Genomic DNA, 288,358 nt, shown 5'->3' with positions numbered 1-288,358 from the left:
GGGGCCTTCCCTCTGACCCCCCCACTCACAGCCTCAGTGCTGCCCATCACAGCCCTTTCTGCTGCTGTCTGGAGCCTCCCCTTCACTGAGGAAGCCCTGCCCCTCAGACAGGACATTACTAATGTCCATCACTGGCCTGTGCCCTCAGACACCCCAGAAATTGCTTCAGATGTTTAGGTACAAAGCTAACAATTGTTTCATCCCTTCTATGTCGTCCCTTCTAGTCTGGGCACATCTGAAACCAGAACTCTATCTCTCTGCCTCTGAGAAAGGTCTCCTCAGGAGGTCTGGGCCACCACCCCTGCTCCCGGATGGGGGGAGGTGTCTGCCACTGAGCAGGTGGCACCCTGCTGCTGCCCCTCACAGCTGTGTGGGAAGATGTTTGGCCCATTCTTCACATGAAGAAACTGATGCTCAGAAGGGCTCTGCCTTGCCCAAGTCAGCACAGCCCTCGCAGGAACTGGGATCTTGAGCCCCAGGTCTGCTGTGTATCTTGGGCAAGTCACTCATCCACTCTGAGTCTCATTTGCCTCCCATGTAACTGCCTGTAACAGTACCTTGGGTACCAAAGGTCCTAGTAGGACAAAATGGGACAGGGTTCAGGAAGACCACTCCCAGCAGACTTCCTGGAGGAGGCTGCACTAGGCTGGAATAGAGCTGGGGAAGCTCTGCACAGCTCTAGGCTGCCCGGGACCAGTTCAGAAGTGCTAGCTCCGGCTCCTCCCCAAGGAGCCCTGCACCACCAGCGACTGCAGGCTCTGGGTGCCAACCCCGCAGGATGCAGGGACCAGGACACCCAGCTGGGGGTGCACAGTGACGGGGGCTCCCACCTCATGGGGCACAGAGACCAGGATGCCCACTCGGTGGGGCTCGCCCCCAGGACCCTGCACTCACCAAGGGCCAGGAGGGACAGCAGGGCAGAGAAGATGAGCTTCATGCCTGGGGTCCTGAGGTGGCTCCAGCAAAGGCTCTGCCACCTGCGCCTGCTCGGCAGCCCTTTATGTAGGGCTTGCTGACATCATGGGTTTGTCCTGTGGCCCAATAGGTGCCCCCTGGCTGCCCCACCCCCTGACCAAGTTCCTGGAGACAGAGAAACCCAGGAGGGGAGGGGACAAAGGGGGCAAGGGAGAAGGAAAGATGCCTGGGCAGGGCTTGGCACCAGGAGAAGGAGGAAGCCCAGCCCACTGCCATCTGGCAAGTGTGCCCAGGTGCTGCCTCCCACTGATGACTGATGACTCCCCTGGGGAGTCGCAGCCCCTGCGTTTGGTCCTCCCTCTGGTCTCAGTGCCTCCTAGAGGGTGGGACACAGAGCCGGGTCCCAGGGTGAACATTTGTGGATCATCTTGACTCTGACGCAGACCCACTCAAGTCTTTGAGGCTCTCCAGGAAGCTTTGGGGCCTCCGCCCTGGCGGGGAGCCTGCCATAGATAGTGGGTCTGATCAGGGATCCTGCTCTCCGGGCACAGAGGAGGGCCGGGGTTTGGCACTGGAATCACCAGCTGGGTTTCTGGTGACAGGTCCAGGGTCTCTCACTGTTTGGAAACACAGTATCGCAACACTAAGGATGGCTTTCATCAATAATTGCAATAAACTCTTTCAAAAATAGTGAAGAAATACAAAATTGGCTAATTCTCAGTAACGCTGAAGCACTTTTGTACCTAAGTTAGCAGCTCCACTCTACCAACCCATGATCATAGAAGAATTAAGAAATGTCACAACCCATGTCTCTATCTCTGAGTGCAAATTAGGAAAAGGATGGTTTGGGAGGTCAGAGGCTTCCAGACTCTCTTGTGTGGCACAGCATTGGCAGGAACACGGATCACCCAGGGCCACAACCAAGAGGCTGAACTCAAGGTATGCCCTGGAGGCAGGACTGGGATTGGCAACAGGGCAGACTCTTTCTGCTGTGTCTGCAGGAGATGGCCCAGCCCCAGGCCAGGGCTGTGCTCAGCTAGACACACGCAGAACAGCCCTCCAGGCCCATCTGCAGAGGAAGCAGATGTAAGGGTAGGTATGCCCAGAAAATGAAGTTCAAACCATCTATTATTAACATTCATTCATTTGTTCATGCCAGAATTGGTGGGGGCTATGAGGGACACAGAAGGGGGATTCATCTTTGCCATCAGGAGCACATGGCACAAGGGGACACAGGTTAGACACTCCTATCAGGCCACCTGGGAAAAGCAAGGCAGGTGGGACCCAAAGGAGGAAAGACCAGCCAGTTCCCATCATGAGGGTTCCAGAAGAGTTTGAAGAAGAGCCTTTGACCTGGGTGCCTGAAGGAAGGAGTAGGGCTTCTACAGAGAGAGTATTCAGGCAGAGGAAATAGCCAAGCAAAGGCTTGGAGCGCAGACTCAGTGACCAGTGATCGATTACCTGGGCATGAGGGACAACCAAAGGTCATGCTAAGCTTTCTGGCCTAGAACTCTTGTTGGAAAGATTAACATCATCTCCTCTACTTTAAGCTCCATCTCTGTCTTGGACAGCTCCTCATGCAGGTCCTACGGGCACCTAAATGCAATGCATCTAAAATAGGACTCATCCACTTCCTCCAGCCCTGCATCTTCTCTCATCTTCCTCCCACTTTCCACCAGACCCATCAAATGAAGAGCCTCAGGGTCATCCTCAAGTCCTCTGGCCAGCTAGCCCTGTATGTGTGATGGGCACTTGATGGTCAATATTGGTAGAACAAATGAATGAGTGAGGAGGAAGAGGGACAGGAAGTGGGCAAAGGCTCCTGCTTGCTACGTGTCAAGTTTGAAAAACAGTGAGGCCAGGACTGGCTAGGCCAGGCTTCCCAGAGCCTGTGTACAAGCAGGAGCTGGATCAGATCTTGAAGAGCTTTGAGGGAGGTAAATACAGGTTTCCAAGTGCTGAGACAGTGGTATGGTGTAAATATAGAGTACAGAGAAGGTGGCCATGCTACAACCAACCACATAATGACAGGAGCTGGTTCACAGGCAGGTGAGGAATGGTCACTCTCTTCCCCCACTCCCTCTCCACCCCTGAAATTCACCCAGTGACCCTCTATCACCTCAAGGACTGGCCCACCCTAAGCCCTCCTAACTGATGGGCAGTAAGCCCTACTGCCCGATATGGAGGCCTCTAGCTTCCAACCCCAGGAGGAGTTGGGAAGGACGTGTGGGATCTGGGCAGAACCGGCTCCAGATAGAACAAAGGAGATCTGCCACTGACCCCTGACCCCTGTCCAGTGATCTCTATTGTTACTGATCATTCCTTTGCTGACCACCCTGAAGAGAGAGCAGAGAGTGAAAAAGAATAAGGAAGAGATGGACAGAGGGCTCCCTGCTTCCTGGCCAATGTGATAACCATGATTTCCAGAGCGAGGCCTTCACATTGGCTCCCATGCATAGAGCCAAAGGTGCTGGACAGTCTTTGGGTGTGTCTGTGGGTAGGAGGAGTGGGTGCCACCAGGAGAGAGCTCAGCTGACAGGCAGCAGGCAGGAAAACGGTGGCTTTATTAACTAATATGCCTAGTTGCCAAATGTTGCCCCATTTACAAAGAACCCATAGAGACAAAGAGCTTCTATCTCCTTGGACAGCTCTCTTCCTCCTCCTCCCCCTCTTCACCTACCCACCCTAATCATATCCCAGGTTTCCCATTTGCCAGACTTCAGTTCTCTTGGCCAGGGTAGCACTCCATGTCCCTGACAGAAATCTGATCTCCATGGGCATCTAATCACCACTGAGATGAGAATGTGCAGCAGGCATGGCCCGGGGGGCTTCCGGGACGGTGCCAGCCAAAGGCACCCTGCATGGTGGAGTGTCTGGCACAGGGCCAGCCATGTAAATTTCTTCCCAGAAGGAATGAGGTCCCTGTCCAGGGAAACCCCCAGGTGGAAGCACTGGCCCTGGGCCCCTTTAGCTGCCACTCCCCTGGGGCTGCAGTCTGGCAGGGAGGGGGCCTGCTCTGCTGCCTTCCGCCTCCCTGCCTGCTCCCTATGGGGGAAGGTCAGGTGTTCTTCAATGAGAAGGAGCTTGAGCTGGGTCCTCAGAGGGGCAAGGAGCCACCCTCTTTCTCTATTTCCATGGATGAGGCTGGGACACTGACCCGGGGCATCCTGTCCACTCCTCCTTAAGTTCCTGTGTGTTCACTGGCTGGTGTGGCTCAGTTGGCTGGGTATCGTCCCACACACCAAAAGGTTGCCAGTTTGATCCCCGGTAGGGGGTGTGTAGGAGGCAGCTGATTGATGTTTCACTCTCACATTGATGTTTCTCTCGCGCTCTTGCTCCCTTCCTCTCTCTCTGAAAATCAATTTAAAATATTTTTTTCCGTTTGTTTTTAAAGAAAGAGAGTAGGTCGGTGAGGGCCTGTGCTGGGGGGCGGGAGCAGGCGGGGAGAGGTCAGTGGGGGAAAGGAGACATGTGTGATTCAATAAGAAAGGATTTAAATTTTTTAAAAAAGAAAGAGGAGGGGCAAAGAAGGGGGGCAGGTGCCCCCTTTTCTTGATCCACCGAGCAGATCTTGATCCTGAGCAAAGTCTTTATCCAAAGAGTATTAATTTCAAAAAAAATCCATTTGGGAAGAGACTCTAAAAGTTTGGCCACCTGGCTGACCCTCTCGAACAGAGACTTGAAGTCCCTGGAGCATTTGGTGTTTGCGGGGGATTAGGAGGAAGCTGAGGGGGTGGGGCAATGGCTCTGAATCAACAGTGCTGTTGCCCAGTGTTGCCCCATTTGTAAGGGAAACTCAGCAAAGAGCTTTTCTCTGCTTGTCCTTCCTGCCCCTTCTTCATGTCTTCCTCTTCCCTCTCTGAACCTCTGATCCTCCTCATAGTCTTCTCCTCGCCCCTGTCTGGCAGGGGTAGGCCCAGGCTCTCAGTCACTGTAGGTCAATATCTTTGTGTCCTTTCCAATTGCTCCTTCTTCACTCATGACATGCAATCTGGTGCCCAAAATACTATCTTCCTTCATTCTGCCTCTTGTACCCACGTATCCCTTCTCATCCCATGGTCATGAGATGGCCCTGGACCCCTGATCACTCTCCTGCCACTGCAGTCCATCCCTCGGGGAATCTTTCAAGACCACAGGCTAACAGTGGCCCCAAGGCACTGCTCCATGCCCCTCCTCTCTTCTCCTACACTCTGTCCTTGAGGAATTTCATCCTCCTCCCTCCTCTGGAATAAACTAAGGCTCTCCCAATGAGCCAGATCCACACATCGACCACCATTCACTCTAGTCTAGTTTCTGTTTGGTTTTATTATAGACTGTGTTTATTTAGTAGAATTACTACTCAATTAGAATATTGCCTATTGAAAAAAAAAAAGAATAAGAGAAGAAAAGAGGAGCATGAGTTCCTCCCAAGACTCTAAAACCATGACTTTGAATAAGCAAGCACCCAGCTAAGCCAAGCCAACTTATTTGAGAAATGCAGATATAAGTGTGTGTGTTGGGGAGGAGGCGGGGGGAGAGGAGAGAAGACCCATCGTTCTCTGGGTAAACTCCCTGTGAGAAAAGATCACTTTCTTCTTGTTCTCCCTCCCACACCTCTCCTTGTCTTCTCACCCCTGCTGTCCTGAATCACGTGGCTCTTTTGATCTGGCTACAGACAACTGACCATTATGGATCACCTAACTCAAGCTGCCCAAATAATATTTTTTCAAAAAATTTCTAAATGACTCTCATACAGAAAAGTGTAAAAACATCATGTACAATGCAATAAGTTATCTCAAATAAAACACGCATGCAAACCACCACCAGGTTAAAAAAGGAAACATTGCCAATGTTCAGAAAGCCTCTGCTCAAACCAGCACCCTCTCCCATCCCCAAAATTAACTACTATCCTAATTTCTAAAGCTATAGTTTATTCTTGCCTATATTCAGACTTCATATAAAGGGAATTATACAATATGTATTCTTTGTATCTGATTTCTTTCATTCAACGTTTGTCAGATCATCTACTTTTTTCATCATCTGACTTCTATTTCATTTTCTAATAATTTATAGTATTAGAAATACAATCTATTTTTGTATATTATCCTTATATCTGGCAACCTCGATAAATTCACTTATTAATTCTAGTTATTTGGGAATTTCCACAAACAGTAATGAGAGCTTCATTACTCCCCCCATCCCCTATCATTTTGCTTGGGAGAGACTCTGAGTACAATGTTGAATAGATATGGAGAAAATGGCATCCAGGTTGGAAAGCTTTCAACATTTCCCCCACTAAATATTTATAAATTAAGGCATTTCCTTTCTAGTTTTTAACATAAATGAATGTTGAATTTTAGCATCTATTGAGCTAGTCATTTGATTTTTCCCTTTTGTGATGAATTGCACTGATTTATTTCTGAATGCCAAACCAACTATGTATATATAATTAGATATAGATATAGATATAGATATAGATATAGATATAGATATAGATATAGATATAGATATATCCCAGTCTGGTAATATTCAGTTTTTAAAAGTAAACTTTTTTTTTAAATGAAACTTACATAATATAACAAATGCACATATCGTAAGTATACAGTTTGATGGATTTTAAAAATCTGAACACCTCTCTAGAGAACAGCTCCGTATTCAAGGAACAGAATAGCACCAGCCCCCAGAAGCCCTACACAGGCCTCTTTCCAGTCACTACCCCAAGGGGTGACCACTATCCTGACACATCACACCATGTGTTAGTTTTAAGTGCTTAAGGTTTTTTGCCACCCGACTCTCAGGTCCTTCCTCTACTGCACAACATGTCTCTCCCACCTCTAAGGTGCTCTGGGCTGCAGGGGAAGCCTTCCCAGAACCCATGTGGCCACTTGGTCACTTCCCCGAGAGCTAAAGGTCACTGTGTTGGTGACTAAGGACAGGTGATGGGCTTTGCCTATCAGCAGGCATTGGCAGGGGCCATGGAGCATGCACATGAACTCCAACGGAGGCTAAGCTTTGCTCTGAATGTCTCCTGCAGAGCCTGCCTCTGCACATTTCACAACTCAGACTTATTTGTGGTTGGTATTGACCACACCGTGGCCTCTCCATGAGAAAAGGAGCAGGAAATGTTTAGCCTGGCTGCAGGGAGAACAATGGGCACGTTCACAAGCCTCAGAAGTGTTTGTGTGCGTTTTGCACAATATTTATTATTTTACAGATCACTCTGTTGCCCACAAATGTCAGCGCACCAAATAATTCATTGAGATTGGACCTGAGCAGTGACGTGTAAGATGTGACAATCAAACCTGTGAGAGACCGAGCTGGTTCTTGGCCATCATCCCCTGGCTGTCAGGGAAGGTACAGCTTGACAGGGAAGCAGCAGGTGCAGGCTGCCAGGGGACTGAGAGGATGCTATGAAAGCAGAAGATGGCTCGTAGGATGAGGAACTGGTCGGCAAAGCCTGGGGACCTGGAAGATGAAGCAGAACCCAATGGCTATTTAGAAATGAAGCAAAGTGTCAAGGAAGTGAGCAATTTCCAGGATATTTAGAAATACTCTGGCTTGAGGTTGCTCCTATGAAATAATTTGACCCCCAAAATCAGACGGTCTCAGAGCTGAATGTTTCCTTTGATGCCATTTTACAAGTGGGGTCTCCAAGCCCAAAGGGGGCAGGTGGCCTACTCAGATCTGCCCTGGAAGGGCTACACAGAATCAGGCTCCTTGCCAGGTTGGGAAGCGGGGTGTCACTTCAGTTGAAACCATCCTCGGGTGGGGGCTGGCTTTAGCTCAGATGTTCTTTCGAGTCAAGCCTTCGCTTACCATCCACTCTTGCTTGCAAGGGTTCTTTGAGACCCGTGGGCACCCTCTATAAACTAACCCATGAGAATGCACCAAGTGCTACTACCTGCTCCGACTGGCTGGATCATCCCACAGATAGATTCCTGAACAGAAGAGGACGGACACAAGGAGCACCTCCCACCTGACTACCTGACCGCATTTATAGGGAGCTCAAGAGCAGGTCCAATGAGCCTATGATGTCACCAGATAGGAGAGGTAACTTTGGGGATGGGGGCAGGAAAGTGATAGACAGGGCAAAAGCGGCCCTTCAGGGAGCTGGTAACATGGCATTTTTCTTTCTTTCTTTTTTTAAATCGATTTCAGAGAGGAAGAAAGAGGGAGCAAGAGATAGAAACATCAAAGATGAGAGAGAATTATTGACCAGCTGCCTCCTGCATGCCCACTAGTGGGGATTGAGCCCACAACCCAAGCAGATACCCTGACCAGGAATTGAGCCATGACCTCCTGGTTCATAGATCAACGCTCAACCACTGAGCCATGCTAGCTGGGTGACATAGGGTTTTTCTTGACTCGGGTGGTGATTGAATGAAGGTTCATTTTGTGATGACTCCCCTAGCCCTGCAAATCTTAACCCGCTTTCTGCATGTATGTTACACTCCAGTAAAAAGTTTGTTTTAAAAGGCACCAGCATGGAGGCATGCATATGACTGCAGCTCTCTGGGTAGTCTCCTCAGCAGCCCCCAACATACTGTTCTTGCTTGGGAGGTGTCAGAAATGCTCTGGGGGGCCCCCCTGCAACCCGCAGAAAAAAGTTTTTCTGGAAAAACAACCTCCCTCAAACACCAGCCCTTCTCAGTGGCTGAAGAGAGAAGGGAGGAGAGAGGAGGATGAGTATTTGTAAATGGACAAAAGTTTTGGTGCCCAAGCCGACAGTAGGACCCAGGAGCTGTTCTCTCCTGGCCACACCCCACCACCGCGCCTTAGAAAAGGAAGGGACTGTGGTGTCCCTGCTGGGAAGGCAGTGCCCAGAAGGAATGTTCTGCCCCAGAATGTCCTGCCAATGTCCTGCCAATGTTCCCACACTTGCACCAAGCCCTGTCACCTGAGGGCCCCAGCACATACATGGCTGCCCATCAGAATTAGCTGTGGTCGATGAAGCAGGGACATCAAAGGAGCCACAGGAGGGATAAGGAAACAAATGAAAAATCGAGTTCTCAGCCAGTGCTGATACCTAAGCTGTGCTATTTGTCTCATGTCACATCCCCACCCTGCCCACCCCAGCCAGGCAGGGCAAGAGCCCGCCACCCTGGGGCAGAGAGGCCAATTCTCCACACCCTGGGGTCTGCGGAGTGAGCTCAGACTGGAGTTCATGCCCTGTGGGCCCAGCCCCTGAGGCCGCTTCCTCCCTGACCCGCCTCCAGCTCTCTCGAGCCTCTGCCAACTCCCGGAGGAGCAAGACTTCTTCCTTTCTTTTTGTTGATTAAATTCTGGATCGGGTCAGACCTTAGTCCAGGGTCCAGCTGGGAACAAGGGGTCTGAAGCTGGCATCAGGAAGTTCAGGGTGCAGCCTGGCTGAACCAGAGCAAGTGGCCTAAAGGTGGTGTGAGGTCTGCTGGCTGTGCTCTGCTGTGCTCTGGGCCCAGAACAGCCCTGAGGGCAATACTGCCCCCTGAGAGGGAAGCAGAGCTCCCTGCTAGGGAGTAACAGTGGGCAGGAACGGGGCTTCTGGGACAAAGAAGCAAATTGTGGCGCAGGATGCCCACCCCCAGGTCCCGTGACAGCTGCAGGTGGCAATGGCGAACCGTGTGCTTGCTTAATGTCAATCCTGGGGATGCTGAGATCACAGGCCGAGGTTGGCAGAGTATGGGGCCTCCTCTAAAGGAAGAGTTGCAGGAGGTGCCTGTCACCTAAAAGGCCCTCCAGACACATGCTCGCTCCCCTGGGCCCAGCCCTCACTCTGCACAGCCCTCTCCTGCTGACTAGCTCCTCTACTTCCTACAGGTATTGGCCATCACACAAATAGTCGCTACCTTTTGCTATGCGTAGAAACCAACGACCAGTTAGGACCACTGTCACTGGGGCTAAGGCCTCCAATGGAGTTGAGGTGTGTGCTGTGGCCCCTTTGGTCAAATGTGTGAGGTGGGCTCCAGTCCATGTGCTGGGCTCACATCTCCCTGAACCAAAAGCAGTTGGGTTTTTATAGTGCAGACAGGGAAGCTGAGCAAGGAAGTCACTTCATTGGCTGTAGCTGCAGCAGTTGCCTTATTTAGGAAAGACCAGTGGGCTGTTTGTGATTGGTGGCTCATGAGTTTCATTTTCTCAGTTCCACACATGAACTCTGGCTTCGCTTGGCTTGACTAGGTTACCAAGGCATTAGAGCCCCTCTGCTACTTGCCTCTTTAATTACCTCAACAGAAGCAAGACTGAAAAAAAATACATACAGTTTGATTTAATATAAAGACAAAATTAAAATGTAGGTCTGAGTTGCATACACAGGTGGTAGTTATTACAGCAGTTAGCAGAGTGGTTACTTCTAGAGAAGAGAGAAACTGATAGGAAGGGACACTTGGGAGGGGGGCTTCTAGAATAATGACAATATTCTATTTTTTAATTTGGTGGTATTTGATTTATAATTATTCATTATGTGAGTATATGTGTTTTATCCACTATTCTGTCTGTATGTTGCATGAAACATTTTTGAAAAAAGAAAGTCAGGTCTTAAAAACCAGAATAGACATGGGATGCAGAGGTAGCCCCATGCATTTGGGGACAGACCTGTGAGGCAAACAGATACAGACAAATGCAAAGGGAAAGTCATTCCAGCCATGAGAGCAACCTACCTTATCCTTCACTGGTCAAGCAAGGACTGTCCTTCACTGTCAAGCAAGGCACCAGGAAACATCAGTAACATAAAGAAAAAAAATTAACAGAACTACCACCTAAAGAGAAAGCAGAGCTGTAGGATAAAGAAGAAAATTATTTTTAACACTGTAATTAGTATCTTCAGAGAGATTTAAGAGTAAGTTTCATTCAAAGACTATTTGGTTAAAAGGTTAATATTGAATTGATCAGCATCACAAATGTAGAACCAGGATTAAGTTCAGCTTAAAAATCTCATTATTGCCCTAACCAGTTTGGCTCAGTGGATAGAGCGTCGGCCTGCGGACTGAAGGGTCCCAGGTTCGATTCCGGTCAGGGGCATGTGCCTTGGTTGTGGGCACGTCCCCAGTGGGGAGCATGCAGGAGGCAGCTGGTCGATGTTTCTCTCTCATTGATGTTTCTGGCTCTCTATCCCTCTCCCTTCCTCTCTGTGGAAAATCAATAAAATATATTTTTTTAAAAAATCTCATTATTCTGATTATACTTTAAAAGAGATTTTTTATAACTTCATAAAAAGCCGTTTAATATTTGAAATTGTTGCATTAATAAATATATCATATTGATTTCCTTTGTAAGTATTCATGTATTTACCTGACTCAAAAAACCTTCCAATTACTTATGCAAGTCCCTATTTACCGAAGGTTGATAAATTTAACCGATTAAACTTATAAATAACACGTATGCTAAATATTCCAATATTGTTTATAAACAATAAATGTTCAGTTTAAGATGACAAATCTAAATAAATTCTTCAATCATAACTTTTAAAATGAATCCACTAAAAAAAAAAACACCACAAAGACTCAAAGGTTGAGCTGCCCGAACCTGAGCAACCTTGGCCTCTCACCTTCCTCCTTGAACATGAGCTTTAGCGCCCACTCCAGCTTCTCCAGCACCCAACTCCCAGGCCTGGGCTCCCTGCAGTCACACAGCCACCGGCCCAGCCCCGATGGCCAGCAGCGTGGCCAATATATCCACAGGCGCCAGGGACTCGGGCTCCAGGATCTCCGTGTCCCACTTCAGAGCGGCTGGGATTCCCAGGGCTTGGCTGTGGGGGTGGCCCAGGGTCTAGCAGGCATAAGGGGCATCCAGAGCAAGAATGAGACTGGGTGCTCTAACCGGTTTGGCTCAGTGGATAGTGCATCGCCCTGCGGACTCAAGGGTCCCAGGTTCAATTCCAGTCAAGGGCATGTACCTTGGTTGTGGGCACATCCCCAGTAGGAGGTGTGCAGGAGGCAGCTGATCGATGTTTCTCTCTCATCGATGTTTCTAACTCTCTAACCCTTCCCCTTCCTCTCTGTAAAAAATCAATAAAATATATTAAAAATAAAAATAATAGAAAAAAGAATGAGACTAGGGAAGGCCTGAATGACGACCTGGCCTCCTGCCTGGAGAGGGTGAGGAGCCTGGGGCCGGTGACCAGAGACTGGAGAGTAAAATCCAGAACACCTGGAGGAGATGAGACCCTGAATCAGAGACATTCATAGTTGTGATGGCAAACAGGTTTGATGTCATGTGTGAACTCAACCGATTGGCAGTGGCTGCAGAGTACTGAGTTGAGAAGTGTTTCCGTAAGTTGTTTGCATTGAAGGCCTCACATGTTCACCGCCTCGGTGAATTCACATGTGTGATGTTTGAACACTTTAAAGAATGTAACAACATCCACAAAACCTAACTAAAGAGGGTCTCAAATGAAGGCAGGAGGAAACTGTTATACGAGAGATGGTGTGAATCTCCCCAGCCCTGAGTTCCGAGTTTGGCCCAGGTTCTGACAGAAGCAGAATGCTGGCAGGTTGCCATTTCTGCCTTGGCATCTGTACCGTCACCATGAGGTGATGTTCACATGTGTGGTGTTTGAACACTTCTAAAGAATGTAACAACATCCACAAAACCTAACTAAAGGGATCCCAAATGAGGGCAGGAGGAAACTGTTATAAAAGGGGGACGGGAGGAATGCACCTGCAGCTGAACCCACCCATCCTTCATGGAAAGTATGCGTTAGGCATGGCTATTCCATTTGCCTTTGACATCTCACATTTGGGTGAAGCCCAGTTTTGAAATGTAGTGTCCTCAGAGTGTACTGGCTGGGAGTGTTCACCCATGCGTCAAATCTCTGGAATGTTAGAGAAAACGATGCCAGGCAAGCTAGGACACAGCAATCTGAAATGTGTCCATGTGTTTGGCCCCAAAGGCAGTTGAGAGAAAGGCTGGTCCTGAAATGTATTTTCTAGAGTGTTGACAATGTGGACAGTAAAACCAACGTGGAGTACTGAATAAAGGGACACATGACCCAAATGTTCAACAATGGAGAAAGGGGTTAAATGATGGCATACACATAGGATAAAGTATTACGCAGCAATTAAAAAGTTTAAAGGAAATTTTGATGGCCAACAATATAATAGACATATAAATGTAGGCATGTACGCGCACGCACACACACACACTTCTTCCATATAGCTATTCATTCTCATTAGAAAAAAATACTCCAGTATTAAATGCACCAAAGTAACACTGGTAATAGTTTTAAATCTTTTAAAAATTTTTATTGAATTTATTGGAGTGACATTGGTTAATAAAATTACATAGGTGTACAATTCTATAACACAGTGGGTAATATTTTGGTGGGGGATTCTGGAGGATTGTTTTTTAAATATATATCCTCCAAATCAACTACAATGAGCCCAAATTTCTTCCTCTTTCTCTAAAAATCAATTAAAAGTATTTTTTTTAAAATGTCCCAGACAGATCTGAGACCCCAGCACTGAACACAATGTAAGGCTTTGTCCTTTTTGCCGGAAAAGTAACAGGAGAGAGTATCACCACTATTCTTAGTCATGCCTGCACTGAGGAAAATGAGCAACTCCTGTTCACTCCTGCCCCCCTCGGTGTCTAAAATCCAGTTTGTGCACTTTCTCAGGTGTGGGCTGTGGGAAGACCCCTGGTCACCCACCCGCTCAAGCCCCCCACTCTTCATCACAATACGATACACAGCAAGGCTAAGGTCCAGACTGTCTGGAAACTGAGATTCCACCCTGAGGCAGAGGTTAGATAACACCTAGAAACTGAACACTGTATTTGCTAGAATATAAAGTGTGTGAAACCCTCTGAACAGTTCCATCTCGTGGTGTCCACAAATGTCTCTCTCACTAAGTTTAAACGAAATCAGAGGATGGCCTAGTCCAGGAAGAGAAAGCGTCTCCAGGTTGGCAGATCTCTAGCGCATACCATCCGTGGCCATGCTAATTGTGAACATAAAAAAACTTTCCAAATACTCATCTTGACAAATAGTTCATTATATTCACCCAGATAGAAAATAAGTTCTTAACTATTTTGAAGTAGATTTCAACATAGAAAAAAAAAAGCATAATCAGAACATTTTATATAGTAAATAAACTTTATTTATCTGGTTTTCCGAGATGACATTGCCAAGTCACAGATTTGCATACAATAGTTATGTGTTGACTATTTACAATTTACAGTAGTATTTTTTCCTCTGAAAAATATAAGTACAAAAGCTAAGTAAACAATGAGGTACTGCAGTTTGGATTTCTCATATGTCATAACTTAAAGAACTAGTCTTTAGTAAATATTCAACAAATCAATCTGGATAAAATAGTAAATTAAATGCTCTAATTTATCAGAAAAACCCCCACTAAGTTTCACCTCAAAATGTATTGCACAAGTCTTTTTTTAAAAATCACTCTAAAAATAAATAGAAAAGGCAAGCAGTTCTTTTAAAAGAGAGACAAAAAGAATGGAAGAAAGGAACATTGAGTCCATAAATCAGGTTTAGTTATTTTAAAAATTTTAAACAACATAAAACTCCTCCCAGGAGAAAAAAGAAGAAAGAAAAAACTACCACCATTTCCCACTGATACGACCTATTTGAAAGGCTAACCGTGGGCCAATGTCAGATTTTTCAGGAAGAGCCCTGAACAACAGCTTTTCTCAAAGAGAACAATGTGCAGCCTTCCAACCTTGCCCAACACGATTCTCCTCATTTCTTCAAGATGAAGACCGAAGCCATGACTGGAAAAGGAAAAGAGGATAAAGAAAAACACACCTTTAAAGCCAGCCCTTTGGGAGATTAGTTGTTTTAAGTTAAAATTAAATTATCTTCTATGGCCTGGGATTGAAGTAGAAATTTTCTAAGAACTAAGTCGTACAGAAATCTTCTAAAAATCAATGACCTTGGAATGATCTGACCTGGAGTCAGCAATCCTGACGAAGAGTGTTTGTAAGTGACACTGAAGCTCTTGCCCTTCACCACATATTGAATGCTACCAGGTCATAGATAGAGAAAGCCGAGTCACCATGCTGACTCAGCAGTCTCTCTGGGATGCAGCAATTCAGACTGCATTACAGAGGAGAGAGTTCCTCCTTTGCCCTAATGTGTGGTTTTCCTACATACTGCAGTTCTCAGGGGTGGCATGCACGGCAGCAAAGGACAAACAGCATTTTGGTGTAAAAGCTATGCCTCACCTGAAATTAACAAACTTAACTTTAAAAATGTAAAATGTTATGAGAAATAATGCCAAACCTTCCTAGTAAGTTGCCTTAAAATGCTAAAATCTCATAGATCAAATATGAGGTTTAAAAAAAGCCATAAAAATAAATTACCGAGCCCTAACCGGTTTGGCTCAGTGGATAGAGCATTGGCCTGAGGACTGAAGGGTCCCAGGTTCGATTCCGGTCAAGGGCATATGCCTTGGTTGCGGGCACATCCCCAGTGAGAGGTGTGCAGGAGGCAGCTGATCGATGTTTCTCTCTCATGGATGTTTCTAACTCTCTCTCCCTCCCCCTTCCTCTGTGTAAAAAAATCAATATATAAAAAAATAAACAAAATAAATAAATTACCGAATAAGATTAAGTAAATGAGACAGACTTTCATATATATTTAGTGGAAAGAGAAAGTTTTAAAGTCTTCTCAATCTATAAATGAACAATATAATCCACTACTTATGATGTACTTAAAACAGCATCATATTCTTTATAAAACTAGCTCAATGATCATGTTGGCCCTAGAAATTTAGACAAGATAAGAAAAAAAACCTTCTGACTTATATGCATGCATATAAGCATAACCAATGGACACAAGACACTGGAGTGGGGCGGGGGGGAGATAAGGGCATATGCAGGGGATAGGGGAGGCCAGGGGAAGGTCAATGGAGAAAAAAGGAGACATATGTACTACTATTTATAATACTTTAAACAAGAAAATAAATTTTTTTAAAAAAAACCCTTCTGTTATACTTAAATTCCCATGTCAGTTATTATTTCAAAATCTCAGCTTGAGCTGTTGCAGGAAGAAATTCATGCATGACCCAAAAATGAATGTCAGTATCATGAAAGACAAAATGGCTGGGAGGAGTTCTCTAATTTAAAGGAGAGACTAGAAAAACATGAAAATAAACGGCAATATGCAATTTCTGAATGGATCCTGGAATTTAAAAAATTATGAAAGATATTCTTTCAGAAACTGGAAAAATATAAGTATTACTATATACTAGATAACAGTACTATGTTAATATTAAATTTCCTGAGAGTGATTATTGTATTATGAGTATGTAAGAAAAGCCCTTGTTCTTAAAGATATTTGTTAAAATGTGTAGTTTATGTTTGCAAGCAACTGTCAAATGTTACAGAGGGAAACTACACATGGAGAGAAAGAGCGAGAATGAGAGCAAGTGAAAAAATTTGGCAAAATGTTAATAATTGGTGAATACAGGTGAGGGTATATGTGTTTATTGTACCATTTTGCAAATCAAACTAAAAGTTGAGATAGTCAATCAATTAATCAATCAGTAGAAATGCTACACAGTAATCATTTCCAGTGATTAATGACAGTACTTAAATGCAATAATGTAATAAGCATGATGCGATATTTATATTGTTTAAAAAGAAAAATTTGCCCTAGCAGGTTTGGCTCAGTGGGTAGAGTGTTGGCATGTGGACTAAGAGCCCAGGGTTTGATTTGATTCTGATCAAGGGCACATGCCGGGGATGAGGGCTCAATCCCCAGTGGGGGGCGTGCAGGAGGCAGCCAATCAATTATTCTCTCTCATCATTGATATTTCTATCTCTCTCCCTTTCCATTCCTCTCTGAAATATATATGAAAATTTAAGACTTACTGAGTTTGATACGGGTTTTACATGACCAAGATAATTCTAGGTAATCACTAAAGCAAGTTACTTGATATATATTAAAATCAAAATGAGCTTCAAATGTAGGCAAAAAGAATTTTTAAAGCTAAACAGTTTTTTTAAATGCTGTATATTCACATTTTAAACCTTGATACTGTTAGCTGAATACTAGCCAAATTAACAATCATAGGCTTTAATTGTAATTAATTTATTAATTATGATCAGGTTATTTGTGATTTGTGAAAACTCTAGCAAAGTTTGAGGTAAAAATGTTCTCTAAATTTTTAGGGGGTGCTAAATCAAGCTAATTGCATGAATAATATGTGGAGGTAATTGAAAGGGTTATTTAAATAGTGAAGACAGTTAATTGCTTTGAAATATTTTAGATGCCTCCACTTCACTATAATAACATGAAATCTATATAATAAAAGCCTAAGCGACCATTACAGTGGAAAGACCAGAACAACGGGTCACTATGATGCACACTGACCACCAGATGTGCACCAGATGCTCAACACAGGAGCTGCCCCCTAGTGGTCAGTGCGTTCCCACAGGGGGTGCACCACTCAGCCAGTAACCGGGCTTACGGCTAGCCAGAGCAGCAGCGGTGACGGGAGCCTCTCCTGCCTCCGTGGCAGCACTAAGGAGCAGCAAGCTGAGTGATAAGGAGCAGCAAGCAGGTGGGCAGTAAGGAGCAAGGGGTCCCGGACTGTGAGAGGGCACAGGCCGGGCTGAGGGAGCCACCCTCCCACTGTACAAATTTCATGCACCGGGCCTCTAGCTAGAAATAGCCATCTTCAATTAAAGCAGGCTGCCTAAGGGTCGCTACAGGACAAATGTGTTATTTTGTTGATCCCAGGAAGTAATAAAACTGCATTTATTTTTAAATCAACTTCACTAATTTTCATTATTTCAGACTAGCCTTGACTCTAAGTAAGCTTTACAATATTTTAATTTCTGGATTTCTGAAATATATCACTTCATTTTTACCTAGAAAATGATTTTTCATTTCTTTCTTACAATCTTTATTGACTTCAAAGAACATTCTTGGGAATTAAAAAAACTAAAAGGAATATAGAATGCATAAGTACTTTTTTGGATTCTTTAACAAAATTTCAAAAGAGCAATTCTGAAACTTTCAAGTAATATTTAAAGAACTAAAACTCACTAAAATTATATAATCTTACTGATAGAAGTGATTGTTAATCTATTAAACAGAATTAATGGAAAACACCTATATTAACCCATAGCAAAATCATATATTCATTAAACAAAAAAGCAAAAGAATTCCAGAGAAATGGTTAGTATCATGCAACACAGAAGACACAAGACATTATTCTTCACTCACCACATGCTAACTAAGCACAGACTGATGGTTTACTCAGAAGATACCACTGCGAGGTGAAGTATACTACAAAGCCAGGGAGAAAAAAAAGCTTATTGGGTTAGTTTTAAGACTTAATATAACACATGGGTTATACGTGTATATGAGCTTTAAATGATTAAACAGATTCTACTTAAATGTTTCTTAAATCTCCTCAAATCAAGGAAGTATAGGCAAAGTATAAGGAATCTGTAATACCTCCCTCCTATAACATTATGTAGCTGAGATTTTTACTTGTAACTTTAATTTTAAAATTTAAACATAATTAAAAATGTACTTCCCACTTACTCAGTGGATATAGTGTCGGTCTGTGGACTAAAGGGTCCCGGGTTCGATTCTGGTAAAGGGCACATGCCCAGGTTGCGGGCTCGATCCCTAGTGGGGGGCATGCAGGAGGCAGCTGATCAATGATTCTCTCTCATCAATGATGCTTCTCTCTTTCTCTCCCTCTCCCTTCCTCTCTGAAATCAATAAAAATATATATTTTTTTTTAAACACATAAAAGGGACCCAATTTCAAACATAGTTTTAATGCAGCAACTTTCTGCAGTAAATTCTATGTCCTGTTTTAAAATGGTCATAATCCAAGATTATTAACTAGCTTCCTGATTTGCTTTAAAACAGCATCAGGAAAAAACAGGTGTTGTTTATAAAATCTGAGTCTATTCTTGGATAATGTGACCAACCTTAGAAGTACCACTTTACTTATTTATTTATATTTAATGTGAAGTTAGTAAAAAGCAGCAAAATCAAAAGGAAAAACTAGAAAATAATATTTGCAACACACACAACACAATAAGGTTAATATCCTATTGGAAAACTTGCAAAATATATGTATATAGATGCTCCCCTGGGTCTATGCTCGTAAGTATTGAAAAACTGGACACCAGCTAAGTGTCCATGAATAGGAAACTAGTGAATTAAATTGTAGGACATCCGCCCTGAGCAGTTTGGCTCGGTGGATAGAGCATCAGCCTGTGGACTGAAGGGTCCCAGATTTGATTCCGGTCAAGGGCATGTACCTTGGTTGCAGGCATGTCCCCAGTAAGGGATGTGCAGAAGGCAGCTGATTGATGTTTCTCTCTCATCAATGTTTCTAACTCTCTATCCCTCTCTCTTCCTCTCTGTAAAAAAATCAATAAAATATATTTAAAAAATAAATAAAGTGTAGGACATCCATCTATATATATAAAAGCCTAAGTGACCTTTAGGCTTGACTGGTCGACTAGTCACTATGACATGCACTGACCACCAAGGGGCAGATGCTCAATGCAGAAGCTGCCCCCTGGTGGTCAGTGCACTCCCACAGCCAACCTTCCACGGCCCCTCCCTCCCCCTGGCTGGCCAGCTCTTCATCCCCCCGCATCCCCCCCACCCCCCGAATAGGCCTGGATCACCAGCCAGGCCAAGGAACCCCACTCATGCATAAATTCGTGCACAGGGCCTCTAGTATAATCATAAAATCAGCCATTAAAAAGAATGAGGTAAAACTATTTGTAATGAGGTGGCATAATATAAAAATAGAGTAAGTGAAAAAAGCAAGCTGCTGCCTACTCTCATTTTTATGAAATAATTAAGTGATGAAGGAGTAATTATTAACATATTAATAAAGCTTAGAAAATCTGGGACAGTCACCACACTATAAACAACGATGGTCTTGGCATGGTGAAACAGCTAGGAGGCTGAAGATCATGATTTCCCCTTCTGTGTAATGCTTCTGAATTGTTTACAATGTGTTTTGACAATGATAACTTATTACATAATTCTTTTAAAAATCAAGAGTCAAAACTACTTTTAAGATTATAAATAAATATTTTACACATGCAGTATCTTTCACTATGCATCAATTTTATGGGTTAGAACCAGAACAAATTGCTGACCACTACAAAAAGGGAGATTTGGGATCAAGATAAACAAGAACTTTTCTAAGACACACACCTGTCTAGACAAGATGGAATGCTTTGGGAGATAATTACTTATTGGTTTAGTCCTTCCTTCTGGAGATACTCAAATATAGGCTAACCCATCACTAAGGAGAAGATCTTTTCGTGCTTCAGTGAGGAGAGAATAAAAGAGAAGAGTAGTAATGAGATCATGAAACAGGGCAAAAAGAAGTTAGGCACGGAGAATTTTGCATAACTTATGAAGTGTGTGTTAGTTCCGATTTAATCACAGCTGACTTCACACAAGGATTTCTAATAATTTCGTTATCTACATTTCCCTTGTAGGACATGTCACAAGCTCAAAAATGCTTAAATTCACGCAGTCAGTTTGGTTCAGTAGTTGAGTGTTGACCTATGAACCATGAGATCATGGTTCAATTCCCAGTTTCGGGCTCGATCCTCAGTATGGAGTGTGCAGGAGGCAGCCGATTGATGATTCTCTCTAATCACTGATATTTTTTTCTCCCTCTCACTCTCCCTTCCTCTCTCTGAAATCAATAAAAACATATTTTTAAATTCTTTCACTTAGAATTACTGTATATTTGAAAATCAACTAAAATAGAATAAATAACTGCAATCTGTAAAACATCATTATATAATTAATAGTTATACCAGAAAAATGCCTTTTCTATCCTTCCCATAAATAGCCCTAATTCTGGAAATTCAATATAGCATATATGGGCATCAACCTCATATATGTTATTAAATAAGACAGTTCTTTCCTTGAAAACACCCATTCACATATCTGTCCTAAATTAAACTTTCTTATTGTGGATTCACTCTCATTTTTCAGGCTATAGTATAATAAAAAAAAATTATTTCTTTTACCAACTCAAAGTCCTTGTAAATAAGACAGAATAGAATGTAAGTAGATAAAACAAAGTCATCTTCTATTAGTAACCTACTTTTAAAGCTTACCATTGGTCGAGCATCTTCTCTTTCCAAAATTTTCTGAGTCTGATCATCAGGAAACTTCAGTACAGTGGTTATAACTTTTGCCATGGTCTACAAGAAAAGCAAGAGATGATCACTAATAGATGTTAGAGCAGAAGTCTTGGCCCGTTCTGACACGTTCTGCTGGTGAGATTCTTAAGTGCTCTCAATGGAAGCCACGACCAAAGAAGTATGATGTGAAGGTATCAATCAAGGAAATAACAGCCAACACTAGAACTTCAATTTGAAAGGACTCCTCACAATGTCTGGCTGACATTATTTTAAGAAGATGCAATTACAATAGCACGAAGCTATATAAAGTTCTAATGCTCTTGGCCCTTTGTCTTATTAACATATAACTTTATTACTCATTCATTTTATGAGGCTTTTTATTTGTAGAAATCTATCTAGTAAGTGATGTATTGTCAATACATATGCTCTAAATAATCAGAATTAGATACTCCCAAGTTCAGCTTTAACTAAATCACATCATATATCTCATAAACATGGGCTACTGCATGAACATGAACATGCTTAGTAGGTATTTTAAAACATGCAGCACATCAACCTAATAGAAATACAAATTACATTTTAAATAAACACAAGATGTTTTGTTTGGTAGAAAACATGACGAATCAAACAGTACACATGGTGGCTTGCAAAACAAGATAATAAATTGTGCAGATCTAAATAAATATACCGTAAGTCAGACTGTCACCCATAAGCTCGTGGAAAATTCTCCTCAAAGGTTGAAATTCCCTATTTTGTATCAAGATGAGATGTTTTGAGGGAGACAGAGAGGAAAGAAGATACCACTTATGAAATAAGTAGGACAACAAGTTTAGACCTTACATACAGATTCAGGTGCTAGGGCTCTCCTGAGGATTCCTACAGAGAAGGGGAGGATCACCCAGAGAACTGACTCTAACATTCCTTGTTCACTGCTACACAGACTAAGTGTGTGTGTGGGGAGACGGGGGGCAGACAGGGGGAGGCTGGGGGTGGAGGAGATAGACTAGATTTCACTGAGGAAAAGATGACGTAATGGAATTAACCAAAAATTTTGGAAACTCACATCATTACAAAAAAAGTATAATTATTTCCAGGAAGGAAAGAAACTAACATTTTAAAACTTCCTATTATGTGCTAAAGCCTAGGCAAGGCACTTTACATATTTCTAATACTTATTTCAACTAGGAGATCAACTAATAACACAAACCCCAACACAGCAACATTTTAGTTTCAGCCTCCTTCTTTCTTTTTATTTTGCCTCTGCCATTTTGATGATTAAAAAATATATATATACCACTTCAAACAACTTAGTTCTTGGAGAATTCCAAAGGCATTTTACAAAATTCCTCATCCTTTAAATTATATTGGTAAACTGCAGTCTAGAAACGAAGCATAAATGTGGCAGGAAATGGCAAGAGAAATATTAAGTAGTAACTATTTTAATATTCTCTTTATTAACACTCTGAAGCAATTTTAAATGTTTTCTGGTATATTAACTATGAAGGCTATTTTTAAGAAATAATAAAAATTTTAAATTCAGGAATTACAGTTACAAGAATTTCTTTAATTTCAATAGCTTATGAAGTTCAAAGTACCCAAAAGTCCATTTATATTCATTATGAAACCACATATACAAGGATACACAAGGTCTGTCAAAAAAATAAAAAAGCTTTCGCTAGTGTGTCTTCATATTTCTAAGTATTGGGAAATGGGAAATCCACCTCTAAATTTGTAAGCAATTTCCTCAGAGTTTGCAGCTGATCACCCAATAAAGGCTTCCAGCTCTTCCCTTCAAGCCAGAAAACACTCCTGGAGAAGCCCACCTCCCTGCCATACCTTGGGAAAGAAGCCCAACCACCTACTCTCTGCACAGTATCCTCAGGCCCCGGGAGTAAAGTTCAAATGAGCACCTGGTTTGGAAGTGGACTCTAGCCAGGTTTGCTTTAGGGAGAGACTCCAATAAAAGTTACAATGAGAAGCAATTTCTATTGAAAAGGAGAACAGGTTGAATTTTAGTGTCAACAGTAGCGCAAAGGATCAAACCCAAGAAAAAGAAAGTGTAACAACAGAAGAAAGAGGGAGCATACTTAACTTCATACTATAAGAAAGTGTGTCTTGCATGTGGTCTTAAAAATATCACCTGCCTCATGAAATCAGAGACACTGTGTGCAAAGGCAGATGAAGAAACAAGTGGGGTGACAGACAGATCCTGCTAGACAAGAAACAACTGCAGATGAAAATCAAATTGCAGAGGCCACTGCAATAAACCAGAGGATTCTCTGGTCTCCATAATCTGGTCTCCATTTCAAATTATTTATTAATGTGTAAAAATTGGAAAAATCAGCCAAAAAGATGTCTAAAACAACTTTGATCTTGTCAACCCCTACTCACAAAAATTTCCAGGGCTACCCCCCAATACCTCCAGGTAAAATCTGAAAGCAATCCAGGCCCTCCACACTGGGCAGCCTTAAGCAGATCACTGCCACCTCACAGATCCAGTGTTTTAGTTGGACCAGACTACATGTTTGCCAAAACCCACCCTCAATTTCCTGCCTTGGACATCCTGTCTAGGTTTTCCCTCCTCTCTGAGCTCATCTATCAAAATCTAAGCCACCGTTTAAAGCCCAGTAGGCACACCTGCTTCTCCATGACATTTTCCTTGGCCTTCGCACACTGTGCGTATCTCATTCTGCATTACATTATGCTTCACTGAGAACAGCTCCCCTTTCCTAGGACTGATGGTCCCTGACTTATAATGATTTGACCTAAATTTTTCAACTTTATGATGGTGCAAAAGCAACATGCATAATTACATCAACACTTTATTATAAAATAGACTTTGTGTTAGATGATTTTGCCCAACTGTAAGCTAATGTAAATGCTCTGAGCACGTTGCTATGATATTCAGTAGGTTAGGTGTCTTAAATACATTTTAGACATGATATTTTTGACTTGTGACAGTTTATCAGGAAGTAACCATAAGTCAAGGAGCATCTGTATATGGTAACCTCCTTAAAGTTAGGGATGTCGTCAATTTCACCTCCCTATCCATCCTGGCGATAAACAAAGGGCTACAGGTAGTAAGTGCTGAATAAATATGCAGTAAATTAAGTCAAAAATCTACTACTAATTTTCAATATTTACCTCTAAAATGTGAATGCAGAATGATAGACTACTCAGCACTTTTAGTGACTAGAAAAATGCCCTGTATGATGAAGATGAAGAGTAGAGAGAGTACTCCTCGACAAGGATTCCCAGTCAGGTACTAGATGGGGCAGGCCATCCCTTTCAGCTGTCTCCCAAGTCACAATCTACAACTACCTGCAAAGCCCTGAAAACACAAGCTTAGACATGGCTGAACTGGCCCTGCCCCAGAATATGCCTTATGTCTGTGCTGGGTCTTTCTTCAGGATTTAAACGCTGTAGAGATTTCATCCCACATATATTCGCAACCTCTAAAAGAAACAGGCTGGGGCTGTCAGTCTCTTCATTGCACAGGCCAAGAAAAGGTTAAACAGTTTATTTAGCCACAACACTGGGATCATAATTTTAAATTCACAAATGAACTAAAGTTGCTAAAGTTCTGAGAAGCTTTTTGTAAAAAAAAAAACATGCCTTTCCCCTTTCCCTGCAATAATAACAAGACAACATAAACTGTCTACCTCACCTCAAACACAGGCTACTATCCAATAAAGACGTAATAAGAGAAAGTTATATTTCATTAGCTTTGTTTTAATAAGGAGAAAATTGGTTTTGGCTACCCTTTGAATTAAAAAAAAAAAAAAGTCTTAGGAAACAAAGACACTGAATCACTATGAATTAATATATACCTCCAGTGATACATTTCAGACTCACACTAGTTATTATTTTAATTTGAAACTATTTGATACAATGAAATGAGATTTCTATAGGTATCAAGGACTCAGAGGACTTCCAGCTCTGTAACTCCTAGTATTTAGCTGAATCTACAATCCATAAATTCATAATATTCTTTTAAGAGTTTTTCTTATGCCCTTACATTTCAGGTTTTTAAATATATTTCAAATCAATCCCTAAACTGGCTTAGCAACCTATGACTCAATAAACCCCACGGACCTATAAATTAAAATACTGATTGCTTCTAAGAATAGCAAACTCACTGTTCCATTCTCGGCCAAGGTATATAGACAATGTAAAAGTTCATGTAAGTAAAAACTTGAAACAATATAGAAAAATAAATTGCGTTAAATGGAAAATTTTGTTTGAGAAAAGACTCATAAATTTTCCTAAATGCATTCAATTCAATTCAAGATATATTTACCAAAAGTCCAATATAAGGTTATTTTAAATGCATTATAGAGGAAATAAATATGCTCAAAGACCCTACACTAAATTTAACATTCTAAAAAACAAATTAGTCAAGCATTATTACTCATATGATGTGGTAATTTTTAAATGATCAATATTCCTTATATGAAGGAATGATTTTTTTTTAGTGATTAATGTAAAATATTTGTAAATATCCCTAAGCAGTCATTCTTAATTATGATCATTTCCAATACTTCCACACTATCCTTAAGTCACCCTGAAAAAGAAATCTGTTATTCTAACTTTAAGATCCTAAGTCAAAAATAAAAATAGCCACATGCTTCACAAAGTATTAAGTTAATGAAATCTTAATTTTTAGTATTTAACATCATCCAACAGTATTTTTTAAATTAATATCTTATAAATGTAAGAAATATAAGCAAAATCTGCCAATTAACTTCTGTAAATTAAGAGCAATAACACAAGGTACCTGTCACCCACTATTAGCATGAATGGTCTGTTAATAGTAAACATATGGAATTAATATGTATATTAAAAATGTATTTCCTTTTAAATTAAACCACATGCCAAATATGATTTATACCTTAGTCTCTCGACCCATCATATACTCAAAAAGCACTTTTCGCAAATACTCAAACTCAGTAGGTTCTCCAAAGAGTGAGACATCAGTACGGTACAAATTGCCACCTGTCAAATAAAAAACAGGTCAAATTATAAAGACAAAACCAGATAAACTTACAAAACAGACAAACTAAAAAAAAACACAAAAAAACCCCCCCACACACAATTGAACAAAGAGATACACATTCTTGTATTAATTATATTGTATTGCATGGTACTGTATTGTGTATACATGAAGCATTTCAATTGGTATTCTTCCCTTGTAAGATAAAACAAAAATTATTATAGCAACCTTATTTCTCGCATTTTTCCTCTTCCATCTCCTCCTTTTCTTTCTTTTGGTATGAAAATTTTAAAAGACTATGTAAAAAATTTTTTAAACCTGAAGTATTATGTGTTGGCTTCAGATATTCTACAATGACGATTAAAATTTAAACAATCACTTTTATTTTATTAAGAGTTTAGTATCTAAGAATAGTATTCTAGTTTTCCTAGTATTCCAAACCAAAAAGCACTAAGTTTAAATCAATTTTCAAAACTGTTTTGAAACACAGGATAAATAAAATAACTTGAGAATGCATGCAACATTAATGCCATTATAATGATTTTCAAATATTTTGATTCAACATCTTAAAAAGACTGCCATAAAAAGTTATAGTTCATTTGTTAAGCTCTATTTCAATCTAAAAGTAAAGAATAGATATAGTTCAGATATATGAAATCATACTATGACAAACTTTAATCTGATAAATTCATAATTATGCATTATATAAAGTCTATACTTGCATCAACTTCCAGTAGTATGATACACTAGATAGTCTGAAAGGCACTCTGCCACAAGGAACATCTAAATGCTGTATGAAAACATTCTAAGGTCATAGGAAATCCCTACAGGGATAGAGGAACACAGGAAAATAAAACCACAGAATTAATGGGAAGGCAGATGGGAATGTGAGGATGCCTGGACAGTAAAAGCCCATGTTAAGAACTTTATCAAGAAGCCAAAGACTAGGGAAAATGTCCTTATGCTATAATATAGTAACAGTCATGCCCTTGAGAAAGAACAAAGAGATAGATTACAGAGCAGCACAAGGCGCCTCAGAGGTACGGCAATGTTCCAGATTGCAGCTTCCTAGGTGTTAACTAGTCTTCCTACTTAATATTTACATCACATGGATGTGTATGTTTGGAATACTTCATTTTTTAAATTAAATTTATTGGGGTGACATTGATTAATAGGATCATATAGGATTCAAGTGTACATTTCTATGACACAAGATCTGTATATTGCACTGTGTGCCAACCACCCAAAGTCAAAACATCTTCCATCACTATATATTAGGCCCCTCCCCTCCCCACCACCCCTTCATTTTTAAAAAGTATATATTTTTAGAAGACCCAATTCACTCAAACCACACTTTACCTAAGAACTAAATAATAATACACTATTTTCTCTTCAAAAAATAATGTGTTTCATCCTTCTAGATCAGTGATTTTCAACCTTTTTCATCTCATGGCATACATAAACTAATTCCTAAAATTTTGCAGCATAGAATTTTTGCCCATCTGACCAAAAAAAAAAAAAAGAGTATAATTTTGATTCATTCACACTGGACAGCTATTGTCGTGTTGGCTGTTGTCATTTTTTTAATCGATAGACTAAGGGAAAAGAGGTAAGTGCTCCTGACAAAATAGTCAGGTACTGCATGTTTTAAAAATTCTTGCAGCACATAGGCTGAAAACTGCTGCTCTAGATCAACAAAATGTAAGAGTTTACAATGTTTTTCACTTTTCAGAAAAGAACTGATTTTATTGTTTTAAACATCAAATTGCTTATTTATAGCTATTTTCCTGGAGAAGCAATTAATACTTTTCCTGCACGGTGGGTGCTCATTTTGCTCTTACTCTTCAAAGACCCAGCATGGTGAACAGATGAATGTGCATATTCAACCAGACACCTGGGTTGTTGAGAGGATTAAATGAGTTGACACACAAAACCTATCTTATAACAGTGCTTGGCACTTAGTGTTATACCTATATGTGTTGGTTATTAAACAAACTATGTATGATCATCTTATAACTTAAACTGAGAAAAAAATTATGTATGAAATCCTTAAGTTGAAACTACCAAAGAGAAGCTGTCCTGTTTCTCTGCACTGCTGAGCATTGACTTAGCTGTAGCAACTAATCTTTGTAGCAGGAGTCTTCTCTGCAATGAGCCATAGGAAACTTCCAAACTGGTTTTCCCTTGTTTTTAAAAAAGCATTTTAGAAAGAATCCAAAGCAAGTCATTATTTAATTTAATTAAAAATTGTGTTGTATCTCCTTAAATCCTGATTTAAAATTTAGTAATTATATCTTTATTGTAACAGTAAAAAACAGAAGCATGTAAAATATATAACTGTGTATGCCTGCATGTAGTGGATTATGTAAATGTTTGCACATGTCCAGAAGCGTCTGAAAAAATATACATCAATTGTCAACTAGGTCCATTTGGAGAATGGAGAATAAAGTAGGAACTTGCAGTTTTACTTATACAGTACTACACTGAATTTGAATTTTTAAACAAGTATGCATTAATTTTGTTTTAGACTGTGCTATTCTTTCCTTAAAACCAGCTGTTATTGGTGAATCACAAAAGTAAATATATTCGTTGTAAAAAATTAGATTGGCAAAGACAAAAATAAAAATCATCCATAAATATACCAACAACATGGTAACATCGTATTAGAGAGATCATTCTAACCTTTGTAAGGTGTCCCCACAGTTGTTGCATATACGTTCTTTTCATATTTCTTCAAACGGTCTTCTAAATTGTGAATCTAAAAATAACAAATATTTTAATCACATCATAAAATTCACATGGAAACCATATGTAAATAAATAAATAAATAAATAAATAAATAAGACTGCTGTAGCCACTAGATTTTTTTAAATCCCAAAAACAGAATATAGAGAGATAAAATACAAATGGTTTCTTAGATGACACCAAAAGCACAGACAAATATATATATATTGGACTTGAACAAAAGTAAAACTTTTGTGCCTCAAAGAACCTTATCAAGAAAGGGAAAAGACATTCTACAGAATGGGAGAAAATACTTGCAAATCATGTATCTGATAAGGGACTTGTATCCAGAATATATAAAGAACACTTAAAACTCAACAACAAAAACAAATAACCCAACTAAAAAATGAGCTAAGGACTTGAATACATTTTGCTCTAAAGAAGATACACAGCAGATGATAAGATACTCAACACTATTAGAAAAATGCCAATTTTTTTGTTGTTGTTGTTAAGCTTCACCTGAAGATAATTTTTCCATTGATTTTTAGAGAGGGAGGGAGAGGGACAGAGAGAAGAAGAGAGAGAAACACCGATATGAGAGAGAGACATCGATTCGCTGCCTCCTGCAGGGGCCCTGGTGGGGGCTCAGGGATGCAACCTGCAACCCTTCAGTGCATGGGCTGACATTCTAACCAGTCACACCAGCCTGGGCAGGAAAATGCCAATTAAAACCATAATGAGATACCACTTCATACTAGGAGGGCTATAATAAAAAAACTGGTTGTGAGAATGTGGAGAAATTAGAGTCCTTATACTTTACTGGTGGGAAAGTAAAATAGTTTGGTGGTTCCTCAAAAAGTTAAACCATATGATCTAGCAATTCCACTCCTGAGAATATACCCCAAAGAATTGGGAACAGGTGTTCAAATAAAAATTGTACACAATGTTCCTAGTAGCAATATTCACAACAGCCAAAAGGTAAAACCACCCAAATATCCATCAACTGATGAATGGATAAAGAAATGTGGTATATTTACACAATAGAACATTACTCAGCCATAAAAAGGAATGTAGTACTGATACATGCTACAACATGGATGAATCTTAAAAACATCATGCTAACTGAAAGAAGCCCGATAAAAAAGACCATGTATTATATGATTTTATTTATAGTAAATAGTCAGAACAGGCAAACCCATAGACCCAGAAAGCAGACTAGAGGTTGCCGGAGGCTGAGGGAGAAGGTACTGAAGAGTGACGGCTAAATGGATAAGGGGCTTCTTTTTGGGGTGATGAAATGAATGGTGTTGTGAATGAACTAAATGTCAATGAATTGTGTGCTTTTAAAAATGGTTCAAGTGGCCCTGGTCAGTTTTTCTCGGTGGTTAGAGCGTCAGCCCTTGGACCGAAGGGTTGTGGATTCAATTCCCGGTCAAGGGTACATATCTCCATCAGTTCCCCACCCCTTGTTGGGGCAAATGCGGGAGGCAACCAATCGATGTGTCTCTCTCACATTGATGTTTGTCTCTCCCCAACCCTGCCATTCTCCCATCTCTCTCTCCCCATCCTCCTTCCTTTCCACTCTCTAGAAGTCTATAGAAAAAATATCCTCGGGTCAGGACTTAAAAAAAAATGGTTCAAATGGTCAATTCTGTTATATGTATTTTATCACTATAAAAATAACTAATACAAAAACTGTTATGTTAGGACAGTTTGAAGATGTGAGGATGGTAAAGAAGAGACATTTAAAGCAATAAACTTGAGAATAGATGAGAAAAGTTACAGCACTAAGAACTAGAAGAAAATAAAGTAAAACTGGAACTGAGTCCTCAAATAGTGTTGTTTCATTCAACTTCTTGTTATAGCATTGATGAGGGGAAAAATTCAATTCCCAGCGGGGCCCACTGTCTGTGTGGAGTTTACATATTCTCTCCATGTCTGTGTGGGTTTTCTACGGGTACTTAGGTTTCCTCCCACATCCCAAAGATGTGCACAGCAGGAATGTCTACATTGTCCCAGTCTGAGTGAGGATGGGTGTGGGTGTGGGTGTGTCCTGTGATGGAAGGGCATGCTGTCCAGGTTGGTTCCCACATTGGACAGGCTCCAGCCACTCACGACCGTGAACTGGAATAAGAGGGTTGGAAAAGGATTTTATTTGTTTTTATTAATCTACCTTAAATATATGTATAGCTCACATTTATTTCAATTTTCATTATTTGAAGTATTTTGGGTCTTTAGAAGTTTGGTAATATTTTTGTGATCAGAAATATGCCACAGCAACTTAACTCTGATTAAATCAGCCTATGGTAAAACTGGTTTCACTAAATGTCGTTTTACTTAAAGTTGCACGAGAACCCATTGAAAATGTTAAGTGATGACTTACTGTACCTATCCTTATAAATTTAAAAATGTATATTATGAAAATTTTCAAACATATTCAATACAGAAAGCATAGTACAATTAATGCCCATATATCTATCCATCACCTAGTTCCAATAATTATCAAGATTTTTATATGTTTGATTTTTAAGAAAAATGGAATATCCTTAGAGATTTAGCCTTCAAACTTAGCCTGCTGACCTGACTCACTATTCCTCCAGTTTGGAAAAAGACCACTAAAGATCATGCACCACAGATACACATATAGTGGTGTTTCTATGTTCTGTGCAACCTTCTAGGTGTACACTCATGGTCCTATTTAACTCAAATTACTGGATAACATGTGGACAAATCATAGTAAGTCAAGATAATCTAGCTACTAGAAAAAAAGTAATGAAGATTGATGTTAGTATGTTTTCCCTCTGATAAAAGCAAAAATAACTTTTTCAGAACTTAAGTTATTACAAATTAAACAAACACAAATTTGTATCCGAAATGTTAAGCATTAGAAATAAGATGCAAATGTTCTTGTTTAAGTATATATAATCATGAATTTAGAGAAATATCCTCTATAAATGTAAAACAAAATTGCAAAGCCAACTATTAAATCAGTTCTTTTTTAATTAGTTAAAAGAGATCCAAGTACATGCTAACATAAATTAAGGAAGGTAGTTCAAATAAAAGGCACCAATTAGACCTGTACCTGTTCTCTGAACTCCTGCTCTTTCAACTTTGAGTCACTGATCAGACTAGTCTTCTGTGCTAGTTGTGTCTGAAAGAACAAAAAATCATATATGAAATGTGTATGGGTTTCATCACTGTCTAGACACTTTTTGTACTGCTTGGGAATTTTAAAAAATTAAAAATAGTCTCTTCATGTTTTCACTTAAAACACAGAATGCTCCTGAAAATGCACTACCTTTTGTGAAATTCAATGAAGATTTAGTCTTACCTGTAGCTCCAATATTGTTGCCTGAAAATAGAAAAGAAAAAAAATGAATGTATACAATGACATTTTTTAAGAAACAATAAAATAGAGTAATATGAAATTACAAGGAAAAAATAATTCAGTCTTATAGGCTTAAGAGAGTGGTCAGATTTTAATGAGATGACCTTATATATTTACTTTTAAACCTGGTCTATTTTGCTATACAAATTATTATATTGTGAATATACACAAACATTGGTAAACACAAGAAAAAAACTGAAAGGCCACTCACAGAACTTCTAACAATGATTACTACTTGGCAGGGGAGGTGTATTATCTGACTCTTTAACAACAAGAATATATTCATGTATTTGTTTATATAATTTGTAAAAATTAAACATATTAACATCTATTTAAAGCATATAGGCCCTTTAAGGAAACATCTAAACAACTATTTATGGGAATCCACTCTGAGCTATAATCACAAATTATTTTTCATTGAACTCAATACTCATATGCAATTCAAGATATCATAGAAACAACAAAAGATGCTTGAGAAGGAAGAGGATAAAAATTTATGAAGAATAAAATAAAAAACGGTGTTTCTTAAGAGTAGGAATAAAAATTAAGGCTATTTTATCTCCTTTCTTATGACACAAGGTAAAGGACTCAGAAAACCTGAATATTAATCTCATAATCTTTCCATATTCTATGGCATCCCACCACAGATCAAACTGTCACTATATGTAACATGAATACTTATTTTGATACCAAGGAAAAGAACATGTATTCTTGTCATAGGAAGTAATATTTTATAGTACCTGGTTTATTCACATCATGATCACGTAGGAGAAAACAAACAAACAACTAAAACAACTTAGTAGCTATTAAAGAAACAGAGAAAAGCCCATTCAGCTTGCTCAGTGCTAATAAATAAGATACAGGTACCAAATGGCTCAGAATAGCAAAGCCCTTTATCCAGGCTTCTTTCCAGTTTAGGAAGGTTATCCATGTAAATGGTGTCTGGAAAATTGTTACCTGGTAACTAACATTCTGTAATGAATTCTCTGTAACTCTCAACAATGAACACATGAACAGTGCCCACCTACTTTCTCAAGACCCTCATGACAGTGCTATGAAAAGACCACACTGGATGAGTGAGAATATTTTCGGAAGTAGAATGGTATACTTACAGGATTCTCAAACTCAAGCCCACATGCCCTGTGAGTGTACACTTACTGGGGTGCACAGTGGGACAGGAAGCCACAGGGTAAATATGGCTCATCTTTCATAGATCAACTTAACTTAAAGACAGGGATTGCCCAGCCAGAGTGGATCAGCTGGTTGACCATCGTCCGGTAAACCAAAAGGTTGCAGGTTCGATTCCTGGTAAGGGCACATGCCTGGGTTGTGGGCTCAAACTCACGGTCATGGCATGTGCATGAGACTGCGGATCAATGTTTCTCTCTTTCCTTCTCCCTTCCTCTCTCTAAGCATGTCCTCGAGAGAGGTTTAAAAAAAAAAGATTGAAATTATAAAATGCCTTGATACACAGTACCAGATCTCTTTGAATTCAGTCCAATATTTCAAAATAATCCTATTACATTTGTATCTGATCCAATAACCAAGGAGAAAAATAGAAATTGTTTTTCTTTTTGTAGAACTCACCCAAGGATATGTTTTTATTGATACTTAGAGAGAGAAACAGAAACATCAATGTGAGAAATAAACAGCAATCAGTTGCCTCCCATACATACCCCAATGGGTATGTGCCCTGACTGGAAATTGAACCTGACATCTTTTTGGTGTACCAGAAGATACTCCAAACAACAGAGACACCCAGCCAGGGCAGGAATTGTTTTTCTTAGAGGTATATAACTAAAAAAAGTTCTAAGTGACTACAAAGCTATATTATAGAGTAGCATTAAAATTCACATGAATTTTTAACACAAAAATATAAACACTTAAAATTATCACATTTTCTATAGAGCATTTTAGCTATGCCTCTGGACTATGGGGTTCACTTTCCTCTGCTGCTTTTTCCATGGAACAGGCTGAGAAGTACTAATATAACCAAAATGGCTAGGCTTTAAAGTCTGGCAGGTTGAGTTTAAATTCCCAATATAACATTGTGTGAGCTTGGACATTTTATTTAACCCCCTTGAGCCTTAGTTTCACTGTCTATAAAAGAAAGGCCAGGTTTTTGTTAGGATTAAAGGAGGGAGGTATGTGTTTTAGGAAGGGAGTCAAAAACTGGAAATGACATTTTCAAGAAACGTGTGACACAAAGCCCTGTTCCACTCACTTGCTCACTGCCAGGGTTTTCTTCCTGCTGCGGCCTTTGCTGGCATTTCTTCTGCAGCTCCTCAAGTTGAGTCTGCAGGTCCATTACTTTTGCAGTCATCTCTTCTTCACGAGCCTTTAGAATTAAAAAATGTGTTGATAAACATTAAAAAGAACACAGAGAGACAACACGGTACAGAGAAAACTACCTCTGTAGGAAAAAACAAAAACAAAAAACACCTAAACATTTTTTGAGTCACATCTGTGCTAAGAGAACATTTGAAATTGCAATATTGATCAAATTTAAGGAATGACAACAGGACAAACGTCTGCTAAATAAGAGTTTGAACAGGAAAAACCACCATAAATAGGTTTCTGACTTAACAGATGCTGACTTGCCAAAACCAAGTAACAGACTCAAAAACAAACAAAACCAGATAGGCCCCATGGCACAAAATAAGGCAATGAACCACCATGGGATACATGGAAAACCTAATTTTAAATACCACTTGTCATGAACTTAGACCACCTGAAAAAGAACGAACCCCTTCTCTCAACAGAAGCAAAGTAGGGAATCTCCTTTAACATCTCCTCAGAGGCACACTTTAACCTAGTCACCATCCCTGAAATACTTGGGTTTCTGTTTTTATTCTGCCACTGCATATCCTGTGTGGATGTCTTTGTCAATGTGGCTTAGCCTTGTTTGAAAGGATCATCTCTTAGCTACTTAATCAGTTAGGCCCAGACTTTAATATGACAATTAGCTATGCCTGACATTTCCTTTGACAGTTACGGGATACCAATCTAAAGCAAGCCCACTAAGAATTACAAAATAATCCTTAATGTGTTATTTCTAACTTAAGAAACAGTTCTGTATATTTCCTTTGTAAAAGCTTTCTAGTCTTCTTGAAGGACAAAAAGAAGAGTATTGCTTGCTTGGAAATAACAAGAAAAACTAGTTGGCCTAATATTTATGCACATAAGTGGAAATTATGTTTTAAAGACTAGTTATTATGCCAAAGCCAAATCACTAAAATACAATCACTGTCAAAAAGAAACCCAGTTTGTAGCCAATGCAGCTTTAGGAGCTACTTCCTCCTAGTGAAATTGCTCTGAGGTTGGGACTAAGCCATTAGGTAAGCTCCTTTACTGGGGCTTCTCAACCCCTCCTTTGAAAGGTCACCACCTCTCTTCCCAAATAAACTCTTCCCTGCCCTACTATGTGTCATCTCCTTCAAATTTACCCAGTGTCTAGTATGAGCCAAGCATTTGGCTAGGTCCTCAAGACTAGAGATGATAATAAAATCCCTGCCTACAAGATACTTATAGTCTAGGGGGAGAGGACTGATACATTAATATATTTACACATGTATATATGCATATATGACAAAAATCAGGTTAAAAGTGAAATAATAAATTTAGATGAGCACCAAAGAAAACAGATGCAACTAATTCCATTTAAGGGGCTTGCAAAAAATACTATAAGTGAAAAGTATATTTTATGCAGGAAAGCATATTTTATGCAGAAAAGTATACATTACGCAGAAAAATATATTTTAAAAAGCTAACCTTAGGTGGGAAAGAAAAAATAAGAATGTTTCAGTTTGCATAATTAAACACTAGAATATTACACAAGAAACTAATGGTTACCTGTGGAGGAAGAAGGGGCACAGGACATGGAAAACAGAGAACAGGAATAGAAACAATTTTCATTATAGACCATCTCCAACTTTACTGTTTTATATTATTTTGATCTTTTTTATTTTTTTGAATACATTCCATTCAAAAATATTTTCCTAAGTGAAACAATTTTTAAGCTTTTTTGAAAAGTAAAAAGAGAGATGGTAACAGCTGCAATAATGCATGAAGTTTGGGAGCATGCTCTGTAGGCACACAGAAAAGCATAAGCATTGGCTTGAAATATGAACAAGCTAATGCTCAGTGTGGATGGAACACAGACTGAACTGGAGGAGGTATCACTGGAACAATGGGAAGCCAATGGAGGCATTTAGGAGGGAAGTGATATGCTCACATGTTTGTTTCAAGATAGAAAATAATGCTGACAGGAAGAGATGAATACCTTAGGGGAAAAAAGATCAGCAGCAAGATCAGGTGGGACATTAATACAGCAGACCAGACCATATGAAAGATGGCAGCCCAGATCAAGGCAGCAGCCATGGACTTAAAAGGAGAGGAACACGAAATGTAACTCAATGAAAAAAATCCATCCTAAGAGCCTGCATATGTTGAATACTGTGTTGGAGACACACAACTAAAGGGAGACAGAGGATTTCTTTGCCTAGTAAGTCAGAGAACATAAGCAGATTTCATATCCTAAAGGTGTATGAAAATATACATACATGTGAGGGGCTGAGGAAGGAAGGTAGAAGGTGTGACTCAAGGATGACAAAAGTTCCTAGTTCCTTCACATGGGAGAAGGAATGCTAAGAATGCTTCTAGATAGTAAAGGCAGGAAAATGAAAATGTTTCTGTGCTCCATTTTGCTATTAACAACATCACAGAATTATTTTCATGATGGCAAAAATATAGCATTTTATAATGTCATCATTAAGACTAATCATCAATCTGGATAACAGCTTGGGGGGGGGGAGGTGGACAGCACTACATAATACATACAAATCCCATATAAAACTCCAATTCCAGAAATTTCTAAATGAGAACAATGATAACAGAGTATGTCTCAGAATCAAAGCAATATGGTGTTTGCTGAGAATTATTAGTATCCTCTTCTAGTAATGTTTACATTTTTACAAAGAAATTCTTCAAGACAGAGTATGCAGTTGGGGCGTTTAGATGAGAACTACCTGTTTAATCTCAAAGTCAACCCTAGACCTCACAGTTGAAAGTCTGGGGCCACACTGTCCAACACAGTAGCTACTAGATATCTTAGAACTGTGGCTAAGGGCACCTGACATGTGGCTAGTCCAAACTGAGGTGGGCAGTAAATGTGAAAACATATTGATATCAAAATTTAATTCATATGTAATTTTTATACTGATTACATGTTGACAAGATAACATTTTTTAAATAATTAGTTAATTAAAATATTTAAATTAAATTCATCTGCTTATTTTTTTAATGTAGCTACTAAAAACGTCTAATTACATATGTGGCTCACATTTGTGGCTTGCATTATATTTCCAATGGACAGTGCTGGTCTAAGACACAGGAAGGGGCTTGGGGGAGAGTGAACCCAATTCCTTTGCCACCCTCCACTTCCTGCCCACTTGCTTTGCTACTCTAAGCCCGAAGCTTGAAGGACCATTCCCTTAATTTTCTGTAGTAAAGAGCAGATTTTCAAGGATTAACCATACCAAAGGCTAACTTCTCTCCCTGCTCCCTCATCCCTCATCCCTCTACCTACACATTTGTTATGACCTAGGAAAATCTATCATCTGCTACCCCACACATTTAGAAACAGAGAAGTTCACAAAAGGAACTCTATAGATGTGGTACAGTTTACCCCCTGCAAAGTGCTCTATGGGAGTATAAGAAAATGTGAAATTATTCAAATCTTTTCATAATGAGATCTAAAGCTCAAAAAGTATAAAAAGGTGGCATTTATATGCATGTGTCATACCCTGGAATTCCAGCCTTTTCAATTACATTTAAAATTATTAGAATCTATTCCTGACTGAGACTTCTATTGCTGCCATAGTTGAGGCATGATTCTCTGATTTATGCATTCTTAATCATCAAATGGTTCATCAAATAAGACTTGGAGTAACTAAATAATCTGCAACCCAAAGAATAATAATGTACATTGTTTTACATTTTAAAATGTTCTGGAGTCCCTCACTAGCATTCATAGCTTATCTTCACACACAAAAATAACAATGATAATCCACCATTGGTGGAATAAGTACATTGAAATATTCTTCCACTAAATATAAAAAATCTGGCTGATGCATTCCATTTTCCCCCCATCTTTTTCGTCCCTTGAAACCAACAAAAAAACATGTAAATTGGGTAGAGATGAAATAAAGCTAACTGGCTCCTCTGGGAAGATCCCAGCCTAGCTAAGTAGCCAAACGAAAACATACATTTACACTTTATACAAGCACAAGCTCTCATTGCTTAGTATAGTTCTCTCAAGATTTAGCCTGACTTTGGGAGAAAGACAAATAAGAAAATAAATTCCTTCTTTAGCAACTCTATTGCTCGAACACCTGCCAACGGGGCTGTACTTCCTAGTTAGCAGAATCTGATCAGGAACTACAGTCTTGGCAGAAATCAATTAGACTGCTTATAAATCTGCATACAGTGTAGAAACATAAATTTGGATAATATTAAACCAAAAAAAACAAATAAAAAACCTCTACATTAAACACACACACATGCAACAGGAAATCTGACAGCCCAAGCCCAATCTTCTTTAGCACTACCATGAAATCTCTTACAGCTAAATTTCAAAATAGAGAAAATAAGGTACATCAAGGATTTCTTCATATCTTTTAGCTGTTCTTTTTAGATCATCTTCTTTGTCTGCAATTTTTTTATATAACTGATTTGTCTCTTCTTGATGATTTTCCAAAAGTTCAGCCTCCACTTCCTGGGCTTTATCTAATAAATAAAAAATGGACACACACACAAAAAAACACATTAGGTAAGAATTAATACCTATGTCCCAATTTCAGTAAGAATCCATGTTCCAAATAAAATTTTATAAAAATCAACTGATCAATGTACCCTTCTCACAGAGCAGATGTGTCTTTACAAGGCAATTAATTTGCTAATGCTTTCAGGTTCATTTACCTGCTTCTCCTCTCAGTAAGGCAAGCCATGGCCAGGCAATGAAAGCTCCCTTTACAGAACTATCTTGGGCAAGAATAAATTTTCTCCAATTTAATTACTTAAAGCACTTAGCACAGTGTAAAAAGACTGAGCTTAAATGACAAATAATCTCTGCTGATACTGATTTGTTCTTTATTGAATTTAAAATTTTCCTTACCTATGGTTTCTTTTAGAGTGGTTTCCAGCTCCTGGTCCTTTTGTGCCAGCTGTGTATGGAACTCCCTCATCAGCTGTTTCAATGTGGAATTGTGCTTCAATTCAAGATCTTCCTGCTCCTGCCTGGGTAACAAAAATAGAAAGTTAACTAATGCCATACAAAAAAAAAAGCAGTAAAGAGTTACCCAGTCTTCATAACAGTGAATACAATCTGAGCTCAGTAGGACACACATGAGTGTGTGAGTCTGTGTATGCATGTGTCAGCATGTGTGTCAGTATGTGAGTGCAAGTGTGTGTATGAGTGTGCATGTGTGTCTAGACACATTAAACTTTGGAAGGATATATAAACTATGATTACCTCTACAGAATGGTCATGGGGATTTGAAAATTTTTCTGTTCCACTTAAAATTCCTTGGATGTGTACCTAATAACCTTGACCTTACAAGAAAAATAAAGTTTTTCCCCCTAAATGGACATGGAGAAACACTGCCTCTGCCTGGAATTGTTCTTATTTCTCCTCAGTATTTAACTTATTAGATTTATTAATACTTCAGGTAGGTGAAACTTAACTGTATTAGGCACAAAACAGGTGCTTAATTAAGGACTGCCTTAAAAATATTCATGCTTTTAAAAAAACTTACTTGATTTTCTCTTCCATTTCTTGTTCATATTCTTTCCTTGTTATATCCAATTCTTGCTGATGCTCCTTCCGCAACATTCGAAGATCTTTCTTCAACTTCACAATCTCCTTGCTCAGCTTCTGCTTCTCCTGCTCTGCCGCTGCTAATTTAAACTCCAGGTCATTGTGCTCAGTCTCCATGTTACTAAGGGGTTTGGGTTGGACCACATGAGATTTGGACTTTTCTTCAGCACTTTCTTCCAAAATTTCTGTGGCTTTATTTTTTCCATCCCTCTGTTGTTGTAAAGCCTGTAGTTTTTCATATTTTGAGGTCAACGCTTCCATTTCAACTCTATGTTCTTCCTTCTCTCGTAATAACTGGGAATCCAGCTCTTTTATCTTTTGCTCCAAAACCTGACAGGTTAGTTCCTTCTCCTGGAGGGTTTTCTGAACATTGTCAAGCACATTTTCCAAGTTTTGCTTTGCCCCTGTGTTATGTGTACCTCCTTCTTCTTCCATGTGCTGGGATACTATCAAGGAATATTTGCTTTTTCCTTCAAGTTCTTCTTGAAGATGATTAATCAGAACTTGATCCTCACGTTGCTTTGCTTCAGCATGCTCTAACTTTATTAAGAGCTCCTGGTATTTGCACTGCATTTCAGAATGAGAAGAAATGGTCTCTTTTTTGTCCTGCTCTAGCCTCTGCAATAGCTTTCCTTTTTCGATTAAATCTCTTTGTAAAACACTGATCTTTTCCTCACATGCCTTCTGCACACAGCCTTGGGAATCTGCTGCTTCTTGCTCAGTACATGCTGCCACATTTTTTGCTGATCTGGGTACAACCGGTGTTTCTGACTGTGGTGAACTTTCCACTGATTTAAGTTTTTCTTCCAATGTGTGAATTTCTTTTTCTCTTTCCTGTAATTTTGTATTTAGCTCACTCATATGGCTTTCCATATCTTTTTTATACTGCTGTTCTTTCTCTTCCATTTGAGATAATAACTGCTTCTTGATGGAAGCAATTTTTTGTTCAGCTTTCTTCTTCAGTTCTGCTAATTTTGCAGCACTCTCTAACTCAAGTCTATCTTCCAATGCTTTTAACGCCTCTTCTTTGCTTTTCACACTTGAATTCACATGTTCCAATTCTTTCTTCTTATCTTCAAGTTCAGATTTCATGAAAGCCACTTGCTTTTCAAATTTTAAGACCTTTTCTTCAGCTTCTTTGACCCTGTTGTCCTTTTCTTCTCCTAGCTCTTGAATTTGCTGAAGTTTCTGAACCATTTCGTTCTGTTCAACATCCTTTTGTTGATTATAATTTTTAAGAACTTCATTTAAGGACTCAATTTCATTTGTTTTCTGAGTAATATGCTCCTCTAATTCCACAATTCTTGCTGTTTGAATTTTTAACTCAGTCTCTAAATTACACTCCTTTTTCTCCATCTTGTTATTCTTATCTTCCATTTCACCCTTTAAACATTCAAATCTTTTATTTTGTTGATCAAGGTCTTCCTTCAATAAAGTTATCTGCTCATCCTTTTCACTGGCTTCCTTCGTTTTTAACTCAATCTGCATCTGTAATTCTTTAATAGTATTTTGATACTGTGTAAATTTTGACTGTGCTTTTTTCTTCCATTCTGAGAATTTGTTAGACAAGTGATCCACCTGTTCAAGAGCAGAAATTTTCTCTTTACTCAGAGTTTCAACTTTCAAAGATAAATCTTGCACCCGATCCAGCAATTCACGCTGTTCCTCATCATGTCGCTCACTTAGTGATGAGATGGCTGCATCTTTCTCAGTTAGACTGACACTATTCTGAAGTTGAGCATTCAAATCAGTTAGCTGTTTATTAAGACTATTGATCTCAGATTTTTTTTCTTTAAGCTCTTCCTTCATCAGTGTGACAGCATTGATGTTTTCTGATAACTCTTTCTTCAACTGTGTGATACAAGACTCTTTTTCAGAGGCAGCCTGCTGCTGACTACCGCCCTCTCTCTGTAAGGCTTCTTTTTCTGTTACAAGACCTTCAATATCGGCCTTCATGCTCTTAATTTGATTTTCTTTTTCTTCTAACTGATGGGTAGCCTGTTGAAAAGAACTGTTGAGTGTATTCTGTTCTTCTGTTAGCTGTCTAAGCTGTGCTTCTAATTCAGAAACTTTGCAAGTTTTAATTCGTAGTGCCTCCTTAACTTTAGTTGTGTGGTGTTGACAATGGGAAATTCTAGAGAGAACCACATTAATCTTACTATTGCTGAGGTTGATTAGTTCATTTGTTTTAGCTTGTAGTAAGGCTTCAGTTTTCTTAGCATAAATATCCAGCTGAACTGCTATTTCCTCAGACAGGTTTTTGAATTCCAAGCTTTTGTCTTCTAGGCTTTTCTTACTTCTTTCATGTAAAGATTTTAAACTCTGAAATTCTTCATTTGTGGCTTTCAATTTGTTAGTCAACTCAGACACCTTAAGCTTATCTTCTTCTGACAGTGTCTTCAGTTCAACTACATGCTCCTGAAGAGAAGTATTTTCCTTCAGAGAATGCTTCAAGTCACCTTCCAGCTTTTCAAGTTGCGCTTTCAGTTTCATTTCATTTTGTGAGAGAGAATTTGTATGAGCAGACTTCTGGTGGACTTGTTCCTGTAACTCCTTTATTACTGTATCCTGCTTACCACCTTCCTCCTTCAGCCATGCTATCTCCTTGTTCATCTCTTCCTTTTCACACCCAATTATGAGGATCTTTTGCTTCAGTTCTGCTACCTCTTGTTCTTTTTCCTGTAACTGGATTTCATGTTTTTCCTGAAGTTCTTCAGCTTGCTGATGAAGCTTCTTCTCCCAGACTGAGATAACATCATTGAGTTCTCGCCTATGCACCTCAGTAAGACTTTCTATTTGCTCCCTTTGGTTTGTTTCCAATCTTGATACTGCATCATTGATTCCAGCTGAGTTAGCCTGTGCCATTTCCAAAATTTTGGCATTGAACTGTTTTTCTTTCTGACTGTGCTCTAGAGCAGTATTTTCAAGCTCTTTTTTATGCTTGGCTTCCTGATCCAACAATTTCTTCTTTAACGTTTCTTGCATCTCCTTTGCTTTCTGCTTAATTTTTTCCATCTTTTTTTCTTGATTTTTAAATTTGGTTTCATATTCCTCATGCAAAACACTAATACTGTCCTCCTTGGCTGATAATTTCTGTTTGAGTGTTTCAATTTCTTTGCTCTGTCCTTCTCTCATTTGTAAAATTACATTTTCTTTTTCCATCAAGATTTGCTTTGTCTGTTCCTGCTCTATGTTACTATCTTTAAGTTGGGACTCATAGAGTTGGGTTAAAGATTTTACTTTTTCCTCCATTTCACTATTCTGTTTTTCAAGTTGCTGCCTTAAATCTTGCACCTGGATTTTGTGAATGTCTAACTCAGTACAAACATCTTTCTTTTGGGTTTCAACTTCAGCTACCTGTTTTGTAAGAAGAAGTCTTTCTGCTTCCAAGTTCAACAACTTCTGCTGCAACTGGGCCAACTGCTCCTCATATGCTTTTGCCTGCTCATGTGTGGTGCTCTGGTGTGACTGAAAAAGATCCAGCTTATTAGAGGCCTGCTGGAGTTCCCTTTCTGACTTTTTAATATCTGCCTCTAAACTTTCCACATGAGCCTGATGCTCTTTCAAATGCTTATCTTTTTCCTTCAGAAGAAGCCCAAGTTGATTAATTTCATCTTTCAATGCCTTCTCAGTTCTCTGGATGGACATCTCTTGCTCTTTAATAATATTGTCAACTTGCTGCTGGTGATGGTTTTTCTGTTCATCCAACTTGGCCTCCAATTCCTGCTTCACTTTATCTGCTTGATTCTTTAGTATAGAAAGTTCCTCTTCTAGCTTGTCACGGGCTTTTAATACTTCTGACAGTTCAGAAGACAATGACTCCAATTCTGTTTGCTTCACATCTAGCTTTTCTAATGTCCTTTCATTCATCTCTTCTATGTGGGCCTGGAAGAGACTCTCTTTGTCTTTCAACAATGTTTCTTTTTCTTGTTCATACTTTTCTCTAAGTTTTTCCATTTCAGTCTGATGCTGTTGCCTTAAGTCTTGGAGTTTTTCAGTCCAAATGTTATCCTGCTGATGCTGAAGGCTTTCCAATTCGGTCTTGTGTTTTTCAACCATGATTGTCATTTCTTCATTGTGCTTATTTTTTTCAGCTTCCAAATGAATAGCCAAATCTTTTGATTGAATTTTGCTTTCTTGTAAGCTTTTTTCCAAACAACTTTCTAACTCAAGAATTCTCTGTTAATAAAAACAGATGTATTTTTATTAAGTACAGTCTTGTTTATTAGTAACAATAGACATGACCTGATGTCTACACTACTTAAAGATTAAAATTTAGATAAATAACTCTACATATCACACCAAACACTAGAAAGGACAAAGAATCTGTCCTCAATTCCTAAATGAATTACATAACAAAGAAAATATTCTATTTTGAGCACAACTCATAATTCCAGACGCTTTCTATCTACATGGATAACTATTTCAACTACCTATATTTCAAGAATATTTTGAATGGATAGTCAATAAGAAATAAATTATAAAGTAGATAATAATAACTATTGGTAGAAAGATGGGTATTTTTTCTGTGCTTTTTAAAGGCCTAAAATAATACTCTATTGCTTACATAACTTAATTTTGGAAGATAAATAACGTATATGATTTTTCAACCCCAAAAATTATTATTCAGGAGATAACTTGAAAAAAGAAGAAACTTACACAAATTTTACCAAAGATTACTATTGCTTCATAAAAAATATCAATCCTGACTCTGAAGGAAAAGGAGCTAAATAAGGCAGAGCCACAGAATGTCAGAGAAGGTCTTTGGGAATTACCAAATCCAATCTCTTCATGTAACAAGAAAATTAAGGTAAAATTAATTTGCAAAGCTAGCAATTGGAAGATCTAGGCTTGAGTACCCATTCCCCTCCATCATGTCATCTTACATAAATGTTGGAAATGGGAAAATAAAGCAGTTTAGAATTACAGGTAAGTGTGACTGTTTCACTATCTAAATCAGAATATAAAGTCTGAATAAATGACATCAGTCAATTTATTCAAAACAAGGTGTACATTTCATATACTCCTGAGGGATGGGCCCAAGGGCCTTAAAAATGTACACATTGAGACACATATACAAATATGTTTATTATAAGGCTATGTTTAATATGGGAAAAACTTAAATGTAAAAGTGGGGCATTGAAATAAACAAAATGTCATACAAAGAATAAATTATGTCCAGATAAAGCTGGACAGGCAGGAAGGTACCTCCAAAGTGAGGCCAATTCCTAAGGGCCAGGGTGAGTACGCAATGGAGTGGAGATGCTAACAGAGTGTGGGTGCAAAGAATCAGTGTGAGTGGCTGACAATACTGCAGCCAGTTATAGGCAGAGTCAGGAGCACCCTGCAGCAAACACCAAACCTCTCCCATTAATAGCTATTACTATAAAAAATGAAGTGCATGTATATGCAAATCTAACTCAGTAAAACAAAGCTTCGCTACAAGTGGAGAGAGAACATAGTTCTCATATTCAACCAATTTGAGCTCTGGAATCTGAATATTATATAAACTTACAGTTCTGTAAGTCTCTGCTTCTTGCTGAATGTCCTGAAGTTTATTTTCACTCTCTGTGAGGATTGCTTTTTTCTGCAACTCTAACTCTTCCAGGGCCAGAGATTCTTGCTGTTCTTTTTCTTGGGTGATTCTCAAATGTTCTGATTGACATTTTTCCTGTGCCAAAAGCAATACCACCTTAGACCCACATAAATCTTCAGCATTCCCAAAGTACTTCTATAGCAGTGGTTCTCAACCTTCTGGCCCTTTAAATACAGTTCCTCATGTTGTGACCCAATCATAAAATTATTTTCATTGCTACTTCATAACTGTAATGTTGCTACTGTTATGAATCGTAATGTAAATATCTGATATGCAGGATGGTCTTAGGCGACCCCTGTGAAAGGGTCGTTCAACTGCCAAAGGGTTCGCGACCCATGGGTTGAGAACCGCTGTTCTATAGGAATCATACATTTCATTTGATCTGCACAGCAGCCCTGTGAGGTAGGCAGTATCATCACCTCTCTCTTCCCATGCTCTAGTCTACAGGGACAAGACACTGTGCCTTTTACAGTGTGGTCTGGCCAGTCTTTGCCACAATTACTATTGATATGAAAAATCTTATTCCAGTAACCCCACTACATCTACTATTTTTCCACTACTTAAAATGGTGTGGAAAACACTGCTGATGTGAAAGGTCACACAATTGCCACTACCTCTTCCCTGCACTCCAGAGTTTCCTTTTTAAACTCTAAGCAGAGAAACTAGATTATAAATTTATGTAATTTGTGAGAAACAACTCTTTATAATAGAAAGCCCCACATGGAAAACCAGTCAAAATCAGTGAATTACATAAGAATACATGAATTTGCTCTAGCTGATTTGGCTCACTGGACAGAGCATTGGCCTGCAAACTGAAGGGTCCCAGCTTCAATTCCAGTCAAGGGCACATGCCCAGGTTGCAGGCTCGATCCCCAGTAGGGGGCACGCAGGAGGCAACCAATCAATGATTCTCTCTATAATTGATGTTTCTATCTCCCTCTCCCTTCCACTCTGAAATCAATAAAAATATATTTAATAAAAAAAGAATACATAAATTCAATCCATAAATTCCTATAAAGCCTACATAATTATTTTCAATGATCTGGGCTCTTTTACTGTCCCATCAATCCTGAAAAGCTTCTTCTTTGATTGACCTTATTATTTGTCAACATTCATCATTTGAAAAGCTCTGACAGTCCCTTTTCTGCCTCCATCCTATCCCTTCTTGACTCAAAGATCAATGCTACCAGCAGTCTGACCCTGGAAGCTAGGGGTGAGGAGATGACAACTTATAATGCTGTGAAGTTGACCTATAGCAAAAACAAAATACTTACAAGAGCTGCTTTCATTTGCTCCTGAAATTCCCTTTCTTGGGTCTGAAACTTCTTAGTCATCTCCTGCTCTTTGCTGGCCAACTCTTCTTCATGAAGCTTCTGCAGTTTAGCAATTTGTTCTGAGGATTTCTAAAAATCAGCCAGATAGTTAAAGTGAAACATCCAGAATAAAATATGTAACTCTACAATCAAATAATACTGTTACAGTTCAATTTTCAAGCTACAGCTTTTTAAGAGGAAAAAACAAAAAAAAAATATTTCCCACATAAATCAAGTCACCAAAGTCAAAAGTTCAAAGAAAAATCAGTAAAGTATTGCTCATTTAATATTGCTGCTGCAGTAGTCAGTCCTGTGGGGTCGATGCCTCTTTTCCACATCTTGCAGGGATTCCCTTACCAATCAGGTTTGGGAAGTACAGTAGAGGAAATAAGGATAATCACAGAGAGGGCACTCCACTATGGTCAAACTGCCCAATCTGCACCCATCTAATTATGTCTAGCTTTCCAGGAATGCACTATTTATCAAAAACTATTGACCTTGCCCTGGCTGTTGTGGCTCAGTTGGTTGGAACATGGTCCCATACACCAAAAGGTTGTGGGTTCAATTCCTGGTCAGGGCACATACCCAGGTTGCAGGTTTGATCCCTGGTTGGGGGCAATCAATCAATGTCTCTCTCATATCCATGTTTCTTTCTCTCTCTCTCTCTCTCTCTCTCTCTCTCTCTCTCTCTCTCTCTCCTCCCTCCCTCCCTCCCTCCCTCCCTCTTTCTCTCCCTCTCCCTCTTATTGAAATCAGTATTTTTACAAGCTACTGACCTTGTACTTTCTGACAGAAAGACTTAATCTTATACAAATGTCAAGCCTCCCTAAATAAATATAAAATTTTGCCCTGATCGGTTTGGCTCAGTGGATAGAGCGTCAGCCTGCGGACTCAAGGGTCCCAGGTTCGATTCCGGTCAAGGGCATGTACCTTGGCTGTGGGTGCATCCCCAGTAGGGGGTGTGCAGGAGGCAGCTAATCGATATTTCTGATTCTCTGTCCCTCTCCCATCCTCTCTGTAAAAAATCAATAAAATATATTTTTTTAAAAAAAGAAGGCAAAATATAGAACAGTATATATAACATGCTATCTTTTGTTTTTAAAAATTAAAGAGAAGATTTTAAAACATAAAAGAGAAATTATATGCAGAGACTACCTCTGGGAAGTATATATAAAAAGATACAAGCATTTCTCATCAAAGTGCTTTTTTCCTATATCTTGAACATCATGAAATGGTCAAGTTCTAAAATACAAAATAACTCTTCTTTATACTCAAATATTGTCAGAATAGTATAAGACTCAAGTTTTCAAATTACTGTAGCCCATTTCAATCTAGGATTATTCTTACTTTCGTTATATCAACAACCTCCTGTTTCACCCGACTTAATTCTTGTTGAAGACTGATGCGTTCCTCCTCACTTGTTTTTTCAAGAGCTTTTATTTGTTCATCCATTTCTGCCTTCATTTTTCTCCGTGATTCTTCTGTTTTTTGGGCTGTACTCAAAGCTTTTTCAAGTTCCTCAAAAGCTATAATGAAAACAGCAGAAAACAAGTATCTCAAGAAATACTATCATCGAGCTAAAGTGTTTTAATTTAATTCAATTTAAAGAACTAAGAGCAGCAGTAGCAGGACAGGTTAAAAAACTCATCAGTGTTTAAGCCAGGAGATACTTCTAAGTGGTTCAACAAAGCCACAAGAAATGTTCAGTCACTGAATCCAATTTGTTATTGAGTTCTGATTTAGGATGTACAATGCGTATACGAACTGAAGCTCAGAAGTCTGAAACAAATATTTAATTACTAATGGTTTCCCACTCTACCCACAATTGCCCTTAGGGATAAGAAACTCAATGTCTTATACCTACTTCTGTACTATGTAATTTTAATTGCTTTTTTGTTTGATATGCAGTTATCTATTATCAATAATTAGTTAATATTATTTATTCATTAGGACATTTTTAATGTAAAAGTTATTCTTTGACTAATCTTACTTTTAAAAACCTGTTAACCATGTAGTAAAAGAACAGATGTTGTTGTTTTTAACATTTACTGACTGAACCACATAATTAAACAATGTATTTTGAAATGAAACCTACTTCCTGTATAAATTTTGAGCTAGGACTGTTAACTGGAAAACTTTATCTAATTCATCGGTGTATAGAAAAGTACTACCAGCAGGGAATTCTTAGATAAAATAAGTAAAAATCAGGGCCTACAAAAAACAAACATCTAGCCTAGAGTATTGATCTTGAAGGAGGCCAAACAGCTCACCCAGATCAAACAAAATTAGATGTGTTGGGTGCAACAGCTGGGTGACTTGGCACCAAAAATATGTATGCATGTATGTTTATGTATATTTGTGTGTACATCTATATGTGTGTTTGTGTAGTGCATGCCCATGTGCAATGTATATGTATGTTTATGTACATGCACACACACTCTCTACTGGCATAATGATACCCTGTAAAAACCTACTGTTTTTATCATTCTAGATTATTTTCTCTAGCCCTCATAGAATAGAAGACATCAGACTTCTCTTTGCCACTGAGATGGACTATAAACAAAACATCAATTATTAAGACAGGTTTTTAATCCTATCAAGAAATGTATGTCAGGGGGGATAGTTCATTGACATATATAGGGCATTTTCACTCCCGGTGGTCTAAGAAATGTGGAACTTTAACCTATGGTATCTCGGGGGGGGAAAACCCTTTTATTAACCACACCGTGGCTTAATGGAGAGTTGTTTAAGCACAGCAAGTTCATACCTAAAGGCAGAATCTGTTCTAAAGCATTTTCTTAATAGCAAATTGCATTAGTACAGAAAAAGGCAAGAAAGGCTGAATTCTACTAACAACTGGGAAACATAATTTACATTGCTTAACATTTAAACAAAAACTTCTCTGGACAACCATGTAACTTTGACATAAAAACAAATCTATCTGATTTATTCACTTTATATGTCCAGAGCATAAAACTAATGCTGACACTCTAAATTTCAAAGAAACATTAATTAGCTGAAATTATTTTTAAAGATTCCTATACTAGTTTTACTGGTATTTGTCTGCCAACAACAAGATGATAACTCTTAGATATAAATATGTTAGAAAATAAAGTATTTAAAAGACAATGTTGTCTTTGTTTAATTTAGATATTCCTTTACTATAAATTCTAGTGCTGCCCTGGCCGGTGTGGATCAGTTAGAGCATTGTCCTGTACACCACAAGGTTGCAGGTTTGACTCCTGGTCAGGGCACGTACCTAGGTTGCAGGTTCGATCCCTGGTTGGGCATGTTTCTCTCTCACAATTGAAGTTTCTCCCTCCCTCCCCTCTCTCTCTCTTTCTGCCATCCTCTCTTTAAAAATCAACAAACATATCCTCCCCTGAGAAATTTTTTTTTTTCAAATTCTCATGTCAAACTTAAAAAAAAATATCTCACTACTAACAAGAAATTTCATTTCCTAATTTCTTAGAAATCAAGTAAAGTGATCAATTATGGGAAAGAGATTCTGTAAGGGTGCTTACTGCTTAGTTTGTGCTAATGGTTTAAATGTGGAAAAGGAAAACATGGAAAAAGGAATGATAACATTTTTAATGCTTGGATGTCATCAGCATCTTTGCATTACTGTCATTATTCAGCATGTAAAATTATAACTTAGCATTTCGAAGCACTTCTCAGAAATATTTTAAATCAGGCTCTGGAGAACCTGAAGATACTTTTTATATTCTTTCAGCAAAATAGAGTTTTAAATGAAAAACTTTTGTCAATTAAGCAAAATAAAACAAAACTGTATACAGTCAATTCCAAGTGAATTTTCCTTGTTTTTATTTTTAAAATTCCAGAATCCAGTACAGTATAAAAACAGATGTAGTGCTCTCACTTTTTCAAACAAAAAAATCCATGCCACCAAGTTTAGATATAATCTTCCAATAATTCCAATAATGAAGTTTTCTAACCACAACCAGAAAATTTTAGAATATTCTCCTGCATTAGATTTTAATTTTAGTGTTTAATCCACTGTTCTAAAGTCATTTGATTATCCATCATAATAATTAAATTAAATCTGGTTCCACAGTTCTTTCCATCTAAATTTAATCTTCTCTCCCATCTTCTGCTCCCATGTCAGAGAACCATATAATTTTACTAGAGGCCTGATGCATGAATTCATGCAAAAGTAGGCCTTCCTTCCCCAGCTGCTGGCACTGGCTTCCCTCTGTCACCTGGGACCCGGGCTTCTCTCATAGGACCGGCTTCATCCAGAAGGTCGTCCGGAAGGAAATCAAATCTAATTAACATATTACGCTTTTATTATCATAGATACGTAGAGGTCTTTTTTTCTTAAGTTTTTATTTATTTCTGAGAGAGGAAGGGAGAGGGAAAGATAGAAACACTGATTGGCTGCCTCCTGCACGCCCCCTACTGGGGATTGAGCCTGCAATCCGGGCATGTGCCCTGACTGGGAATTGAACCAGCGACCTCTTGGTGCATGGGACAACATTCAACCACTGAGCAACACAGGCCAGGCTACCTAGAGATCTTTTAATTCAATGTCCTTATTCAAATGCAAGAACTGAGGCACCCAGTTTTTTCCTCAGATGATAAATCAACTTGTATAGGCTTGATGATAACACTTAAAATTGTATTTAACAAACAACTCTTACCTTGCATTATTTTTAAAAACTAAGAATGCTGATATTGATCAAGTTCAAGTGAGCAATAATATATCTTATTAAACCAGAATTTTTGTACCATGCAATTACTGATGGCTTCTAACTCAACAAAATGTAGCATGTTATACCTCAGACAGACATAAAAAAACTCAACTGCTTTCCATTCTCATCTTCCTTTACAAAAATGCTAAATACAAAAAAAGGCATTAAAACACATTGCATATATCCACACATAGGAAACGTACTTTAAACCCATTCAGGATTCTACACTGTACCACAAATGAAGCAACCTCCTTACAGGAAGTCTGTCTTCAATAATGAGTCCCATTTCAATGCTGAAGAGGATACACTGAGAGTTTACTTACTAACCAGAAACATCTCACTTTCTGATGTTGCAAAAACCAAGTACAGTAAATTGGTGTCCCAAATGAAACTATGCTAGTATCTTAATGTGAGTACTAAAAAAGTATGTTCTGAACATCTACATAGTTTATCTTGCAATTACCAATGAAGGACAAGTGAGTGGGGAGAATGAAAGCATACATCAGCACAGCTGACAAGTCTCTGCCAACATGCAAGAGTGCTCGGGAAAACCACGGTCACAGCACACACCAACGGGACGCTAAGCACAAACTGCCACCGAATGTTGCAAGAACACACTGTGTTCTTCCAAAGTAAAATTCAATGTATCTCAGGCAATTTTTATTTAAAAAAAAAAACTTTGAAAATATTTCTAGGCAAAAATTTAACTGTCCTCCGCCCAAAGTAAAATATGGAGGCCTTTTATTGCTAGCTCCTCACTTTCCACTTCGGATAAGGTTCATTCGCATCTATGGGACTATAAAAGGGACAAATGCTCATTGCAAGAGTTAAATGAGAAATGTTGGCAACAGCTCAATAATCCAACCATTCATTCATCATATATTTTGGATGTCTGCCATATGCAAGGTACTGGGTGACATAAAGAAAAATTTTCCACATACACACAAAAGTTGAAGTAGTAAGAAGGAGAGAGAAATAGAAGAATTAATCCTTAGGTAAAGGTAGGAAGAATGTGGCATTTGCTTTTGCCACTTCACCACCTTTTCCTGTCCTTATCCTTAATGCCCTTACTAACCGTATAACAAAAGCCAGAATTCTGAGATTCCAAGTAGCATTACGGGTTTGTTGCACTGTTCCAGAGGACATGTTACTATAAGAATAACAAGACCCACTTCTACTCCCACTACAGACAATAAACAAACATGCAGAAATGTGGGAAGGTTGCCAGTCCCTCAATGAAATGTTGATCCTAAGAAGCTAATTGAGAACATCAAAATATGAATAAGTAAGCTAGCGCCTAAGTCTTTATCCCAGAAAAAAAAAAAAAAAAGCTGCAAAATGCATGTGATATTAAATTAAAACACAGGTTATACTACAAAATGAATAAAATGTAAATCAACAGAAAAAGCAACCAAAGGAATTTTTATCAGAATTCCCATCTAATCATCAACACTTGTGAATAAAAGCAAATCTAGTGGCAGTTTTCAAAGTGTGATCCAAAGATCCATGGGTCCTGAGACCCTTACAGAGGGCCTGTCAGGTCCTCCCTTTCCAAACACATATCTACATGAGGGGAGATTTTCTTCATATATTTCAACCAAAACAACATATCACAACAGATTAAATGCAAAAACAGATATAAAATCCAGCTATCTTCTATTACGCTAAACAATGAGATTAGCAAAAATATAAAACAAGGCCACTCTGCACACAAAATTGTGTTTTGGAAAATACAGGTAATTTTCATAAAAGTATTTAACTAATACTATGTAATAGGCTTATAACTGTTATTTTTAAATGAACTAAACAAACATTTTTAAATTTTTAATACAATAAATATCACTACATATAACCCACATAAACAAAAGCTCTTTGTAATCCTCAGTAAATTGTAAGAGTATAGAGAGGTCCATAAGACCAAAAAATTTTGAAAACCACTCCTCTAGAGTTTAAGTGAAAATAAAGTAATACTACCACCCAGTGGCACAAACCAGACACTGCAATATTTACATATAAATTGGGGCCTTCGGATATTTAATAAACATCACATGTACCATGGAGATCTACTTTTTAAACTACTTTCCAAAATGCATAAGAAAATTCATTCTGTAGATCAATTATGCTTTGACTTTTTAAAATGTATAAATCTATCCAAAATTTCATGTACTTTATATTAACCATATAGATTTATCTATTAAAAAACCTTAAAAACATCAATCTGATCTTGGAAAATATTAGGCTAAAGCTGAGTAGATGAAGGTATGATTCTGTAGAAATGTGTTCTTCTGCTTGCTGATGTTTTCCAGAACAGTGACAGTGCCATAAACAAGTGCAGGGTAACAATGACTACCTAGATATATGGGTGCATAGCTACTACTGTAGCAATGCGTTGAGCACCTACAAATACATGACTATTAAATAAACAATCTATAATGAATAAAACTCTAATTCCATTTAAAATAATACATTTTTCCATAAGCTATTCATTTAGTGCCAAACTATGTAACTTATCTAACATGGCAGACTTAACTGTACTTTAAAGCATATTTTTTTTCTTTTTGCCTGAGAAACATGGAATTTTCTTTGTAAGGCTTATCCTAAGCACCATGATAAGAAAACAAATAGCCCTTACCCCAGTCCTGTTCATACAAGGCTTGGGAAAGGCACCATGATTCACTTATTGGCATGTGTGGATGCACAAAAATAAGATGTTTTGTGAGACTTAAGACTCCAAGAAAACTCTGTTACATAAATTATCAACAACAAAGCACTTAAATACACCTGTGATTTTTGTTTATTATATAAATATGCATAAATCTTACACTTTATTTAAATATATAAACTCTTTTAAAGGGTCTTTCAAACATCAAATAAATACATTCTACTGAATGTCTTTGGTGTATCAAACCTATACTATACAAATTAATAAAAAAAACTTATTTCCTCCACAAACACAACATGGCAATAAAAAAGCAAAGAATGTCATAAGCTAATCTAAGTTTTTAAATGCAGCCAATCATATAAAACACATAACTTCAGCAAAGACAGGGTGCATGAGGGGAAACAGAGCTTGTTACAAAGATAGTGCACTCTGGAAACTTTCCTAATCCAAGCAGAATATTTTATTCATCTTGCATACTTGTAGGCAAGGACATTTTAAAGGAGGGGGTAGGAGTTAACATTCTAACGTGAGTTCTCTTTTTATATTGGCTTTATTTAAATCACTTAAAGGTAACTAACAAAAAAGACTAAAAGTCTATAGGTAAGAATTTACCCTGAGAAAAAATTCAAATATGAAATGGGTTATATCTCAGGATTGTTATAGTATTATTCATAATAGTGGAAATATTAAATAATCTAGACATTAATCTGTAGGGAAATGGTTAAGTAAATGATGTGCATGCATTCTGACACAGCCATTAAAATGTTAGTACTTTAGCAACGTGTAAAAGTATTCCTAATATAATATTAATATTAAATGGAGAAAAAAGGAGCATGCAAATTTGTATATACAATATGGTAAAATATTATTTACAATAATGTAAAAATAAGGACTAGAAACAAGACTAAATGGAAGTGTACTAAAATAACAGTGATATACTTTCATTTTTTTCTTTTTTCCAGTGTTTTTTGTAATATCCTGCATTAATAACTAGCCAACTACTCTCACCTCATATCCTCGTTGAAACACACACACACACACACACACACACACACACACACACACGACCTAGTGTGAATATTAGTAGCATTAACTTTCTATACTGGTACTGTATTGAAGAGATAATATTCTAGACAATTAGCAATAATACCTAGCACCCATAAAATACAGTATTATGCACTTAAGCTAAATCACCAGATTTTTAAGTTTAAAAATCTGTTTACTTAAAGATATGACTATCTGTTCTTAAGTGGTGTCTAGAAAGAAATATTATCAACAGTTGTAGTAAAATGATTATAACAAATGTATCTATTTGGCTTTTTTTACCAAATAAAATAAATAATTTTAACAAGACAAGAATGATATAGTATGATACTTTAAAAACATGCCTAACAATTCCACTAGAAAGTAGAATAAGTACGATAGGTTGATATAGCATCCTAAATTAGGCATGTCACCATGTTCACATAGTCTCAATATTTTATGATAAAATTGTCCTTTTGAAAAATAATAAACATTCCAATTTCCTTTGTCCTCCAACATATGGGAGGCACCACAGTTGATCTAGAAAAACTAAGAGCAGTGCAATAGACTGTTTTCCATTAAAAGTATGGGGAATGTAGTTGAACCAATTTTGACCTCCAGAATACGCAAGCCAAAGAAATACATGTCAAAAATGATTAAATATATCAGAGTTAAACTTTTTACAGTTGAAAATACATTGGGAGAGTTTGTATTCTTTGGTAATTATTTTATGTGGATAGTAGAGGCCCGGTGCACAAATTAATGCATGGGTGGGGTCCAGCTGGCCCACCCGATCGGAGGGGGGGAGGGGAGCCCAGGGGCAGGACCAGTCGAGGGGAGGGGCCATGGGGGGTTGGCCAGCCAGCCCCGCCCCCTAGTCAAACTCCCAGTAGAGGGACAATTTGCATATTAGCCTTTTATTATACAGGACAATTTACTTCTAAAAATCTTAACAACTGCAAGCTTTAATATTGTTAATGTTTCCTTCACATGGCCAGCTCTTATGTACAGTAGGTTCTCGGGTTACGTCAGAGATCCGTTCCTATGGCGTGACATAATGTGATTTTCGCCGTTAAGTCGGAACCCACCTACATAAACACCTACATCACTCACATGAAGCACATACATAGCATTAATGACGTGAAACAGTAAAAAAAATTTAAAAGAAAGATAACAATTCCTGACCTTTACTTGTGGTAAATAAATAATAAAAAACATAAAACTCATATGTACATACGTCGAAATGACGGAACTTTTTTTTTTTATAAATAAATGGGAGATGGTGACATAATCACAAAACGACGTACGTTGAGTCCAATGTAACCTGAGGACTGCCTGTATTTAGCCTTTGAATTTTAACTCTAAGAAAAAAACAAATATTTAACAGAGCAATTGAATTCTCCAAGAACCAGATGATGTTCACATACTATTTATGGAAACTCTACTTCCTTTCAAAGACCTTTTCTTATGTTTAGCACTAAGCTGGAATTTCTTTTGTCAGTTGGCATATCCACTTTATATGTGAACTGTCTAAGAATCATTTTATATATGAACAGTTCAGTTCAGACTCATTTATGGCCATTAGATGAAATGCAGTTGGTGTCCAAAACTAGTTCCCATAATAGACTGAAAAGGCAGTATCTTCAGTGTGAATGAGTTACAACTTCCTATCACAGCCCTCAATAATTATGACCCAAAATAAAATTTTAAATATCTATAAAAGCACTTAAAACTGTAATCCAAAGACTTTCCAAAGGGAATGTATATTAAATAACTTTAAGTCTTAATCCTATCTTTATTAATTTTAAATATTTTGACAGTACTATTAACAGAAAATTTTCTCAATTTACAGGCTATCAATTATTTATAAAAATATAGTCTTATGTAAATCATATTTAAAGACAAAACACATCTGAATTTTGAAGAAGCAAGAGGAGGAAGACTATTATTAAAGAGGTGACTAGAATAGTTATCTGGGAAATTTTTATCCCACATGTGAATTAACTACAATCCAGTTTCTACATTTCTGAAACTGCATCCTGGGAATCAAATCCTCACCAAATTCAAAGACCTTTTTTTTAAGTTTTCAGCCTATCTCCCCCACTTCTGGAAATGCCTCTGACAGTCCCCAAAAAAAGTATAACTTTCCATAATTCCTATGACTTCTTGGTGCCTTTTTAATTGATTTCTCTCTGTTAAACTCATCCCTCTGGTTAAGAGCAGACTCTGGACTCAAAATGCCTGAAATCAAAACCTGACTATACACTTACTCTCTGTGCATGAATGTAGGTAAGTTATTTACCTTCTATGTTCTTGGGTTTTCTTATTTGTAAAATGAAAATAATAATAATAATAATACCTACTTCATAGGAATTGTGATGATTAAATATAAGTACACACACAAGTAAATACAAGTGAGGCATTTATAATAGAGCCTTGCATAAAATAACTGTTAGCTATCAGTAGGAGCAGCAGCAGCAGTGCATACATAGTGGGCATATTAATCAACTAAAAATCATTCTGCCACAGGTTTTACTACCACCAATGCCATTACTACAACTGTAAAATCTCATCTTTTAGAGAAATCAGTCTCTCCTACAGATTGAATCATAGGCTTCGACCTTAAGCTAATTGACTCCTGAAAGTTGCTCCATTTTTTTATTTCAAAACTAGAGGCCTGGTGCACAAAATTTGTGCACGGGGGTGGGGGGGTGGGGAGAGAAGAGGGTCCCCTCAGTCCAGGACATCCCTCTCACAGTCTAGGACCCCTCAAGGGATGTAGCAGTGTGCCAAGTGGCAGGCAGCCAGGGAGGAGCTCGAATCAAGGACGGTGCCATGCCGTTTGCACTTATCCCAGGCCGCTGCGCCTGCTGTTGCTGCTCAGTTGTGCTGCCGCAGAGTCGGGAGAGGCTCCTGCCGTGGCAGCTGCGCTCACCAGCTGAGACCAGCTTCTGGCTGAGCGGCGCTCCCCTTGTGGGAGCACACTGACCACCAGTGGGCAGCTCCTGCATTGAGCATCTGGCCCCGGTGGTCAGTGCACATCATAATGACTGGTTGTTCCAGTAGTTCCACCTTAACAGTCGCTTAGGCTTTTATTATATAGACTAGAGGCCTGGTGCACGAAATCCATGCTCGGAGGGGGGAGGTCTCTCAGCCCAGCCTGCACCCTCTCACAATCCGGGACCGCTGGCTCCTAACTGCTCCCCTGCCTGCCTGATCGCCCCTAACCCCTCTGCCTGCCTGCCAGATTGCTCCTAACCATTCTGCCTGCCTGCCTGCCTGATCACCCCTAACTGCCTCTGCTTGCCTGCCTGCCTGCCTGCAAGCCCCTAACCAGTCTGCCTACCTGCCTGATAGCCCCTAACCACCACTTCCTCAGCCCCTGCCACCACAGCTTCATCCGGAAGGACATCCAGAAGGTCATTCAGCTGTGCAGTCAAATTACACTTTTATTATTAAAGATTCCTACAAGTCAATTCTATTTGAAAAGCTCATGATTGGCTGAAATTCAAAGCATTTAAAAAGCAAACTCATCATTTCACCCCATTCCTCAATTTCCCCATTTAGATGTCCTATTCTGATTTCACACTATTAATTCAGTTTCCTAAGCTGAAAATTTGGAGTCATCCTAGATCCCTCCTTTTCTTCTGCCCTTCGGAGTTGATGAAATACCAAATTCTGCAGACTGTACACTTCCTCCTTCCCAGGCCACAATCCTAGTTGAGGTGGCCCAAAGCACTTAGTCCCTCAAACCTGGATTTCTACCTTTGCTTGTAAGTTTGACTTCCCTTCATTTCTTTTCTCCATAAAACACTAGCTTCCATACATTATACTTTCCTACTACTGGTTTCTTTTTGCCTGCACAACAAATCTAAACTCAGCTACTCACCTTTTAAGATTTTAACACGTGAAGCGCCTAGCCTGTTTTGTCTTCCGGACGGAAAGTATAGTGTCAGTCACCGGTGACTGACTGGGCACTTAATGTGTTAACAGTTCCTTCATAATCCAACTTTGTTCCCCACTTCAGCAGCAATAGTTTTCAGTTGATTTACACACCCACTAAGGTCCCTGTGCCTGTTTATGGTCTTGTAGCCTCTGAAATGTGTGCTGCCCCACCTCACTCTTTAGGCCCATCCTATACATTTGAAGCCCAACTCAAAACTCACATCCTCACTAACCTAAAGGCACCAGTTCATTCTGCCATCTCCACTTTCTAATGCCTCTCCCTTCTTTCCTAGCATTACTCAGTATTGTATGAGAGGGCTGGTTGGGTCAAAATACTATGCTGGTCCCTACACTTTACAACCTAGCATTTATTATGTCAAAACATAATGCTATTATGTATAACACTGGATTATTCATTATTCCTTTAAAAAGCAGACTATAAAAAAGCAGACAAGAGCCTTGGCCGGTATGCTCAGTGGTTAGAGTGTCAGCCTGGCCAGTTTAGGAGCACATACCTGGGTTTCTGGTTCTAACCCGGCCCTCGTCAGGGCATGTGTGGAGGCAAGCAATCAATGTGTCTCTCTCACTTTAATGTTTCTCTCTCCCTCCTTCCCTTCTATTCTCTCTAAAAAAATAAAAAATAAAATAAATGGAAAAAATATCTTCAGGTGAGGATGAAAAAATAAAAAGCGAACTATATCTTATATTTTGTTTACTCTAAAGCTATAAGATAGCAGTTATTTAAGGCAGTGATCAGCAAACATTTTCTATAAAGAGCAAGACAGTAAATATTTTAGGCTTTGCAGGACACATATGGTCTCTGTCACATATTCCTCTGCCTTTATCCAACTACTTGAAAATGTGAAAATCATTGCCGCTGAGAACCCTACATAAATAGGCCACAGTTTACCGTCCCCGGCCTCCGCTGAGGAACAGTCCAGTGTCTTATACAGAGTCTCTACAGTTAAGCATTTCTATCAATCTTTAATTTTTCTAAATTGGTTGGAAAAGTTGCACTTTACATGACTTTTGAGCTCTAACATAAAATGAGTAACCCCTGAGTTCTTACCAGCTCTTTCAGACTTTTCTTTCTGTTCCCGTAATTCCTCTCCCTGGGTAGTCATCTGTTTGATGCGACTGCGAAGTTGAGCAATTTCTTCTTCTTTCATCTCCAGGGTTTCATGCATCTGCCGTTTTGTCTCTGCTATTACCATTCCCTAAACAGAAGGGAAGACTCTAAAGTGTTTGCATAACAAAACTGCATCATCAATAGCATGTATCAAACTTACTTTAAAAGGCAGAAAACAAAATACTTCTTAGTAAATACAGCATAAGAATTTTTTCATTATTTTATAAACTGAAATCTGTGTTTTTCACTATATACTACACTGTCTACTGTAATAACCTTGGTTATCTGACTTATCAGTGTATTTTTTATTTACTGATATCAAAATAGTAAGCTTAATCTTTTAAGTATTAAAAGCATATTTTAGTTTAAAAACTTATAATCTTTTTATGAATGTTTGCCATATTTCCCCCATCTTAGTAAACAGTTTATAATGAACAAAATACAGCCTTTTGTATTTGGCTCAGACCCTTCATGAACTATAATTATGAATCTGCGCTGTAACGTGGCGAAAGCCTCAGAGGCTCCTGAGAGTGTAAGGTTCTTCTGCCACACTGGGTGGACCAAGACCGTGGTGCAGATCTACCTGTTTTTCTCTTTCCCCTTGTGAAAGTCTATGTATGCACCACTAATTCTTATTATGTCAGTGAGGCACCTCCATTCCTCCAATTTTCTAATTGCTACTGTCTTCCTACTCTCAAATAACCTACACAAGAAATGAAGGCCACCAAGTCAGTCATTCATGACTAACAAAAAAATGGGGTGGTTTAACTTGTCCTTGAAAAGTAAGATTTTGTGACAGCTATTACCTTAAGAATAGCTTTCAGGGTTTGTAAACCCCTGCTTTAATGTATGACTCTTTCAGATGGCTAATTAAATGAACAGATAAAAACTGGGTAAGTGAGGCATTATTATATAAAATTGCAAAACAAAATCATGGCCTTCAGTTTCCCCAAAATACCAAATCACAATAGAAAAAGGAAAGAGAAAAAGAGGGCAGTGAAACCTATAGATTAAAAGAAGTTTTAATAGTCATATCAATCACTTGCAATGAAAGAATTTTATTTGAATCCTGATTCATAAAAATGGAAAAATAATATCTGAGACAAAAGGTAAATCTGAAACTAACTAGATAGTTGATTGTATTAAGATTAAATTTTTTATGTGATCATGATTATGTGGTTATATTTTTATAAAAAACAGAGTCCTTTACTTTAAAGATACATTAAAATACTTGTGGAAGAAATGATAAGATTTCTTGCATTGTTCCAAAGGGTTGAGGATAATGGGGGTTGGGAATGTACAAATGAGATAAGATTAGCCGTGCGATGTAAACTGTTGAAGCTGGGTTCATAGGAATTCATAACATTAATCTTTCTACTTTTGTGTTTTAAGTTTTTCATAATAAAAAGGCTTTTTTTTAAGTGGGCCTTCATACATTGTATACAGTAGAACCAGCAAAATGATACTATAGAATGAAAAGATTGCCAAGACATTTCAATACAATGGCTCTGACATGTTCTTAATTGCATGGCTACTGTAGCTATAAAGTAGCATATTAAAGAAAATGGTGGATGGTGTATAACCAACTGGGAGCTGCTTTTTAAAAAGGACCCAAGAACTTGGAACTGAAAGAGTTAAGTCAAAACTATTTGCCAATGAATGTTTCAGTTGTCATTGCTGCCATAGATACAGCTGCAGCTCTGACTCTACACTACCAATCTCTTTCTATTTATGCTTGTCTATTTTTTAGGCAATTTATCTAAAAGATTCTGTTTCCATTTTATTTGAAAAATAATACTTTTATCATCCATATTTAGCAATGCCTTAATTATAAATAACTTTTCTCTGAAACATGTTATATACTATAAACAGATTTCTTTTACAAGTTATTCTAATCTATAAATCAAAATACTGAAATCCAGAAATCAGAGAATCAGCTTCACATGACACAAAACTAATGCTAACAGTTATATAAATCTAGAAATTAAAACAAAAATATTTTTCATGGAAGCAGCTGCAATAATTTTGGAAAGCAGAAGTCTGAATGCTTCCAATTGCTTCCAAAAGTGAATTCAGTATCATAAGTATTGTTTTACCTTATCTTGTTCAAGCTGTTCAATTAAGTTCTTTGCATCACGTAATTGAGTGATAAGTTTAGTCTTCTCAGCCATATGAAGCTCCTAAAAATTTTAAAAATTTTAAAAATTCATTTCCAACTCTAATAAAGCTTCTCCTCATATGAGAACTCTAAACATTTCATCTAATTTGGATACTTCTCATAGTCTAGAACAGTACACAGGATGTCTCAAAAGTATTGTAACTGATATGAAGCCCAGAGCACCTGGGTGCCCTCTCCACGCTGTCTACAGGGAAAGGAAGAAGGCTTTGCAGAAGAGGTGCAGGCCACGCTAGGGCCTGTGCATCTAGCTTGATGGGGCTACATTAAACAAAACGCATTTGCTCTTTACCTTAATCTTTTCTAGCTCTTGAAGTCTTTCATCTAGTTGTTCCTGCAGTGCTTCTTTTTCGCTGGTTAACAGTGTACATTGTTCCTTACGTGACTGAATTGTTTCCTTACAACGCTGCAGTAGGTTCTCTTGACGCTTAACTCTTTGCTGAAGTATTTCCAGTGAGTTAGCAGAAGCTCCATCTCCAACTAGTAACAATAAAGCAGCACAAGCAGGGGCAGTCAGTGAGGAATATAAGGGCTTCATGAGGATAATTAATTCTGTTAGTACATAGGACTGTCCCAACACTCTGCTATACTCTAAACCAGATCAGCAAGAGAGGGCACCCTTCCTTTGTCTTAGCTCCCATCCCAACAGGATTAATAAAGTATTCCTTCCAATGTATTCTAATCTGTCCCAGGAAAGAGTTCTGGTAAGTACACCTTTATCCATCTCCTTACATTTATGAGTGAAGTTTTCACACCTCAGGGGAATTTCAGGGCCCCTTACAAGATGGTTGCTCAGACAGACAGCTACTGTGGCTCTGGCTAGACCAAAAGTTTATCATAAATCTCTTGGAGACAAAGAGCTTGTAAATAAAAAGTAGAAATTTCATTGAATATGCACCTCAAAGAGTAAGGAGGACTATACATGGATTTTAAGAAAAAAATTAACTACTCTTTTCCAGTTAGATAGCAAATAATAGGGCAAGAACAGACACCTTTGAATGCAGAAACATGTAAGTAATATTACTTAAAAACATATAAACAATTACATATTCATTAATCTAGAGTAGAACTATCCTGTTTATATGAAAACTATTGCTATCAATAAAACAGTATAAAAATTTTTTAAAAGTATAATATATTTATTTCAATTATAATGAAAATGAGGTGCTACTACTCACAGATTGTCAAGTCTTAAAACAATTACTTACTTTCTCCTGAATAACGACAACAAAGAACTAAAAAAACAACAAAAACTCTTGCATCTTCCTGGAAATGTTAGGATCAAGAACACTTTACACGTCTATCTTGGCCCATATCTATTAGCTCATATCCTAGAGTCTCTCAACAGCCTCCTCTGGTTTTTAAATTAACGTTTTGACAAGATGAAGCTCACCTACTGCCACTACATCACTCTCTGTGTTTTCTTCAGTGACACCTTCAGCCTGTGGTTCCATTTGAGGGAGTGGTTTTGTTAAATCAATATTCATTGGGCCATTTCGTAGCCGTTGTTTCAGCAGAGAAACCTAAGAAAAATGTGCTTCATTAGAAAAAAAAAATGATTCAAAAGAAAATATAGCAGTAGTACTTTCTTTACAACAGAGAGGACAGAGTAAAAGATACTTTTTGCTATACCGAGGGAAACAATTAAAATAAAAGTTTACTCCCAATGCAGTTGATTTTTTACTTGTTACTTTCAATTATATCACAGTTAGCCGAAGGATAATAAATCAACAATTATCCTTAAAATTAACTGAGGAAAAGCAGAGCTTTAAAAATACCCCATTTTTAAAAACATTTGGAACCTACTACATATCCCATCAAAACTCCTTTTATTTTTCTCTATCCAAAAATTTCACACTTTTAATCTCTTACCTGAGTCTGGAGAACACTGATATATTGATCTTTTTCCTCTAAAGATGCATCAAACTCCTCTTGGAGATGTTTCTTTGCTTGCTGGTCCATTTGGAGCTCCTAACACATAAAGGATTTTTATAGGTAGTTTTTAGCATAAAACAAAAAATACAGACTTGAAGTTTTCAAATTTAAAAACATAATCTGGATTTGCATTCCTCTTAAGATAAGGTATCAGCAACAATAATTAAGAGATAATCAGTATTTAAAACATTAGTATTTTAAAAAAACATTAATATTTACACCAGCAAATAAGTTTTGATCCTTCAAGAATATGAAGATCCAAGAATAATATTTTGTAGTTGTAATGAATGCTGAATTGAGGATTAAAAAAATTCCTGAGAATAAAAAAAATTCCTGAAACTTCTACTCAAAATGCTGCTTTCTTTAGGTCCTTAATGAGCCTTCCTAACTGAATCCAATGATCTTTAACTCTGTGCTATAGCAGTCACCATAATGATCTCCTCAATGTACCTGCTACCTGCTTTCCATGGCTTCAGGGCTCCCGTCTGTATTCCTCTAACAATTTCCTCTCTGCCCTTCCCTGATTCCATTGGCCTCTATCCCTCTGGGCTCAGTCCTGAGGCCTCGGTGCTTCTCCCTTACACTTACTCCTCTGGCATGCTAGAAACTAACTTCTAGAACATTTTAGATATCCCATCAAAACACCTCTATTTTTCTGGGATTCCTACTTTTCTTACCTGAAGTCTTCCTCTGACTTGATCCATCCCTCACACATTTGCTAAAAATTTTCCTCAAACAATATTTTCAAGGACTTATAAGCAACGCCCTCTTCTTACACTGTTTCAAATTTACTAATTCTCAAAACACTGAGGCACTAACTGTCCTCTGTTCCCCATCACGCCCACATTGCCCAAGATCTCTAAGTTCATCTACTGGTTTTTTCACTAAAGACTCCTAGCTTGACTTTCCCTCACAGTAGTAGTTTCCTAATGATGGTCTTCCAGAACATGTCCAGGATGAAGTTTTCATGAATCCATGGTGAAATAAGAAACAGAGGTCAATGTAGAGAGTTTTTCTTAGATTCAAATCTTTTATTTAAACAGCTGTACTTTATTCTAAAAATATGTCTTTCCTAAGACATATTCTATTGCTAAGACTCCTATTTCACTAATTCCACCAACAATATACAGGCTGTAACAAAAAATGTATACACACTTTAACAGCTGATAGCCCAATTTTGAAAATGAAATACATTTTAATAAACACTGCCTATATAATTATTGAAGGTGTATATACATTTTGGGGGGCACCCTATATAGCTGAGGAAAACCACGCAAACAAAAACTGTAAGAATTGGCCCCTGGTTTTGTAGGTTGGGCTGGTTAGTTATTGCTATAACTACTGAAGTACATATGAAACTATCCCAGCATGTACAATAGTTCTGATAAAAAACAAGAGATTTAATTACTATTCTGAAAGTACTAATCACTACAACTTACCTCTCTTAATTCTGAAATTCTCCGAAGTGCTTTATCCTGGCTCTGACTTAATATACCCTATAATTAAAAATAAAAAAATAAAGTTGGGTCAAACAACTGCATGACATAGTAATACAAAGCAAGTCAAAAAGAATTATTTTTACAATATTACAACTGTTTATCTAAAAATAACCTGAGGATGGAGAGCTGGACTGAAAATCTTAAGGTATAGCCATGTTGAAAATCTGTTAAACAAAGTTAAATCATGATGCGACAGAACTGTTCTGCATCTGGCTGTGGTAATGATTACACAAATCACATGCAAACCACAAAGTCAATTCTACTATATGTTAATTTTAAAAATAAAAAAAAGTTAATTAAATCAAATCCCTAATGCAATTCAATTTATATCATTGCACCCTATACGTCAATTACCAATCTGTTTAAACGGGGTTTTTTGTAATTTAAAAACAAGACAGTCCTTTTCTATATTAAAAAAAAGAAAAGCCTGGCCAGTGTGGTTCAGCAGTTGAGCACTGACGCATGAACCAAGAGGTAACCAGTTCAATTCCCAGTCAGGGAACATGCCTGGGTTGCAGACTCGATCCCTAGTAGGGGGCATTGCAGGAGGCAGCTGATCAATGATGTTTCTCTCTCACCGATGTTTCTATCCATCTACCCCTCTCCCTTCCCCTCTCTCTAAAAATCAATTTTAAAAACATTAAAAAAGAAAAGTCCAGGAGAAAACCACAAAGAGAACTATAGATTGCTAAATTAGTAATCATATATTAAACTCAAGAAGCTAAAAGAGTAATAATGAAAGATGAAGTGATTCATCCTTTCCTGCAAGGGGAGAAAGGGAGTGAACAGGAGACAGGTGCTTTTCACTAAATTGAAGATTAAACCTGAAAAGTTATGGTCTGTGGAAACAAAGTAACTATATTCTTGCACAATATATAGTGAGGTAAAGAAATGGGGTAAATTTGGAGCTTCGCTGGTCTGTGTAGATTAACAACAAAAAAACAGAGAGATACAGGTAGGCAAATGGTTTGCTTATATGGTCCAGAAGAGTATGACTGGGTTCTATTTGTGGGGCCTGGTAAATGAATAAAACAAAAACCAAAGGCTTTCTCCCATAAAGCCATGAACACAGGTTTTATTTGATTTGGTATAACATAAAAATTTTAAATGCAGGAAAATGCAGTGCTGAGAACGATGAAAATTGCAGTGCGTTATTTACAAGCACCCGCTCTGCCGTCTAACTGCCAGGAAGGGATCCCAGCTCTCCTCCCTATCTCTTACAAGCTGTGCAACAATAAACAAGTCGTTATTCCTCAATTTCCTCACAGAAGAGATTTAAGTTCTAAATACACCATAATGCCTGGCATCCAGTAAGAACTAAATAACTGTATGAGCAGTGTGGCTCAGTAGTATGAGCAGTACTGATAATAGTGTTGGCAGTACTTACAATTTTAATTCCATTGGGTCTACTGAAAGGATGTTTGTCAATTTAATAAAGAGGTTTCTAGGCATGCCAATATGGGCATGTACAGCGATGTAGGGAAAAAAAAGCAAAAGTTATTGCATTTTATCTCCAACACCCTTTATATTTGGGATTATGCAACCACAATTCTCTACAGCCACTTAGTGATAGAAATACTACACCTAGAAATAAAAATCCATAGACAATTCATAGAAACACAGAATTTGGGAATAAGATGACCTTTTGAGAATGAATTTATGTAATATTAATAATACAATGAATTAAATCAGAACCACCACCACCCCACCCCACCCCACCACCCTCCGCCACCGCCACTCGATAAAACTCACGTTTAAGAAAATATTCTTAAAAAACTAAAAGCCTGGCCAGTGTGGCTCAGTGGTTGAGCATCAATCTATGAACTAGGAGATCACAGTTCAATTCCCGGTCAGGGCACATGATTCCTAGTAGGGGGCATGTAGGAGGCAGCCAATCTATGTTTTTCTCTCCCCCTCTCCTTTCCTCTCACTCTAAAATCAATAAGAACATATCTAAAATAAAAATTTTAAAAGATGCAACCTGCAAACTAAGACGTTAGGAAACATGTCTAAAAGAGCAAAACATGCCTTAAAACGAAACCTCTTAAGCACTTTAGGGATCAGAAACTGAAAGACACCCATCCCTACCATTTAAAATCTCTGGGATACCTCCCTTTTTCTCTTTATCAAATCTCCAGTAATAGTAAAGCAGATTACTGCTTTACTATTACTGCTTTACTATATGTAATAATCATATGATTATTACAAGTGAGGATAGAACTATTTTACTATGAGATTCTTTCTAATTTTAACATTATGTATGAATCAATATCATAGCCAACAAATCACTTACTTGTAGCTTTTTCTTCTCTCTCTGAACAGTCTGATAAGCTGTTACAAGCTAAAATAAAGAAAAGGTCATCAATAACATGTCATTCCTAAATAAATGCAATTAATTATTCTAAACTCCACTAAAGCATCTTGTTATGAAAGTCAAAAAAATAAATCTTAAGAATTCTTTTATATAACAATTCAACCTCGTTAGATGCATATACAGCCAAACTAAATAAAATAGGAAATATAGTTCTAAAAAATAAAAGGAGAACTCAACTCTATAAAAAAAGATATTAAATCTCCTTTTGATTTAACCTTAGACATGTACTTCTTTAAGTATCAGGACCTAATTCATAGGTAGGAATTAGAGCCAACTCGCCTAAAGGCAGAAGACAGCTCAAACAATAATCATTGACCAGTACCATCAGCAACAGCATCACCTGGGAGCTTGCTAGAAAATGAAATTCTTGGGCCGCACCCCAAACTAACTGAACAGGAATTGGGGGAGGAAGAGCAGGGAAACACAGGAATGTGTGTTTTAACAAGCTCTCCAGGTGATTTTTTGCTTGACTATGTAATTGATCTCTAAAATTTCCTTTTGGTTATAGGACCTGTGACTATGGCTGTGTAAAAATCTGATGAAAAGAACTCATAACCAACAGTTGAAAACTGGTTCCTAAAGAAATGTTTAACCACGTAATCTAACTAGGATATTTACTAGTAAACATTCTAGCACAACTTGGTGAAATTATATATTGATAAATCTTTTAAACCTGAAACCAAGCATGTCAAGCTCACAACCACAGGCTATATGCCTCATTTATTTGGCCCGTGTTAGCCTTTGAGTTTCACATGCTTGCTATAAACTATATAGCACTACTCATCTGAAAGCTAAGCACATGGCCTCAATTTAGACCTTACTTTAGAAGTGCTAGTGGCCTGTGAAGAAATAGGCTGCAGCTTTAGGAGGAAGAACTCCCCTATTCTGAACCTTGCCATTTTCCTTGGAAGGCTACTCTGTGCCCCTACATGCCTCTACTGAAATCTTGAGTGAAGAGGCAGATAGCAATGGAAAGTGCATTGGCAACAGAGATTATGAACACAAAAGAACACACAAAATTCTATCTAAGACTAGGACCCTCCCTTTCTTATTACCTTAAGACCAGATAGGGTAGAAAAGGTAAAGACAAAGTCTATAGGCTCTTTTCCCTAATGAGTTGCATAACTCTGCAGTAGCACAAATATCAGAACAACAGAAAGACATAGAATCAAATAGGACTCTGTCAACTGCTACCTATGTGACAGTAAGCAAGTTACTTAATGTCTAAGATTAAGTCTCTATGAGTCTCTAACCCCTATTCTACAAATGAGAGTTAATTGATATCTACTTCACAGAGATGATGCAAAATTAAATGGCACCATAAATATCAAATGCATAGTGTCTTACACACTTAAATATTAATTTTACTGTTGCCCCAGCTTCAAACTTAAAAGCCATAACTAAGCTAGTGAAAATAACATAAATTTAAATAAAAATAAATACCATTATTAACTTTGATAGAAATAAAAAATAAATTTTAAAGGACAAAGTTGCTTGATTTCACAAGTGCCTCCTGAAATACATGGCTTTCCTGCCCTGTTTACATCTCTGGGTTCCAGCCAGCCTCTAGCTTTTAGCCTAATAATTCCTTTCTAGTTTGCCAGCATTCTATAGTTTAAAAAAAAATACTTTATATATTTCATCTAGGGGTTTTTGTTCTTTTTGGCTGCAGGTTAAAACTATCCATATTGTAGCCATAATTGGAAATAGAAGCTATGGCTAACTTTACATACTAACTTTGAATTTTATTATTCATTAGTTAAAATTAACTATAATGCTGATTTACAAACTGCTAAGACAATAAACTATTAGGCATTACCAATAGTTTTTTTTAATAAAAGTTTTTTTTATATAAAAAAAAAATATATAATAAGCCATAGGCAACTTGCTGTAGAAAGGTTTTCCTTAGGAAAGATCGTTTCAACTGCACAAGATGGGGAGAACTAATAAAATTCAACCTGAAGGGAAGATGCTGAAAAGAGAGATGGGCAGCACTACTTCCTCACTTAGACCAGAGAGTGTCATCCTCAGAGGGACAGAAGTTAAAAGAGTCATTTGAGGCAAAATTTAAATGTAGGTACAATGAAAGTGAAACAAATGTGTCAGAAAATCAAACTACTTAAAACATAATTGGGGTCTGTAATAATGAAAATCTGATTAGCAGAAGAGGTCATGTTGAAGCCACAGCACTTAGATGAACAAGGGAGAGGATGTGAGGAGGCAAGGTGATGAACTCTGCACTGGGTGTCCAAGCAGAAAGGCAGAGTGTGAGAACTAGAAGGCTACAGACAATAAGCTTCAAAACTTTACTAAGAGTCTTGCCACAAAAGACCTGAAACACTGAAAGTCTTTAACGAGATATTGCCAGATTACCGATCATTAGTAGCCAGCATATCTAAGGAATTGAGAGTTTTGCCAACCACAGGTATAAAAGCCACACAGTAAGATGAATTAGAGAACAAAGGGAAGAAATTTTCCTTTAGGCAGAAAAGGCATGCTCCTACCTCAGAACATTTCCCTTTGTAGCTATTCAACCTTCGTTCCATTCTTCGCAACCACTGAATCAACTGTTCTTTGTTGAGGCTGTCCAAATTCCCTAGCGAATCTTCAGTCTCGCTCTCCATATCAGAGGGTGGATCAACAGTGGCAGCAGAGAGGTCCAGGTCAAGTCGATTCAGGGATTCTCTGGAAGATGTTCGTACCAAAGACTCTTTTGAAGAAGATCGGAATAGAGATTCCTTTATTGGACTTCGAAACAAAGACTCCATGGAAGACACCCGGAGCTGGAGTTTCTGTGCAAAAGTCTGTGTGTCACCTGACTGTAACCAAAAACCACAGAATATGTGGGTTAAAAATACACCTTTAGACTTCTATTATTCCCTATCACCAGCAATAACCTATTAAAAGCTCTAACATATTCAATTAAAATCCCTGACATTTAACATAATACATTGTTTTCTGAAAAATAAGAGACACCTGGTTATTTCTAAAAAAGTGCTGGACCTGGAATCAGAGGACTGGGGTGTAGGTCCCAGGTCTGTCACCGAGCAGTGGAATGACCTTCACTAAGTCACTTCCTTTCAGTCTGCACATCTGTAAAAAAGGAAGCCTTCTGTTCTCTTGTCTCAAATCTCTTACCTACAAATCTGCCCCTGTCACACTGTCACCAGCCTGATGGTTGCAATAAGGGAGAGGGTGAGAGAAGATGGGTGAAAAAGGTGAAGGGGAATATAGTCAATATATTGTACACAACAGTTTAAGTGAACTGAACTTTTCTCAAGACTGAGACTGGTTTAATGAGATATATAACAATTTACCAAACCAACTCCAGGGAAGTTTCAGAAGAGGGAACTATGGGGATTCAGAATGAGTCATCCCAAGATGTGCCTCTGTGCCTCTGGGGTATGCCGAATGTTTTGAGCTAAAGGCAACTTTAACAACAGCACAAGGGAAAATTCTGCCTCTCCCTTAACTACCTAGAACAGTGGTCAGCAAACCTCGGCTCGCGAGCCACATGCGGCTCTTTGGCCTCCCGAGTGTGGCTCTTCCACAAAATACCACGTACAGTGTGATTGAAACTTCGTGGCCCATGAGCAGAAGTCGGTTTTCGGCCTGGGCGAGTCTATTTTGAAGAAGTGGCGTTAGAAGAAGTGAGAGGTGTTGGTCGGTTGGGCGACGGGAGACAGACGTGGCGCAGGCGGGCCACGGGATACACAGCACAGGGGAGGTACATTGCTTTGAGGTACTGAGGTACGTTCCCTGAGGTTGACCCCTTCCAACTCTCCCATCCACACTCGTCTCTCTGAAACAAGTATACAAGACGAGTGTGGATGGGAGAGTTGGAAGGGGTCGACCTCAGCGAACTTACCTCAATCAGATTGAGGACGTTTTTAGCAAAGGCTAGCTTAGGAGTACCCTAATTAAGTTAATAACAATGTACCTACCTATATAGTTTAAGTTTAAAAAATTTGGCTCTCAAAAGAAATTTCAATCGTTGTACTGCTTATATTTGGCTCTGTTGACTAATACGTTTGCCGACCACTGACCTGGAAAAACTTTAATTAGGGGTCTTGCCCATAAGAGATTATCAGATAACCTCTTTTGACCTATCCATAGGGCAGGACAAACTCCTGTTTACTAAGCATCTTCTCTTCTTCTCAACCTGCAATGACCCTTTGAAGCCCTCCAGAGCCCCCTACCTCATTCCTAGCTCAGGATGTCTTATAAGACCATGTTTCCTTTCTCTCTCTGAACCTGATGTGAGGTCTCGGGCTCTCTCATGTACATGGATTCTCAACCATATGTATGTATTACATTTGGTCATTTTCTCTTACTAAAAATAAATTTAAAAAATAAAATAGTATTGTGGTAAGTTTGCATTGGGACAGATGTTATTAGACTTAGTGTGGTGATCACATTAAAAAATATATAAATGTTGAATCACTATATTATACACCTGAAATATATACCAACTACAAATAAATAAACAGCATTCCACCTCTTAAAAACAAAAAACAAAAAGTAAATATTGAGAGACAGATAGAGGCATGTATACATAGGTAGGTTTGTGATAAAATAAGTACAGTGAAGTATCAGTGATAAAATCTAGGTGGAGGAACAAAACAAAAAAAGAAAAAAGAATCTAGGTGGAGGGTATATAGTTATTCACTTTAAAGTTCTTCCAACTCATATATATTTGAAAATTTTCATAATAAACTATTGAAAAATAAAAGGGCAGTACTCAAAAATAGCAACAAAAATTTAAAATGCAACGTTAATACTGTAATTTATTTTATATTTTAAAATTCACACATGAATTTTTAAATATAAAATAATTTTCCCAATAATTAAAAAAACAACATATGAGAACTGCCATTTAAATCCCTGTATTTTGCTCTACTGAATTTAATCAATTCAGTTCTCATTCTGTTTTAATAGCATACAAATTCAAATGAGGCAATACATGGTAAAAAAACATAGCTAGAGTGATGTTTTGTGTCTAGTAATGATATTTCCATAGTACTACCAGTAACTAGCCACTGGTCGTTGGGCAAATAATTTAAACTTTCATGCCTGATATCTCATCTATACAATAAGTAATACTAAATCCTAGATTCCTCCTAAACTGCTAAAATACTAACACTATGATTCAATAAAACCATTTTACAGCTTCTCAGAAAAATGCTCAAATATTACCTATTGTTTTGAAAAAATGTATTTTTCTCTATTGTGTGGTGGCATGTACTAATTATTTTCAAAGATCTGAGTTTTATAAGTCTGTTTGAAGTAAAAGGTCAGCTCTCCGCATTCTCTTTTGGAGATAAATGAATCAATTTCATTAGCTGAGTATTATGAACTGCATTAAACAACTTAAAATTTAATAGTATTTAATAGAAATTTTTCTAATACACACTTTTCTGCCTTCTTAAATAAGGACAATGAGTAAACCTTTAAAATGATGTCCATGCCACAATTATTATATTGTGTGCCAAAATTATTAATTTACACAAGATGTCCAACCCAGTTTTAAGAGGGTCATAGACAGCTATGCCTTATGAACTCCTGGGCTTGCTTTTACCATCTCTTCTAGCTTGGTATAAACTCTGATTTCCTGCGGCTGTCAAGATGCCCAACCATAATAAGCATTCTACCCCTTCATCAACATACACTGTTACTAATTTGCTAACAACCAATACCCAATTTGTCAGAAATCTGTTTAAAGGTAAACAGACTCTAAGTGAAAACATCTCCTTGTTATGAGAATTAAATGAGATCATATATATAAAATGGTTAATAATGCCTGACAACAGAGTAAATACTCAGTAAATGCTATCTTTTTTTTTTTAGGAAAATATTTGTTGTTTTTTAAGGAAGTTCAAAGCCTTTAGTGAGCCTTACTTCCTGAATATCACCCATATTTATTATTTAACTTAATTAAAACTTAAGTCTCTCTCAAATAGTTATTGTTCATTTTATTTTTTGCATTTGTAACTATATTTAGTCTTTTTAAACTATTCTATAAGGAAAAAAGTATTCCAAAAAATATTCTTTAATAATATTCCTTAAAGATCATTGGATCTGTCCAGTACCATTTAGATTTGGTGCCTCTCAATTTTTACCCTTACCTCATGGCACCTATAGAAAATGATGTATTTGTAGAAGACTTGGGATTTATTGGGGATGCTGCTCAAGGCCCAAGTCAACAAGCCCAGGGACTCGGATTATGGCCAGAGCCTTATCAGCCTCCACCAAAGGATCTCATATCACAGGTGACATTTCACGGAGTTTGGGAAACTGTAATTTATACATTTGCTAGACAATATTTTAGGATGTTTAGTCTACATAATTTAGTTCATAAATCATTTAGGTCATAGTTTGTATACATTCATGCTCCAGGTTCACAAAATTAGAAATGTTATTTCCCTACAAAAGAGACAGCTGAAAATAGCCAGGTTAATGATAATAATCATCACTAAAGCCAAAGTAAACAAATGTTCACTTCAGACACTGCCATCATCATGTTTTTCATGAATTTTTTCTTTCATTTTTGGAAGGAGTCAAAAGAATGTCACTTAGCCCCAATCACAAATAACTTTTGAGTATCAAAGATAACCTAAATTCTCTGCATTAGCACATTTAAGAGCAAACTTTAAAATAAATTTCATTTCTTTCATAATCCCCTTTCAAATTATTTAACGTAACGTCTTTCAATATGACTTTCTCTATTTTCTTTACAACTATAAAGTCATATTTCTTTTTTCAAAACATTTTCTCTTTACCACCATTAATTTTTTAAATGAGTAATAACAGAATCTTACATGACTGGTGTATATATAAAAATCACAGTTTTTTTCCAAGAAATCATCAACAAACCTAGATTTACCATACATACTGTATCAAATGTTTGGACATCACTGTTCCAATGTAAAGTCAAATGCTACTATTATAGATTGACCAACACTCTGAAAGGACTTGCCATTTTTTTAAATAAAATGAATAACATACCTGAGGAGTCAACAGTTCACTTCCATTAATACTGTCCGGAGATTTTGTGGCTTGGAGAGATATATTCTAAAAAGAACAAAGAGATATTGTAAAGAAAAGGAAGAAAAGACTAAAGTTTTAAAACTGTTAAGAACAAAGGCCAAGTACCAAGCCCTATTAGATACATTTATCAAACAAAATTAGTAATTGTTCATTTATTAGAATGTCTTCATGCAAGGCAAAACTAGTATGGTAAGTATTTTAGAAAATTCATTTTGCTGCAATATATATAACTAAATAGCGAAGATTAGTATGTAGCAAAACTTATTTCAAGCTAATCACATACCTTTCCCATTATAATGTCCCCAGTTTTTTCCTCACAACAAAATTAACATAAGGGTTTCTATTAGCTAAACTCATCCAAACAGGAATCTATCCAGAAAAAGAAATAATATCAATAGTTCCCTATAATAAAAGAATATTCAAATTAAAGATATTTGGGCTAAGCTCTGAAAATTATCTTGGTAACAAGAAATACAAATGCCTCATTCGTTCGAAGCCAACAGTATAAATGACATTGTTGTGACAATTTTCAGAAAAACGTATAATTAAAAATAATCTTATTCCAAATGTGAAAGTTTTAATTTTATCCTATTCATATGACAAATGCTCCAAATTAAGCAACATTCTGCTGATTACATCATAGTAGCATAGGTTCTATGATAATGGATGAGATTCTTTGATATTCAAAATTCTATATTGCATTCATAATACACTAAGTATCTAACTGAAATTACAGCTTTAGAAGTAGCTCATGATAAAATAATCTCAATTTTGTTAACAAAAGCATTTGACCAAAGACTAGCCACTACCAGTATGTTTCAGTAACTTGGTCTTTAAATAGCACATTTCCCCTACAATTCTACAGCTGACCAAGAAAAGGTCAAATATCTGACCTTACTTATTCTAAAATACAAGTGAAGGCACTCAGCTTTGCAAAAGTATTCTCAAATTTTTGAGCTCTCATTAGGTATTTGATACTAAGAAATTGTTAATTTTTAGGTATGATAAATGTATAGTGGGTCTATATTTTGTCTTTATCTTTTAGAAATATATACCAAAATATTTAGATACAATAGTAGTTCTGAAATTTGCTTCAAATAATCCAGTGAGGATGAGGTGGGGGTAAGCTGCATGTATGGAAAGGGTGGTAGTGGTATGGTTAGGGAAGTGGGAAGGGATCCTAATAAGATGGGCATGAGTTAATTGTTGACACTGGTAATGGATACTATAGGAGGAAAAGAATTCTTATACCACTATTGCTACTATTTCCACTTTTGTAATATGTTTAAATTTGTCCCTAATAAAAATGTAAATACCTTCTCCCTCTAATATAAAAAGAGTTACCAAATTTTATTAGTCAAAGACATTTTTTTAAAGTTAGACAGGAGAGAAAGGTTTGAGGAACACAGTAATTAACTTTTATCTTCCTGTTCTCTGCCATTTCAAAGAATTAAAAAGTTGCATACATGGCATATATTTGTGTAACATCATAAGTAATGTTTCTAGCCCTAAATATATACTACAAACTATAAAATAAAAAAACATTTTATAGGGATCAACAAATCTCTCAGCCAATCAGTACAGTGAAAAGCAGTAATTAAATTATGCAAAAAGGAATGAAAGAACTCCATAAGATATATAGGTTAGAAGGAATCGTGGCAAGAGAGTCCCTATTCTATTTTAAGTAAATTACTTGACACATGATTGTAGTCCACACAAAAAAGCTATTCTACGATTGCTTGAAATATCACCCTATCAAACACAGCATAACATTTAAAAACCTTTCCTCCCTGTGTAATATTTCAGTTTATATGTTATACCATATACGTATCTAAATATATGCAAGACAACTAAGGGAAGTATTGGCCTATGTTTCCCTGAAATTTAAATTAGGAACCTTTAGAAGCAAAATTAGAGATTTTGTCACTACGTGTAATGCCTTCTCTATTTCTGTCCAACAAATGCCCTTTTTTAATGAAGTTTCATTTAACTTGCCTGAAGGACTAACACATTCCCTACATCTGTATTTTCTTCTATTAAGGCTTAATTCCTGTGTATAGTATGTTGATATTTTTATCTTCATATAAACTTATAAAATCTTGGAGAGCAGAAAGCCTTGCATTTTCGTCTTGGTCCCAGGACCTAACATCTTGAGGACTGGTAGTACAGGCTCAGTAAATGCTTGTTAAATCCTATACAATTATTTCCTTCAGTGAAAGAAGACCTCTGAAGGCCTTCTCCCACACAGAAGCCTGAAGAACTAGCTCAATACAAGTCAATACTCAAGAGTACCAATACTCTCTCCTTGGAGGCAATTCCTAGATACAGGAAAACTCTTCTAAAGTGCATTTAATTTAAAAGCACACACAGGTTCCCTGCCACATTTGTGTTCAATTATGTTTTGTTCAATCTTTGTTCAATATTTATTGGTTGCTGAGCACTAAGGATACAGTAATTTTTAGAATTACAGGTAAAGATACAAATTTTTCAAAAAAAAAAACTAAATTAAGGAAAAATCAGCAGCTGGTGATTCCCTAATGTAATGAATTAGGCCCTCTCTAAATGTTTATTCTACTATAAGTTATGCTATTGTTTCCCTTTGTTATGTGGGGAAAAATAAGTTTTTATTTGAACAAAACTCAATTTAAATAATATTATAAAGACTTTTAATCTACTTAAATTATTTCTAATGCCTTCATTTAAAATTTTTTAGCATTTCTTTCATGATACACTAGGACTCCATACAAATTACTTTTTTTTTTATTATTATTTTATTGATTTTTTACAGAGAGGAAGGGAGAGAGATAGAGAGCCAGAAACATCGATGAGAGAGAAACATCGATCAGCCTCCTCCTGCACATCCCCTACTGGGGATGTGCCCGCAACCCAGGCACATGCCCTTGACCAGAATCGAACCTGGGACCCTTCAGTCCGCAGGCCAACGCTCTATCCACTGAGCCAAACCGGCCTCGGCCAAATTACTTTTATATACTTACTAAAGGCCCAGTGCACAAATTCGTGCACAGGTGGGATCCCTCGGCCTGGCCAGCGATTGGGGCCAATCAGGGCCAATCGGGGACGCGAGCAGTTGGCCCGCAGGGGGAGGGGCCATGGGAGGTTGGCTGGCTGTGGGGAGGGGCTGCGGGAGGTTGGCTGTGGGAGTGCACTGACCACCAGGGGGCAACTCCTGTGTTGAGCCTCTGCCCCTGGTGGTCAGTGTGTATCATAGCGACCAGTCGACCGGTCATTTGGTCATTCAGTTGTTTGGATGCTTAGGCTTTTATATATATAGATGGAAGTGGGCCTAGGAGAAGTTCTTTTTTTAAAAAATAAAAAAGTCTCTATTGCAGTATCATTTTATTTTTAAACTAGAGGCCTGGTGCACAAGATTTGTGCACTGTGGGGGAGGGGTGTCCCTCAGCCCGGCCTGTTCTCTCGCAGTCCAGGAGCCCTCGGGGGATGTCCAATTGACGGCTTAGGCCTGCTCCCCTAAGCCGGCAGTCAGACATCCTTAGCGCTGCCATGGAGGCAGGAGAGGCTCCCGCCACCGCCACTACACTCGCCAGCCATGAGCCCGGCTTTTAGCTGAGCACCGCTCCCCCTGTGTGAGCGCACTACCACCAGGGCGCAGCTCCTGCGTTGAGCATCTGCCCCCTGATGGGCAGTGCATGTCATAGCAACCAGTCATTCTGCCATTTGGTCGATTTGCATATTAGCCTTTTATTATATAGGATAAGTTGGTAATTTATCTTTAACTGGGATTCCTGTGTCCCTCTCAAACCAGTTTTGAAAATAGTGAGGTGTTATTTGTAACCAGAACCAAGGAGAGGCCTCTTTCCCTGAGACCCAAGCGAAGACATCACCAGAACTCTGAGCTGCTTTCTTTTCTAAAACCAAGGTTAGAATGTACTTTAGGATTGCTAGTGGCTATATACAGACCAAGTCTTTACTGGCTGCAGGGATTAATACAGAAATGTTCCAATTTCATCACCAGCCTAATAAATTAGTTCAACCAATTCTCATTCTTTAAAAAAACAAAAACAAAAAAAATCAATCCCAGTTCAATGTCCAATTTAACACCAAAAGCTACCTTACTGAGCAAATACCTCTAAATTTTAATTTGCTAAATTAAGAAATTAGATACCTGAAGAAAAAATTCCACTTTCCCAAAATTACATACAAGATTCAAAATTATATGACTTCAGTCAGTTGAAAAATAATGAGATCATTATTTCTTTTCAGATATTTAATAATACACAGAAAACTTGTCCTCTCCCAAAATAAGATGCAATTATTTGTTACTGTAAAATCAACCTACCTACTCAATGTTATTTAATTATGGATTTACACAAAATGCATTTTTCCCCTAAAAATGTGAGTCACATTTCAAAATATTCTTGGCCTACTACCAGGGTTTTCTAACAATGCATACCTTTTTTTAGTCAATGAACAAACATTCCCTAGAAAGAAAACTTAAGAGTTTAGACCAAGTGAAGGTAATCTTCATTACATTAATGAAAAGTGTTATTTTGTTGCTGTTAAAGTGTTACCAGAAAACACACCAGCCATCAGAATTCAGCAATTTACTATTATTTTTTAAAGCAGGGTTAGCAGGGCACTGAAGATGCTTTGAGAGATGGTAAGTGACAAGCAACATGAGATTTGCTTCTAGAATTACCGAATTACTTAGCTTCCCCACAAAGGGAATGCAGAAAGCGGTGGAAGGACTCACCACACTGTCAGCCTGTGTTTTAGGCTGTTTGGAGGAATCCAAAGCAAAGATAGTATACTCAGAGAGAAAAGCAGGCTCTGCTATCATCCCGGCTAGTAGCTGTCTCATTCAGTGTAACAAGCAGATGTATAAAAATAAAACAAATGATGAAAAACAAATCATAAGGGCATGTTGCAAAGTGTTCTCACCACACAGCATGCACAACACTATAATGGCCTTGCAGCACCACTACTACCACCGTCATTCCACCCCCAAAATAATAAGTTGCTGGGAAAGGTCAGGAATGGAAGAGTTGAACTATTTAGGATCTCAAAGCCCAACTTTAAACAACTTGCTTATTGGCATATAAATAATATATACAACAGGCACCACAGCACAAAACATGTCATTTGGCATAAGAGTCTATACCAGTGGTTCTCAACCTCCTGGCCCTTTAAATACAGTTCCTCATGTTGCGACCCAACCATAAAATTATTTTCGTTGCTACTCATAACTGTAATGTTGCTACTGTTATGAATCGTAGTGTAAATACCTCTATACAGGATGGTCTTAGGCAACCCCTGTGAAAGTCGTTTGACCGCCAAAGGGGTCACGACCCACAGGTTGAGAACCACTGGTCTATACCAATTGGAACAATACATGATAAAGAACAGAAGCTTTAGCATAAAACAAATACTGTGCCATTCATTTTTATACATTCAAAAACACAGCATGGAAATTTATGGGACGATAAGACACATAAAACTTTGATTTTTTTTTTTTGATTTTTTTTTTGAGAGAGTGAGAGAAACACTGATTTCTTGTTCTACTCATCCATGCATTCATTGGTTAATACTGGTTAATTCTTATATGTGCCCTGACTCAGGATCAAATCTGCAATCTTGGTATATCGGGACAATGCTCAAACCAGATGAGCTACCCAGCCAGGGCCAAGACATATAACACTTTAAGTAATCATTTATCTGTACTTATATTCAAAAAAGTTTTCTCCAAGCCTTGGCCAAATAGGTCAGTTGGTTAGAGCATCGGCCTACGGGAATCGGGCCGAAACCGGCAGTCCAACATCCCCCAAGGGGTCCCGAGAGGGCGCATGCCAGGCCGAGGGACCCCACCTGTGCACAAATCCATGCACCAGGCCTTTAGTGATACATATAGAACTGGTGAAATCTGAATAAGCTCTATGGATGTCAATAATTTACCAATGTCAATTTCCTTGTTTTCACAGTGTTACAAGGCGTTACCTTTGGGAGAAACTGGGTGAAGGGTACACAGGGCCTACTAAAAAAATTTTTGTAAACTCCTGTGAATCTATGATTATTTCAAAATACATTTTAAAAAATCCTTTGAAACATTGATTTAGCAGCTAATGTGTGTTGTATTATCTATTATGTGATATATAATAAAGAACTTACATCAGAAAATAAATATCTACAGCAGAGTGGAGGGGATCAATGGGGGAAAACAGGGAAACATCTGTAATACTTTCAACAATAAAGATAAATTTTTTAAAAAATAAAATATGCAAAAGGAAAAATATAAATATCTGCAAAAGCTTAAGAGCTTACACTTCTCATCTCAGTACCGTAGAGTTATGGGTACTAACTAGAGCCTTTACTAACTCTTCATCTGGTCCTATAATAGAGACCATCTAATAGATAGGGCAAACGTTTTTTAAGGCATTTTTTGTGTGTGTTTATGTTAACTGGTACTCCTTGGGTAGGATTCAAGAACTGACTTTATACTAAATCCTAAAATTTAGTATCAGTACTAAAATATACTATTATGCCTGTTTGGCTCTAGAGAATCATCCAATCCAAGTTTATACTCTTGCTAAAAGTCTACTCCCCTGGGAACTCAACAAGCTTTGAATGAATGTTATTTAAGTTAAAGGCTTATACAAATTCAATTTTTTAAGCTTCCATAATTCATTTTGAAATGAAGTCACTCTTGCCCACACAAGTAAATAATTGCAAATTTAAGAGTATATTGGAAATTTTAAGAGAAAAACACAAAAGCTAATTAATACCCAGTAGAGAAAAACATGTTGACCAAACATTTCAAAAGGTGCTGCCAAACAATTTACACTCTGGCCCCATAGAAAAGCAAAGTACATTAAAATTAGTTCCCACTGACAGCTACATCCCTCCACTTGTCCTTGTCAATTGCTTCTTATGTTCATGAAAGTCCCACAAGCATCAATTCTCAAATATTCCTCCCAATAAAATTCAATCTCAACTCCATCTCTAATTGTTCAAATTCTGATCAAATTGTCCTAAGAATTTAATTTGGCTCTTTCTCACTGAAGCCAACAGTTGAAGTTAGTGACTGAAGTTGTACGTGCCTAAACATTCATGAAGCTACCTAAACACTCATATTAGATGTGTGTTGAAAGCTTTTAATCTATTTCCCATGGCTCTTGCTCTTAGGGGGAAAAAAATTTTTTTCTTTATCTCTATCTCTGTGTGTTTTGAGTGGGATTATGTAGTATTCTTTTAGAATTCCCTACTTTTCTCTTGAACTGGGACTAATGTGAGTTTTATTTTTACTTATATTTTTACATAATTTTTCTTTCATTAGTAGCATTTCTACTTAGTTCTTTTTCACATCTACCTAGTCCAGTTTTATTTTGGCCTATTTTTCCCCCACAATTTTCTGTTCTTAAGAAAAGTATTAATTCATCTATCTTATTAAAGATACTTGCTTTAAAGTCTTTCCAAATTGCCCTATTTTTTTAATATATTTTTATTGAATTCAGAGAGGAAAGGAAGAGGGAGAGAGAGGCAGAAACATCAATGATGAGAGAGAATCACTGATTGGCTGCCTCCTGCATGCCGCCAACTGGGTATCAAGTCGGCAACCCAGGTATGTGCCCTTGACTGGAATCGAACCTGGGACCCTTCAGTCAACAGGCCAACGCTCTATCCACTGAGCCAAACCAGCTAGGGCCAAATTGCTCTATTATTCTAATTTCACCTAGAGTAAATTTATATCCCAATTCCTGTTTTTATTGGCTGCCTTTTTAGCATTTGTTTTAGAATTTTCATTTACAGGCTCATTTTGAGAAAGTATTATATTTCTCCTTCCTTCTATGCTCATCCTTCCTTATTCCTCAGTCAATCTGATTCCCTAGGCCCCACTTTGAGTGTCCTAACCTATGACAATATACAGGTTATCACAGACTCAATCACTAAGCCTCGATGAGGTTTGGTTCAGTTCTTGATCATGAGGCCTCCCTAGGGACAGAAGCTTCTTATAATAGGCCACAGAGAGCTCTAGGCATCAGTCAGCAAAAGTTTTTTCAACCTCCTTTCACCAGTGCTGGGAGCCCCACTTTAGCCTCTAGCACAGTGATGGCGAACCTATGACACGTGTGTCAGAGGTGACACACGAACTCATTTTTTTGGTTGATTTTTCTTTGTTAAATGGCATTTAAATATATAAAATAAATGTCAAAAATATAAGTCTGTGTTTTACTATGGTTGCAAATATCAAAAAATTTCTATATGTGACACGGCACCAGAGTTAAGTTAGGGTTTTTCAAAATGCTGACACGCCGAGTTCAAAAGGTTCGCTCACCACAGAATCTGCTGGCACCTTGATCTTGGACTACCCAGGGGCACGTGCAGGAGGCAACCAATCAATGTGTCTCTCTCACATCAATCTTTCTCTCTCTCCTTCCTCCCTAAATCTAACTCTGGCAGCACAGAACCCTTCCATCCTTCTTAACCAGAGTTCAAAGAGAAAATTAAGTCCTAATGCCTGTTTTAAGGCATCTGCTAGCATCCACTGTATATAATGAATTAATGTGTCTCCTATGAATTAATGTCTCCTAGTAGGGAAGGGACCCTATAAAATTTAGTAGCTCAGGAAGTATATATCTCTCGGCCTTAAAGAGGAGGTTCTGTTTCTGTCTTCCAAACATTGGTATGTGTATGTGTGTGTGTGTATATATATATATGTGTGTGTGTGTGTGTATATATATGTACATATATATATGTACATATATATATATACATATATATATTGCTGCTAGTATCAGCATTTACTATTTTTTTTAATATATTTTTATTGATTTCAGAGAGGAAGGGAGAAAGAGAGAGAGAGAGAAACATCAATGATGAGAGAGCATCATCAACTGGCTGCCTTCTGAACTCCCCCTGATGGAGCCCCCAACCCAGGCATGTGTCCTGACCAGGAATTGAATTGTGTGTGACCTCCTGGTTCACAGGTTGACACTCAACCACTGAGCCACGCCAGCCGGGCCGGATGCTATTTCTTGAGTTAGACTTATAACTCAAGAATTTGAGTACAAAATTTTTAGTATTAAAATTTAGAAATTAGAGATAAATTTTTTAAAAACTTTAAAACAAACAAAAACATAACCTATTGTAAAGAATGATCAAATATCCCTTTCAGAAAGGATTATTTTATAAAAGATATATTCACTTAAAACATTTTAAAGCATTCTAGATAAATCCTTTTTTAAAATAGTAGTAATCAAGTTATTTTCAGGGTTTCAACTATACTGTATGTAAATCAATAAACTACTATATTATCAACCAATATCCTGGGTATAAGAATGATACCATTAACACTGATGGTAAAAACAGTATTGGTACTGCAACTTTCATTCACATTGGTTACATCTATAAACTTAAACTAAGTTCAATACCATTAAACTTAAAATCATAAAGAAATGCAAATTTGCAAATAATGCACAAAAAATGAGACCTCAAAGAAAAGTATGCACATTCTTTATACTTTTTAAAAATATGTTTTTATTAATTATAGAATGAGAGGAAGGGAGTGGGATAGAGAGATAGAAACATCAATCAGCTGCCTCCTGCATGCCCCCTACTGGGATTCGAGCCTGCAACCCAGACATGTACCTTGACTGGGAATCGATCTGGTGACTTCTTGGTTCATGGGTCAATGCTCAACCACTGAACTACACTGACTGGGCCATACTTTATACTTTTATACATCTTTGTCAGATCATTTCAATATATGCACCAATATATGCACAGTATATATGTCATTAAGTTTTAATGCAAAAACTATATTATCAAGTGTTTATTTTGCTATCAACATATACTAAATAAAAGTTTTAAAATATTTGTTTTGAAGTAACCTTCAAGACAATTTGGAAATATCTTTCCAATTTTTAAATTTGCCTATGACCTAGCCATCCCATTCTTAGAAATCTATCCTACAGAATAATAGCATTATAAATGTGTGTGTAAAATGCTCAGTACAGTACTACCTCTAATAACTAAGATATTCAAGAGAACAAAGTAAGTGCTATGGACTGAATGTTTGTTCCCCAAAAAATTGATAATTGAAGCCCTAATCCTCAATGTAATGGTAGAGCCTTTGGGAGGTAGGGATAGATGCAGTCAAAAATTCCTCATGATGGAAAAATGCCCTGGCCCGTTTGACTCAGTTGATAGAGCGTCCACCTTGGGACTGAAGGGTCCCAGGTTCGATTCTGGTCAAGGACACATGCCCAGGTTTCGGGCTCGATCCCCAGTAGGGGGAGTGCAGGAGGCACCCGATCAATGATTTTCTCGCATCACTGATGTTTTTATATCTCTCATTCTCTCCCTTCCCCTCTAATGTCAATAAAAAATAAATAAAAAAGAAAGAAAGAGACATAAGAACTGCCCCTCTCCCAATTCTCCCACACCTCCACCTTTCCCTGGGTACATGCACCAAGAAAAGGTCATGCTAGGATATAATAATAAGATAGCTGTCTGCAAACCAGAAAGAGGGCCCTCACCACAGAATCTGCTGGCACCTTGATCTTGGATTACCCAGGGGCACGTGCAGGAGGCAACCAATCAATGTGTCTCTCTCACATCAATCTTTCTCTCTCCCCTTCCTCCCTTCCTTCTACTCTTTCTGAAAAGCAATGGAAAAAATATCCTCATGTAAGGATGAACAACAAAAACAAAACAAAAAAAACATACAATAGAAAGTACACAAAAGTGGTACTATAAAGAGAAGGAAAGAAGCAAATACCAAAAAGTCAGTAATCTTTTTGGGGGAAAGCACTGTAGCTGACACTGTCCTTTTCTAGACCTGAGGGGTGGTTACATGGGGGTTTACTTTGTAATAATTCATTGATTTGTGCATTTATGATTTGCCTTTTCTGTTATCTGTGTCAAACTTCACAAAAAGTTAAAAGGTTGAAAAAAATCTAAGCTGAGCTATGGTGCCAGGTGCAAGTCACATGGAATGAGTAAAGTTACTTTCACAGTTTCCAATCACTAGCTTGAAACTATAGGACTCTTCCCCATATAATGCAATTGAACGAATTGTTATCAAATTATTCTAAAAACTTCAAATATTAAATTTAGAGCATATTATACTCTCTAATTAAGATTCTCAAAAGAAAAAAAAAGATTCTCAAAGAAAACACACTTTACAAAAACCTAACTGCTATTTGCAAAAAAGAATACCGCCCGACTGATGTGGGTCAGTGGTTGAGCACTGACCCAGGAACCAAGAGATCACCAATTCAATTCCTGGTCAGGGCACATGCCCCGGTTGTGGGCTTAATGCCCAGTGGGGGCCCTGCAGGAGGCAGCCAATCAATGACTTCCTCTCTCATCAATGTTTCTATTTCTCTATCCCTCTCCCTTCCTCTCTCTCTAAAAATCAATAAAAATATATTTTTTAAAAATAAAAAAAGAATATGCCTCAGAATTAAAAATTGAACTGTCAAAATAATTTTGTTATCAACAGTAGCATTACATTTTAAATTAATAAGCTTCTTGTGCGAGGTTTATTAAAGAAGAAACTTAAGACTTACCTCTCTATTGGGTGTTCCTTCATCAAATTGCTCTGTAAATGAAGACGTCCTGCTCCTGGCTCCTGTTGGTGTTGAAGAATTGGAGGAAGCCTAGATTTAAAAATTATTGCACAAATTAGAAAGACATTGACTGGTACACTATGTGCTGAGTAGTCATTCTCTCAATCCATGATCAAAGAACCCAGGAAAAGGAAAAGAGCAAAAACATGAAAACAGGAAAGGATAACTAACACATATCAACTAAGAAACTCAGGCTACCTACTGGGTCCTTGGTCTGACTCTGCTAGCAACTAGAATTATGATCTTAGCTAAATTAGCTTTTTCAGGGATATATGTACTCATCTGTAAAATAAGGTTGTGATGGTAAAATAAGATGGTAGTATTAAAGGAAACTAAAACCAGTTGAGGAGTATATGAATACTCTCTGTATTATCTTTGCAACTTTCCTGTAAGTTAAAATTATTCCAAAACAAAAGGTTCATTTGGCCCTGGCCCATGTGGCTCAGCTGGTTGGGAGTTGTCCGGTGCACCAGGAGGTTGTCAGTTAGATCTCCAGTCAGGGCACATGCCCCATTGTGGGCTCCATCCCCGGTGCCAGTGCCGGGTCGGGGGCATACAGGAGGCAGCCCATATTTCACTCTCTCCGTCTCCCTTCCTCTCTCTCTCTTTAAAAATCAATAAAATTATTCTTTAAAAAGAAAAGTTCATTTAAAAAAATGAGATTGTCAATTCCATCTTTAAAGTGACTTCCAGCTCTAATATGAAATACTATGAAATGCACAGGTAAGCATCTCTCTGGTAAAGGGCCTTGCTTTGAGCCTACCTTACACACCACAGCTAGATACTGAGAGGCCAGTCCATTTATTTTTTTTTCACTAACTAAAAAGTTATTTTTAATTTTTTATCATTATTGTTGAAATGATTACATGCCCTCTATTTCCCCAATTGACCTCTTCTACTCCGTCACCCCACCCCAGGCCTTCATCACCCTACTGTCAGTGTCCCTAAGAGCCTATATATGCATACAACTTCTTTATCTGATCTCTTCCCACCTACCCATCCTCCCCTGCTTTTCTTATGAGGTTCCACAGTCTGTTCTGTGCTTCTATGTCTCTGCTCAGAATGTCCACAAGAGGGTACTATTGCAACTCCGAATTAATCTATAATAATAAAATCGTAATATGCTAATTAGACCGGACAGCCAAACGACCTTCCGGACGTCCTTCCAGATATCCTTCTGAACGAAGCCAGGGCTACGAGGGCTGAGGCAAGCCACCACAGCTGTGAGGGCCGAGCTCCGTGCACGAATTTCGTGCATTGGGCCTCTAGTTTCTATAATAAAAGCATAATATGCTAATTAGACCATATGTCCTTCCAGACGACCTTCCAAACGAAGCCACACCAGCGGAGCCAAAGTAGAGGCAGCTGCCGCTGTCGTGGTGGGGGCTGAGACCCTTGCACAAATTTCGTGCATCGGGCCTCTAGTACAAAATAATATTGAATGTAAACAGTGATTGCAAGATAAAATTTTAAAATAAATAAATTTTTTTAAGACAGGCGTCCAATAAATGCTGTTGGGACAAATGACCATCTATATGACAGGAGAGAGGCACCAATCAGATCCTCACTATATTTTTGAGGGCTATCCTTTTTTTTCCTAAACAGCTCTTATAACTCCCTAAGTTAAAACTCAGAAAACCACTGACCCAGTCTTCTTTGCATAGAGGGTAGGTGATCTGGGCCAGACTCCACCGAAAAACACACCCACATGAGTCATAAGTGAGTGATGTGAGGAAATAAACATTCAAAACTAAAGTTCACCAGCTGAAGCGTATGGGGACGGCTTCATGTAGTTGTACACAGGAGCTGTGCAGTGGAAGACTCAATGCTGCTGCCCAGCTGAGGCAGCTGCAACATTCTTCTTAGTGCAGTCCCCACGTACAGCTGGACACAGCAATCAGCCCAGACTTTCAGGCCATCCTGGAAATCTGTAAGCTACCAAATATTCTTTAATAAATTCCTTTCTGCTTAACTAGCTTACAACTAAATATTCCAACACACACACTTTCTAAAAGATGAACAACAACAAAATCAACAAGTGATAGATGAAATTAGCTATATGCAGAAGTTACCTTAAGAAATAAGATATCCTTTCCCAGGATAAAAACTGAAACAGTAACATCTTAACATTTTAAACAAGAAAATGTTTGAATGTGAAATGAAGCTAAAGCCTAACCAATGTCTTAAATGTCTAGAAAATGTACGACTAGAAATCAATACTGTGCTTAGAAAATGGGAATGGAAAGCAGTCACTGGATAGTGTTTATCCAGGACTGAGACTAAAATGAAAATGTTCAGAGCACTTCAGAAATAGTTTTCACTGAAATTGAGAGAAATTCAATAAATCCTTCCTACACCCAGAGCCATAAATTTCAAATCATGCCCACTTCAAAGGCTGTAGATACTTCAAAGGCTGCCACTATGAGAGGGAGGAGCTCCATTTCTATCTACTTTTAAATGGTCATATCTAATATCTCCTTTAATTAAAGGGCCACTGAGGGGGGAGACAAAAAGAGAGGAAAATAACTAGAAAATTACTACAAGACTAGAAGGAATAGCTCTTAACTTCTCTGCTGTGATTCCATCATCTCCAAGTAATCTTTGCCTTAATAATTCAGCTTTCCAATTGCCCAGGTGCCAGAAAGGGCTACTCCAGACAGTGACCTCCCAATCACTTGAAAAGTATACCACCACTGTGAGTTTTAAAAAATTGGCACTAATACCTTAACTAATAAAGATTTTTTTAAAAAAAATTTTAAAAAAATTGGCACTATGTCTTTTTACCATGGCCACATGTGAGCCTAATCAGTAACTGAGAGCCTCTTCAGCTCTGGATAAACTAGCAAAATCAAATGTTGGGGTTTATAAATTTGAAGACAAGGCTCTAAAATACACTAGCCTCAGAAAAGTAGTACCACCTGGCAAAGTTTGGCCTGATAACTTGTAAGTCTTCCTCTGGAGTTGCAAGAGTACAGATCACATGAAGGAATGGATGTGACTACAAAGTATAAAACATGCATGAAAAACTAACTGTACTTGAGCATTTATCCCAAGGTCCTGGATCCTTAATGGGTTATCCTCACTTCAAAATATAAAAGGATTTAGATTCGTTCAAAATAAATTTGGTCTAATTAGTTTTTATAACCATGAGAAATTTGACCACAGATTTCTAGGCTATTTGTCAAGAAGCCTGATGGTTATATACAAGCTCACAATTAATATTTTTATTGCCAACTGACTATTATTATTATTATTATAACTAAGGCCCCAACTTCAGTATAAGAAAAACCATTTTAGTCTGCAGTACGTAGAATTCTAAGATGATCCCAAATGACCCTTGCCTTGTGAGTCTGATGAGATATCATTCCCCTGATTATCTGACCCTACATAGCAAAAGGGATTTTGTAGGTGTATTTAAAGTTATCAATCAGTTGACTTTGAATTAATTAAAAGAAGATTATCTTGATGGGCCCAACCTAATCACACAAACCCTTCAAGTATGAGTCCAGAGTGCAAAGGCAGAGGCAGAAAGCAGAGAGATGCAATCCTGCTGTCCTGGAGAAAGCAAATGCCTATGGGGCCAAATGGCAAGGAACTTTGGGCAGCTCTTAGCAACTGAAAGTGGTCCCCTTCAACAATCAGCAAGAAATAAGGACCTCAGTCCTACAACCACAAAGGACTAAATTCTACCACAACCATCTGAGCATGGAAGAGGACCCGAAACTCCAGATGAGAACACAGTCTGGACGACACCCTGATTTAGCCTTGTGAGATCCAGAGAAGCCGGTCAGACTATGCCAGACTTCTGACATACAGAATGTGAAATAATAATTGGGTTATTAGACACTACGGTTGTAGTAATTTGTTGGGCAACATTAGAAAACTAATAGTCACCTTTAGAAATAATAAGGCTTAAATGCCTTGTCAGTATATACTATGACTTTTCATTATCCATCAAGACTCTACTCAGATGTCACCATGACTGACCCTTTCCCAAAATGCCTTCTTACTAGTATACGCTGCCACAACAGCCTGTGAACACTACCACCATGCTAGGAGTGCATGTCCCTCAATCCCATGGTAGAGAAACTACATCTATCCTTCAAGGCAAATGTAACACCCAGCATAGCACCTTAGCAGGCTCTAGTAAATAACTAAGGGCTCTATAATTACAAAAGCTTCCAAATACTTATCTCTTTTGATCCTCACAACCAATCTGAAAGGTAAGTGGGGCAGATAGTATCTCATCCCCAATTCCTGACGAGAAAATAAGAAGTCAGAATGCTTATGTGGCTTGTCCAGGTGCATACTGCAAGATCTGGGTTAGCACACAGGTCTTCTGATACCCTTATCCACTTCCCGGGTATTCTTTAGATGAGTTTCTCAATTTTTTCCCCACTGGGACTCACAGTTAAAATTTTTAACAAATTAAAAAGAAACCACTCCACACAGACACCTCTAAAACAAAAGTTTTATAGAACCTTAATCTTTATGATATAAGATGCCATATTTTCTGACCTAATTTATTCCTTCATTAAAATAGAAAAAAGCTAATCCCAACCCACTTGAACTGCTTTTACCTTTTTTTAAAAAGGATATACCAAAAAATTTCTCCAGAAATACTAAGATTCAGCCCGGCCAGCATGGCTCTCAGTGGTTGAGCATCGACCTATGAACGGTTCCATTAGTTCAGGGCACATGCCTGGGTTGCAAGCAATCCCCAGCAGGGACAGTGTGCAGGAGGCAGCCAATCGATGATTCTCTCTCATCACTCTCCCTCTCCCTTCCTCTCTGAAATCAATTTTTAAAAAGTGTGTTTTTTTAAGTAAAATAATAAAAATGGAAAAACTAGAAATTTTCTAAAATCAAGGGAAAATGAGAATATTCAAAGATCTGTTTAACTGCCGAAACCGGTTTGGCTCAGCGGATAGAGCGTCGGTCTGCGGACTGAGGGTCCCAGGTTCGATTCCGGTCAGGGGCATGCGCCTGGGTTGCGGGCACATCCTCAGTGGGGAGTGTGCAGGAGGCAGCTGGTCGATGTTTCTCTCTCATCGATGTTTCTAACTCTCTATCTCTCTCCTTTCCTCTCTGTAAAAACTCAATAAAAAAATTTAAAAAAAAAAACAAAACAAAAAAAAAAAGATCTGTTTAACTAACAATGAACAAAGGTTTGGAATTAGACACAGATTAGGGAGAAATACATTCAACCCCACCTGAGGGAAAATTTTCAACCTAGACCAGTAACAAATAAATCCTCTTGAGTGGAAAAAAAAGGCCTTTCACGCCCTATTAAATTCTTGAGGGCATGGTGCCTTCAACACAAAAGAATTTATAGCCAAAAATGAAGAAATGATAATATACAAATTCAAGAGCCTTTGCTTAAGAAAACAAGAATTTGTGTAACCTGCTGCAAAAGGACTGTCATCAAAAAAGGTTTTTTGTTTTCTTTTTCAATTCATGCATGCAATAAATTCTTAACTCTAAAAACAATAATCCAGAACTACTCATCTTAAAGGGTTCTGAATAGATAAAAATCTGAGGCCAGAACAGAATCCAATTTCTATCAGTAGTTGATCAGTAATGATTTCCTTTTGCAGTTTGGAGATTATATATATTATCAAATGGGCATGTTTTCAATCTTTTGTACACAAAATGATTTTATTTGATCCTGATGCACCATCTCATCAGAGGCAGCAATCTATGGAAACTGGAAACTCTAACAGGTTAGCTTGTAACTAGCTTTTTTACTACTATTCTAAAAACAACCTCTTTTTACTACAGCATAAAAGCAATTAATTTTCATGAAGAAAAACTAACATTACAAATAAGAAAAAGAATACTTATCTCACCAGCACCTTTGCGCATATCCTTCCTAAACTATTGTCACTGTTTGTATGTAAATATACTTATATACATATTTTTCCCCACAAAACTGGGATCATATGTTGCTTTTTTTTTTTTTAATCCTCACCCGAGGATATTTTCCATTGATTTTTAGAGAGAGTTTAAAGAGAGGTAAAGACAGAGAGGAATATCAATGTGAGAAAGACACATCGATCGGATGCTTCCTGCAGGAGCCCAAACCAGGGCTTGGGCTGGGAGGAGCCTGCAACCAAAGTATGTGCCCTTAATCGAAATTGAACCCAGGACCCTTTGGTCCACAGGGAGACACTCTATCCACTGAGCCAAACCAGCTAGGCCGGGGTGGGCAAACTTTTTGACTCGAGGGCCACAATGGGTTCTTAAACTGGACCGGAGGGCCGGAACAAAAGCATGGATGGAGTGTTTGTGTGAACTAATATAAATTCAAAGTAAACATCATTACATAAAAGGGTACGGTCATTTTTTTTTTTAGTTTTATTCATTTCAAATGGGCAGGATCCGGCCCATGGGCCGTAGTTTGCCCACGGCTGAGCTAGGGCCATATGTTGCTCTTTAATCTGTCTCTTAAAACAAGTATCTCTGCATGTTAATACTTTTCTGTAGGCTCTCACACTAGCTGGGTGATATTGGGCAACTTACCTCTTTGGGTCTCACTCCTTCATCTATAAAAGATTATCTTCCTCATAGGTTTATGAACAATTAAAATAATCCGTGTAAAATAGTAAACAAAATGCTTGGCACATAGTAAGAACCCAATAAATGTAGGTATTTTTAAAGGCTGCATAATTGACTAACTAATACAACTTTCTATTTCTACTGAACAGTTTCAGCCAATTTTTACGTATTAAAAAATTGAAAATCCAGCTGAAACCGGTTTGGCTCAGTGGATAGAGCGTCGGCCTGCGGACTGAGGGGTCCCAGGTTCGATTCCGGTCAAGGGCATGTATCTGGGTTGCGGGCACATCCCCAGTGGGAGATGTGCAGGAGGCGGCTGATCGATGTTTCTCTCCCATCGATGTTTCTAACTATCTCTCTCCCTTCCTCTCTGTAAAAAATCAATAAAATATATTTTAAAAAAAATTGAAAATCCATGTGGCTAAATCTTTAGCCCATCCTAAATTTTCTTGGACTAAATTTCTAGAGATGGAATCTTGGATCAATGATATTTCACACTTTCCCAAATGTAAACACCTCGTGACATTCACTAACATGACCACTTCCCTACATTCTTCATTGTTTCTTAAGTAACTGTGCTTTGTAAAGTCAGAAAAGCCCGCAGTACAAGGTACTACTTAAATTTTAGTCACTGTGTACATTTTACATGAGAATGAACAAGCCGTCACTGTCCTGCTGGCCTGTTCCAATGTATTTCAAGCACTGTTTTACCCTACACACGCCTTAAACTTAAGAGAACATCAACTTCATAGCTCAGAACAAACTCAATGCCATACATAGCAGTGCCTAGTTGTTTAACAGCTGTTAGCTACATAAGATCCATGTTATACGTGTATTATAAATGCCGAATTCGTCAAAACTCAGTCTTCCTTGCAAAAATTAAAATTGAGAGAGAAATTTGCTCCATCTGTTGAGCGTCAGAAAGGCTGGGGAGAAATTTTAGCGGAAGCGGCTCCTCTTCCCTGTGGAGACCAGGTTCCCTTGGTGCTCAGGGGATGGTTCCTTCCGATTAACACGCCCCCCTTTTCCGGGAAGCTGTCATCTCAAACCGAGGCCACAGCCTTCGGGAAAAATAAACGTAACGAGACGCTCGAAGCAGCAGCAGCAGCAGCCAGGCGGCGGCCAGGCACCAGCCCGGCCGGGCCTCCGGGTCCGCCCCTCCGCCCGCCCGGGATCAACCGAGTTATGCGAAGTGACTAACTCGTGACCGCGCCGGGCGCTGGAGCCCGGCCACGCCGCCGCCGCCTCGCTCGGGTCCCGGCGCTCCCGCAAGCAGCCTGGCCCGGAGCGGCCGGACCCCTGGCCCTCACCCCGGCCCCGGGCGGGGAATCACACGTCCATCTCGGGTCAGGAGTCCTGCGGGATCCTGGCCCCTCGGAGAGGGGACTTCAGCCCAGAGGTCAGCGACGGCAAAGGGGCCAGGGTTTCCCACGCCGCCCTCGCCCCTGCGACGGGTCTCGGCTGGGTGGGGGCACCTTGGAGATGGGTCCAAACTCCTGCAAGTGCAGAGCCCCTCTCGCTTATTCTCAGGCCGGGGGCGGGCATGGGGGACCGGAGGGGAGGGGGGGGGGTAACTCTAACAGAGGTCAGCGATCGGGACGGATCCGGCCACCCCTACCCACTCTCCTGAACGGAGACCCGGGTCAGGAATCAGTCCCAGTCCCGGGGGCAGGGGGGGGGGGGGCATCCTCGGGTTAGAGGTCAAGGGTCACAGAAGAACCTCGCCTCCTGTCAGCCCGGAGCCGGTGTCGAGGGGTATGGGCACGGGGGGAGCGAGGCAGCCATGGTACCTGAGTGGAGGCCAGCGCCTGCTGGGACTGCTGCTGCTCCTCGCTGACCTTTTGCTTCAGTTTCTTGAACATGGCGCCGCGTGGGGGTGGTCCTGAGTGTGAATGAGACCTGAGGGGCGAGTGCCCGGGAAGACCCAGCCGCGGCAGCGACGCCGGCTTCTCTACACGCGGGACCGCGGGGGCCGGGCCTGGCCGCCTACTCCCTGGGCTCGGGGCCGGTTCGGACTCTCGTCCTGCGGGTGTTGGCGTCGCCGCCGCCGCGTGTCTTTCTTCTGGGTGCCCCTGGCTGGCCTCGGCCCCCCATCCAGCCCCGACAGCGGCGGCGGCGGCGGCGGCGACAACGGCAGCAGGTGAACTGGGTACCCAAGGCGCCTGCGCGGCCGACGTGGAGCTCGCCCGGGGAGCGTGTACGGAGCGCCGTAGGGGACAAGCACCGGCGCGCTCGGGTGTCGCTCCGAACGCGGGAGCGTGTTCGCGGGAGAACCCGGGTTCGGTGCGGCCACCGCCGATGCGCGTGGAGATGCGCTCAGAGCGGGGCCGGGGCGCGCACCGGGTTGGACGGGGCGGGCGCTACTTCTGTCCTTGAGCGGGGCTGGCGGGCCCGCTGCTGCGAACCACGCGTGTGAGCGTTGAGGTGGGAGCGGGGCGATCGGGGAACCTGCTGCGGGCTCTGAAGGACAGTGCACTTGTGTTCCGTATTCATGGTTAGGATTTTGTGTCTTCGGTGCCTAGTACTCCTCCTGTTCCCCAGAAAACTATATTCTGCAAACACTGACTTTCACTGTGTAAGGAAGTCTTAAACAAAAATTTAAAACCTGAGGTTCAGAGAAGTTAAGAATCTCACTGAAAGTAGCACAGCTTGGACATAGTAGTGGCAGCATTTGAACCCAGAACCTTCGCGGCTTTAGAGCCCATAGCCACCCCACCACCACGCTGCCTCTGGGTCCCTTACTGCAGAGGCAGAGACTCGCATTACCATTGTTTCTCTATTTTTCAACTCTCCGCTCCCAAAGGATCTACGGATTGATAGCATTGATTCTTTCTTGATTGCAAAAAAAAAAAATATGTATTTTATTTTCTACCTATATAATCAGAGGGTTATCCTCAAATGTGGAAGTGCTACAGCTGTGTTGTTCATATGCCAGATTTGCCAACATTTGTACAGGATGGGGGACACACACACACACACACACACACACACACACACGGGCTGTAGCAAGTACCAGAGATCCAGAATAGATAGAAATATTTGTATTACTACATACACTGTGTTAATGTATTTCATTAGAACACTTTAAAACATATTATGTTTTTGTATTTACTTTTGCAAAAGAACACACTATGGCATGTAAATTAAAGTTATAAAACCATTGGAAACCTCCCATGAAAGAAAGATCTGCACATCAGTGCCTAAACTTAGATGATGACTCTCCCAGGAGTTTAGCCAATTTTTCAGCCTGAGGCTTTTTTTTTTTTTTTGCCTTCTGTTAACAGGTTTATTTTTTTATTTTTTTTATTGCTTAAAATATTACAAAGAGAAGTACATTTGTCTCCTTTTTTCCCCCTTGACCTTCCCCTAGCCTCCCCTGCCCCCCAGTGTCTTGTGTCCATTGGTTATACTTATATACATGCATACAAGTCCTTTGGTTGATCTCTTACCACCACCCCACAACCCTCCCCAGGCTTCCCATTGTAGTTTGACAGTCTGTTTAATGCTGCTCTGCCTCTGTATCTATTTTTGTTCATCAGTTTACAATGGTCTTTAAATAATTTTTTATATCTTTGTATATATATAAATATATATAAATATATATATATATAAATATATATAAATATATATATATATATAATTGATTTCAGAGAGGGAGAGAGAGAGATAGAAACATCAATGATGACAGAGAATCATTGATTGGCTGCCTCCTACATGGCTCCCACCGGGGATCGAGCCCACAACCCAGGCATGTGCTCTTAACTGGAATCAAACCTGGAACCCTTCATTCCACAGGCCCACGCTCTATCCACTGAGCCAAACCACCTAGAGGTCTATCTTTGTTTTCTATTGAATACCCCTTGTAGGCAGAAAGTAAGCAAACTAGGGGAAAGTGAAGGGCTGCATTATTATTGCTATTGCCCATGGTACGCACAAAGAAAAAGAGCAAAAAATGACTTTCCCAGAGTCATCTGATCCGTGGCAGAACTGGAAGCCAACCTGAGACCTTCTTGCCCTTTTCCTGGCCTCCAACTGAAATATATTTAACACTCCCTTTTCTTCTGAGACACGCCCTGCTTAATTTTTTAACAGTTTTATGATTGTTTACATGACAAGCCTAGGGCTGTTTACACAGCTGATGACAACAGTTTAATGAGAAAAATCATTTGAAGGGAAAACCCAACACTGGGCTGAGAAAAAAAAAATCTAATTTCAAGAATGAGGCTTCTGGAAAACTACAAGGTTGATGAAATGGAGGGAGAAGGTGTCAAATTCCTTGCTCCTTACTAAGGACTTGATAATCAGATTCCTGAATAAACAAACATTTGAATAGAGTGTTTGTGTTGTTAAAAAATAAAACAAAACAGCACTTGCCTCATATTCAAGATGTGTGGGTGGGTTCCCCCAAAGTGGAAAGACTGGGTAGTGGAATGAATAAGCACATACACATTAAACTCAACTGCCTGCGTGCAAATCCCGGTTTTGCCATTTATTATTTCTGAGATGGGGGAAATCACTTAACTTCGGCATATTTCAGTTTCATCTGCAAAAAGAAGACATGTCATTGTATCCATCGTAAACTTCCTGTGAGGATTAAATGAGCATTTGGTTAATAAGTTAGTATCATGGGGGGAAAAAAAAGTTGAATTAATTTCTCACACCTGAAAAATTACTAGAAGAAAACATGGGAGGATTTACTTTATAATCTTAGGTGCTCAGGGCCCTTCTAAGTATAACACAAAGTCCAGAAACCATTACAAAGAACATAGTTCAATTCATTATCTAATCTAAATGTTTTTTTAATTCTGCGTGTCAAAAATGCTATAAATATAATGAAATATTGTGCAATTAATTGCTCTATTGTAATCACATGACAACAGGAATAAATGTGGGAGCAAAAATGGCAAGCAAAAGAAAGTGTACTACATGATTTCATGTAGGCAAAATTAGTGGAAGTGTTAGAAGTCAAGGAAAATATTGTCTTGAGGTATAGGGAAGGCATAGAAATGGGGATGGGGATTGAGGGCACCTGCCAGTAGGTAGTATTGTGTCTTACTGCCAATAGTATTCTGTCTTTGTCATTGGTGGTGATTACAAAGATATGTTCGAAATATTTGTTTCCTGATTGTGGTAGTAGGTATACAGACCCAAACGTGTTAAAACTCACAGATCTGTACATGGGAAGTAAGATTCATTTTTACTGTATATAAATTGTAAAATAATAGTTTGCCATGAAAACAAATAAATAGGCACAAAATACAAAAAAGAATGCATTAGCTCTATGCATACAAATATGGGGAAAGCTCAAGTTTTTTGTTAAGAGAGAAATCAAATGCAGTGTATATAGCATGCTACTGTTAGTGTGATTAAAAATGCTGATTTTTTTAACCTTAAAAATGGTAATTTCATATGGTTCAATAAATGTACCTTCTAGTATATAATGCTTTCAACAATAAAGATTTTTAAAAAATCAAAAACATATGTATGTAGATTTGTAAACACACAGATATTACAGAATATATCTAGAAAAACATAAGAAACTAGCGAAGTGCTTGCATCAGTGAAGGGCACTAGGCCGCTGGAAGTATCAGCATTGGATTCACTTTTGTGTCCTTTTTATCTTTTTAATTTGTTGGAGAGGAGAATTCCCCCCTCTCTACCCTGCTTTAGTTCTTACGGCTGGACTAATAATAAAACAATAAGATTGACACAAGACTACATTAACAGGGGGAAAAAAACAATTCAATACGTGTGCATAGGAGAATCACAATAGATTGCTCAGATCCTAAGATGAGGCGTCTTTTTATACTTTTTAGGCAAAGAAACAATAAGTTTGTGAAGAATTGACAGGACAAAGAGGGGGGAAAAGTTAGTGCTCATTAGAAAGGACTGTAAGCTAGGTTTGGGTATTTGTTAATGAGAAATTTAAACAAAGTAGTAAATTAGAAAAGAGGCAACAAGTCTTGTTTATACAGACTGTTTGGCTCTGAGTTGCTTAACTCTAGCAATAAGAGTTGTCCTCCAGTTGCAGGGAGGATACCTGTCACATGAAAGATTTATTTCCTGCTCTCAGACGGACAAGGGAGGGTCAAGGTGCTTTTCTGGCACCAGCTGCTTGTCAGGTAACTTGAATTCAAAGCCATCAATATGCCATTGTGGGCTATTCCCCGTGGCCGGTCTTGGGCCCCAACAAAGTCACATCCCTAGCATATATTAACTATCCTAAAAATGTTAACATGTTGAAGAAGAAGTAGGCAATGGAGCAGTACCTTCAAAATGTTATAGAAAAATTGTTTTCCACCTCAAATTCTTTTTGAGCCAAATAATCAATTCTGTATGTGTCCATAAGTACTTAGGAAAATTTCAAAGGAGACACACCAAACTATTAGTTATGGATAGGTCAACCCTGAATAGTTTAATTAAACTGGGGGAGTACAAATTTCACTTTTCATTTTGTGATTTTCTTTATGTTTTCAATATTTGAAATCCTATATTAAAAGCCTAATATGCATATTGTTCGACCAGGAGTTCTACTGCTCACTATGATGTGCGCTGGCCACCAGGGGGCAGTGTGGAACATGGCAGGCGTCGGAGATGCGGCGCTGGCAGCGGGTGGCAGTATAGGCGCTGCCGGCCCCAATGGGCCCCCTTGGGCCCCAACGGTCATGGGACCACGGCAGGATGGTGAAGCAGGCGAGCAGGCGGAGCCAGGCCAAGGTGGGTGCAAGGTGATTGATCCGCCGATCATCCCACAGACAGTGAGCAGCGGTGGTGGTAGGGGGCAGGACCGCCACCTGGTTCCCAGGTGCTGAGGAAGCCGGGCAGGGGGAGTCCGCCCACCCCACCTCCCGCCCCGTCCCAATGGATCGCCCTGCAGGCAGGATAGTGGAGCAGGTGAGGGGATGGTGGGGCAGGTGAGGGGACGGTGCCAGGCCACTGAGGGTGCCAGGCAGGGCTCCGGGGCTGCGAGCCTGGGGGCACGAGCTGGAGCCTGATCCCCGCAGGCCACCCCAGGGACCCCACCCGTGCACATACTCATGCACCAAGCCTCTAGTCTGTATATAACACTTTTACATAACCAAGATGTGGCAGAACCCCAGAGGTAGGTGCTGCCCCCTCCCACCTCCATCTCAGGACAGGGTAGTACTTTGACTTTCCAAAGGAAAACAGACTCCCTGTACAATCGAGAAATACGGATATTTTACTCCAGAGTCTAGAATTTCTAGAGTCTAGATTTTTTAGGGGGAACAAAAGTCATGATTTCCATTGTCTAGTGCGCAGTACTTTACTCCAACTCACCTTATTAAACCTACCTTTTCTACCAAACAAACCACCTACTCACTGACTTAGGGTCGCCATCAGTCTCCCCATGCAGATATCAGCCTTGTTTGGCTCAGCCTTTTCCACCTGGTCCAGGGTGGTCCAGGGCCTCTGGCATCTCTGTGTCTCCTCCCCTGAATCACAGCCTCCTCTGCACGCCTCTCCAATCTTGCTGTCTCATATCCATCTCTTCACTCCATCCTCCTGGGCAGGAAAGGCCATTGTTACAGGGAAGCTGCGTTCGCACTCAGCAAACCAAGGATCCTCTGGTTACTAGGCACCGCCTCCTTAGGAGGAAGAAAAGGAATTGTAAACAATAAGTCTTTTTCCAGCATCAATCATTATTTAAAGAATCCCACTTGTAATTTTAAAAAATTAGAGCTAAAAAATAAAGCCTTTTCCCGACTTTTTCCTAACCATAGAAATTTGCTAACACATGAGCTAAGGATCTTTACTGAACAAGGGTTTCCAGGCACTAGGTTCCTACAGGAATAGATGAAGACAATTAAAGTGGATGAGGCATATTAAAAGAATCAGGCTTCGCTTTTCAACCCAGGAACAAGAGGACAAGTGTGGCACCTTTGTAAGGGTCTGGGATGCTTGTGGCTGCACCTTTTAGACCCTCAGAGAATGAGCGTGTGTGCCCACCTTGTACGAGGAGCAATTACCCACCAGTTGCTTTCCTTGGTTGCCATGGCAGCCAGAAGAGTCTTGGGTCACTCTCTCCTCACTCCAGGCAGACAATGGGGCCTCTAGTCTCAGCCAAAAGCCCCACCCACCCCGCCTCCAGCAGCTTGTGAAAGGTGGAGAAGCATTCCTTTCCAGAGAGTGCTTTCAACTTGGACAACTCCCCCAACACCAATTCCACAGCTCCCCGAGGGGCACACCCCAGTTCCAGATTCAACCTCCAGAGAAACCAGAGACGCCTACCCTGCACTCTGCTTCAGGATCGTCTACCGGGGAGGCCCAGTACAATGCTCGTCTCCTGATGATCTGACAGCTGAAAGGTGATGGACTTTAACAAACACTCATACGATATTCTGAAAAAGTACATTTTCTTTATTTTGGATGTTAAGGCTTCCTCCTAAGGAGGCGGTGCCTAGTAACCAGAGGATCCTTGGTTTGCTGAGTGCGAACGCAGCTTCCCTGTAACAATGGCCTTTCCTGCCCAGGAGGATGGAGTGAAGAGATGGATATGAGACAGCAAGATTGGAGAGGCGTGCAGAGGAGGCTGTGATTACAGAACCAGCCTGCAAAATTCACACTTGGTAAACTGTCCCAGAATTCTGTTCTTGCTCCATTTGAAAGGGCCTTATTCAGAGTGAACTGGCCCCCTACATGAACAGTCTTTGAGGGGAAAAGACAGTCTCCCTTGTCTTTGCCCACTGTGTATGAAAGAATTGCCTGTCCTCCTGGGCCAAGGGTCAGATGCCAAGGCGAGGTATAGCTCAGCAGTGTGGGATGACTGTGAAAATATTGACATTTGACAATAGGCCCCAACCACCAACTGTGACAATTCAGTAACTGCCCCACCCCAGACAGGTGAGGGATGCAGCCAAAACAAGTTGTTGCCAGAGAAGAGGTTTCTGTTGTGGGACGAATCCTCTGACCTCCATCGGAGGCAGCTGCACAATAACACTGACTTGTTTGTGACTTACTGACAACCAGAGAGAATCAAACGCTGCCATGCAGGGAGCTGGGTTGTCCTCAGTAACCTGCCCTTTTCTCTATTTACACAACTTTCCCACCAGAGTGGAGGACATCAGCTTTCAAAGGAAAGTGCTATTAGATGCCTCCTGGTCTCCATTACTTTCCCTGATGTGCCTTGACTTCAAGGTAGTCTACCAAGTCAAGTAGTGTTGGCCTAGTGCTCAAATGTTCTCTCTCCTCCAACTCCCATTTTCTGATATCTCCATGTAACAGCCAAGATCCACTCAGGAAAGCATACCAGGTATGGGGACCTAGTTAGATAGCTATTGGGAAAACCAAAAAGCCAAACAAAGGACAGTGAGGCAACCTAGAGCTTAGTAAGAGCAGGGAGCTGCTCCCATCCCTAGGGCTGGAGGCCCTAGGGCAGGAGGCAGTGTTAACAGAGTCCAGGACAGGACCAGAACCACAGAGGTGGAGCCACCTCAACGTAGACACTCGGGCTCCTCCCACCCTCAGTCATCCCCGGGTTTTCCACTGGCAGCACCCAGTTGGCAAAGGAGCCTGGGAACTGTTGTTGTAGGGTCAGCCCCTTTCAATTGCAGGAGTAGAGAGAAGAGCTGCGAACAAACAGAAAATGACTGTCACTCTCTGAAAATGTCATTTCTACAACCAATAAAAACTCAACATCTTCTACAGGTGGATTCTGCACTCTTAGATTAGTGCAAAATTCATAGAGCAGACCGGCCGGTGTGGTTCAGTGGTGGAGCATCGACCAGGAGGTCACGGTTCGATTCCCAGTCAGGGTACATGCCAGAGTTGCAGGCTCAATCCCCAGTAGGAGGTATTCAGGAGGCGGCAAATCAATGATTCTCATCAGTGATGCTTCTATCTCTCCCTCTCCCTTCCTCTCTGTAATAAAAATTATATATTGTTTTGTTTTGTTTTGTTTTTATTCACTGAGCAAGAGAGTCAGGCACCAAGATGGAACCAATGACTTGCCCATTCTTAACCAAGGAGATTCTTGGAAAACTAGTTTGGGGAAATGTTAGCAGTTGCAAGAGGGAGGGAGAAAGGGAAAGAATCTGAGAAAACCAGGGTGCTTTTAGCAGAGATTAGATAAGACCTGATTTGCATTTTTACAAGAGAAACCTAGTTGTGATTTAGAGCAAGTTTTCTAAAGCTTTAATGTGCATGCATCGCCTGGGATCTTGTTGAACTGCAGGTAACAGCAGGTGGGGCTGGAGCCTGAGATTCTGCATCTCTATCAGGCTCCTAGGTGAAGTCGATACTGCTGGTCCATTGACCACACTGAAAGCAAGGATTTAGAGAGAGACTTGAGTATATAAATGCTGATTGGAAAGGTCCAGGAGGGAGAAAGTGTTGATGCAGAAAGAGATAAAGATGAAAGACTCCTGAGAATGGGGGAGGGAATATGATGCTGGGCGTAGATGAAGGGACTGATCCCCTATGAAAACAGGAGGGAACAGAGATGTGTGTAGAAGCAGGAGGTTTACTGGGAGGTTGATCAATGTTAAGCAGATTTCAGATCATATAGGTTTCTTAACTAAGGTTCCTTTCGGGACCTTTACTATATTAAGGTGTATTATGAATCAATCAGAGGTTTCCTAATCATGATTGACAGCAGAACCCCTTTTCATGGATCATCAAGGGGACTTGTGCTCTGGAAAACATACCTTGGAAAACCCTGACCTGCCTAATATATGCCTGAACTTTCCTAGCCATTAAATGGAGACAGTAAGATCTTATCTGACAACCAGAGGCCCGGTGCACAAAAATTTGTGCACAGAGGGGGGCAGGGAGGGTCCCTCAGCCCAGGCTGCGCCCTCTCGCAGTCCAGGACCCCTCGGGGGATGTCCACCTGCCAGCTTAGGCCTTCTCCCCGGGGGATCGGGCCTAAGCTGGCTGTCAGACATCCCTCTGGCAGGCTGGGAGCCCTTGGGGGAAGTCTGAATGATGGCTTAGGCCCGCTCCCCCACAGACCTAAGCTGTCAGTCGGACATCCTTAACGCTGCCACAGAGGCGTAAGAGGCTCCCACCACTGCCACTGCATTAGCCAGCCATGAACTGGCTTCTGGCTGAGTGGCGCTCCCCCTATGGAAGTGCACTGACCACCAGGGGGAAGCTCCTGTGTTGAGTGCCTGCCCCCTGGTGGTCAGTGTGCATCATAGCAACCGGTTGTTCCACCATTGGGGTCAATTTGCATATTACCCTTTTATTAAATAGGATTACTTCATAACAATGTTGTGAAGGTAAGTTTGAAACATATAGATTTCATAGTTAAGGTCTTAGTGTAGAGATTCAAGTAGGGAAAGGCATGTTTCATCAATATTACAGTCCAGGTGGTCATCTGAGGAAGCAGAGCTGGCTGTGGGCCAGGAGGGCATTAATTACCTTGCTGAATTCACCAGAGCTCTCCATCTTGCAGGATCAGAGACTGTTTCCTCAACGCACTGAAAGGAGACAGCTCTCAGAAGTTAGTACACATGACCTAGTATCTCAAGATAGAGACATAAAGTGTATTAATCTACAACAATGAGGGCTATCTCTATCACATGGGCCTTTATAACCTTATTCATTCATTCATTCATTCAAGAGTATTTATTTTTATTGATTTCAGAGAGAGGAAGGGAGAGGGAGAGAGAGATAGAAACATTAATGATGAGAGAGAATCATTGGTTGGCTGCCTCCTGCATGCCCCCTACAACCTGGTCATGTGCCCTGGCCAGGAATTGAACCAGCAACCTCCTGGTTCATGAATGTACACTCAATCACTGAGCCACACTGGCTGAGCAAGAGTATTTATTAATTGCCTGTTATATATTGGGCTATGAAAAGGCAAAAGATCTCAGCAGCATAAATAAGTGTCCTTCATGGGAAGTGACAGACAGATCTCATTCCAATGACATGAGAAGCTTGAGAGGCTGCCGGGGGATTAAAGGTGTTGTAAAGGACTGCCAGCAGAGAGAATGAGATGAACATGCAAGGAGAAGTGGGGGCAAACTACTTTGAGAACTGGATGGAGAGAGAGTCCTGTTGACAATGAGTCCATGGTTCCAGTCCCTGAGACACTTGGTTCTTTGGCTTTTCCTCCCACCTTCTAAGTTCACCCTCGAACTGATAAATTCTCTCTGTGTAAGCTGGTTTTCGTCAGGTCCCTCTGTAACTGACAGAATCCTGATCTGTATGCGGGGAATGTAACGTGACTGGATCTGGCTACATTTGAAGCCATTTGGAGCAGCTGGTGTTCCCTCATGATTCACCAACATTAACAGAGAAGATGAAAGATACAAGCCAGGCAGGAGGGCTTTTCAGGCTAACATCTGCAAGATCTGAGAAAGGAGACTAAAGAATGGCATTGTCCTCTCTGTGTCTTGACAAAGGACAGTGTTGCCTCTTTACAAACAAGGTTAGACTTGAGCTAGTATTTTATTTTACTTTATGTTATTTTTTAATAATTTTTTTATTTTCAAGAAAAACGATTTTAAATATAATAATGTTACATGCAATAAACATTCATATTTCAAGAAAAACTAGTTTAAATACAAAGTATTACATGCAATAAAAATTAATATTTCAATTGAGCTAGTCTTTTAAATATTAGGTCGTTGAATCCATCAGTACCAGCCTGTTGCCTTAGTAAGGCTCAGCCATTGGTTCTCTCTTGTCCACAGCTGCAACCCAGGCTCACTCATAGCCTGTTAAAGGAGGCATCTGACTAGCTCCGCCCCCCAGGCTATGCATCAGCTCAGACGGTGTCACCTCATTCTGGCTGCGGTGACCCAGGTCTGATAACTGAGCTCTGGTCTCATCAACAGGATCACATCCCCAATGTTCTGATTATTCATTTGGCTTTTGCTTTTCTCCGTTCCTGAATTCTTTTTTTTTTTAATATATTTTATTGATTTTTTTACAGAGAGGAAGGGAGAGGGATAAAGAGTTAGAAGCATCGATGAGAGAGAAACATCGATCAGCCGCCTCCTGCACACTCCCCACCGGGGATGTGCCTGCAACCAAGGTACATGCCCTTGACCGGAATCGAACCTGGGACCCTTGAGTCCCCAGGCCAATGCTCTATCCACTGAGCCAAACCGGTCAGGGCAGTTCCTGAATTCTTATTCTAGTATGTCACCTAGCATCTCATTCTCCCTCCTCCTCCTCCTCTATGGACCATAGCCTTGCTCCTTCCCTAAGGCCAGTGACTAGCAGTTTGCCACCCCCTGTCCCATCTCCCTGGATTCAGCTCATTCTGAGTTCCTATCTTCCTACCATACTCATTGTCATGATCTCAGGAGGCTCGATTAATAACCTGCTACTCTCCTTTCAGGTTCTGAGCCAACTGAGAGATAAACACAGGAGTCAGGCAGATGGAGGACAAAGTATCAGCTTTATAACTAATGAGAGTGGTCAGGAGTAAGAGGCATGGAGTATGCCTCACACCCTTGTTAATAAGCTTCACTCCAGAACTAAATGAACTCTTCAGCAGAGGAGGAGGCATGGCATTCTACTCCAGCCTCTGCGCCCCGATGATGGTGGCAGGGCTTGGGCTGGGCAGCTGCCAGAACTATGTCCATATCACCCAGTTCCTAGTGACAACTGCCCTGGTGGGCTTTACCTGGTGTCTTCATTGGGTTCCCCCAGAAGCAGATGCTGAGACAATGACTCAGTGCAAGTCATTCACTTGGGAAGTAAAGAAACACCAGGAGGAGGGGAAGTGAAACAGCATGGGAAAGGCAGACAGACATGGGGACATGATCCAGCCATCTACCCTGGGGACGGCTGGAGCTCGGTTGGGATCCTGCGAGCCAGTGTAGACTCACACTCAGGTGTCCCACCCAAGGGAGAGGAGCTTTGGTATTTTTACACACTAACTTCCATGAGTCATTGGGTGAAGGCTAGTGGGGATGAAGCAAGGGGAGGGGCAGTAATTCTTGGACACCTGCAGCCTGCCACGCAGGTGAGCGAAGTGGGCGTCAGGGGCCAGAGAACTGCCCTCAGACGGAGTGGCAGGAGCTGGCAGTTGGAAGTTGGGCTGCTGTGGGGAAATGGATAAAACACCCCCTCTTTTTTTGGCCTCTGGACTCTATCTCTGACTCCCAGGAGGAGAATCTGAACTCCTCCTGCTTCCTGTTCAGGAATGACTATGACTCAGGCTCACGCCACCTCCTCCTGCACCACCAGCACCGGCAGCACCTCCCCACCCCACCCCCCACCCCCAGGGCAGTGAGCATCTGACTGGAGCAGGACCAGCCCCTTTGACAGCAGCTGTTGAAAGGCCAATGAGAGTGCAATCACACGGCTGTTATCAGAGGACTTTCCCCCAGATGAGAAGTAACCTGTAATCTAGAAGCTGAGGAGAAAGGTAGAGATGTGTCATTTCCCATACAAGCTCTGAAGCAAAAAGAAATGTTTCTAAAGTAGCAATAATTAAAAAAAACAACAACACTAATTTTGATCAACCATGCAAGAGGAAAGACTGAATTACTTCTATTCTCTTTATAGAAGACTAGAGCCCTCTTACATCCCCCAAGGAGTCCCGGATTGCGGGAGGGTGATTCTCAGATAATGCACCCCAGAATCAGGCCCCCTCCTCTCTGGTTCTGAGTGCACCACCCAAGAACTGCAGCTGCCAAATCACTGCATCTTGGTAGCTCCTGCATTGAGCATCTGCCCCCTGGTGGTCATTGTGCATCACAGCTACTGGTCGGACGGTTGGACGGTCAGACGGTCGCTTATGCTTTTATATATATAAATGGCTTTATAAAATTGGTGTCTTAGGAAGAGGTAACCAAAGAGTAGACAGTCATAAAACAGGAAAATGTACTTATAGTAGCATACTGAGCTCTTAACAATCATTTATATCTAATAAATGATCAGCTTCTTTCTAATAGGACGCAGCAGCTGGATGAGACAGCCCTGGCAGCTGCTCCATGCTCTGCCCAGTGGCATCACCACTCTTTGGCATTCAGGCACTTTATCTAGGTCTTACTCACTGGGCCATTTCCCTTTCTCATTGTCCCCCCATGAAATCCTAGTATCTGTGGAGTGACCCACCCATCACATATGTTTATCCAGTTGATATTTGTCTGAACTATAGGGACAGATAGGGATCCAAGGTGCTCCCAGAGAGATTCTGAATTTGAAATGTGGATCAGTGGGAAGGGGTGCTGCCCAATCACTCTGCCAAAAGCACTGCACCCCAGCTCATGCCTGGTGACACCACGATAGTAGTGGCCGTTGGTACTCCACCCAGATCTTTTCACCCAGTGCTGAATTTGGAGCTTTGTGGGTTCTGTGACCTCCTGTGCTCTGCCCTGGGGAATGGCCCCTGACTGATAGGAGCCACCTCTCTGGATCTCCCTGGAGGTTATTTCCACTCCCCACAGGGCAGCCGATGACTGACCATCACTGGAATGCAAATGCATCAGGGCAGGGCATCTCTGTGTTATGATTTACACTTTACAACGCTGTCCAGTATACTTTCCTGTGCTGATGGAAACACTTGTCTGCTCTGTTCAATATGGTAGCCACTGGCTCTATGTGGCTATCAGGTACTTGACATGAGACTAAAGAAATGAATCTTAAATGTGTATTCATCTTAATTAATTTTAATTTAAATAGCTACACGTGGTTAGTGGCTACCATATTAGACAATGCAGATCCGGAACCTCACATGTATCAGGCTAAGGACAGAGTTTGCCTGAGACCACCTCCTTATTCACTTCTTCCCCTTTTCCTATCCTATTTCACTCCCTCTTTTACTGGCTTCTCATGAGAGCACAACCTCAACCAATCATGTGCACTTGAATCCCTATTTCAGTATTTCCTTCTAGGGAATCCACCTGAGATATTATGCTACATTTTTTAAATAGCAAATCACAGAAAGCTTAAACCCTGAATCAAATGTGCATACATGGCCCTGGCTGGTGTGGCTCAGTTGGTTGGAGCATCGCCCCGTACACCAAAAGGTCTTAGGTTTGATACCTGGTCAGGGCACATACCTAGGTTGCAGGTTTGGTCCCCAGTTAAGTTGCATATGAGAGGCAACCGATTGATCTCTCTCTCTCTCTCTCTCTCTCTCTCTCTCTCTCTCTCTCTTTCCCTTCCTTTCTCAGTACTACTTCCTAAATCAGTACTAGGTAAGGATTTAAATATATATGTTTTTTTAAGTGCACATACAAATTCAGTACCAGTCAGAATATTTTAGCAGAAAGTATAAAACAATCTCAAGTTCATTGGGTTAAACAACAAGGAAATGGATTATCCCGCATCTGAAAGTTCAAGGAAAGGACAGCTCCAGGGCTGGATAATTAGGTGGCTCAACAACATCCTCAACATTCTTCCCATCTGGTCGCCCTGTCACCCTGGTGGACAGCCTTCATTTTTGGACTATTCTCTCCCTCACTGTCTCAAGGTGGCTGCCCCAGTGCCAGCCTTCACATCTAGATACATCCATGTCTGGGGGAAGGGGCGGGGGAGGTGGGGAATGACCATCTTTTCCAGTGTGTCTCTTTTTGGGAGCAATCTTTCCGGAAGCCTCCTACAGATGTCCCCTCCGTTTCTCTGGTCAGAACTGCATCACATGGCCACATCCAAACCAATCCTGGCAAAGGGGAACGGGAAAACCATGACTGCCACAGAACAAACAGGACCTGCCCTGTGGGTCTGTGGCCAGCCTTTCCCGAAGCACACGGCTGAGCAGAGAAGGGTGAATACCTAAATACAACACAGCACCTGCGTGTATGGGTTAGGAGCTGGATAAAACGGATGTTACAGGATCACTGTCTCCATTACAGGTTTCCTTAAGCCAGCTCCTCCTGCAATGTGTTCTGTGAACCAACTACATGGAAAGCAGTTAGAGGGCTTGTTAATATGCAGATTCCTAGGCCCAAGGCACTGTCTGAAACATGGCAGGCGCTTAAGAGATGTTTGTTGGAAGGAAGAGAGGGAGGGAGAGACAGAGGCCTATTGCATAAGAATCATCCTCAGGTGGCTTTTCTGCTCACTAACCCTGGAGACACACTAACCTAAAGCTGAAAACGAAAGCTTCACCTCTGGTCCCTTCTTCATTACCAATCTCCCCTCAGAAGGGAGGCAGTTGTGAACCATGTTGCCACCTGGTGCCTCTTTGCTCTAACACATTCAGTGATGTTACAATGACAAGAGTGCCTATCCGTTGTACTTAGCGTGCATTATTAACACGGCTTTCAGCTTCGCTCGCTGAATCCACGATTCCTGTTACAACGCTTCATGAAACATAAATGAGTGTGATAATGGCTTCCACTTTGTGGACTAATATATTGAGAAACATCTAAGAAGACTTAAGTATGAGGTTTGTGAAAAGCAGCATCTGGGACTATTTTTTTAATGTAATAAAAGAGCTCATGGGAACCCAGCTAGTGTGGCTCAGTGGTTGAGTGTCGGGTCTATGAATCAGGAGGTCACAGTTCGATTCCCAGTCAGGGCACCTGCCTGGGTTGTGGCTCAATCCCCAGTGTGGGGCGTGCAGGAGGCAGCCGATCAATGATTCTCATCATTGGTGTTTCTCTCTCTCTCTCTCTCTCTCTCTCTCTCTCTCTCTCTCTCTCTCTCTCTGAAATCAATACAAATATATATTTTTAAAAAAGAGCTCATGGGTGATTTTGGCACCTGGAAAGCAGCTGCCCCACCAGTAAACTATTTATCTCCTGAATGACTCTAAATCAAGCATGTCAAACTCAAAGGCTAACATGGACCAAATTAAAAAGGTTTAAGTTTATGTGGGCCGCAAAAAAACCCAAAAGCTTCAATTTTCATAGAAACATAGGTTTATTTCAATAGAGACATGCTGAACACAAATGCCTGAAATAAATGAGTCATCGTTAACATGAAATAATAGAACATTTAAGTAAAAATTAAGTTTTTCTTGAACATTAACTTACCAGACACTGAATAACTGCACAAATTAATAAGCATAACGCAAATAAACCTATTTTTCTTGTTCTCCGAAAGCAAAATATTCCCTGTTGTGCACACCAAACAAGTCAGTCCAAGACTAATGAGGTGGCAAACGGCTGCTAAAATATTCGCTGTTGGTATTAGTGGAGAGAAATGGTGCGCCTGTGTGTAAGGCATGTAAGGGAAATGAATGCAACGCGATTATAGTAATCAGTCATTGGCGAACATTGTAGTTCATTATTAATAATTATGTATAACAGGATATTGTAAAAATTAAGCTATGCAATTTTAATTAAAATGTTTCTTACATACCGTTATATTGGCTGGGCTGCAAAAATATTCGTTAGGGGCCGCATGTGGCCCACGGGCCACGAGTTTGACATGCTTGCTCATGGAGTCCAATACAATGCTCAATCACCAGTTAACCAGCACCTATCGCCAGGGTAAAGAAACCTGCTCTTTCTTAAAGTTACCACCTCCATTTCACCAATTGTGAATAATTGGACACTTTTTGCCAAGTGCCTGCTTACCTTCTTCATTGGATGCCTAAGAATCATTTCAAATGTAATATATCCGAAATAAAATTCTTGATAATACCTTCACTGCTAATGTTCCTGTTGGTTTTTCTCCCTTTCTTGTTTCACTCTTTCCACTCTTTTACTTCTGCTCCCCAATCACCTCCCTAATACTAAACTGTTTGCACCTAAGCGCACCCTTGCTTCAGTCTCTGGTTTTGAGGAAATCCAAACTAAAACAGGCGATAGGAAAGGAGCGAGGATTTCTTTAAATATTATTACAACACTATTTCTTCTTCTTCTTTTTTTAATCGTTTTTTAAAATTCTCACCTGAGGATATTTTTCCATTGATTTTTTTTAGAGAGAGTGGAAAGGAAGGGGAGAGACAAAGAGAGAGAAACATCAGTGTGAGAGAGACACATCAATTGGCTGCCTCCTGCCCACACCCCAACGAGGGCCGGGGATTGAGCCTGCAACTGAGGTACGTGCCCTTGACCGGAATGGAACCCGGTCCCTTCATTTTGCAGGCCGGCGTCCTATCCACTGAGCCAAACCGGCTAGGGCTAGAACGCTGTTTTCAAGGGAATGATGACTGTAGCATGCACACAGCACAACTGACATCTACTTGGAAGGACAGACATGATTGAAGAGGCACAGAAACTGGTAACCGGGAGGGGATAGCAAGGGAACTTACTCTTCACGGTGACCTTCTCTAACTGGAATGCTTTTGCCTAGTTAGCGACACTTACCTATTTTAAATGTCGACAGACACTGTGACTCTGAAACCCAGGGTGAGCCAGCCCAGCAGGGAAATTGCCTGGTGCCTACACTGGGGGGCATGCTTTCCTTTGCCCTGGAATCTGCTTAATGCCAGAACCACAATTTAAATGGCCTTGTAAAGGAGCCCAAATATGGAAACGACCTACTGAACTTGGTGGACAGAGTAACAAATAAAAGAGGATTTAGCTTATGTAAATAAAGCCCTATGGCTCTAACTGGGGGAGGAGAGGGAGTGCATTTCACAGTCCATAGGTAGTTAATAGAATAGGCTGCTACTGTGGTTCCCAACCCATATGCAGTCTCATTACCCTCAAGGTTTTTAGGGGTTTGGTCTGGAAGTGAGGGAGAGGGTGGGAGGATGGAATCTCCATGGAATCATCAGATGATACTTTACTTCAGAATGTCTGCTACAAGCCAGTGTTTCCCAAAGGGTGGGTGGGACACACGTATCTCTGGAGTCCAGGAGGTGACGTTAGGTGGTCCTGACCCTCCTCCATGCCCTTTGGGGAGAAAGGGCTTGCCAGTGCTAGACGAGGCTGGCAGAGGGAAATATGGGTGAGCTGGCTCAGAGAGAAGCCTGTGCCCATCACCTCGATCAGGTTCAGAAATGGGGTGGGGGAGGGCCACCTCCTCCATCCCAGCTACCGGATGGAGGCAGGGAGAGAGCATCATGCTGCCTACCTTCTCTGGGTCTCATACTGAAAGTGGTGCTGTAGTTGGACACACAGGAAACATTACCCAGAGGATGGAGAAGGGTAACTATCAAGGGTAAGTCTCTACAAATTATAAAGTTCAAAGCAATCATCGTCCACTCTGGATCTTAGTTAAATACATCCCTGCATTATTCTCAGACACCTCCCCCACCTTCTGCCAAGCTACCGGAAGGCCAAGACTACTATGCTGGTACTCTCGAGTTTTTAGTGTTGGTCGCCCAGCATTGCTGCCTTAGCTCCCTGGGTTCCAGGCTGTCTTTTTTTTTTTTTTTAATCTTTATTGTTGAGAGTATTACAGATGTCCTCCTTTTTCCTTCCATTGCGCCCCTCTACCTGGTTCCTGTCCCGCCCTAGGCCTTCACCACCCTCAGCCACAATACCCCTGGTTTTTACAGCCTGAAGTTACAGGGACTTCTCTTCCCAGCTCTGGAACCCTGGACTAGGGGTCTGGTGTGAGGCTGGGACCTCTTGCTTCTCAAAGGAGGCCTCCACAGTGGAGATATCCCTCCCGATTAAAAACACCCTACACGTGGGTGTCAGAACAGCCCCGTCTGCGCCTCCGCCCCTCCTTCCAGGTTTGAGGGCTTTCTTCTTTACTTCTGCAGTTGTTGGACTTCCAGCCAGCCAGCTTTCAGGCAGTGAAACATGGAACATGATTGTTCCATGTTTCAGTTGTAATTTTGATGTGGTTATGGAAGGCATTAACCTGCATTGCCATCTTCATTCTCCCCTATGCTGTCTTCTTATCTCAGACTGGGGTTTCTGTTAGACCTCGGCTGACTCTCTCGATCCTGGGCCTCAGGCATTTTAACCAGAGTTCAAAGGGGATGCTAAATGGACTTCAGGAACAGGAAAGCCGTGTGGCATTGCGGGAGCAATGAGCCAGACCTCAGCAGAGCTACATGTTAAGAGATGAGCAGCCATTAGATGTCAAGAACAGACAAGAAAATTGAAAGTCACCAAAAAGAGACCCTTAAAAGTCTGCAGTAACAGCAGAGAGTGCTGGTTAGACAACAAAATCCAGATTCAAAGAGCACTCAGGTGGCTAGAATGTGAAGTCAAAACAGCAACATGGCATTTTAACATCATAAAAGTGCTTTTGCTTTTGGTATCACCATGCCAGAAGATATGATGGAAGACTCTTGGGTTGGGAACAATTTTATGTGAAAAACATCTTGGGGTTTAGATTAGCACAGCCTCAAGGTGAGCCTACACTGTTAATGCTGAGCTACGGAGACTGAGATTTAATGGTTCCCTTGAATTCTACACGTCAGACCACATCTGAGATATGTAGGTCCTGGTCTGGGTGTAACGACTGAGATGAGATCTTACCAGAAGGCACACAGATCCCCTTTCCTGAGCAGCCATTCTGCACACACTGTGACTGTTGGCTGCTGACAACTCACAGCTGTACCCTGCTCCTAGAAGTCCCTTGCCCAACCCAGCCAGTGGGGCTCAGTGGTCGACCTATGAATCAGGAGGGCACATACCTGGGTTTCAGGCTCCATCCCCAGTATGGGGCATGCAGGAGGCAGCTGATCGATAATTCTCTCTCATCATGGAGGTTCCTATCTCTCTCCCTCTCCCTTCCTCTCTGAAATATATATATATTTTTAAAGAAGCCCCTTGCCCAAATGGGAAGCACTGTGCTCGGAAGGTTACCCTGATCCCCAAACTCTCAGAGCCAATGGCTGAGTGACACACAGTACAAAAGGCTGAGCCGCACGTCTCAAGGTGGGATAACTCTGGGGTACCCTTCAGGCTTCAGAGCTGACCCGCATGAGGCTCATCTCCAGCTGAAACCACATCCTTGCTCTGCTCTGTTCCCTGCCCCATCCTGTATCCCTTATGCGTGCGCGCGCGCACACACACACACACACACACACACACACACATACACACCTGGAAATCGCTTGCACTAGAATCCTGATCTCAGACTCTGCTTCTAGGGACTCTGACCTGAGAGAGAAGCACAGAATGAGGGCTCTGAGAATCATATCATGTAAAGAGATGGAAAGGAGCTAAAATATTTCGTCAAGAAAAAAAAAGTGGAAATATGATACTAGTAAAACAGCTGCCCTCAAATATTAAAAGAAATAAAAATCAGACAATAGAAAAAGGACAGGTTGGATAGAAATTAGACCAAGGCAGAATTTGGCTCAGCATCAGAAAGAACTCTCTAATAATCAGAGCTTTACAACATAGGTGTAGACTGCCTTACACACTGGCAAGTTGCATGGGAAGTAGTCACCCAGCATCCAGACGACCATTGGTTAGTTAGAGGACCATAGGGCAGTATGATCCTTAATGGCCATTTGTAAGCTTTCTGCTACAGGAGGACAAAGACCAGGAAAACCGTGCTGGACACCAGGAATCAGACCATATAAGGAACTGAAACTGTCCTACAGACACCTGATCGCACACCCGCATTCCATCCGCATTCCAAACCCACTGATAAGAGCTTTCTGCCAGTGACTGCCTATAAGGATGAAACTCCAGTTCCTGATGCTGTGCAGGCCTTTCCTTTGGATATGCCATCCTCCACCCCCTTTCCTCAAATGAATTCAATTTTTCGTTATCCACAATCTGCGATGGCTATTTAGTCTGCCCGGCACCATGTGAACCTTTCCGGATGGTGCAGGAGGAGGAACTGTGTGGAATGGCCTGGTGGAGGATTTCATTGGACCAAAGGCATCACTCTAGTTGTCATTACTCTAAGTGGCCACGAGAGGGCAGCAACAGAATTCGCCGAGAGGTGATTACATAGAAAACTAATTGCACAGATTTAACTCACATCTTCAGACGTTATAGGCGGTGGTGTGTATACCATCATATTTATGACACACAAACCTGCAAAGTAATAACATTTCCCCCAGACCTCCTATTTTACTTATTGGCAAAAATGGAATCGTAAAGGTAGAAAGAGGTAATAAACCCTGATCATTCAGGCTACCCTGAGTCAGGGTAAATACACTTCTTTTATTCTGAGAATGATGCTACTTCTATCTTGTTACACGGGTTTCTAGGTCAAGCCATTGTGTACTTTCCAAGGGGTCTGTGTTTGAAATACGCTCCACAATAGGGCTCCATGTTAGGCCTCAGCCTGTGGTCTATGGTCCTCAGAAAAACATCTCCCTGTGACTCAAAGTCTACAGGAGGGGGTGCTGGCACAGAGGGCCTGACTAACAACTCGGTGGGGAGCCTAACTATACCTGGGATTTCATGAAGCATATCAGAGTCCTGTTTGCAACCCCGAGGCCAATTAACCCCACCAGGCCTACAACCCTGCCATGTCTGGTCCCAATTGTGGTTGCCAGCCTCCAAGATGAACACCCCCCCCCCCCCCAGTGATCCTTTTGTCCTGGCATCTATGCGCTGCCATCCACACTGAATCATGGCTGGTCTGTGTGAATAACAGGACACTGTGGACGTGATGGTGTATGTCTTCTGAACTCAGTGATGGCGAACCTTTTGAGCTCGGTGTGTCAGCATTTTGAAAAACCCTAACTTAACTCTGGTGCCGTGTCACATATAGAAATTTTTTGATATTTGAACCATAGTAAAACAAAGATTTATATTTTTGATATTTATTTTACATATTTAAATGCCATTTAACAAAGAAAAATCAACCAAAAAAATGAGTTCGCGTGTCACCTCTGACACGCGTGTCATAGGTTCGCTATCACTGGACTAGGTCATAAAAGACACTGCATCTCCCACTCTGGATCACCCACTCTGGAAGAAACCAGTTGCCCTATTGTTAGAATATTCTAGAATATTTGTGGCAAGCTCCTCGTGGAACGGCCTTAGGCCTCCTGCCAACAGCCAGCACTGACATGAGCGAGCCACCTTGCTCGCTAGGTCTCTTAGCCTTAGTTAATGCTACAGGTGACCACGGCCTGGCCAACATCTTCACGGCACCTCATGAGAGACTCCAGGTCTGAACGACCCAGCTGGGCTGCTCCTGAATTCCTGACCCACAGAAGCTAGGAGATAATAATGTTGTTGTCGTTTTAATGACTGTTTACTGTTGTTCTAAGCTACTAGTTTTGCAGTAATTAGCTATGTAGATAACGAATAGCACTCCCCAAATGCCAGCTTCCTCTCTATACTCTGGCTGCTGTTCTCCCCACTCAGGCTAAGTAGCAATAACCTGCTAACTTGGAAATGCAGCAGACACGTTCCAAGCCTTGCATTACTGAAACTCTGCTTTATCCTGCAGTGGGGATCTTCCTGAGAATCCCTACTCCCTGGCTTCCAGGACACCGTAGCATACGACTTGGTGCTAGTGATTTTCTCTTTGGCGTCTTCTGTCCCCTTCAAAGAGGCTTCTTTCTCACATGACAGGTAAATGCTGGTGCTGCGTTAGAACATATCCTTTGTGCCCTTCCTTGGACCCTGAACCAGCTCTGTGTGTCATCTTGCTGCTCCCCTGGCTCCAATGACTAGCACTCTGCAGAGGACCATCAAATCCATTTCTCCAGCCCACATCCCACTGTGAGCTTAATACCCTCCCATCCAGCAGCCTGCGGGCAGAGGTGCGCTGCAGCCCACTCACAGCGACTCTCAAGAACCACTGTACAGCCTCTCTTCCCAACTCGATATTTAGCAATGCCACGTTGGTAGGCTGAAACCAGCCAGGATGGTAGGAGTATTTACACCATGGCATTCAATAAATGCTACCAACCAGGGCTTTGTCAAGGGCCAGTGAATAAACACGTTTTAGCACATAGCTGTTCAACCAGATGCTTCTGCCTTCTGTGCTACAGCCACCTGTCCTCCTTCCCTTTCCTTGCACACATTAGGAATACTTCTGCCTCAGGGCCTTTGCTCTGGCTCCTTTGTCTGCCCACATAACCCATGGTTCAGTTGCTGATCTTTGAGTCTTTGCTCAAATGTCACTTTCTCAGCGAGACTTCCCTGACATCTCCATTTAAAATTGCAACTCTTGCTGGGCTGGTGTGGCTCAATGGTTGAACCAGTTCAATTCTCAGTCAGGGCACATGTCCAGATTGCCCACTCTATCCCCAGTAGGGGGCATGCAGGAGGCAGCCGATCAATGATTCTCTCTCATCATTGATGTTTCTATCTCTCTTTCCCTCTCCCTTCCTCTTTGAAATCAATAAAAATATACTTTGAAAAAACAAAACTCAGAAATCCTGGGAGCATCTGGATGAGGTGGGAAAGGAATGAGATTAGGGGGATTCAGACAGAGTGGTCTGTATTCACTTTTCATATGTCCAATAGACCCTCTGTGGACTCCAGGACCTCAAACTCCCAGATTAGCACTTTCTCCATCACTCCACATGCTTGAAGGAGTGACCCATTTTCAGATCTAGTTCCTTGAAAGCACCAAATACTTCATGGACCATCACACTCCTGTCCAAGAAGCATGGGCTGTATCTGTATCTAGTTTTCAAGAATCCCATCAAAACAGAAAGTAGCCCATTTTATTGTACCAACTCTACCAGTCATCTGGGTCCCTGTCCCTTCTATAGCTCAGTGTTGCATTTCCCTTTCAACATAAAGGGAGAAGTTCATGCCTGTTGGATCTTTCCTTTTATGACATCTCATTGGTTGTGTCTCGGGTATATTATTCTGTAATTTCAGGCTGGGCCCTAAGGGTATTTCTGAAGTATAATGGTGTGGTTTGTGGGTGGGTGGGTATGCATGCAGGGATGGTCTGTGGCTTTGACTCTGAAGTTTAACTGGTAATAATAATAATTGTTAATAAACAACTTGGATTAATATCATATTTTATTGATAAAAATAATAACACTAAGGTATCATTATTGAGTGCTTGTTTTTTGCAAGCCACTAAATTAAATTGAGGTAAGGAGCATGCAAGGGTAAGGAAATCAATCACAGAAAGTTAGTGATGGAGCCAGGATTCAAACCTGGGCAGACTGACTCAAGAGTCCATTTTGTTCTTCACAAACAATCTTGCATCCTCATATTCTCCCCCTTCCATAGCTCTTGTTTCTCTTCAGTAATGGTTCCCAATTCTTTGCTGCCTCAGCTCACCAGATGGATGATACTTCCAAGCCCATCCCCAGTTTCTCAAGTGTCCTGCACACTTCTGTGTTGGCTTGACTCCAAGCCCATCTGCAGCCCTGGTTATGGCCCAGAAGTGTGTCCACCAACATCACTCTCAGAGAAAGGCCATGCACCTTCAGACAAGTAAAAAGGGACTTCCCCATCTTCTACCTCATTTCTCACACTTCTTTGAAGTCTCCCCTTGAGCCAGGCCAAGCAGAGTTCTTGAGGGGTTTTGCTAATAATGTCCTTCTCACCTGGAACAAGCCACTCATCCTTCCCAGCTATTCATGTAAGGCTCACTCACATCTCACATATTCCAGGGAGTTTTTGTACCAGGCAGGATTCTCAGGTTGCCAGCAATAGAAGCTGACCTTTAAAAGACCGCATTGGAATGATATGGGAAAGCTCACAGAATTTAGAGAATTTGACCTGTCCGGCCCCTCAAAGAAGAGAAATAAGGGTAGTCTAGGTAGCAAGAGTGAGTAGGCAGTCCCTTTAAGGAGCCTACATCCGGATAGATTTTCTACCTTTATGTACCTGTGTTCAAGACTCAGATTTCTAGAAGAAAGAACGTGAAGGACTTGGTTTGGGTTACTGTCACACATACCCCTTGGCCATTTCCAGCCTCTTTCATGAAGGTAAGAAGCCTTCCACAGCTCTCGTGGCTTTTTGAGAGCTAAAGTTCTAGAAGAATATATGAAGAAACAATAAGGAAAAAAATTGTCTATATCTTGTTCAAGGCAAAGGAGTATCAATGTACCTTAAGAGGAAAAGCAGCAATGCCTGACACATCATGAAAACACCTAATAACTGGGTGGATGAATCACTGGGAAAGGGTAAGGAGAATTAAAGAGTGATTAGGAGAAAGAATTTCCTCACTGATGTTAGGCCCTCACATACACCTCTCTCTCTCCTATCTTGGGAATACTGCTCCTTCAACTTAGCCCCTTCTGTCAGTCCCCTACCTTCTCAGGCATTTGGATCCAAGTGGGGTCCAGGTCTGAAAGTCCAGAACGAACTGGGATCTGTTTCTTCCTGCTCTCCATGATGCTAAGAATAGCCCTGGCTTATTATTGACTCTAATTGGCCTCTCCTTCCCCTGGAGGAAATCTTCCCCTCTTAGCTTTCCTGTTTCTTCCTCAGAGAGGAGACTAACACAACCTTCCATGGGTTTAGGCCTGGTGCACACAGGAGCACACAGAACGAAGCCAGGCAGGTAATGTCAGCTGTGATAGACAATAAGGAATGCTGGGGACGGTGGTAAACTGGAAAGCTGAGCCCTATGTGGCCAAAATTATACTTTAGAAGAGTACTGTGTGGGCCAATCGAACCTCTTCGGTGGGTGCTCTACAAACAGTGGACCATCAGTTATTAGGAACCTACCAGTTCCTTTGGCAACTACCAGTTATTAGGAACAAGCCAGAAAGACTTGTCAACTTTTTACTCTTCACTCGGTAGCATGTCTGCCCTGAGACTGGCTACTCGAATGGACGGAGGGGAGAGGAGGACATGCCCACTGGAAATCAGAATGTAGGCTCATATCTAAAAATATATTCTGGCTATCTCTACCTTTGGCTCAGGTTGAAACTTGTCTTGGGCTAAACTACATGAAACTGGCGTAGAGGCACAATTACTGGCTCTGACAAAAGCTGCCTTTGACTATTGAGAGGAGAGAGTCTGGGTCAGAAGGATCTATTTTCTGAGGAATCAGTGAATAATTATGAGTGGAACTCATCAGGCTTGTGTGGTGTCGCCCTTTCTTTACAACCCTTCACATACTTCAGTGATGTGAAATCTGACCACCCTCCTGTGACTTCCCCACCACCTCCTCCTTCTGCTCTTGTAACATGTACACAAACTTCCTGCCTATGGGTGCACACACATGCTCACAAAGAGAACAAGATGTAGAAAAGCAGATTTTAGTGATAAGAAGCCCCAGAGAGATTCTGGAGCCTTCCTGAACAGGACTGGAAACAAAGAGATACACCAGAGGATGATGACCAGTGGAAGGAATTTAGCTCTCCTTGCCTCCAGGGAACCAGAAAGGTCTCAGGGAAACACAACCCTGGGTAACAAATGAGCTCCTAGCAAGGCGAATTCCTGAAGGATTAAAGGATGGGAAGCATTCCCAGCAACACTTCTAGTTACTTATGCCAAGGAAACAGGAGAGTAATCAATTAACTTTTCCCTGAGGATTCCAACTGATGTTATCCCACCAAGCATTGGGTCATATCTCCAAAGCTATGTTAAGTCAGGCCTGAATCACCCATCTTATTAGTGAAGGTTATATTGGTTTCAGGGAAGAAAATGGACTTGGGCTGACCTAAACCAAAACAAGGGGGATTATTGGAAAGCTCCTGGGGGCTTTTATGAAATCAAAGGAAAGCTGGCAAGCGAAGAAACGGAGCTCCGGAAATTCATGGTTGTGTTGCTATTGACTGGATGCTCTCAGCGTGTCCAGGCTCTCTCTCTTTGGGAAAAAGGATCTTATGATCCCTTTGACTTTGCTTAGATTCCGTAGAAGCAGATAGATTCTGGTGCAAGTGATTTATGGGGGAGTGCTCTCAGTGAGGGAAACAGGATGCAGAAGAAAACAGAACTAAGCAAGTCTAGCCTCAGCCTGATCCCACAGTGAGGTCTGGAGAGTGAGGACATTGTAGTTATCGCATCTTGAAGCAATGAGCCTGCCCTTTGTACCCCTATGACCATCAGTTATTAGCTGAGGGCTTAGTTTCTCAAACATATTGGGGCAAGGCGATTACAGAGAAGAGAGCAGCTGTGAGCTGCTAGCAGCCAACACTCACAGCAGCTGGCAGATGGTGCACTCCCCTTCAAGGAGACCTGGACAGAGTACCAACTGTATCATTGGCACTTGACATGGGTAAGGTGTCGATCCAAGAGCAATCAGCCACTGAGAGGGAGAGGCAGGACCTTGAAGTCTAGACATGGAGGCAGAACAAAAGAGTGAAGGGCGGATATGCCAACGGGTGTCCAGTGTATACACTTAAACCACTGCCACTAAAAATGCCCTTCTGGCCAGCAGTTAATACTACTTGTCTGATCCCTCTCTCTGTATGTATTTGAACTTGTGACCCCAGGACTACACCCGTTAAAGAGAAGTTAGGTGCCTAGGTAAGCACCTGAAAGTGGAACCTATAGGTCATAGGGTATGAGTGTGTTCAGCTTTAGTAGATGTTACCAAAGAGCTTTTCCAGAATGGTTGAGTCAATTTTTAATGGACTCACTTGACTCAAATCTAGTCATTGCATATTAAACCATAACTGTTAATTTCTGTTATTGCATATGCATAAGTTGAATCCATATAATCCAGATTTATTTATCCTAAGAGATAGCTAGCAACCTACTTTTTAAAAAATGTCTGTCCCTTTGAAGCCTCTAATCTAGGGATAGGCAAGCTCTTCTGTGAAGTAAACATTTCAGGCTTTGTGGACCATATGGTTCCTCTCACAACTACTCAACTGGCCGTAGCAGCGGTAGTCAGTACATAAACAAAACGGGTGTGCCCTGAGTTGCAATAAATAGACACTGAAGTTTAAATTTCATGTAATTTTCTTGTGTCCTAAAATATTGTTCTTTTGATTTAAAACAAAATTAGTTCAAAATGTCAAAAATAATTCTAAGTTTGCAGGCCATACCAAAGTAGGTGGTCACCAGATTTGTTCCATGGGCAATAGAGCAGTTTGGCAACTGTGCTCTAGAAGTTCCCAATTGAAATAGAGGAAATATTGACTTATGAAATTCAGATTATAAAAGAGTAATAGGCATTATTTATGGAATATATGGTAACTTATTTGTCTCTTCAATTGATGAGAATGTATTCGAGGATGTAACTGCTAAATATTAACTGGATAAGATTTTTGTTATTTCCAGGAATTCCTATGTAACATAGGAGAATTCAGGAAGATCACACTATATGCTACACTTCTCTGTATTTGCTTCTCACTATCTAATTTTATAATGTACTAATTACACATTCATTTTAGAATAACAGGAAATAAGGGGCTTTTAGATATAAATCACCTAGTTGTTTAGAGTAATAAGGATGCCTAACATTTGTATAGCGTGTGATAATTCACAAAAATTATAGTTCCATATTTTATCTCTTAAGATCCTCACAACAACCCTGGAGGCAAAAAGGCAAGGTATTTATTAACCTAATTTAGAGAAGAGCAACCTGCCCAAGATTACACAAGGGACAAGGGAGGAGGAAGAATACTCTGGGGCACACCTCTGAATCATAATCAGAGTTAGTAGTTCCCATAAACTGTAATGATACAATTGTGTAATTCAAGAGCTGGGTAATGAGTAAATCCTGTTTTACCAACCAAAGAACGTACAACGTCTCACCACAGGGAGGTCTCTGGTTTGTCAGCACAAACCCACAGGTCTAGATCAGTGGGAAATCTAGACATCCTTTTCTCTCCTTGCTCTACCCTCTTCCCTCATGTGAGGAGCCACAGTGATCACAGTCAAGGCTGACTGCTCTGGAAGGTGTTACCCTAGCTCAATGGTCGGCAAACTGTGGCTCGCGAGCCACATGCGGCTCTTTGGCCCCTTGAGTGTGGCTCTTCCTAAGCCTTAGGAGTACTCTAATTAAGTTAATAACAATGTACCTACCTATATAGTGAACAGAGAGCTTTTTGGACAGGAGGAGAGAGCAGAGAGCTTTTGGGACAGGAGGAGAGAGCAGAGAGAGCTTTGGGGACAGGAGGAGAGAGCAGAGAGCTTTGGGGACAGGAGGAGAGAGCAGAGAAAGCTTTGGGGACAGGAGGAGAGAGCAGAGAGCTTTTGGGACAGGAGGAGAGAGCAGAGAGTTTTTGGGACAGGAGAGAGCAGAGAGCTTTTGGGACAGGAGGAGAGAGCAGAGAGCTTTGGGGACAGGAGGAGAGAGCATGCCTATCCTCTCATGTGCCTATTACTAAGCATTAAAACTTATCAGCCCATTTCACCTAATCTTGTTTCATCTGTCCTAACACTCCCCCCCATTCCCTATGAAGCATTTTGCAGGAAATTCTGGAGGTCACAGAATTTCATAGTGTATATGTCTAATAGACAAAAGACTGTTTTCAAAAACACAGCTACAGTATGACACAGACAAAATAATTAACCCTTATTTAATAATAATTCCTTTCTATCATTTAATATCCAGTCTATGGTCAAATTTCCGTATTGCCTCAAAAATGTCTGTTAATAACTGGTTAGTCAAATCAGGATCCACGAGCTATATTTGGTTGTTAGGTCTCTTACGTATCTTTTAAATTTATTAAGGTAATTATATGTTAAAGAAATCCTGTCATTTGTCCTGCAGAACTTTTCATATTATGGGTTTAGTTAATTCCATCTTCTTGGTGTTGACACTTTCCTCTATTGTCCATTCTCTTCCTTCTCAAAAATGGATATTTACATGTACAGGCTTGACTGGATTCAAACTCAGAGTATTTTGGGATGAGCAAAAATACTTCACAGGTGATTCGATATGTGATCTGTACTGCATATGATGCATATGATGTACAGCTGTTCGACTTCTAGCGATGTTAAAATTGATTGGTGGGTCCAGGTGTTGCCAACCCAACCCATCCATTATAAATTCTATCCATCAACCTTTCACCTAATGGTTTTATTAGCCATTGATGATTGTTATTTAAATCTATTATTTTATTAGATATTTCCAAAATGGTGATTTAAAAATTTTATCATTTCATTTATATTTGTTAGTTGAAAATATTTGATACAAAAGGACTTTTCCTTATTAGCTCTTTGGCTATTCTAAAATACAACATGTATAAAAGGGCAGATTAAATATCTTATTCTTCCTCTTCATTTACCAATTACCATTACCATATAATAAAAGGCTAATATGCAAATTGACCAAATGGCGGAATGACCAGTCACTATGATGTGCACTGACCATCAGGGGGCAGACTCTCAACACAGGGGGAGTTCCGCTCAGCCAGAAGCTGGGCTCATGGCTGGCGAGCACAATGGCAGTGGCGGGAATCTCTCCCGCCTCTGCAGCAGCTCTAAGGATGTTCAACTGCCAGCTTAGGCCCACTCCCATGAAGAGCAGGCCTAAGCCGTCAGTTGGACATGCCCCAAGGGCCCCTGGACTGCAAGAGGGCATAGGCCGGGCTGAGGGACCTCCCCCCCACAAGTGCACAAATTTCGTGCACCGGGCCTCTAGTTACCATTTAATGTAGCAACTTAACCATAGCAACTTTTATAGGTGACCTGTAAATTTTCTCAGTATCACTATAAACTTGTCAATGTTAACAATATTGGTGTGGTAAATGATTTAGGACATATTCTGTAGGCAGTGGTGAGCCACCACAGGCAGTTTCCAACATTCAAACATAAAGTATACCTTAAAAAATATCTAAAAAGCAAACAATAAACTTACATGTTTTAGGAAGAATATTTCCCTGAAGAACTGAAAAGATCAAAGTCTCTGAATACACCTAACATTTTAGGTACAACCTTCAATAGTAAATTTTTCTGGGATTATGTTTTTGTTCTCTCATTTCTTCTTTTCCTTCACATAATTTACTGGCCTCATTTCATGCATAGCTGGTTATCTGATTGAGGCTAAAAATTTACTGCTTCTGGCACGCCTAATGGTTTCCATCTTTATACCATTCAAATTACATTGATAAGACCTACATTCCCCATGACTAGTATTTACACTTTTGTTTTTATGAAATAAGAGCAAATAAATACTCAAATAACTGAACACTAACAATTGAACACTATTATGTGAACAAGGATGGGATGTGGCTCAAACTGAAGCACTAAGAGCGAGCACCACTGTGTGGAAGCTCAATGTTCTTGTCAGCTGATAAACCAAAGCCAGATCTGATGTGTAAAAGGAGGGTTAGGTGTTCTGATGCAGAATGCACAAAACTCTGTTATCAGCTGTGACATGCTGGGTTGTTCTTGCATCTCCACTAGACAGTTTTAGGAGGGCAGGAGCCACACCTGTATTGTTCATTTACTCCCAGCATCCAGTACATAGTTTGGTTTTGTTTTTTTAAATGAAAGAACAAATGATGTATGCAAGGTAGGAGAAAAAATCTACAATGGTTTTGAGCAGTGAGAATCATAATAGATCTACTTTGTAGTTATATCTTTTGTATATTTTGGTGGGGTATTGGTATAATAAGCTACTTTTCTTTAAAAATTAATTTATCTGAGTACAGATGGAATACATTTCATCTAGGAATATTTAGAAAAGTAAACAATCAAATCACTGATCATTCCATTTCTTTTTCTTTTTTTAAAAAATATATTTTATTGGTTTTTTATAAAGAAGGGAGAGGGATAGAGAGTTAGAAACATCGATCAGCTGCCTCCTGCACACTCCCTACTGGGGATGTGCCCGCAACCAAGGTACATGCCCTTGACCGGAATCAAACCTGGGCCCCTTGAGTCCGCAGGCTGACGCTCTATCCACTGAGCCAAACCAGTTAGGGCTCCATTTCTTAAGGTTAACATTTGGGTGTTTTCTCCATTATTTGCCTATGTCTGTATAATATTAAACAATATTGGCATCATCTAGAACAGTGGTTCTCAATCTGTGGGTCGCAACCCCCTTGGCGGTCGAACAACCCTTTCACAGGGGTCGCCTAAGACCATCCTGCATAGCAGATATTTACATTACAATTCATAACAGTAGCAACATTACAGTTATGAAGTAGCAACGAAAATAATTTTATGGTTGAGTCACAACATGAGGAACTGTATTTAAAGGGCCAGAAGGTTGAGAACCACTGATCTAGAACATATTGTTTAGTAATGTACTTTTTACATTTAAATGCATAGTTGACACTATCTTATGCTACCTTCTCCTACAATAGAAATTTTAATGGTTATATGCCATTATATTTACTTTTTTTTATAATATTAAAAATTCATTGATTGGTTTTTATTTTTATTTTTAAAAATATATATTTTATTGATTTTTTAACGGAGAGGACAGGAGAGGGATAGAGAATTAGAAACACTGATGAGAGAGAAACACCGATCAGCTGCCTCCTGCACACCCCGCACCAGGGATGTGCCCGCAACCAAGGTGCATGCCTCTGACCGGAATCGAACCTGGGACCCCTCAGTCGGCTCTATCCACTAAGCCAAACCGGTTAGGGCCATTGATTGGTTTTTAGAGAGAGGCAAGCAGAGAAAGGTAGAGAAAGAAAGAGAAATATTGATTTGTTGTTCAACTTACTTATGCATTCATTGGTTGATTCTTATATGTGCCCTAACCAAGACTTGAACCCACAATCTCAATGTATCAGGATGACACTCTCACCAACTGAACTACTTGGCCAGGGTTCGTTGTATTTAAGGTAACCAGACCCAAATCCAATTTCCAAACCCCAAATTTTGGTGAACAGGACCACAGGACAGTGATTACGATCAGTATTGTGTTTGTTAATAAAAGCCGGTTATTCCAGGGCTTGCGACAGCTCCATGGGGTGAGATTAACTTCAACAACTACCCATTTAGCTTGGTTTGATTTTCTGCCAGTCTCATCACCAACTTGAAGCAGGTCCTAGAACACAGAATGCAATGTTGTGTCCAGGGAAGCAGCAAACCAGAAGCCACCTCAAATTCCAGAATAGAGCCAACATTCTCTTTTCACCAAAGTTATCGATTTTCTGCAGCAAAATTTGAACTAAAATGTAAAAATGCCATACAATTCTGATCAGACATCTTGTAGGGTAAGTAACCTGTTAGTATAGAAAGGAATGAAAATGGTGAAGCTGAAACGAAGCTTAAGAGAAAACATTATTTGTAGATACATTTTGCTTTTAAGATTCCAGTGTGTAAATGTCCTTCTAGAACAGCGGTTTCTCAACCTGTGGGTCGCGATCCCTTTGTGGGTCGAACGACCCTTTCACAGGGGTCGCCTAAGACCATCGGAAAACACATATAATTACATATTGTTTTTGTGATTAATCACTATGCTTTAATTATGTTCAATTTGTAACAATGAAAATACATCCTGCATATCAGATATTTACATGACAATTCATAACAGTAGCAAAATTACAGTTATGAAGTAGCAACAAAAACAATTTTATGGTTGGGGGTCACCACAACATGAGGAACTGTATTAAAGGGTCGCGGCATTAGGAAGGTTGAGAACCACTGTTCTAGAAAATAAACTTGAGCGGATGGATCTTCACTGGCTTCTGTAGTGGTTTCCCAGGCATCTTAGCTAGCAGCCACCCTGGCCCCAGGGTATTGAGTGCAAATAAATGTTTCAGGTGACTGACAGTAGGAAAGAATTGTAGGACAAGAAACTACCTGCCATACCTGTGCTGAAACACTGACCCTTCCAGCTGGTTAAGTTCTATACTCAGTCATTTCCTTTTTGTGACGTTCACTCATCAATGACAAGTTAATATTTTCACCTGGTGATTCAGGGGTAAGTGCAGTATTGTGTATGAAATTGGAAGGGAGTCAAAGTGAGTGTCATGACATTATGAACTTCTTTTAAAAACTTACAGGAGGAACAAAGCCTAGGCCTTTGCATTAGTTGGCGTAGTTACTTGACCTTTAGTATTCATTTTCTTATTTTGCTGACAGTACTTCACTTATTTTCTGGGCAACCACCCTCTCCTATAGTCTATGTTCTTCTTTGGGTGAACCAGACGTGAAGCATGACTCATAACTGGCCAATCACAGCACAGAATTTTTCCAGCTCCAGTTAATTTCTTTAGGGATGGGCGGGTCATCACGTTGGTTCCATTAGTGAATCCAGGAACTACTGGGAAGGATCTCTTTCATGCTGGACTGAAATCTTGCTGGGCATGAAGTCTGAGTCTACTGCCAAAATGGAGGAAGAGAGCTGAGCCTTTTTTTTTTTTTGATAAGAAAATTTCTTTTGTCTGACTTGAAATGAGCACGGGTGGCAAAAGATCAAAAATTCTAACTCTATCCTTATTTTCTCAGGACAGCTAGAAGTGTCTAAATTAAAAATTTGTAAGAAAATCGATGCTTGCCCTAACCGGTTTGACTCAGTGGATAGAGCGTCGGCCTGCGGACTGAACGGTCCCAGGTTCAATTCCGGTCAAGGGCATGTACCTTGGCTGCGGGCACATCCCCAGTGGGGGTGTGCAGGAGGCAGCCAATTGATGTTTCTCTCTCATCGATGTTTCTAACTCTCTATCCCTCTCCCTTCCTTTCTGTAAAAAATTAATAAAATATACTTAAAAAAAACATACCACCTACTATAAAATATTCTTGCCAAAACTAATTGAATGAATGAATCTACTTAAGCTCTAGCGCCAATTTACTAAAATGCCGGGGAAACTACCCTTCAGTGATGTAGCCAGCAAAATCTGGATGGGGAAAACTAAAGGACAAACAACCCAGTTTCTTCAATAAATACTTTGCAAAGGAAAAGAGAGAGAGAGAGAGAGAGAGAGAGAGAGAGAGAGAGAGAGAGAGAGAGAGAGAGAGGGAGGAAGGGGAAACCTATACAAAAAAAAAAGAAAGAAAGAAAGTTGATGCTTTATAACACAAAAGAAATAAAAAACAAAACAAAACAACAACTCTACATTAGACTAGTTTATTATATGAGCATTATAAAATACCTTCCAGGGATATGGCATTGTAAGATCTTTTCTCACGAAATGTGTAATCTGCTTGGGAAGACCCAACATTAAAAGTCTAAACTCTTTAGAACACAAGTGAATTGCAGACGGAAATGCATATAAACATTCTGAAAGGCAGCATAAAGTAACTGGTAACTATCTACAAACAAAGCCAGCCTAGAACAAAAGCACGGGTAAGAGGCTTTAGGCTAAACTCTAGGTATTTCTAATTGATTCTCCAGGTATGGTTACTAGTATTCCTATTCTTTGTATAGATTCATACATTTCCTACCTGGATATTTTCTCTGAATTACTGACTTTCATATTCAATTGCCTCTTTGATATCTCTGCTTAGTTGTCCAATGGGTATTGCAAACTCACCTGTTTCCAAACCTGCTTCAGGGGTCAGAGGTTGTATAAAACACACACATACACAGGTTGTCTAAATTTGTAGGTTTATTAAGACATGGAATAGTGTAAGCAGAAAAAAAGCAAAAATCTTACAAATGAGTAATTTTTAAGCATGTTGACCTCCAGAATTTTTTAGTCAACTTGTAATTCCAGATGAGTACCACAGCAAGCTTATTGATGGTAGTTTACTATCTAGGAAAGGGAGAAGAGCCAAATCAAGTACAAGAGAAATGAATTGTGGCAAATGGTAATTTTTTGATATAATGAAACAAAAACAAACTAAAAATCTAAAGAAGATAGGCAGATGTCAATTTCCTAGTTTTAGTAATCTATTATTAGAGGTATGTAAGAGGCTACCAATGGGGGAAACTGGACAAAGGACACACAGGACTTCTCTACTATTTTTGTAACTTCTTGTGAGTCTACGATTATTTTCAAATCAAAAGTAAAAGAATAAATAGTAAGTCTAGATAAGAAGGAATTTTTAGAAAGAGAATATTTGTTACATTTAAAACAAATATACACAGTTGTGAGGAGTTAACCAAAATTTTGAAAATGCTTTCAACACACACACACACACACACACACACACACACACACACACACTCTTTACAAATAAAAATATCAGGCTCTGAAATGTGGTAATTATTTTTAATGTTTGAACTAACAATGTTTATCAGAGATGTATATAGAGGGAAACACAGTATTATGCTTGCAAAATACAACTCAATTTTGTGAAAACCATGAAAATGAGAGTTTGCTCTTGAAAAAGGAAAATTTGTTTCCTGACATCATCAAAGAAAAATGTGAAGGATCTGATATGAAAGGAACAAAAACGTACAAATCCTACTACCTCATTCCTCAGAACTGTATAAACACTTCCAAAATTTCCCTTCATCTATTAATTTTTCCCTAAAGCAGCCAGCCCACACAGACTTGGGGGCATACACATGTCAGATTATTTCATCAAGATATGGGAACACATATTTTTGGCAGGAAGGTCCTAAATGTGCAGGGAAAGACTGCCTGTGAAATAATTCAGAGTGATGCATTTAGTCAGAACCCCCTTGCAATAACAAAATGTTAGCATCATCTATAATAATAAAAGTGTAATATGCTAATTAGACCAGACAGCTGAACGGCCTTCCAGATGTCATTCTGGACGAAGCCGCAGTGGCAGGGGCTGAGGCAGGCAGGCGAGCAGTTAGGGGCGATCAGGCAGGCAGGCAGGTGGTTAGGGGCGATCGGGCAGCCAGGCGAGTGGTTAGCGGCGATAAGGCAGGCAGGCAGAGGGGTTGGGGCAATAAGGCAGGCGGGTAGAGGTGGTTAGGGGTGATCAGGCAGGCAGGCAGAGGCGGTTAGGGGAGATCAGGCAGGCAGGTGAGTGGTTAGCGGCGATCAGGCAGGCAGGTAGAGTGGTTGGGGTGATCAGGCAGGCAGGCAGAGTGGTTAGGACCCCTGAGGGATCCCAGATTGTGAGAGGGTGCAGGCCAGGCTGAGGGACCCCCTCCCCCACCCCGTGCACGAATTTTGTGCTCTGGGCCTCTAGTACTTTATAACACTGTTCGGAATGTTCAAAAGACACATGACAGTATAAACTCTTAAAACAAGTGGAATAGTTTTTATGGTGCCAAATAGAAAGCAAGTATCCTATAAAGGGAGAAGTAAAACACAGAGAAGTTCCAAAATTGCCTCATGTATAGTCTATGTAAAAGTATATTTTGTAATAAAATTCTAAAAGCAACATAAAAATCTGCTTGGCTGGACACTTTGCTTATATTACCCTCTTAAATAAATACTAAAGTACAGCAACATGGTGTGAAGGGAATTAGGGCCAGAAGATCTGAGTTCAAATTTTAGTTCTTCCATCTACTAGTTTTGTTAACTTAGGCAAGTCACAATCTCTCTGAATCTCAATGTCTTTGTTACTAAAATGGGTATAGTAACCCCCATATCTGAAGGTTGGTCCAGTACTGAAAGGGATATTTAAGTGCTTTCACAATGTTGTGCAAATCACAGGTACTCAAGAAGTGTGAGCTCCCTCCCAGATTTCCCAGGAGACACAACAAAATATTTCTCGGTTAGTTTGGTCTGAGCCAAAACAAGTGGTTAGAATAAAATAAAAAGGGCAAGAGAGTTTCATTGTAATATTATGCAAACAATCTTTGGATTAATTATGCAGTTATATAAACTGATATTTAATAAACATTGAGACCCATCATTGTGGCTCAGTGGTTAAGCATCACCCTATGAACCAGGAGGTCACGGTTGGATTCCAGTCAGGGCACTTGTCCGGGTTGCAGGCTTGGTCCCCAGTAGGGGGCGTGCAAGAGGCAGCTGATCAATGATTCTCTCATCATTGATGTTTCTATCTCTCCTCCTCTCCTTTCCTCTGAAATCAATAAAAATATGTAATTTAAAATTATATTAAAAAAAGAAAAAAATCGCCGTAACTGGTTTGGCTCAGTGGATAGAGTGTCGGCCTGCGGACTGAAGGGTCCCAGGTTCGATTCCAGTCAAGGGCATATACCTTGGTTGCGGGCACATCCCCAGTAGGGGGTGTGCAGGAGGCAGCTGATCGATGTTTCTCTCTCATCGATGTTTCTAACTCTCTATCCCTCTTCCTTCCTCTCTGTAAAAAAAATCAATAAAATATATTTCTTTTAAAAAAAGAAAAAAATCATTGAGTTTATTGATATTATTCAGGTAATGCATTATTACCTGAATAGGTGCTCTTTCTTGCAAATCAGCTTTTAATTTTGTCTTTTAACTGATTCAGCAAAATATGTCATTCATCCTTTATTCAGAGCATAAAACAGTATGCTCTTTTGGCAAGATTAATCTCCTCTTGATCCCAGGTAAAAGTTATTTTGCTCACAGATCTGAGAAAAAGTGACACGGAAAGAAAAACCGTGAAAGGTTAATGAAATTGTCTTTCAAGGCCGAGGGTATCATGCAATGAAGCATGTGTTGAGGTCTCACTGTCTGCAGACCAAAGTTCCCTACTTCATGCCTTGAACCTCTCCTATCAATGATGTAGTCCAAACCCCCATGAAATCTACAGGGCGAGCAGGCCTCCTGAAACTACAGAAGCACAGAAACAGCCCCTAGAAGGCTTTGGGGACAGGTTCTTACCATAGAATCCGTGGGCTTTTATCCAGGGGGTTCTAGAACCAACCCTGTAGGTAAAGCTGTGTCTACGTGTATTTCCTTCTTTTTCTCAGGAGGCTGCTCAACTGCCACTTCCCTCTAGTGGTCTCGTCCAGCCATTCTATCCTGCCAAAGGGTACATAATCTCTCTCATCACTGTTGTGTCATTTCCTGCAGAGCCTTACACAATCTGCCATTACCTTGCTTGCTTGTTTAAATCGGTCTACCACCCAGAGAGCAGGGTCCTGGTCTTCCTCCAGTGCCTTGGACCTTGTGGGTCTGCAGAGGTGCTTCTGCAATGAATGACAGGTCCGTGTCTAGCAGGTATCTAACGGACTCTGTGTGCATTCCTCCTCCCCACTCCCCACCAGTCTTCTCGGGAAACGATTTTTAAAATCACGCGTTTTCATTTTGGTCATCGGGCTGCTAGCATTTCAACCGCACCCACTCACCCTCTCACCCCCGTTTCCTACAGTCGGAACTGCCACCCCGGCCCACTTACCCATGCCCATGAGGGCGGACAGTATAGAGGCGACCAGGACAGGTGCAGCCTTGAACAGAGGCGCGCATCCATTCACATCCCGGGCCCTGGTCGAGGACCCGGAGGAGCCACCTCTAGGCCGCCCGGGCCTCCGCCTACCGGCCGTCGCACTCCGCCCCCTCCGTCCGGCGGGGTCCCCGCATCTCGCGAGGTGGGGCGGGGTGGCCGGAGCCTCGCCCCCCCCCCCCCCCGCGGCGGCGCGCCGCTTGTCGCGGTGCAGCCGGGCGCACACGGCTCGGCCGGGATCAAGCCCAGCCATCGCGCGCGCGGCCGCGGCCACAACTACTTCCGGGTGAGCGGGTCGCCGACCCCGTGGCCCCGCCCCTCCGCCGCCTCCGCCTGCCGCTCGGGCTGCGGCTCCTCCCGGGGGCTGGTTCCCGCTGCCTGAGCCGCGGCGCCCCGGGGACACCGGCGTGACTGGCTGACCGGCCGCCGGCACCTGGAGCTGCCGTGTCCAGCCCGGCCCGCCTGGCCGGGGACCTGGGACCGAGGCCGCCCTCCGCGCCCCTCGCCCTTTGCTCCCCGCTCTTCGCCCCGGCGGGCTCCCGGCGGGCGGGCCGCGCTCCGGCCCTTCCCGGGCGGCGCCGCCGCAGCCGCTGCCCGCGTCCAGGGACAGGTAAGGGCTGCTCTTCCCCGCTGTCCGGGGGAGAGCGGGGACCGGGGCCCCCATTCCCGGCCTCTGCAGCCCGGGGTCCGCGCCGCCGCTGACCCCTGCTGGGGGCCGGGCTCCGCTGGAGCTGGCCGCGTCCCCGGGCGGGCTCCGGGGTCAGGGTCGCCCTCCGCCTCCCGCGGTGCCCGGCTTCTCGTCTGATGCCGAACGCGCACCCGGCGTCCTCGCGGGGGAAGGTGTTGCTCGCCTTGTAGCTGCCGAGCGGGCTGCTGTCCCTCTGTCCCGGGTGCCCGTGGCGCCTTCCCCTCCTTCCCGGACGCGGCACTCTCGGGTCTGTCCCAGCCGGTCTACCCGGGGAACGGTGTCGGGCCGGTGGAGGGCGTAGCATTTTTTTTTTTTTCTTCCTCCTTGACCCGAACTGAAGTGCAGGCATAACTGGCGCTGGCTAGGAGCGTCAGGCTTCATGCTTGACTAATAGGGGGTGTTATGCACACCCGGATTGTTAAGTTATATAGTCCAGCCAGGCCTGCTTCTCCTGCCTGGGAAGATCCTGTGGGAAGCAGGAAGACCTACGGAAACCCACCTTGTTTCCTTTATTATGGGGGGCAGAGCTGGATGAGCGGGGTGAGCGGGGGAAGCGGAAAAGTTCAGGGGTTTGCTCTACTTTTTTCACTGCGGGAGATACAAATAGTCAGGCTGCTGCGATATGGCGAGGGAAATATTTTTATCCTACACTTTAATTTGTAGCTCGTTTTCTTTGCGTTTCCATTTAATGACTCAGCATTTCTGCCATAAATAGGAAAAAAAAAAACAAACACCTGTCGAGTAGGTTAATTGACTCAAAGGTGTGTGAGGATAACAGAGTGACCATTCCTTTTTTTAATCCACGAAAGGAAGAGAGTGTGGATACAGTGATGGCATCTGAGAGGGAGAGGCAGAGGCAGGGGATGGATGGCTGATTTTCTTAATGTTTAAAATAACATTTTTTCAAGATAACATTTTATTTTGGGGATAAATCTGTTTTTGGAGGAGGCACAGTGTTGCAGATAAGAGTTGGCCGGGATTGGAGGCTTGCTGTGGTTTGACAGTCTTGCAGAATTAACCCTGTTTTACCAACATCATGTTCTGTTTAGCAAATACAGAAGATGATGATCTAGTATTCTAGGGATGTAGAATAAGAATTTTGGAAAGGGTGATTCATATAGGAAGTTAGGTCACTACTTGGTGAATCATTGATTTGGATCTTAAAATTGGAGTAGAGGAAAGCTAGGCATTTGTTGCTGCCTGTTTTATTAGGTGCCTTCACTCATTTTATAGAAAGTGTTGTATCACACTTGGTTAAGTTTGTAGCTGGATATTTATTGTCATGAAGTGTGGTAAGGAAATAAAAATTGAACTTTTGCAGAATGTTTGGGTGTCGAATTGTTAGTTCCTAGGTGGATTGTTGTGATTTTTACCCATATTTTGCCCAATGTGGAAGATAAATGAAGGGCTCCAGAAACAACTTCAGTGAAAAGGAGAGCTACCATCCCTTAAGGTAGGGACAAGTTCACTGAAAGAACCTGCAGTATACGAAATAGTCTTGAGTGAAAGGTTTCACCCATTTTGCCACTCTATCTTTAAAAATGTGGAATGAGCCGAAACCGGTTTGGTTCAGTGGATGGAGCGTAGGCCTGCGGACTGAAAGGTCCCAGGTTCGATTCCGGTCAAGGGCATGTACCTGGGTTGCGGGCATATCCCCAGTAGGAGATGTGCAGGGAGCAACTGATCGATGTTTCTCTCTCATCGATGTTTCTAACTCTATCTCTCTCCCTTCCTCTCTGTAAAAAATCAATAAAATATATTTTTAAAAAAATGTGGAATGAGACTATATCTAGTGACTTCTTTACTTAAGTTCTGGTGTAGAAGAAAGTGTGTACTGAAGCTGTCATTTATTATTGGAATGAATTCATTTAAAACTAGAAATAACTTTTTTATGCTGAAATGTAACTTGATCCTTTTGGCTTTTAAAATGTTTAGCAAAATAACTTTGAATCACAGAGTTCTTGATACTCTTAGACTGTTTTCCTTTTCTTCTTTCTGGAATTCAGCTTATTTTACCTTGATTCTCATTTATAAAGAACTTCAGTTATCTGTGATAAAGTAATGGTAAGTTTACCCTGTTGGTCTTGCTTACCAAATTCCTTTAATTCTTTGACTAAATTTTGGCATCTTGTTTCCTAGATTATTGATTCTTAATTCAGAATGTTCCCTAATGCTGCTTTTGGTTTTTGTCCAGCCAATAGTGACATAAGAGTTTCAGTTCCCCGTGATCAGAGATCCCCTTTTGGAAAATCCCCCGTGGAAACCACCGTCACCATGCTGATGGTCTGTACAGGTATATACTGAAGAGAAGCCTCCTTAGGTCAGGATTTAAGCATCTCTGCAATGAAAGAAAAAGTGATAGGGAGAATATATTTGACAAAGTAGATTCTTTATCTCTGAAAACAAAAACAAAAACAGATCTTTACTAGAAATGAGAGGGAGGGAGCAGTTTATTGCAAAGCTCTTTATGAACTGGTTACCCTGCTCTTGGCGTAAAAAGGAACAGAATTGATGATGGATAGAAAAAATATCTCCCTGCAGTGTGCTGGGAATGTTGATGAGGGTCACTTAGGAGGAAATAAATTCTTCTGTCCGCACCATAAGATCACTGCACCTACAAAAGGCCCTTTCATAACCTTTTCCTTTTAGATAGTTGCTTTCTCTCTGGAGACTCTGAATGGAGAGATGGTCCTTTAAACAGAAAAACATACTACTGTGTCCAGTTTGCAAATAACGAGTAGACTTTATGACCATCATTTCAGAACTCTTAAACTTCAGAAGGAAGAAATTATGCAAATTTACCCTGTGAGTAAAATAACTGTCCATTTCCTCCATTTTCCCCTTTAAGATGATAGATAGGACACCTGTGGAAATAATTAAAATATTTTTTTAAAATTTATTGATTTTAGAGAGAAAGAAGAAGGGGGACAAAAAGGGGAGGAACATCAATTTGTTGTTCCACCCATTTATGTAGTCATTGGTTGTTTCTTGTATGTGCCCTGACTGGGGATCGAACCCGAAACCTTGGCATATCCAGATGATGCTCTAACCAACTGAGCTACCTGAGCAGGGCAAAATGATTTTGTGTGTGTGTTGCCCATTGCACTTTTAAAACTTATTGGCCTATAATAAATTGGGCCAGAGTTAAAAGGAATCAAACAATGGGCTAAAAACTGGGCTTATCATGTTATACTTTTTCATTTGTTCTATTATTTCTTTATTTTGGTGGGAGACAGAATTCTATTTCTTTTAAAAAATTAAAAAAATATATCTGTATTGATTTCAGAGAGGGAGAAGAAGAGATAGAAACATCAGTGATGAAACAGAATCATTAATCGGCTGCCTACTGCACACCCCTTACTGGGGATTAACGCTGGCATGTGCCCTGACTGGGAACCGTGATCTCCTGGTTCATAGGTTGATGCTCAACCACTGAGCAACACTGGCCAGGTTATTGTATTTCTTGAAGAAACTCTGAGATTTGTTGCATATGCATGCTTTTGTTTTGGTCTAGTGGTAGGGACAGCAGTAGATAAGAGTAGAAGTGGTTAAGAAGAGGGAAAAAATGGCATACATGGAAGGAGAATGCTCACATTATGGATTCAGTAGATTTTTGTAGGACATTTTAAAATTGATAGCCGAAACCGGTTTGGCTCAGTGGATAGAGCGGACTGAAAGGTCCCAGGTTCGATTCCGGTCAAGGGCTTGTACCTGGGTTGCGGGCACATCCCCGGTGGGGGATGTGCAGGAGGCAGCTGGTCGATGTTTCTCTCTCATCGATGTTTCTGACTATCCCTCTCCCTTCCTCTCTGTAAAAAAATCAATAAAATATATTTTTAAAAAAATATTTAAAAAAAAATAAAAAAATAAAATTGATAAAACATTTAAAAAGAAAACGTTATATAGTGAAAAGGGAAACTCCTTTCTATGCTAAACTTTTCTCACTCCCCCACCCTCTAATCCAGCTGTGGGCAAACTACGGCCGCTGGCCGGATGCTGGCCGGATCCTGCCGTTTGAAATGAATATAACTAAAAAAAAAAAAAAAGACCGTACCCTTTTATGTAATGATGTTTACTTTGAATTTATATTAGTTCACACAAACACTCCATCCATGCTTTTGTTCCGGCCCTCCGGTCCAGTTTAAGAACCCATTGTGGCCCTTGAGTCAAAAAGTTTGCCCACCCCTGCTCTAATCCGAGCAACCACTGTTAATGGTTTCCTGTGTACCCTTCTCCAAATTTTCTTTTACATATGTAATCACATATGTTTAGGAGAAATGTCCTATTCCTTTCATTCTTACCCTTGATATGCTTTAGAGCTCTTTCTATATTAGTATATAAGTCCATCTGATTTTTAAAAACTTTTTAATTGAATTTATTGTGGTGACATTGACTAATAAAATTGTATATAAGTTTCGGGTGTACAATTCTATAATGCAACATCTGTACATTGTATTGTGTGTTCACTACTCTAATTCAAGTCTCCTTCCTTCACCATTTATCCCTCCTATATCCTCTTCTACTCCTGATGAACCACTTTCCCATCTGATTTTTTAAAAAGACTGGATGTCCTGCCTAATGTAGATGAACCATAATTTATTCATTTTTCATGATTTATTTTGCCATTTTTTATTAATAGGCATTTAGATTGTTTGTAGTTTTATACAAATGCTGCTATAGTGAACAACTCATTTATTAGTCTTTGTACTAGTCCATGAGTATGTGTATGGAATGTATTTCTGAAAGTGTGATTGCAGTATTGTGAAATCTAAAAATTTATTTCAATCTTATGTTTGGCTTTATTTTATAATAGAAGTTAACTTATTTCTTAACCTTGCAGAAGGAGAAAGGAGCTCTTAATTACTTGTATTACTTATTCTTCTTTCCATTTAAAAAAATACTGCAACTGTATTTTATAAGACAATTTAAAACATTTTAGAGTAACAGGTAGTTAATTTTATTTGTCGGGGTCAGGATAAATATACTGTAGCTTAAGGACTGGTACTGTTATGGACAAATCACTTCATTTATAATTGGTAATAGTTAAATGAATACCTTTTGTAGTAGGTTGATTGTTTTAGAACTTTATGACCAATATCGATTAAAAACATTGTATATCGTTTAACTTCTTGCCCTGCTGAAGTCTGCTACTATGTTATTAGTCATGAGGGAAATAAATAACCCAAGTCTCTTTTTCCTTTATCTTCTTCATCCCAGTCTATTCATAATAAAATAAACCTCTGTGGAGTTTGAGATCTAAAAATCCTTTTGCAAACCAGAGTGCTATTGATGGGTTAATTTCCCAAGGCAGGAGGTAGGCACAGATTCAGTCTTTACTTTGCAGAGTGTGGTGAGCAGGATAAAGGAGGTTTAAAATTTTTAATTTCTATCTTACGGAGCTCACTCATGACTAGAGGAGATTCAGGAATCTTTGCCCTTTTAACATGAGAAAGACTAGAGAAAAATAAGTGCTACGGGGCTAATGTGTTACGATGAAGCTGGAACTTGTGAGTGGCAGTTTCCCTGGCTGGTGCCCAGGGTCTATTTTGAGGCCTTGTCAAAGCTTGCCTGACAGAACCTACCACATAACTGTAATCTGTCCTGGTCCTGCTGTGAATCCGGAAGGCCTGCGGTTTAGGGAAAGTGGCATCCACAGAAGAGGGAGCCTGTAAAGGACATTTGCCTTCAGAAGATTAAGGCTACATTTTGGGGTGAAAATCTGCTTAGCATGCATACCCTAGGATCCAGTGTTTTGTCTTCCTTTTTAAGGGAAAGAGCATGATCAAGGAAAACTAATGAGGAAAGTGTTTTAGGAAAATGTGCACACACAAGAGCACAGGACTGTATCAGTATTGATATTACATTCTGTTTCTGAGAGTGTTTGCCAAGAATCAGCCACATGTTTTACAACAGGGGAAAAGCATTACTATTACTGGCATAGGGAGGCCATGCCCCTAGTTGAAATAGTTTAATTGAGAGACCTTCACACTTGTCATTGGGATCAAAAGGATGAGTTGTTTTGCAGGATTATTTTGAGTTCATACAGAGATTAGCTTCTGCCCAAATTCTCATTCTCTTCTTCCCATAGAGCTGTTAACAGTGCAATATCATGAAGTTATCTCTTTAAACTCTTGGTTATTATCAGATGGTAGCTCCCAGCATAGCTGCCTGTACCATGTGCTTCTCATAAAAACCTTGGTGTTTCCTATACTTAGACAATGAAGCACTCGAGTTTAAAGTTCTTTAACTGATCTCACTTGTTAGACTAGAAAGCTGTAAAAGAGCTTAGGGCTCCACCCTTTGGACCAAGGTTCATGTCATCATTTTTAATTGTAACCTGTATTGCAGTAAAGATTGTTTAAGGAGTTTGGCATATAGACTTAATTTACAGATGCAAAGCCTGTGTCCTGTACTTTAGGTTAGGTTGTGACTTCAGGAAATTAGTTTTTTCTTGCCCTTGGAAATTTGGTTGGTAGCATTTGATGATGAAGATGTTTTTAGTATTCAGTGTGAGAAGAAAAAAATAAACTGCAGTGTTTTTGGTTTTTACGCTTCTCTATTCCTATTACCTGATTTATTCCTGTTATCTTCCTTCCCTGTTTCAGCCTTTTACTCCCTCCTCCCTTCCCCCCCCAAAAAAAGTGAGGTTAGAGCAGAGCAGAGGTGAGATGGTGGAAAAGAGGTTGGGAAAGCCTCAGAGTACAAGCTTTACTTGTACAAAGCATGCATATGAGCATGTTTTGATTTTCAGAAGTGGGATATTAAAACCTTTTTAAAAGAATCATAGTTCATCTTTTCCATTGTTTTCACTTTGAACTCTCTATATCTTGGTTTTCCTTCATTATGAACACCAACATTTTAACTAGTTGGTTTTTTTTTTCTTCACACAAGGACATGTTCATTGACTTTTTTTTTTTTTTTTAAATATATTTTATTGATTTTTTACAGAGAGGAAGGGAGAGAGACAGAGAGCTAGAAACATCGATGAGAGAGACATCGATCAGCTGCCTCCTGCACATCTCCTACTGGGGATGTGCCCGCAACCCAGGTACATGCCCTTGACCGGAATCGAACCTGGGACCTTTCAATCCGCAGGCCGACGCTCTATCCACTGAGCCAAACCGGTTTCGGCTGTTCATTGACTTTTAAGGGAGGGGAGGGAGAGAGAGAGAGAGAGAGATATCAATTGGTTGCTTCTCCTACACGCCCCAAATGGGATCAAACCCACAAATCCTAGGTATGTGCCCTGACCAGGAATTGAACCTGAGACCTTTTGATGTATAGGACAACACTCCAACCAACAGAGCCACACAGGCCAGGGCTTAACAACTTTTGCTATAAAATATACCTACTGCTTTAGGAAACAAATTAAATTTTTTTAAAGTGTGTTTTTATTGATTTTTAGAGAGAGAGAAAGGGATAGGGAAAGAGAGGAAGAGAGAGGGAGGGAGAGAAATATCTGTGAGAGCGTTGCCTCCTGCATACCCCCTACTGGGGATTGAGCCTGCAACCTGGGCATGTGCCCTGACTTGCAATTGAATTGGTGACCTCTTAGTGCATGGGTGGATGCTCAACCCCTGAGCCACATAGGCTGGGCAACAAGTTTAATTTTTAAGTTACTTGTTCTGATCGCTTCGTTATTCTTTCAACACCCCCCACTTTTTTAAGTGGAAACATTTTACCAGCTAGGAGCAATCTTTTGGCTCTCTGTTTTCTAAGTTAAAGAAATAGTACAGTATACTGTATGCAGAGGATTAGGATGTTTAAATATTTATTTTCCTGTTAAATGGTTTAAATCATTAATAATAACAAACACTACAGTTAGTAAGCATACATGTTGTTGCTTTAAAAAAAATATTCAGTTAAGTGACCCAAGGATTATAAGACTAAAGAAAGAAATGGGGGGGTGGTGGTTGGGGGGATCAGTTTTGGAGTAGATGTTTCTTCTCCTGTCATGGATATTACTATATCTAAGTGGACCGTCAAGGAAATGAGATAGTCACTGTTAACCTCTGTTACCAAACTCACCTTTTGTTACCCATTCCAAGTTGTTTTTTTCCCTAAATTGTGGTAAAATATACATGACAAAATTTACCATTTAAGCCATTGTTTAAAAGTATTTTTTTTTTTTTGTTGATTCAGAGAGGAAGGGAGAGGGAGAGAGAGATAGAAACATCAGTGATGAGAGAGAATCATTGATTGGCTGCCTCTTGTACACCCCACACTGGGGATCAATCCCGTAACCTGGTCATGTGCTCTGACTGGAGATCTAACTGACGTCCTGGTTCATAGGTTGATGCTCAACCACTGAGCCATGATGGCCAGGCATTTTCTCTTTATTCTTATAAAAAGGAACCAAGTGTTGGTATTAGGACTTTTATGAGTAGAAGTAAGTGCAACTTAAAGGGAACTCATTGCATATATCGCTGGATTGGAGTGGCACTTGGATTAGCTACTCTCACAGCTGTGCTGTTTGTTAGCTCTGCTCTTCTCTGCAATCATTCCCCATGAACATTATACTTATATTGCATTATGTCTCCTTGTTGCCTTCTGGTATCTTGCCTACCATTCAGGATATTTGTTTGCCCTTTCTATCTAAGGAAGGTTTAAGCTACACAAAGCTGACCGACAAGCATGGCTCCAAAGAGGGAAAACGTTGACATCTTCCTCTCTCATGTAAAAACTAGAGGCCTGGTGCACAACATTCGCAGTCCAGGACCCCTCGGTAGACATCCCTCTCGCAGTCCAGAGCTCTTGCAGTCTGGGACTCCTCGCTCCTTACCGGCTTCTGGCTGAGCAGTGCTCCCACTGTGGGAGCACACTGACCATCAGGAGGCAGCTCCTGCATCTGCCCCCTGGTGATCAGTGTGTGTCATAGCGACCAGTTGTTCCACTATTTGGTCGATTTGCATATTAGGGTTTTATTATATAGGATTCCTTTCTCATATAAAAATATCTCATGTTGCTATTATTTTTTTTTTTCCAGTGAGTGAGCTACAGGGGGTGGAAGGAATCATAGAGGCCTTCAGGGAAACCTGAAAATTTCAAATAATTTTTCCCTGATAATAAAAACTTGTAGACTTAAAAATTGATGTGTTTTTTCCCAGAACTTTGAGGACATTAGTGGTTGCTTTTTTGTTCTAATTTGACCTTTTGATTTGAGTCAGATTTTTAATTTTAAAGGTTAATTCAATGTTTATTCTGCTTAAAATTAGCAATGTGTTTTTCATTTACTTTGAATTTCATTATGTCTCTAAGAGTGATGGTTAATGTTAAATCTCGTAGAAAATTATGGTTTTACCAGAAATGACCAACATTAGTTTTTAGTCCTACTTTGTTTATTGAAAACCAAAAAATATTGTGGAATGAAATTAAGAAAATATTTTTTATTGCAGTTCTCAGTTCCTGTGACTCTTGTTTACTTAGTTGTCTACCTTCTCATCCAGTCAGTTTTCCCTCCAACATAAAAATTTTCAAACACACAGGAAAGTTGAAAGAGTTCTGTGAACATGCATGTACCTGCTATCTGGATTCCACTATAATGTTTTATTGTACTTTATCACCTATCTATACTCTATATTCATTCCTCTTATCCATTATTTCTACTTTTTTGGATGCATTTCAAAATAAGTAGCAGATATCAGTACACTTCAACCCTAAATATTTCAGTATGTGCATCATTGACTAGAGTTCAAGATTTGCTTTGAGGTCTTTTTCTTTTGGAGTAAAAAAATTGTATAGACTGGCTAGGTAGTTCATTTACACCAAGTCCCGATACACCAAGGTTGCAGGTACGATCACCAGTCAAGGCACAACCAATGAATGCATAAATAAGTGGAACAACAAATTGATGTTTCTCTCTTTCTCTCTCAAATAAATAAATAAATAAATAAATATTTTAAAAATTACATAGAAAGGTATGCATAGATCTTAAGTGTACCATTTAATGACTTCTATCTTCTATTTTCTTCTAAGTCAAGTGTTCAAATAAGGCTATTAATAACACCCATTATAAGGTCACAGTCCCAAAACCTGTGTATTCATTTAGATTTTCAAAAATAGACTGAAGACCACAAAGTACCTTAAACATTTTTAAATTTCATTATGTAAATATACTGAATAGTATAATGATTATACTATAGGCATTTTTATTTTTTTAAGGCATTTTTATTTTTTCCAGATTGTTCCATGCTTTAGCAAAATTTCTTACCATGGCTAATGATATCATCTAATGCATGGTGTAGGAAATAACGTGAAGATATTTTTGGTTAGTTAAAAATATGAAATTGTAAAGAAAGGCAAGGATTGCCTTTTATCAGCTTCATAAACTAAATATGTAAAAGAGGTAGTTAATTCAAGATACTTTAAACAATTATGGTGCTTTATAAGTTTATTAAGTGATTGCACTTAATGCCTTTGAGCCTCACATTAACCATGTTAAATAGTGGGACAGTTGTTTATGCTCTACAGATGAAGAAACCAAGGCTCAGGCAGTAGGAAGGACAGTGCAGCAGTTGCTTGTGCAATCAGATGAACTCACGCCCTCTCACTTGAAATCCCGTTCAGTGGGAACAACTGCAGTCACACTGCCTTTAGTTCAGGTGCCATCCCAGATACCGTGAATTGCTTATGAATAACTACCAAGTGTTTCATTGTGCAGACCAGAGTTATCTGTAATGACAACTCTGATGCAGAGTTGTTACCATGCCAGTGTTTTGAGTTTTCCATGATGAAATGCTTAGATATGAGGGAACTGCAACTATCAGTATCCAGACAGAACTAAGTGTGCTGTATTTAGAATGTGACATACTGACATTACATACACATTCTGTTCTCACAAAAGGGAACAATCTCATGATTGAAGTGCCACTTAATGTGGCAAAACGCCTGTTTTTCAGAAATGTGTTATGTGAGAAGATCATTGGGGAAGAGAAAGCCTTCCTGATGTATCTATTTTGGAAGGTTTATATTCCACAGCATTCTGAAGGTACTTCCCTTCTTTACCTTAGATCAGTGGTTCTCAACCCTCTGGCCCTTTAAATACAGTTCCTCATGTTGTGACCCAGCCATAAAATTATCTTCATTGCTACATAACTATAATTTTGCTACTGTTATGAATCATAATGTAAATATCTGATATGCAGGATGGTCTTAGGCGACCCCTGTGAAAGGGTCATTCGACCGCCAAAGGGCTCGCGACCCACAGGTTGAGAACCGCTGCCTTAGATAGACCAATACGTAATGACAAAACCATCTGGAAAAAATCAGCTTGACATTGTCTGGGTAAAGGACTGGACAAAATGCAGGCCTTTTGTTTTTGTTGGTGTAAAGGTTTAGCTATTGGTCATTGAGAGCTTGTTTGGAGGTTCTAGCAGGGGAGCGCAGCTACTCGTATACCCTTGACCGAAGACTGGTCCTCTCCTCGAGGGGAAGGTCGTCCTCTTCGACCGAGCGCGCAGCTTCGGGAGGGACGCACATGGATCGGTGAGGGAGGAGGAGGACACCCGCCTAGCCAGCCAGATCAGCCGAGTCAACCCTGGCGATCAATGGGGTGACAGATGTCGCAGCCAGATTGCCCTCACATCCCAAGGTTTAGCTCTTGGTGTAGTCGATACCACTAAGGAAAAACTGGGAGAGAGTAACATGGCTCCTCAGGAAAGTGTCCTTTGGGATAGAAACTTACTGAAAGTCCTTTTAGGATAAGAAACAGAAATAATATATTTGAGTCTTTATCCTTATTTTTATCATTTTGTTGAAAAGCAGTTTTCCATTGCCTATGCCAGAAATATTTCTTCTAAGGTTTTCTCCTATCACTGATATAGAATGTTCTGGAGTTATTAGAAGATAGATTGCATAGGAGCTGAACACCTTTAAGGATGCCTGCCTACAGAGTACAAATAATATAATTCTTCAAAAGCACTCGATTGTTTTAATTTTATATTTTATTGATTTCAAAGAGGAAGGGAGGGGGAGAGAGATACAGAGACATCAATGATGAGAGAGAATCATTGATCCACTGCATCCTGCATGCCCCACCCTGGGGATCAAGCCTCAACCCTGACCGTGCCTGGGAATCGAACCATGACCTCCTGGTTTATAAGTCAACCATGGAGCCACACCGGCTCGAAGCACTGGATTATTTTATTAAATTGGTAATGGTTGGTCTGCCTCTTGTGCAGTTGAAAAAGGTGATAAGACCTGGCCAATCACATAAAAACCTAGATACCCTCTGTAGGTAGGACAAGGAAGACAGGCAAGAACTTATTCCCATTTCCTGTTTATCCTCTTCCGCTGTCCCTTCCTTTTGTCATCTTACTCTCCAAACTGGTTAGCCTGAAGCTTGTTGAAACAGTTTTGGCCGAAGCCGGTTTGGCTCAGTGGATAGAGCGTCGGCCTGCGGACTGAGAGGTCCCGGGTTCGATTCCGGTCAAGGGCATGTACCTGGGTTGCGGGCACATCCCCGGTGGGAGATGTGCAGGAGGCAGCTGATCGATGTTTCTCTCTCATCGATGTTTCTAACTCTCTATCTCTCTCCATTCCTCTCTGTAAAAAACCAATAAAATATATTAAAAAAAAAAAAAAAAAAAAAAAAGAAACAGTTTTGTTTTGAGGCATTTGTAAGAAAAGATAATTTAAAATTTTTTATTGATTCTTTTAGAGTTAGAGAGAGAGAGAGAGAGAGAGAGAGAGACATTTGTTCCACTTATTTATGTATTCATTGGTTGATTCTTGTATTTTCCCTGACCTGTGATCGAACCTGAAACCTTGGCATGTCAGGACATTGCTCTAAACAACTGAGCTACCTGGCCAGGGCCAAGGTAATTCTTTATGTAAATCTGTGTGCTAGGCATATCCTGGCAGGTCTAAAGTCTATGGCAGTACTAGTTAAGAAAGAAGCAAAATGGATTCTGGGGAAAGAGAAGAAAAAAGTGTATTCAAAAGTGTACCATTATCATTGGCTTCAGGTAGTATGCCTCAGCTGTATAGTATATTGTGCCTAATTTGGTTGTGATCCACTTTGAGGCCAATTTATTCTTTGAGCCTTGGATTTGAATGTTTTAATTTTTAAAAATGCATGTATCTTTCTCCAGTGCTATTGAAATTTTAGAGAATCAAGAAAAAGCAAAAAAAAAAAGCATCCGTAATCCTATCCTCCTAATGAAACTACTGTTGCATATACTTTCAGCAACATCTTTTTTCTTCTGTAATTATTTTTGTGTGTCTAGAATTAGAAAATGCCTACGTTTTTGTCTCATGCTTCTGTGAAATGTCTTTCAGTGTGTCCTTGAAAGCTGGCTGAAGGACAATAATTGGATGATACCCAGTAGTATGTTAGCTAAATTGTCATTCTAGTCTGAAAAGGAACTTTGTATTGCCTGCTGCTTTTTTTTCTCAGTAGGTGATTAATATTTGTGCACCATTACTATTAAGTAAGCTATGAACGATCTTTTTTTTTTAAAAAAAATATTTTATTGATTTTTTTACAGAGAGGAAGGGAGAGAGATAGAGAGTTAGAAACATCGATGAGAAAGAAACATCGATCAGCTGCCTCCTGCACATCTCCTACTGGGGATGTGCCCGCAACCCAGGTACATGCCCTTGACCGGAATCGAACCTGGGACCTTTCAGTCCGCAGGCTGACGCTCTATCCACTGAGCCAAACCGGTTTCGGCTGAACGATCTTTAAAATTATGCTAAGGATGAAGAGGATGGGAGACTAATGAGAAAGTTGTGTTTTTCAGAAATTCTCCTGATTAGTAGCTCAGATTTATCGGCTGCTACTTTTAGACATTCATTCTTTTGTTTGTTTCCATTTAAATGAGTTCTTTTCTTATATCCAGATATATTTTCTATGGCAGAGTAATAAACTATCATCACTCTTCATTCTGATTGACTAACATATGGGGAATAAGAAATGATGCCAGATAAAATGAGAATGGCTGGAATTTTCATTGGAGAATACTTTTTTGGAAGAGTGGATAGATTGATGTAGTGGTTTTGTTTTGTTTTGTTTTGCCTGAATCAAGTAAATTCCAGTACATTAAAGTCACTTATAGTTTTAATATAGTTTATTCTGTTAGGACAAATTTACTTGAGAATTCTTTTGTGACTCACAGTGTAATGAAGTTTTGCAAATTTATTGTGTTAAAATTAGAAAAATTTTAAGTTAATGGGTGTTTAGCTACATGAGCTGTATTCCTCAAGAAGTGGAAGTTCATACAAATTGGGATGCAACTCCCATGAGAATCTTTAATTTCAAATATGTACCTTGTGTTAGAAAGGCAGTTAGATGGTCTTTTTTGTAATCATCTTTGTTATTTAATCTTGAAGGATTAATTTTTCTTCTCTTGTATTTTCTTCTAAAAATAGACCTATAATACTTACAACAATAATGGATCCATAAATATATTCTTAATCATCGGCCTACTTCAGTTTTGTTTATCACTATATTTGGTACCTCCATACTACCTGGCAATAGCAGGGACTCAGATATTTGGTGATAGACAATGTTGGTTATTGTTACTTGCAATAAAATAAACCTTCATTTGACCTTTATGTGGTAATGGGTTAATTGGAATTTTCTAAAATTACACTAAAAAGCCAAGTTACCTTTGTAACTTTAAGGCCTACATTAAAATATTTTGAATGGGTTCTCTCAAAGCTTTAGGCTGAAGGACTTTTCTGAAATTCCTCTCTGCCCTCCCTCTAGCCTCTAGAATGGAAATAGATTTTAGAAATAGCTGTAGTAATTTTAAACAAGTAAAATGACTGTTGACTGCAGTTTTCTGAGGCTAATGTAATAACACGTTCTCATAGGTTGCCATGGGTAGTATAGTAAAAAAGTTTTGAGAGGTTCAGTAATTAGTATAAAATTAAATATTCTAAATATTATTGGAATAATTTGATAATGAGAAAAAGTATTTCATGATTAATTTTAATTTATATGTATATACATAAATATTTCTCTTTTTAAAAAGTGAATGTATAAATGAATGTTAAAACTGCACAAAGAGAAATATCCTAAATTATTCTATTTCTGTTTATTTCAGGGCTGAAAACAGACTGAATTATCTTTCAGAGTTAAAAGACCATCAAGACAAGATGGGGACTCCTGGTTCTGGAAGGAAAAGGACACCTGTGAAAGACCGATTTTCTGCAGAAGATGAAGCTCTGAGTAACATTGCCAGAGAGGTGTGTGTGGAAAACCCCCTCTCAACACTGACATGTACAGATGAGAATGTTGTAAAAATGCTGGGGTTAGAGAGTTATAGACGTTCATTCATTGAGCTAGTTTCAGAATGTTTGCTATAAATAATGTATTTGACTTCTGAAATACTGTATTAGAATAAAATATAGTTGCCATCTCTTTACTTGGATATTTATTCAACTCATTTAAATTAATTTTTCATTTTCTTTTTGTGGATAATGTGAGTTCTAGGTACTAGAACTAATATATTGATGTTTATAATTATAATTATAGTCCTAATATATTGAAATTTAAAATTAATCTTCATATTGAAACTTAAGGTAATTAGAATCTTGAAAATATGATAACTAGATTATAGATGTCATTGGGCTATATACAGTTAATATGTATATTACACAGGAGGCACTGTATAAATGTTGATAGAAATAATCCTTATTTGGTATCTGCTCAGATTCAGTGTCTTAGCTGTTTTTTTAAATATTGCAGTGGAATTTTTATGTTTAATTTTTAGCTAGTAGCAGGGCTTCTGGAGCATTTTCTGTTTCATTTTGTTGACAACTCAGAAAAAGAAAAAAAAAAGGAAGGGGTGTCACCTGTTGAATCACTAGCAACATTTCCTGTTGCATATTAGAAATTTAAGATAACTCCTAGCTGTGATTTCTTAGTGAGGTGCCAACTTTATTTCAGACTCTGACTCTATCTATAGCTGCAGACCTGCCCATAAACTAATGTAGTATTTGAATTGTTTAGAGTACTGCATTATTAAATTATATTTTTTTGTGTGAGAATTAATCCCTCATCACTTCCTCTTAGTTATTCTTAGTAAATAACTCATTTCGAACTAGTGCTATTTCCTTTTGACATATTACACAGTCTTTTTTGGCCAGTTCATTGTTACATTTTTCCTCTTTTAAGCTACTCAGATAGCTTTTGAATTAGAAGTCAAATTCTGTAGGAGAATATTTGAAGCAAAGAAAAGTAATCTGAAAATTGATGACAAAATTTATATTACTTTAACAAAATTTAAAAATCAGATATTTTTAAATAAAAAGGTAAAGGATATTTTAAAATGAAATAAAGTAGCTATTACTCTACAACCATATTAAATATTTGCATAAGTAAAGTATTTTGGAAGCCTCGTAGTTTTAGTTGAAAATTGAAACTATGTAAAATGTTTACTTCCAAAATTGGAGGCATGTACTCAAATTTCTGAAAGGGGAGAGGATACCAGCACCTGCTAGGCTCTTTTTGTACTGTCAGTAAGTATTTGAACTCTTTTTGAGGGTACGATGCTTCATTTACAAAATTGTTATAAAGTTCTAACATCCAACATTTGAGTACTTATTCTGTGACAAACACTATTCTAACTATTAAAAATGCATTAATTAATTCAATCCTCACAAAATTCTGAGATTGGCTTTATTATTATTTTCATTTTACAGATGAAGAAACCATTCCACAGAAAAGTTAAGTAACTTTTCTAAGGTCGTCACATAGCTAGGAAATAGTAGAGCTTAGATTCAAACAAATGAACTCTGGCTCCAAAGTCTGAGCATACAACCACTCACTCTGCTATACTGGATCTGAATCTTCTCCAGCTCCTTCATTAATTGTTTTCTATAACTTTTCATGATTTTGAAAGTACTTCCATATCTTGGTTCTCACAATAACCTTGTGAGTTAGGTAGGGTAGGTATTATTATTATTCGCCTTATTTGTAGATAAGGAAACAGATGAAGCTGAGAGATAAATGTCAAAAAGGTTGTTTCCATATCTTGGCTATTGTAAATAATACTGCAATGAGGATGGGGGTGTATATATCTTTTTTGAGTTAGTGTTGTTGTTTTTTGTTTGTTTTCATTAGGTAAATACCCAGAAATGGAATTGCTGGACCATAAAGTAGTTCTATTTAAAATTTTTTGAAGAACCTCTTTGTTGTTTTCTATAGTGGCTGCACCAATTTTTATTTCACCAGTTCACAGTAGTTCCCTTTTCTCCACATCCTTGCCAACACTTATTATTTCTTGTTCTCTTGATGAGAGCCTTTCTAACAGGTGTTTGGCAGTATCTTATTGTGGTTTTGATTTGCATTTTCCTGATGATTAGTGATATTGAACACCTTTTCATGTATCTGTTGGCAATCACTATGTCTTCTTTGGAAAAATAGCTATTCAGATCTTCTACCCAGTTTTTAATTGTATTGTTGTGCTCTTTTCCACAGCACATATACATAATAAAAATCAGTTGTTTATTCTAATTCTATGAAATATGCCATTGGTATTTTGATAGGAATTGCATTCAATCTATACATTGCTTTGGATAGTATGGACATTTTAGTTTTTTAAAAATATTTTTATTGACTTCAGAGAGGAAGGGAGAGGGAGAGAGAGAGAGAGATGGACTTGGTGATGAGAGAATCATTGATTGACTGCCTCCTGCATGCCCCCTACTGGGGATCAAGCCTGCAACCTGGGCATGTGCCCTGACTCGGAATTGAGCCATTACCTCTTGGTTCATGCTCAACCACTGAACCATGCTGGCTGGGCTCTTTTTTTTTTTTTTTTTTTTTTTTTAAATAAATCCTTTCTCCAGGATATGGTTTTCACTGATTCTAAAGAGAGAGAAAGGGGGAGGGAGAGAGAGAGGCATTGATGTGAGAAAGAAACATCAATCAGTTGCCTCCTGTATGCACCATAAAAGGGGATCAAACCTGCAATCTGGTGACCTGACTGGGAATTAAACCCACCAACTTTTGGTGTACGGAACAGTGCTCCAGTCAACTGAGCCCACAGGCCAGGGCAGTCTTCCCTCTTCTTGAATTTTTTTGGAATAGTTTGAGAAGGATAGGTGCTAGTTCTTCTCTGAACCTTTGGTAAAATTCACCTGTGAAGCCATTTGGTCCAGGACTTTCGTTTGTTGGGAACATTTTGATTATAGCTTCAGTTTCATTAGATGTAATCAGTTCATTCAGATTTTCTGTTTCTCCTTGAATCAGTGTTGAGAGATTGTGTGTTTCTAGGAATTTATCCATTTTTCCCAGATTGTCCCATTTGTTGGCATATAGTTGTTCATAATATTTTCTTACAGTCCTTTCTATTTCTGTGGTGTCAGCTGTTACTTCTCCTCTTTCATTTCTGATTTTATTCATTTGGGTCCTCTCTTTTTCTTGACGAATTTGGTTAAAAGTTTATTAATCTAGTCTTCTCTTTTCAAAGAACCAGCTCTTCTTGGTTCAGTGATCTTTTGTATTTTATGAAGACTATTTTGGGTTGTTTTTTTGCTCTGATGTTTATTATTTCTTTCCACTTACTTTAGGCTTTGTTTTTTGTTTTTGTTTGTTTGTTTTTTAAATATATATTTTTATTGATTTCAGAGAAGAAGGGAGAGAGAGAGAGAGAGAAACATTGACAGAATGATGAGAGAGAAGCACTTATTGGCTACCTTCTGCATGCCACCTACCGGTGATCAAGCCCGCAACCTGAGCATGTGGTCACAGGTTGATACTCAACCACTGAGCCACACTGGCCATGTTGTTATTCTTTTTCTAGTTACTTTAGGTGTAAGGTTAGATTGTTTATTTGAGATTTATTTTGTTTCTTGAGGTAGACCTGCAATGCTAGGAATTTCCCTCTTAGGACTACTTTCCCTGTGTCCCTTAGATTTTGGCTTGTTGTGTTCCCCTTTTCATTTGTTTCAGGATATCTTTTTATTTCTTCCTTGATCTCATTGTTAACTCATTTTTTATTTAGTAACATGGTATTTATCCTCAATGTGTTTGTGTGTTTTTCAGATTTTTTCTTGTGATGGATATCTAGTTTCATATAATCATGGTCAGAGAAGATGCTTGATATTTTATTTCAATCTTCTTAAATTTATTGAGACTTGTTTTGTGTCCTAACATGTGGTCTATCCTAGAAAAGGTTCCATGTGCACTTGAAAAGAATGTATATTCTGCTGCATTGGGGTGAAATGCTCTGAAGGTATTAATGAAATCCATCTAATCTAGTGTGTCATTTAAGGCTGCTCTTTCCTTGTTGATTTTCTGTCTGGAAGATATATTCATTTATGTCAGTGGGGTATTTATATAGTTGTGAGTATGTGAAACACAGAGTTTATTCTTGTATTTTTATTATTTGCTAGAAGCCTATTGCACGAAGATTCACACAATAGGCCTTCCTTCCCCTGGCTGCTGGCACTGGTTTTCCTCCGGCACCTGGGACCCAGGCCTTTGGTCTGGCCGCAGTGAGGCCTGGCTTCTCTGCTGCAGCTGCAGCAGAGAAGCCAAGCCTCTTTAGTCTTCACTCTTCACTCTTCACTTTTCACTCCAGCTGGAGCCTTCAGTCTTTGCTCCATGCCTGCATATGCAAATTAACCGCCATCTTTGTTGGCTTAATTTGTATAGTCGCTCTGATTGGCTGGTGGGCATAGTGGAGTGACACCAATTTGCGTGTTTCTCTTTTATTAGTGTATATTTTTATATTATTACTTATTGTTTTATTTTCCATATGAACAACTGTAAACCTACTTTGCCTCCCTCTGTAAATGGGTCTTGTTCTCTCATCCATTCAGCTGTCCTCTGTCTTTTGGCTGGAGCATTTAAATCATTTACATTTAAAGTGATTATTGATAAGTACATATTTATTGGCATTCTATTCTTCATAACTGTGTTTCTCTTTTTTCCTCTTTCTTCTTCTTAATGAAGACGCTTCAACATTTCTTGAAATACTGGTTTGGTGATGATGAACTCTTTTAGTGTTTTGTTGCCTGGAAATATCTTTATTTCACCTTCAATTTTTAAATGATAGCCTTGCTGGTAAGGTAATCTTGGTTATAGGCCCTTGCTTTTCATCACTGAATATTTCATGCCAATCCCTTCTGGTCTGATATGTTTTGTTGAGAAATCAGCTGACAGTCTTATGGGAGGCTAACCGTCTTTTTCTTGCTGCTTTTAAGATTCTGTCTTTGTCTTTGACCCTTGGAATTTTAATTATGATGTGTTTGGTGTAGGCCTCTTTGTGTTCATCTTACTTAGGACTCGCTGTGCTTCCTGGACTTGTATGTCTTTTTCCTTCATCAGGTTAGGGAAATTTTCAGTCATTAGTTCTTCAAATAGGTTCTCAGTTTCTTGCTCTCATTATTCTTCTAGTATCCCCATGGTGAGGATGTCATTATACTTAATGTTGTCTATAAGTTCTCTTAAACTATTCTCATTTTTTTAAGTGACCAGTGGCACAATCTCCTTGATCACCTTAGCTGGGTGCTCCAGAAATATCCCTGGTGTGGGTTATGTGAGTCCTCCTGTTGTAATTGAGTCTTGATTGCTAATAGCCTGTTCATGTGTGGGGTTGACCCTCAGGTTGGCTGATTGAGGATTGACACTGACCACAATGTATCAGCTGCTGTGAGGTGTTAACCACACTTAGTGGAATTTGCCTCAGCAAGGTTCAGTAACTGCTGAGGTCTCCCTTTGGATGTGCCTCTTGTGTAGCTAATTGGATCCTTCTCTGATGTTGACTGAGGCTTGCCAATGTATGTGTCTGTTCTGGGACTCTTGGGAGGGACTTTGGTGCAAATCAGTGTCAGATGCTGTCTGTGTCTGGTCCTGGGCAACCTGTTTGGAGCTAGAAAGTGATCCACGGTTTGTGGCTGCCTCTGCTGTGCCTGGGTGTACGTGAGAAGGACCAAGCTGCACATCATGGCTGGTTTCCACCAGCACTAAGTCCAGGGGCAGGTCAGCAAGGCACCCCCGAGATCCGCCTAATGGCTGCCTGTTAGGCTCTGTCACTGAAAGAGCCTCTGGTAGTACTTGAGTTGCAAGAGGTAGGTTCTCAGTGAATCACAGAGGTAGGGGTGAGCGATGTTGACTAGATTGATACAGTCTTAAACTTGGTGCCAGTGCTGGATTTGAGGCCACTTAGCAAAAGTCCCAGGGTACATGAAGGCTTGCTGCCATCCGCTGGGTTTCCCCAGACTTTTATGGTGGGACAAGGTCTCATGGAATTGTCAGGGTAAGGGCAGCAGAGTTTATCGGGCCCAAGATTTGGCCGTGTGAAGGAAGGGCTCTAAAGGGTCAAAGGGATTGAATGTGCAAGGGAAAAATAGCCCCTGTGCTAGAACCACACCAATCAGTCTGGCCTGGATTTTACCTAGACCTCCTGGAGAGCTTGAGCTCAGCAGGGCAGGACTGTGGGGAGTCCACAGGGTGGGGCTAGTAGATCTCTGGTGAGGGGGAGGCACTCCTCAGGCACTCAGCAAGGTCGGGGGAATGGCTTATGTTCCAGAACCACATCTCAGTTTGTTTTGGATTTTGCCTGGATCTCTTGGAGTGCTTTATCTCAGCAAGGTGATCTGCCAGGAATCAGGAGAGAGGGTTTTCTGGGAGTCCAGAGGGTGGGGCTGCTGCGAGTTTGATGGGTGGGACTAGTGCATCTTTGTGAAGGGGAGCCACTGGTAAGGTTCTTGGCAAGATGGGAGAAATAGTTCCCACCCTAGAGCCACACTACTCAGTCATTGATATACTCTGAGTCTGCCCAGACCTCTACACCCTGGGCCCAGACAGGTGACTCCCTCAGCAGGGTATGAGTTCAGGTTGAGTGGCTGCAAACAAGATTTTGTGTATTGGCCCTTTAAGAGGATGCTTAGCCCAGCTGGTGTGGCTCATCAGTTGAGCATTGACCCAAGAACCAAGAGGTACCGGTTTGATTCCCTATCAGGGCACAGGTCTGGGTTGTGGGCTTCATCTCAATAGTGGGGTGTGCAGGAGGCAGCCCACTGATGATGTTTCTCTCTCATTGATGTTTTTTTCTCTCTCTGCCTCCCTCCCTTCCTCTCTCTAAAAATCAATAAAAATATATATTTTTTTTTTTAAAAAAAGAGGGTGCCTAGGTTTCAAGCAGACTCCTATCTCCCTAGCGGACAGAATGCCAACTGAACTCCACAGCCAGATGTTATGTGGGTGCTTCTTCCTGGCTCTGGCACTCTGGGCAGCAGAGCCTGGCATGGCGTTGACACCCCCTCGCTCCTAAGGGGGAACCTTGGCAGCTGAGGGATCTTTCCAGATTCTCAGCCACCATCTGTGAGAGCGGGGCCAGCCCACTTCTCATCTCTTCCTTCCTACCAGTTTCCATGTGGCTTCTGTAAATCCTTGGTTATAAGACTTCTGTTCAGCTAGTCTTCAGTTTGGTTATTCAGGTTGATTGTTCTATGTTTTAGTTGTAATTCCAGTTTGGTCCTGAGAGGAGGTGAGTGCAACTTCCACCTACTCCGCCACCATCTTGGATCTCTCTCTCTCTTAGTTTTTGGATGATCTGAGAATCCTTCCAGCTCTGAAATTCTGTGATTTCTTTCAAGATCCATGACCCAAAGAAAATTAATGCTCATAATGCACAGTTCTTTTAATTCTAAAAAAATCAGTGAGAGGCATAGAAATTGAACATGTTTTATAGGAGTTAGAGTCTAGCAAATAGTGTTTAGAGACATTTTTGTTGAGCAGAATTTACACCTGTACATATTTGGTGCATAAACCTACTTGTAATAATAAGGAGGAAAGAAAGCTCTATGGCTGTTCAACATTTGTGCTGCTAGAACTTTCGGATTTCATTTTTTAATAGCTTAATGAGATATAATTCACATAACATAATTCACCCATTGGAAGTATGTAATTCAAATATACCAATGGTTTTGGTATATTACATTATTAGTTATTTAAAGTTGTTAAAATACATATAACAAAATTTGCCATTTTAACCATTTTTAAGTCTACAATTTAGTGCCATTAATTACATTCACTCTGTTGTGTAACCATCACCACTATCTTTCTAAAATCTTTTCATCACTCTACACAGAAATTCTGTAAGCATTAAGCAATAACTTTCTACTTCCCTCTCTCCCAGCCCCTGGTAACTTTTTTTTTTAAGCATTCATTTTATTTTATTTTTTAAAAATATGTTTGTACTGATTTCAGAAACAGGAAGGCAAGGAAGGGAGAGGGAGAGAGAAATAGAAACATCAGTGATGAGAGAGAATCATTGATCGGCTGCCTCCTGCCTGCCCTCTACTGGTGATTGAGCCTGCAATCCAGACATGTGCCCTGACAGGGAATCGAACCATGACCTCCTGGTTCATAGGTATCTGGTGCTCAACCATTGAGCCACACCAGCCAGGCAGACTTTTAATTTACTATAAGTCTCTTGCATTTGACTTATCTAGATATTTTATAAGTGGAATTATATAGTATTTGTCCTTTTGTGTCTGGCTTATTTCACTTATCATCCTGTCTTCAAAATTTACCCATGTTCTAGCATGTATCAGAATTTCATTCCTGCACCCCCCTTTAAGTGACTTAATTCCTTTATATGACGGAATAATATTTCATTGTATGTATATCCTAAATATGGTTTATCTATTTATTTGTTAATGGACACTGATTAGATTTCATTTTGCTGCCTAAGGAGGTAATAGCCATTGTCGGCATCCAGTAATGAGAACCAAAAATTTTTGGTTTCGCAGCCTGAGAAAGATATAAAAGGAACATTTGTGCTTAGTTTAAAAGATATTGTTCATTGTTATTGTTGTATGGAATGATAGTCTTGATTGCTCAATAGAGCTAATGATCTTTTCATCGTTATCTTGCTATTTTATTTGAATAATTTATTCATTTTTAGGTCTTGGCAAGTTAAGGATAAAATACAGCAGGGATACCAGCTTTATTATTATTGTTGTTGTTGTTAATCCTCACCCTAGGATATTTTTTCCATTGATTTTCAGAGAGAGTAGAAGGGAGGGGAGGAACCAAAAGGAGGAGGGGGGAAAGAGAGAGAGAGAAGCATTGATTTGAGAGAGACATATTGATTGGTTGCCTCCCACACGCACCCTGATGGGGTGGGGTTCGAATTTGCAACCCATGTATGTGCCCTTGACTGGGAATTGAACCTATGGGAATAGGTACTCGTGCTTATGCTCTAACCACTGAGTCACACCTACCAGGGCAAGGATACTAGCTTTTAAAAATGCAAAGACTCGCCCTGTCTTGTGTGGCTCAATTGATCTCTAAAAATCAATAAAAATATTTTTAAAGAATGCAGAGAAGAATTATAATCAGCAGTAATTAAGAACATTAATGCCATGTTTTATTTGAGAATAGGGTGGTTGTTCTTTATTCTTTACCTTAGGATGTTTATTGGTTTGAGGGAGGGAGGGATTGAGGGAGGAGGAGAAAGAGAGAGAGAGAGAGAGAGAGAGAGAGAGAGAGAGAGAGAGATCGGTTTTCTCCTGTACACCCCCTGACCAGGGACTGAACCCGCAACCTAGGTATGTGCCACGACCAGGAACTGAACCCACAACCTTTTTGGTGTACAAGGTGACACTCCAATCAATTGAGTCACCTGGCTGGGAGAGAATAGAGGTTTTTTTGTTTTGTTTTGTTTGTTTATTCCAACATGGCCTGGCTCTATCAGGTTTGCTCAGTGGTTAGAGTGTTGGCCCTAAGACAGAAGGGTCTCAGGTTTGATTCTGGTCAACAACATGTACCTAGGTTGTCTCTCTCACATCAGTGTTTCTCTCTCTCTGCCCCTTCCCCCCCCCCCCCCACTCTCTCTAAGAATTAATGGAAAAAATATCCTCGGGTGAGAATTAAAAACATGGTCCTGGCCGGTGTGGCTCAGTTGATTGGGTGTCATCCTGTGCACTGAAAGATTACTGGTTTTATTCCCAGTCAGGGCACATGCCTGGGTTGTGGGTTCCATCCCAGCAGGGGTCGTGAAGGAGGTGGCTGATTGATGTTTTGCTCTCACATTGATGTTCTTCTCTCTCTCCTTCTCCCTTCTGCTCTCTCTAAAAATAAAAAAATCTTAAAAACAAATAAACAGCCATGAATTCTGAACGTCATTCATTCAGTAAATGTTTATTGAGCATCTACTCTTCACAGATGGTGTGTCAGGTACAGAGGATATGGGATGGAAAGGGCTAACATGTCATTTCCCTTATGTAGCTTAGAGTCTAGAAAAGATAATAGACATAAAGCAAGTAATTACCTAATGGACTGGTTCCTCAATTTTCAGCTCCTTTTTTCTTTCATAATTAATGTCTACATTTAGTATGGTGATTTCTTTTCTGAAATCGAAAGCTGTGATTGTCATTGTATGTCAGGGAATGTCACAATCAGTGGTATTCTTGGAAATGAGAGAACAATTTAACTGTGTCAAGTGCTTTGCGTGAATAGTAAATGGTTTTATTATAGAGTGTGTGACAGGACAACTCAGGTTTTGGGAAGGCATTCTTGAGAAATGATTTCAAATGGTTTTTGAAGGATGAGTGCAATTATTTAGGTGGTGGGGCAGGGGTGTGGGTGGGAAGGGAATTGTCAGATGTTGGGAAGAGCTTTCCAGTCAGAGGGAACTCTAAGGGAAAAGTTTTTGAGCTGAAAGAATATTGAGAATTCAGATAACAAAAATAACAGCTGACATTACTGAGCTCTTGTTATAAGCCAGGCACTGTTCTAAGTACTTTAAATGTATTTAATCCTCATAACTCTGTTGAGTCTACTATTCTCATTTATCAAGGATGAATCCAATGCATGGAGAAGGGAAGTAATTTGCAGTTACTAGAAAGAGGTAGAGCTGAAATTTACATTTGGGCTTCTGCACTCTGATCTGTTGTGCCTCACATAATATCACTGTTAATAACCTAGACAGCAAAAAGGAGAGTAGCCAGAGGTTAGTTACAGGTGCCAGAACATGCAGGCCAGTGGTTCTCAACCAAGGGTCATTTTGTCCCCCAGGGGACATTTAGCAGTGTGGAGATATTTTTGCCTGTCACAAGGGGTGTGGAAGGAGAGACAAGGGGGTGTGCTCCTGACATTTGTGGGTAGAGGCCAGGGATACTGCTAAAATATCCTACAGTGTATAGTAAACCTTCCCCACCACCCCCAAATGAAAAATTAACTGGCCTAATTGTCAATAGGGCAAGGTTGAGAACCCTGATAGGAACTTACAGAATCTGTTTAGGATTTTGGTCTATCATAAGAGCAGTGGAAAAACGTTGAAGGATTTTAAGTAGTGGTACGACATGATCAAATTTGTGCCATATGAGGATGACTTTACTGTAAGTTTGATATTATAGCAGAAAGAGGCATCAGTAGATGAGGGAGAGGACTCATAAGACTTGTAGAGGCAGTGGTGGCTTGGCCTAGAGTGATGACAGTGGGGATGATGAGAGGTGGTTGGAATGGAGAGGTAAGTAGTTGGACATTCAGTGTGTGACTATGGTTGTATAGCAGCCAGGGGAAGTTTTGGCTTGTGCGTCTGGGTGGGTAGTAGGGAACATTAGAGTGGGGAGGAGGTTTGGGGAAGGAAGATCATGTATTTGTGTTGGCATGTGTTGAGTTAAGGTGCCTGTGAGGCATGTAAGTGGAGATTTTGAAGAGGTAGTTTTGGGAATGTCGACCAAGAGGTCAAAGGAGAGGTTTGTGCTGAAGATAGATCTTTTGAGACTTGTCAGCATGTAGAAGGTAATTGAAATCAAGAGGGTGGATGAAATTTCCTAGGGAGAAGGTATAGAGTTGAAGAAAATCACTCCTCAAGTAGAGCCCTAAAGAGCTAAGATTTCAAAGTCCAGTCTCGAGTCTTTCTTAATTCTGACACTTTTTAAAAATATATATTTTATTTTTTTTTACAGAGAGGAAGGGGGAGGGATAGAGAGTTAGAAACACTGATCAGCTGTCTCCTGCACACCCCCTGCTGGGGATGTGCCCACAACCAAGGTACATGCCCTTGACCGGAATCGAACCTGGGACCTTTCAGTCCGCAGGCTGACGTTCTATCCATTGAGCCATTGAACTCTGACACTTTTTTGATCATTGTGTGTTTGGTTCAGATTGCTCCATGCAAATTGGATTCGTCTGAAAAAGTAACTCCACAGGAGGCAGAATTGCTCTTATTTAAAATACCTTTAAATGTTCTCAGTGATGGTACACAAAAATTTTTAAGAGATTCTAAAATGTGAGTTACTTTTTCAGAGTTCTAAAAAGTATATGTTTTTCTTTCCATTTCTACCCAGTTAAAAAATAAATGAAATATCCCCCCTCTTTGTACTTATTGATTTTATTAGACAAATACTTTGAAAGTGTAAATCTAAGTTGTTCTTCAGTCATTTGGGATTCCTTTTGTCGGTATTAGTGCATGAATTCAGCCAATGCCCATCAAGGGCAGATCTCTCTTTATTTCATCCAGTGTTACTCTCAAATCTCTCTGTCCCTTGATTTGTCCCTCTAACCAGAATGAAGGGAGGATTATTAAAAGCAAAGACTTAGTTTTGTGTCATTATGACTGGAAAAATATTTGGTATAATGTTCAATGTCATAATCTTCACCATTCCTGTGACTTAGAGGAATTTGGGGGTAAAATTCAAATAGCATAGTATCATTAACCTAAATGTAAAGACAATACACTGTACTAGCAAAACCTCCCCTCTACTCCCAGTATGTCTGCTAGAACTGATTCATATTTTCTCCTTTGGTTAGATATGTCATTGTAGATTAAAAGTTTCAGTTTTCCTGTACTATCTTTTTATTGGGTTGTACTTAGACCTCAGTACTAAAGTCTATAATCTTAAATTTCCTCTTTGATTCCAAAAGAATATTTTGCTATCAAAAGGTCTTTGAATAAAAGGCAGATATAGTTTGACAGCAGAAGAAAATGGGTTAAAGCTTTTAAAAAGGTGGTGCAATGTAATTATATTGTAAGATCTAAGAAAAATGCAACCTAAGATTTTCTACTAAAGGGATGTTGCTAGGAAATCGAGTGATGATTTTTATTTGTTAATTTGGAAACCATAGCAACACAATAAATATTATGTCTCTTAATTTGACTTTCAGGGTTCTTTTGGCATGAGTGCCATGGAAGAATAAACAAAATTAAGCACAGTAAACTCTGAGTCTTAGCTACCTGAATTAGTCATTTTCCATGAATGTTTTACTTCTTAGAATTTTGTGTTTCAGATTCCTTGAAATTTAAGCATAGTCTGTAAAGGTTCAGATTATACCTATAACTCATGCCAGTTGCATGGGTTTTATGTTATGGATATACATGTAGGCTGACAATTACAGACATGGTTCAGTCAGTGCATTATGAAATTTAATTTGCCTCTCTTTAAAACTGTTACATGATCACAGTAGGCAAAAGCTTTAAAACTAGAGGTTTCCCTTTTTTAAAAAAAAATATATATATTATTGATTTTTTACAGAGAGGAAGGGAGAGGGATAGAGAGTTAGAAACATTGATGAAAGAGAAACATCGATCAGCTGCCTCCTGCACACCCCCTACTGGGGATGTGCCCACAACCAAGGTACATGCCCTTGACTGGAATTGAACCTGGGACCCTTCAGTCCGCAGGTTGACGCTCTATCCACTGAGCCAAACCGATCAGGGCAAGGTTTCCCTTTTTTTTTTTGGATTTTTTTAATGTTTTTTTTAAAATAAATATATATATTTTTTATTGTTTAAGATATTACATATGTGTCCTTATCCCCACGTAACCCCCTTTTTATAAAGATACAGGAGTGTATGTTTTGATGTATTATTCTCTCTGGAAAAATAGTAAATGCTGAAAGGTTTTGATGATAATATATGTGTCCATGAGTCCACCACCCAATATTAACTGATACCAACATTTTATGACAGTTGTTTCTGATCTTTTCTTTACAAAGCGGGAGGAAGAGAGAAAGAAGACATAATAAACCAAGTTCAGGGCCCTTTGTTTCACTCCCCACTCCCAGGCCTATCTCCCCACCACAACAGGAGAACACTTTAATAAAATAATAATATATTCTTCCTGTTCATTTTCTAAAAGTTCTAATATAGCCCTGGCTGGTGTGGTTTGGTTGGGCATTGTCCCACGTACTAAAAAGTTGCTGGTTTGGTTCCTGGTCAAGGCATATGCCCAGGTGGGGGGCTCAATCCCCGGTAGAGAGCATGCATCGCTCTCACACATCAATGCTTCTCTCTCTCTCCCTCTCCCTTCCTTTCTCTTTCTCTAAATTTCAATAAAATTCTTTAAAAATAAATAAAAGTTCTCCCTTGTTTTATGGATTGTTGTGTATTGTTTCCTAAGCACTTTACAGGCACAGGGGTATGAAACAACTAGAACCATGTGAGAAACTACCAGAATAACAGTGCAGTATGGTTGGAGAGAGGTGGGGGAATGGGACACACAGCCCAGGTGTTTAAGAGCCAGTTCGATCAGGGACTGTGGAAGATAGGCTGGGTTGGACATAAAGATTTGCAAACTACCAATATTACTCAGGCAGGGAACATGGAGTGAAAAAAGTGAGATCAGGCCTGGAAGCTTTTATTATATTAAATTTAAGGAGCTAGCAGGGGGAAATGAACCTATATATGAATGATTCTGAGGAAGAGAGGTCAGAGAGTCAAAAGGAAAACCAGGAAAGACTGGTATTGCAGAAAGTCAGGAGGTGAGATTTTAAAGAAGGAATTGAGTGATCATTGATGTTTGAAGTCAGATAGGACAAGTGAGATAAGAACAGAAAAATTTTACTAGGTTTGGTAGTTAGCGGTCATTAGTTACTTTTGCATGAGCAATTTCAATAAAGTGATTTGGACAGAAGCCAGAATGCAGTCATTTGATGCGAGTGAGAATTAAGGAGGGAGGTGCCAGTAGAAAAGTTAGTTATAAAGAGAAGACAAGGTGGAATTTAACCAGATGGTATTTTTCGTTTGTTTTTTTAAAAGATAAGAGAGAGGCTTTGAACCTACTTATGATGAGAGGAACAAACCAATAGAGCGGGAAAATAAAGACAGAAGAGAGATCAGGTAGTTGGGCAAATTCCCTGGGGAGGATGGACTTTATGTTAGATAACAATATATAAATTTATATTAGTTTATTGTTATATAACATAATTCTAAACATAGCTTTTTCCCCCCAATAATACTCCCAAATGAAATTTGACTTGTGGATTATATTCCAAGGAAACAGTAAGCACTGCCCAGTGGATTGGATAGATCCTGCCTTGCTTGTAGACCTACTGGACAAATGGAAGCATTATAATAGGATTGGCCTTAGTTGAGCTTATTTGCAGTACTCCTGGGAACTACAGCAAATTTACTTTAGTTCTGTGTTTATCTGAAGCAGTAACAGAATTCACATTTAAAATTCAGAAAGTATAAGGATGCTTTTGCATATTGGGCATCATAAAATATATTATGGCTAATCAGATTTTACTTTAGGATGTTTTATTTCGATTGTTTCTTGGTGTTGCAGGCAGATTAATTCAACAATTTATAGTATGGAATATCAAGGGCGGAAGGAGAGTTGAAATGGATAAAGTGAAGTTGGAATTAGGAAACAGAATGCTTAGAAGAGGAACAGTGTTGGAATGGAAATGAAAGATTGGATTCCAGGGACCTTGAACAGGAAGATTTGGTTAGGAAGTAGGAGGCCCCGAGAACTTGTGTTTGGAACAAATGTAACACGGGTTTCATTTCTGTAGATTGGAAAATAGAGAAGCCCTCTTCACTGGGGGAAAAGGAGTTTGCTTTTATTCACTCTAAGTTTATTAATAAGAGACCCACTAGACAGAAATGTTGACTTTGATTTTGGTCAGAGGTTGAGATGTTAGATTTGAGTCATTCTCATTGGCTGGTAAGTGAAAATATGGAATAAGAAGATGAAAGGCTGTGCAGCAAAGGAGATTACCTACATTGGGGGTAGTAAAGTCATGGTCAAAGAAATAAGAACCAGAATGGTACTATTTCTCTGAAAAGAAAGAATTTATGTTAAGTTGAAAAATCTTAGGATAATTTAACCAAAGTAAACCTTTATTATTTCTCTAAGGATATGCTCTTTCTTATACTTTGGGTTTAAAGATACAAGTGTGGCAACATGGTTAAGAGTGTTAACTAGAGTCAGATTCTTAGATTTGAATCTCAGCTCTAGTACTTGCTGGCCAAGGACTGTTGGGCAAGTTACTGAACCTTTCCGTACCTCAAGGAGTTAGTTTGTGGATTAAAGACAAATAAGCATCTAGCTTTGCCTAGGTAACTGCTGAAACGGTAGTAGTTATATTATCTTCCATATTATTTTGAAAGTTTGGGTTTTGATTATGAGATTATTCTGATAACGTTACTTTAATTGTATAAATCAGTGGTTCTCAACCTTCCTAATGCCGTGACCCTTTAATACAGTTCTTCATGTTGTGGTGACCCCCAACCATAAAATTATTTTCGTTGCTACTTCATCACTGTAATTTTGCTACTGTTATGAATTGTCATGTAAATATCTGATATGCAGGATGTATTTTCATTGTTACAAATTGAACATAATTAAAGCATAGTGATTAATCACAAAAACAATATGTAATTATATATGTGTTTTCTGATGGTCTTAGGCGACCCCTGTGAAAGGGTCGTTCGACCCCAAAGGGGTCGCGACCCACAGGTTGAGAACCTCTGGTATAAATATTAAAATCAGAGGTAAGGTTACCCCTTAACAGAATTTAGTATAGTTTGAATTGGATTCTGGTATGCTGCCATTAAGTTTAATCATTATTTCCCACATGTGTTCCTTGGAATGCAATCCTTGAAGAATTACTTAGGGTTTATTTCGTAGTGTGGTCATGTAAGTCTGAAAAATGCTTTATTATTTTATCCCTGTCTTAGAAATTCATAAAGACTGATTAAAAAAAAAAAAAGTGTAAGTTGGCATTTTCCAAACATACTAGATCACTAGATAGATTTCTTTTCTCCTGTTTTATTTATTGAATTTTATGCACTGAAATGTTGCATATTTTACTATTAGTTTATCTTCGGCATTGTATTTTTTTTTATGTACCCAGTACTCTTTGCTAAAAATTTTAAAATTGAGATATAAGTTAAATATCAACATTTGTTATTTTAGAGTATACAATTTCAGTGGTGTTTAGTCCATTCACAAGGATGTGCAGCACTCACCACTTTCTAATTGCAGAACGTTTTATCAGCACAAAAAGAAATCCCATAACGATTAGCATTCACTCTCCATGTTCCCCATGTCCCAGCCTCTGGATTTGTCTATTCTGCACATTTTATATAAATAGAATTATGCAGTGTGTCTTTTTGTGTATGGCTTTTATCACTTAGCATGTTTTTAAGGTCATCCATGTTGTAGCCTGCCTCTATGAGTTTTTCTTTTTATAGCTGAATAATATTCCATTGTATGGATAAGACCACATTTTGTTTATCCATTCATCAGGTGATGAACATTTGGCTTGTTTTAATTTTTTTAGACTATTGTGAATAATGCTGCTAATGAACATTCATGTACAAGATTTTGTGTGGACATATGTTCTTAGGTGCATATCTGGAGGTGGTTGCTGGATATTATTGTCAATGTTTAAATATATGTTTTATTGGTTTTTTTTTTTACAGAGAGGAAGAGAGAGGGATAGAGAGTTAGAAACATCAATGAGAGAGAAACATTGATAAGCTGCCTCCTGCACACCTCCTACTGGGGATGTGCCCGCAACCCAGGTACATGCCCTTGACCAGAATCGAACCTGGGACCTTTCAGTCCGCAGGCTGACGCTCTATCCACTGAGCCAAATCGGTTTCAGCAATGTTTAATGTTTTGAGGAACTGCTAAGCTGTTTTCAGTAGAGGCTGCACATGTTTTAGCATGTGTCAAGTTTATTTTTTTGTAAGGCCAAATAATATTTTATGTGTCTGTATAGCTATGTAAAAACACTCAAACTATGGGAAATTTTTGAGTTTGAGTCAAAACTAATAACATATGCTAGAGAGCAAGATTTCAATGCTCCCCAGAATAACAGTTTCGGTTTCTTTTATGCATTTAGAATTTAAGGAGGGAATGTAAGGAAGATTATGTGAAGGCGGAAGAAAGCAAGGTGGGATTGGATTACATGATAGTTAACCAGATTATGTGCTTTCTTGAGCATGGTTACACGCCTTGGAGGGTATTACTTCTGGCATTTCAAAGGTATGTTCACCTTGATGCACAAGAACAATAGATAAGGTTTGCTTAAAAACCTTTCACTAAAGAAGTTACAGGTCTGGGGCCTGACTACCCACCATGGCATGACCTGTACAGTAAAGAATTTATGGTTTATTACTGCACCCTTTTCCATACACATGTATAACTCACGTTGTTTATCCATTCATCTGTTGATGGACAGTTGGGTTGTTTCCACCTTTGGACTCTTATTAATGTTGCTGCTTATGAATATTGGTTTACAAATATTTGTTTGAATCTTTGCTTTCAATTCTTTGGTCTATGTACTCAGAAGTGGAATTATTGGATCAAATGGTAATTTTTTGTTTAACTTTTTATCCAACTTTGTTTTGTACTTGGGTGAATTTTTGTGGTCTTTTATTGTGATGTCCCATTTATTTTACATTTGGGAGGTAGTGTTAAATCTGTAGCAGCTCTTTCATGTCATTGTATTCTGAGGGGAGAATTTTAGTGTTACTACCCAGGAGTATGCTTTGTGTAGCTATAATTGGTCTGTATAAAAATGTATCTTTATAAGCAGCAATTTTCTTTTTGTTTTGTTTTGTTGGTTTTTTGCTTGTTTTTCTTTTTATAAGCAGCAATTTTCAACTGGTGTGCTGCAAGAATTTTTAAAACTTACAATACCTGACTATTTAGTCAGGGGCACTGACCTCTTTTCCTTAGATTGTCAAATAAAAAATGCCAACGCAACAATGAATGAATCAAAATTATACCTATTTTTTTGTCACGTTGGCAAAAAATATATTTTTTGGTGTGCTGCAGAATTTAAAAATTAGTTTATGTGTGCCATGAGAAAGAAGAGGTTAAAATCACTGAGTGTAAGTATAGAGCACGCATTTTGTCTGCTAGATTGGCCTCTCCTATCCGCGCTGCCTTAGACATCTGGTAGCAGTGTATCTAAAGAACCAGCTTGTCCAGGGGCCTTCCTTCTTCAGGACCATGTCCAAGGGTAGTAACATCTGAGTTTTGATCAAGTTTACTAAGTGACAAAGGGAGGGAAAGGGTGTTTTTGTGGCTCAGAAATCCACGTTCTTTCTGTTACACAGTAGTCAGGTTCCTGTCCCTTTTGTTGTAAAAGAAGTTTTGTTCGAGAATAGATTTCAATGATCTATAATTTTGGTTTGATGAGGGAAGTCCCATTTTAGTATCTATTGTGCAGAAGTGGCTACAGATATTAGAAGAATGAAATTGGCCTTCTTGATAAATTTCTAAGGGAGGCTACAAGTACAAAGCTAATTAATATACATGGAGATGAAAGCTCCTACACATTGTTATGGCTTTCTTAAATTAAAAAAAGAGGTTTGAAAAATTTTCCCAGGAAATTGATACTTTGTAATTTAAAAATGTATTTGCTCTCTAACTTAGACTTGTAGTCTTTTTCTGTAAATACAAGCTCTACTAATAAAGTGGTGCTTAGTCATAGAGGGATAGAGAAGGCAGAGCATACTTAAAAAAAATAAAGGAAAGTGGGGGTATAGTCTTTTTTATTTTTATTTTTAATTGATCTTAGAGGAAGTGAGGGAAAGAGAGAGAGAAACATCGATGTGAGAAAAACATTGATTGGTTGCCTCCCACTTTCCCTCTGACAGAGGATTGAACCTGCAACCTGGGTATGTGCCCTGACTGGGGATCGAACCTACAACCTTTTATTATACAGATGACCCTCCAACCAACTGAGCCACACTGGCCAGGGTGGGGATATAGGTTTTTAAAAGATAGAGGCCAGTGTAAAATTTATGTCAGTGTTTAGAGCTGGAGGTTGGTAGACTACAGTAACTTCCTAGGGTTTTTGCTACTGAAAGGCCAGTTAAGCTGACTGGGAAATTTCCAAAATTGGGTAGTTGAATAAATGTTAACTATTAAACTGTCTCCTCCTCTTAGAAGCCTGCTATGACCTTGCCAGGCATAACTTAATTGCTCCCTCTTGCATGCTTCCCTCCTTGTAAACATTGTGTTTCTGTCTCCCTCAATTAGATTGTGAACTTGTTTAGGGCAGAGATGTCATATCTTATTCTGTATTTTTAGCATCTAGCATAATAGCTTACACACAGTAGACCCTTTCAAACATTGGCTGAACCACTTCTTAGTATAAGGCTTGGGCACGGATATAACAAATGAGAAGAAACAACTGCTGTAGATATCAGAAGGGGAGATTGAAATCAGAGTTAGGATGTGGCCAAGAACAGAGGAAACCACTACAGGATAGAAACCAGAGAGAAGATTTTTGTTTCATGTGGTGCATCAAGCTATTTCCTGGTCTCATTTCCTTGAGACTTCGGCTGGTGGCTTGAAATTCTTTTGTTTACTTAGCAGACATTGAGGCATGCAAGTTGTGGGGTGACAGAGCGTGTCACTTCAATGCAGCATAGTGAAGCCACAGTAGAGGCATGTGCATACAGCATTACTCTATGAAAGAGGGAATCGGGCCTTCATAGAAGGTAATATTTTAACTGAATAAGAGAGAATACTCCTGCCAAGCAAACAGTCTGAAGAGAGGCTTCATAGAGCACAGTAGAGCCCAGGAATGGCCACAGATGGGAGCAACTGGTACACGTGGGCAAGTACTGGAATTAGTAGTGATAGTTGTGCAACCCTGTGAATATACTAAAAAAACCACAGAACCAAACTTTTAATTGGTGAGTTTGATAATATGTGAATTATATCTCAATTTAAAGAGAGAGACATATGAAGTGTTCCTGAAACAAGCAGAAATAAAAAAGGCCAGGATAGGTTTGTGAGAAACTCAGTGGTAGAGAATTGATAATACTTGGGAACTGGACATTGGCAATGTGCAAAATGAAATAGAGGTTTCTTCTGATGTTTCTAATTTGTATGATTCAATTGCTAGGGAAAGACATTCTGGAAAAGCAAGTTTGGAGAGATACATAATGAATTGTGTGAAATGTTTTGAATGAGTAATCAAGGCAAGCAGTTAAAGGTGAAGGCCTGGATTTCAGGAGAGACTCTGGGACTGGAGAGAGAAATGAGTATATAAGGAGTTGACTGAAGTCAGTCAAACTGCTGATAGAGGATATCTTGCCCTCCCCAGTCTCCACCCCATGGAAGGTCGTGTCTTATTTGTTCCTTATTCTCCCCCCTGGGGTAGAGGTAGTGGTGGTAGCTCTTTTTAAACAAAGCTGAACCTTTATATTATTTTTCAGGCAGAGGCAAGGCTGGCAGCAAAACGGGCTGCCCGGGCAGAAGCAAGAGATATACGCATGAGAGAACTGGAACGACAGCAAAAAGAGGTAATTGAGGGGAATAACCCTAATTTCATGCTAGTCTCAAAAAACATATTTGGCTAGTTTACTTCTGAAGTAGATCTAGTTCCCTTTGAAACACTGGGAAGAGTGTAACCTGTTGTTTGTATCTTAATCCATTATACGTCAGCAAATTAAATGTGAAATTTGTTTTAAATAATAACGGCAAACACATATAACTCTTGCTATGTTATTTACTGTAGTTCTAAATGTCTTAGAATTTCAGTTAATTATATTATGATATCTACACAGTAAAGCACTGTGACGTTACTCAACCTTATAGTTTTTAAGCATATTTAATAACGGCAGAAAATATTCGTGTAAGAAAATGAAAAACAACAATAGCAACAAACTGGAAGACTTGTAAGACTCCAATTTTGTGTTACAAAGCCTGGTACCCATATATAGGATCAAAAACTACTAGAAAGAAGCGGTTACTATCAATACTTTGTCTATGGTGGAATTATGATTAATTTTACTTATACTTTTCTGTAGTTAATAAATTTCAGTATTCTTTTATCACCAGAAAGAAAAGCAAATCAAATTTTAAAAATAGGTATATTGAGATTTGGCTCCTTAAAAATGAAGCAAATGCTCTTTTTTTTTTAACCTTTCCTCTGATATTGACCTAACTCTGAAAATTCCCATAAACATATTTATGATGCTGTATTAATATAAAGGGGGAAAACTTGCAGGGTAGTATTAAGCGCTTTATTTTGACACTGGTGGTGTATCTTCTGCTAATGTATTAAGAGAAGTGTATAGTTTCCATATTGTTATAGCTAAAAACAAAAAGAAAGATCGTTAATATGTTGTAATATTTTTTAAAATATATTTTATTGATTTTTTACAGAGAGGTAGGGAGAGGGATAGAGAGTTAGAAACATCGATGAGAGAGATACATCCATCAGCTGCCTCTTGCACACCCCCTACTGGGGATGTGCCCGCAACCAAGGTACATGCCCTTGACCGGAATCAAACCTAGGACCCTTGAGTCCATAGGCTGACGCTCTCTCCACTGAGCCAAACCGGTTAGGGCTGTTGTAATATTTTTTAACCTCATATATAGTTTTAAATATTGAATGCAGTTCTTGACTTGAAACGAAAACGTTGCAATGCATTTTCTTTTATACTCCTGAAGTTATAGTAAATTATAAGGAGATAATTATTAAATATAACTTCTATTTATGGTTCTCTAAACTACAGAGAACCACATGTCTCTTATTATTGAACATATTTAGCTTAGTAATTTTCTGTATTTTGAATGTGTAACTTTGAGTCAACAATCTGCACTTCAGGGCAAATGTATACAATTTAAGACTTTTCAGAGAATGTAACTCTTGGAAACTCTTTAGTTTATGAAACTTTTGCATTTGTAGCATTCTCATCATTCCTTTGATCGGAAGTGGGGACAGATTCACAAGTGGCTGGTAGGCCAGGATTGCCTGTCCTGCATGTTGTGATCACTTGCTGAAATAATGCAATCTTGAAGTAAAACATTGACTAATAGTTTGCAAAGTAGAAGTGGTTGGCATGTTTGAACATAAAGGTCATAGATTCTCTCTTCTGTCTTTAGTGATCAAAATTTGTACTTAGAGTCCAACCATTTCTGTTGTAGTCTACAACCTCACACTCATCTAAGGAATACTTCTGACCAAGAAAGATTTTAGTAGATGAGTATTTTTTCTTTCTATGGGTTTGTTCTTCTTTCCCTTCAATTTGTTCCTCTCTCCCTTTCTCTTCCTCTCCCCCTGACTCTTGCTCCCTTTTCCCTCCTTCCCTGTCCTCCTCCTCCTCCTCCTCCTCCTCCTCCTCCTCCTTTCTTTCTCTCTTTCTCTCTCTCTCTCCCTCTCTCTCTCTCTCTCTCTCTCTTTCTCTCTCTCCGCCTCCCACTTCTCTCTCTCTCTCTCTCTCTCTCTCTCTCTCACACACACACACACACACACACACACACACTAAGTTAGCAGGGTCTTCATTGAGAGTCATTCTTCCATCTCCTCTGAAAATTACTCTTAATTTTTTAGTAATCCCATTTCCTTTTCAAGTCTTCTACCACAACTCCCAAATTAGTTAACTACAAGAGCAAATTGTGAATATTAGTTACTGTGAATCATTCCTAACTTTGAATTTTTTCAATGTTGATGAGCTTCCCAGTTGTCTCCTATTGTAGGGGTTCTTAACTTGGTATGTGAATAGGCTTGGGACATGAAGTCATAAAATGTCACACAAAATTTTGAAAAAAATATATACATATACACTAGCGTATGTATGTGTGTGTGTGTGGATATATATGTATATATGAAAGCCCCATGTGTATTTTTAGCAACAGATACTCAAAGGACTGTGTGATCCCTAAAGGGTTAAGAACTACTGTCTAATTATTGCTAAGTCAGCAACTTTTATAAGAAAATCCCTTCTATAGCAGCATTTTAGGGTACAACCAGAATTAAAATATTTATAACTATATTGACCTATAAATTTAAAACTTTGTCATACTTCTCCTTGTGCTATTTTAGAAAAGAGAGAAAATACATGTTTGATTATTTGGGAATGGAATCTGTAAAGTATCTTCTGCATGTAACTGGATTAATATTACTAATGGTGCATTGAGAATGTTTTGTGTGAATAAAAGAAATCACTTTTGCTTGCAATTTTCTATGGAAATATTAGTTTAATTTCTTCTTTTAATTATGTATTATAGTTCTAAAATTAAATTGCCTAAGATTTTAATATCTTAGGGTCGACCAAAACATTATAAGCAAAAAGCCTATATTAAAAGTTTAATATTTGATTCTCATATTCAGAGGCCATGAAGATAAACGTAGTTTCCTCTCTGTGAAATGTGTGCAGTTCAGGCAATGAGTGCGCTAGATTTTCATGGAAGGGGGACAATTTGGGTTAGAGGCTTAGATGCAGGTGGCAGCTAACCCAAGTTCTGAATGATAGCTCAGACTTGGGCATGCAGAGAAGATGGGGTTTAGTTTCAGATAGGAATAATTATCACTTCTAACCTCTTCTGACACTTGCTTTTACTCCTTTCAAACTGATATTTCATCTTACTTTTTATCTTATTCTAGTCTCTTTAGCTACTTTCTGTCAATGAGCCTATAATAGAAGTTGGCATGTGATACTCACCATATGAAATATAAATTACTAATAAATTTATAATAAAATAAATAATGTATATACAAATAATAGGATTATCAGTTATTAAAAGGAGAATCTTCCCATATGAAAAAATTTCTGAATTCTTTTTGTGTGTGCTGGGGTGGGATGTTGGAATGTGAATAGGGAAAGCAAGGGCATGAGGCTCAGGAATGAAGCTTACTTTGAGTGTTCTGTATGTGAACATTGTCCTGATGTTTTTACATATGTTTTCATTTCACATTATAAGATAGGTATCACTGTCTCCACTTTATAGATAAGATGATACAGGATTGGTGAAATAAACAACTTGCTTAGTCATTGGCAGAGCCAGAATTTGAAGGTATGGGAGAGTACCACATTTGCTAACGGATTGCAAGATGAAAATGTTATCATAGGCCAGGGGTGGGGAATGTCTGGGCCATATTAGGCCTACAAAATAATTTGGTCTGGCCCTGCCAAGGCATTAGGGGTGAGTTAATTAAATATTTGACCAAATATAGCAGGCTAATTTTTAAGTTTGATAATTTTGTATGGTCCATGAATGATGTTATAAATATCCAAACAGCCCTTTGGCAGAAAAAGGTTCCACCATTCCTGCCATAGACTGGGAGCCCAGTGAGTGCCAGGGTGTCGCCCTCATTGGCCAAGATGGTGCAGGGGGAGGCTCTTAAACTGAGCATGCCAAAAGCTAGAAAGATAATTGGGTAGATAAAAAAGCCCTGCCTATAAGAACTATAGGCCTGAGCAGGAAGGCGAGATGGTCTTTGAGACAGCAGTCCACCAGTCTCCCAGGTTGCAGCACCCGAATAAACCTCTTTCCTTTTGCTCTAAATACCTGTCTTATGAGTTTGGTTTTTGTTGTGGCAGGCAGCCGAATCTGTGTTTTTCTGTTACAAAAGGACCTACAAGAAAGGCCTAAGTCTTTCTGAGCCTTCAAACATATAATCTTTAGTTTAACCAATGATTCTCCTTTTAAACAGGCTGTCTTAATCAGTAGCATGCAGCTTAAAAGTGAGTGAATGGCTCCAGCCTGCCTTAAGTGTTATTTCTTGACAGAGAAGATGGCCATGTGTATTCACCGGGCTTTTGGTTTTTAACCAATCAAACCATGTTATTCTCACTTCAAGTGAACTTTTAAAAATAAGAATATGTTTCATTTCCATTAATTTAATTTAAATGTATCAAAGAGTAATTTCCAGAAAACCTTAAAGAAATATACATCAATTTTTAAGGCATTGACCTATAAGTTCAGCCTAGGTTCCTTTATACTAATAAGGACTCCCAGGACAATGAATACATACTGTTTTCCTGACTTAGAAGAACTGGATATTCTGCCTTGTAATTGGCACGTAAAAAACCCCACAGTTTGCTGAATTTTTTTTCTGCAGGGCCCTGGTTCTGTTAATTCAAGAAAAGCCAACTGGCAATTTAAATACTACTGTAGACCCCGTCCAGTGTGGCTCAGTGGTTGAGTGTTGACCTATGAACCAGTGGGTCATCCGTTGATTCCCGGTTAGGGCACATGCCCAGGTTGTGGGCTTGATCCAATCCAGTATAGGGCGTGCAGGAGGCAGCTGACCAATGATTCTCTCTCATCATTGATGTTTCTATCTCTTCCTCTCCCTTCCTCCCTCTCTAAAAATTAATAAAAACATTTTAAAATATAAAAATAAATACTACTATAACTGGGAAATGAACTGTTCTTTCAGATAAGGAGAACTCTCTGAGTATAAATCAGGATACATTGCTATTTTCTTAATATTCTTTCTATGTAACCAGTATAGAGTTTCCCAGTGTAGGATGGAATCTTTATGGTTCAGTTGTCTGGTGAGTAAAAGAACTGAATGCTGGTCCCAGCTTTATGACTTTGAAGGGATCAGACTATTTGATCATCAAGGACCCTTCTAGCTTCTATGGTGGTGCTAGGGTCTTTTCTTTTATGCAAGGGTCTCCTTCTGTTTGCTTCATATTTACCACTTTGCAGAAGTATTCAAGGTAGAGGGAGTAGTTAAAAACTACCTAAATACCAGTCTTTTTATGTAAGAGTAGTGCTGTGTGGCAGACTCTTAGTAAAATATGTGTATTGGGTCTTTTTGGTGTAATAAAAATTAGCTTTGAACTTGCCTTACTGTTTGTACAGTAACCACTAGCCATATATGTGTAATTACATTTAGGTTTAAATTTATTAATATTAAAAATTTAGTTTCTCAGTTGTACTTCTAGCATTTCAAATACTCAATAGCCACGTGTGGCTAGTGGCTGCTCTATTAGACAGTACAAACAGAACATTTTCATTATTATAGAGAGTTCTATTGGACAGTACTGGTTTACAGTATAGTTTATGACTAAAATAAGCTATATTCTCTCATTTCAAATTAGCTGGCTTGTATGGGGTTTACATTGTATTCTGTAGTCTTTTAAAGTCTTTTTAGGACATTTTCCAAAAGTGGCTAAAAAGAAAAGCTGTTTAATATAGCAGTATATCAATATGTAATAACGTATTTTTATTTAGGATTATTTTTAATAGATATAATTGAAAATAAATATGAATTCATCTTTAGTGGGATGTGCTTTTTAAAGGTAGGTTTTTAAAAAGTGCTCCTGTGTGGTAGGTGGAATGAAAAGAAAGGACAGAATAAAAGGAAGGCTGAATATTAAACCATGTATGTCACTCTAGTATCCCAAATAATATTGAGAGGGGGCATGTAGAATTAATTTGCCTTTGTAGCACAGGCTCTTTAAACTAACCAAGCTAACTAGCCTAGAACTAGTCACCACTTAATAAACTGTTCCTCTACTTCTGGGCTAATGCATCTGCCCCCAAAACTATGTGGTATCTCCTGATAGTTGAAGAAAGGGAAGAATTTTCCTTGGCTTCTTACAGATTACCTGTTTCTATTATATAACAGAAATGTAAATCAATGATGAATTTTCTTAAAGATCAGAATATCCTGTTGGATATTGACTTATTGAATCATACGGTTGCTTATAAGTAGACTTCTGAACAGATTTGATCAAATGTGTCAATGTACACAGCAGATGACATACAGGAGCTTTTTGCAATTATACTCGAAGTCATGACTAAACTAAGGCATTAAGTGTGGTGTTTTAGTTGAATTCCTATTTCTGTATTTGAAATGAGTCATCAGACATAGCCACATCTATTTGTTATACCTGCATAATGATCATGCTGTATGGCCACGGGGTGTTGGAGATATTGATTCATCACTGTTATCCACTGTGACCCCATTTGGACCAATTGTATATAGACGTTAGTTAATGCAAATCACTTTAATATTTTGGACTTTGAAAATCTGAAAGATCAGAAGTTTCTTACTGTTTCAGTTGGTTAGGTTCTAGGGACTAGTTATTTGATTTCACATGACTCAAGACTTAATGCTCCAATGCTAATAACTGAATGGAAAAGTTGAGAATTGCATTTAATTTAGTCAGCTGTTAGGTTGTGGCCAGTTTTCTTTGCAATCTTCATAAGGCATACCTGTTATTAACTTTATCAATTCTAAAATGTTTATTTAATTGTAATTATAAGTAGTTTTTCGTATTAACAATACATACACAGGGGCTATTTCATGTAGCTATTCTTTTCCAGAAAAGGAAAAAAAGAAATTCTTTGTAGTGAGCAGAAAATTGTGACCCAAATCTTTTAAAAGCAATACACTGTCTCTTTATTACATCTCTAACAAAGTAAACATTTCTTGCCTTGCATAAACTAACATTCACAATGAAAAAAAAAATAAAGTCTACTTTTTAATGCTAAACTCAACTTCTGTTTAAGAATACTTTCTTATTTTTATCTTGGTATATTGAGCTGTCTTTGTCATATATAGATTACATTCTTCAGATGGTCAGACTTACATAAACTTGTTAAAATAAAACATTTCCAAGATGTTCTCTACTTTCTTTCCAACTGAAGCATGTGGCTGCCCCAGACTCAGCTTTTGAAACCGAATTGTCAATACCTGCTTGCTGTAAGGGATGTGCGGCTGTGCTCTGAACTGACCTGCCTTCACCCAGTTGTTCCGATAGACAATCCTCTGTTCAGTGATTAATTCTCCATGTACTTTCTCCTTTCCCAGGAAGATTCAGAAAGGGCCAGGTATTCCCACCGGTCCAGTCATCACCGTCCATCTCTGGTTTGTAATAACCTATAAACTTGCCTCTAATACGTTTTCCTCACTAACTTAATGCAGTCACTCACAAACTTTTGTTTTTATTTTTATCAGGGAGTTGAGGATGCATTGTCCATTCGAAGTCTTGGCAGTCACAGGGTTGGTATTTTGTTTACACAATAGCAAAGCTTACCGTATGTGTCTGAGCTTTCTGCAGCACCATTGCTAAGCAATCAGATAATGCTCATATATTCCTTTGCCTTTTTTTCCCCCTTTGCCTTTTTTTTTTTTTAAAGAAAATATTGGCAAAGTTCTTTCATTGGAAACTGATGCTTTCTCTCAAATTATTGCTATAAGTAAATCAATGCTAAAAATCATAAATATGTTCATCTATTTTTTATAAAAGGACCTTTGATTTTAAAAAATTATTGCAAAATAATAAGATTGATTTTATAGAATGACATCTGCATGGTTCTTTCCGATTTTTCCTACTTTCATATTTAAAAAAAATTTTTCCCCTTGCTTCAAAAAACCATTTAGTACGTTGTCCTCGGATAGAGGATATGTGAGATGTTAAACTTGATAAGAACAGATGCCTATGTTTGATCTTAGCCAAAAGGCCAAGAAGTGATTAATATATTTTTAAAATAATTTATTAAATGATAAATGTTTTGAAGTTTGGGTGACTAATTATAGTTTTATTACATGGAAAAATTGAGCTACTGATTTGAAAAATTCCTGCTTGTCATGTTTATAGAAATTATCATGCTTCAACATTTTGATTAACATTTGGTAGTATGTCTCAAGTTTTTAACGTGCATTGTTGTATATTAAGATAAATGGGAAATCGTTTGTTAAAAAGGCTTGCATATTGTGCTAAGACACTGATCTCTCTCAAAGATTTGTGCTTTAAACTTTAAAGCAATTCTTTTAATGTGCACATTGGTATACTTACACAAAGATGTTTCATCAGTAAAATGATCTATCATGTTAAGATCTATATTTGTTTATTTCCCCCTAAGTCTGGTTTTCTTCCCATCTTATATAATGTCTAAAAATATACTGTAATGAACTGAGTATCTTCCAGTATGTTGGTTATTGATGTGTTTGTATTCTTAAATAATTCTTTACTCTGGTTATATTACTTTTGGTGAGTATAATCTGTCTTTTTAGAGTAAGTTAGTAAGCCAGTTTTTGAATCAAATATTTTGGTTAATTATGAAAGTTTAGGTTTATAATAATATTAACAAGCCTTTATACAAATCTAATCAGCAGCTTCAGAATTATTTTATAGGAGAAAAACTTTAAGGTAATAAGTTTTTCATCTTTCTCCCTGGAGATACGTGTGTGTGTGTGTGTGTGTGTGTGTGTGTGTACACACACATATTTGTATATGTGCACACACATACTTTGAGAAGAATCACACAGGGAGTTAGTCAACAAAAGATTAGAAGTTGAATGTCTTTGAGGGCTTTGAAAATAATCCCTTTTCTCCTCCTTTTTAAAAATGTCTGGCTTTTTCCTTTGCTTTCCATTATAATGTTGATTGATGAAGTTTCACACAGTTATTATCAAGCTGGTTATTTGTAAATTTGTATATGTTCTTTAGGGAAAGTTGACTATTGTATATTAGCTTAAACCTCTGATAAAATCATCCAACTTTGACCTAATTTGGGAGCCTTTAAAATAAATCTGCAAACAAAAAAGAAATTTTAAAGTAAACTGATAGGGAATTATTTACACAGAGTGTCTATAAAGTAATGAGTTGATTTTCTTTTTATGGAAATTATATTATTAAGTACATTTAAGTTATAACTCTCATAGTATTTTATTCATTATTGTAATTACGAAAAATTTGTTACTGCGGGAAAAAGAGTAAAGTTCCAATTTAAAAAAATTCAGTGTGCCAACTTAAATATAAATAAAAATTTTAGCCCCAGCTGGTTTGGCTCAGTGGATAGAGTGTCAGCCCACGGACTGAAGGGTCTCAGGTTTGATTTCAGTCAAGGGTGTGTACCAAGATTGCAGGCTCCATCCCTAACCCTGGTTAGGGTGCATGCAGGAGGCAACTAGTCGACGTGTCTCTCTCACATTGATGTGTCTTTCGCTGTCTCTCCCCCTCCCTTCAACGCTCTCTAAAAATCAATGGAAAAATATCCTTGGGTGAGAATTAATAAAAAATAATAATAAATAAAAATTAAAATTTAGACTGTAGGAGATTTTAGTACTATACTGTTTGTGTGTACATTCAGCACTTTTTTTTTTTTTCAGAGAGGAAGGTAGAGGGAGAGAGAGCTAGAAACATCATTGATGGGAAAGAATCATTGATCGGCTGCCTTCTGCATGCCCCCTACTGGGGATCCAGTTTGCAACCTGGGCATGTGCTCTTGACTGGAATTGAACCCAGGACCCTTCAGTCCACAAGCTGATGTTCTATCCACTGAGCCAAACCAGCCAGGGCATCAACACATTTTAAATATTACACAATAAATCTGAAAGCTCACTAATAACATTGTTTAAAAGAAATATAATTGAGATTAGTTTTTCCTTTTAACTAGATAATATTATAAGTTCTAAGTTTTCATCAGATTTGCTTTTTAAATTATCTTTACCATCTACATTAAGCTGAATGTGTTTTAAATTTTATTCTCTGTAAAAATAAATGTGATGATCTAAAGCACTGACCTAAATTTTATTGGAGTTTGCTTAAATTTTTGGGTTTTGGTATTTCTCTATCTTTTAAAACATATTTTTCTTATGAGCCGTATATTTAAATGTCTAACACTTTTGGACTTTGTATTTGATGTATGAATGTTAGAAGTACCTGGATGTGAAGCAGATGTGGTTATGTTGTATTTTTAGGACTTTGATGTTTCCTATTGTACAATTAACTTTCAGTAACTACCTTCTTGTAAGGTGGCCTGCCAGAAGCTGTTTGGGTTGAAAATGGTGTCAGTGCTATAAGCGTTCTGTATAAAAATGAAAAGAGAAAACCTAATTCAAAACCGTGAGTGGTAGGTTTAGGTGAGGGAGGATTAAATGAAAACCCTGAGTTTAGAAATGAAACAGTTTGTTGCTTTAAAAAACAATCTGCCTTAAAAACATCTTGGTCATTGCTTTATATACTGAAATACTGTAAGGTAGACAGCCAAAATTAGAAAGTGAAGTGATCTTGAATTAGGTCTGTAGGGATACATTGGTATTTCTCACCGTGGAGATTTTTACTGTTGTATGTATTAGTTCCTGGTTATGTGTCAGTGACCTCAGTATAATTTTAATACGCTTGCAATTTGTGTGTTTTCATTTACTGTTACACTTTAATTCCTTTGAAGAGCCCATCGAAGGACATAACGGGGACACATTGGAGCAGAGCCAGTATACCCAAAAGGAAAGACATCATGGTGTGTAGTCCAGAAAAATGTGCAGTGTTAGTATTATGCATTCACTGTTGCTCTCAGAGTTCTGGGGGCTTGAGTATTGGTATGTTCTTATAGAAATTGACACTTACTGAACTTTGTTTCTACAGTCATTTTGCTATACTTTCTTTTGATCTTTTTTTTTCGTTTTTCCAAAATGAAAACCTTCAGACAAGTATCGCAGGTTAAAAAAGACTTTTTATGATAGCTTATAATAGCAGATTTGGGACGTTTTAGCTAGACCATCATATTTTCAGTTTTCCCTCCTTTGTGAAATATTATGTTTTTAAGCAATATAAATACAAACTGTCACTTATTAGGGGGATTCTTATTTTACCCAGTTGTTCTTATAGCAATTAAGGTGCCCAAATTATGGATTTCCCTACCAGATATATTCAGCAGTCTCTTTAAACCAGCTGAATGAACTCTGCATTATATTTTGGAAAGGGAAAATTGAAATAGGTTAGTTTCAGTTCAGCTTGTTAAGTCCTATGCCTTTGGAAAATGCCATTGCTGCTACAGAGAGAATGAGAAGAAATAAGACATGACTGTTGTCTTCAACGAACTTATCTGGTTGGGAGGATGGAATAGTTTATATGCTAGGATGTGTGGCTTGAGTAATACATGTTTTAGTCATGGTATTTTTTAAAACAAAAAGAATATTTTGTTGACTGAGAAGTAAATGAAATTTCTTTTGAGAAGGAACTTTATTTTTAGGGATATGTCTCCATACAGTGACATTTTACTATTGCACATCATTTACTAGGTGCACACCTTTATCTTGGCCTGTGTGGCTGAGTGGTTGAGCATTGACCTATGAACCAGGAGGTCACGGTTCAATTCCTAGGCAGGGCACATGACCAGGTTGCTGGCTTGATCCCCAGTAGGAGGCATGCAGGATCAATGATTCTCTCTCATTGTTGATGTTTCTATCTCTCCCTTTCCTTCCTCTCTGAAATCAGTTAAACACACACACACACACACACACACACACATACACATATTAAATGCACACCTTTAGACATTTTAGAAACTTTTGGATAAATAAGATTTTTCACATATGTAATAACACTCTATTGCTTGCCTTCTGTGTTAGTTTCAGAGTAATATAAGAAAAGCATTGCAAATGCAGATATTTTATTCTGATACTTTTTGGTATTTATTACAATACCATTTTCACTGAATTTATACCATTGGTAAAATTGTATCACTTAGCCTTATACTATTGAAATATATATTTTGGGAGGTTTTTTCGATATCTTTTTGTAAATGACCATGTCATTGGGCATTAAGGGAGGACCTTGTTGTTGTTTTTTTGAACTCTTACTGTACTGCCTTATTAGAGCTAGAATTTGCAATTCTGTCTTCTACAGTATTTCAAACTGCAACCTCTACAACAAATACATTTTACACCGAAATCCAATATACACATGCAGATAAGTGTCTGTGTGTTTGTATACAAAACATATTGAAAATTTACAAAATAATATTCTTACTGTGCATGATAAACTCTATTTTCTATTTCATCTTTAAAAAATGCTGGTTGAACCCATAAATTGATTTCATGACCCACTAATTAGTAGCAACCTACACTTAGGAAAACTTTACTTTAGATCAGTTTTCAGTCTTGTTCCCTAAAATCTTAACTTGGTAGAAGAGTTGCAAAAGAAAGATATTTTATTTTATTATTTTATTTTATTATTTTATTATTTTATTTTATTTTATTTTATTTTTATTGATTTCAGAGAGGAAGGGAGAGGGAGAGATAGAAACATCAACAATGAGAGGGAATCATTGATCAACTGCCTCCTGCATGTCCCACACTGGCGATCAAGTTTGCAACCCAGGCATGTGCCTTGACCGGGAATCGAATCATGACCTTCTGGTTCATAGTTTGATGCTTAACCACTGAGCCATGCTGGCCGGAAGAAAGATATATTTACCAAAATACCTGAGGAACTTACTCATTGCTTTTTTTTTTTTTTTTAAATATGCATTGTTCTTCTGGTAAGATTGCTTAAAAAATATAAACTAGAATGCTTAACAAAAGAATGGTAGGAAACCACAAATCTAATTTTTTTGGATTTCAAATGTGGTACATTATCTTTTCTTTTTTAAAAAAATCCTCATCCAAGGCTATGTTCTTATTGATTTGTGAGAGATAGGAAAGGGGAAAGAGAGAGAGAAACATCGATAGGTTGCCTCCCATATGCGCCCTACTGGGGATAGAACCCACAAACTCTAGGTACGTGCCCTGACTGGGAGTTGAACTCACAACCTTGTGGTGTGGGACAAACTCCTACCAACTGAGCCACCTGGTCAGGACATCTTATTTTCTTAAAGATTATACATGAAATATAGTTTTCTGATCTTATAAATTTTACATATTTTTCTTTGGTTTATATTTAATGCCACAATTATATGTTTACTGTGCATTCCATGCTGTGCACTCACCAACTTTCTAGTTTGGTTCAGTATTTTTAATAGGGAAGGTTCTTGAGAAGGGAAGTTTCTCAAGAGGGTGTCCATGAGCAGGTCCAAGGGAATTCCCCTTATTTTGGTGCTGCCATTGCTTTTTGTAAGTGTGATTAGTGATATGCTCTTGCCTCATTACCTGTCCATGTTTTGTTTTTGCCTTGTTCAAAGGATGGGAAATGATGGTAACAGTCACAATGATACAAAGTAAAACATCTTTTGACTTCTGAATGCTTAATTCCTGCATTAAAGCCTTCCTTACTGATTATGAACTCTATTTGAAAGAGAAATGCAACTTTACATATTAGTAATAACTTATACTAGGAAAGAGTTTGTGGGGGACTATTCTTTAATTCACATTTAATAGCCTTTATGTTTAATAATTTTGGACTTTTGTTTAATAATTTTGGAGTTTTAATAACTTTCAAATGTTCATTCCCCCCCCCCCCCTTTTATAATTCTGATTTTGGAAATGCAACTTTCATCTTTTTCTGAAATCCAGTATGATCCTCTCAAGGACAGATCATCCAGACTTTCATCATTAGTATGTAGTGCATGACTTTTTGTTAAATGTAGTTTTACTTTATAAACCCCTGATGATGCTAATAATGGATTGTGACTAACTTGCACAGGTTTGTTATGATGTTTGGGGGGAAACATGTGACTCACAAAGCAAAACTGTTGTTTTGCAATTTTGGCATACTTAACGTTTGAATAATTTTTTTCTTTTAGAATTTTAAGATCAGATAAAAATTATTTGCTTCCCTCTTCAATATTATGATTGGTAGTAATATGTTTTCTTAAAATGATGGACTATTTAGCTGGCATGTGCTCATTGCCCTAATAGACATGTTTTGATAGACGCTGAGCTGTGGTAGCACAGGCTTCAATGTGTTTAGTGCTAGGTGTCACAGCTAGCAGGTGACAGAACGCCCAGCAGTGACTATGACTCCTGAAACATCAGTTATGTACACTAATTTTTTCTTGATTTGGTTTGTTTTTTATGGCATGTCATGTTAGCCAAGTATAGCATGTTTTTATTTGGTTAATATTATGTCAATAGATTGTCTGAGTTTCTAAATATGTAAGACATCTTTTAAAATGTCCAAGGAATTGTATGAAAGGAAAAGTACACATATTCAAAAAAGAGAAATGAATGTATAATAACTGGTTCGTTATCAACTGTGCATGTCAGTAGGTTTGCCTCGAGCAGACTGTTGGTAGGTAGGACACTTTAGCTGCACTTCCTCATTTCCGGCGAGCAGTGCATACTTAGATTGGATTTCTTGTCTACAAATTGACCTGTTTAGTACTGTTGCTGTCCTGTATCCCACATACACCCTTGGCTCTGTACTCCTAGGGGAAGTTCTGTATCAAGACAGTGCTATCATCCAAGGACTCACAGAAGGTTGTTATCTAATAATGCTGCTGCTACGCAGGACAGCCGTACCATCTGGCTCTGTACCCCTCAGCAGTGCATGCTGTGGGGCCACTCACTGGGGTTAAGAGTACTGTCTGGGGCAATGCAATATCATGTTCTTTGTTATCTCAGTCTTGTTTTTGTTGGCCCAAAGAACGATTCTTGTCACCTATACCTTCATAACGAAGATAGAGGGACTCAAATGAGGTGTGGGGTGAAGGTCCTCACAAACATCCTCCCTGGCTGGGTGTCCTAATTAAGTTTTTGTTTTTGTTTTTTGGCTGGGCACTGAGCTGGATGGCATGGGGTATGGGAGGGGAAATGCCCATGTGTAGAGAGGTGGTATACCTTAGCCATTCAAGTTCAGTGGATCACTTACTAACAGATGGAATTGCATGTAGATTACTCTGTATCTCATATGGACCTGTCTGTAACTTTATTAAATTATTTTCAAACTTCATTGTATGATCATTAATCTTCAAATATTTAACTTAAAAAATGTATTTCCAGAATCATTCTTACAGTCACTCTTATGGAATGAAGAAGAGATCTTCTGGTTCCCATAAAGACCCACTGGTTAGTTCTGTTTTGTCTCCTGTCACAGTATGTTGTGCTGCTGTAAAGTTTACTGCTTACTTTTAGGGAACTTAAGAATTATGACTGCTTTGGTGTGCTCCTAAGGCATCATTGAAATTTGATAATATACTGAAACATGGTTTATCAGAACCTTATTTAAAAATAAATTTGTTTAAATTTATAAGAATTAATATTAAGTTAATATATGTTAACCCCAGGGACTAGAGTTAGGAGGGTGTTCATCACAAGAAGTTCATTAACAGCATATTTTCATTTATGATCTGTCCTTTGGAATATATCTCACGAATAAGTTTAGTGAGATTCTTATCCTTATTTTAGAAATTTTCAATTGATTTAGTTGTGGTACTATAGGCAGTACCAAACTCACAAATAGGTTTCATTCTGAAAGTTTGTTAGTAGGTCAGATTTTGGGAAGTTGGAATGAATTTTCTGGTAGAAACATTAAGGCATGTGATGGCAGAGTTCCCGTGCTGTCTTGCAGAAAACTTTTAACTTACAATATAATTAAATTGCATAACTAATAGTGCTCTCCATTCCAGCCACATTGCTGAGCAACATTTGTGTGTGTTGGGGGGGCGGGGGCGCGGAGTGGGGGCGGCGTAATCCGGAATGCCCATTTGGGGTGCTAGGAACACTTCTTTTCCTGTTAGGCTGCACAGTACTGCCGGAGGAAGTGTAGTTCCAAGCTCCCTGCTCTGACCGTTCCTGGGGTGGAGAGAGGGTCAGGAGACCTTGGCTGGTAGAAAGGAGAGGGAGGAAGGAATTTAGTGGAGAGGACTCCATTGAGAAGCCCTGGAGGGTGGATATTGGGAGCTCTGGGGAGAGGTGAGTCATGGGGCCTCCCTGAGGGGGTGGTACAGGAAGGTAGGGCCAGGAGTGGCAGGGGTGGGGAAGGAGTCAGGGATTGCCTAAATTTCCTTAACCTTGGACAAAAAAGATGGCTGGAGAAGTTAGAAAGAGAATTTTTTCCCTTTCAAGTCACCACAATACATAAAATTACTGTTTTGTATAGTGTATCGAAAATTAACCTCCTTAGATGGTTTAGAGACCAAACCATGTTTAGTGTGCTCTCTCTTTCTCTCTGATAATTTAATTTGATCAGTTTATTTTGACAAATAATGGGACTAGGAGAAGCTTGGAAAAAATGACTGTTTAATAATACCTGTGTCATTGCCAAGTGGATTTAAAAAGTGGTAATTATTCAGTTGTCCTGGGTTTTTCAAGGACATTCCTGAGGATGACATGAGAATATATCACATATTCCATTCAGTTTTGCCTGTGGGTTTATAATCTTGTTTTTACAGTAAAAATGAGTAAGTACTTGGTTTGCAAACAGTAAACCTTAAGTCATGGTTTTGGAGATACAGGGTTTGGCAATATCAGATTTTGCCTTTCTATGTTGTTAAATTAACATTTAACTTAAGAAAAATGTGTTTAATTTGGTTTTTGCAGAGCGGCCTCTACTTTGACCAGAGAAACTATAGCAGTCTTAGACATAGCAAACCCAGCTCTGCCTACTACACTCGGGTTTGTCCACAGTTTTTGTCTTCATGTATTTTATCCAACTTTAACACATTTGTAATCTTCTATTTTGCATTTTGACTAGTTAAAACTAACCTGTGAATGGTTGTGTATACTAGTTTGTAGTAACTGAATTCATATAGTTTGTGTGAGTGTAAATTTAAACTGTGGGAACTATTGAATCACCATGCTAGCAAATGAGTACCACTTTTCCCCAATTTTTTTCTAATGAAAAATATTTAACACACAAAAAAGTTCACAGAATTATGTAGTAACCACTTAGTAACTACCATTTAGATTCTACATTAACATTTTACTCTATTTCCTTTATCATATAATTATCTCACTGTCCTATTCATTCATCCATTAATTCAGTTTTTTGGTGGATGCATTTCAGAATAAGTTGTAGGCATCAGTACACATGTGGATGCCCTTTTAGTAATAGCTTACATGTGAAAATTTACACTATAAATGGAATGGGAAGAATGTGATTATTTGTTCAATATTAGAATCTTTTTTTTTTTTTCAGGGCATTTGGCACACCGTACGTTTAAAACACCTCAAATTCATGGCACACGGTACATTTAAAATACTTCAGTTGTCCAAGCCTGCACACACAACTTAGATACTCTTATTTTCCATGTCTGTTTAGGCTTGGTAAAAAAGAACTGAAAATTGTGTCTTGAAATGACATCAGGAAAAGAGAGATTTAATTCCTTTTTAAGAAATGCTGTGCCTTGGTAGTGTATGGATTCATTGTGACCAGTACACTTAACTGATTAAACTAAGGCACTTTGTCCATGGCTTGTTTTGAAATACACGTTTTTCTAATCTTTTCCAAACACTTGGAAAAGAGTGTTTATAGCGATAACTCAGAGTTCATTTTTCTGGTTCCCCAATAAAAAGGCTAAGGCCATTTGGCATGTGTCATGAGATCACTGAAAATACCCCAGGAGCTGCTGGTGGCTGAAATGTGGCCAGTTTGCCACGCGCCCTGTGCCATGGCCCTCGTTCCCTGAGACTTTCTTAGTGTGCTGTCCCATCTCCTGACATTCATGTTCAGAGACCAATGGGACTTAAACACATTCCTAGAAGACGATTCCCAGTGTTTTTCTTTCTTATCCCTTAAAATTCCTATTTGAAACAATTACCAATGATTACGTTTTTCTCACTTTATACATTAAGTACTTTAAGCACTCAGGAGTTGCTAATGAATTATGGAGTATGAAGTAAACATAAGTTTTCTGCTCTCATGATGGTGAGAGCAAGTCATTCTCTCTCTGTTTCTGTATAAGGCCATACACTTAAACCTTAATTATTTCGTTTTGTTTTTGTTTCTTAGCAGTCTTCTTCCCTGTACAGTGACCCTCTGGCGACGTCTAAGAGTACCAGGGTTAGTACTTTCTGAGGAGTGTGTTGCCTTCAAAGCTTCCAGCTGCTTTTCTTTGAGTTAAATCATATGCTTTTTTCATAGGCCTCCCCTATTGCAAATTCTGGTCTGCTGAAAAGTGCCAGTCTGGTTTGTATCTTCCTCTTCCAACCTGTGTATTCCTGGTAGGGCCGCTGCCATAGTGCTGCCTCTGGCTTGACATCTTTCCTCCAGAATAGTGAAGGACACCTGGCTTTAATGTGATGTGCACTGCAGAATGTGCGGCTTCTGCTTAAAATACAAAACTTTAGGGGAGTAAAAATAAGCATATTCTCTTCACAATGGTAGATACTGCTGGTGTTAGTAGGTTCTTGCTTAGGATTGGTTTCCTATTGAGAAGATAGATTTGCATGAGCCCATTACATTTGCCTACTTTTGTGAGATGGCCGTCCGTGCCTGGGACGTCATAGTTCTCTTTGGGACAGCTGTGACCTTGGCCACATTAGTACGAGGCTCTAATAAAGCAAGCTGACTGAAAAGCAAAACATTAGCTCTGTAATATGCGAGCTATGAGTTGGTCGCTTTCAAGCTGTTGTTTGTTGTGTATGGCCTGTTCTAGTGGGCTGGGAATCTGAGGCTTTATAACTTAATTTTATTGTGACGGGACAAAATGCTTTGGACCTCACCTTTTTTGCTCTGTGTCCTCTTTTGAAAGGATAAATTCATAAATGCTAGTTCTCTTAGTTTCATGACATGATGATTAAAGGAAATACCGTAACCAGTGTGCTTCTTAAATGAAGTGTGAGCTTAAAGTTTTAATGAGACTTGTTTTAATGCAGGAATTTATGCATGAAAACGAATGTTATCACCTTCACAGTCCTCACCTTGGGAGGCTGTACACTTACACCATTCTTCAAAACTTTTTTGGAACCGAGTACTGCAGAGAAGTTAGGACATTTTCCAAATAACTTTGATGCTGAATAGATACATGGTATTTCCTTTGTTCTTTAGGTGTCCTTGTATGATGGTGGACTATATAACCCTTATGGTTCTCGAACTGTAAGTCTAACCGGGGGGAGGTGGTGAGGAGAGTGATGTGTAGGTGGGCACAGTTTACTTACAAAGAAAAGGTCATTTAATCTGAACTATAATTACTCTATAAGCTGCGATCCATCAGCTAGCCAATTGTGACTCTCACCTAAGCTGTGAGAAAGTGCCTGTTGGAAATCATCTTAAAGTGTGAGGGATATAAATAGAGAACCTCTTTTCTTGTTCATCAGTTCCTCAGGAAGAGGATGAGAGTGGTGCTTCTCAGGGCACCCCACCCCCTCTTCCCTCCTGCCTTGGGTTAGCAGATCTTGAGGGTGGGAGTGAGGTGGAATCCCAGACCAGGGAATAACGGTAACCTTAACCCTGAGAGCCAGAGTTAGGTCCAAGGTCACTAATACATTCCCAGCAGGACAAGGAGCTGATCATTATTATAAACCTTTCTTCTTGGAAACTTTATAGCCATCTGAATACAGTTATTACTCATCAAGAACAAGTTCAGCCCGAAGCAGTCCTGTGGTGAGCACTTGGCCTCTTTGCATGCTTTGTAGAGACCTTTGGTTAATCTGTACTCACAGTTTAGAATATTGAGGATGTGTGTTTCACTCTCTGATGCATGGATTGTCGTTTTCCTTCAGTACACAAACTCAAGTACTAATTTGTCCTAATTGGTGGTTTCTGTATGAATGTGACTTAGCATGTAATTTCTTAAATGAGTCTGGAATCAGTGTCATTAGAGTTTTTCTAAATTTATATTTGTCTTTTGTGTGGAACTTCTTGTGTCTTCGGTGGTCATAGTTTAGTATCTGAGTCGGCTACCCTCTATTTCTCTTTGCATCTCTGTTTCCTGCATTGACCCGTTTCACTTGCTTGCCAGTGCTTTAATCGGCGGGCTGGGAGAAGTAAGAAAACCAATCAACTTTTAAGAATTGTTTCATAAAAGACAAAACTGCAACAATTCTAATCATCTAATTGTTCTGCAATATTAAAGGTTTTTTTCTTAATTTGTAAAAGTAATATTAGCTCAAGAAAAGCCCTAAGTAAAAGCCCCCTCACCTTTCCCCTCTATTTCCATTCCTCAAACACAGCCTCTGTACTTGTATGTCCTTTCAAAGATATTTTATGCATATGTGGGCATTCTTTATTTGAACAGTATGTACATAGACTCACATATACTTGCTCCTCATTTGTTTTATTTATTTAAAGTATCTTTGTATTAATACATAGAATCATTTCATTTTTTTTTAATTTAAAAGATTTTTTTAAAAAAAGTAAACCACTTTCCTTAATTTTTCACTGAATGCCTCTTAGAGTTAATTTTATGTCGGGACATTCTTTCCTTTTTTTAAAAAATTGATTTCAGAGAGGAAGGGAGAGGTGAGAGAGATAGAAACATCAATGATGAGAATCATTGATTGGCTGCCTCCTGCACACCCCCTACTGAGAATTGAACCTACAACCTGAACATGTGCCCTTGACTGGAATCGAATCTGGGCCAACGCTCTATCCACTGAGCAAAACTGGCTGGAGCCAGCACATTCTTTTTAATGGTGATATATTATTCCATTAGTGCATGGGCTGTACATTTAAAAAATTATTTTTTCTAATGTTGGCAATTGAGGCTGTGAGATTTTTGCTACTACAGACACTTATACAATGAACATTCTTATATATTTTTGTGTACTTCTATAAGTAGATCTTCAAGGTAAATTGCTAATCATGAAATGGGGAGATCAAAGAGTATATGCATTTAATTATGTATCGTGCCATATTGCCCACCAAAAAGACTGTACTAACTTACAGTTCCAATAGCAAATTATGAATTTAGGAGCTACCTTGTTTTTCTTGGTAGTGTCAAAATTGAAGAAATTACTAAAGCAGTTTCTTAATGGTCAACACATGTTACTTTGTTGAGTGGAATATATGAGCTATATGGGCTTTCTTACACATATATGTTTGGCTCAATCCTCCTGCCGTTTCCAAGTGGCACTTCTCAAGAATTCTACTCCTAAACACACAAAAAATTACTCAGATATTTAAGGAGATAAAAGCCTTTTCACATAGGAAGGAAGTGTACTTTTAATCCACCCTCTAATAAAATTCTACTTGGCAGTTCTTGGGCCTGGTAGCATTTTTAATGTCTCAAGTATGATGGCCTCTTGCAAACAAAGTTATTATAAATAAGTTTTCGTCAAGTATAGAATCTTGTCCTTGTGTGCTGGCTAGATACTGTTTCATTTGCAAGTTGGGTTCAGAGTTATTATCTTAGTGATACCAGAATGGTTTCTTAGTGATGTCAGAATGGAGATAACCTACACATACTGAGCATGAGTCTTGTACTGCTGGTGAAACAGGAAGAAGAGTGTAGGGTGATGATAGAAATGTCTTCACTAGTTGGCTTAGGAATGAATAAAGGAAAATAAGAACATCATTTCAGTGTAATACTGGTAGGAAATTCTGTCTTTGACTTATATTAGTTCACTTGAAAATATTTTTTAAAGTTCTCAAACTAAAACAGTAAATATATCTATTGATCCTAATGGGATCCCAAAGAGCCTAAAGGTTTTAAAAGCATGAAAGCTGGATTTGGCTGGTTTACACATGCCTCCCACTCCCTTTTTCTTTAACTTAAATAAAAGATAAAGTACTATTTTATTCTTTGTGCATATTGGAAATGTTTTTTATTTTTAATGATCATTATATCTTGAAACAGCTTGTTTATTTAATGGTGCACAGTAGGTGGTGCCAACTATAATGCTCATAGAGAGTGTGTGAATGCTTCCCAAAACCTTACCTAATATACTCACAATCATGTAAGACCTGTAGTGAAATTGCATCTTTTTCATTATCTGCGTTTAATATCTATAGTTTATCGACGACACTGCAAGTATTGCATCTTCTGGTTGTTCCAGTCGCCGGCGAAGGGAGAGTGCGGTGAGCGTGGTTTGCATGCAAACACACACAAATTTTAAAATCGCGCTATTGTGGATCACGTGACATCTGTGGGAAAATGAAATTTGTATTTGACAAAATGAGCATTTTCTTCCGATTTAACTTATCTGAATAAGATGCCTTCAAAAATGTGTTTCTGACAGTACATATTCTCTGGCTACCTTTCATAACCTTTCATTACTAACTTGCTTCTTCACACCTCTTCTGTGTTAGTCATTGTATATTTGAAAGATTTTCTCTTTTTATTCTTTGTTGCTGTTTTATGCATATTTATATGCACATTGAGCCAAAAACAAAATTTCTCAAGCAAAATTAATGTTTCCACATTGTATAAAACTCATAACTATGGAATATAAAGCATGTGGCCATCAGCCTCTTTCTTTGTTGTGTATTTAACCATTGTTTATACATCTTTTAAGACCCGTGAACTTTGTAAGAGATTCTGATGGCAAAGTTTTAAAATTCTGGTCTTAGAATTCAATTAGCGTAATAATTGTAAAGACAAAAAATAGCTGTGTTAAAATAATTATATATATTGCCGAAACCGGTTTGGCTCAGTGGATAGAGCGTCAGCCTGCGGACTGAAAGGTCCCAGGTTCGATTCCGGTCAAGGGCATGTACCTTGGTTGCGGGCGCATCCCCGGTGGGGAGTGTGCAGGAGGCAGCTGGTCGATGTTTCTAACTCTCTATCTCTCTCCCTTCCTCTCTGTAAAAAATCAATAAAATATATTTAAAAAAATAATAATTATATAATTTCAGGTTACTCTCTTAATAAAGCTGGAAGTTTTATGGAGCTGATGACATTTTTGCTTTATTTAATAATTAATTTGAAAAGTACATTGGTGAGGATGATGTGTCAGCTTAGAGCTAGAAAAAAGAGCCCAATAACTAAGAGGCTAGAATTCCTTAAAGAAAAATAGAAGAAGGCCATTTAATGAGTTGTGTTTTATGAAAGATTGTAAACTTGAAGTTTCATAGAGAAGGAAACACCAAGTGTTTGTGAGATTTGTTGTCAAAAACAAAACAAAACAAAACAAAACAAAACAGCAGTCTAGCCCTAGCCGGTATGGCTCAGTGAATAGAGTGTTGACCTGCAGACTGAAGGTTCCCCGTTTTGATTCCAGTCAAGGGCATGTACCTAGGTTGCAGGCTCCTCCCCAGGCCAGGCCTGGTTGGGTGCATGCAAGAGACAACCAATCAGTGTGTCTCTCTCACATCGATGTTTCTCTCTATATCTCACCCCCTCCCACTCTCTAAAAATCAATGAAAAATATCCTTCGGTGAGGATTAAAAAACACACACACACACACAAAACCCAGCAGTCTAATTAAAGGCAGTTCTGGTCCATTAGCAAGCCAATTTAGTGCTCACACTCAAAGCTGAAGGAGAAAGAAAAGTCCAAAACATCTATCTGAAAGCACCTCAAAAAGTGATGGGGTAGAAAGTCAGGGATTTTATTTTTTAAATTTTCAATTACAGTTGACACTGTTTCAGGTGTACAACATAGTGATTAGACATTTATATACTTTATGAATTGATCACCCCAAAAGGTCTAGTACCCATCTGACACTATTCATAGGTACTAAAATATTAACAATATTCCCTATGCTGTACTTTACATCCCTATGACTATTTTTATAATTGTATTTTTTTAAATAATATGTTTTTATTGATATTTAGAGAGAGAGGAAAAGACAAGGACAGGGAGATAGAAACATCTATGAGAAGCATCATCAATCGGCTGCCTCCTACATGCCCCTTACTGGGGATCAAACCCGCAACCTGGGCATGTGCCCTGATTTGTACTTCTTAATAGAAGGAGAGGGACTTTAAAATAATGGTGCCTGGGCCTGAACCACTTTTACAACTTATTAGTGTGTTAATGTCAGTTTCTTCTCTTTTTTTAAATATATTTTTATTGATTTCAGAGAAGAAGGGAGAGGGAGAGAGGGAGAATCATTAATGATAAGAGGTGACTAACACACCTCTTGTGTGTTGATTGACTGCCTCTGCATGCCCCACATTGGGGATCGAGCCTACAACCTGGGCATGTGCCCTGACGGGGAATCGAACAGTGACCTCCTGGTTCATAGGTTGACACTCAACCACTGAGCCACACTGGCTGGGGTAATGTCAATTTTTTTATTTTTACAATGGATGTTAATATCTTTGTAGGTAGGCTTAATATATGGATTAAATGAATTACTATATAGAAAATAACTCAAAATTCTGAGACAGTAGGTACAAATAAAATATTAGGTATTTGTAAATCAAACAAGTATTACTGTTACTATGAATAAAGTTATTACTGCTTGATCATATAACCCTTGGCAAAACTTTATAGTTTTAAGCCTTCTTTGTCTCTGTGGATGGGCTTCCATATTTCTTTCCTGGAAGGGAAGAGGTTGTTTTTGTTTTGTTTTTTTCCTCTGTAAGACCATTTATCTTTCTTTGCATTATTTATAATATATACTTATAGTGGGCCCGGCTGCTGGTGGCCCAGTGAGGGCAGCAGAGGGCTCGGGGGCACTGGGTCCCCAGAGAATGGAAGAGTTTTTAAGCAAGGTGATCCAAGCTGAGTAAGGAATAGCTGATGAGTGAGGGGAAAACTGTCATTTATTAATTCAACAAGTGTTTATGAAGTACCTATTATATGCAAGGCACTGTGTTAAGTGCTGGGAATAAGGATAAGCCAGCCCAGATTTCTGACTTCATGGAGCTTATATCCTAGTGAAAGAAATAGAAAATAAACTAGTAAAGAAAGGAACAGAAAGAAAGCAGCCCTGGGACTGTGAAGAGAACAAGCAGGTGATAAGATAGGCAACACTGAGGGTGTGGTGTATGTGTGCCTGTGTCCCTTTGGATAGAGAAGGGTTCTCTGGGGGAAGTGACCTTTGAGCTGAGATGTGAAATGTGAGGCGCCAGCTGCTTGAAGAGCTGGAAGAGCCTTCCCAGTCAGTGCCAGAGTCTAAGGTGGGAAATGACTGGGTGTTTGGGGAACCTAAGGAGGCCATGTACTTCTTTCATTATTGTGTTCTGCAGTTCCAGGTCTTTAGAGGGAACTGTGGAAATGGGGTAATGCAAAAATAATTTTGCATTCAGCATATATGTGCTTAACAGAGTTGATAGTTATAATGGATAATAAATGTGTGAAATGTAGTAGAGGCTTTAGGTAGATATTATACTAGAATCCTCCTGGAGATACATGTCTTAAACACAGGAAAGTGTGCTGGCCTCAGGCAGCAGCACGTGATCTTTATAGAACTCCAGTTGGGATGAATAAAGCTTATTTGAGGGAGCTGGGATTTTATTTAGGAAGCCCTTTACATTTCCTTTTTACTTTTTAGATTAGGCTAATTGCAGTAGTTTTCTTCATTTCATTTCATTTCATGATACTTTATCACACACCAAAAAGACTTCCCCCCATGTGCCAGTGTTCTTATTCTTTTCTCTCTTTTCTTAACTTCTAAAGCATCTCATTTTTTCCTGACTGAAAGGTTTCTGCTGCTGATTATTTCAGTCGCTCCAATCGCAGGGGGAGCTTTGTCTCTGAGGTGGATGATGCCAGTGTCCTGGATTTGAGCAGCGTGAGTGGATTGCATGGGGTGCTTATGTTGTCTCAGGCGTGTAACTAAAGTCTAATATGTTAGCTGTTTTAAAACTAGGAACTCAATTTACTGCCCAGGAAATATTTATTTGAACACACTAGCATGAAATATGTTACTTGTTTTGTTTTGGAATGTATATATTGATATGTTCTGATTTTTAAAAAACTTTTCTGTTGAAAATTTCCCCCATAAAATGAAAACCCATCAGCAGCTGCAGCAGTTACCAGTATTTTGCCAATTTTGTTTCGTCTTTTTCTTCCCCTTGTCCTCCTTTCCCCCCTGAATTATATTAAAGCAAATCCCATTCATCGTGTCATTTCCCAATAAACAGTTCAGTATGTCTCTCTACTGAACTTTTGAGAAGTTTTTTCATACTCACTATACCGTTATTTTACCTAATGAAATTTAAAAGAATTCCTTAAAACCATCTAATACCTAGCCCATATTTAGATATTTCTGATCGATCTTAAAATTTTTCTTCCCTTTTTGCTTTCATCTACACTAATAAAAGAGAAAAATGGCGTACGGTGCACCCTTTTCATTGGCTAATCAGGGCTATATGCAAATTAACTGCCAACTATGATTGGCAGTTAACTGCCAACAAGATGGCGGTTAATTTGCATATGTAGGCACAATGCAGGGAGGCGAAAGGGAAAGCAGGAAGAAGCCCCCTGCCACTGACAGTGATCGGAAACCCAGGGGGGAGCTAAGAGCTGGGGGGCAGGGCAAAGGCGGCCCTGGGGCCGCCTTTGCCCTGCCCCCCAGCCATGATGGGAGAATCAGGCGCCTTTGCCGCCCTGGCCAGTGATAGCAGGAAGTAGGGGTGGAGCCAGCGATGGGAGCTGGGCACGGTGGAAGCTGGCAGTCCCAGGAGCTAGGGGTCCCTTGCCTGGGCCTAAAGCGAAACCCATGATCGCGGGGCCGCTGCAGCTGCGGGTCCCTGCTGCCCGGGCCGGACGCCTAGGCCAGAGGCGTTAGGCCTGGGCAGGGGCGGAGCCTGCAACCGCGGGGAGCTGGGGGTCCCCTGCCCAGGCCTGACACCTCTCCCGGAGGCCTCAGGCCTGGTCAAGGGGCCGATCTGGTGATTGGTGATCGGAGGGTGATGAGGGTCAACTCCTCTGGCCGAGGCATCAGGCCTGGGTGGGGGACAGAACCAGTGATGGGGGGCAAGGGGCCGATCCTGCGATCGGTGATGGGGGTCAACGCCTGAGGGCTCCCAGTATGTGAGAGGGGGCAGGCTGGGCTGAGGGACACACTCCCCCCCCACACACACACACACACCCAGTGCACGAATTTCATGCACCGGGCCCCTAGTACATCTATAAAGTTCTGGGTGAACTTTAGAGGTTGAACAATAAAATATACTACTTAGTAAAGTGTCACTAATTTATAGTAATTGGGAAGAATCTGAATAGATCTTAAACATTTGGTTTATAGCATTGCTGTGAAGAAATGCCTATCCACTGCTTTCACATTCATCATGGACTGACTTTAGGAAAGACAAGTGCCCCAGATGTGGGGCACTTGTCTTAATGAAGGACCCCCCCCCCCCCCAGCAGCTCTCCACTTGCCTGGTTTATCTAACAGCCTATTACCCCTGTTGCTGCTTTAGTGTTGCTTTGCCCTTGGACCAGCACGCTCCTGATTGTCAAACACTTTGAAGCAGAGGAGAGGCAGTGTTTCTTCACAGGAAAGTTAGTTTTTTAATGGAGAGATGATTATTTATGTTCAGAACATCACGGATTGTATTTAAATAGCTATTTCTGAGTGACTTTAATCACAGAAAGTAATTTTAAGTGTAGTCTGTAAGTATTCTGCATTGTTGGCTCTCAAACCTGGCTGTGTAGCACTCCCATCTCACCCTGGGTCAGATCAAGGAATCTCTGCACACAGTTAGAAGACTGAAATAATGCCCTTTTCTGATTCCCCTGAAGTAATGCCTTTTCCTGGTTCCCCTGAAATAATGCCTTTTTCTGATTCCCCTGAAATAATGCCTTTTTTTGATTCACGTAGTACCTTCCCTGTTTTTATCAAGATGTAAACAAATTTAATTGATTGTGTTTACTTTATCTCTTAAAAACTTTTAATTCTACTAGTCTCTAATTTGTGATGTCTGAATTAGTGGTCATGTAGTTCTTACATGTATTTCGTATTTATTTTAGTGCCTACACAGAAGTGAAAATGTTGACAATTTTAAAAAAATCTCTCCTTGCCCCTACTAATTAAATATAACTTTTCTTTCCCCAGGTAGTTATTTTGATTTATTTACAAGTTTTAAAATAAAAATTGTACATATTTAAGGTGTATAATATGATGACTTGATATACATACACACAATATACATGGCTTGTATGTATAGCAAATCATGCTATATACCTAATCACATAAGCAAAAGATTCTCTAGAGCAGGTTGCATATCGGGTCAGCTTCTTGTAATTTTATAGCTTGTGAGTCAGTGGTATATATGTGTATATATATTTTTCATCACTACAGCTAAAATGCTGTTTTCATTCAAAAAGTTTCAATTTATTGTGGTTTTTATATTTTTAAATGTTTATCTAAGAACCTATACATATAATATCCTTAATTTTGCCTCTTGGCAAAGCCTACACTATTTGCTGGTCATCTTTCTAGATAAAAAAAAAAATTGTCTCTAATATTTCCTTTAAAGGGTATCCTATAGTTCATCTCATTGTAGACAAATAAAAAGTGGACTTGATGTTGGTAAGCTTATTCCCACTCCCAACACACACAGAATTTTTAAAAAGATAAGCTGGAAATAGGCATTTTTATGTGAAATATCCAGATTTTAAAATGTTGACCATAAGTTCAAAAATTTAAAAGGTATTTTCTGGCTTCTCCATTGTGGATCAGATATATGTATATAGTCAGCTAGTTAATGACCGCTAGCTAGGAGGCGCTAAAAGAGTGCCAGGCCCTGATATACACCGTATTATGTTATTCCAGCCTCTTGTCTTGTCTTCTACACTGTGTTCCTTTCTGTCCTGTAGGTCAGGCTGGATTAAAGGAAAAGAATGTAAATGTGCTCATCTCAGTTTTACTGATTATTAATAATAAACCATTTCTGGGGAAAAAATAATTAAACCATTTCCGAATGGAATCCTTGGCCTGTTTCCTTTCAGGAGAGTATTAAATTAATTGTTCCCTTCACTCTTTTTTTTTTAAAATTTTGTTTTATTGTTTAAAGTATTACAAAGAGTATTACATATGTCTCCTTTTTTTTCTCCCTTAACATTCCCCCGGCCTCCCCTACCCCCCAGTGTCTTGTGTTCATTGGTTATGCTTATATGCATGGATACAAGTCCTTCGGTTGATCTCTTACCTACCCCCCGGCCCCCAACCTTCCCTGTTCCCTTCACTCTTATACTTGGAGAATCAGATCTTTTTCTTTTTCCCCAAACAGAATTTCTGAATAGCATTATCAAGTCAGTATATGGAAATTAGAAGTTAACAAAGAATTATAATCTAATGATTATATTAAACAAACTATAGTATAAATACTTTAAATTTTCTGTAAAACTAAGTAGCCATAGGTTAAAGTAAAGTTTAAAGGTCCTCTTAATCTTTGAAGAAGAAGCAGAGTTTCAAAGATTTAACAGCATATATACTCTTTTTTATTTTTTTGTTAATACTAACCTGAGGATATTTTTTCTATTGCTTTTCAGAGAGAATGGGAGAGAGGGAGAGAGGAAGGGGGGGGGGAGAGAGAGAGGGAGAGAGAGAGAGAGAGAGAGAGAGAGAGAGAGAGAGAGAGAGAGGTTGAGATTGTTTTCCTCCTGCACATGCCCTGACTGGGAATGGGGATGGAACCTGCAATCCAGGTATGTGTCCTTGACCAGGAATCGAACCCGCAGCTCTTTGGTGTGTAGGTCAGTGCTCTAACCACTGTAGACACTGGCCAGGGCAAGATAAATATTCTAAGAAATATTTCTCACATGTGCTAATTTTAACAAATCATCAAGGAATTTAGATTTCAAGAGAAACAATCTATATAATGTCAAGAGCAAAGCATTTTCAGATGTCCCAGACATACATAAGGCAAAAGTATTTATCACTGAAATATGGGAAAGATATTTAAGACTTTGTTTACTACTTGATAATTTGAAATTCTTTAAGAAAATATTACTTTTGCCGAAACCAGTTTGGCTCAGTTGATAGAGCGTCGGCCTGCGGACTGAGAGGTCCCGGGTTCGATTCCGGTCAAGGGCATGTACCTGGGTTGCGGGCACATCCCCAGTAGGAGATGTGCAGGAGGCGGCTGATCGGTGTTTCTCTCTTATCGATGTTTCTGACTCTCTATCTCTCTCCCTTCCTCTCTGTAAAAAATCAATAAAATATATTTAAAAAAAAAAGAAAATATTACTTTTGAACTTTAAAATTGCAATATAAAGTTTGCCATCATGTACACTCATTTTTTGTACATTAATACTAATATGAAATATTACAAGCCTGTTAGTTGACTCTCTATTTACAACCAGTAAGGAGAAAAGTGCCCTTTTCTTGATGGGAAAATTACCTATTTAATTATTTAAGAGCACAGTGGCATAATGTTTACTTGAAATTTTTTGAGACTAGTCGGCTATAGTTAATATTAATGAACAAGTCCTCAAGGCCTTACTAGGGCAAAATAAAAGCTTTGCTTAGTTTTTTTTTTCTTAGCAATTTGATTATTTTCATTAATTTTCACTATTGCAGTTTAACTTGCTTGTTTTACAGAATTGTGATCATATAGTGCATACAGCCTTTGTTTTCTGATTTCTCACTAATCTACGGTCATTTTTCATATGAGTGCATATTCTTTTTTTCCATGTTACTTATATACAATTTTTAAAATCAGCTGTAGTTGCCATGTTTTACATTAGATCTTCAGAGCTTATTCATCTTATAGCTGAAGATTTGTACCCTTTTTTCAACCCTTCCCTATTTTATACTTTAATACAGTAAACACAGTTACATTTTTTTTCCTTTAAAAAGCCTTTCAGGATCTGGCATACTCTTTGGGAAATGCAGCTGTGTAGACCTCCTCTCCTGGCTGTTACAGCACCGGGCTTTAGAATACCAGGTTTCAGCTAGCATGTTGTTGAAACGCAGTGCAGCACATAATGTAGCACAAGGGCTGAGCACAGAACTGAAGAGTCTCTGGCCAAGTCACTGCAGCCAAAATAACTGGACTGCGGCATGGCTGCTCTAGGCATTTTTTGCTGGCTTTACAATCCCTGAGGTTTGGCACATCACCAGTTTATGTTGCGACAATTGGGATCTGTCAGAAGACAGTGAAAGCAGTAGAATCAATGTTGCGATGGACTAGGTCAGTGATGCAACCTCCAAAATGTAAGTTTATTCCAAGTTGACTATTAAAAAATGGGAGGGTTGGGGGCAATTTTTGTGAGAGGGGAGATATGAGACAGGATTTCAAATCAGCCTAGAAAAATGTTTCTGAATGCTCTGTTTTTCTCCTTAGTTCATTAGTAGAAGAGGGTTGGAAGGTTCTCTGAGGAAAATAAGGCAGTTTATTTAGGTATAGTATTTCTTTCACTCTAAAGAACAACATATTAAATATTAGGCAATGTATTTTACTAGTATAGATGTAATGGAAGATTATTCCTTTTTTATGGCAAAAAATGCCAATATAAAAACTGTCATTGCCTGATTGTTATAAAACATTTCATATGTAGTTTTAAAAAATCAGCGTAAACTGAAATCAATTTCTTCTTAGAGTATTACAGCAAGAAGTAGCAAAAAGAGTTCAAAGTCTAAGGTAGTACTAATATTATTGATATATAGTACTCATAATAAAAGGTATTTACTGAGAAAATGAATGCAATAATGTAATGAAAAAGAACAGAAAAACTTGAAAATATGAGGAAGTTAGAGTGAAGTGGTCTGAAAAGAGCCAGAAATAATGACGTTTTGTATTTTAATAATTAACTAAGAAAGAAAGTTTTTAAATCTCTTCTCTAGATTGGGCTGGGAGGGTTGGTTTGGTAGCTGGAGTCTGGATATATTTTTATTTAGTTAAATCTCTATGTGACTTTTTCACACCAGTTGTAATTGGGACAGTATATAGAAGTAAATATGAATACTTGGACTAAAATTCACAAAACAGATCTGGATTCAGATCTGACATTTTGTAGTTGTTCAACCTTTCACCTCTGAATTTCTCTTTCCTCAGCTGTAAAGTCAGAGTTTTTGACTAAACCTTTAAGGTACCTCACTTCTTTAATATATATTAATTGATTTCAGAGAGGAAGGGAGAGGGAGACATAGAAAGATCAATGATGAGAATTATTGATTGGTTGCCTCCTGCACGCCCCCTACTGGGGATTGAGCCCGCAACCTGGGCATGTGCCCTTGACCAGAATCAAACCCAGACCCTGCAGTCCACAGGCCGATGCTCTATCCACTGAGCCAAACCGACTAGGGCGAGGTACCTCACTTCTTGAAACACTGTCTCCCTAAAACAGCCTGAAAACCTATCAGCATATTAGTGCATATACAACTGTTAAAATAGAGGTCAGTTTACAAGTATAGATGGTGTAAGAGTAATTTTTCATTCATCCAACAAATTTTGAGTTCTATATGCCAGGTGCTATTCTTGGTGTTAGGATTGCAGAAAAAAACACAGACATAGAGCTTATGTCAAAGAGAGAAACATAAGTAAATTATTTAATATCAGTCAGGAAGCAATAAATGCTATGAAGAAAAATGAAGTACTTTCCCTAATCTTTGAAACTTGATAAGAGAAAAAAGAAGATATAGAATGTATTTGGGACACTATTGTTAGAATGTTTTTAAAGACTTGGGAGATGGTTGCTCTTGGATTGAGAATTGGAGGTCAGGATATGATGTAGTAGGGGAAAGGCTTATTTTGAATACTCTTTTGTTGTGCTCTTTCATTTAAAAAAAAAATGTTTGTATGTATGACAAAAAAAACAACACAAAACAAACAAAAAAAATGCCACCCCAAAACAAAATAGAACAAAAAGACAAACAACTGAATCCTTAATGCCGTGGGGAAATTGTTTTTGATGATATATTGAACATGCTTTAGTCCAATCGGAACTTTTTTGGCTAAGTTTACTAGTCTTATCTATGTGTCCTATGTCCTAATAATGTTTAGATAATAAAGTTTTTAGCTTTTGGTTGTATCACACTTTTCCTGTGGATGTGTACACATTTTTTTGTATTAACATTTGCAATACTAAAATTTAAGTTTATGTATAGTTTTCTTTAATGTGTTCAAATTCCATGAAAAGAAAATCTATTTAAAAGTTGTAAACTTTTGCTAAAGAAGAGCTTGCTTGCTTGCTTGCTTAATGTCTTCCTTATGGTAAGAATTTAAGTTCTTGACATTTTGTCTTATATATTTCAACTTTTATTTCAGTTTTAGCATGTTTACTTTTAGGTTCCAAACATCAGTTGAACTTGGAGAACTCAAATGAGGTCACTTCTTTTTTCCCCCCTAAAAAAATCAACATGCCTAAGCATCTTCCCTGATTTTTATCTCTGTTCTTTTCTAGTTGGATGAGAAATCTGACAAACAGTATGCTGAAAATTACACAAGAGTGAGTATATAAAGTCCTAAGGGAATGAAACTCAAGGTCAATTACAGTTACTTTCATTCTTGATTTTACTACAGTTGAGCTGATGGAGCTCCTCTTCCTCTCTTCATCTATTTCCTGTCCTTGACCCCCAAATTCCTCTGAGGTTGAATCATGTGAAGCACTGGGAAGAGAAAAGACACTGCATTTTATTTCCCTGAATGTCACCTCCTAAGCTTTTGGCTGTTGTTTTGATTTTCATTCCTCTAGAATTTGGTCCTGAAAAGAAGGACCAAAGACACTGCAAATGAAGTGTCTTTAGGAATGGTGGTTGACACTCGCTGAGATTTTTTTCCCCTTTCAGATAAATTATTTCTTTGAAGTAAAATAACTTTTTTTTCTGGGAGTTGCTTTGTGTCAAAGTCCCTAACTTTCTTCCAGAAGTATTTTTTGATAGTCATCTTAAGGAAATTATTAGGATTACTTTTATGCTGTATCCAAAAAAGATATACCAGTTCTGTCCAGTTGAAATATAGTGCAAGCCACCAATGTAAGTAAGCCACATGTGTGTAAGTTTGAATTTTCTAGTAGCTACATTAAAACAGTAAAAGAAAGAGGTAAAATTAATTTAAATAATATATTTTATTTATCCCAAATATCAAAAATATTTTCACCATAATCAATATGAAAATGTATTGAGATATTTTACATTGTTTTTTTTTCTGCACTAAGCCTTTGGAATCTGGTATATATTTTGCACTTTTAAAATAATCTCATCTTGGACTAATCACATTTCAGGTGCTCAATAGCTACACTGGGCTTGTGGCTACTGTTTTGGACAGCACAGATCTATGCCATTTTTTAATCCAACAGCGTAATCACCCATTTCAACTAATTGTGGGAAGGGCAGTCTAAATCATAGTGATGCATGATGTTGTTGCTCTCAGCTGCAAATAGCATCTCCAACTCTAACAAAATATTACAAAAAGAAAAGATCCTAAAGAAGCAGCTTCAGGGAAATAAATAAGAGGACTGCTAATTAGCATACCAATTACAAAACTCTAAATCTAAAAATTAACCTGATGTGTTCACCCCAGTATTGTTCACAGTGTAGCAAAGATAAACTTAGAAAACAAACAACTCTTACACAACTATTTCCTTCTTAGTTATTATGAATTCTAGATGCCTTTAAAATGTTTTGAGTGACAGGAGTTATGCTTATAGTGCCTGAGCCCTTCTCTGGGTGCCCCTCCCCAAAGCCAACCTGAACTGCCTGTGGGTGGCACTTTGGTAACTTCTCTGTCCACACTGTTAGATCTCCTTCACCACCCTGCCTTTTTTAGTTTCTACAGCAAACATTTTTAAAGAAGCAAGACTTAGAAGTGTCATATTTCTTTTCTCTAGCCTTCATCTCGAAATTCTGCCTCAGCAACAACCCCTCTAAGTGGAAACTCATCCAGACGAGGAAGCGGGGACACCAGCAGTTTAATAGATCCAGACACCTCATTAAGTGAATTGCGGGTAAACCACAATTTTTGGTGGCTTTTTAGAAACAATTTTTTGACTTCTTTGCAGAATACTAGTATACTGAAACTATTTAACATTTAATGTGATGCAGTAAAAAGAAAAGGAGTATGAGTTCTTTAAGAGAAAATTATTAATACAGTTTGAGAATGTGACTTTGATCTGAAAGGAAAGAGAGTGTTTAATTTTTCTGTTCTCTTTCCAGCCTCAGACTTTGCTTGTGCTTGCTCTTTACTTGTATTTCTTCAAGAGAATGATTTCCTTGAAGTGAGATTTTTGTAATTGGCTCCTATCAGAACCTCAATAAATGTCTGTTGAATGAATCAATGAATAAAAGACAGACAAACCCACTGAGGAGGGAATGAATGGGGCAGAGGAAGTACAATACAGAAACTGTGTATATTGGCCTTGGATAATTGTTCCTGCCTATAATTACAGAATTATATTTAGGGCCCTGAGTCAGTTATTTCCCACCTAAATCAAGCATCCATAGCAGGGCCAGGACTAAGAGAAACAGTATTTTCCATTTAAAATGCAACCTGCTTCACTTTCCTTATAAGGATTATGGTAACATTTGGAGCAAATGCTTGGGGTCCTTAGGATACTCTCATTTGACATTGTGTTGAAAAGTTTTATGTTTAACTTCCCTCTGTTTACTTTCTTTCTCCAAAATTAATTGTGATCAGTAACCAAGTTATTGAAAGAAAACTTTGTTGATATCCATTTATTACATTTTAAAAAGCTTCTGCATGAGTCAGTAAAATTTGCTGCTTAGAATTAATTTACTACATATTTTACTAGTTCTAGCTAAAGATTATGCTAAATATTTAAGTGATTTATAAATTTCTAAAATTCATGTTAAAATGTTATAATTTATGTAATTTTCTCTTTTCTATATACCCCCATTTGCTAATGCTGTTTCAACATGGGTTCAAAATGTTTAACTCCTTAGATACATTCTCCAGCCCCGCTGTCACCTGATCTGCTTGCCCTTTGTAGTGGTTGGGAGTGGCATTTACGTTTGTGTACTCTGATTTTCTTGGCTTTTATTCTGGAATATTCCATTGCAATTCACATTTTCATCTGAATTCTTTGAGACTTAAGATATGTTTGTGGATGGTTTTATGCAACGGTTCATTCCTATGTCCTGCAGGATATCTATGACCTTAAGGACCAGATACAGGATGTAGAAGGGAGATACATGCAGGGGCTTAAAGAACTAAAGGTATCAGGGCCCATTCTGCAGCCGAAGCATGCTGTCTGTACGCAGAAGTGTTGGTAATGGTGGCTTCACGAGTTCTATTAACCCCACTGCACATAGCTTCACTAACAGTGTTCGTCTTTCAAGCATGTGCTTAGCTTGCAATGCATAGGAAAGGCGAACTTCCAATCTCTGCTTATGTTTAAATGTTTAGTATATGATTTTTGGACTATTCAATAATATTATACCTTACAGTTTTTAAACCTTGTAAAATAGTGTCTTAGCCATACCAAATTGAATTGGGCAAACACCTAAAAAGTATTATAAGAATTTTTTTATTTTATTTATTTTTATTTATTTTTTTACTGTGAATTGACCTTAAAATTCTTCCAAGGTAAATGAGAGAGTATTGCCTGTGTCTGTCACCAAATTCTGTTAAAGGCAGAGGGAAGAAGGATCTAAGAGCATTGTTGTAAATATTCCCTCTGGAGGAAGGACTCTGAAGCATGAAGCCTGTGCGTTCTTTCTTTGTTGTTTTTAACCTATAGGTCAGAAAGGATGACTCAGATTCAGTGCCTTAACGAATTTGGAGATCAGTGTAATTGGGCCTTACCTTGTCCAAGCAAGGATGGCTGCCAGTTTTCAGTGCAAGTGATCATGTGAGGCAGACACTTTGGTTGTAAATGGCACTTGGTTATCTTCCCTATGTTTTATTATGAAGTTCAAGCCTCATATGAGGAAATTAAGTTTCTCTGAACATATGCATATCCCTGTTTAAAACTGAAAACACAGCAGGCCTCTAAAAAAGCATAAGCAGGGCATTCAGAAAGCTGACTCTGGATAGTGGGCCAGGGTTTCATCTGCCTCCCTGGTGTGATTTGAAGTAGCCCAGCTACCAGCCAAAATCTTCATGCAGGTGATTATTGTTCATAAGGAACTTATAGGTGAGACTTAGATCAGAAAGCGTGGGAAGGGAAGTCCTATGGAGACTGCCCTTGAGGGAAGTCTGGAAGCTGCTGGTGTGGCAAAGTGATGTTGTCAGTAAACATGAGGAAACATAGAGCTCCACTGTGCTCAGTTAGTCTTACTGCTCTAATTTTCAGGATTTAATCTGCCCCTGCTTTCAAGGTTTTGGAAATATCTTGGATCAAGGGGAAAAAGCCAGCACATTAAATACATTCATGTTAAATCTCGTGTGTAATATAATGTATCAGGAAAGCAAGCAAGCCACTCAGGCATCTTTACTTGTTTATTTATTGTATTTAAAACATTTTTTCTTACCTTAGATCTACCATGTATGGCATTTTTTGAAGGCTACAAAAGAACAGATTAAATTTATCTGAGACTTTAAACAGATAAGATCACTTTTCTTAATTTATGGTCAGTGTATTATTGAACTTCAGGTTATATTTATCTTGGAATGACTTTTAAGTGGGAGAAAAATCATTTAAAATACCTGATTGAAGCACAGGATGTGATGTATCTGTATCCTATTAAAAAGGATGCTGGGTCATTGTTCATTACTTTGTTCTTTAAGTATGTCTGCCTTTGGGTGCTTTCGCCCACTTTCCCTCACCCAGAATTATCTGAGTCTTGTTAAAACACAGGTTGCCGGACTCTACTCCCAGATTTTCTTATTTAATGTGTCTGGGATGGCGGTTAAAATTTGCATTTTTATTCAATTCCCAGATAATGCTATTGCTGCTCCTTCAGAACCTACACTTTGAAAATCACTGCCTTAGGTGTATTTAAGTAAAACTAATTCTTAATGTGTATCCCTGTGTGAGCTAGATCAAAATCACTGCTACTTTGATACTTACATTTGAAACAGTTGTCTGTGATCTTGTTTAAAGGAGGAGTACATTACAGCCGAAACTGGTTTGGCTCAGTGGATAGAGCGTCGGCCTGCGGACTGAGGGGTCCCAGGTTCGATTCCGGTCAAGGGCATGTGCCTGGGTTGCGGGCACATCCCCACTGGGAGATGTGCAGGAGGCGGCTGATCGATGTTTCTCTCCCATCGATGTTTCTGACTCTCTATCTCTCTCCCTTCCTCTCTGTAAAAAATCAATAAAAAATATTTAAAAAATAAAAAATAAAGGAGTACATTACATAAGTTTTATGTCAGATTTCTTGTGTTATATATTGCATCTTGCATTTGCTGCTTGAACTACCTTAGATTCCAGTGTTCATGCAGTTATGCTTCATTTTGTATGGACTGAGTTGTGAGGAGAACTTTGGATGCTATTAGCCTTTAAGATGGATCAGAATCAACCTAACTAAACTCTCCATTATATTAAGATATTACCATATTTAAATTACTATACAGTTGACTTTGCTTATATTTTTTTAAAAATATTTTATTGATTTTTTACAGAAAGGAAGGGAGAGGGATAGAGAGTTAGAAACATCGATCAGCTGCCTCCTGCACACCCCCCCCTGGAGATGTGCCGGCAACCAAGGTACTTGCCCTTGACCGGGATCGAACCTGGGACCCTTCAGTCCACAGGCCGACGCTCTATCCACTGAGCCATATCGGTCAGGGCATATTTTTTATTTGGATTATATTTGTTCCCAATTCTAGAATAAATGTTGCCTGTTAATACAATCCTAGTTTATTGAACTTCATTAAGTGTGTGTGTATCTTTACTGAGATATAATTCCATACCATAAAATTTACTCATTGACAGTGTACACAATTCAATGTTTTTTGGCAGAGCCGCAGAGTAATATAACTATCACTACAACCCAATTTTAGAACATTTTTATTTTCCCAAAAAGAAACCTCTATCAGTCATTTCCCACTTCTTATTTCCCACTCACACACTCAGCCCTGGGTAGTCACTAATCTACTTTCTGTCTCTGTGGACTTGCCTATTCTGACATTTCATATAAATGGAATTATACCATATGTTGTCTTTTGTGATTGACTTTTCATTTAGCTTAATATTTTCAAGATTCATCCATGTTGTAACATGTATCTGTGGTGTCTGTGTGTATTTTTTTATTTTTTTTTAATGTGTGTGGGTAATATTTCATTATTGGATTTACCACATTTTGTTTATCTGTCAATTGATGTACATTTGGGTTGTTTCCAATTTTTGGCTATTTTGAATAATGCTGCTTTGAATATTTTTGTGTACACGTTTTTATATACACATATCTTCTCATTTCTCCTGGGTAGAATCCTAGGAATAGAGTTGCTGGGTCATATGATAATTCTGTATTTACCATTTGGAGAATCTGCCAAACTATTTTCCAAAGTAGCTGCACGTTCTCACCAGCAATGTATGAGGGTTCTAGTTTTTCCATATCCTCACTGATACTTGGTTTTGGTTTTGCTTTGTTTTGTTTTTGTTTGTTATAGCCATGTAGGTTATAGCCATCCCGGTAGCTCTGAAGTGGTTTTGATGTGTATTTCTCTAATTACTAATGATGTTGAGCATGTTTTCATGTGCTTATTGTACATTTAGAGAAATATCTATTCAAATCTTTGCCCATTTTTAAATTGAATTATGTGTCTTTTTTAATATTGACCTGTAAGAATCCTTTATATAGTCTGGATACAAGTCCTTTATCAGACAAGATTTATAAATATTTCCTCCCATTCTATGGGTTGTTTTTTTACTTTCTTAATGGTATTGTTTGTAGCACAAACATTTAAAATTTTTTATGTTCTATTTTTTCTTTTATTGATAATGCTTTTGTTGTCGTGTCTAAGAAAATATTGCCTACTCCAGGTTTATGAATATTTACGGCTATGTTTTCTTTTAAGAGTTTTATAGTTTTAGCTCTTACATTTAGGTCTTTCATTCATTTTGAGTTTATTTTTGTATATGATATGAGATAGCAGTCCAGCTTCATTCTTTTGCTTGTGGATATTCAATTGTCCCAAAACCATTTGTTGAAAACATTATTCTTTTTTCCATCAAGTTGTCTTAGTACTCTTGTCAAAAATCAGTTGATCATAAATATAAGTGTTCTGGACTCTCATTTCCATAGCATTGATCTTGATTTGATATACATTTGCACTAGTTACTTATTTCCAATAGTGATGACTTTTTCTATGTGAAATATTTTTTTCTTTTTAACTTTGAAAAGTTACTAGGCATTAGTAACTTAGACATAGTCATTAAAAAACAGACTTATAAGCTATTTTACGCAGAAAACTTAGAATATAAAATTTCAGGCACTTTCTGGTAGTTCTTTTTAAAAAACTTTTTTTATTGATTTTAGAGAGAGAGAGAGAGAGAGAGAGAGAGATAACATTATTGGTTGCCCCCAGACATGCCCCAATCAGGGAGCAAACCCAAAAGCTGGGTATGTGCCCTGACCGGGAATTGAACGTACCACCTTGGATGATGCTCCAACCAACTGAGCCATACCGGCCGGCCAGAGTGTGGTAGCTCTTTTATTAGTAATCTTTTTTTTAAAAAATATATTTTATTGATTTTTTTACAGAGAGGAAGGGAGAGAGATAGAGAGTTAGAAACATCGATGAGAGAGAAACATCGATCAGCTGCCTACTGCACATCTCCTACTGGGGATGTGCCCGCAACCCAGGTACATGCCCTTGACCGGAATCGAACCTGGGACCCTTCAGTCCACAGGCCGATGCTCTATCCACTGAGCCAAACCGGTTTTGGCAGTAATCATTTTTTTATTGTTTACTTATTTTGATATGACTAAAAGTTGAATAATTGCTAGAAATAAATGTTTATACATTTACATTAGCATCATTATGCAGTCCAGGAAAGTACTGAAAACAAATGTCCAGGAAGTAGCAAAATTCAAATGAGTACGAAGTTAACTTGTATAAAGTGAGGCTGTATTCTATTATATCATTGCATTCTGAATACCAAATAGCTTGTTGTTAAAACTGTAAGAGTAACATTTCTGAAAACCTTGGTGATTCTTCATTTTGTTACTCTGACAAATACAAGTTGTCTACACATCTTTTCATCTTTCAGAGGCGACATTGCTGCTTGATTTTCTTGCCTTGGATAGCAGAGGGCATATAAAGTTCTTACATTGGCCTTTTTGGCTTATCATCCTCCTGTTGTATGTGCATGTTACTAAACAAGGAGTTCCCCAAACTGCTTGTATTTTGCAAAAGTGCATCTTCATGTGTTTGTGCCAGTGCTATCTTTTCCTGTTATATATTCTATATCGTATATGTATGTGAACATGGTGTTTTAGGTATCAGGCTGATGACTTGGACTTTTTTTTAGGAGTCTTTGTCTGAAGTGGAAGAAAAATACAAGAAAGCCATGGTTTCTAATGCACAGTTAGACAATGAGAAGAACAATTTGATCTACCAGGTAGATACCCTCAAGGATGTTATTGAAGAACAAGAGGAACAGATGGCAGAATTTTATAGAGAAAATGAAGAAAAATCAAAGGTAACTGCTCATCTTGTATTACACCTTTCTCTTGGATCCGAAAATTAAAATCTGCCATTTAAAAAATGCTGGGCTTAATGGAAAAAATGTAGCATACCTGGGAATGATGTTTCAGTCAAACCAATTGGTCCAAGGAAATTGACAGAACATAACAGGTCCTAAATATTTTTCTTTTTAAATTTTTATAAGATTTATTTTATTAAAGAGAAGCTTGTAACCTTCTTTAGTTTCTGAAAATAGAATAGAACTCAAATTTTATCTTTATTTTCTATCTCTTAATTGGGACAGTTATAGTTAATTACTTATTTCTTCCTGTTTTGACTGGCTAGAACTCCACAAAGCTTCAAAGACTTGCAATGCAATGGTTCAGTTTCTTCTTTTTCTTCTCCCCTCCCCCATTTTTTAAGAAAATCTGTTCTCTAAATGATTGGAGAGAATTTTTAATCAGTAATTTAGAAACGGCATTGTGGAGACATGGGTCAGAAATCGACAGGTTTTCGTTAGAGCTCTATAAACGATGTTCTTAAAATTGCAGAGGAAAATTAAAGTGTAACTCCATCTTTAAAGAGAAATGTCCCCTCATCTCTTACTAATCAGGTGAGACAGTTTAATAGGAAGGGCAAGATGAAGACTTGATTCTTTTACTTTATGAGTTTTCAAAATAAGGAATTGGTTGTTTAGCATTCTTTTATAGTCATACCTATGAAGTCAAGTATTCAAACATTTGATGATTTTAATCAATTATAGATTTTACTAGAGACTCAGTGCATGAAATTAGTGCATGGGTAGGGTCCCTAGTGGCTGCTGGTTGCCAGCCTGGGCTTCCCTTCCCCAGCTGCAGGCCTCCGGCTGGGGCCTTCCTTCATTCTGCACTGCCCCTGGTGGTCAGCACGCCTCATAGTGAGCGATCGAACTCCCAGTTGGTCAAACTCACGAGGGGACACTTTGCATATTGGGTTTTTATATATATAGATTCTGATTTTCAAATTGTCCAACCTTTAACTAATGTGAACCTCTTCAGGTTGATTCCCAAGTTTTGACAAGAGTCTATTTAAAAAAAATGTTTTTATTGTTGAAAATATTACATATATCCCTTTGCCCCTCATCAACCCTCTTCAGTCCGCCGCACCCCTCCCCCCACCGCCTCCTGCCTCCCACCTCAGGCCCTTACCGCCGGGCATGTTCCTTTGACTGGAATTGAACCCGGACCCTTCAGTCTGCAGGCTGACGCTCTATCCACTGAGCCAAACCAGCTAGGGCTCAAGAGTCTATTTTTGATAGCTTCTTTGCTATCTAGCACAGAAGGTGTTCCAGGCTCACCTGGTACATTTCCTGTACAGATCTGGAATCAGCTGTTTGTCCATACTTCTCTTTTAGTGAAATTAAATTTTCCCTCTGCACATTTTAACAATATAGCTTACTATGGTTGCTAGGGTTGCACTTGCCACCAAGTTCGTCACTGTTTTATAAGCTTTTTTAGCATCAGGTGAACATGTATGTAGGATAGTTTTAAAAATAATTAAAAAACAAAAGTTTTTAAAGTCAAAATATGAGTATATGCTTATGGTTCTAGTTCATGTTCAGGACTCTAGGGTTTTTACTTAAAGTCTTCCCTATATATATGTACATCTCTTTTTTCCCCACACTACCACTTTCAGTTCTTAAAGTCACTGAGGATGATAGTAATTACGTTATATTCTATGCTCATTGCATTATCCCACAGTACCCAGAATAGCAATACCAACGTTACCACCAACAATATAATTACTTAAAATAGTTATGTTTTCGTTTTGTTCTGTTTGGTTGTTATTTGACTGCTAGGCTACGCATAGTCCAACTATTGTTTTTAAAAGTTACTTGAAATAGTTTCTGTCCCTCTGCTTGTATTGCTAACTGGTTATATAGTTCCCTGCATTTTATTTCAATATTTAGAAATTGCTTTTTTACTTTTTATTTTTAAATTATTTTTACTTTTCATTGTGGTAAAAAAAAAACATATAACAAAATTTACCACCTTAACCATTTTGGAGTGTACAGTTCTGGACTGTTAAGTATATTCACATTGTTGTAAAACAGATGTCCAAAACTTTTTCATCTTGTAACACTGAAACCTTGTACTTAGTAAATATCTCCCCATTTTCTCCTCCCCCCAGTTCCTGGCAACCACCATTCTCCTTTCTGTCTCTATGAGTTGTATTACTCTAGATACCTCATATAAGTAGACTCATATATTTGTCTTTTCATGACTGACTTATTTCTCTAGCATAATGCTCTCAAGCAAGGTTCGTCTGCACCGGCAGTTCAGGGGTGTTTCTGGAGGTCAAGCTTAGCCTCTATGTTGTTATATTGTAGATGTTCAGGTTTGTTGTGTGCCATTATCTGTGTAAACTGTATCTTTTGCTTAATAACAGGAGCTAGAAAGGCAGAAACATATGTGTAGTGTGCTGCAGCATAAAATGGATGAACTTAAAGAAGGCCTTCGACAAAGAGATGAGCTTATTGAGGTACGTACATGAACTGAGGAAATATTTAATTTTGAAAAAATGCATTGAATGGGATGAGGGGTATGCATTGGGAGGGAAAGGAGTTAAAATACTACAAAGAGTTTACTACTTGTCTATTCATATTTGGCTGTACCCTACAATTTTACAAACGTGAAACATAAAGGCTTAAACAATTAATACTATGAACCTTATAAACAGTCCCCCTTTTAATAATAGAAGCTTTTGTAATTGTCTTTTATTCCTAAGCACATTCTTTCCTACAGACATCTTAGGAAATGGGCAAAGGAAAGATTACAGAGTACATCATTCTTTGGAATGTAGTGAATGCTGTCTTTTGGAACATGATTCTGGGGGAATAAGAAGCTTGATCCTCACTGAGGTAGATGCATTTCTGAGGTGGCTAAATGAAAATAAAAAATTGTGGAGGCACCTTATATACAAAAAGGCAAAGGCTGGACAGTGCTGAGTTCAACTTTCTCCTGGTGGAGGGACTCTGAGCATCAGTGTTGGCAACTCTTTTAGGAATGGGAAGCAGTGTGGTCCACTAAAAGATCTTTGAAAGCATTTATCATCCTTCTGTGTCTATTACCTCACATGCCATTTCTGTTTTTCTCTAATTGCGGTTTTTCCTTTTGAGTTTGTCGTTTTTTGTAACTTGGTAAGGGATCCTGCCCATTAATCTTAGTGTGTTTACCAAAGAGCTCTAATGTTAACTTAGTATTGATGACATGTGAATGATAGCAGGAAGGCCATCTCTTAATGATCTCTAGGAGATGCCTCACTTACCACACTCACTCATCCACATCCCAGAGCACTCAGACACCTTCACTTCCACCCACACCCACCTCCCACCCCCTTTCCCTCCTTCACCTAGGTACCTGCCTCACTTAATCTCTCTCCCTGTACATGACTTAAAAAAACAACAACATTTATGCCCGGCTGGTGTGGCACAATTGTTGAGCATTGACCCATGAACTAGGACAGTGATGGCGAACCTTTTGAGCTCAGTGGGTCAGCATTTTGAAAAACCCTAATTTAACTCTGGTGCCGTGGCACATACAGAAATTTTTTGATATTTGCAATGATAGTAAAACAAAGATTTATATTTTTGACATTTATTTTATATATTTAAATGCCATTTAACAAAGAAAAATCAACCAAAAACATGAGTTCGCGTGTCACCTCTGACATGCGTGTCATAGGTTCGCCATCACTGAACTAGGAGGTCATGGTTCTCCTATTCCCAGTCAGGGCACTGCCCAGGTTGCTGGCTCGATTCCCAGTAAAGGGTGTGCAGGAGGTAGCCGATCACGATTATCTCTCATCATTGATGTTTCTATCCCTCTCTCCCTTTCCCTTCCTCTCTCTGAAATCAATATAAAACTATTTTAAATAAATAACCATTTAATAGATGAAAAGAAATGACTATTTTTCTGTTTGTGTGTTTGTGTTCTTTTTCTTCATTTTTGAGAATAATTGAATTGAAACTAGCCTACTGAAAGCAAGGAAAATTTGACTATCCTAAATGCAGACACAGATAACTTTTAAAAATATAAAATTACATGGAAATTAGTTGTCTTAGTTTTTCCATATATGGCAAGAAGTATGTTATCCAAATTCTATTTCCTGCTGGTATTTTTGAAAATGTGAATCCTCTCCCTTTTTGTCCTTTTGTATTTTTGTGTGTCGTTGTGCCAGCCACTTGTTACTTCTGTTTCTAAATTAAGATATATACTTTTCCCCTTTTATGATTTAAAAATAGTAATAACACTGCTTCTCAAATTCAGTAGCTTAGAAATAGTTAAGTATTCTAGTTTTTAATTTGATGATGGCATTCAAGAGGAATTGTAATGCATGATTTCTATAATTTTTCATTGTTGTTTCTTTAAAAACTCAGGGTGCTGGGTATACAAACTTTAAAAATATTAAATTAGTTTTAGGTGTTTCTTATTTTTAGAATTAACATCTCTTAGATATTACTAACCATGTTTATGTATAACTGAAAAATCTTGAGTATGACAAAACAATGCTTTTTGGTCTGCAGAATCGCATGGTAAAATAAATAAGAAATGTGTGACTAAGGAAAGTAAGAGATCATAATTTACCAATAATGCATAAAAGAAAACCTGTTAAACATAAAAGGCTAATTGAGCATCATTGCCTAAACAGAAGAGTTGTTTAAGAATTACTAAATACTGATTTCTAGTTTTTCTAAACATTGATGTATTCATTTATAACGCATGATAATCTTTCTAGCATAGATTCTAACAAAAATTCAAAATGACGAAGCTGAGATATGTCTCTCTTGTATTTTTTTTAGTTTTGCTTAAGAAAATAAAATTTAAAACTGCTGGTTGTTCTTTATGATAAGGATCATAAGCAAATCTGAATTTCCCTCTTTAGAAATGTAAGTTTTCCATGTTTGGAAAAGGCAGTTCTCAGGAAGAGTCCACATGCGGAGCTGGAGGCACAAGCCGTAGCTGGCTTGCTGCCACATCGCTGTGGTTGGAACGCTTATTCCCAGCCCCCTTCCTTACTGTTACAGCGGTGAGCCACCGAGAGGCCTGTCTCCACGACGGGTGTCATCCTTCCTTTCAGCAAGCGGCTCCTGCTTCTCCTGTTCCTCGCAGACCTTCCCTTTCCCTTTGTTGAGCCAGCTTTCTGTTTGTTCTGTTTTCCTCCTCCACCCCCTCCCTTGTTTCTTTCTACTCTGTCATTACTTCTCTTCCCTCTTCCTCTGCAGGAGAATCAGCGTCTGCAGCAGAAAGTAGACACCGTGACAAAAGAGGTGTTTGAGCTCCAGGAGACACTTCTTTGGAAAGATAAAAGCATTAGGGTATGAAGTGAAATTGGGCTTTGCTCCCAAGCTCATCGACGAGGAATAGACCAATATAATTTACCTTAGAGATTCCAAAAGATCTGTCCTTTTGACTCTTTTTAAGCATTTAGTCAGTGTGAAATATAAGCAGATGACAAACTTCTAGAGGAAAACCTGATAGCATGCATGGAAAGAACTCTACTTTCTCGCTGCCTCTGGGCTTGTGAAACCTACGAGGAGGAACTTTCTAAGGAAGTTGTTCTTTATTTCCTCAGGATTCTTATCCAGAAGCAGCCACAGGCATTTAATTCAAACTCTGTGGGTAGCTTTATATCCTGACATTGCAAGAATTCGGATAAGGAGCAAGAGGAATAGGAGTGGGGCTGGGGGAAAGGTTATTAGCATTCCATAAATCCTTGGTAAGTAAAATAGGAAGAGATTAAATCAGTTTAATTACAGGAGTGGATAAGAATGTCAGATTTGCTAGAGCTGCCAAATTATGACATCATCTCTAATTATAACCTCATAACTCCCCAAAGCAGGGGCCCAGATAAGGAAAAAGTCTTCAGTGCTTTTTTGCTAAGCCCTTTAGGCTGAAAAGATTTCCACCAGCTCATCCCGTGTGCCCTTTGACTGGCAGCCCCATCTCATGGCACGAGCTATCTGTACCGCAATTGGGGGACCACATAGCCATAGTGGCCAGAGGCTTACCTTCTCAGGGAAGGGCTGTGGTGGGGGGGTGGGGGGGACAGGTTAGGTGGGTTAAGGAAAGGTAGCAAAGATCCCCAAGAGCACTTGTGACAGATATAACCCTGTGGATCACACCCTCCATTGTTAGGGGCGGTCTGTTTAGTATCCAGTTCTTTTCACACTTCCAGTCACCCTATCCTGGCATTAATGAGCACCTGGGAAACAGAATGACTTCTGAAGAGTTTGGTAGACCAAAAGCTTTAAAGCAGTGGTTCTCAACCTTCCTAATGCTGTGACCCTTTAATACAGTTCCTCATGTTGTGGTGACCCCCAATTTCATTGTTACAAATTGAACATAATTAAAGCATAGTGATTAATCACAGAAACAATGTGATTATATATGTGTGTTCCGATGGTCTTAGGCGACCCCTGTGAAAGGGTCATTCAACCCCCAAAGGGGTCGCGACCCACAGGTTGAAAAATGCTGCTTTAAAGAAATAAAGCTACCTTTTAGAGTTTCTAATACTTATACCACGTTTCTAAAATTCTACCCAAAACTAGAAGAGCCTTCTGGAGTATAAATTAACAACTCTGTTAACAGTTTTAAAATTGTACGCTACTGATTTTATTTAAATTTTTACTTGGGAAATTTAAAATGAGATGTGAAAAATGTATAGCACAAAGTACATAATTTAAAAGTTTAAAATCTGGTCCCTGTCTAGAATGGGGTTTTTTTTAGGACCTTACATAATTTTCTTTAGCACCTATTGGCAAGCCTGTGGTTCCTATTTTGCATAATTATCTCAGTATTTTAAACTGATTATTTTGGTCTGGCCAAGGAAAAATTCCAAAACTCTCAGTCCAATAAAATAGCTCTTTAAAATAAAACAATTTTTTTCTTACCAAAAAGCTGAGCTGATGGTTAAGATATAAATTATTTGACTTTTTAATTTTCTTGGCATTATTAAATACGGGGTATCTTCCTTCTATGTGGTATATAATAATGTGTTTCTTTGGATTTAAAAAAATTAACTTTTAAAACATTTTTGAGATAATTGTAGATTCATATGCAATTGTAAAAAATATACAAAGAGATCTTGTATGTACTTTACCTAGTTTTCCCCAAATGCAACATCTTGCAAAACAATAGTACAGTACCACATCCAGCATATTGACTTTGAAATAGTCAAGATACAGAACATTTTCATCACTGTTACAAGGCTCCCTCCTGTTGCCCTTTTATAGCCATATCTACTATCTCCCCTACTCTGTCCCAAGCCCTGGCAACCACTAATCTGTTCTCCTTTTCTATAATTTCGCCATTTAAGAATGTTATATAAATGGAATTATACAGTATATAACTTTTTGGGATTACCTTCTTTCACTCAGCATAATTCCCTTGAGATTCATCCAAATTGTTGCATGTGTCAGTAGTTTGTCATTTAAAAAAAAAAAAACTGTGATAAAGTACAAATAACATAAAATTTACTACTTTTAAGTGTAGAGTTAGTTGTGGTATTAAGTACATTCACATTGCCGTGCTTCCATAGCCACCATCTATCTACAGAACTCTTTTCATCTTATTTACAACTCCCAATCTCCTCCGCTCCCCACCCCCTCCCAATTCCCATTCTACTTTCTGTCTCTAAGACTGACTCAAGGCAGCTCATATGAGTGGAATCATTAGTATTTGTCTTTTTGTAACTGACTTATTTCACTTAGCATATGTCCTAAAGGTTCATCATATTGTAGCATGTGTCAGATGTCCCTTTTTAAGATAATAATATTCCATTGTGTGTATCTACCACATTTTGTTTATCCTATCATCTGTTGATAGGCACTTGGTTTGCTTTTTACCTTTTGACTGTTTTGAATAATGCTGCTGTGAACATGAGTTTGTAAATATCTTTTTGTGACCCGTCTTTTATCTCTTTTGGGTATGTACCCATGAGTGGAATTGATGCTTAAATGGCAATTCCAGGTTTAATTTTTTGAGGAACTGCCATATTGTTTTCCATGGCAGCTGCACCAACATTGCCATCAACTCTGCACAAGTGTCCCAGTTTCTCTACATCCTTACCAACATGTTTCCTGTTTTGTTGATAGTAGCCATCCTAATACGTGTGATGTGGTCCTCCCTTGACTTACAACATTTTCAACATGGCCAATGACTACCTAATGTATCACTCATCTCTCGCTTCATTTTCAAGATTTAGTAACTTTATGAAGAGCATGACCATTATTCTCTTGTTAAAGTTCAGTTTTCTTTAGTTCCTCACTGACCCTAGTGCTCATGTCTTTATCCCCAAGGCTGTTCCAAGCACCAGGTGGCCATGTCCAATATATATATATAAAGTACTTATATATCCATATATCCCAATATAAGACTCACTCCCATTCTGACTACCCTGTGCAATTATATGGAGAGTTAACCGGTTGCCCAAAATTCAGCCTGTTATACATATCTTTAAGGCTTCTTGACACTAGAATTTGAGGTTAGGTCAGGTATAAAGAATTATTTAGATTGTCACAAGCATGTACTTTTTACCCTAAAAAAAAGCACTGTAGGAACTATTATTGAATGCAGACACAAGGGTAGTGGTTAGATGGTCAGGTAATACAGAGGATTTCAGATCCAGCATGAATACATGTGGTCTAATTATACGGTATTTCAGTCCTCTTGAAACTTTGTGGTGAAATGGGAGCACTTACAGGATGTATTTTATTTTCCCATCCATAATTATGGGAAGACAAAATTAAAAAGTCCAAAAGTAAAGATAAAATTCGCTGCTGTAAGATGTGGAAGAGGTGCAAAGGGCATATTCGAGCATTTGCTAGAATTCCTAGTTTCAAATTGGTCTGTTCCTAAGAGATCATTTCTGTTTGGTGGTGGTGTTTATATAGAGCATGTTGTGATAGTGATCACTAACTCAGTACATGTGCTGATGCACAGCCTAACTGTGCACGCAGACACCCATAACCACAACTGTCTAACCCAGCAGACAGAACAGCAGCTGTCAACAAGGGTAGAGTATTGCCTGTGCTTTGCTGTCACGTTTGGTATTAATGTAGTGGAGTGTTAATATTAATGCCTTATGATTTTAGAAAATCATTATTAATTCACAGGCAGACTCCAGACATGTCATACAGTGTGAATTGTTGAAAGGAAGTTAGATTTTGATGTTGCAGTTTGAGTGAGGAGTAGGACTTGCCCTGTGGACCACTTTTCCAGCAGCATCTGGACGACAGCAAGGAAACAGAATTGTGGCCTTCATGGTGCTGCCATACAGAAAAAGTATGCAAGAGCTTCAGAACCAGAAAGAACTGGATTCATTTTCTAGCTTTGCCACTTACTGTGACATTGAGCAAAAAAATACAACTTCTCTGAGCCTCAATTTTCTGATTTGTGAAATGGGCATAAGACAAAATACAGGGTATGTAAGGGGGAAATTATATAGATATACTTATTTATATGTGTAGATAACACTGTCTGTATAGTTGGAGTTATGCAAATTGTAGTTTGGGCTGTGTAAATCGTAGTTGCTTTTATCCCTTACTTACTCCCAGTTTGGTTGCAGAATAGGATTATAATGTCTTTAAAGATTGTCCAACTCTTGAGTAACCAGTCACTAAGCAGTTGACCACTTCTAAACCCAATAAACTAAAAAGAAAGTGGCCTGTTGTAGTTTACTCAGATGAATGGGAATGCTGGCAGAAAATGTTAAATATATGAGCGAATGGATGGAGAAAGGCTTTTTCAAATAGCCCAGCTGTCAGGCCCCTGAACAGACTGCCTAACGTGGGTATGTTTTGAGGCCCGAGGATCAAAGTGTGTTCCTGCTTCTGCACTGTCCTCAGTTCTGACAGCCGTGAGATTCAGGCAGTGGCAGGACAATGCAAATGGAAACAGCAGCTGGCTCCCCTGAGCCCTCCCGTCTCATGCATGGCAGGCGGGGCTTTACACCGAGGCCTCTTGAAGCCTGTGCCCACCCCATGGGAGCTGAGGTTACCCCTGCCCCTTTTTCAGATGAGGAAACTGAGGCAAAGATAAGTTAGTATGTGCCAAGACTCAAAAGCCAGGTTCCTAAACCCATATTTGCTACCCTCTGTAGGTGGGCTGTATTTATTTTGTTAGTGTGTTATTTTTGTTTATCACATTTTGAAGGTATATGAGAAAACCAAATTACTCTTAATTGTATTTAATTAAATTAACAAAGTAGGTTCTCAAGAATCCCTTTGGAGATTAGCCATTTTTAATTAAGTGGTATTTGAGGAATATTTTGCCACACTACTTGGAGAAAAATCACTGCAGCCTACATTTAATTAAAATACCTTGTGCATACTGGTCATTTTTCTTCCAGAATTTTTTTTTAAATCAAGTATATTCTTGAATAAACTCTTTTAGTTGAAATCTGGGGGTTTTGTTTGATTGGTTTGCCAAATGAAAATGTACTAGGAGATCAGTAAGGTCAACTTTATTTCACTGTTACTGCTGCCTTCGCTTTCCGTTTCCTGTTTGTTCATGAACTGGAAAAGAAAGATTCGTTTTCTTGCCTGATGTGATAAGCATGTTTTGTCGAATTTATGCATGATTAACCAGTTGCTATTAAAACTCCCTTCTGGAGATATATATCCATCTAACTTTATATTTCCTCCCATCTCTCACTGCTGTTTCCAAGCTCCTAATGTTGCCTTGTCTTTTATGCCTTTATCTTTATTTGATTTGGGTACTTCTCTGCTGCTCCCTTTCACTTGCTTTTTTTCTGTGCCATTCTGTCCCTCGCTACCCTGTCTAAAACCAGGCCCTAGAGAAGCAGAAGGAATACATTGCCTGCCTTAGGAATGAGCGAGATACGCTCAGAGAGGAGCTGGCTGACCTGAAGGAGACGGTGAAGACAGGAGAGGTATGTTAGCATCAGCCTGCAGCTCATGTCCCTCAGCGCTTTCTTCTTCCTTCCTTTCATTCTGTCATCTTTCCTGGCATGAGTACAAACCACAGTGATCGTTCTTCAGTCCATATTTGGTAGGCTTAAGTCATTTCTTCTACAGAGCTGTATTCCATGTAACTAGCTCTACCCGGTTTTACCTGTGGCAACCTGTTGTCAGTCACCTCACAGAGCATGCCCCCTCCGTGTGGGCCATCCTTTGATGCTGGGTTTTTTCTTCCCCACAGAAACATGGCTTAGTTATAATCCCCGACGGCACTCCCAATGGTGATGTCAATCACGAACCAGTGGTTGGAGCCATCACTGTGGTGTCTCAGGAAGCTGCTCAGGTCTTGGAGTCCGCAGGAGAGGGTCCTCTAGGTAAGACACTGGTTGCTACCTTGACTTGGGTTAAGGTGACACTGTTAGACTTCCAGCTTGTTAATTCCCATTTTGGAAAACATAAACTACACAAAGACTGTCTGAGCCTTATCTAGATCCTTAATGGGAAGAAATCTGGGCACATTATTTTCAGACATCCTTGACCGTGGGAGACCAGCATTTGGTCATTGAAGTCCCCCAGCTGGAAGCACTGTGGGTATACACACATTGCTTTTTCACTTAGAGGTAGCGCATTGCTTTTTCAATTAAATATAAACCTTCTGGTCCCAGGGAACCAGTGGGCCGGTAGGCGACTTTCCAAGTGTATTTTCTTCCTGGAGCATCTGGTTCTGTGTTCTGCTTATCCCAGGGCTCTTGCAACTCTTGCCGCCTCATTTCTTAAGGCAAGAAACAGATGACCAAGAAGGCAGATAACAGTGTTATTTCTAGAGCAGGGATTCTGAGCCTCTTAAAGTCCAAGCCTCTTCAATTTAACCCTTTGAGAATCTAGTGACACCTCGCTCAGGAAACCACACAGATGCTACCAATTATCTCCACTAAGAATCCTGCTCTACAGGAAGAAATGACCCAGATAGATACTGTATCATCAGCCTCCTTTTACTTATTTAAAAAATGATCTCTTTTTCATGTTTTCATAGATGTGTAGGTTACCTAGAAAAGTGGGCTATAAGAGTGGGGGAAGTAAAAAAACTCTTCTAAAATTAGTGAGCACAGTCTCGAATGTACAGACTTTCAGAAATGTGATTGTAGGGCACTTTGATGAATCAGAAGATGCTAGGAGAGAGAGCTGCTCTAGAGAATGGACTGAGGGTATGATCCAGAGCGTTTCCTCTGCTTGTTTGGAAGGTGCTGAAGAAACCGAACACAGTTAGCTGGGATCCTGATTGGTTGTAGGAGGTGCTGGCTAGGTGTCAGCTGCTGCTTTTATTCATCTGTGGGTATCCCCTCAGCCCAAGGGGCCTGTAGTAATATATGTGCTCTTCCCTCCAGGCCAGGAGCAGCCCCAGTGATCCTGCTACAGAGCCTGATAAGCCCCTGATGGCCTGCATTTTAGAGCTGGGCCCATCCTCCCCCCACTTGCTGTTGTGGGCCTTTGCTTCTTCCAGCATTGTGTTCCTCTGTTTTTGTTTTTGTTTTTGTTTTTTTTGTTCCAGCTTCTCTTCTCAGTCCCACTCTTGACCCCTGTCTTCTATCCCATATTTTGTTTTTTCCTGCTAAGGGCTTAATTAAGCTTGTGGGAGCACTCTTAGCATTTGAGTTGTCTACTAGGGAGAGCTTGCAAAGTTTTGAAACAAGGAAATGATCTTTGTACTTCAGTTTGTCTTGAAGTGGAAAATCACTGCTCTAGGGAGCACGTGTATTTAGTGCCCTGATAAATATCAGTTGTGTGGAAATATGTGTTGAATAATGAAGTATTTTTCCTTAACACCATCAAGCCTTCATGTCTTGATAGTCAGAGCTGTAAATTGTTTATCAGGTAACATTTGCTCTTTCATAATTTGTAGAATTATTTTTAATTGTTCATATACTACATCATTACAAATTTAAGTTTACAACCTTTTTTGTTTGTTTTAGATGTAAGGCTACGGAAACTTGCTGGAGAGAAGGAAGAGCTACTATCACAGGTATTATTAATTGTAACTAAGTCACATGGTAAAATGTTAGCAAACTATTGTACACTAGAAAGAGATGTGCTTATTTTAAATATCAGCACTCAAGTCAGATTTGAAGGATAAAAAGATAATTCATATTTTACCCCTTTGTTATTTCCTGTTTTTTAAAAATAACTTATAGGATACATAGTTTGAGGGTGGAACAGTTTTACAAACTTTGTTATGAAGCCGGAAGTGCTCTGCCCTGCCCCCCACCCTTACCCCAAACCATTCCTGCTTGGTGCTTTTACCTGATTCTTTGGTGTATACCATTCTTGTCTATTTGTATACTAGAGGCCCGGTGCACAAAAATTTGTGCACTCAGGGGGAAGGCTGGTTCCTCAGCCTGGCCTGTGCCCTCTCGCAGTCTGGGACCCCTCAGGAGATAACGCCCTGCTGGCTTAGGCCTGCCCCCGGGTGGCAGAGGGCAGGCCCAATCCCTAGGTGCAGCCCCTGGTTGGGCTCAGAGCAGGGCCGACTGGGGAGGTGGGGCGCCACCCCTGTCATGCACAGAGCAGGGCGATCGGGAGGTTGCGATGCCACCCTCAGTCACGCTCAGGGTAGGGCCGATTGGGGGGTTGGGGCACCGCCCACTGTCACACTCAAGGCAGGGTCGATGGGGAGGTTGCGGCGCCACCCCGTCACGCACAGAGCAGGGCCAATCCAGGCGTTGGGGCGCTGCCCCCTGTCACGCACAGAGCAGGGCCCATCAGGGGGGTTGGGGCTCCTTACCCTGTCGTGCACAGAGCAGGGCCCATCAGGGGGTTGAGGAGCTCCCCCCTGTCACTCACAGAGTAGGGCCGATAGGGGAGTTGGGGCACCGCCCCGTCACACACAGAGCAGGGCGGATCAGGGGGTTGGGGCGCCACCCTCTATCACCCACAGAGCAGGGCGGATCAGGGGGTTGGGGCGCCACCCTCTATCACCCACAGAGCAGGGCCGACCAGGGGGTTGGGGTGCCGCCACTGTCATACTCAGGGCAGGGCCGATGGGGAGGTTATGGCTCTACCCCGTCACACAGAGCAGGGCCCGTGGGGGGCGGGGGGGGGGGGGTTGGGGCGCCGCATCCTGTCACACACAGAGCAGGGCTGATCAGAGGGTTGGGGCGCCGCACCCTGTCACACACAGAGCCGCAGGGCAATCAGGGGGTTGGGGAGCTCCCCCGTATCAGGCACAGAGCAGGGCCAATCAGGAGGTTGGGGCGCCTTCCCCTGTCACGAACAGAGCAGGGCGGATAGGGAGGTTGTGGCCCCGCCCGTCACACACAGAGCCGCAGGGCGATCAGGGGGTTTGGGTGCTCCCCCCTGTCACGCTGATCCCAGTGCCGGGAGGCCTCGCGGGTCCGCTGATCCCGGTGCTGGGAGGCATATTACCCTTTTACTATATAGGATAGAGGCCTGGTGCATGGGTGGGGCTGGCTGGTTTGCCCTGAAGAGTGTCCTGGATCAGGGTGGGGGTCCCCACTGGGGTGCCTGGCCAGCCTGGGTGAGGGGATGATGGCTGTTTGCAGCTGGTCACACACTCTTCAGGGTGGGGGTCCCCACTGGGGTGCCTGGCCAGTCTGGGTGAGGGGCTGAGGGCTGAAGCTCCCAACTGCTCCTTTTTTTTTTTTTTTTTTATTCTTGGCCAGCTTTAGCTCTGGCTTCAGCTCTTAGGCCTCTGCTGCTGAAAGCAGGTATCTGGTTTGTTTGGGCTCTATAATCAAAACAATGTATAACTCCAGCTCTGAGATCCCGCTTGCTGAAAGCTCTTAGGCCTCTACTGCTGAAAGCAGGTATCTGGTTTGTTTGGGCTCTATAATTGAAACAATGTATAACTCCAGCTCTGAGATCCCGCTCGCTGAAAGCAGGTTTCTGGGGTTTTGTTTAGCTTCTATATTTGTTACAATGTTTCACACTGCAGGCTCAGAGGCCAGCAAGGCAGGCGGGGAACGTTGGTTTCCTCCGTCACTGAAGCAAGCAAGCCTCATGTTAGTTTCAAGCTGCCTGGCTGCCGGCCGCCATCTTGGCTGGCAGTTAATTTGCATATCGCCCTGATTAGCCAATGGGAAGGGTAGCGGTCATACACTAATTACCATGTTTCTCTTTTATTAGATAGGATAACATGCTTATATTGCTTCTCGATTGTTCTGTTTTTGGCATTTTCTATTGCCATTCATCTGTGGAAGGTGAGCATTTAGCTTTCTTTCATCCCCTGTTCCTACAACACATGTATACCTCCCATCCCCACATCCACCTAATAAGGGAACAGTGTCCTTCCAGTCCTTTCATGTTATTAGACTCGTCAATACTCCTCACAGTGGAGCCTTGTAGCATCTAGGACTGCCTCTCATCTCTTCCACAGCTCTTCATTTCCCCCAAAGCAAATATTGTTCTTTTCCTTTCACTTGCTTTTCTATGTGTTTATTACTAATTTAGCTGTAGACTTTCCAACGATAGGTTAAGTCCATTATTTAGTAGGCACTATTCTAGGCATTTGAGATATTTCAGTGAACAAATTAGTTTAAAAAAAAAATTACTGCCTCAGTGGACCGAACATTCTAGTGGTAGGAGACCAAGCAATAAACGAAATATAATTAACTAGAGGACTGGTGCACAAACTCATGCACCGGTGGGGTCCAGTGGCCTGGCCTGAGGGGATCAGGTCAAAACTGGCTCTCTGATATTCCCCAAGGGGTCCCAGGTTACAAGAGGGCAGCTCTGAGGTGACACACCCCGGAATCGGGCTCCCTCCTTTCTGGTTCTGGGTGTGTCATCCATGAACCTCAGCTGCCAAGTGACCACAGCTCAGCAGTTCCTGCGTTGAGCATCTGCCCCCTGGTGGTCAGTGCCCATTATAGCTATTGGCTGGTCGGCTCGTTGGCTGGTTGCTTAGGATTATATATATAGATAGCAAATTATGTGTTATATTAGAGATTTGTGTGAATACATTTATTGTGTTTCTCCAGCCACATTAAGCTTTATTGGTGCAGACATGGAGTAGGCAGTTAGCTTTTATCAGATGAGTATAATAGGCAGAGGAGGCAAGGGTGTGTGCAACAGAGTGGTGATGGACCTAGAAATTAAACTGAGTAAGGAGGTTTGAGAGGACATCCAGGAAAATCAAGGCACACTGGAAAGAAATGGAAGCAATGGATTACAGTGCCAGTGGGATCCAATGATTTTTGGAGTTGGGGTCCCGAGAGAATGAGCTGGAAAGATTTGGAGTAGCGGTTAGAGAGGAGATACGTGGATTGGATGTATGTAGAGATTGCAGTTATCTAAATCAGCGGTTGCCAGCCTTTTGGACCTCACGTACCACCAGTGGTCTGCAGATCACCCGTTGGTGACCGCTGATCTAAATGGTGAGCTATAGTACATGACTGTGGGAGTGAGTGGCTGAGGGCAAGAAGGGACAGATGCCAAGATCCTTAGAGAGGAGGTATTCCGGAAACTGAGATATCAGTTGTAGGAGAAATCCATTACTTAGATGTATTTTGAAACTGCCAAGAATTAAGACAGGAATAGTTTTGAGGGATTGTGAGACAGGAGCTAAAACAGCAAGAAAGAGTGGGATGATGGCAATGATGAGGGGTAGTGAGTATAATTGGAAGAGATAAGATTAGGAGTTTTAGGGAGGTTAGAGGGAGAATAGTTTGGCAACAGCAAAAAAAAATAAGAGGACACCCATTCCATTCTCAGGCCCAGCAATGGGAGGGCTGTGGGAGAAATACAGAGCTGTGGGAGTACTTAGAGGGCTGCAGAGGAAGCAGGATCCTATTAGAGCACTGGGGTAAAGGGAGTGCTCAGAGCAGAGATGGAGGACCAGGAGGCATTGCTGATAATAGAATGGTAATCCAGAGGCACAATGGAAGAGTTTCAGGCTTTGGGAAAGATTAGGAGGTGAAGACAGAAAGAGCTGTACAGAGCCTTTGGGGGAAGAGTGTAGGAGAAGTATGACCCTTTTTGAGATGGACATAAACAGAGTGTTGGGGATATTGAGATTAGTCTTGGTTCACTCAAGGCAGATAGTGGTGACCCTGTGTGTGTTGCAAGGGTAGAGGTGTCTGGGAAGCATGAATTTAGTCCTAGTGCAGCGCTCGCCCGCCCTTTCCCCGTTAGGGGAGTGGCGAACTTGTTCCTGGTGCTCAGGCTTCCCCTTGACCCCTGCTGATGGAGTTGAGGACACAGTTGACGAGGCCACCTGGAATTGAGCATGCAGATTCACCTTGAGTGACCCTTGAAGGACGAAGAGGCATGGGAGGCTTTGTCCCTTTGTCCCAGAGGTACCTCCCCTTGTGTGTGGGCGTGGGTAGACTGCTCTGAATTGTGCTTGTGTGATGGTAAGAGTTGTAGGCATTTGGGGAAACATGACTGGTTTCCGAAGGAGGGAGACAGACTCGGGCACTGATGCTCTGACTTCTTGTTTCTCTCCTATTTTTCCACCTCGCTTTTTGTCTCTTGCTTTACTTTTTAAAACTTTCTCAACTTTATCTTCTAATACTTTTGTTGAGTTTCTATTTCTGCAGTCATTTCAAGGACGCAGATATTTTCACTAATCTCGGAGGATATCGGCCGACCGGTTGGTTGGTTTTCTGCTGTCTGCAGTTTGTTTCCTTCAGATGCTCTTAGCATGTTTATTTGGTCTTCAGTGTAAGAGAGGGGAAGCAGAAAGCTGATGGGCAGCTCTGAGGTAATGGGTGAGGCTTGCCCAAGCTTTTGTGAAGATTGATGTGGCTGGGTGTTTGGTTGGGAGCCTGCAGTGTGGAAAGGTCGGTCTTTCATTTTAGGCTAGTCAGAGCTCAAAGAGAGCCTCCGTCTTCGGCCACAGGTACGGCCCAGCTGTCTGCATTGTGGAGCCTGAGTGTGGTCCAGAAGCCTCAGAATCCAATACATTTCTGTTCCCTTGATCTCGTTGTTTTCCACCAGTGGCACTCCTTTCTCCACTGAGCCTTGCTTTTTTTCTCCAACCCAGAGTCCCTTTTAATTTTTAGTTTATTTTGCAAATTTTAAAACTTCAGCTTTACTAGGGTATAATTGGTGTAGAATAGGCTGCACATAAAGTATACAAATGTGCATACCTGTATTATTTTCCTAGGGCTGTCATAACAAACCGCCACAAACTGGGTGGTTAGAACAATGGAAATGCATTGTCTCACAGTTCTGGAGATGAGAGGCTAACATGGGATTAGCCCTGCGTTGGTTCCTCCTGAGGCCTGGAAGGGCCATCTGCCCCCTGCTTCTCTTCTGGCTCCTGGGGTTTGCTGGTCATCTTTGGCATTCCTTGGCTTATAGATGGCATTCGTCACATCGTCTTCCCTCTGAATGTGTATCTCTTCATCTGGAATTCTTTTTATAAGACACCAGCCATATTGGCTTAGGGGTCCTCCCTGTTGCAATATAAACTCATCTCAGCTTAACTCCGTGCATCTGCAATGGCTCTATTTTCAAATGAGATCATATTCTGAGGATTTCAACAGATGAACTTGGGGGGTGACAGTATTCATAATGTGTCAAAGTTCCTGCACCCTTGGTAAACCTTCCTTCCTGCACCCTCTTCCCTCCCCCTTTCCAGGCAACCACTGATCTGCTTTCTGTCACTCTAGATGAGTTTGCTCTTTCTGGAGTTATATAATTGGAATACACTTTTCATACACTTATTTTGAGATGTCAATTGTACTTTCCCCTTTTTTGGCTGAGTTTAGATGTATCACACTCCATTGTGCAGATGTACCACAATTTGTTTATCCTCCTGTTGATGGGCATTTGGATTATTTTCAGTTTTGGCTATCATGAATAAGCTACTCTGAACGTCCTTTATTAATATATTTCTGTAGATAGAAAATTTTCTAAGTAAGAATATTTAACCTAACTCTAAAACAAAAAAAATATATCTAACTGCCCATAGAATTTCCATTTTGAATAAAAGTAACAAATAATACTGAAAAGTGATGTTCCAAAACCCTACACAAATAATAAAATAGAGCTCTTTTTATGGGTGCTGGTCCTGGCGCTCGCCCCTTTCGATGTTTGCTCACAGCTTCTCCTAGCACCGTTAGGAGTGTGTCCCCTTGGTGGGCACTCAAGGAAATTGCTCCTGAATGATGTTTGTGGCTGACGAGGATCTGCCTCCTTTGACAAACTGGATTTTGCTGACATGCCCATGATTCTCCTGCAGGTTAGAAAACTGAAGCTGCAGTTAGAGGAGGAGCGGCAGAAGTGCTCCAGGGGCGACGGCACGGCGGCTGGTGACCTGGCCGGGCTGCAGAACGGCTCGGACTTGCAGTTCATCGAAATGCAGAGTAAGTGCAGTCAGCCTGGGCTGTGTCCTAGAAGCGGGATTGTAAACTGGCTGCCAGTGTCATGTAATTCACATTTCTCAAGAAGAGCTCTTACAGATTGGTTCGTCCTCAGGTTGTCCAGAAGAGCAGTCAGGGCAGTAATGGGGCCGAACAGAAGCTTCTGCTCACCTGCGAGCTTCAGGATGATGAGAGCACTTCCCTTCTAGGCAGAGTGATTTGTAGGAGCATTTCGCAAATAGTGACATCCTGACACTGTCCTCTTCCATACCCTCATCAGCTTGAAGCTCCCAAGCAGCACCCTACCTAATGTTGTGGAATTCATCTTGGAATAATTGGAGGGATATATTTGGAACTAACTCACACTAATATTGAGTAGTTCCAGAATTTTCTGTTTTCTTGTTAACTCTAATTTTTATTAGATGGAATTTAAAGCAAGGCCACAATGTAAACCTACTCCATTTACCTACTCGTTTTTCTTCCTTTCTACTCTTGACCCCATATTATAAATGCCTACTGTAGTCAGAGTCATTCCCATGGTAGGCACTGTTCAGAAGCTGTTCTTATGTAGATACTATGTAATTCACTAGCAGGGAGACTTTTCTTTTCCTATTCAAATAGCATTTCTGAGAACTTATTTTAAAATATTGGTTATTCCATGGCTTTTTCACCTAAATGTTCTGAATTAGGCCAAATAGAAAAGAGTTCTTGGATTAAGGCTTATTAATGCTGTTAATACCAACCTTTGAGGTTAGGGATATATCCTTTCTTAGCTATCAGTTACAACCCTTGTGATACTTCCTGGTGAATATTTTGTTCCTGAAATGTCGTTTTGGCATGGAGGGTAGATGAGGACTGGGATGTGACAAGAGGTAGGCTGATTGATTAGGAGGCTATGATGATGAGCTAAACCACTATAATGATTGTCAACAGTCTTAGAGAGGGGACTGGAATAGATTTGGAAGAGATTGGCCTAAAGCAGCAAAATCAAAAGGAATCATCCTGAGGGGGAATGCGCTAGACTTACGTGTGAATGCGTCCTAGTGTGGTAGGCGGTCGCCGGTATTTGCGGAAGGTGGGGAGAAGTACCACCTGCAGCTATACATGGAGGTGAGCTGAGAAGGATGGGCAGGCTGGGCTTGCTGGAAAAGACAAAAGCAGGCAGTACCCTTGCACCAGAAAACCAGGAAAAGGACCCTGTGACTCTTGGGTCTGGACACTGCCTTGACTGTAAAGTATGGTGTTGTGGAATGGAATTTCAAAACACAGATGAAATGGCTGAGACAACAGAGTTAGACTTTGGAAAACAGGAAGGAATGGGTGGTTTGGAGAGTGAGAAGGAAGCAGGACATTTTGATAACGAGTTGCTGAATTAGAGAACTGGATCGTGAAGCTTCTGTTTTAGAGCCCAGAATAGGGCTCTGACTCCCAAGGGTGGCTTTTTGGGAGAGGGTTTTATGATCCCATTACTTTTAAGGTGACAGTAACTGTCTACTTAGAACAGCTGTTTGCATTGAGGATATTTAGAAAGTTATTTATAATTTATAACCTTAGCTATGTGGAACAGCACAGAAGTTCTTGAGTTAGGTAGATTATATTTGGTTTTCTCCTGTAAGCCTTATAATTCTTACCCTATAATCATTTCAGAGGGATAGTTTTATTAAATTTGGCTTGTTGGAGGGATTTTTTTCTCCCCCGTCATTTATAAACTTATTAAATGACTTACTTCTTAGGTCAAATGTATAGCTATTGATTTATATAGCTCTACCCATACCACATTATCATATGTATGGAAAAGCATTTGTTTCAGCAAATATTTATTAAGCATCCACTGTGCAAAGCATTTAGCTAGATACAGAGGTGGATTCAAGAAGGCTAGACAGGGCCTCTCTCCTTACAAATAAATGTTAAGAAAGCATGGTAACTATTATAAAAGAACGCAGGCAAAATGCAACAAGAGAAGTTAGGGTTATTTTAAGAGTCATGCAGGAGGTGAAAATTGAGCATAACCTTGGAGGTCAGTTAAGACTTAAGTTGGGGGTGGGGAGCAAGGGGCACTAGAGGTATGGGGGAGCAGAAGGACAGCGGTGGGAAGGTGCAGGGCTGGGGTCCGGGAAAATGGAGCGCCTAGCCTGTGAGCACCGAGGCTCCCTGGGCCATAGGACTGCAGAGAAACTGGCTGACAGGGCTCCTTGCTCAACGCTCTACCTACACGCATCATGGGGCGAAGAGTGAATTTTCCTCTAACTCCTGATCTGAGGGATACTGTTGTAGCGTAAGTGCTAGAGCTTCTGCAGTGTCCACAGTTCCAGGGGCTGGGTTGCCGGAGGTGCCATGGTCGCCCTGTGTGCATTTGTTTTGTCCTCTTAGACCGCACGGCCCTCTCCTGTGCTACAGAGGGAGTCATTGCCTGGTGGGTCACACCTTCACCCCTCAGAGGTGACTGATTTTTCTCTTCTGTTCTAGGAGATGCTAATAGACAAATTAGTGAATACAAGTTTAAGCTTTCAAAAGCAGAACAGGATATAACCACCTTGGAGCAAAGTGTAAGTACTTCTAATGGTGCCAAGTGATTTAAATTCCCTTAAAACACATCTGCCTCCTGCATCTAAATGGCTAACCCATGCATGCCTTTGGGCGACCATTACACTTGGATCTCTAGAAAAGCTCTATATTAAAAGTGGGAAAGCCAGCAAAGAACATCTGGCAAGGCACATCCGCCTTCTGTTTCCTGTAAAAATATAGAAAACTGTAGCTGTAATTCTAGTTGTAGATATTTCATGAGAATTCAGAGAGATCATAGTTTATAACAAAATGCTTTATTGCACATTTCAAAACGTCCAAAAACTTTTCCATTCAGTGAGTCTCCTGTGATGTTACTTTGGCACTTAAACACTATGGTCATCATAAAACTTAACATGGGAAATTGGCTTATAATGACTCTACAGCTGTAATCCTTTGGGGACATTTCTTTATTTATAAATAGCAGTTGGGCTCTGAGAGAACCTATGACTCACCCTAAGGGGACTTGTTAGTGTTAGATTACTTAGAGTTTTAATAACATTGTATTTCCATCTTGGCTGCAAAAAAGTGATGGCTCCTAGTGCTCAGTTCCAGAGGCTGTGTTCTCATATTTACAGATTAGCCGGCTTGAGGGACAGGTGCTGAGATACAGAACTGCTGCTGAGAATGCCGAGAAAGTGGAAGATGAACTGAAAGCAGAAAAAAGGAAGCTACAACGAGAGGTACTTGTTCTAACATGCTTTCCGGAAAACATCCCTAAAAGGAAAATATCCTTGGGAAGTAAATTCTTTGTTGCATAAGGAATTTAATCCTGGGTCCAATCTGAAGGAAACAGCAGTGGAGTCACTCACTCTTTTCTGTTGGTGTTTGACCCACACAGTGACTGCCATTTTTGTTTTGTTCAGTTACATAAGAAAAGGGAGGCTTTTTATTTTTTAGATCAGGTCTATTTCTCCAGCTTCTGTAGATCCTGTCTGTGACTAATACTCAGTATCACTGTTTACGAGTGGCTGACTGAAAAAAAAAAAATAGGCTGTGGGATCCTATGCGAGCCCATCAGTCAGCAGCGCGTCCACATCCCGGAAAGTTGGAAATAAGGTGGCACTTGGTTTTGTTTCTGACTCTGTGAAGTGACCAGGTTCTCCCTGCCTCTAGTTACGAACAGCACTGGACAAGATTGAGGAAGTGGAGATGACCAACAGCCACCTGGCCAAGCGGCTGGAGAAGATGAAGGCCAACAGGACAGCACTTCTGGCCCAGCAATAGGGAGGCCACCACCTACCTGGGAGTTCTGGGCCCCACCCAGGGGGACGGACTTCTGCCCATTGACAAACCCCTCTCAGTACTGTTTGAGTTTTGTCATTAATATAGCCACCTTTGTATTTTATAATTTATGAGAGAATGAAATAGGTTTGAATCTTCATGAATGAACACTTTGGATTTTGTTTGTAGTTTAATTCTAGACTAAGAACTAGTCAATGCTATTTTTATTTTGGTTTTTTATTTCCGTAATTTTAGCATCAAGTTTACTCACCATTTGCCCCCAGCTGCCTCAGTGACTGGGCACTCGGAGGCCTCAGCCCGGGCGTTGGAGGACAGCGATTCTGAGTGCTCACTGAGCTGCTTGCCGGAGACCTCAGAGAAAACACAAGTGCCTTCTCCACAGTGCAATTCAGACTTCAGTGATCTCCAGTGGTCAAAGACATGTTCCCTCATGTCAGATAGGTTTGTATTTTAGTGAAAAAACAAGTTCACAGGCGGGCAATATATGTTTCACTAAAATTTATATGTTTGGAGAAAAAAAGCCTTTTTTGTAAAATATTTAAATTTATATAAGAAAATGTTAGAAAAAGATATGGGGAGTGTATATAAAACTTGCTTTATTGCATGGGGCAGGGAAAGCCAAGGCCTAATACTCTTAAAGTAAGAGTAGGGTCCTTAGTCTTGAACATCAACTGTGCTGTATTAAGGTATTTCATCTGCTGCTTCTTTGTGGAATAAAACCTCAGACAAACCCAATTTGGGGGGTGGGGGGACAGGCAGGTGGGACATCTGCCTGGAGAGTCTATTAAACACACCCTTTGGCTGACGACAATTGGCTACTGACACATTCATTTTGTTAGAGGAGCCTTTAAAACAAATCATGGCAACCGTGCCTTATCTTGCCCCTCTTTTCTCTCCTTCCTAAGGAAAGTTCTGGAATGTAGAACTTTGTCTTTTTAAAAGAACTTCAGTTTCATTTTTTTTTTTAACATATTTTATTTATTTTTTACAGAGAGGAAGGGAGAGGGATAGAGAGCCAGAAACATCGATGAGAGAGAAACATCGATCAGCTGCCTCCTGCACACCTCCCACTGGGGATGTGCCCGCAACCCAGGTACATGCCCTTGACTGGAATTCGAACCCGGGACCTTTCAGTCCGCAGGCCAACGCTCTATCCACTGAGCCAAACCAGTTAAGGCCAGTTTCATTTTTAAGGCACCCAGATCAAGAGGTTTCTATCATCGAGTGCAGCCATTTTATAGAACTTGTGATTCTCTTTTGCTCTCAGAACCAAGGTGGTTTTATGGGAATGATTATTGCATCTTCAGTGTGTTTACACAAAAAGTATTGGGGAAAGTCTAATGAATCCAGGCCACATGAGAATCAAATCAGACCTGAAAGTAGATAATAAAGGGTACTCAGATGTGAATACATTATTGTTTAATTAGCCCTTTTTTTTAAAAAATATATTTTATTGATTTTTTACAGAGAGGAAGGGAGAAGGATAGAGAGTTAGAAACATCGATCAGCTGCCTCCTGCACACTCCCTACTGGGGATGTGCTCACAACCAAGGTACATGCCCTTGACCGGAATCGAACCTGGGACCCTTGAGTCCGTAGGCTGACGCTCTATCCACTGAGCCAAACCAGTTAGGGCAGCCCTTTATTTTTAAAATATGGAAGCCAGTGTCCTGAACTGAGAGGATTTCCTAGTTGGGGAGGTATGCTCTCAAAAGCAGATGTATCTGAGAATCCCACAGCTGGAACCAACAGACAAGGCCCAGCTCTTGCGGCCTTGGAAACAGACTGTGTGTCCAGCTCTTCCACTTCACCATGGCCACTCAGCCTGTGTGCCTCCCAGGCTCATGGACTCTCATTTCTGAGATGCTGGGGTCTACTTTATGGAAGTTCCACACATTAAACTTGATTTGTCTTGTCCATCTTTTCCACATGGAATGGCTCCACTTCTTCATAAGATCATTTTCTGTTCTTTCTAACAACTTTCTTCGTTGAGTCTTGTAATACGGATTTTACCTTAAAAATAGAGGCATTCTTCTTCCCTATGGGGACTGCACATTTCTATTCATGCAGGTTAATATTAAAGTAGCTTATTTTAATGCACCTATAATTTGTATTTTTACATCATCCTTCAAACAAGAATACCTAGAACTTTAATCATCTTAAGCTGGTAGTAGTCCTAGCCATTAACAAAGTGGGCTTCCTTAAGAATTCATACCAGTTATAGACTGGATAAGGAGTACTTTTTTCTCTCAAGCTTTTTTAAAATTAAGAATCAATTATTCTTTGGTTATTGAAGGTACTAGTAGATTATCAATTCAGCTTTCTCAATAGACTGTGCCATCAGAGCCTTTTATATATTTAGGACCTTTTTTAAAGTCACCTGACTGGTTTGGCTCAGTGGATAGAGCGTCGGCCTGTGGACTGAAAGGTCCCAGGTACGATTCCGGTCAAGGGCATGTACCTTGGTTGCAGGCACATCCCCGGTGGAGGGTGTGCAGGGGGCAGCTGACCGATGTTTCTCTCTCATGATGTTTCTAACGCTCTATCCCTCTCCCTTCCTCCCTGTAAAAAAATCAATAAAATATATTAAAAAATAAAATAAAAAAATAAAGGCACCTGAACTAACATAATATCACCGGATATTATGAAGAATCAAATCAAAGCATTATCTATGAAACCTTCAAGGCCTCTTTAGAATTCTTAGCAGATGTCCAGGGGGCTTTCAAATTGCTTTTGAGATTAACACTACCAGGTATATACTAGGTGAAAATCAATATAGAAAAACTTTAAAGTGTGATGAAATTAAATAAGAAATCTTAGGACACATCTGACAATTTATTTATAGTCGAGTCACCAAGCATAAGGAGTGCTACTATCTAGAAGGCAAATGTGCGTCTTCAACCTTAGGACCTACCGCAGCAGGGTGCAGAGGAGAACAGCACACCCGTGTCCGCAAGTGACTGTATTTAACACCGCTCAAAGACTTTGTACAGATCGGGCAGGTTAGCGAGCTGCAGGACATTCCCATCTTCTGTGAAGTGCTTGGGAGGCAGGAGGTGTGAGCGGAAGGCTTTATAGACAACGTGTTCCACAGTCCACTTCCAGGGGTTTGGAGTGGAGCCAGGCGCTTCAATCTGGAAAAGACATTAGGTGTCATGTCTCCCTGTTTGCATCCCGGTACATACTGGCTTCCTAGCTGACATGCACCGGACCAGCAAAGTCTTGTTCCTTTATAATGGGCTGTTCCCTGATGCTCATGAAGCATGTATGCCAGCCTCTCAGATCCTATTGGTCCGAACCTGAGGAAATGGGGGAAGTGAAGCCAGGCCCTCATGAGGCTTTCTCCCCGGGAACCTCTGTTTCCATTCGGGGGAATGTGTTACTGTGGCAGGATCGAACATAATGTCTGATCCTGACTATGGTGTTTGGGCAGCAAGAGTAGAAAGTAAATTTCTAATTCACCACCCAATTTGGGGGTCTTCATGTAGCCCTGTTTTCCTAGAAGCTCCACAGAGAATGAAATGAAATATAATGGGGATTATTGTGCTCCCCCCTCCCTCTCCTACTGAGCCGTAGCTATTTCATGTGAAGGGAAATGTTTTCTCATCCATCCTTCACTGAAGTACATTTTCCAATCCAATGAGCTCCTCAGCACAGCTCGGTGAGTGTGCTGCCTGACCTCCTCTGCAATGAGATATTTATTCCCGAGGGGCTTTGGCAACAGGACTGAAGCGCTACTCAACACCTGTAGGCTCAGAACTGAGCAGCCAGCTGTCCCTTGGTTTCCTCCCTATGAAACGAGTGTGTGGCTTCACCTGAGGACGACCAAGTAATCACCGAGGATGGTCATGTGCCATGCACAGCTGCTGCCCTACCCTTGATTCTTAGACCATTTCAACCCCACTGCCCTCACCCCTCCAACCTCTCCGAAATAGTTGCTGACTGAAAAGCATTGTCACCTGACTGGAAAAAGTGACACAGAAACATGAGGCACCTCAGCCATTTTTCTATTAAGCTGACCTTCTGTAAGAAGAGCGGGGCACCTGACCTCAGTCCAGCCTTGCTTTCCTGGCAAAGCAGCGGTCAGATGTAGAGTAAGGCAAAAGCTAAGAGAGACTGGGAGGCTGGTCCAGAAGCTGCTGTCAGTGGGGGATATGGACCCACGTGCCCTGGACTAACTCAACCTCCCATCTCTCACTGTGTTGACTGTGATTTTATATTTCGCAGTGAGATCACTCTGGAGGTACCTTCTAGGCCAGCAGAAGAGAATAAAAGTCACGAATAAAAGCTGACCATTGTGCCCTTATGTGCCATGAAATCCTAGGAATTTAGAGATGAGCAACTTTCCTCTCCTAAAGGTGGTGTGAGGGCCCATCCCAGTCCTGAGCTGCCAGCAGCAGCACCACAGTACCTGTTGGCCTGAGAGGGTCGACTCCTCGGATATATACTGCTTCCGGATAGAGTAAAACATAGCACATTCTTTACTGAGGCTTTCAAAACATTCCTTTTCCTCGTCCCAGTTCACCTGGTCCAAAGAGAATTCAATACCTCAACATCAGTATGTGCTTTAAACACACTTCACTGTTAAATGGAGATCACCAATGACTTTAAAATGAATGTGACTTTTTACACATTAAAGCCGTAAACTGGAACTGCTGAATACTGCTGGGGTGAGTGAGGAGGAGGAGAGGGCCTTTTCATCTTTAGCATTCCGAATGCAGGGGGGCCTGTGCCCTCTCCCCCAGCACACACTCACGTGCCCACCTACTTTAGATCTGGCTCAATCACTTGCCTCAGTGGCTAGTCGAAGAATGAAGATCGGCAGACCCTCTAATGGGGGCACATAGTTGTCGATCAGAAGGGGTAATCCAATCAGGTTCCCTTCCTGCTTGTGGAAAAAAGGGGCAGGACAGGGGGAAAGAAAGAATGCGATTACAGTGTAATTTAAACATTCCATTTCCCCCCCGAGCTTCCTCCAGGTCTGCCCTCACACCTGGGATTCTGGTGACCATGTGCTTGACTGGGCGGGGCACAGGGGCCAGGAGCTCTAAACACTTAAAAGAGAGCTTTCTGTCCTGACATGTAGCAGAACAACCTTTTCTTCGGACCAACCAAGGAGCATATCAAGAAGTAGAGTCCCAAAGACTATGGGGTAAGAGGAAGAAAGGGAGAGCAGGTGCTGGGTCACTGGCCTGCAGGGACTGGACGCAGCCTCCTGTCAGGGCCCTTCACCCTGGGACAGGAACGGCCACGAATGAATGAAAAAACTTGTCTAACCTAGAAATGCAAATGCCGAGTCTCATCCTGATTTTGGACCAACTACAAAACTTGACTCTTGTCTGAAGAATACTACAGAGGCGTAAACACAGCCATCACGCACCTCGTCAATTTCCAAAGAGAAGTAGTCTGCAAGCATCTCAGTCTTCCTTTTCAGGAACTCAACAATGTATTCGGCGAGTCCTTCTTTGGGACCATCTTCCTCTGTCCAGCCACTCTCGGGACTGTCTAAAGCGAGCATGGCGAGGTCAAAGAGCGGGGCTGGCTCCTAGGAAGGAGCAAGTGTTTAGCACATCCAAATGAAGCCTGCATTCCCACAAAACCATGATCACCACAGGAGGTGAGAACCCACAAATCTAACACTCATTCCCAAGAAAACAACAATAAAACCTCTTCCTCCTCCTCAATGGCCATTTCAACAGAGATGTGACACACAGACAGCCTCCTGAGCAGGTGGGTGGGGTGAGGCGGTGAGGAGGCACTTTCCCTCTGTGTAGCTTTAAGGACACCACTTCCATCTTTCTAGCAAATCACTAGGTAGATTGTTTCTTTCTACTGCCTTACCCATAACTGAAGCTATGGGGAGGGTGAATTAGTTAAATCGAATGACATTTCAGGTCAATCACCTAATTAGGAAGACTGAAATCTACTGTTAAAAATAAAATGCCTCAATTTTCCTCCATTTCTCCCTTTCTGATGTTACTGTGGTCATACATTTTCCTCTTACATGTTATAAACCCACAGTACACTGCTTTTATTTTTACATAATAGAGGAGTCAATCAAAACGACCTAGCAATCCTAAATGTTTATACATTCAATAATAGCTTTAAAATATACAGGATAAAACTAACAGAACTACAAAAAGAAATAGACAAATTCACAATTACAGTTAGAGGTTTCAATACCCCTTTCTCAATAAATGGCAGAACAAGAAGACAAAGCCACCATACAAAAGATTTGAGCATCACCATCAACTTGATGTACATGCCCTTTATAAGGAACATTCTACTCAATAATACAAGTTCCTTTCAAATGTAAATGGAACATTTACTAACATAGGCCATATATACTGGGCCATAAAAGATATCATTAAATAAAGATTATCTCATTACATAAAGATAGAACAAATGTCAATGAAATAAAAATCAGAAAAATAGAGAAAAGTCAATGAAACCAAAAGTAAGTTCTTTGAGATTAATAAAGTTGAAAAAGAATAAAAAATATGAACAACTTCATGCCAATAAATTAAAAGACTTAAATGGACAAGTTCCTTTGCTGTATATAGCAAAAAACAATTGGAATTTCTTAAAAATGCCATTTACAATAGCATCAAAAGATGTGAAATACTAAGGGATAAATATAACAAAAGATTTCTCCCCCAATTTGATCCATAGATTCAACACGATCCCAATAAAAATTCTAGAAAGTTCTTTTTTTTTTTTTTAGAGTATGTCACACGTAGAAAGAAGATATGAAACTACATAGATATGTAGTATGATTTTAAGTCTAAAATTAGGCAATGAAAACGTCCTGGAAAAAATGGACTAAAATTGTCATTTGGGGTTGTGTCTAGGTCATAGGCTTTAGAGAATGTTTATTTCTATTTTTATCTCCAAATTTTCTTAAGCAGATATATTAATTTCTATAATAATAAGCATTTGTTTAAGTTGGCTACCAAATGGCTGTTCTTTGTATAAACCTGTATTATCATTAAAGATACCTCCATATGCAAATTGTACAATACAGAAACTCTTCTAAGCATATTTAGAAAAATTTACCACATTACAAATAAGATATTAGGGTAAAGGTATTTTCAGAAATGAGCAGTTGTTGAAATTTCAGGAATGAGAAGCAGGAAAAAAACTTACCGATAACCTCAGGACACCAAAATTGGCAAAATCATATATGAGTATCTGGTAGAACAGTTCTTCACTGAAAATAAAAATGAATTGACTTTAAGGAAAAGCTGAATCCATGCTTGAGAGCCAAGCAGTGGGGACAAAAGGAGAACCAGCTCTTGAAACCTGGCTGGGACACAGGTGGTTCTGCCTTGCTGGGGAACCTTTTAAACCATCTACCAAGGTCTCCTTTTCCTCCAGAGCTGGGATTCCAACGTGTGCTGTGGCCAGGGCTTTGGCCGGCCAGGCCTCCACGCACAGGTCCAAACACTAAGACCAAGTCTGGCTTCTATCACCCATGCTGTCCCCACCCGCCTGGCGCTGTCAGAGGTTTCTGACACCCTGGATTTGTATCTGAAATGAAAGACCCTGAACACAAGTGTGATTTGAGATTGGGAATCATGCACTTAGATATGCTGGAAAAGAACAAACAAGGGGAGTAAAATCCCCAACAAATTAGTAAGAGCCAGCCCTCCGGACAAGCCCAGCAAGCTTCTCCCAGCAAAGACAAGCTGAAGAGCGCTGCACCCGAGGGTTTCCACGCCCAGGCGGAATGAGTTTCAATATCAAGGAGGAATGTGGCCCACAGTGAGCTCTGGACTGGGGCGGGTTCTAGGTTAAGGGCATCAGATCTCATGTGGCAACTCCAAGCAACATATAGTGGCCGCCCCGCTCACAGGGCCAAGCAGCACTGTGAGACCACCGCAGGCTTGGTGGGAAAGAGCCCCACAGTGGACAAGTGATGCCTGGCAGAGAACGTGGCAGCACCCTCCCATCTGTACTACCGATATGACAACACATTTAAACAGTTCTAGACTCAGCAGGAGCTCATCCATCAAGGTCCCTGGAAGCAATCCATATAGATGTCGCTGGCTATGCACTGAGCAAATGGCTCTGCTGGGCTCACCCCCTCGGTGCTCAACCCCCTGGCTTGTCTGATGGTCACTGTAGCCTTCGCTACGTTACCAGAGCTGGAAGAATGGAGCCATCCGCTCTGCTTTCGGGTACAGCCTCCATCACAGCAGGTGCCAGAATTCTCTTCCAGCACTGCCTTCAACACCTGGGTCACAGCAGCCAACATTCAGAGAGCTACCAAACACCGGGTTTCTCATGTCATTCTTATACACAAACCCCTGCAAGTTCATTCCAATTTACAGATGGGAAGTCTGAGACGAAGTTTTGGAAAGAAACTTGCCCACCGTCACATCAGTGGTAAATGGCTGAGCCTGGATTTGAAGCCATGTCTGCCCGACTTCAAAGCCTGGGCCTTTCCAACTGTCAGGCTGCTGCTCTCCCTGGCCTTTTGTGCCTGCGCCTCCAGGACCTTTCTGCTAGGAGCTCTGCTCTTTCACTGCTCACTGACGTACCTCAGTTTGGTGGTGTTGAGAAGGTATAACTTGGTCTGGTGCTGTGCCAAGGCCCACTGCGGATTCACACAGCCCACAAAGGAGTGGTTGTGCAGCATCTCCTGCAGGGCTGGAAAACAAAACACAGGTAAGTGGTGCCATCCCACCAACACCGCTGCAGTCCAAAGCACCAAGCCCGAACTAGAGACAGGTAAGTCAGGATGCCCGAACTGAATCTCTTGCTGAAAACGAACACAAACAAGGAATAAAATGAATAACAACTAACCTTTCAGAATGCAACACGAATTGCCCAAGGATTCAGAAACAATCAAAGATCACAATCTGAGACAGCAGGAAGCAGAGAAGTGACAAGAGCCCCGAGGCCACTTCATCCAGAGTGTCCTCAGGAGTCACGAGCTCTAGTTTCTGCAGACTCTGAGGTGTGGAGAAAGGAGGACAGATGCCTAGGAAGAGTTTGAAATGGGAGCCTAAAGGAGATCACTTCCCCAACACGTGAGACTGAGACCTCAAAGGCTGCACCCACGTGTGAAGGACAAGAAGTACCAGCATGTCCCATGCCCACTCCTGCCCCCTCCAAGGGCAGTAGGCAAAGGTGCCCACTGCCTCAAGCCTTGGTGTTGGGAGTAAAGAAAAAGTTACATCCCTGAGAATTTATAACCACAAGCTGGTCCTCACATGCCTTGCAGCCAGGAGTCACACAAAGCAGGTTATGGGAAAACCTTACGTGCACATTTTAGTTTAAAGAGATTCCAGGGCTGACTTCTTCCAGGTCCCTGATAGAATCAAATGCAAATTTCTCTGGGGAAATCCATCTCCAATCCAGGCTTCAAATAGTTCCTCACAGATAAAGTACCAGGAACTAGCACTCAGGAGTTACAAAACTCAAAGAATTAGAATCCAGAAGAAATCACAGAATCCCGCCTGCAAAGGTTTCAGAGACTGGAAATATCAGCAAAGAAGATAAAATAAGTATGTTCAATAAAGAGGTATTAGAACAGAAGAAGCAGGAGTATCAAAATGATCAAGGAGATTTCCAAAAGAACTAAATAAAATTTCTAAAAATGAAAAATATCTGAAATTAAAAATCAAGACAGAATTAAGAACAGATTAGACAAAGTTGGCAAGGTAATTAGCTAGAAAGTCGATTTCAAGACATTCTCTAGAATCCAGCACAGAGAGACAAAGGTAGAAACAGAAGTGATGCAAGATACCAAGCCTCAGCGCCACGAGGCCCAACCAAATCCACACCTGGCACACACAGATGTTGAGAAAGATTCTAAGAGCACTCAGAGACCAAAGAGGGATTACCCAGAAAGTAATAAAATATTTTAAAAGACTGATAGCTGAATTTTCAACAACACTAGAAGCCAAAAACATCATAGAATAACACCTTCAATGCACTAAAAAAATAATTTATAATCTTGAATATTAAACCAAGCAAAAAAACCCCACAAACAACCTTTTCAAAAGAAGAATGAATTAGACAAAGCAAAACTCCGTTTGCCAAAGGCCCCACTGAAGGATGTGCTTAGGGCAGACTATGAAAGGTCAGAGAGAAAGAATTATGAGCAAATAGTATTTGCTAAATCCAAACACATTGACAATAACAATGTATTAGGGAACATCAGATGTTCACATGAATCTAATGCCATGTACCAAAGATGAATTCCAGGTGGAATGAGATTTAGGTATAAGCGTTTTAGGAGAGTATATATTTAATTATATCAGAATTAGGAATAATTTCCTACATAAGATAAAAGAGCCAATCTGTAAAGTACAATTCATAAAATCTGTCTACATTAAATCTATGAATTTCTGTTCATAAAAGAAGTGTTCATAAGAAAAAAATACCTGATGAGCCCTGAACGGGGGGAAGATATTGCCATGTATCTGATTACTACCTAGAATACATAAAGGACTCCTAAACTCAGAAAAGACCAAAAACCCAACAGAAAAATGGGTCAGAGACCAAACAGGCACCTAACAGAAGAGGAAATATACTTACTCAGCTTCATCAGTAACTAAGGAAACATAAATAAAAACCACCATCAGATACCAGATCAGACACTGGAGGAAAAGCGGAGCAAATGCAACTTCTTCACATTGTTGGTGGGACTGTACATTCATCTGACCCCTTTGGAAAACACTGTCATTTTATGACCCGGCAGTAACTCTCCTAAGTGCATGCCCTGCAGCAGAGCTTCCCAACCAGGGGGCCAAGTTCTGGGTCCTCTCAGGAGTGGAAAGGCGATGGGGTGTGAGAGGCAAAGGCGAGGCCATGTGAGTCCTCTAATGAATGAACAAACATGCAGCTTAGTCATGAAGTGGAATCCATTACACAGAAAAAGTAATCAGCATACATAACAAGATGGATGAATTTTAGGAACATCTGTGTATATATTTCTATCATTAAAATACAGTATAAGTGTTTATATAAAGTTTAAAACTTATAAAAGTAGGTTTTTTAGGGCTACAAATGTGGGTGATAAAACTAGAATAAAAAGAAAGAAAAGAATAATAAAATTTAGGGTCATGGTTACTCCAAGGGAGAAGGACAAGGGATGGGACAGGGAGCAAAGACATAATAGCTTCAAAAGTGATGGCAATGTTCTGTTTCTTTAAGCATGTGTTCATTTGTTTTCTTCTGTAGAGCCTACATATATTTTATAAATATGATTTTGCATTAAATATATATAGAAAGGGGGGGGGGGCTGGAGCCCAGAGGGCAAGGGTGTGAAAACAGCAGTAAGCCTTACATCACGTTTTTACTTTGCTTTTTTTAAAGCTTGGGCACCACAGCTATTGTTAAACAAGTCCTGCAACACTCCCTGCTCCCCCATTTTAAAAAAAAAGCTTGTTTTCTTCATTTCTAGAATAAGTGTTCCCCTCTGTTCCCACTGGCAACTCAGTGTTTCTGCAGGATGTTCTGCGTGGGCAGAAAATGATTATTTTAAAAGCTGGAGAACATCAAATAACCCTGACTGATGAGGCACTGGAGGAGAGCGCGTGCGGCGCACTGAGGCAGCGGAGCTTCCGCATCTGTCACGGAGGCCCTGGCCAGCGCAGGCTGCGGAGGCGGCGCCTGCCCCCAGCCCGAGGCTTGCAGGCTGCTTTCCGCCGGGCACAAATCCACCAGGAAGACAGGCAGGGCTCTTCTCACTGGGTGCCATGAGGCCATTTGGACCCCCTCACAGCCTCTTCTCAGGACCTGAAGGGCCTCCATTTATTCTTCCCCCCAAACACCCAGCACAGAAGCCTGTGGGCATGTCCCTGCCTTTCTGCCAGCAGCCAAACCGGACAAAATCCTCCTCCGCTTCCAAGCCAAACACACATCTGCGTTCACAATGGAGGCCTTGGTCCCAGCACTTCCCGGAGCAGCAAGTGAAGCCAAACCCAGGGAAGGGGCCAGTCCTCCAGCTCCTGAGGGCTGTGCACCAGCGGCAGCAGCCCCGACATCAGTCACATTCTGAGCCCACCCAGCGGCCCTCCCAGCAGCCCCCAGCTGGGCTCTGCTGAAGCGGACCCTAGCGCTGTGACAGCGTCTCCCTCTTCCTCCCGCTGCCGCCAGTTCTCGTGAGCAGTCCCACAGCACTCGTGGCAGGGCTCGTGGTTCATTCAGCTCCCTTCCTGCCTCAGGCCTTGGCATGGCACATTCTGTACCGAGAAGATACTTGACTAGTGTCTGCTGAGCTGATTTCATGTACCAGAGAAACTCACCCGGGGACAGACAATATGAGTATGTACATCTAGACCCAGGACTGTTCACCAAAGACCAAGAAAAGAAAAGAAAATTGTAGATAAGATGTTAAGCACGCGTTCACATTCAAATGATAGCAAATAACCTAGGAGACACTCCTTGTCCTCATTAATTTACAGACTGAAATGATGGAACCAGCAATAAATAAGTTCAGGCATTACTAACCTGAGATGGGCCCAATTCTGTGGAACATGTGACTGAATATGGGGCCAAAAATCTACCTCATTTGAGGAATGTGCCACCAGAAATGGGTAAATCCACCAGACACCAGAGAGTCGCCTGACGGTGTGTTCAACTTGGACATCCTTTCAGAATAAAAACTGTCAGGCTTCACTCCCAGGCTGCTCCTGTCATTCATTCACTCCTTTGGCAAACACCTACTGAGTCCACGTGCCCGGCTCTGCCAGGCACCAAGGATGAGGCAGTGAGCTCAACAGACGCAATCCCTGCACAGACCATACACAGCTGAAATAACCACGCAAACAAGTGCAACCGGGATGTCGGCACAGGGAAACGGATCTGCGTCTCTCCCGGGCAGGGGCACGGCTCCGTGGGGGAGCAGCAGGCTGTTGGTCTATGAAGGGGAGTGGCCATAGCTCACCAAATCCGAGCTTCCGAGAAACCCCTGTACAGCATTCAACTCAAAGTCAACTGGCTTTCCCTCACCAGACTATTCTAGACTTACATGAGATGATGTGTATGAATACACAATCTCAGAGTATGCAAATTCATCATCTGAGCCTCAGCAATGGACTCCAAACTGCATCAAACCCCGACGCACGTTATTTTTATCCTGCACTGAAAACAGTTTGCACCTACTCAGAAATTTATTGAAATTGAACTTTAAATAGCCTGCTTTGCACAAGAGATACAAACCCTTAAAGAAAACTGCAAATTCCAGACCGGAGGGAGTCCATTAAAATTACCCGCAGGAAAACTGCTAACTACATCAAGTAACAGCCCACCTTTCTGACTTTATTTAAAGTGGTTTTAAGGGCTCCCAGCGGGGAAGCCAATAGCAGGGAAAGCGCAACCAGAGCAAATCTTCATGGAAACAAAAACCAGACGCCAAGTGGCAGCTACGTCCACAACTGGCACGACCCTAGTCACAGGAAGTTCTTACCCTCCAGCACTGGAGACACACGCAGACAAAAGCCCCGAGTGCTAAGAAAAGAGGGAACAAATAAGAAAGGCAAATTGAGGCCATCCTGACTTCACTCAAACCTGAAAAGGTCAGAGGCCAGAGTCAGAACAGCTCTTCCAGGAGACTGTGGATTAGTGGGAAAGGTACCCATTTCCTTTCGGATGTCATAGTTTAAGACACATTATATAGCAGTGTTGAAATTTAACTATTTTAATCAAGAAATCGGTTGCAGATGAAAAATGGAAAAGCCACGGCCACTCGTGTAGACACAAGGGCAGAGCAATGGTGGCCACACTTGGAGCATGACTGTCTGGCTCACCAAGTGGGGTCAGTGCTGTGAGGGGCAAGTCGCTGTCACACACCCAACCCCTGGCCAGTCCATCCCTGGGAGGTGACTAGCCCCCTTTTATTTCCTAAAACCGTAACGTTAGTTTTGAAGTAATGGGGCCCAAAATGGAGCTGTCCACTCAGGCATTCTGGAAGGCTATTTCTGAGGCTTTGTCTCCAGGATATAAAAATATCTACTGATTCCTTACTCTGCAACATGTGTTTTACTGACATTTCATCTCTAATCAATGCAATTATCTTGGAGGGTACAATTAATCTCTTTACAGAAGGTTAAGTCATGAGTCTCAGGTCACACAGAAGTGGGAGTGGCAGGAGGTGAAGCCAGGACCCCCAGAGCCTGTCACTTGCAGCAACAGCACACCAGTGCGCCCAGGAATGGAACTTGGTGCCTTCCAGGAGGGAGGGCAGAGGTTTGCTCAGCACGCTGCAGTGGCCATCTCACCTGAATACGTTCTGTATTTCCAAAAACTAAACATTAGCAGTTCGGGCCTCTGAGACCCCGACAGACGTGGCACTTACGTACTCTCATGTCCCCGCTCATTAATTTCTTCCCGGAGACTCAGAACACTGGTGAGGTTAATGATCCTTCTCCGGGGGGTGCAAGCTGCTGTCATTTCCTTCTGGGACTCATCTTCCACCATTTCCACATCGGAAGCTTCCCGATGTCTCTTTCTGCAATGAGATAAGGAACTGGCAGATCACTACTGTTCTTTCTAAATTAACAAAATAATAACAAATCAGCCCAGATGGTGCCCTGCGTCTTGGAGAAGGGGGCAGCCTCTCTGTGCTGGCTCTGCACATCTGGGAGGGATCCCGGCGGCAGGCCAGCAAGGCCAGTCTGTTCTCCGCCGCTGCTTCTCTGCCAACCCTCAGGGCCCAGCCCGGGCCTGCACGTGGCAGGAATCTAGCGTGGCCCTGCAGAGCCGCAGGTAAGCGCTCCATTCCCAAGTCTCGTTCGTTCAGCACTCCATTTACCTCCCCATCAGGCACTGTTATAATACCGACTACATTCAGCCATGAACAAGGCCAACAAGGGTCTGCCGTCACGATCCTTGCTTTCTATTGGGAGTCAAACAGCAATGAAAAAGAAAGCATTTTAAGTAGCAACAAATGCTATGAAGAAAATAAAACAAGGGAACATCATAGAATGGTGGGGAAGTGAGAGAGAGAGGACTTTAGATTAAATGGACAAGGACAGCCTCTGGTAAGAGGCGACATCTGATTTGAGATCTGACTGACAAGAAGCCAGTCTTCCTTGGCCGAGGGAACAGTGAGAGCACAGGGATGCGAAGCTCTGTGAGCTCAGGTCGGCACCAGAGCAGTGTGGCCAAACACCACGCGGGAGAGGGAAGTGGTGGGCCAGAGGGAGGGCAGGGGTTTTATCCCAAGTGCAACAGGAAGCCACTGCTTTTCAGCAGAGGACAATACAATCTGATTTCCGGTTTTAAAAGATTTCCTTTGTTGTGTGGTTAAACAGCTTGTGGTATTAGTTTCCCAACTAATAAACAGAAATGTAATTCTTCCCTGGCAGGGCTGTGCAGAGCATGACATGAGATAATGTATGTAAAGTATCTGGCACATAGTGGGTGCTCAATAAAAGTTAGCATCCTTCATTATTCCCGGGGAAACAACCCCTAGACATCGTCTCACGAGACTGACTCAGAAATGAGCAAACAGGAATTAAATAACTTATCCAAGTTCCAATGGCCAGTTAGTACCAGAGCTTTGGTGGTCGGCCACCCAGTGGATGTGCAGCCCTGGGCAGATGACCCTGAGCTCCAGGTTCAGTACCTGAACACGAACAATGAATATCACCTCACAGACTTCAGCGTGATGTCTTTCAAGAAGCTGCACACTGTACTGGAAATGCTCAGAATGCAATGGCAGTCATTAGTCCTGGTCCTGCCTTCTCTACCCCCGCTCACCACCAGCCACGTGCTTCAAGGAGGCTCATAGCCTGAGCTGAGAAAGTGTGTTTCCTCTGAAAGGAGTGAAGCGGGTTTGGGGGGGATGAAAGAGAATCCTCCAGGTATGTTAGGCTTCTCTCTAGCCACCGCTGCTGTGAGGCCTTATCAAAAGTCATTACTAAAAATAAAGGGTAAGTCTGATTTTTTTCCTGATGCTGTTAACTAATGCTTGGGATCATGGACATATAAGACAATTCAAAGGCCACTATGCTGGGTGACTCTCAAGACATAGTCAAAGGCAGACAGTGGACAAAGCCCCAGCACTGTCCCATTGGAGGCTGAGGGGAGAAGAGACAAGTGGTTCATGAACAGTCCACGTTAGAGGCAGTTTTATTAAGAACAGAGGCAAGCTGCACTTTTCCTGAAGGGCCATACCTTGGGTTGTCCAGGCTGGAGGGGGACGCTCTCTTCTCTGACGTTTCCGAAGTCCCCTTTGTCGCGATCCCCTCCGAGCTCTGACTCTTGGCAGCCCCGTCGGGAGCTGGAAGTTCCGGCATTTCCTCATCTTGCTGCCCGGCCCTGGCGGTGCCTGTGCTGTCCTCCGGGACAATGGCCTGGGGCTGACTGGCTTTGCTTGCAGGCTGCAGAAAGGCATCGAGCTTCTGCTCCCGGGAGTCAGTGCGGACCATCTGGTAGGCATAAACTTTGTCGCCACTTCCAGAAGCAGACGAGGGGGTCACGCCTGTTGTGGATTTAACCGCCTCCCCAGAGGGGCCAGCAAGACTGGGTAGTAAAGTCTGTGACAAAAGAGAAGACAGAAGATTCAGAATCCGAAGTTCAGAAGCCCAGGTCCCAGAGTGGAGCAGTGCTGGGGAAAAGCTCAAACCAGGTATGGTTATCATAATAGAATTATTACTACAGAAGCAAATCAGACCAAAGTTTGAAGTATAAAAATAAAGATATACAAATATAAAAGTAAAAAATTCACTGAATCCTTATAGTCTTAAAATTGGTTTAAAATGGAAATATCAGTGAAAAGTTCTAATATTTTTAGGTTTTTGCTGCTGCTATAAGAGAATTTTATTTTTTTATTGTGGTAAAATATACGTAACACAAAATTTACCACTTAACCGTTTTTAAGTGTATAGTTCAGTGTGAATTAGCCGTTCACACTGTGGTGTGACCATCACCACCATTCATCTTCAGACTTTTTATCCTTCCAAACTGATCCCCTGTGTCCTTTACCCTTAAAATTCTCCCCTCTCCCCCGCTCCTGGCAACCACCACTCTGGTTACTTTTAAATATACATATTTCCTAGCTCTGTCCACTGGAAAGACCCAAAGCAATGACCACCCAGTAGTAATGAGGACCCCTGATCCAGATTACAGTCTCTAAATACCATTCCCTACTAAAAGAAATCAGAGCTCCTTGGAGAAATGGACTGGGAAAGTACAAAGAGAACCTAGAATATCTTGTCATGCCAGGAACAAATAAGCCATCAAAGACGAATGGAACTGCGTCAAAAGGATAACACCACCAGTTTGAAGGGGCTTCCCTTGGTCTCAGATGAAATAATTTGAACATCAAAAAGAGAAATGAGCCCTGGCCTGCATGGCTCAGTGATTAGAGCATCAGCCCACACACTGAAGGGTTGCTGGTTTGATTCCTGGTCAAGGGCATGTATCTGTGTTGCAGGCTTGATCCCCGGCCTCAGTTGAGGCATGTGTAGGAGGGAACCAATCAATGCATCTCTCTCACATCAATGTCTCTCTCCCCGCACCCCCAACTCCCTTTTACTTTCTAAAAATCAATGGGAAAAATATTCTTGGATGTTTTAACAAAACAGAGAGAGAGAAATGACCATAAATGATTAATAGGAAGAGACAAAGAGGGAGAAAAAAGTCATTAAATGTCATATTGGAGATTACTAGAACACTTTGCAAAATGATAATTAAAGGGATAGAATTCAGATGTATCCTACTTTCTAGTACGAACTGTATTTCAGGATAACCAAATAGCTCTAACAAATGAGGGAAAGTTCTTCTTAACAGAATAATTCAAATTAACAGAAAAAATGATAAAATCAGAAATTCATAATCTTGCAATCCTAATGAAGTAATGAATTCAGGTTATGGCCACCCAGGATGGTGAAAGCATTAGGGAGAAGCTTTACAATGAAGGAATCAGACTGTCACCAGCTGAATCACCGAAATGACAGAACAAGTCAGTGTGCACCTCCTGCTGGGATGCGATAGGAAGTGCATGGCCTCTTCTACCAAGAATTCTTGCAAAACAAGTTTTTTACTCTGAATATAATCATGCCTCTAGAGTTTCCGTTTCATAGGCAACATGGAGGATTAGAACAAGTTAAATGACTCTAAGAAGCAGCCAGTCCAACACGTGCACTATTCCACAGGAAACCAGAGAAACAGAGGTGGCAGCAGCTCGCCTGGGTGAAGTAGGTCCTGGAGGAGTTGGAGCCCAGGAGCTTGCTCTCCACGTGCTGCTGCACCCGCTCCAGGATGCTGTCCTCGTGCAGGAAGTGGACCTCGTGCTTCGTGGGGTGCACGTTGACATCCACGTTCTGTGGGCTGATTTCTAGGCTGGCAGAAAAACAGACCAATTACCTCACATGGTGGAGGACTGGGGGCAGGGGTTCACACATCGTACATGTGGTGGCCAAGCTGTGGGGAGGCCCAATGACAAAATGGTCAAAACTTCAGGGTCAAGTCTGAGTGACCTGGGTTCAAAGCTGACTCCACTACGAAAAGCTGTGTAGCTTTGGGTAAGTTACACCATCTTTCTTTACCTCAGCGTCCTCATTTGTGAAGTGGAGATTAATTTCATATAAAGCATTTTACATGTAACTGGCACATTTATTATGTCAGCTGTTATTATCATTCCAGAACTAGCAGAATTTTTTATTATGTGACCTGGGGAAAGTCACTTAACTTTTCTGAGTCGGTTTTCTCATCTGTAAACATGAACCGTCCCCTACTTTTAGTTGGTATTATCTGAAGATCAAAACAAGAATATATGTGAGAAAACTTTCTATCACTAAAATGTAATACAAGTCCGTTTAGCCCTGGTTGGTGCACCGAAGGGTCGCCAGTTCGATTCCTGGTCAGGGCAATTCCAGGTTGCGGGTTCAATCCCCAGTTGGGGTGCATAGGGAAGGCAACCGATCGATGTTTCTCTCTCCCCCTTACTCTCTAAAAAAAAAAAAAATCAGTTGAGAGGATATTCAAGCTATCAACTTATGCCTCAGCTCCAAACCCATCTTTCATTGCTTGCTCTGTGATAATGGAGCTTTGCAATGTGAACCTTTGTCAGTAGGGGGCACTGGAGGGCCCCAGGAGGCGGAAGGGGTTTCTCTGCCAGGTTAGGGGCAACTTCTGCCTGGTTCAGGAGGCAAGCTCACGTTTGTTTTACCAACACAGCACCCGGCACCTGGGCGGCTCTCAGGGAGATTCTGCTACGGGAGTGAACAAATGAAAGAGAACGGCGCCCTGCACTGTGAGAAGGGACAGAACACCCTTTGCTGGTGGGGCTTGGGGTTCACTCCCAGCAGCTGTTGGCAAGCTGTCTGTTTCAAAGAGGACAGCATGATGGAATTCTGTTTCTTGTGCCTCGTGGGCGGGCAGTCTGGTGCTACATTACCTGAGGTACAGGAACGGGTGTGTGTTCTTGGGTAAATATGCTGCATACACCGTTTCAATGGCTTTTTTTAAGGAAGTTGACTCTACCAGACGATCTAAAATATAAGAGGGAAGGAAGCAGCTCACAACCGTCCTGACAGGTGAGGTGACAGGTGAACAGTCACGCCATGCCATGAGATCACCTCGGGAAGACCACCTCTGGGGGGACTCCCACATCAGACTCCCAGAAGGAAGAGCCCCCTTCCCCACATCTCACAATGGGCCTGGGTGTCCCTCCTCTCGCCAAGTAGCAGTAAGTCCTGCCTGCCCACTTCCCTCCCCCTCAGTCAGCCACGTGGACTGCCTTTGCTGGGCAGTGGGTAGTCTGACATCAGCTCTCAGACTTCTCATCCTGCCAATACACACTGGCTACTGGTCACATGTGCCACGTGCTGGGAGACAGTGGGCTGGTAAACCGCCCTCCCTCGCCTTCTTCCCCCCAAGCACTACTAGACAGCTGTGTGTGCAAGTCGTCAATTTAATTCCAATCAGAAGAGTGGCCTGATTCTATCAGGGAAGAATTCTTCTCTGGGTGCTCACGACATCCCCCTCAATAACCTCACTGTGCTGTCTCCCAGGCTGGAGCAGGTGTGGGCACTGACAGAGGGACAGCTGGGGGCCCTCTGTGGAGCCTTCTGAACTTGAGACCTGCCAGTGTTCTTTGTCCCTGCCAACTGAGCGAGCCTAGCGTGTGAGACAACCGAATAAGAGCCTGACCCCTCTCTGCTATCGGAACTTGGCTGCAAGACCAGATTAGCTAATGTTATGCAGAGCCTGTGGTAAACAGCCCACCAGAAGCATGGACGTGACATACGCAGATGGCACTCACAGGGACCTTTGCTTGTCTGTTCGGTAGCTAACCATATGTTACAAAGCAGTTACTCTTCATGGTCAGGAAACAACAAATGAAAACATTTTCTGAGCCTTGGTGAAAGCGAGCTTTGTTAGAAGTCCTTCTAGCTTACGTCCCTCCCAACGAAGCTGGAAAAGACCCTGCCAAATACAAATCAGCCTAACAGAATGTGGCCATAAAACACCGGCTCCCTCCTTACTGTTTCTATATTGTTTTGAACAACTGCTGTCATGTATTACTGAGGACATTAATAGCTGGTTATCACTATAAATGGAAGGGGGTGTTATACCATTTCCAGTAGCAAGCAAACAAAACAAAAATTATAAAATAGTTATGAATTGCTTCAAATGCTAAAGGTAAAGGACCTATGGGATAAAAATGGGAAGAACTGAACACATGGAAAGATGCATCTTGTTTCTGGAATGAGACCGTGTTTGGGATTACTTGCTATTGCCCTGTCACCGTCTCTCAAAACCATGTAACATGCAATTAGGTTACAAGAGGCAGAATGCACACTGATATTGGCTTCACAGGCAGCAATCATGTAAACACTACGTCAGCAGAGAGATAAAGAGGGAAAGGAATCTGGGAAACTCCAAATTCCCTTAGTTAATTTTCTCTCTGATTTTTAGCTCTGTGCTTTATATTATAAAGAATGCTCATTCTTTAAAAAGAAAGATCTCAGGGGGCTTAGCACTCAGTTTCTTTACTCACATTGCCTACCCCTCTGCCCTGCTGTGCAAGTTCCAGCAGTGGCCCTCCGCCTAAGGGGAGATCACAGAGCTGCCTAGGGCCTGCCTGGAAAGGCTCCGATGCCAGCAGGTGACGAAGGTGCGCTGGCTCGCGGGGCCTGCCATGCCCTCTCCTGGGCACATCTCAGAGGGCTGAGCAGACTTAGACCAGAAATTAATTATAAACACTTCTAATCAAACCCCATTTGAACACCAGGTGTTCCTGTGTCATCAGACCCGTGGATCAGGAGTTTCCCATGGTCCCTAAACTCCCGTGGACTCGTCTCCCTACTTGTCCTTTTGCACTTACGGTTGATGAAGAGTAAGAAGATGCACTTCTTCACCGAGTAGTTGGCATTGGATATGTAGCCTTTCATTTTGAAGGCGAGTGTTTTATCCTCACACCCAACTTCTATCAATTCTCTGGTGGGAAAAGAGAAATTGTGAGGCTTTTGAACACATCAGAAAGTTCAAACATTATAAAGAATGTGAATTGGAAAAATCAGGGCTCCTTCCCATAAACAAACTACCAAATGAGGACCCGTGACTTGGTTTGCTGAGGTTCTCTGGGCCCACCCATCAGTCCTGTCCGTTGTTTTCAAGCACTCCCGCTGTATGCAAGCACTGCTCTAGTTGCTGGGACAGGACATGTGCTAAAGCTTATTTATCTCAGTAACTACATCCCAAAGATGAGATTCTTAAAGAACTGGTCTCTGCTGAATCCCTTTCTATACTGAATCACATGGGGCTCCCGTGTGGTGTCCTCACACAAGCCACACTCATTTTTGGCCCGGGGTGTGAGTGTGGGTGGGGGTCAAGATGGGGGTGAGGGGACATCTTCCTAAGTGCGGTCCCTCTGCCTGGAAAACTTCTATTGTCAGCTCATTAGCTCCTCCTTGCATCTCAGGGATTACTTCCTCAAAGAGCCTTCTCTGACTACCTCCCTCCATGACCCCAAGAGTGTCTCCCACTGTGCCATATATCCTTTGCAGTATCTAGCACCATCACTAATGAATGGCATAATTATTTTGTGTGTCTTTCCACTGAGACTATGAGTCCTCTGAGGCAGGTATCATTTCCGCTCTATTCCCGCCTATGTATCTCTCGCATACAGTGCAGCACCCAGCCCATGGCAGGCACGCACTGAGCATGGCTGGCTATAGTGGAAGCTTCCCACGCAGGGCAGTCACGTGTGCTCCGGGTCTGAGTGCAGGGTAGAGCTGGCAGTGTTTCCCACGCACAGCGAACCCACAAACCCTGTCTTCCCAAAACGTCTCTAGAGGCTGGTGTCCTGGAGACACGCTTTGGGAACCGCTGCTCTGCAGGAGTTCTCATCTCCTAAGGTGCCAGCAATGTCCTAACAACGAACAGAGGCTTCTCGTTGGTCAAGGAGCTCTAAAAAGTTTCACCAGAAAGTACACTCTCACTTAAAAGTACACTAGATTACTTTTAGCTCTGGGAGCACAAACTTTAAAACAATTAATTCATTACCACCACGTAATTAGTAAGAAAAAGGTAATTAAAAGTAAATTGACTGCTCCCTAGTTAGAAATTTGGTTTTGCTCCAAGAATGAGTAATTGGTCCTTCAAAGCGGAAAACGGGGTTCTGTGACTCCTGCTGCTGCGTTTACGATTGTTTGAAAAAGGGGAGTCAGAGGCTGTCTCCTTCATCTCGGCATCCCTAGCATCTGAGGCACACTTGGCATAGAGAGAGAAGGATGTTGGGATTTTTCCGCTCAGATTATGACACTGGCATTTGGACTTTGTACAGTCCTGGGATGCTGGCTGGGTATGTGTGACGGACACGGTGGTTTGTGTGGTGGTGGAAACGGTGGCCGAGGGGATGGCTATCAGGACTCTGTAATGCAAGCAATTCCCTCTGAGGCTTTCCCTGACAGTGAAGACGTGGAGACACTGACAGACGTGCTTGCCACCAGAGAGGGAGTGCTCAAGGGCGGGGAATATTTTACTCGTCTTTACACCCTCAACTTCTGGCACAAAGCCTGGGAGATGGAGGCAATGAGTCGATGTTGAGTGATAATCAATCCTAACGGGATGATAATGAAAATACAGGGAAAAGAGGGAGCACTGGAGGATAAAAGAATCCTACTACACTCTATTTTGAAGACAGAGTCCTAGGAGGAACACACTGATTTTACAGCCAGGCCATCTAAGAGACAACAGCTCCCAGGAGTGTTGGTTACATGAAATAACAACTCTGTTAACAAAGGTGAAGCCTGAGCATTTGATTCAATGTATTTGATTACAGCAAACTCTTAAGGCAGGTGCTGTCTTATCCACAATAATGTGATGGAATGCCGAGGATGTTTTTACAATCACATACCGGCTAACGGCGTTTCCGAAGATGGAGCGAATGTTGTCCACGGTGGTGGCATTGGGCAGTGTCCTCACGTCGGCCACGGTCTCACCTTGCTGGGAAACAGACGATACATGTGACTGACTGTCTCCCAGCTGTGATGGCAACAGTGTAACCCACCTCCACAGGCAAACCATAAAAAACCATTTTCCCTGTATGATACGTAACTATCGCCTATGAAATAAGAACTTACTTTTTTAACTGAGAAACTGATGCCTGAATTGTGTATTGAATACCTGGCAAGGAGAAAAACAAAACAAAACAGTAAGCAGAGTGGCCAGGTGCACCAGGCATGTCAGAGCCCCCTTTCAGTTACATACATTGGTGGAGTCAGTGATGTAAACAAGGATAAACACAAAGGGAAACATTATGTGTCCTATTTTAGCCACAGGAAAGCCAGCCAGCAGACCCTTCACGGAGCTAGCAGTGCTAAATGTGGCTGATGCAACAGAAGACAGGGATCCACTCTGCATTTCTAGGCTGCTGACCAGATCCAGGGCTATCTCAGTACAATTTCCTCCTTGCCTAGTTTATTCTCATAAACTCAAAAGGTCTGGGTTGCCTCAAGGACAGCTTGAGAACTCAGCTTAGCAGCCCTGCACTCTTTTACTCTCGCTCAGAGCCTCCCATTACACCGCTCCTCACCCGCATCTTCCCCAACCCGACATCCTACACCAGTGTCTCCCAGCCTCTCCTCCCAGCCGTTAGTCATCACTCCGCCCCCACCTGCCCCACGAAGGGTTGTGTCTAATAAAATGCACTAATTCAATAACAACGCATAATTAGCTCTACCACACCTCGGACCCTAACCACCCACTAGAGCTCCTTTACTTCCAGGAGATAATGAATATTCTGACACTGACTTATGCAATTCCAGGGAATAGTAAAGAACCTTGATGTCTGGGTCCGTTCCACTTTATTAGGGGCAAATGTTTTATTCATTTTTGATTTTTCAGAAATGCTGCAAAGTAGGTAACATGCCTGTTATAATCCAAGGAAACGCAGGGTCAGCGAGCCCATGCTGGAGCCACTGTGCCAGCAGATTGTCTATCGTAACGTTGTTTCTCTTGCCTGGAATCCCTTCACCTTCTTCTGTTAACAGTCCCTGGTCTCCCTGTGGGACACCACCTCTTCCCCAGCCTCAGACTGCCAATCAGGAAATCTTCTCCCCAGGGACATGGGACATGATGGGGGACCCAGGCTACGCCAACCACATGCCCTCCCAGGAAAGAGACCTCTGAGCAGAACCAAGAACAGAATGAAAGCAACTGAAACAGGGTCACGACATGAGACGGCCAAAGCCACCGTGGTTCTTGTCCTCCCCGAGCAGCAGCTGGCCACGCTTCTCCTGCTTGGTGAGTCACTCCCAGCCTTCCAATAAATTTATTCTGGGCTCGGAGAGGAGGGGAGAGGGGGTGGGTGCAGGGGGAGAAGAAAAACATTTATTCTGGGCTCCAGTTAGCCAGTCAGTCTGTTTTGCTTGTCACCAAAGAATCCCCACTGATACAGACACCAACTGCTCTCTCCTGGGGACGTGAGAGAAAAGCCAGAATTAGTGGCTAAGCCTTGGCCTGCAACATTCTGCAGCCAGGACGGCTGTTTCCCAGCCCAGCAGCTGTGTTCAGTTCACAAGCACGGGAGCCCAGCCCGCTGGTGAGATCTCAGAGACTGAACTGTACCTGCCAACAACTTCCAGAATCTTCCCATACTCTTCACTTGGATTTTTTAAAGCTTTCCTCCTGGTGGAAATGTTGTAAAAAAGGTCCTCCACCTGAACAGAAGATTGAGCTTTCTTGTAAATTCATAAATGTGGACATAAAGAACCAAGCAGTCCACCTACAGCTGGGTGTTAAGGCAGAGAATCCAACTATTTACCGACAGCCCGGGCAGCCTTAACAAAGGAAATTAGGCATTATTTTCCTGCCTCCCACTTTCACTCGCTGAGTTCTCAAACAAGTACTGGGGCTTAGCTCTAAGTCAGGCCCTTCGCTTTGTACTGGGAATATGAAGACAAATAATGCACAGACCTGCCCAGAATAGCACAGGATTTAGGGGCAAACATAAATTTACAGATAATTGTAATATCACATGGCATTCAAACATTTTCAAACTAAGAATAATTACATCATTTCTGAGCTCATTCAGGGTTCTTAGAAATCACAGCACGATCACCTGAGAGTAAATCCCTGTTAACACGAACTTGGAAGCACAGTTCCTGCCTCATCGAGTCCAGGACGTGGCGTCTCAGGGAGCTGTGCTCTAGCTGGGGCTGGAGGCGGAGAGGTGGGATGCATGGCAGTGGGATGCTTTACAGAACCACAGAATGGGAAGAGCCCACATGTGGCCTCATAGAAATAGGGCAGCATCATGGACTTTCTCCTGATGACACACTCAAATTACTCCAACTCCCTCTGAGTGGGCTGGTATTCTTTACTCCACTGGCTAGATGAGAAAAGTGAGGTGAAGGGACAGTAAATGACGTGACTGTGGACACACAACCACTGAAGGCAAGGCTGGGACTCTGACCTCTTCTGGAGCCAAGCTTAAGGTTCTTCCAATGCCAACTGCCCTGCCATCCCAAGAAAAGAAGCTCCCAGCTTAAAAAAGATGAGGGGGTGGACAAAAGCTATTAATCATTGATCTTGTGTAGAGGGTGATATCCTGGGGTCTCTATTAACTAGCAGAGATGCATTTTGCTGTTATTTAGAAAGTTCAGAGACAATTTTGTTTCAATATTTATATGAATTCTTTTCCAACAATCCCCTTCCCTTGGGTTCCAACAAACCCAATTCTCACCGTGATCTGGGTCCCCTGATTGCCTGCACATGGCTTAGGAGGCGCTTTCAGCTTTCCATCGGAGTAACTTGCTCTAATCAGGAAATAGAACAGATTATAAACATCCAATAGAAACAGAAGAGATACTTACTTATCCAACGGATAAAAAAGAACATTATGCCAATGACACATTAAAATACAGCCAAGTTATATATTTTCTTAATAACCATTTCTTTATTTTTCCACTACTTCCATAACCATTCCAATTGGATACCAAAAAGTGTATATATCCCTTTTCTTCTAGCAAATGTTGCCTTTTAGTTCTTGAGTTTTGAGCTACAAAGAATAGTTTTGCCAGTGCCTAAGACGACAGTCAATTTTTTTCAGTAATTCTGCAATCATTTATTGAGGGGCTACCATGTACCAGGTCTGCACAGACCCTGGCAACAAAGACAGGCCTTAGAAAGCTCTTGATCTAGTTAGGGCACCGACTTTTACCAAAAGTGGAGAACAACGGGCTAAGTGATCTAGAGAAGGAAACAGCCAGCCTGGGGTGAGAGTGGGGGCAGGTGGAAGTGTCACAGAAGAGGTGACAACTCATCTGGCCTCTGGGAGGAATAAGTTTCAGGAGGAGAGGTCAGGGAAGATAACCCAGGAAGAGAAAAATAGAGGCTTTAGAAAACACAGCAGCAGAGGATGTGTGGAGAGAGGGGCTGGACGGTGGACTGAGAGCACGTTAGGAGGGCGCTGGCTGCCATGATGATGACTGGATTTCATCCTGCCCCAGAATGGGAGCCACTGGAGGTCCTGAGCAGGGGCAAACACGCCCCAGAGATGAAGGAACGGAAGTTGTGCCTCAGGCTCCCCATTTTGTGAGGAGGGATTCTAATCATATCAGCCCTCCTCCACCCAGGTCCTAGGGCATTATATTCAGAGTCAAATTCCTCTAGCATCAGTGCTGGATACACTGAAATGCTCCACCTCCCTCTACTTCACACATCTGTCTGCTCAAGGGACCGAGAAACAGGCAGAACTGCCCACCAGTGAATGGCCAGAACCTAAAAAAAACCAAAGATGTGATTCTGATTCCTTGAATCCTGTTTTTGTTCTGTTCCAAGGCCGTTCATCAGTTTCTGAAAACTGTGCCAGCAGGACAGATGGTGGGCGGCACCCACAAGAAGGCACGCCAGCCCAGGCATGCACGTGTGGCAGGGAGTGGTGGCTCCCGAGCCAGCTGGGCAACCAGGAGCCTCCAGCACCCCAGCCACAGCCCTGCAGTCAGCTCAAAGCAATACCCTACCACTTAGAATATGTCTGTGTAATAGACAGCTTGCCAGACACATGTGATATGTCACATCTTATCTTCAAATAAGATTATTATCTAATAACCTTCCCTAATCCAAAGGGAGGCGACAAAATTTACCCAAGAGCTCAGCCACAAAAGGTAACACTGCTGTGTAGATGGGATTACTTTGAGATGCAGCCGTAAAGCACACCTCTGGGTGAACATCGATGAAAAAAGAAGACAGCGCTGTACCTGTACGCGCACTTCCCATCAGCTGTTTTGGTTGTGATAGTAACGTGAGCCACGTGGCTTATGCTGGCCAAAGCCTAGGAAGAAAAGGAAATGGAATGAAAAAAATTCACTGCTGAGTCAACCCCGCCACATCATTCAGGGAAAGGCTATCGCCACTGCCTCTTCCACTCTATCAACATGTCAACAATGCGCACCCTGTTCACTCATTTTGATAACATGTTTTAAAAACAAAGAAGGGTATCAAATTAAATCTGTAGCATAATTACTAACACCAGGGAAAATATATTAAAAGTCCAAAAGGACCCTGACCAGTTTGGCTCAGTGGATAGAGCGTCGGCCTGCGGACTGAAGGGTCCCAGGTTCGATTCCGGTCAAGGGCATGTACCTTGGTTGCAGGCACATCCCCAGTGGGGAGTGTGCATGAGGCAGCTGATCGATGTTTCTCTCTCATCGATGTTTCTAACTCTCTATCCCTCTCCCTTCCTCTCTGTAAAAAATCAATAAAATATATATTTTTTAAAAAGTCCAAAAGGAACACCAAATAATGAATGTATAAATACTAAACTGATAAGAACAGATACTACACTTGATCTTAGCCAAAAGGCCGAGAAGCGATTAATTAATGTATAAATAGCAATTCTGTTTAGATGTAGAACATGTTAAATATTCTCAGTGATTTGTCTTCTAACAATTTTATTTTATTTTTTAAATATTTTATTGATTTTTTACAGAGAGGAAGGGAGAGAGACAGAGAGTCAGAAACATCGATGGGAGAGAAACATCGATCAGCCGCCTCCTGCACATCCCCCACCGGGGATGTGCCCACAACCCAGGTACATGCCCTTGACCGGAATCGAACCTGGGACCTTTCAGTCCCCAGGCCGACGCTCTATCCACTGAGCCAAACCGGTTTTGGCATTCTAACAATTTTAAAGCCTGAACTTCAAAAATGGATATCAGGCCGAAACCGGTTTGGCTCAGTGGATAGAGCGTCGGCCTGCGGACTGAAGGGTCCTGGGTTCGATTCCGGTCAAGGGCATGTATCTGGGTTGCGGGCACATCCCCAGTGGGAGATGTGCAGGAGGCGGCTGATCGATGTTTCTCTCTCATCGATGTTTCTGACTCTCTATCTCTCTCCCTTTCTCTCTGTGAAAAATCAATAAAATATATTAAAAAAAAAATGGATATCAGAGTCACTCCAAATAGGTCATATTGTACACATTTTTCAAAATTTCTGTAAGCAATTACATGTTTAGAAATATAAATTTAAAATTATGCAATTAAGACAAAACAAATTAAAAATGACCAATTTTTCCCCTTTATAATCAAGATTGGTTTCTCCCTTTGGAATCTGCATCTTCTTTCTTTTTTTTCTTTTTTTGTTTAATCCTCACCTGAGGATATTTTTCCATTGATTTTGAGAGAGAGTGAAAGGGAAAGAGAGAGAGAGAGAGAGAGAGAGGCAGAGAAACGTCGATGTGAGAGAGGCACATGGACTGGTTGTGGGCCCCAACCAGGGCCGGGAATTGAGCCTGAAACCGAGGTATGTGCCCTTGACCGGAACTGAACCCAGGACCCTTCAGTCCATGGGCTGACGGTCCATCCACTGAGCCAAACCGGCTAAGGCTGTATCTCTTTCACAAGGATATCATAGCATATAAAAATGCAACCAGGCACTGTGAGGGGGTCTGTGTGACAGCATCTCAGGAGACAGTGAATGTAGCCCATGGCAGGTTTGGTTCATTAATAAGGAATACGGCTCAGGCTCAGAGAATTTCTCTGGTTTATGTAATTGAGCTAATTTGCATTATTAAAAATAATTCTGAGACCTGTGTAAGGAAAGACATTGCATATACACAGGATACAGTACTACATAACTCCAGGGAGAGAGGGTGCCACTGGCAGACGGACTCTGTACTGGCACTGGAGCCGGTAGAGAGGAGCACAGGCACTGGAGTCAAACTCGCAGGGTTCCAAACTGTGTCAGTTTCCTCGCATGTAAAGCAGGGTAATAACAGAACCCCCCCTGCAGAGTGGTCAAGAGCATCAGTGGATAGAGCGTCGGCCTGCGGACTGAAAGGTCCCAGGTTCGATTCTGGTCAAGGGCATGTACCTTGGTTGCGGGCACATCCCCAGTAGGAGATGTGCAGGAGGAAGCTGATCGATGTTTCTCTCTCATGGATGTTTCTAGCTCTCTATCTCTCTCCCTTCCTCTCTGTAAAAAATCAATAAAATAAAAAAAATAAAAATAAATTTAAAAAAAGAGTAAAAGAGTTAATATGTACAAAGTGCTGAGAACCAGGGTGGCACACAGAAATCCCTCAATAAATTTTCTTCTGTAATTACAGTGAAATAACAACCCAAAGATACCCTACAGCTAGGCAAAGGCTCCAGGAGGTCATGGGCTTAGAAACTGACCCACAAAATTGCAAAGCCAGAAGGAAACTGCTTTGCTAGAACTCGATCTGAGGCATGTACTTAAAATCAGGGGAGCCCCAGGGTCGTTACCCTAACACTGCCCTTGCCTGTAACAATTCAGGCTCACCGTGAGCCAGAGGGTGCTTGAGAGCACCCTGGTTTGACCTAAATTACAGTGACTGGGTCACGGTTGCCTTTTAATTTTAAAAAATTAAATAGAATACATTCACATAAAAAAACTGGAAAACTAATTCTCCTCCCCCAAATAACTACTCCACAACAGCTTCTTGGTACCCCAGCACCTCCAGAAAGGAATACAGCCCTGCCAACACTTGAATTGGGACCGAGTGCCACCCTCTTCTGACCTCCAGAATTGTAAGATAACAACTGTGTTGTTTTAAGCCACTAAGCAGCAACAGGAATGTAATACAATGTGTTTGAAAAGTATACATATTTTACTTATGAATGTTATCTCTATAAATATACCCTAAGAAATGTAATACAATGTGTTTGAAGTATATACATCTTTTACTTATGAATGTTATCTCTATAAATATACCCTAAGAAATGTAATACAATGTGTTTGAAGTGTATACATATTTTACTTATGAATGTTATCTCTATAAATATACCCTAAGGAAATAACTGAATAAAACACAGTATATGCACATGAATAGTCACAGAGCATTACACAGGAAAAAGTAGCAAAGAGCATAAACATTCAAAAAGAAACCATCTGAATAGACCACAGTATATACATGTAATAGAATACTATGTAGTCATTCAATTTTATGTAGGTCTATGAATGAAAACATATCCACAGAATGTCGTCATAAAAATGTAAGATGCTGGGGAGGCAGGGCGGGGAGGGGAAGGGAATAAAAAGCAAGATACTATGGTAGTCTCAAAGATATTTTTGTCTATTTTCTATAACATATATTCCAATGCTACATCATATAATTTCATCCACATAGATTTCAGTATATATCTTAAAGGATAAGGACTCAAAAATAACCCATGACTCCATTTTTAAACCAAGCAAATTAACAATAATTTCTTAATACTGTCAAATAACCAATCTGTGTTCAAATATCTGTGCCTCAAAAAAATTTCACACTTTGCTCAAGTCAGAATCCAAGGAAGGGCTATACTTTGGAGATGGTTCCTATGGCTCTTAAATCTCTTGTCATCTACAGGTTCCTGCTCCCTTCTCTACTTTTCTTTTCTTTACAGTTTATTTGTCGAAGGAAACAAGTCTTTTATCATGTCGTTTCCCAACCTCAGTATCATTTACTGTGCTCCTTTGCCCCCTGTATTTTCTGTGTATTGGTACTTAAATTTAACTACTGATCAGAGTCCCATTTTATTTTTGAACAGGAAGCCTTTGTAGGTGGTATTTCATTCTTCCATCAAGAAATACATAATGTCACAGGGGTCCCTATAGATAAAGTTTATGGTATATTAAATATTTATAAACAAGTCTCAGTTTTGGCAAATTGAATTTAAGTTTGTTTAGATTTACTTTTATCTAACAAGTAAATAGTATCATATCTTGTTTATCTACCGAGAAACATGCTGACAAATGGAAGAAATGTCATCACAGGCGGATAGCTCACACATTTATTGAACCCTTAGCTTACCTCACCGCGAAAGCCATAGGTAGAAATATTAGCTAAATCCTCAAAGGACTGAAGTTTACTTGTAGTGAACCTCTCACATACAATATCTAGATCTTCTTTCTAGAAGATACCAAAAAATAAGTAAATTATTATATTACTCATTTTTTTCGAAATCCTTTTGAATCTCCCTCTTCTTGAATGAATCCAAGAAGATATTCCTCTGAGGCGAAGAGTTTCTAAATGAGCAGTAACTTGCTCACTTGGCACCCACAACACCACACTGGCCTGGTGCTCCTTCCTCCTCACTGGTCTCATTTCTGTCTCATTTGCTGGGTTCTGTTACTCCCTGACAGTGGAGTAACCCAGGACACCTCCCTTGGCCCTCTTCTCTACCTGCACACACTCTCTTGACAATCTTATCCTGTCTCATGGATTTTATAAAGATTACCAGTTTTTATAAAACTTCTTTAAAATGGGGGGGATGAGGACACATTTGTAATACCTTAACTAATAATAATAATAAAAAAAAAAAAAAGAAAAAAAAATTCAAGTAATGTGTTCAGTGGCCTCGGAGGGAATAAAGACCCATTGTCTCTCAAAAAAAAAAAAAAGAAAGAAAAAAAAGAAATTAATAAAGATTTAAAATGAAATTGATGAATTTTTAAAAATTAGTAGAAGTAATATTTAAATTTACATAATATATGTATATTTAATGATCATCAGTTAATTGCTTTGGCTGTTTTCATCCTTACTGTGTTTCTGAATATTTGTCTTTTTCTTGTTTCTGTTAGTACTGAGTGGAATTAGGGCTTAGGTTTTGAAGCTAATAAAAATATTAACTAATAAAAAAAAAAAAAACTTCTTTAAAAATCTAGATGTATTTTACAGATACATTTAATTGTAATAAAAAATTATAGAGAAGAGGTTCTTATAAAACTCACTAAACCATGTTATCTCTTTGCTCAAAACCCTCTAATAGCATTCCCCCTTAGTCAGAGTAAAAGCCGAAGATTTCACAACCGCCCACAGGCCCACAGGCCCACATTCTGCTTATCTTTCAGATCTCATCTCCTGTTCCAGTCACCCTGGCCTCCTTGCTGATCCTTAAATATGTCAGGCATGCTTCCATTTCCTGGTTTTTGCAGGTATTGCTCTCTTTGCCCACAACACTCATCCTTTAAATGGCCTCATGACTCACTCCTTTGACCTCCTTATTCCCCTGCACAGGGCCCAGTAGAGAACAGGAACCAATAAACAATTATTGTTGCTGTTGAATTTTTCAGTCAAACAGTCCCATCCACTAAAGCCCAGTTCCTAGAACAGGGAAAGGTTCTGCCACTTCCTCACCGAGCACGCAAACATCCTGCTCCTCTGAGTCTGAGGTTCTACTTACCCTGATGCCAGTGCCATTGTCTTGGATCTGAATCAACTTCAGGCCTCCCTCTTTTACAACCACTTGAATACTTGTGCATTTGGCATCTAAACTGGCAAATCAAACAGAAAAAGAAGTATCAGTCTGTAACTACCTGAATGCACAAATTTTCCTATGAGCCACGAATAAAAAACAAAGTCCAAATAAATATAAGACTGTCTGATCCATGTTTTCCCTTTGTTTTACAGGCTCTGTGACTACACTGTTATGTTTAGAGAAAGGGGAGAGGCAGAAGGGGCTAACCATCATCTCCAATAGGATATTCACCACCATTTCTGTTCCTCTAGGAAAGTGACGTTAGAAGTAGGTCCCTTTAGCACATGCCTTTTTCTTACCCTCTTCTCTACTGCTTCAACCATCTGTTACGCGAACTTGATTGAGCCTCAGGTTCCTAAATGACTCTATTAAAATGTCGTTAAAAATTCTTCATGTTTCTCTCCACTTTTCTCTTTTCTTTCAGAAAATATATATTGGGGGAAAGAAAATATGGCAATGCAGAAAGCTCTTTAAGAAGCTAATGAATATTTTGTGCCTTCAGAGAATAGCCTACAAGCACAGAGCACCTGCTAAAGAAAACAGACTCAGGCTGGTGCTGTGTGAGAAAGATAAGTTATGGATTCCTCACACAGAAATTCCTTATTTTAGAAATAAGACAATTCGTTACTTAAAGACCTTTCTCGGGAGCCCCTGAGTTGAAGTTGTTTAGCCATCTTGACTTACATATTAAAAGGAGCATAACTGTATGTTCATAGCAGCACAATTTACAATAGCTAAGATTTGGAAACAACCTACTAGAAAGTGCCCATCAGCAGATGAGTGGATTAAAAAACTGTGATACATCTACACAATGGAATACTATGCCGCTATAAAAAAGAAGAAACCGTTACCATTTGTAACAGCATGGATGGAACCGGAGAGCATTATGCTAAGCGAAATGAGCCAGTCGGAGAAAGGTAAGCATTACACGATCTCACTCATATGTGGGATATAATGATCAACATAATTTGATGAACAAGAATAGATTCAGAGACAAATGGCAGGGGAAGGGGGGTTAGAGAGCAACCAAAGGACTTGTATGCATGCATATTAGCAGAACCAATGGACACAGACACTGAGAGGTGGAGGGCGCCTTGCCTGGGGTGGGGATGGCTGGGCTGCAGGGAGGAGGGGAAAAGGAGACATATGTAAAACTTTAGACCAGTGGTTCTCAACCTTCCTAATGCCGCGACCCTTTAATACAGTTCCTCATGTTGTGGTGACCCCCAACCATAAAATTACTTTCGTTGCTACTTCATAACTGTAATTTTGCTACTGTAAACAATATGTAATTATATATGTGTTTTCCGATGGTCTTGGGCGAACCCTGTGAAAGGGTCGTTCGGCCCCCAAAGGGGTCGCGACCCACAGGTTGAGAAACGCTGCTTTCGACGATTAAAAAAAGCATAACTGGATCCATAAAAAGTCTCTGCTTATTGAATTAATGATAAGCTACTGAGCTAATGTTTAGTTTTGTTGTACAGGATTCTGTCTGGCACAGTACAATAGGCCCAGCATGTTCAGTGTTCATTCTAACACTGCAGACACAAGCCAGCCTTTATGAATTAAAGTCGAAAGGAGAGGCCCGCCCTGGTTCCCTGTTCCCTCTATTGTCTGCCTCCTAATCCCCGCCCGGCCCGTGCCAGGCCTGTCGGACCCACTGTTGTTTCAGTCCCGCTCTCCCGGGCAGTTTGTTTTCACAACAAATCCCTTTAAATGTGCCCTTCTCCGCTGGGGCATTTTTTTTTTTTCTTTTAAGGTATGGGTTTCTTTAATAACAATTGACTTTAACACAAAGTTCTTACGCAATGTTAGGAACATGTCTTTTTGGTGGTTTACAGTTTACACCATCTTTCTTTCCATGTTTTTAACCTTTTCCCCCCACATGGTGTGGCATTTCCAAACTTCAGAATCCACGGAACACGCCATAAAAGGACAGGAAAGCACCAAGTGGGATCACTACTTTGGCAACAGGAAAATCACAAGTTAAACCCAGAGAAAGGTCATCAGCCTGTCCTAAAATCTTGACTATTTTTAATAAAACTCAAAATTTGTACTCTTGAATGTGCATGATTTTTTGGAATAAGCATGTAACTGATAAGATGAAGGATGAAAGGAGATGTTTGGGGGCGGGGGGAAGGAGACATATGTAATGCTCTTTGTAATACTTTAAGCAATAAAAAAATAAAAATAAATGCTAAAAAAAAAAGAGAGATGTTTCTCCCCCACCGAAAACTTGCATTTTTTGCGACTATAACTTGAGAGGCAATTCCTTTAGTTAATGGCACTATTAAAACGACACTGCGTAGCCCGCGGCGTGCGCCCCCCGTAAGCCTAGAAAAGTCTCGCGACAGCGCGCGGGAAGCGAGAAGGCAGGACCCCCAAAGCCTCCGCCACGGTGGGCATGCGCTGTACACGCCGCCGCCGAGGGCAGGGAGGCGTGTCCGCGCCATCCCTGCGCGGCCCGTTAGGTCGTAGCTTCTCAGGAGGCCCGGCTCGACTCCCTCCGTACCAGTTCTCGATCATCTCCTTGATGGCATTAGCCGGCCGCTGGATAACTTCCCCTGCCGCGATGCGGTTCACCACAGTCTCGTCCAGCCGCCGAATAACGCCCGCTACAAGCGACATTTTGGCGCCAGAGGAGTCCAGGTCACGTCGAGATGCTCACTGGACGTGCCGTCAGCCAATCACTACAGTGCTTCGTGCTTACGCTATTCCCTTAACTCTGTGTACGCGGCGCGGCCCCCCTCCCCCACCCTTTCCAGCGGCAGCGCCGTTTCCGAGCGAGGGAGCTATTGATTGGGCAGTTTGGACGTCAGTCAAGTTCCTTAGGTCCATGGGTTCCTGGGCCTCTTCGTCCCGCCCTAAAGCAGCTTCCGCCCAGCAGCAAGAAGAGTTTGCGCTTGCGCGATAGAAATCACTGTCCGCTCTTTCGGCCAATCGGAACGCAGATGCCCTAGCGGGAGCTGGGTGTCGTGCGGCTCGGGTGATCTTGCGCAGAGCGTAGGTGGCGTTTGGCGCTTGCTCCTACTCCGCCAGTCTCTCTGCAGCCTCCGGGAGATCTGCTCCGCTCTTCTAACCTCCGGCATCATGTGGATGACACCTAAGAGAAGCAAAATGGATGTGGAGGAGGCTCGGGGGTTCCGGCCCGAGTGGACCCAGCGTTATTTGGTGGTAGAGCCGCCGGAGGGCGAAGGGGCCCGCTGCCTGGTCTGCGCCCACCTCGTCGTATCCGCTAGCGAACGCGACGTCAGGCGCCACTACGAGGCCGAGCACAGGTACTACCAGCGGTATGTGGAGGAGGGCGAGCGGGAGGCCCTGGTGGAGCGCCTGCGGCAGGGCGACATTCCCGAGATGGTCCCGCCCACTCCCGAGGAGAGAGCGGCGCGGGCTGGCCTCGGCATCGCCCGCCTCTTGGCCCTGAGGGGTCGCGGCGGGGGTGAGGGGGACTTTGTGTACCAGTGCCTGGAGGTGATGCTGAATGATGTGCTGCCGGACCACGTAGGCGTCTTGGGTGGCATTGATTTATCCCCAGAGACCATCCGGCAGAGGGTCCTGAACATTAACGAGAACCTCCGCAGCCAGCTTTTTAACCGAGCCAAGGACTTTCGAGCCTATTCCCTGGCCTTGGATGACCAGGCCTTTGTGGCCTATGAGAACTACCTCCTGGTTTTTGTCCGCGGCGTGGACGTGGACTTGGAGGTGCAGGAAGAGCTGCTGACCATTATCAACCTGACGAATCACTTCAGTGTCGGTGCTCTCATGGCGGCAATCTTGGAGGCCCTGCAGACGGCCGGGCTTAGCCTGCAGCGGATGGTGGGACTGACCACCACCCACACCCTGCGGATGATTGGTGAGAACTCTGGACTGGTGTCGTACATGCGAGAAAAGGCTGTAAGCCCCAACTGTTGGAATGTCATCCATTACTCGGGATTCCTTCACTTGGAGCTGTTGAGCTCCTACGACGTTGATGTTAATCAGGTCATAAGTACCGTATCGGACTGGATACTGTTGATTAAGACAAGAGGCATCCGGCGACCCGAATTCCAGGCTTTGCTAACTTCATCGGAGTCAGAGCACGGCGAAAGGGTTAATGGACGGTGTCTGAACAATTGGCTGAGGAGAGGGAAGACTTTAAAGCTAATATTTTCATTAAGGAGAGAGATCGAAGCGTTCTTGGCTTCGGTGGGGGCGACAACAGCCCATTTCTCAGACCCAGAGTGGCTGTGTGATTTTGGCTTCTTGGTGGATATTATGAACCACCTCCGAGACCTCAGTGAACTACTGCGATTCAATAGAGTCTTTGCTGCCACTGCATTTGACCATATTTGTAGCTTTGATGCTAAGCTGAATTTACTGCACAGACATATTGAGGAAAAAAATCTCACACACTTTGCTGCCTTGAGAGAAGTCGTTGATGAGCTTAAACAGCATATTAAAGAAGAAGACAAAATTCTTGATCCCGGTAGGTACAAAGTGGTGATCTGCCGCCTGCAAAAAGAATTTGATCGGCATTTCAAGGACCTCAAGTTCATTAAAAAGGACTTAGAACTCTTTGCAAATCCATTTAACTTTAAAGCTGAACATGCACCTATTGCAGTAAGGATGGAGCTAACAAAACTTCAAGCAAATTCTGACCTGTGGGAGGAGTACAGAAACAAAGACCTGGGACAGTTCTATGCTGGATTGTCTGCTGAAACTTACCCGATTATCAAAGGGGTTGCCTATAAGGTGGCATCCTTGTTTGATAGCAGTGAAATCTGCGAAAAGGCTTTTTCGTATTTGGTTAGAAACCAGCACACTTTGAGCCAGCCGTTAACAGATGAGCATCTCCACGCCCTGTTCAGGATCGCCACAACTGAAATCGAGCCACACTGGGATGCTCTTGTGAGAGCAAGAAATCCTCCTAATCCGTAAGCTTTTGTAGTACAACACTCAACAAGAATCCAGTCCTAAAAGCAAAAATTGGACTTTTCAAGTTTACTCATTTGGAGCGTGAGAATGCACCGAGTTTATTCATTCAGATTGATAACAACTGAGATTCTTCTGACTTTTTTTTCTCATCTCAAGAGGCAGCATGGGACTGGAACATGAAACACCTCTTTTCAAACTTAATGTCAAAGTCGTTGTTGTCTTTTGCTTTTACGACATAATTGTTTTTAAAGAAGTTTAGTACTGATGATGTGAATTGAATTAGGAGTCTGTTTTTAAGGTGTTTTGAAGAAATTTTAGGTCATATTTTTTAAAAATGTTACAATTCTGATACATATAGTCTAAAAGTATCATCTCCTTAATTGTATGTTTGAGCCTATTTGCAGAAATTCACATAGCAAGTTCAGAAGTTCCTGAAAAGGAAGAACATTCAGTGGAGGTACTTGTCTGTCAAAATGTTTGAAACTTTTAAAAAACATTTGTGAGTCTGGAGTAAATATTGGCAGATTTCCTCCCTCTGACCTCTTCCCTATCCACCACAGTGATAATGATATTCCTAATAGAGGAAATAATCAAAATTTTAGGAGCAAGAATTATTATTTTTTAATTTTTTTATATATCTTATTGATTTTTTACAGAGAGGGAGGGAGAGGGATAGAGAGTTAGAAACATCGATGAGAGAGAAACATCGATCAGTTGCCTCCTGCACACTCCTCACTGGGGATGTGCCCGCAACCAAGGTACATGCCCTTGACCGGAACCGAACCTGGGACTCTTGAGTCCGCAGGCCGACGCTCTATCCACTGAGCCAAACCGGTTAGGGCAAGAATTATTTTTAAATTGCTGATTAGAAGGCTTCCTGCAATTTGGAGGTCAGACTAACCAATTATTGGAGGTTTCCCTGAATTTTTCACAATTGGGTGCTGTTTTACTAGTTCATCTATTAAAGGACTATGGTAAGTATAGAATCTTAATGATTGCCCATTAGTAATGTTTTTTTTCTATTGTAGACAAATGTTTGGCCCTGGCAAGAAGGATGAAGCAAAATATTTTTGCACTGCAGGATCAGGAGGTGTGAGATACTTTAGCTTCTTTGTCCTATCTGCATGGGTGTTACTGCTTTATAAAGAAATCCTGCTTAAAGGGAACTTTTTACTTTATGGTGATAGACCAGATTTTGTTAGCTGATAGAAGTGCATTTATTAGAGATTTTGAAGCTGCCCCACATTCTGTATTTAAGACAGTGCACAAGTAGAAGTATTTAACTCAAGAAGCAGCTTTATTCAGATTTTAGGAATTTCATATTTCTAGTGAGCCATCGGCTTTGTGCTAAAACAGTAATTTTCAAACTTATGTTAACCATGAAAAGGAAATCGTACAGTAAAGCCAAATATGTAAAATGACTTCCAAACAGGACCAGTTTATAGATCCTCAAGTACAATTTGTAAACGTGTGCTAAAGTCCTGTCTTAACTATTGTTACACATTATTCTATGGTCATTAGTCCAGCAAATTCAAGGAACCAGGATACAACTAGGAATTGAGAAGGAACTGATGCCTCAGCAATCAAAATAGTGCCAAAAGAACCAACTTGTGTCAGTGGTTCTCAATCAGAGGCAGTAAACCCTCTTTCCAGAGGATGTTGGGACGTACAGGGGATTTTTTTGGTTGTCCTAGTTGGTGGGGGGTTCTGATGGCATTTAAGTGCATAGGTCATCCTGGCACAGGAATTATCATTCCTCCCAAAGTGCCAGTAGGACCCCCCAGTGTAGATTATTTTATTTTGAGGGACAGGGAAAATTACCGGTAGAAGCAAAATTAGAAGAACAAGTTGGGCAAACTTGATAGGGGAGACCATTCCAACATTCTGAGTTTGGCTGGTAAGGTAAAAGCCTCGACATGTTCTGGTAGCTCACAATAGCATTTATAAATCTGTAATCAATACTGAACCAGATTAAAGGACTCTATCTGTTATATATAATTCATTGAGGGCAGAAAAGCAAGTTTTATAACAAGATACTTGTCAAGAATGGTCAAGTTGAGATTTTGGTAAACGGAGTAGACTTAAAACAACACAATGAAAATCCAGCCAAACAAACAAATCTACCAGTAATTTCCCAATAGTTTGGAGTATTCTCTTTCATGGCAAGTGCTTTATTGAAAGAATGACTAGAATACCTGAAAGCTGCTTCTGCTTTCTAACCCTGGTTCCTCAAATATTGAAGTCTTGTACATTTTGTGAAGTTCTAGTATATATTTTGCTTACAGTAATAATAAAATTAGTTTGCATCATATAGTCATTGAGTGGGTGGGGAGGGGAGATATAAGTAAAGGATTTTAAATTGACCATGATTAATAGAGAATTTGCTATAAACTAGTTTTGTTTGTAGAAGAAAAATGTGTATTTTACTGTTTTCTGTGTTAAGTAATTCTGTAAGTGCATGGCAGGTTTTTTTTAAAATATTTTTTAAAAAGTAGTTGCTACTGGTCTGTTGTGTCAGTGAATACAGTTAAAATAAGTACTATTTTTTTAAAAAACTTATGTCTCTATATTTCCCATTCCTACTAGTTTTCTTTAAAGATTTGTCTGTACTCCTGTTGTCCCACATTGTCACTCAAACTGCTCAATCAAGCTCACAAAGTTTTTGTGAATATTCTTACCCTCTGATACCACCACCGACCACTGTCCTTGAAGTAGATGTTTACTTGGCTTCGGGGAGATACCGTCTCCAGGTATGCATGCTCATTCGTCTTTGCAGGTACCTCTTTCCCTTAAATATCTGTGTTCTTGGGATAGTTAAGTTTTCTTATTCTCCATCATCTTAACTGATCCCATTTCCTTTCATGGTTTCAAGTATCACCTATATGCAAATGACTCCCAAATTTATATCTTCTCTCTAAGCCTTTCCTAACTCATATATCTAATTTGCCAACTTATGTCCATTTTGCTGTCTCAGGCAGCACAGTAAGTATGTCATTGATCTTGCCCCTAAACCTGCTTCTGTCATGTTTCCCTTTTGGCAAATGGTACCACCACTACTACCCATTCAGTTGCCCTTGCCTAAGCCAAAACCTGAGTTATCCATGACTTTCCCTCTTCATACATCATAACATTCACAAAAACCTTTCTGTTAAGTCCACCGTCTACATTTTTCTTAATTCTCCAGTGCTACTCTTTGAATTCAGGCCATCAGCCTACCTAAATAATAGCGACAGCTTCCTCATTAGTCTCCCTTTCTCTGGTTTTGATCCTTTTCCACACTGCAGCCAGATTGTTCCAAAAGGCATATCTGGTCATATCACTCCACTGCTTTCACCATTGCTGTTAGGATAAGATAAATTTCTGTTCATCTTTCAGGTCTCACTTTATATACCACTTCCTCTAGGAAGCCTTCATTGATGCTCACTAGACTATGTGCCCCTTCTATGCCCTCCCTAAGTACCTTTTTTTCCCCCCAACCATACACTTAACACACTAAATTGTTACTTACTTAACACACTTAATTGTTACTTGTTATTAATCATTGCTATATTGTAAGCTTTATAAGGGCAGGGACCTCATGCCTTGCTCAATGTTATATCTGTAGTGATTAGCACAATGCCTGGCGTTTCAATAAATGTTTGAATGAATAAATGTTTGTGTAGTGTTTTACAATCTTGGAAGCCCTTTCACAGTCTCATTTGACCTTCACTGTGGTCCTCTCTTAGACTGCTCACTAGATAATTGTTATCCACATATTACAAATTAAGAAATGAAACGAAGTTCTTTGTGACTAAAAATCACATTGTATTCCCAGAATGTAGCTCAGTGCTTGGCATGTGGCTCAAATATTTATTACATGAATGTTGTTGGGGGGATATTTAGATTGCCCTAGTGAACGTAAGTAGTAAAGCCAGGATTCAAATCCAGGTATGCTTACATAAGTCCACTATGTAATATTAAGTCATTACCTTCTTGATATAGAAGTCTTAATATATATTCTTTTAATTTCTAAAGGAACCTGGATGAAAAATACTGGACAACTATGTAGTGGACTAAAACAATAGTTAAGTAACTAAAAAGTTACATCTAGTATCATAAAAAGATAATTCTGCTAGCGGGTTTGGCTCACTGGATGGAGCGTTGCCCTGCAGACCGAAGGGTCCTGGATTCGATTCTGGTCAAGGACACGCACCTCGGTTGCAGGCTCCGTGCAGGAGGCAATCAATGGATGTGTTTCTCACATCAATATTTCTTGCTGTCTTTCCCTCTCTCTTCCACTTTCCCTAAAAATCAATGGAAAAATACCCACTGGTGAGGATTTAATAATAAAAAAAAAAGGGTTAATGTCCATTTCCCTGTTGTAAGCATCAACCCTGGGAGGAAATAGCATACTATTTATTTGCTATTTTTCTTTACAAACAATTTCTGGCTCTTGGATTTAAAAGTAAGTTTTTTTTTAAATATATATTTTATTGATTTTTTACAGAGAGGAAGGGAGAGGAATAGAGAGTTAGAAACATCGATGAGAGAGAAACATCGATCAGCTGCCTCCTGCACACCCCCCACTGGGGATGTGCTCACAACCAAGGCACATGCCCTTGACCGGAATCGAACCTGGGACCCCCCAGTCCACAGGCCAATGCTCCATCCACTGAGCCAAACCGGCTACGGCTAAAAGTAAGTAAATTTTTTTTTTCTCCAAAATATATTTTATTGATTTTTTACAGAGAGGAAGGGAGAGAGATGGAGAGTTAGAAACATCGATGAGAGAGAAACATCGATCAGCTGCCTCCTGCACATCTCCTACTGGGGATATGCCCGCAACCCAGGTACATGCCCTTGACTGGAATCGAACCTGGGACCTTTCAGTCGCAGGCCGACGCTCTATCCACTGAGCCAAACCGGTTTCGGCTAAAAGTAAGTAAATTTAACAAAATATTAGAGAAGTGACTCAGCCCTCCTGGTGACTAAATATTTAGTTCACTTGCTTTTCTACCTGCAGATTGTCCTGGACTCCTCTTCAGTGAAGCTAACTCAAAAGTGACATCTAGCCAACAGATGATGGGAGAGCCATACCCTTAGAACCTTCTTGAGCCATGTTGTCCAACTTAAGGGATTAACTAGTATTAAACTTTTAATTGGATTTTAATCTGAGGCACATTACTCTTTCAGAGATCTCAACAGTAGGTATGATAATCAGTGATTTCACCCTTGCTGCAAAACTGCATTTTAAGCAACCTTTGGATTAAAGCATTTCTCATTTTTTTAAAATAAATTTTTACTGATTTCAGAGAGGAAGGGAGAGGGAGAGAGATAGAAACATCATTGATGAGAGAGAATCATGGATCAGCTGCCTCCTGCACGCCCCCTAGTGGGGATCAAGCCTGCGACCCAGACATGTGCCCTTACTCAGAATGGAACCTGGGACCCTTCATTCTGCAGGCAGACTATCCACTGAGCCAAACTGGCCAGGGCTCATTTTTATCTTTTTGTAATTGAGAAGTGGCCTCATCCTAACTCAATAGGTAATTGAATTTGTGAATGTCTATTTCCTTGTATTTCTGCTTGGAAACTTTTCAGTTTATCTCTTTCCTGTCCATTTTGTCCAATGCATCTAATAGCAAGTATAACATACTTGTTTTCTTTAGTAAAGGGTACATTATTGGCTTTCCAGCTTCTCTCAAGGGGCAATTTCGCCTGGCCATAACAGGAATTGCCCTTGCATAAGTTACTTCTTCCATCTTTCAATAGCAGTGTCCTGACTATCTACCAGCCAAGCCATTGTTTAGTATTTTATGTGTTATTGTCTTTTTAACAACTAGTTTCTGTATAAGGAGGAGGTAGTTTGCCATAACAACCACAAAAATCTCAGTACCTCACAACTTTCTTTCACTTGGGCAGGAACTTTGCCTTAGGTCAGGGGTTTACCAGGTTAACAGGTAAAATGTGTTTTGTGCTTGTTTCTATATATAGTTTTATTAGAAGACAGCCTTGCCCATTTATTTGTGTATTATCCATGGCCACTTTTGCTCTACAAATGTCAGAGTTGTATAATTGTGATAGAGTGGCCCACAAAGTCTAAATAAGTACCCTGTGACCCTTCACAGACAACAGTAACTGATCCCTGCTCTTCAGTTGTCCTCATTGTGAGACTCAGGCCCACCAAGAAGATACCATTCTAGGGTGTGGTTGCTCATTTGGGGGAAATGAAAAGAGTATGGCAATTCACCCAGGTCCTTAAAGCACTTTCATTGGCTAAAGTAAATCACATGACCACACCAAAGTTCATGGAGTATCATCTTCCCATATGCCTGGAAGGAAAAACAAAATTATTTGGAGGACAATACTATTGATTAACACATGATTATATCTCTCCATTTATATAATTTCTTTCAAAATATATTTTTTTATATTCTCAACCAAGAATATGTTTAGAGAGAGGAAGGGAGAAAGGGAAAAAAAACAATGTGAGAGAAACACCCATCAGTTGCTTTCTGTATGCACCCCGACTGGGGATCAAACCCAGAACCTAGGTACGTGTCCTGACTGAAAATCGAACCTGCAGCCTTTTGGTGTACGGAATAATGCTCCAACCAGCTGAACCATTTTTTTTATATGTGTAAGGATCCTGTATTTTTTCTGTGAACTGTCTACTCAAATCTTTGGCCCATTTTTCTATTGGGCTGTTGAGCTTTTAAAATTTTTAGGAACTCCTTATATAGTAGGGATATTAGTCCTTTGCCTGTGATATAAATTATAAATATTTACCTAGTGTGTTATTTTTTTCTGATTTTATTTATATGGGTTTTTCCCATGAGAAAGTCGGCTTTTCTTATGCACCCTTAGCTGGATTGACTTACGAAAAAAAGAGAAGACACAAATGACTATAATCAAGGGCCTTTATGATTAAGGTAGAGGAATATTGCCTCCTGGAGTGTAAAAGGAGGTGATTCAAGAGCATACACTCTGGATTAATTGGTTTGCATATGAAAGGTACACTCAAAGGGGAATAGGAATTAAGTAGCAATATCCAGGAATTAGCCAGCCCTAGGTCGCTCAGTCTCTTGGATCAGCAAGGCCCCAGATGCCACATCATCAAGAATACAGAAAATATGTTTAATACAAGAGGTACCTTCCATTCCTGGCAGGGAAAGGGTGAGTACCAGCTCAAGGATAGCTGACTTATGCTTGCAGTTGTTTAGAGGACTCATTTCAGGAGTTTCCTATTTGAAGGAACACTGCTCTTCCAGCGTGGGCATGTCGATCAAGGGTTTGATGGAGAATTCACTTCTGGCGTTTGTGTTTGGCTTTTGTTCCTCACGTTCTCAGGTAAGTAGGAAGGGTTCCTTTATGGCCCATTAATTGTGGCCTTTCTCTGCTGCTCCTTTACCAAGTAAGTTTGACTGTTATCCCTTGTCTTAAACACAGGCATGAAGAGCACCCGTTACCTACCCTTAGTTGGTAGTTCCAAATATATCTTTGTTTGCTCCTGCTCTCATAGCCGTATAGAAGTATGTCCTTCTCTATGTGCTACCCAGTGTCAATAATTTTTAAAGCTTGAGGGTGTGTACATGGAGGTATCTCTTGTCTTTTGTGTATGTTTAAAACTTCCATAACAAAAATGAATCAAGTCAAGTTTATACTCATTTGGATGGCTATTAAGAAAACAGAAAACAGCCATAGCTGGTTTGGCTTAGTGGATAGATCCCTGGGGACTGAAGGGTCCCAGGTTTGAGTCCGGTCAAGGGCACACCCCCATTGTGGGCTCAATCCCCAGCGGGGGGGGGCGTGCAGGAGGCAGTCAATCAGTCTCTCTCATCATTGATGTTTCTATCTCTCCCTCTTCCTCTCTGAAATCAATAAAAATATATTAAAACACACACAAAACAAGTGTCAGCAAGGATGTGGCGATACTGGAGCCCTTGTGTGTTTTTGGTGGGAATATAAAGTTGTGCAACCACTGTAGAAAACAGTATGGCATTCCTCAAAACATTAAAAATAGAATTGTCATATGATCTAGGATTTCCATTTCTGAGAAGGGGGTTCAAAGAGGTATTTTTATACTCAAGTGCATAGCAGCATTCACAATAGCCAAAAGATGGGAGCAATGGATGAATAAATAAACAAAATGTGGTATTTACATACAATGGAATATTGCTCAGCTTTACAAAGGAAGAAAATTCTGACATGTGCTCCATCATGGATGAACCTTGAGAACATTATGCTAAGTGAAATAAACGAGTCACTAAAAGACAAGTACTGTTTGATCCCATTACATTGTCAAGCTTGACAAATTCATAGAGCCCAGCTGGTGTGGCTCAGTGATTTAGCATTGACCTATGAACCAGGAGGTCACAGTTCGATTCCTGGTCAGGGCACATGCCCAGGTTTGATCCCTAGTAGGGGGTGTGCAGGAGGCAGCTGATCAATGATTCACTCTCATCATTAATCTGTTTCTCCCTCTTCCTCTCTGAAATCAATAAAAATATATTTTTTAAAAAACTCCTAGACAGAAAGTAGAAAGGTTGTTGCCAGAGGCTGGGGGTTATTTAATGGTTACAGTTTCAGTTTTGCAACATGGAAACAATTCTAAAAATGGATAGTGGTGATTTTTGCTCATCAACTTTACACTTAAAAATGATTAAGATGGTAAATTTTGTGTTGTGTGTATTTTACTACAGTTTTTAAAGAGAATCAAGTTTCACTACCCTATAAAGTTAAACATAAGCCTACCCCATGACTCAGCAATTTCACTCCTAGGTATTTTATTCAAGATATGAAAACGTGACAAAAAAAACTTAATTGTTAAAGGATGTTCGTAGCAGCTTTATTCAGAATAACAAAAAACAGGCAACAAATTGAATGTCCATCAATAGGAAGTGGATAAACAAAATGTATCCTATTCATACAAGGGAATACTAATCTGATACACATAGCAACATGGATGAATGTCAAACACATCCTGAACAAAAGAAACCAGATACAAAACGGAAATACTATTTACATGAAGGTCAAGAACAGAAAAATTCTAACTATGGTGATACTGTGGGGGTAGAAATTAGAGTAGTGGTTGGGGATAGGGTGAGTGGGATGCAGAGAGGTCAGGGAGATGGGAGTAGGGCGCGCGCGCGTGTGTGTGTGTGTGTGTGTGTGTGTACGCACACATGCACGTGTTGTTATTGACTAAAAAGGTCCAAGAAGGCACTTTCTGGGTTGATGGAAGTAGTGTGCATCTTGACTGGGCTTTTGGTTCGTCAGGTGTTTAGATTTGTCAAAACTCATAAAACTATACATGCTTAAGATCTGTGCATCAATATACATTATTTGTATATCAACATAATTAGTATCTTTAAAAAGCCCTCTCTCTGCTCTCCCTCTCTCCCCCTGGGGTCACTGAAGCAAGTATGGAAACAGTCATGTGGTTTTATGCTATTCTCTGCTTTGATGATGTATATCATTTAAAAACAAATGACTGCTACTCATTTCTCATGAGCAGATTTGCTTGTGACAAAACAAGGGCAGCAGGTCACGCTCACTGACCAGCGTCCCAGGCAACAAAGAGGGGATTGGGAGACAGCAGGTGTAAGCTTCCTACAGCTGGACAGCATCAGACCAGAACAAGAGAGAGTTCCGGAAGGTGATGCGTCTCAAGAGAAAGGTTGCTTGGTGAACAGCAGGCCTCTCAGCGTTATCTTTGGTATCAGTGAAAAGCTGGTTTCCCTGGCAACAGGGGCCTACTTAATGAATGGTGCCGGGCACCAGGCATGAACGTGTCCATAGCAAGTGTACATAGAAAAAGAATGCCTCCTCACCAAAGACTCCCCTTTAGTCTGTATATTCAGATCTATTAATGGTTTACAGAAAAATAAAAAATGCCAAAAGGCATAATATAGAGCTTTTGGTGCCTTCACTCCTCCCTCATTGCTATGCTCTAGTAATAAACACTTGGGACCTTTTCTTATATTAGGTCTTTTGGTTTCCTATATCTCCAAATATTAATTTATTAGCTCTAAACATTCCCTCTATGGCGGACTGTGATAAGTAAGAACTTAGCAAATTCATACCACCCCATTTCTCCTATTCTTCTTGCTTCATTTTTTCAGAGTTGTATTGGTTTTCGTTCTGTTGGTTAGTTTTGCAAATTTAGATTCTATTCTTAAACGATTTGTGTTGCCCCTGCCTCTGCCTCCGTCCCTCCTCCCACTTCTACCTCTTAGTCCTTTGGACCACACAGTCTGTGATTAGGGTTAGGGGACTTTGCTTTTATATTTATACATTGCCAAGGTTAAAAAAGGTTATAATATAACATTCTGTTTGGAAATCATAACTACCCCTCACACTTGGTCTCCAGGTCTGTGCTAGAAGTTTAAAATTAATAATAAATTGTGACATATTTATTACATTTTTTTCCTATACTTACAATGTCACAGCCCAGGACCCCTCAAAGGACAATGTTCCTAGCAAATCATCAAATGCAGTCTATTTTCTTAAACTGCCATAGTTGCTGGAATTCATACCACATTTTAGTTTGCTTCAAATTTGGATCCTAACTGTCCTGTCTTTTTGGACTGTCTTATTGTGCCCTGCCCCCCACCTTGGGAAAAGTAAAAGCCTTTTGCATCATATCACTGAGAGTTGTTGTTTTTTATTCTAAAATTGCTCCCGGTCTATTTTTGAATTCTGTAGGACATCTTTTTGGAGGCCATTTACCTATTTTAATTTAGGCAGATTTCTTTCAAACCCTGCTGCAAGCTGTTGTCTTGGGATCTCTTTTCATTAGATTAACGCGTTAGTTCTATCATTGTTTTCTACACACTCCTCGCACTTGATTTCGTGGCCAACATCTTCAGTTCATCTCCTTCAGAAAGGGTAAATAGTAGATAAACTCTCTGAATCTTTATAGGTGTAAAAATGGCTTTACTCTGTCCTCCATCTTGATAGCTAGCTTGGCTAGGCATAGATTTCTGGGTTCAAAATTGTTCTCCCACGGAACTTGAAGGTGTACTCCACTAATTCATTTTTTAAAATGTTTTTAATTGTGACATAGAACACATATGCAGAAAGGTACATTAACACAAATTTGTCTCTTAATGAGTAGTTATAAATGTTCATATAACCACCACCCAGGCCATAAAATAAATCTTGTCAAAACCCTTAGAGATATCCACAATTCTGTAAAGGAAACAACTCTATTGCCTTTAAGAAATAATGTTATCATGTAAATATGCATCCCTAAACACATAGTCTAGTTTTGCTTATTTTTGAGCCTCACATAAATAGAATAATATAGTGTGTGTTATTTTATGTTTGACCTCAGTTGCTCAACATTGTATTTTGAAATTCCTCCATGTTGTTGCATGTAGCTGTAGCTCACTCATTTTCGTTGCTGCGTAGTATATTCCATTGCACACATCTAACACAATGTATTCATTCCTTCTACTATTGATGGATATTTACATTATTTCTAGTTTGGGGCTATTATGAATAATGCTGCTATAAACATTCTTAAGCATGTTGTCTGGTGCTGATGTGTAGAATTTTTGACTTCTGTTCTACCAGTTACCAAAACAACATTGCTAAAATCTCTCACCAGCATTGTGAATTGCTCTGTGAGTCTGACAGCTTTTGCTTTACACATACCAGTTACTTGGACCATACTACTACACATTTAGAACGGTTAATTCTTCCTGATGACTTGAACCTTTTGTCATAGTGCAGTGGCCCTCTCTGTCCTCCAGATTGACCTAAATTCTATTTGTCTTATATTAATAGCGGTAGGCCCGCTTTCTTTCTTTTTTTTTCACTGCGGTAAAATACACACAAAATAAAATTTCCCGTTTTAGCCATTTTAAAATATACAGTGCAGTGGCACAAGGTGCACTCACAGTCACCACTCTCTCCTTCCAGAACTTTTTCCTCGTTCCATTAAACAAGTACCCCTCCCATTCCCCCTGGGACCCTGGTAACCACTATCCTGTTAATTGTGAATTAGCATATGGTGACTCACATAAGGGGAATCATACAACATTTGGACTTTTGTGTACAGCTCATTTCACATGTTTTTGGATCTTTAAACAAACTTGCTGTAAGATATCATCTTCATATAAATGCACTAAGCAGACATTTAAAACAAAACAAAACAAAGAAACATTTGCAGTGTGCAAGGGCCTGTGGGGGGAGCAGAGATGAATAAACCTCTGCCCTAAAAGGGTTACAGACTAGTTCGGAGGAAAACAGGAGACAAAGAATGAGGATCGGGGAGGGGCCTGGTGGTTGCAAAAGGAATGACGTATGGTCTTCCTTTTGCTTGACCTCAGCTGATGTAAAGGAACTTTGTGAGTGCTATTTAAATGCTCTTAAATTGAATGGATAAAAGCACTGGGCTTGATTAGGGTTTCCTCTTGGAGGTGAAATTTGAGCCTGTCGCCTAGCGGTGTAACTGCACACCCCAGCCTCAAGGTGGCAGCATACCGAAATGAAAGCCACCGCTCCGGGAGTAGCAAGTCTCTCCAGGAGTGCAGTTGGGGAAAACAACCAGCATGGTCAGGTCACCATAGGAAACAAAAGCCTTTACAAGTGCAGCACTCCTGTTCTTACCACCCCACCCTGAGTTTTCCCTACACAACCCTCTCCCCCTCGGCCCCCTTTACCAGTCTCCATTACCATCGCTTAATTTCATTCGTCGTCTTGCTTCCCCTACCATCCTCGCCGTTGGAGCCCACCATAGGCTTTCTGTCGGTCCTCCAAGGCTTTAGTTTCATTTCTGGATTGTTCTTCTTTTACTCCTCCCCCTCCCTCATGAGAATCATTTTCCCCGTTCAAATGCAAATTCCTTGGTCATCCTGATGAATATGATTTTGCCTTATGCCTAATCTCTTATAAACATCGTCCATACATTTATTGTCAGGAGCACCAATTTAGCGCTGACGCTGGTTTCATTACTGATATGCATTGTTTATTCATTCATTCCACAAGCATTGTGTCAGCTCAGTGCCAGGGAGCTGGAAACAGAATAAAGGTCAAATCCTAGGTGCTCGCTGTCTAGTAGTAGATGACAAGGAAACAGTTATAAAACTATGTGATATGGGTTGGAACAGAAACATAAATAAGGAACAGTGAGCAGGAAGTGGTGAAAATGGTGATGATTGGGCTGGGCAGATGGGTCAGTCCAGGCTTACCCATGGGAGGTGATGTTGGAGGTGAGTCATATAGGGACTGGTAGCGTTTACCAGATGGAAGAGGGTGGAAAGGCCATATCGGGCTGCAAAAATAGCAACACGTGAAAACACCATCATTAATTCCTCAAACTGCCTGGAATTCCACAAGTTCAGGGCAAACTCCATGTGGGGAACCTCCCAGCTTGCCTCAGCTTGCCAACCCAATCTAGAATAGTGTTTAGTTTTATTGGTGGCAATAAACTTGGCTGACCTAGCTGGCCTGTCATGCCTGGCTTTTATTTGGTGTGCACTGTATTAAAATGATTAGTCAAGTAGGAACTCCACATAATAAAATCAAGATTTCTGGTTTCTATTTAAAAAAACAAAAAACCCCAAAAGATTTTTTTAAAACGTTTTATTGATTTTTTTACAGAGAGGAAGGGAGAGGGATAGAGAGTTAGAAACATCGTTGAGAGAGAAACATCGATCAGCTGCCTCCTGCACCCTCCCTATTGGGGATGTGCCCGCAACCATGGTACATGCCCTTGACTGGACCCTTCAGTCCTCAGGCTGACGCTCTATCCACTGAGCCAAATCGGTCAGGGCCCCAAAAGATTTTTGACATCAAGCTCACCTTCCCTATGTCAATAGTCATCTGGGGCCACTTTATTATTATTATTTTAAATGTATCTTTATTGATTTCAGAAGGGAGAGGAAGAGAGAGATAGAAACGTCCTTGATAAGAGAGAATCATTGATTGCCCTACACGGGATTGAGCCTGCAACCTGGGCATATGGTTTGCTATATACCTTACCTCTCCCTGCTACTATACCTGGCCAGATACGCTCAGTTGTGCTACTTGCCTAGTCCCTGTAGTCAACTGAATTTGTAACCTCTGTTTTGATATCCCACCCCAGCTACAGGAGTGGGCTAGGGTTCTCAAGAAGCCTGGTGCAGGCTAAAACCGGTTTGGCTCAGTGGATAGAGCGTCGGCCTGCGGACTGAAAGGTCCCAGGTTCGATTCCGGTCAAGGGCATGTGCCTGGGTTGCGGGCATATCCCCAGTGGGAGGTGTGTAGGAGGCAGCTGATCAATGTTTCTCTCTCATCGATGTTTCTAACTCTCTATCTCTCTCCCTTCCTCTCTGTAAAAAATCAATAAAAAATATATTAAAAAAAAAAAAAAAGAAGCCTGGTGCAGATCCTGTTCCTGGAGGCAGTAAGGTGAAGAGAGAGGGAGGGAGGGGATGCAGGACCTGA

At 40.2% G+C, this 288,358-nt stretch overlaps 5 protein-coding genes across 13 annotated transcripts in view; 2 read left to right on the top strand and 3 right to left on the bottom strand.

Moving 5' to 3' along the window:
- The window catches only part of LTF (lactotransferrin), a gene marked incomplete at its 5' end in the record, with an annotated part of 22,582 nt that extends 21,645 nt beyond the window's left edge, over positions 1-937 (bottom strand). Inside the window, one exon of the mRNA XM_081105574.1 lies at positions 895-937. Coding sequence (XP_080961700.1) covers positions 895-937 — 43 coding nt within the window. The remainder of the gene's footprint in view (positions 1-894) is intronic.
- A 13,007-nt stretch (positions 938-13,944) lies between these two features.
- GOLGA4 (golgin A4) lies at positions 13,945-95,733 on the bottom strand. Of its 2 annotated transcripts, XM_081106480.1 has the most exons (25): positions 95,331-95,706; positions 86,923-87,012; positions 80,109-80,207; positions 75,335-75,400; positions 70,834-71,148; positions 68,249-68,296; positions 65,896-65,952; positions 64,394-64,492; positions 63,915-64,044; positions 62,814-63,001; positions 62,442-62,525; positions 60,286-60,433; positions 48,222-48,400; positions 46,836-46,964; positions 45,481-45,636; positions 39,904-44,144; positions 39,264-39,385; positions 38,745-38,875; positions 34,314-34,427; positions 32,033-32,053; positions 31,784-31,852; positions 28,660-28,735; positions 25,876-25,979; positions 20,958-21,044; positions 13,945-14,598 (listed from the first exon to the last, which is right to left on the bottom strand). In XM_081106480.1, exons 1-25 carry the CDS (start codon positions 95,400-95,402, stop codon positions 14,575-14,577), a joined length of 6,849 nt encoding a protein of 2,282 aa, XP_080962606.1. In that variant the 5' UTR covers positions 95,403-95,706; the 3' UTR covers positions 13,945-14,574. The 2 variants fall into 2 exon arrangements, with proteins under 2 accessions (XP_080962606.1, XP_080962607.1); XM_081106481.1 differs by lacking the exon at positions 80,109-80,207 and having other exon boundaries at positions 95,331-95,733.
- Positions 95,734-134,572: 38,839 nt separating this feature from the next.
- Positions 134,573-235,992, top strand: LRRFIP2 (LRR binding FLII interacting protein 2). Of its 5 annotated transcripts, XM_081106475.1 has the most exons (28): positions 134,573-134,847; positions 149,976-150,117; positions 171,312-171,398; positions 172,790-172,840; positions 178,655-178,711; positions 178,802-178,846; positions 182,020-182,088; positions 185,081-185,122; positions 186,509-186,574; positions 188,048-188,122; positions 189,462-189,509; positions 190,497-190,544; positions 190,995-191,051; positions 193,401-193,466; positions 196,982-197,071; positions 204,634-204,678; positions 206,059-206,175; positions 207,332-207,403; positions 212,608-212,778; positions 215,190-215,282; positions 218,026-218,118; positions 223,593-223,694; positions 223,964-224,096; positions 225,693-225,742; positions 231,926-232,049; positions 234,513-234,592; positions 235,187-235,291; positions 235,725-235,992. In XM_081106475.1, exons 2-28 carry the CDS (start codon positions 150,028-150,030, stop codon positions 235,833-235,835), a joined length of 2,187 nt encoding a protein of 728 aa, XP_080962601.1. In that variant the 5' UTR covers positions 134,573-134,847; positions 149,976-150,027; the 3' UTR covers positions 235,836-235,992. The 5 variants fall into 5 exon arrangements, with proteins under 5 accessions (XP_080962601.1, XP_080962602.1, XP_080962603.1 ...); XM_081106476.1 differs by lacking the exons at positions 172,790-172,840; positions 178,655-178,711; positions 178,802-178,846; ... (8 more) ...; positions 196,982-197,071; positions 218,026-218,118; XM_081106477.1 differs by lacking the exons at positions 172,790-172,840; positions 178,655-178,711; positions 178,802-178,846; ... (9 more) ...; positions 218,026-218,118; positions 223,593-223,694.
- A 2,679-nt stretch (positions 235,993-238,671) lies between these two features.
- On the bottom strand, positions 238,672-271,663 carry MLH1 (mutL homolog 1). 2 transcript variants are annotated; one of them, XM_081106473.1, is made up of 19 exons: positions 271,542-271,663; positions 268,955-269,045; positions 267,583-267,681; positions 263,525-263,598; positions 262,009-262,081; positions 260,892-260,983; positions 259,406-259,448; positions 259,180-259,268; positions 257,146-257,258; positions 255,214-255,307; positions 254,003-254,156; positions 251,988-252,349; positions 250,169-250,317; positions 244,397-244,505; positions 243,000-243,063; positions 241,234-241,398; positions 240,646-240,738; positions 240,265-240,378; positions 238,672-238,987 (listed from the first exon to the last, which is right to left on the bottom strand). In XM_081106473.1, the coding sequence occupies exons 1-19, from the start codon at positions 271,655-271,657 to the stop codon at positions 238,820-238,822; spliced, it is 2,262 nt and encodes a 753-aa protein (XP_080962599.1). In that variant the 5' UTR covers positions 271,658-271,663; the 3' UTR covers positions 238,672-238,819. The 2 variants fall into 2 exon arrangements, with proteins under 2 accessions (XP_080962599.1, XP_080962600.1); XM_081106474.1 differs by lacking the exons at positions 260,892-260,983; positions 271,542-271,663 and having other exon boundaries at positions 268,955-269,040.
- Positions 271,664-272,033: 370 nt separating this feature from the next.
- EPM2AIP1 (EPM2A interacting protein 1) lies at positions 272,034-279,090 on the top strand. Of its 3 annotated transcripts, XM_081105861.1 has the most exons (4): positions 272,034-274,400; positions 274,972-275,033; positions 276,530-276,693; positions 278,946-279,090. In XM_081105861.1, exon 1 carries the CDS (start codon positions 272,120-272,122, stop codon positions 273,944-273,946), a length of 1,827 nt encoding a protein of 608 aa, XP_080961987.1. In that variant the 5' UTR covers positions 272,034-272,119; the 3' UTR covers positions 273,947-274,400; positions 274,972-275,033; positions 276,530-276,693; positions 278,946-279,090. The 3 variants fall into 3 exon arrangements, with proteins under 3 accessions (XP_080961987.1, XP_080961986.1, XP_080961985.1); XM_081105860.1 differs by lacking the exon at positions 278,946-279,090 and having other exon boundaries at positions 276,530-277,594; XM_081105859.1 differs by lacking the exon at positions 278,946-279,090 and having other exon boundaries at positions 272,034-275,033; positions 276,530-277,594.
- Positions 279,091-288,358: the final 9,268 nt, after the last annotated feature.

Source organism: Myotis nattereri (assembly GCF_964212035.1).
Source record: "Myotis nattereri genome assembly, chromosome: 14".
NCBI classification, from domain to species: domain Eukaryota; kingdom Metazoa; phylum Chordata; class Mammalia; order Chiroptera; family Vespertilionidae; genus Myotis; species Myotis nattereri.
This window is presented reverse-complemented; position numbering and strand designations above follow the sequence as displayed.

Bases quoted from the DNA above. Each gene is read 5' to 3' on its own strand.
- LRRFIP2 (XM_081106475.1), top strand. From the start codon at position 150,028: ATGGGGACTCCTGGTTCTGGAAGGAAAAGGACACCTGTGAAAGACCGA. The intron at 189,510-190,496 runs GTTAGTACTTTC...TTTGTTCTTTAG, and splicing joins CGACGTCTAAGAGTACCAGG to GTGTCCTTGTATGATGGTGG. The intron at 234,593-235,186 runs GTAAGTACTTCT...TCATATTTACAG, and splicing joins TAACCACCTTGGAGCAAAGT to ATTAGCCGGCTTGAGGGACA.
- GOLGA4 (XM_081106480.1), bottom strand. From the start codon at position 95,402: ATGTTCAAGAAACTGAAGCAAAAGGTCAGCGAGGAGCAGCAGCAGTCC. The intron at 45,637-46,835 runs GTAAGTATTTTG...CTTTTGGCACAG, and splicing joins AGCAAATGAAAGCAGCTCTT to GAAAAATGTCAATCAGAACA. The intron at 21,045-25,875 runs GTATAAATCATA...CTTTTCTTGTAG, and splicing joins TGATGGGTCGAGAGACTAAG to ACCATGGCAAAAGTTATAAC.
- EPM2AIP1 (XM_081105861.1), top strand. From the start codon at position 272,120: ATGTGGATGACACCTAAGAGAAGCAAAATGGATGTGGAGGAGGCTCGG.
- MLH1 (XM_081106473.1), bottom strand. From the start codon at position 271,657: ATGTCGCTTGTAGCGGGCGTTATTCGGCGGCTGGACGAGACTGTGGTG. The intron at 254,157-255,213 runs GTAATGTAGCAC...TTTTTCTGCCAG, and splicing joins CACCCGTTCCTGTACCTCAG to CCTAGAAATCAGCCCACAGA. The intron at 238,988-240,264 runs GTACTGTGGTGC...TGTCTTTTCCAG, and splicing joins CGACCCTCTCAGGCCAACAG to ATTGAAGCGCCTGGCTCCAC.